Consider the following 288,358-nt stretch of genomic DNA (forward strand, 5'->3'; position numbering starts at 1 on the left):
TCTTCCCCTCACACACACACAGGATCAAGACACCAGCAGCAGTGAGCAGCAGGGGAAGGGGGCATGTATATCTGGCACTGGGGGCATATCTGGCACTGGGGCATATCTGGCACTGGAGGGACATGTGTATCTGGGACTGGGGGCATATCTGGCACTGGGGGGCATGTGTATCTGGCACTGTGGGCATATCTGGCACTGCGGGGGACGTGTATCTGGCACTGGGGGCATATCTGACATTGAGGGCATATCTGGCACTGGAGGCATATCTGGCATTGGGGGGGCATGTGTATCTGGCACTGAGGGCATATCTGGCACTGGGGGACATGTGTACCTGGCACTGGGGGCATATCTGGCACTGCGGGGGACATGTGTATCTGGCACTGGGGGCATATCTGGCACTGGGGGGGGACATGTGTATCTGGCACTGGGGGCATATCTGGCACTGCGGGAACATGTGTATCTGGCACTGGGGGCATATCTGGCACTGGGGGGACATGTGTACCTGGCACCGGGGGCATATCTGGCACTGGGGGGACATGTGTACCTGGTACCGTGGGCATATCTTACACCGAGGGCATATCTGGCACTGGGGGGACATGTGTATCTGGCACTGGGGGCATATCTGGCACTGGGGGCATATCTGGCACTGGAGGGACATGTGTATCTGGCATTGTGGGCATATCTAGCACTGCGGGGGACGTGTATCTGACACTGAGGGCATATCTGTCACTGGGGGGACATGTGCATGTGGCACTGTAGCCATATCTGTATCTGGCACTGGGGGGGCATTTCTGTATCTGGCACTAGGGGCGCAATATATATCTGACACAGTGGGGGCATTTGTGTATCTGGCACTGTGGGGCAATGTGTTTCTTGCACAGTGAGGCAATGTATTTCTGGCACTCTGGGGGCATTTGTGTATCTGGCACTATGGGGCAATGTGTATCTGGCACTGGGAGGCAATGTATATCTGGCACTCTGGGGGCATTTGTGTATCTGGCACAGTGAGGCAATGTGTATCTGGCACTGTGGGGCAATGTATATCTGACACCGTGGGGCAATGTATATCTGGCACCGTGGGGCAATGTATATCTGGCACTGTGGGGCAATGTGTATCTGGCACTATTGGGGTGATGTGTATCTGCCACTCCCCCCATATGTGTATCACGCCCCCATTTTCATTGGCCACGCCCAATGTGGCATTTGGTCACACCTGGTTTTTTGGCGCGCTCGCCTTCGCCGCACGCACACAGTACTTATAAGACAGTTTTTCTACTTGCACCACTGCTTGTACTTATCATTGCTTTATTACTGTTTTATCACTTCTCCAGGCTTAATACATCTGCCCCAGAGTCATATTGTATGCATGCTTTAAACCTCCAACACCAGCTCAATATTTCTAAACCAGTGATTTTTTGAGATGTGCAGCAGCACTATATGAATAAATCTGTTTTAAGGTTTGTTGCTCTCCCATAGGGCAGGATGTACTGTACTAAGCATTGCATCCGCGATGCGTTACATCCCGCATAGAAATTAATTGCATATGTACTTACATATGCAATTAGTATCCAAAAATTGCAGTTTTTGGGTTTTACCCTTTAGCATACCCCACCCATAGTGAGGCTATTGTGGAGATTCAGAATCAATATCTTTTGTATGTATAGACACTCTGCATACGCGATATTATCATTATGTGAAATATTTATGTTATCTGCATGTTGTATTGTGTTTTATATTTATTAGTTTTGTTTATTGTTCCTTTATACATTTCTTATACTAATAAGTCGATTTAGCCCTTGTATATAGTTTTATGTTTCTTGTATGTTTCAAGGGGATGCAGTCAATTTACCTACAATCAAAATCCCGACAACCATTGACCGACAGTCAAAATCCCGACAATGTCAAAACGCTGACATGGTCAAAATACCGATATAAAGAAATTGTATGGTTCCTGTATAGTACAGGAGCCAAAGAAGAAAAGAAGAAAGACAACACGTCTCTTCTGGGGCACTCTTTTATAGTAATTTATGTGATATTAAGGTATTTAAAAAATAACTTTTATTTATATTCCTCTTAAAATAAGGGGCTATGAGGCAAAATGGAACTAAAGCACACTAGAGTTGCTATCTATTTATCAAGAGGATAATCCATCTAATTTAAGTGAATTTGATTGTACAAGGTGATACAAATCAAACTGACTGGCTCCGTTCAGCAAATATATATATATAAAAATGTGTGTCTCTCTGGTGTTAGAAGCGCTGTGATCCAGATTTAAATGATATAGGAAATATCATGTTCCAAAGAAATGCAAATCAATTGTATCAAATCACACTATCATTATTCTGGAAGGGAGAGATATTTCTCTGTATAACACAGGTGGGCTCACCTTGTTGCCTAGGTAAGAATCTGTTTCTATAGGCTAGAGTGGATATTGTGAGTGTTGCCTGAAACTTTGGCTCCAGGTCTGATTGTTTTTTGTAGGATAAAAATACCTGCAGTACCGGGTATTCTCTGGTGGTCTCCCAACCAGGTACTGACCTGGCCCACAGTGCTTGGCTTCCAAGATCAGACGAGGTTGGGCATACTCAGTGTGGTGTGACCGCAGGTAATGTATCCTGCTTTATATTGCCCGGAGCCAAGTGTTGTGTAATGGAAGTTATTCAAAAACTCTTAGAGTCCAGATATTGGTGATACAACAATGTGTATCGATGATATTGGAGAGGACAATAGGAGATACGTCCTGAGCCAAAGTTCAGTTTACTGATGAGCCTGATGTTGTCCCAGGATCCCCTTATTGCACAAAAATTATTATTTTCCAAACTAGTCACAAAAAATTATTTGCTGTATAATGTATATAAGTGAGAAGTCACATAAATGTCTGGAAACTCGGTGCAACAAAAATTGTGCAATTATAGCGGAGATATTCCTTAGGAAGGGGCCTAAGACAGCAAATACGGCTTCAAAATTGAGGTATATTCCTACTGTTAGGTGGAGGGGTAAGATACCCCCCTTTTTTTGGTGAGAACCATCACTCAAGATCCATGGTGAGAGGTGAGTCCAGCAGAGAGACGCGCCGGTATCCGCGGTCCGTTGACCGGAAGTTCGGAAGCCTATAATAACATTTCAGGAACTTAATTTCTGAGCTATCACCAGTACCTACAGTATACCGCTGGCTTGCATGGCACATTGTAACAATAACAATAAATATATATTTATATATAATGTTAATTAGAACACAAAGCCAAAGGGGAAAAGAGCTGGATTACTTTAAAGCTGACACAATCATCAAAATGATGACACATAAAACCATGGTGTGTCCACATGCCCATTGCTTTAAATAACTTGCTCAAGGTATAACTCTGCAGTGACTAAGCTTTCAACTCAGCAGGAGAACACCTGATGGTACCAAGAATATACAAATAGGCTATATTAAGAATGGCTGACATTTTGCTAAACTGGTAAAATTTATTACAAATAACAAAAAGGTTCTTTGTTTACAATGTTGTGCTGCTCAGACACTAATTTCTGAAAAGCAGCTTAACCTGTATCAAGAGGCCATTGCAAATTTTACGTGGGCTGTACATTGATTTATAAATTTTCTTTGGGGGGAGGTGTGATTGTTTTTGCCACTTGACACAACTTCACAATCCCCTCTTGAAAATTGGTTGTAATTTAATTTTGTGAGTGATTATTATAATAGGATTTAAATACCTACCGGTAAATCCTACCGGTAAATAGGTAGCTATTTTCTCATACGTCCTAGAAGATGCTGGGGACACCATTAGAACCATGGGGTTATACCAAAACTCTAGAACGGGAAGGAGAGTGCGGACGACTCTGCAGCACCGATTGACCGAACTTAAGGTCTTCATCGGCCAAGGTGTCAAACTTGTAGAACTTTGCAAAAGTGTTTGACCCAGACCAAGTAGCTGCTCGGCAAAGTTGCAATGCCGAGACCCACCGGGCAGCCGCCCAGGACGAGTCCACTTTCTAGTAGAATGGGCCTTCACCGATTCTGGTAACAGCAATCCAGCTGTGGAATGAGCATGATGAATCGTGTTACAGATCCAGCGTGCAATGGTCTGCTTGGAAGCAGGACACCCAACCTTGTTGGGAGCATACAGGACATACAGAGCCTCAGTTTTACTAATCTGAGCCGTTCTGGCGACATAAATCTTCAAAGCTCTGACCACATCCAGAGATTTCGACTCAGCGAAGGCGTCAGTAGTCACAGGTACCACAATAGGTTGGTTTATGTGGAAAGAGGAAACCACCTTCGGTAAAAATTGATGACGTGTCCTCAATTCAGCTCCATCTTCATGGAAGATCAAATAAGGGCTCTTCTGAGACAAGGCCGCTAACTCAGACACCCACCTTGCAGATGCCAAGGCCAACAGGATGACCACTTTCCAAGTGAGGAATTTCAACTCCACCTTCCGTAAAGGTTCAAACCAATGTGATTGAAGGAACTGCAACACCACATTAAGATCCCATGGTGCCACTGGAGGCATAAATGGAGGTTGGATGTGCAACACGCCTTTCACGAAAGTCTGAACTTCTGAAAGGGAGGCCAATTGTTTCGGAAAGAAAACCGATAAGGCTGAAATCTGTACCTTAATCGAGCCCAATTTTAGGCCCGCATCCACACCTGCTTGTAGAAAATGGAGAAAACGTCCTAAGCTAAATTCTTCCGTAGGAGCCCCCTTGGATTCACACCAAGAAACATATTTTCTCCAAATACGGTGGTAATGTTTAGACGTTACCCCTTTTCTGGCCTGAATAAGTGTGGGAATGACTTCACTGGGAATACCCTTACGGGCTAGGATTTTGTGCTCAACCGCCTTGCCGTCAAACGCAGCCGCGGTAAGTCCTGATACACGCACGGCCCCTGTTGTAACAGGTCCTCGCGCAGAGGAAGAGGCCAGGGATCTCCTATGAGTAATTCCTGAAGCTCTGGATACCAGGCCCTCCTTGGCCAGTCTGGGACAATGAGGATCGCCCGGATCTTTGTTCTTCTTATGATCTTTAGAACTTTTGGAATGAGAGGAAGTGGAGGGAATACATACACCGACTGAAACACCCACGGTGTCACCAGTGCATCCACTGCTATTGCTTGAGGGTCCCTTGACCTGGAACAATATCTCTGAAGCTTCTTGTTGAGACGAGATGCCATCATGTCTATTTGAGGAACTCCCCAACAACTTGTCACCTCTGCGAAGACTTCTTGGTGGAGGCCCCACTCTCCTGGATGGAGATCGTGTCTGCTGAGGAAGTCTGCTTCCCAGTTGTCCACTCCTGGAATGAATACCGCTGACAGAGCGCTTGTATGTTTTTCCGCCCAGCGGAAAATCCTTGTGGCTTCTGCCATCGCTGCTCTGCTTTTCGTTCTGCCCTGACGGTTTATGTATGCTGCTGCAGTTACATTGTCTGACTGGATCAGTACAGGCAGATCTCGAAGAAGATTGTAAATGGCCCTTAACTCCAGAACATTTATGTGGAAACAAGTTTCCTGACTTGACCACCGTCCTTGGAAGTTTTCTCCTCTTGTGACTGCCCCCCAGTCTCGGAGGCTTGCATCCGTGGTCACTAGGATCCAGTCCTGTATCCCGAACCTGCACCCCTCTAGGAGGTGAGAGCTGTGCAGCCACCACAGAAGTGATACCCTGGTCTTGGAAGACAGGATTATCCTCTGGTGCATGTGAAGATAGGACCCGGACCACTTGTCCAACAGGTCCCACTGGAACACTCTGGCATGGAACCTGCCTCATAGGCCGCAACCATCTTCCCCAGCAACCGAATGCATTGATGGATTGACACTCTTGCTGGTTTCAGAATTTGTTTGACCAGACTCTGAAGTTCCAGAGCCTTTTCCATAGGAAGAAAGACTCTCTGCAGTTCTGTGTCAAATATCATTCCCAAAAACGACAACCGTGTCATCGGAATCAACTGTGATTTTGGCAAGTTTAGAAGCCAACCATGTTGTTGAAGAACTGTCATGGAGAGTGCAACGTTTTGGACCAACTGGTCCCTGGATCTCGCCTTTATTAGGAGATCGTGCATGTATGGGATAATTGTGACTCCTTGCTTGCGAAGGAGAACCATCATCTCCGCCATCACTTTGGTCGGAGACGTGGATAGACCAAACGGCAACGTTTGAAATTAATAATGACAATTCTGAATTGCAAATCTCAGGTAAGCCTGATGCGGAGGATAAATGGGAACATGTAAGTAGGCATCTTTTATGTCCACCGACACCATAAAATCCCCTTCCTCCAGACTGGAGATCACTGCTCGGAGAGACTCCATCTTGAATTTGAATCTCTTTAGGTAGAAATTCAGGGATTTCAGGTTTAGGATTGGTCTGACCGAGCCGTCCGGCTTCGGGACCACAAACAGGCTCGAATAAAAACCTTCTCCCTGTTGTGACTGGGGAACCTTGACGATAACTTGAGTTTGACACAATTTTCGTATTGCGTCGCAAACTACCTCCCTGTCAGGAAGAGAAGCTGGTAAGGCCGATTTGAAAAAAAAAAACGGCGAGGGTGGACGTCTTGAAACTCCAGCTTGTACTCTTGGGATACTATTTGTAAAATCCAAGGGTCTAGGCTCGAACGAACCCAAAACTGACTGAAGAGTTTGAGACAGGCCCCCACCGGTGCGGACTCCCGCATAGGAGCCCCAACGTTATGCGGTGGAATTGGCAGAAGCCTGAGAGGACTTCTGCTCCTGGGAGCCTGACAAGGCTGGAGATCGTTTACCTCTTCCCCTTTCTCTAGTAGCAAGGAAGGAAGAACCTCGGCCCTTTCTGAAATTATTGGGCCGAAAGGACTGCATCTGATAATGGTGCGTTTTCTTTTGTTGTGGAGGAACATAAGGTAAAAAGGATGAATTACCCGTGGTAGCCGTAGACACCAAATCATCAAGGCTGTCTCCAAATAAGGCCTTACCTTTATATGGTAGAGATTCCATACTTTTCTTGGAGTCAGCATCAGCATTCCATTGGTGAATCCACAACGCACACCTAGCTGAGATAGCCATGGCATTGGCCTTTGATCCCAAAAGACCAATATCTCTCGCATCTTCCTTAAGGTATGCTGCAGCATCCTTGATATAACCCAGCGTCAAGAGGATGTTATCCCTGTCTAGGGCATCTATATCAGATGACAAGTTATCTGCCCACTTTTCGATAGCACTACTTACCCACGCAGACGCAATGACAGGTCGGAGTAGTGTACCCGTGGTCACATAAATGGACTTCAACGTAGTTTCTTGCTTACGATCCGCAGGATCCTTAAGGGCCGCCATGTCAGGTGACGGGAGAGCCACATTTTTAGACGAGACAAGGCCTTGTCCACAGTGGGGGGGTGACTCCCACTTTTCCCTATCCGTCGAGGGAAATGGATAAGCTGCCATAATTATTTTGGGAATCTGAAACTTTCTGTCAGGACCTTCCCAAACTTTTTCAAATAGCGTGTTCAGTTCATGAGAGGGAGGAAACGTTATCTCAGGTTTCCTTTATTTATACATACAGACCGTTTTATCAGGGATAGCTGGGTCCTCAGTGATATGTAACACATCTTTAACCACCACAATCATGTACTGAATGCTTTTTGCCAATTTTGGGTCTAACCTGGAATCGCTATAGTCGACACTGGAATCAGTGTCTGTGTCGGTATCAGTGTCAGCCAACTGGGCCAACGTACGTTTTTGTGACCCTGAGGGGACCTGACTTTGGAATAACATATCTTCCACAGGTTTCTTCCATGCCTGTGTCTGCGACTCAGACTTATCTAGCCTCTTACTAATAAGAGCAACATTAGCGTTCAAGGCGTTCGACACATTTACCCAATCAGGTGTCGACGGTGCCGACAGGGTCACCCCCACAGCCGTCTGTGTCCCTAATACAGCCTCCTCCTGGAAAGGGCCTTCAGCCTCAGACATTTCAACACTCGTGCACCAAACACCCACAGACACACCGGGCATATAGGGGACTCACAGTAAAGTCTGTCAGAGAGACACAGAGAGAGTTTGCCAGCTCACAACCCAGCGCCTAATCACCGGTTCTGAAACACTAAAGAATGCCCCAGACCTGCAGCGCTTTATATTAAATATATATATATTGCACCAATATTTCTGTGCCCCCCCCCTCCGTTTTGCACCCTGATACTTATTCAGAAGTGTGAGGAAGGACCAGCGTCTCTGCAGCCTGTGTAGAGGAAAATGGCGCTGAGCTGTGTGAGCTGTGAGGAACGAAGCCCCGCCCCATTAATGGCGCGCTTCAGTACCACTATTTTTAACTATATATTTATACTGGCGGGAGTTAGGACAGTGCCTAGGCACTTATGTCCCCTCTTGCCAGTTTATTTTGAGGCTTTTCTGCTGCCCAGGGCGCCCCCCCCCCCGCGCCCTGCACCCTGTAGTGCTGCAGTGTGTGTGGGAGCATGGCGCGCAGCGTGCGATCGCTGTGCGGTACCTCAGAAATGCCGTCACTGAAGTCTTCTTGATCTTCTTCTACTCACCTGTCTTCTGACTTCTGGCTCTGTAAGGTGGGTGACGGCCGGCTCGGGGAGCGAGCATCTAGACGTACCTATCGATCAAACCCTCAGGAGCTAATGGTGTCCTGTAGCCAGAAGCAGAGCCTTTGAACTCACTGGAAGTAGGTCATACTTCTCTCCCCTTAGTCCCATGAAGCAGGGAGACTGTTGACAGCAGTTCTCCCTGAAAATAAAAAACCTAACATAAGTCTTTTTCAGAGAAACTCAGTAGAGCTCCTCAGGGTGCATCGAGTCTGCCTGGGCACAATTCTAAAACTGGAGTCTGGAGGCGGGGCATAGAGGGAGGAGCCAGTTCACACCCTTTCAAAGTCTTAAAGTGCCCATGTATCCTGCGGATCCCGTCTATACCCCATGGTTCTAATGGTGTCCCCAGCATCCTCTAGGACAGAGCCGGCCCTAACCAATATGATGCCCTAGGCAAGATTTTGGCTGGTGCCCCCTAGCACCGCCGCTAGTTCTGCAGGACATGCCTGGCATGAGTCAGCTGGCAGCTCTGCTAACGTTGGGGCGCCTTTTATTTATGGAAATGCGTCTTATTTGCATTACTATGTAGCTAGGATGCACAAGCAGCTTTTGCGGATTAAAATGATATGCAGCATGCCTATATTCTGTGTGCAACTGCGGCTGTATCTGCATACAAAATGCTACATTAAAGTTATTTCCACACAAATATAGGCATGCCGCATATCATTTTAATCAGCAGAAGTTGCTGGTGCCCCTAAGCATACCAAATGCCCTAGGCATTTGCCTAGTTTGCCTATACCTAGAGCCGGCTCTGCTCTAGGACATATGAGAAAACCAGTATACTACACAACTTCTTTTGGATTGTGTACAAATGTTTGTGGATGAAGATGCATCAGCTGAACTTTTCTTTTTTGTAATAAAATAATAAGAGCATTTTATATTTTATTGTACAACGGAGATTTTGGTCTATCACATCTTCATCTGGCTCCCCTCCCCGAAAGAGCATGCCAGAAAAGTAAGTTCTCTCTGACCTTCGCAAAGCTTTACTACGGTCCCATGATCCACATACTAAAACTGCTGTAAAAGTTCCTGCCACTTAATGTAAATTATTCAAATTACGTTGTGTTCCAGACAGCTGCCTCTTAAATGAAGCCGCACCCATGTAAAGCATATTGATGGTTACTTCCAGAACCTACCTTTATCTGATGGCTGGATGCAGCTACTTTACAGTAGAAATAAAACTTGATTATTTTTAAAAGAAAAAAAAAAAGTAACGTTTATGCAGCGGGGTACACTGGGATTCCACAGGGAATACATTGGGGTGTAGAGTTGGATCTTGACCCGAGGCACCAACAGGCTAAAGCTTTGACTGTTCCCAGGATGCTAACCCTGCCTCCGGTCACTGGAGCTCAGTTTGTAAGTTGGTGCCTGCAGAGCAGGTCACTTTTAGGTGGGGCTGCGCTAGGCAGCCCTGAAAAGAGCTTTTTAAGAAGACTTCAAGGGCAGCAGCACTGTTTTTGTCACTCTGACATTCTGTGCTGCGGCTCCATCACCTCCCTAGCAGCGCTGCATACTCCCACGATCGGGTTCCCGCGTACTTGCATCGAAGGCGCACCGGTGTTCAGGCACACCACCACTGACACTCTCCTGGATCGCGTGGCTGCACACCAGGTGGGACCCCCCGGTAAATCGCTGTCAGTTTGCGGTCCCAGGAGACGGACCGCGCCATTGGCGTGGACACTGTACTGCACAGGGACCCCACTATATCCACCAGGGCAGGGAGCACAGGTCGGATTTACTAAAATCCATTTTACATAGGCTCCACAGTACCCGGTGGTGAGGACCAGCACAGGGAATAAGGCGCTGACCTGTAGCCCCTCCCCCACCTCCGGGTGCAATCTACTGCTGGTGTTCCCACACTAGAGCTGCATTTCACTCTCCCTCACTCCCTGACAGAGATTTGGGCGCCATCCTTACACAAGTAGCTGGGCTGATCTCTGGGACTGCAGGGCTCTGTCTCCTCTGTAAAGCCGCCTGTCTTATCAGTGCTGTGCATTTACAGGTACTTAAGTATTCTACATGTCATTTTAGACAGTGTTAGTTAAGAACAAGTGTACAACCCAGGTTGATGTTCCTGACATAGTGGAAGCTATTAAGCTGATTCTCCAAATTAATGATGAGATCGATCCCACTACTGCGTCTAAGAAACCTGATAAGTTCAAACGTCAGATGGTTACTAAAGTAGTCTTACCACATTCTCACCATTTAATTGACATACATCAGGAATCCTGGTCGTCTCCAGGAAATAAATTTTACCTGTCTAAAAAGATGCTAGCTCATTAAACTATCCATGCGGAGTTGAGTAACAAGTGGGAAATTCCACCACCGGTGGACTCTCATGTTGCCCGTCTTGTGGTGTCATCTACTCTGCCTGTCACCACTGTCACCTTACTGAAGGAACCGACGGATAAACATGTGGAGGGATGCTTGAAGTCTATTTACTCTCTTACCGATGCTGTACATAGACCCACTATAGCAGCCTCCTGGGCCGCGAAAGGAATTGAAGCATGGGTTCAGGCAATTGAGGATGAGCTGCCTCAGGATATTTCTGACACTGCCAGACAATATCTGTCTCATATTACCACAGCCTACCACTATATTCAGGAGGCAGCCTCTGAGGCAGGTGTAATGGCAGCCAAGGCATCTACTACGTCTATACTGGCTTGCCAAATTCTGTGGTTGAGGTCCTGGAAGGTGGACCTAGACTCCAAAAAGACCTTGGAGGTGCTCCCTTTTAAGGGAGACATCCTTTTTGGGGAGGATCTGAATAAGATTGTGACTAACTCGACAGCTGCTAAGACTGCGTATCTCTCAAGTACTAATCCTTCTGCACCGAAGGCAAAGAGTACCACTTTTCATTCCTTTCAACCTCTAGGGAAGGCAAAGGGTCAGGTGTACCCGGGACAGGCTCATATTTCCAAATACACTAAGCCCAAACCTAAACAATCCTGGGCCCCCAGGGTGGGAGGCCGACTTCTGCAGTTCGCCCAGGCCTGGTTAAAGACCACCTCGGATGCCTGGGTGTGGGAAGTTGTCTCTCACAGGTACGCAATCTCTTTCAAGAGATGTCCCCATCACCAGTTCTGCTCAACGGTTATCCCTTCGGATCCGTTGAAAGCGCAAGTTCTACACTTGGTTGTGCAATCCCTCCTGGATACAGGAGTGGTAGTGCCAGTACCTCTATCCCAGAGAGGCAGGGGATACTATTCGACCCTGTTTCTAGTTCCGAAGCCAAATGAGTCCTTACGGCCTATACTCAACCTCAAAGCATTGAACAAATTTGTGAGAGTGTCCAAATTCCATATGGAAACTCCGTACTCTATTGTACTGGCCATGGCACCCGAAGACTATATGGTATCCCTGGACATACAGGATGCTTACCTGGATATACCTATTTCCGTCTCGCATCAACAATATCTGCGGTTTGCTATTGGACTGGCCACGGCCCCTCGGATCTTCACCAAGGTCATGGCCGTGATGATGGCCCTTCTCCGCCATCAGGGAATCAGGATCCTACCGTATCTGGACGACTTGAAGATCCTGGCAAACTCCCAAGATGTTCTCCTCGTTCATCTGGAACGGACGGTCCAATTCCTACAGGCCCACGGGTGGCTCATCAACTGGAAAAGTCCTCATTGGTCCCTGCTCGGAGCATGGTGCACCTGGGGGCACTGCTGGGCACACACAGCCAGAGATTGTTCCTGTCTCCAGAGAAAGTCCTGAAGCTATAGGACAGGATCAGAGACTTCCTCTCTCACCCAAGAGTGTTGATACCCTCGGCGATGCAATTACTAGGCCTCATGGTGTCGGCTTTTGACATGGTAGTGTACGCCCAATTTAATTCCCGCTCTCTGCAGAGGTTAAACCTTTTCAAGTGGGACTGCCTGCCCCATCGGATCAGGTCTCAAATGATCTCCTTGACTCCGGAGGTTCGTCTGTCAATGAGCTGGTGGTTACAGGACCAACAGTTGAGCAGGGTCCATCCCTTCTGGATCTCCAACTGTGTCCTCCTGACAACGAACGCCAGTCTGCGGGGTTAGGGCATGGTGTTGGAGCAACACTTTCTCCAGGGTCGATGGACCAGGAAGGAATCTCTCCTCCTGATAAACATTCTGGAATTGCGGGCAGTGTTCAATGCATTGACGCTTGCCCTGACTCTGGTACAGAACAGGCCTGTTCAAGTACAATCAGACAACGCCACCACGGTGGCGTACATAAATCATCAAGGCAGCACTCAAAGCCACATGGTAATGTTGGAAGTATCAAAAATCCTCCGTTGGGCGGATATCGTCAGTGTTCATTCCCGGAGTCCTCAACTGGGAAGCGGATTTCCTCAGTTGTCAGGACGTTCACGCTGGAGAGTGGAGTCTTCATCCGGAAGTCTTTCAACTCCTAGTGGACAAGTGGAGCCTACCAGATGTAGACCTGATGGCATCTCGACACAATCACAAGGTTCTGGTCTTCGGATCAAGGATAAGGGATCCTCAAGCAGCATTCATGGATGCACTGGCAATTCCATGGAACTTTCGGCTGCCATTCGTGTTCCCTCCAGTGTCACTCCTGCCCAGGGTACTACGGAAGTTCAAGCAAGAAAGAGGAATACTACTTCTAGTCGCTCCAGCATGGCCCAGATGGCATTGGTTCTCAGACCTGCAAGGTCTATCAATAGAGCATCCTCTTCTACTTTCTCAATGCCCAGACCGCCTCGTTCAGGGCCCTTGTGTCTATCCAGACCTGGCCAGACTGGCTTTGATGGCGTGGCTCTTGAAGCTTCACTCCTGAGGGCCAAAGGATTCTCTGAGGTTATTCCAATTATGTTGAAGGCCTGCAAACCAGCTTCTGCACGGATTTATTACAGGGTCTGGAACTCTTACTTCACATGGTGTGCTGCTAAGAATTATGATGCCTATTCGTTCAGAACTTCCAGGCTTTTGGCTTTTCTGCAACAAGGTCTAGATTTAGGCCTTCGTCTGGCCTCCCGCAAGGTTCATATATCTGTCTTGTCGGTGTGGTTTCAGAGAAAAATTGCATCTATTCCTGATGTTCATACTTTCACTCAGGGTGTTTAATGGATTCAGCCTCCCTATGTCCCTCCAGTGGCTCCATGGGATCTGTCTGTTGTCTTAAATGCCCTACAAGAGTCTCCATTTGAACCTCTTGAGTCTGTAGACCTTAAATGCCGTATGCTTAAGGTGGTGTTTCTGCTGGCTATTGCTTCTGCTAGGAGGGTTTCGGACTTAGGCGCATTGTCCTGTCGTCCACCCTTTATGATTTTACACCGTGATCGGGCAGTTTTTCGAACTCGCCCTGGTTATCTGCCTAAAGTGGTATCTTCTTTCCATCTTAACCAAGAAATTGTAGTTCCGGCTTTTATCTCTTCTGGTTTGTCTTCCAAAGAACGGTCTTTGGATGTGGTACGGGCTCTCCATATTTATGTGGAGAGGACTGCCTCTATCCGGAAGTCAGATACCCTTTTTGTTCTTTTTGGTTTTCACAAACGTGGCTGGCCTGGCCTGCGAATAAGCAAACCTTGGCCAGATGGATTAGAATGGTGATTGCACAAGCTTATGCGCAGGCTGGACTCCCAGCTCCTGCTGCTATTAAAGCCCATTCTACTTGGTCTGTTGGACCTTCTTGTGCGGCCCGCCATGGCGCGTCCGCTCAACAGTTGTGCAAGGCGGCTATGTGGTTCTCCGTGAAACACGTTCATTAGGTTCTATGCCTTTGATACTTCCGCCTCCCAGGATGCTTCCTTTGGACACCGGGTTCTTGTGCACGCTACGGTGCGTCCTCTAATATGAGGAACTGCTTTAGGACATCCCTGATGTATTCCCTGTGGAATCCCAGTGTACCCCGCTGCAGAAAAGGAGATTTATGGTAGACTTACCATAGTTAAATCTTTTTCTGCGAGGTACACTGGATTCCACAGGGCGCCCCCCCCAAGGAGGGCGCCTCCTGTCGTGTGAATGTGGTTGTATGTGACTAACATCTGCCGTCCTTTTACCTACTACTGCATTGGACTGGTTAACCAAACTGAGCTCCAGTGCCCGGAGGCGGGGTTATAGAGGAGGCGGTGCAGTGCATCCTGGGAACAGTCAAAGCTTTAGCCTGTTGGTGCCTCGGATCAAGATCCAACTCTGCACCCCAATGTATTCCCTGAGGAATACAGTGTACCTCGCAGAAAGGGATTTAACTATGGTAAGTCTACCATAAATCTCCTTTTTTTTCTAAAATATTGCATTTCAAAAGGGCTGGCTATAAGTATGTCAACCATGTTCTAAGTAGCAACAATTTTGTCACATTTGACAGCTTAAAATTGATCTCTAACTCCACTAAACTTCAACCACAACTTCAACCACAAAAGGGGCAAAAAAAAGTTATTTTAAAAATGCAAAAATGGTGAAAATATAATACTTTAAATAATAATTTTATTGTTTTTGTCAGTATATCATTGTACGCTAGCTTGTTCTGTACAAATGAACAAACAAATAAACTTACCATTCAATTTTCATCACTCATCCGTATTTACTAACAATAATGAAACTGGGAATGAACTGATTGAAAAGATACATATTTGAATACTCTGTAAAAGAGTGACAGAAAATAATCATACTGTAATCCATCGTCCATACACTGGAACATATAAGGTCTGGGCCAAAAAAGTAACAGATCCTCAGAAAAACCTCTGAAATATGAAAACTGTTCATTTCTCATTCCACACTGTGTGACATCATCTCTGTATTTAGGACATTATTTGGGTCACTTTATAATAATTTTACCTCAAAAATAACACTTAATAAAAATATATCACATATTTCGATGATTGTCCTTCAGGTTTAGAAATGATCCAATCCAGTTGTCTTGTAAAATGTGTCCCTAAGAATTGCATTCCTCACAGTGACAGGAAAGAATATAGCGGTATGTGGCGGTCAGCCGGACTCCTCCAGAGCAACGGAGCCTGATTGCCTTCAACTTGGACGTTTGTGGGCGGCAGCAATGACACGTGGATCGAAAGGGCTGCTTTAACACTGTGCTGAAGGATACAAGTGGGTCAGAGCGTGATGTTTGACTACAGCGTCCCTCACAGCGGGCTAGCAATACCATCTAAAGGGAAAAAGAAAGAAAACAATTAGAATAGCCCAACGCAATACAAATAATTAATAAAGTTAAAAAATGATATCCTGTGCATGACTGCATTGATTTCTGTTTGCATTTTACATTAAAATTTTATCTTTAAGAAAAAAAATATTTGAAGTAGAAATTTAAATATCACTTAAATATGTCCACCTTTGACAGGAGGTGGTGCTATCTTACATACCACTGAAAAAAATTATGAATTAATTGTAGTAGATCATAAAGTTAAAAGAACCACCATTAAAAATAGGGTGATTTTAAATATTAAATGAAACATTGTACTTTTTGATTGATGTTGCTGCCACTTGCAACAATTTGTTGCTGTGTGTCAAAAGTTATTGGCCCTTAAAGCTCCAGGGGCAGGGCCCTATCATAATATTTTGGGCCCCAGAGCAATATTTTGAAGGGGCCCAATGCTTCTAAAGAGGAGTCGTTAATTGTATGAACCATAGTAGTGCCCTAGTTCATTTTCTGAACCATAGTAGTGCCCTAGTTCATTTTCTGAACCATAGTAGTGCCCTAGTTCATTTTCTGAACCATAGTAGTGCCCTAGTTCATTTTCTGAACCTCGCATTATATCACTTTTTAGGGTTGCCAGTGCCACAAAGAATCCCCCATTCACATTATGACATACAGTGTCCTCGGTTCATATTATGCGACTATACAGTGCCCCCTGTTCATACTGTGCCACATTAGAGTGCCCTCCAGTTCATAGTATGCCACATTACAGTTCCTCCTGTTCATATTATGCCATACTATAGTGCCTCCACTTCATATTATTATTATTATTATTATTATTATTATTATTATTATTCTTTATTTATATGGCGCCACAAGGGTTCCGCAGCGCCCAATTACAGAGTACATAAATAATCAAACAGGAAAACAGCAACTTACAGTTGATGACAGTATAGGACAAGTACAGGGTAAATAAACATAGTTACATCAGCAGATGACACTGGAATAAGTATCAGGTGGCAGAAGACTGCTGGATGTGGTGCAGTTGAAGATTATTAAAGTAAGAAAGGATAATCACATGAGGGAAGAGGGCCCTGCTCGTGAGAGCATACATTCTAAAGTTGAGGGGTAGACAGACAGGGGTGACACAGATGGGGTACATAGAGAGCGTAGAACAGAGGGTTAGGATGAGATTTGGCTGGGTTTGGTGAAGAAGTGGGTCTTGAGAGATCGTTTGAAGTTTTGTAGAGAGGTGGAGAGTCTGAGTGGGAGAGGTAGAGAATTCCAAAGAAGTGGTGCAGCACGTGAAAAATCTTGGAGGTAGGAGTGGGAGGAAGTAATCCGTAGGCAGGAGGGTCGGCGTGCATTAGCAGAGCGAAGAGGACGGGTGGGAGTGTAAAGGGAGATAAGGTCAGAGATGTAGATGGGAGAGGAGTGGGTGAGGGCTTTGTAGGCGAGTGTGAGAAGCTTGAAATGGATTCTGAAAGGGAAGGGGAGCCAGTGAAGGTCTAGTAAGAGAGGAGAGGTGGACGTAGTGCGTTTGGTGAGGAAGATGAGCCGGGCAGCAGCATTGAGGATAGATTGGAGTGGAGAGAGGTATTTGTCAGGAATGTCAGTCAGGAGCAGATTACAGTAGTCCAGTCTGGAGATGACCAGTGAGTGGATAAGAGTCTTAGTAGCATCCTGGGTCAGAAAGGGTCTGATCCTGGAAATATTTTTTAGATGAAAATGGTAGGTTTGTGAGAGGTGCTGAATGTGTGGTTGGAAGGAGAGGGAGGAGTCAAGGATTACTCCAAGACAGCGCACTTGGGGCTAGAGGAGATAGTAGTGCCATCAATAGATAATGAGATTGTAGGAGGTGAGGTTATGCGGGAGGGAGGAAAGATGATCAGCTCGGTCTTAGACATGTTAAGTTTAAGAAAGCGCTGGGACATCCAGGAAGAGGTAGCAGAGAGACAGTTGGAGATACGAGTGAGGAGAGCAGGGGAGAGGTCTGGAGAGGAAAGATAGATTTGGGTGTCATCAGCATAAAGATGGTATTGGAAACCATATTGTGCCACATTACAGTGCCCCAGTTCATATTAGGTAACATTATAGTGCCTTCATTTCATATGATTACAATGAGCTGCTAAGTTTATGCCACATTACAGTGCCCTATTACCATCATACCAAGCACTACACACACCTCTCGTTGAAAATTTCATGTCACACCATTAAGGCTGGGCAACAAATCAGATCTAATTGCTCAGCAGGCAAATCTGGGAAGATGGAATGCAATTATATAATCTGGGTCTGGGGCCCCCAAAGCCTCTGGGCCCCACCGCAATGACCTGCATCCACTATAGCTACACCAATGCCCAGGAGCCCTGATATAAGGGGGAGACTGCAACAGAGTATCTAGGTCAAGGCCCATCAGAGAGATGCAACCATGCCCCCTTATCTTTTTCAGAAGACCCTGGTATTCACAATGGCGTGTGCCTATGCCTACACACTTGAGTATGCTACCTCTCTAATATCGAGGTCCGGTCAATCGCTATGCAGTCCAGCACAGACCTACAGTACTTCACAAAGACTTGGCAGCAACTGGGGGGGCTAGAGAGCATACGCTCCAGGTGCCGGATTTGATGGGTGCAGAATTGGCCCCAGACTTTGAGGAGTTGCAGGCTATCCTCACATTGAAATAACCCCTCCCCCATTGCAGCCGCACGCCGCTGCAGGATGGCTGAACAATGCTAGGGTTAGTGGCGGATCCTGGAATCGCACCTCCTAACACAGTCAATATACTGTAGCTTTTTAATCACTTGTGTCTGCAGTGCATGCTGCACTGAAATGGTTAAGGTCCACTGCTCCCCTTTCTTTCAAGCAGAGCCGGCCCTAACCAATGTGATGCCCTAGGCAAGATTTTGGCTGGTGCCCCCTAGCACCACCGCTGGTTCCGCCTCTGACCTTGCACCTCTTTCCCAGCACCATCACCCCTCACCCATAGCAGTTCTTATTTTGGTGTTTGTACCCCCTATATTTTAAATAGGAACAGTTCGCACATTTGGCGCACAGCCCAAAAAGGGGTGTGTTTTTGCTGGCAAGGGACATGGCCACACAATAGTAACCCCAATTCCAATTACGCCACAGAGTACTGCAACTTTATCCACATTTTATCATGCGATAGTGTCCATAATTCATATTACATCCCACGGTAGTATCACTTTACCTTATAAATATTACTCCTCACAGTAGAGCCCCTTATTCACATTACATCACACTGAATTGCTCCTTATTCACATTACACCACACCCTATTGCTCTTTAGTCACATTAGACGACACAGTAGTGCCCTTTCTATACGCAACGCCACATAGTAGAGCACCTTATACACATAATGCCACACATTAGTAATTCATTTATACACAATTCCACACAGTAATGCCCCTTACACATATGAGACACATTAATGTCCTTATAAACATAATGCGCCTTACACATAATGACAACCTTTATTAATGCCCTTTTACACATAATGTCCCTTACACATATGCCGCACATTATTAATGCCCTAATACACATAATGACACACATAGTGCCCCCTACACATTTGCTGCACATCATTAGTGCCCCTATACACATAATGACACACATACAGTAGTACCCTGTTACACATATACTGCACATTATTAATGGCCTTATACACATAATGACACACATAGTGCCCCTTTACACATATGTTGCACATTATTAATGCATTTTTACATGACACACATAATGCTCCTTACACATATTCCGAACACTACTGCACAACCAACCCACTCACATGCACACAGCACTCACACTGCCACTAACACTGTGACCTCTACCTCTGCTTGGATACAGATGCGTCCTCATAAATATTGCCTCAGTGCTAACGTCGGGCACCTTTTTTTATGAAAATGCATCTTATTTGCATTGCTATGTGGCTAGGATACACAAGCAGCTTCTGTTGATTAAACTGATATGCAGCATGCCTATATACTGTGTGAAACTGTGGCTGTATCTGCATATGAAATGCTACATACAGAATATAGTCATGCTGCATATCAATTTAATCAGCAGAAGCTGCTGATGCCCCTAGGCATATCAAATGCCCTAGGCAATTGCCTAGTTTGCCTATGCCTATGGCTGGCTCTGCTTTCAAGGATCTGTGCAGGACAAGATCGCGGGTTGTACTGAGGTCGCGGGTTGGGACCCCTTGTATATGGCCGTTCTCAGGGTCTCCTGTCAGGTTATTTATCTTTCCTTGCACAGAAGCCCTCAGTCTCCCCAGCGCAATCCATTTCATGCCAGAATCCAGCAGATTGAGCCTCTGGGTGAGAGAAGGGACTGGAGGGGGTTACTGCCGTTGCTGCAGGAGTACACAGAGCTGCAGTGTGCATGACTACTGTGTAATTCTCAGTGTGCATGACTACTGTGACATGTGGGACGGGACAAGGGGGTTATTCAATTCAGGGCAGTGGAATTATATGTTAATATGGGCAGTGTCGGACTGGATCATGTAGGGCCCACCAGGGGAATGCAGTGGTAGGGGCCCATGTTTAGGGGTGTGGCCAGTCTCTAGAGGGGAAGGGGGGGCAGCCACCACATTGGTTTTCCTAACCATTTTGCAAGTGTTGGTCTCCTACATAAATATATACAGTAAATGCTGTAGTGCATGCAAGATAATGTACTAGATTGGTAACAGCATAGTCTAGAACCTGATACCTAGAGGCCCCCAGGCAGTAGGGCCCACCGGTGGTTTCCCCTGTGAGCCAGTCCAACCCTGAATATGGGGAGTGTATCTATTAAGTATGATGTATGGGAGATCGATCCCTATGTATTGTGCTATTTGGATGGTCTAGTGCTGAATCTATGCTATATTGGGAGGTGTACATTATATAAGGGTGAGTGTGTAGAGTATATTACATGGTGGGTGTTTGCATATTACATAGGTGGTGTGTCTGTATATATTACATGAGGGTGTCTTTTTTATATTATAAGGTGATTATCTCTGTACATTATAGGAGTGGTGTGATTATATGGCGGTTGTCTCTGTATATTATACAGTCGGTGTCTCTACATTATAAGGGTGATGTTTCTGTATATTATATGGACTCAAAAGTTGGCTCTGTATATTATAAGGGGGTTTGTATATTATATGGGGGGTATCTCTGTATATTATATGAGGGGTGTCTCTGGGCATTATGGGTGGTGTCTCTATGTTATATGGTGGGTGTCTTTATACATTATAGGGGTGGAGTCTCTTTATATCATATTGGGTGTCTCTGTATATTATGTAGGATGGGACTATTTCTGATATGAGAGAGGGAGCTGGTACCCTCTAACATGCAGGTTATGGGATCATTATGTACAGGTAAATAAAAGAGACACCAGGAATAGTGGCGCCAAATTACTGCCTTGCACCGGGTGACAAAAATCCTAGTTTCCCTGACTTTTCAATGCAGAAAACATATTTAAGTACTGTACTTGGGGTTCTCTCTACTGCTCACACACTTTGTGTCCACAAATTCCAATTTTTATTGTGTGACTTTAGTCTTGACTATGAAAACTGGATGCCTTCCTCTAGCACATGGATTTTGTTTTGTACTAAATAAGAATCTGTTGATTTATTTCCTGTCATCTGGTTATACATTACACTTGGCATTTCCTCCTCAGCATACCTGTACCCTTAGTGGTGCATTCTGATTTACTGCACACAACTTGACATGAGTTTGAAATAACATCTTTGGAGAAGGTCTTCATAAAGCTATGATCTGCGATATTTTATTTTGGTCTTTGGCATAGAGTTTATAAATACTGACCAAATGTTCTGTATTACTTCTTTTGGTCTGTATGCAATTCTTAATAACCATTTTATTGTAAATGCATAAAGGCGAGCATGTATGGTAGTTCTTATAATGTATTGTAAGAATTATATTAGTCCAGTCATGTTGGCTCTAGTGCTCTGTGCTACTCCTCAGAATGTACCGCACAATGCACCAGATTCAGAGTTAGGAGCAAAGCAAACAAAGGAGCAAAAAGTGTTGCACGGCATTGGGGCAGATTTAAAATGTCTAGAGATATTTATAGGGACTAATTCAGACCTGATCGTAGCCGTGCACGGCTACGATCAGCCACCCTGAAATGCAGGGGACGCCCAGCACAGGGCTAGTCTGCCCCACATGTCTGGCCCTCCCCTCGCCACACAGGTACAAAAGCATCTCACGGCGGTGATGCTTTTGTACCTGAAGAGTAGCTCCTTACCAGCACAGCTCCTGCGCGCTGGCAGGGAGCTACCCGTCGCTCTCCGGGTCGCAGCGGCTGCGTGTGACGTCACACAGCTGCTGTGGTCAGCCCCCCCACACGGTCCAGGCAACACAGGCAGCCCAACGCCGCCGGCCCGCCCCCTCCCACCCAGCGAACGCCTCTGCTTGTCAATCAGGCAGAGGCGATCGCTCGGCAGAGATGCTGATCGCATCTCTGGCATGCGCTGGCACACTGCGGCGAAAACGCACAGCAGCGATCACGTCTGAATTAGCCCCATAGTTGGGATGGGATATGTCCTAGCTTAAACCCTTTGCTGTGGAGGACGGGTGGGGTACATCCTCCTGATATACGAAAAGCCTGCAGAAGACAAGCTGTAGTCATCCTCGGCGGCAAGGGGCACTACTTAAAAAAACAACAAAAAAGTACCTATTCCCCACTGATCCTAACAACCAATGGGGAACCCCTGCAGTCACCAGGTCCGAACAGGAATTGTTGATTGCTCAGTCATCACTTTAAAAAAAGAATAATTAAAATGATGGGGGTAGTGACTTTCCCTCCATTTTATCAACCTTACAAAGATGATAGGCCCCTCTATCAAACAGTAGTGATGTGCACCTGAAATTTTTCGGGTTTTGTGTTTTGGTTTTGGGTTCGGTTCCGTGGCCGTGTTTTGGGTTCGAACGCGTTTTGGCAAAACCTCACCGAATTTTTTTTGTCGGATTCGGGTGTGTTTTGGATTCGGGTGTTTTTTTCAAAAAACCCTAAAAAACAGCTTAAATCATAGAATTTGGGGGTCATTTTGATCCCATAGTATTATTAACCTCAATAACCATAATTTCCACTCATTTTCAGTCTATTCTGAACACCTCACAATATTATTTTTAGTCCTAAAATTTGCACCGAGGTCGCTGGATGGCTAAGCTAAGCGACACAAGTGGCCGACACAAACACCTGGCCCATCTAGGAGTGGCACTGCAGAGTCAGGCAGGATGGCACTTCAAAAAAATAGTCCCCAAACAGCACATGATGCAAAGAAAAAAGAGCTGCACCAAAGTCGTTGTGTGACTAAGCTAAGCGACCCAAGTGGCCGACACAAACACCTGGCCCATCTAGGAGTGGCACTGCAGTGTCACGCAGGATGGCCCTTCAAAAAAATACTCCCCAAACAGCACACGACGCAAAGAAAAAAAGAGGCGCAATGAGGTAGCTGTGTGACGACTAAGCTAAGCGACCCTAGTGGCCGACACAAACACCTGGCCCATCTAGGAGTGGCACTGCAGTGTCACGCAAGACGGCCCTTCCAAAAAATACTCCCCAAACAGCACATGACGCAAAGAAAAAAAGAGGCGCAATGAGGTAGCTGTGTGACGACTAAGCTAAGCGACACAAGTGGCCGACACAAACACCTGGCCCATCTAGGAGTGGCACTGCAGTGTCAGACAGGATGGCACTTAAAAAAATAGTCCACAAACAGCACATGATGCAAAGAAAAAAAAAGCTGCACCAAAGTCGTTGTGTGACTAAGCTAAGCGACCCTAGTGGCCGACACAAACACCTGGCCCATCTAGGAGTGGCACTGCAGTGTCACGCAGGATGGCCCTTCCAAAAAATACTCCCCAAACAGCACATAACGCAAAGAAAAAAAGAGGTGCAATGAGGTAGCTGTGTGGCGACTAAGCTAAGCGACCCTATTGGCCGACACAAACAACTGGCCCATCTAGGAGTGGCACTGCAGTGTCAGACAGGATGGCACTTAAAAAAATACTCCCCAAACAGCACATGACGCAAAGAAAAATGAAAGAAAAAAGAGGTGCAAGATGGAATTGTCCTTGGGCCCTCCCACCCACCCTTATGTTGTAAAAACAGGACATGCACACTTTAACGAACTCATCATTTCAGCGACAGGGTCTGCCACATGACTGTGACTGAAATGACTGGTTGGTTTGGGCCCCCACCAAAAAAGAAGCAATCAATCTCTCCTTGCACAAACTGGCTCTACAGAGGCAAGATGTCCACCTCATCATCATCGTCCGATTCATCACCCCTTTCACTGTGTACATCCCCCTCCTCACAGATGATTAATTTGTCCGCACTGGAATCCACCATCTCAGGTCCCCGTGTACTTTCTGGAGGCAATTGCTGCTGGTGAATGTCTCCATGGAGGAATTGATTATAATTCATTTTAATGAACATCATCTTCTCCACATTATCTGGAAGTAACCTCGTACGCTGATTGCTGACAAGGTGAGCGGCGGCACTAAACACTCTTTCGGAGTACACACTGGAGGGAGGGCAACTTAGGTAGAATAAAGCCAGTTTGTGCAAGGGCCTCCAAATTGCCTCTTTTTCCTGCCAGTATACGTACGGACTGTCTGACGTGCCTACTTGGATGCGGTCACTCATATAATCCTCCACCATTCTTTCAATGGTGAGAGAATCATATGCAGTGACAGTAGACGACATATCAGTAATCGTTGGCAGGTCCTTCAGTCCGGACCAGATGTCAGCATCAGCAGTCGCTCCAGACTGCCCTGCATCACCGCCAGCGGGTGGGCTCGGAATTCGTAGCCTTTTCCTCGCACCCCCAGTTGCGGGAGAATGTGAAGGAGGAGATGTTGACGGGTCGCGTTCTGCTTGACTTGACAATTTTCTCACCAGCAGTTCTTTGAACCTCTGCAGACTTGTGTCTGCCGGAAAGAGAGATCCAATGTAGATTTTAAATCTAGGATCGAGCACGGTGGCCAAAATGTAGTGCTCTGATTTCAACAGATTGACCACCTGTGAATCCTGGTTAAGCGAATGAAGGGCTCCATCCACAAGTCCCACATGGCTAGCGGAATCGCTCTGTTTTAGCTCCTCCTTCAATGCCTCCAGCTTCTTCTGCAAAAGCCTGATGAGGGGAATGACCTGACTCAGGCTGGCAGTGTCTGAACTGACTTCACGTGTGGCAAGTTCAAAAGGTTGCAGAACCTTGCACAACGTTGAAATCATTCTCCACTGCGCTTGAGACAGTTGCATTCCACCTCCTTTGCCTATATCGTGGCCAGATGTATAGGCTTGAATGGCCTTTTGCTGCTCCTCCATCCTCTGAAGCATATAGAGGGTTGAATTCCACCTCGTTACCACCTCTTGCTTCAGATGATGGCAGGGCAGGTTCAGGTGTTTTTGGTGGTGCTCTAGTCTTCTGTACGCGGTGCCTGTACGCCGAAAGTGGCCCGCAATTCTTCTGGCCACCGACAGCGTCTCTTGCACGCCCCTGTCGTTTTTTAAATAATTCTGCACCACCAAATTCAAGGTATGTGCAAAACATGGGACGTGGTGGAATTTGCCCAGATGTAATGCACGCACAATATTGCTGGCGTTGTCCGATGCCACAAATCCCCAGGAGAGTCCAATTGGGGTAAGCCATTCTGCGATGATCTTCCTCAGTTGCCGTAAGAGGTTTTCAGCTGTGTGCGTATTCTGGAAAGCGGTGATACAAAGCGTAGCCTGCCTAGGAACGAGTTGGCGTTTGCGAGATGCTGCTACTGGTGCCGCCGCTGCTGTTCTTGCAGCGGGTGGCAATACATCTACCCAGTGGGCTGTCACAGTCATGTAGTCCTGAGTCTGCCCTGCTCCACTTGTCCACATGTCCGTGGTTAAGTGGACATTGGGTACAACTGCATTTTTTTAGGACACTGGTGAGTCTTTTTCTGACGTCCGTGAACATTCTCGGTATCGCCTGCCTAGAGAAGTGGAACCTAGATGGTATTTGGTAATGGGGGCACACTACCTCAAGCAATTGTCTAGTTCCCTGTGAACTAACGGCGGATACTGGATGCACGTCTAATACCAACATAGTTGTCAAGGCCTCAGTTATCCGCTTTGCAACAGGATGACTGCTGTGATATTTCATCTTCCTCGCAAAGGACTGTTGGACAGTCAATTGCTTACTGGAAGTAGTACAAGTGGCCTTCCGACTTCCCCTCTGGGATGACGATCGACTCCCAGCAGCAACAACAGCAGCGCCAGCAGCAGTAGGCGTTACACTCAAGGATGCATCGGAGGAATCCCAGGCAGGAGAGGACTCGTCAGACTTGCCAGTGACATGGCCTGCAGGACTATTGGCTTTCCTGGGTAAGGAGGGAATTGACACTGAGGGAGTTGGTGGTGTGGTTTGCGCGAGCTTGGTTACAAGAGGAAGGGATTTACTGGTCAGTGGACTGCTTCCGCTGTCGCCCAAAGTTTTTGAACTTGTCACTGACTTATTATGAATGCGCTGCAGGAGACATATAAGGGAGGATGTTCCGAGGTGGTTAACGTCCTTACCCCTACTTATTACAGCTTGACAAAGGCAACACACGGCTTGACACCAGTTGTCCGCATTTCTGTTGAAATAATTCCACACCGAAGAGCTGATTTTTTTTGTATTTTGACCAGACACGTCAATGGCCATATTCCTCCCACAGACAACAGGTGTCTCCCCGGGTGCCTGACTTAAACAAACCACCTCACCATCAGAATCCTCCTTGACAATTTCCTCCCCAGCGCCAGCAACACCCATATCCTCATCCTGGTGTACTTCAACAGTGACATCTTCAATTTGACTATCAGGAACTGGACTGCGGGTGCTCCTTCCAGCACTTGCAGGGGGCGTGCAAATGGTGGAAGGCGCAAGCTCTTCCCGTCCAGTGTTGGGAAGGTCAGGAATCGCAACCGACACAATTGGACTCTCCTTTGGGATTTGGGATTTCGAAGAACGCACAGTTCTTTGCTGTGCTTTTGCCGCAAGTCTTTTCTTTTTTCTAGCGAGAGGATGAGTGCTTCCATCCTCATGTGAAGCTGAACCACTAGCCATGAACATAGGCCAGGGCCTCAGCCGTTCCTTGCCACTACGTGTCGTAAATGGCATATTGGCAAGTTTACGCTTCTCCTCAGACGCTTTTAATTTTGATTTTTGGGTCATTTTTTTACTGATCATTTGTGTTTTGGATTTTACATGCTCTGTACTATGACATTGGGCATCGGCCTTGGCAGACGACGTTGATGGCATTTCATCGTCTCGGCCATGACTAGTGGCAGCAGCTTCAGCACGAGGTGGAAGTGGATCTTGATCTTTCCCTATTTTTTTAACCTCCACATTTCTGTTCTCCATATTTTAATGCGCACAACTAAAAGCCACCACAGGTATACAATGTAGATGGATGGATAGTATAGTATTATATTACTTATGGAGGATGAGTGACTGACGACACAGAGGTAGGTACAGCCGTGGCCTACCGTACTGCTATATATATATATAATATACTGTATAATAATAACGGACCTGGTGGACACTGTCAGCAGACTGCTAAACTAGTATGAAAAAAAAAACCCACCACAGGTAGGTATACAATGTAGATGGATGGATAGTATAGTATTATATTACTTATGGACGACGAGTGCACTGACGACACAGAGGTAGGTACAGCCGTGGCCTACCGTACTGCTTATATATATGTAATATACTGTATATAACGGACCTGGTGGACACTGTCAGCAGACTGCTAAACTAGTATGAAGAAAAAAAAAACCACCACAGGTAGGTATACAATGTAGATGGATAGTATAGTATTATATTACTTATGGACGACGAGTGCACTGACGACACAGAGGTAGGTACAGCCGTGGCCTACCGTACTGCTTATATATATAATATACTGTATATAACGGACCTGGTGGACACTGTCAGCAGACTGCTAAACTAGTATGAAGAAAAAAAAAACCACCACAGGTAGGTATACAATGTAGATGGATGGATAGTAAGTATAGTATTATATTACTTATGGACGATGAGTGCACTGACGACACAGAGGTAGGTACAGCCGTGGCCTACCGTACTGCTTATATATATAATATACTGTATATAACGGACCTGGTGGACACTGTCAGCAGACTGCTAAACTAGTATGAAGAAAAAAAACCCACCACAGGTAGGTATACAATGTAGATGGATGGATAGTATAGTATTATATTACTTATGGACGACGAGTGCACTGACGACACAGAGGTAGGTACAGCCGTGGCCTACCGTACTGCTTATATATATAATATACTGTATATAACGGACCTGGTGGACACTGTCAGCAGACTGCTAAACTTGTATGAAGAAAAAAAAACCCACCACAGGTAGGTATACAATGTAGATGGATGGATAGTATAGTATTATATTACTTATGGACGACGAGTGCACTGACGACACAGAGGTAGTTACAGCCGTGGCCTACCGTACTGCTTATATATATAATATACTGTATATAACGGACCTGGTGGACACTGTCAGCAGACTGCTAAACTAGTATGAAGAAGAAAAAAAACACCACAATGTAGATGGATGGATAGTATAGTATTATATTACTTATGGACGACGAGTGCACTGACGACACAGAGGTAGGTACAGCCGTGGCCTACCGTACTGCTTATATATATAATATACTGTATATAACGGACCTGGTGGACACTGTCAGCAGACTGCTAAACTAGTATGAAGAGAAAAAAAACCACCACAGGTAGGTATACAATGTAGATGGATGGATAGTATAGTATTATATTACTTATGGACGACGAGTGCACTGACGACACAGAGGTAGGAACAGCCGTGGCCTACCGTACTGCTTATATATATAATATACTGTATATAACGGACCTGGTGGACACTGTCAGCAGACTGCTAAACTAGTATGAAGAAAAAAAAAAACCACCACAGGTAGGTATACAATGTAGATGGATGGATAGTAAGTATAGTATTATATTACTTATGGACGACGAGTGCACTGACGACACAGAGGTAGGTACAGCCGTGGCCTACCGTACTGCTTATATATATAATATACTGTATATAACGGACCTGGTGGACACTGTCAGCAGACTGCTAAACTAGTATGAAGAAGAAAAAAAACACCACAGGAGTGTTTTTCAGGCAGACAAACTTATACTGGACTGGTGGTCACTGTCAGCAAAACTGTGCACTGTACTCCTGCTATAACTGCTCCCCAGTCCCCACAATTAGGCAGTGTGAGCAGTGCACTCAGCACAGATATATCATGCAGCAGTGCAGCACACTGAGCACAGATATGGTGGAGCGTTTTTTTCAGGCAGAGAAACAAAGGATTAAACTAACTCACTGGTGGTAAACCCTGCACTGTACTCCCTAACAGCTGCTCCCCGTCCCCAATCCTCCCCACATAACTAAGTCACTCAGTTTACTCTGTTCTTTTCTAATATAACGGAGAGGACGCCAGCCACGTCCTCTCCCTATCAATCTCAATGCACGTGTAAAAATGGCGGCGGCGCGCGGCTCCTTATATAGAATCCGAATCTCGCGAGAATCCGACAGCGGGATGATGACGTTCGGGCGCGCTCGGGTTAACCGAGCAAGGCGGGAGGATCCGAGTCGCTCGGACCCGTGTAAAAAAAAGGTGAAGTTCGGGCGGGTCGGATCCCGAGGATCGAAACCCGCTCATCACTATCAAACAGTACACAAATTATTTTTATTTTTTAACAAAAAGGGGATCTCTATAGAGCCCAATATCTCTCCCATCTTGTGTCAAATACAGAAAGTGGTCCCTCATTCAATGTGGTAGGTTGTCTAGTATTTAAAATATTAAGCCTTCTTAGGCTACCATATTCTTCCTACACATAGTACACGTTTAAATTAGAGCTGTACGCTGGCCCAAACCTTCGGTTTTGGGTTCTTGTTTTGGATCTGTATTGGTTTCACCGAAATCGCCCTTGCGGGTTCTGGATCTGTATTTTACAGCTAAAATCACAGAATTTGGGCTTGTTTTTGTATCTACAGTATTATTAACCTTAATAACATCCATTTCTAGTTGTTTCCAATGAATTTTGACAACCACACAATTCACAATATTGTTTTCATCCATTTTAGGCCAAAGGTTGCAGCGAGCCGGCTGGTCACTAACCGACACAGCAGATGTAAGATGGAATTGTCCTTGGGCCCTCCCTCCCACCCTTATGTTGGATATTAAAAAGGACATGCACAATTTAAAAAAGCAAGCATTTCAGCGACAGGGACTGACATGTATGTGTCTGAACTGCTTTCTTTGTTTGGGTCCCCATGAAACATTTTTTTAGAAGGACTAGCTCTGAATACTAATGAGGATGTTGATGATGAGGTTGTTAATTACATTAGGCTACGGTCACACATAGCGGCTGGCCGGGAGGGGGTTTTTGTGTTCACACGGATCCTGTTCTGTGGGATACCGCAAAACAGGATCCGGCCAGTGACATACGGGATTTCAATAGCACGCAGTGCGGCACAGCCGCACTGTGTGAACACATACATTGAAATGTATTTGTTCACCTTGAAATCCAGTCGTCCTGTCATCCAGCTCAACCACAGCATGCTGCATTGGTTCCGGTGGCAGCGGGACTGCCGCACATGTGTGGGCGCCTGCATAGGCGTCCATGTGCAGTCTCCTTGCGACCAAGCAGTTCCCACTGAACGGGACCCGCTTGGCCGCTGTGTGTGGCTATAACCATATAGTTTTGTACAATAAATTTCATGATGTAATATGGAGGAGGTGCCTAGATGGCTAATGTCCCTACTGCTACTGGACTCACAAATGGAGCAGATGCCTTCACATACACATTGTTTGGGAGGGGCTGGTAAAGACCCGGTGGTCTTGGTGCATGTCGGCACCAACAACAAAGTAAGTGGTAGGCGGGATATCCTTAAGAAAGACTATAAGGAATTAGGCAAGAAATTTAAGGCAAGGACATCGAGGGTAATATTCTCAGAAATATTACCAGTGCCATGCCCAGGGAGACAAAGGGAGATTAGGGAGGTAAATGGTGGCTCAGAAACTGGTGTAGGAAGGAGGGGTTTGTGTTCTTGGAACAGTGGGCGGACTTCTCAGTCAGGCGCCATCTCTTTTGTCGCAATGGATTGCTCCGGAATGAGGAGGGAGCTGCGGTGCTGGGGGGCAGGATGGCTAGAAGGTTGGAGGAGTTTTTAAACTAGGAGTCTGGGGAGAGGGTTTAGCTAGAAGTTACGAGTCAAACAGTAAGAACAGTAAGGATGGGGGTAGTGAACAAAATGGGGGTGGCGAAGGGGGGAGGGAAAGATCAGCTGGCAAGAGTATTTGCAGGGGTATTGACACAGGACTTACTGACATAGGTACTGCCCATGGTATTCCCAAATTATTAACTTATGACAATTATGGTTCAACATACGGTATATAGAAAATGTCCATAGCATAAGGGAAAGTACCTACATAGGGATGGGGGGTTAGAAAGACCTAATAGGTCAAATCAAATAGGTATAGTAGTAAAAAAGGCTGTATTAAGTATGATGGAGGTACTAAGGGAGGGAGGAGAATAACAGACGGTGTCACACCTCACGGGCAGCGGCGGCCGCGCTTGCCTCTGCGGGTGTCCTGGATGGCCTGGCGCCTCTCTCCTCCGGCGGTCTCGGGGGTCCGGCGTCGGGTCGGCGGGTCTCTCCGGCGGCTTCCCGGAGCGAGGGCGCCGCCATGTTGACTGGGACTAGGTAGGCGGAGCGGGGCTGACGTCATCTGCCCGCTCCGCCAATCAGGCAAAGGCGGGAGGTTTAAAGCCAGACGCCGAGCAGAGATCCGGCGCCTGTGTATCATCAATTCTGCCTGTCAGAAACCGTAATCTCCAGAGCTCCCTTGTTCCTGTTACCGCTGTGCTTCCAAGCATATCTGTGTTTCCAGCATCTCAGCGTTTCCAAGCACCTCCGTGCCTCCAAGCGCCCGAGCGCCATCACGCACCTCCGTGCCTCTAAGCGCCCGAGCGCCATCACGCACCTCCGTGCCTCAGCGCCCGAGCGCCTCTACGCACCTCTGTGACTCCCAGCACCTCCGTGCCTCCAAGCGCCCGAGCGCCATCACGCACCTCCGTGCCTCAGCGTCCGAGCGCCTCTACGCACCTCTGTGCCTCCAGCACCTCAGTGCCTCAGCACCTCTGTGCCTCCAGCACCTCAGTGCCTTAGCACCTCAGCACCTCTGTGCCTCCAGCACATCAGTATCTCAGCACCTCAGCACCTCAGTGCCTCAGCACCTCAGCACCTCTGTGCCTCCAGCACCTCAGTACCTCAGCACCTCAGTACCTCAGCGCCTCTGTGCCTTCAGCACCTCAATATCACCAGCACCTCTGTACCTCAGCACTCAGCACTTTTACAAGTCTTGTTTTCCAGGAGACCTTCAAGCATTCCTCCGTGCTTCCTGCTTACCGTCTTCATCCTGTATGAGGAAGACCTACATCCGGCCATCTCTACTGCGACCCAGTAGCGGTTCCTCTTCCCGGTCACCGGAAGAAGCCCCGAGTCCACAATACCCTCCGACCAGGTCAGTGATAGTATACATAGGCCTCATGGACCCGGGGAATCGGAACCCAGAAGCGAGTGCCATCCAAGATCTGGTTTCCCGTGTTCAGAGTCAGGAAGCGGCGCAAAACCAGGTGATGCGGTATCTCCAAGAACTATCCGGCAGGCTGGATCAAATTCAGGTTTCCCTGGCTTCAGTAGTTCCGGTTCCAGCTCCGGTACCCACTCCGGTAGTCGCCCCCGATAATGCTCACGCAGTGTCCGGAACCAGGTCACGCCTTCAGCTTCCCACTCCCTCTCGCTACAACGGCAACCCGAAGAATTGCCGTGGTTTTCTTAACCAGTGCGAGGTACAGTTTGAACTCCTCGCACACAACTTTCCCACGGATCGATCCAAAGTAGCATACATTATTTCCTTGCTTGAGGGCTCAGCGCTGGAATGGGTGTCTCCGTTATGGGAGCGATCTGATCCTTTGGTTTCCAGCTACACCAATTTCATCTCATCTTTCCGCAGGATCTTTGATGAGCCTGGCAGAACGACCGCTGCCTCTTCAGATCTTCTCCGAGTTCGACAAGGCTCCCGTTCAGTGGGTCAGTATGTGATTCATTTTCAGACCATAGCCTCCGAATTGCGCTGGGATAATGATGCCTTACGGGCCGCTTTCTGGAACGGGCTGTCCGACTGTCTTAAAGACGAATTGATTACAAGAAATTTGCCAGATTCTTTGGAACAGTTGATCTCGCTCTGTGTGAAAGTGGATCTCCGCATGCAGGAACGAGTTGGCGAACGTTCTCGGTCTGATCGATGCAGATTCCGGGCTCCTCCGTCTAAACAATCGGTTACGACAGCTCCAGACGAACCCATGCAGATTAATCGGTCTCGACTGTCTCCAGAGGAGCGACAGCGTCGGCGTGAGAATAGACTTTGCCTCTACTGTGGAGCCGCGGATCACTTTCTCAAGTCTTGCAAGGTTCGCCCGGGAAACGGGCAACCCTAGCCTGTTCCGGGGAAGTCAAGCTGGGTGTGGTTTCTAAATCTTCTCCAGAAGTGGACTGTTTACTCTCAGTATCTTTGTCTACTGAAACAGAAGTCAAAACTGTTATGGCTCTTTTGGATTCAGGAGCTGCGGGGAATTTTATTTCTCTCCCCTGCGCCCAGAGTTTGGGCTTGAAGTTACAGTTGGTCGAACGACCTATTACGATAACTGCTATTAACGGTGTTCAAATTCCTAACGCCTTGATTACGAGTCAGTCTGAGTCAATTCAGCTACAAGTGGGAGCTTTGCATCGAGAACAACTGAAGTTTCTGGTTATTCAGGAGATGTCTCATGATCTCGTTTTGGGTCTTCCCTGGCTCAGGCTTCACAACCCTCATGTCGACTGGGGGTCGACACAAATAATTTCTTGGAGTCCTTTCTGACGATTGAATTGTCTTACTCCTGTCGTTCCACTCCGTGCATCGGCCAAGTTGGACGCGGAGTCAGTTCCTGAGGCTTATCGAGAATTTTTAGATGTCTTCTCGGAACAAGCGGCTGATAAATTACCTCCGCATAGGGCCTGGGACTGTCCTATTGAGCTCATTCCTGGGAAAATGCCGCCCCGAGGTCGCACTTATCCTTTGTCGGTTCCAGAGACACAAGCTATGTCAGAGTACATTAAGTCGAATTTGCAGAAGGGGTTCATCCGTCTCTCCACTTCCCCAGCGGGAGCTGGCTTCTTCTTTGTAAAGAAAAAAGATGGAGGCCTGAGACCATGTATTGACTATCGTGGTTTAAATGAAGTCACCATTAAGAACAAGTATCCTCTGCCGCTCATCACAGAGCTTTTCGATAGAGTGCGTGGAGCTCGAGTATTTACTAAGCTTGACTTAAGGGGAGCATACAATCTGATACGTATTCGACAAGGAGATGAGTGGAAGACGGCTTTCAATACTAGAGATGGGCATTATGAGTACCTGGTAATGCCATTTGGCCTCAGCAACGCCCCCGCCGTCTTTCAGGGATTCATTAATGAAGTCTTTCGGGACATGTTGTATCTGAATGTAGTAGTCTATTTGGATGACATTCTGATTTTTTCAAAGAATCTTTCTGAGCACCGACTACAAGTTAAGGAAGTACTCCTTCGGTTGCGCGAGAATCATCTTTATGGCAAAATCTCCAAGTGCACCTTTGAGGTTCCTTCTATTTCATTTTTGGGCTACATTATTTCTGGAACTGAATTGCGTATGGATCCGGAGAAACTCTCGGCCATCCGAGATTGGACTCAACCTCTTTCCTTGAAAGCAGTGCAACGATTTCTAGGATTCGCAAATTATTATCGGAAATTTATAAGAGGTTTCTCTACTATCGTGGCACCTATTACGGCTCTGACTAAGAAAGGGGCTGACCCAAGCAATTGGCCTTCTGAAGCAGTAGCAGCGTTCAAACAGCTGAAGACAGCCTTTATATCCGCTCCCGTACTTCAGCAGCCAGATTTCCTAAAACCATTCTTTCTGGAGGTTGATGCTTCCACGGTAGGCATAGGTGCTGTACTTTCGCAGTACACCTCAGATGGGAAGTTGCATCCGTGTGGGTTTCATTCTCATACAAAAAATGGTGAGCTGCTCAATCAGATAGTGATGTCACTCAGGTGCTAAAAGGGAGGGGTAATTCTGTGTAGGAAAAAACAATGGTTCCCTAATGCACACCGAGTGAAAAATATTACTACATAGTAGTCAGATAATACGGAGATCTTGGTTGCGTATATCTGCAGATATAGGGTTAAGCCCCCAGGCCGATCGACAAGGCCTCTCCGTCACTGGGGGTCCCTAATACTAGGTATGGGTCCGGGGTGCAGGTTTCATTCTCGCAAGTTCTCCCCTGCTGAATTAAATTACACCATTGGAGACAAAGAGCTACTGGCAATTAAATCTGCATTAGAAGAATGGAGATATCTTCTGGAGGGTGCTAAACACTTAATTACAATTTTTACGGATCACAAGAATTTACTGTATCTAAAGACGGACCAATGTTTGAATCCCCGTCAGGCAAGATGGGCGCTCTTCTTTGCCAGATTTTCCTTTATCATCAAGTATCGGGCTGGAACTCTTAATACCAAGGCGGATGCCCTATCCCGTTCAGTGATGGCTTCGGATGAGGAGAATACAATGGAGAAGGCATTAATCCTTAGTCCCATCTCTATTTCTGCAGCTCCCACTAGGTTGGGCCCTCCTCCTGGAAGAATGTCGGTACCAGTTAAATTTCGACCAAAACTGTTGCAGTGGGCTCACACTTCTAAGTTTTCTGGTCTTCCGGGAGTTCAGAAAATGTGGGAATTTCTGCGAAGATCATACTGGTGGGACACTATGAAAAAAGATGTTCAAGAGTATGTCAATTCGTGTCCTCAATGTGCTCAGCACAAAACTCCACGTCTGCCGCCTGCGGGTTTGTTGCATCCTTTATCCATTCCTAAAAGGCCTTGGACTCATATCTCGATGGACTTTGTTACTGAATTACCTCTCTCTAAGGGTCATAACACCATTTGGGTGATCATTGACCGATTCTCTAAGATGGCACATTTTGTTCTGTTGACCGGATTACCATCTGCTTCCAAGTTGGCCCTGTTATTTATCCAGGAGCATTTCCGCCTGCACGGGTTACCTCTGGAAATAGTCTCAGATCGGGGAGTACAGTTTACAGCAAGATTCTAGAGAGCCCTCTGTTCGACTCTACAAATTAAACTCAAGTTCTCTTCTGCTTACCATCCACAGACTAATGGGCAAACTGAACGCGTCAATCAGGATCTAGAGACTTTTCTCTGTGTTTACCTTTCCCCTTCTCAAGATAACTGGGTGGAGTTGTTGCCTTGGGCTGAGTTTGCCCACAACCATCTATATCATTCTTCAACTGGTGAGTCTCCATTCTTTATTAATTATGGATTTCATCCCCAAGTTCTGGAGTTGCCCATTTGTCTTCCAGAAGAAGTTCCTGCTGCAGCTTCAACTCTCCGACATTTCACCCAAATCTGGAGTAGAGTTCATGCCAATCTTAAGAGAGTTTCCGGTCGCTATAAATTCTTTGCGGATAGGAAGCGACGAGCAGCTCCTCAATATAAGGTTGGTGACAAGGTATGGCTCTCTACTCGCAATCTTCGTTTGAAAGTACCTACTATGAAATTTGCCCCAAGGTTCATTGGTCCTTTCTCAGTGCTGCAAGTCTTAAACCCGGTCGTTTGCAAATTGGAGTTGCCTTCCCACCTTCGAATTCCAAACTCCTTCCACGTCTCTCTCATCCACCCCCTCATTCTGAATCGGTTCCACTCAGCGTCTCCTAGGCCAACTACTATAGTGTCTGAAGCTAGGACAGAATTTGAAATCAAAGCTATTCTTGACTCTTGTTATCTTCATAAAAAACTACAGTACTTGGTAGAGTGGAAAGGTTATGGTCCTGAAGAGAGAAGTTGGATCAATGCTACTGAGGTAATGGCTCCCCGACTGGTTCGGATCTTCCATTCCAGACATCCAACTAAGCCCGGAAAGTGTCCAGGGGCCACTCCTGGAGGAGGGGGTACTGTCACACCTCGCGGGCAGCGGCGGCCGCGCTTGCCTCTGCGGGTGTCCTGGATGGCCTGGCGCCTCTCTCCTCCGGCAGTCTCGGGGGTTCGGCGGGTCTCTCCGGCGGCTTCCCGGAGCGAGGGCGCCGCCATGTTGACTGGGACTAGGTAGGCGGAGCGGGGCTGACGTCATCTGCCCGCTCCGCCAATCAGGCAAAGGCGGGAGGTTTAAAGCCAGACGCCGAGCAGAGATCCGGCGCCTGTGTATCATCAATTCTGCCTGTCAGAAACCGTGATCTCCAGAGCTCCCTTGTTCCTGTTACCGCTGTGCTTCCAAGCATATCTGTGTTTCCAGCATCTCAGCGTTCCCAAGCACCTCCGTGCCTCCAAGCGCCCGAGCGCCATCACGCACCTCCGTGCCTCTAAGCGCCCGAGCGCCATCACGCACTTCCGTGCCTCAGCGCCCGAGCGCCTCTACGCACCTCTGTGCCTCCCAGCACCTCCGTGCCTCCAAGCGCCCAAGCGCCAACATGCACCTCCGTGCCTCCAAGCGCCCGAGCGCCATCACGCACCTCCGTGCCTCAGTGCCTCTATGCACCTCTGTGCCTCCAGCACCTCAGTGCCTCAGCACCTCAGCGCCTCAGTGCCTCAGCACCTCTGTGCCTCCAGCACCTCAGTGCCTCAGCACCTCAGTGCCTCAGCACCTCAGCGCCTCAGCACCTCTGTGCCTCCAGCACCTCTGTGCCTCCAGCACCTCTGTGCCTCCAGCACCTCTGTGCCTCAGCACCTCAGTACCTCAGCGCCTCTGTGCCTTCAGCACCTCAATATCACCAGCACCTCTGTACCTCAGCACTCAGCACTTTTACAAGTCTTGTTTTCCAGGAGACCTTCAAGCATTCCTCCGTGCTTCCTTCTTACCGTCTTCATCCTGTATGAGGAAGACCTACATCCGGCCATCTCTACTGCGACCCAGTAGTGGTTCCTCTTCCCGGTCACCGGAAGAAGCCCCGAGTCCACAACACCCTCCGACCAGGTCAGTGATAGACGGTAAGAGTAATTCTAGAAAGGCACTTGTATATAAAGATAAGATACCATTAAAACAAATGGGCAAGGGAAATATTAAGATAAAATGTACTATGCTTGCGAACACAAGAAGCCTATCAGGTAACATGGGGAGAGTGGATTGGCTTGTATCAAAAAATCAATATGATATTATAGGTATTACGGAAACATGGTGGGACGACTCCCACGACTGGGTTGCAAATTTTGAGGGATATTCACTTTTCAAGAGGGATAGGGCTACCAAAAGGGGAGGAGGGATATGTCTCTATGTAAAACCATCTCTAAAACCAAACTTAATAGATGTTATTTACGAGGGGACTGGAGATAACGTGGAATCCCTATGGGTTGAGATCACAAGTTGGGGCATCGAAGCAACAAAACTAGTCATTGGCACGTGCTACAAACAACTGGATATTAGCATACATGAGAAGGAGCAACTCTTGCAGCAAATTAAAAAAGCTGCAGGAATGGGGGACATTTTATTGATAGGGGATTTCAATTATCCTGATATAAATTGGAGTAACGATTCATGTGTAAAAGCTAAGAGCAGTAGGTTCCTAAACACATTAAAGGATCAATACTTGTCTCAATTAGTCGAGGACCCAACCAGAGGTAATAATATTCTGGACCTAGTTATTACCAATAATGTGGACATTAAATCAAACATTACAGTTGAGGAGACCTTGGGAAACAGTGATCATTATATGATCACATTCAACATCAGCTTCAAGAAACATAGCTATAAGGGATCAACCAAAATATTAAACTTTAGAAAAGATAACTTCAATATGCTGAGACAGGCACTAAACAATATTGACTGGTAAGTTTTCTTTCATGGTAAGGACACATCAAATGTGAGATGCTTTAAAAGGGTTGCTTGATAACAATATTCACAAATTCATTCCCATGGGCAGTAAACGCAGGTGTACTAAACACAAACCAATGTGGCTTAATAAGGAGGTCAAAAAAGAAATGGCTAAATAGAGGCATGCTTTCAAAGCATTTAAATCAATTGGAGGGGAGGAATCATTCCAATATTACAAGTAATGCAATAAAATGCAAAAAAGTAATATGAGCAGCTAAAATGTAAACGAAAAGCAAATCGCTATAGAGAGTAAAGCCAATCCTAAAAAGTTTTATAAATGCATAAACAGTAAAAAGGTAAAAAAGGAAATGTAGGCCCATTAAAAGAGGAACTAGGAGCCTTGCTAAACGATGACAAAATAAAAGCGGATATACTGAACAATTTTTTTCATCAGTATTCACCAGGAAGGATCAGACGGTGATAGTAGTGCATAACGACAGTGAAGGTAATGATTCTTGTTTAAGTGAGGAAGTAGTCCTGGAGAGACTAAGCAACATAAAGATTAATAAATCACCAGGCCCAGACTGTTTTCACCCAATGGTTATTATGGAGCTTGGGACACAGCTAGCAAGACCATTATACTTGATTTTCTATAGTTCAATTAGATCAGGTATGGTACCAAGGGATTGGCGTATAGCTGAGGTAGTGCCATTATTTAAAAAGGGATCTAATAATCATCCTGGGAACAATAGACCAGTTAGTATAACCTCTATAATGGGTAAAATATTGGAAGGAATTTTGAGGGATAGCATAGAGCATTATCTGCAGAATACTAAGTTTATTAGCAAGAGTCAGCATGGGTTTGTGAGGCACAGATCATGTCAAACTAACTTAATTAGCTTCTACGAGGAAGTGAGCGATAAACTTGACCAGGGCAAAGCAGTGGATGTGGTCTATTTAGATTTTGCAAAAGCCTTCGATGCAGTGCCTCACAGGAGAATGATCATCGAATTAAGGGAACTTGGCCTAGCAAATACTATTTGTACATGGATAAGTAATTGGCTGGATAACAGGGTACAACGAGTAGTGGTCAATGGGATGTTCTCCAGGTGGGCACCAGTAGTCAGTGGAATACTACAAGGGTCCGTACTTGGCCCGCTACTGTTCGATATATTTATTAATGATCTAGAAATAGGCCTGGGAAGCACATTGACAATGTTTGCAGATGATACTAAATTGTATAAGGTAATTAATTCAGAAATCGATGTGGATTCTCTACAGAATGACCTACTTGGGCGTCTAAATGGGGAATTAGGTTCAATATTGAAAAATGCAAAGTTATGCACTTTGGGATTAAAAACAAACTTGCATCCTACACACTTAATGGGGAAAATATAGCGGTAACAGCAATAGAAACAGATTTGGGGGTGCTCATAGATAATAGGCTTAGCATTTAATATAGTGACATTATCTGGGCGTGGTACGAAATTTAGTTGTCAATTGGTACAAAACCATTATTTCAGCTGGTGCATTATAATGTGCACATCTTAATACAAATTACAGGTTGAACCCGATGGGCATTTTGCCTCTTTTCAACCTCATTAACTATGTTACTATGTTACTATACATTATCAGTGTTTGGGGAAAAATAATCCCACACCCAAGAGGTGGCTTTTTTGATTTTATGCCGAGGCATCACAATGGCTTTCTTTTTATCACGAGCAACATCTGCAGCCACTGGTGACTGACTTACACAAACAACATCATCATCAATATACTCACTGTCACATAGTACACGCATATCTCCCTCCTCTTGTCTCACTTCCACACACGAATCCTCAATTTCTATTATGTCATCACCATCTTTGTTTGTACTGCTCCCACATATGCGCAGATGGTGTAGAAATGGTGGAAGGAGGTGAAAGAGGCTTCTCTATGAGGACAGTGTGAAAAATATCAGACTCACACATAGCTGATGTGGACACCCCTAAACATTCGTAAGTCATACTGAACCCTTCTAAATGCACAGTTTGTCTTACTGCATCTGCAGCTAACTTTCCTTTTGATGGTTTTTTTCTTTACCACTGTAAAATTAATTTACATGCCCTGACTTAAGCCCTCTATGCCCCTGGGCATCGGCCTTAGTTGATGACGTTGATGGATTTGTATCGTCATGACTGGAGGCAAGACCTGCACCACTAGTATGTGTTTCCTGCTTTCCTCTCAATTGTTCATCCTCCATATCTATACACAAATATAAATGAAGTGGGGTACAGCCCACACCACAATTTCTACAAAGAATGTAATAGTCAGAAATAGTAATCAAACACTGCAATTTAATTTCACCAACAGTGTCGCACAATATGTGTATGAGATACAGTAAGTACAAAAATATATTACTGTGGTACCATCTACACCCACAGTGTTGCACAATACGTGCATGAGTCAGAAATAGTAATCAAACACCGTGGTTTAAATTTCACCAACAGTGTCGCACAATACATGTATGAGTACAAAATAATAATATACTGCAGTCTGACCGGCAGTGTCACAGTACTCATGAAAATAAAATAAAAATGTTATAGTACACTGGGGTACAACACAAACATAAAAATATATATGAGAACAATAGTTACATTGATGCGCTCCTTCTGGTATTTGTCTATAGTAATTGTTCTTAGGGGTAGTTCACTCAGCAATGGCTCATGTAGTGATGTTTAACACTTAAACCACAGATTCCTCTGTGGGTGGCTGCTCGGTTCCTTATATACCACTTGGTAGGTGGTTTTTGGTAATCTGTAATTCAAGCCTTGATGATGTCAGCAGCCTGAGCCCTGCTACACAGGAGAGAACAGAGAGCATTAAGAATTAGAGAGTGAATACATGTCCCGGGAGCTGCTTCATTAAAGATCTGACTACAGGCTGTTATATATATCAAAATCTGGTACCGGTACCACCTACATTGTATACTTTATCAAATTTTATCCAAAATTACTACACTATTAGACGCTTGTTCCCTCCCCACTGTCTCCATAAAAATCTTTATATTTTCTTTACAATGATATTTTAGGCTTTTATTGTTTTAATTCTACACTGGGGCAGCGCCCCTGGATGGACGGACAATCACCCCTTTGATGGACAGATCACCCCTTGTTGTCAGATACACCACCAGATGACAGACAGAGCACCCCTGGACTGACACTAATACATAGGACACACCAGCCCCTGGATGTACACATACAGTATACTGGGATATTTTTTTAACACTGGGACAGAGCCCCTGGATGTATATGGACAGAACAGCCCTTGTTGTCAAGCAGGGGCGGATTAAGGGATGCCGCCGCCCCTAGGCACAACAGTAACGGCTGCCCCACGCCTGTCTAATTTTACTATTTTTATTAATTTAATAGAATAATAAAGAATAAGCCACTAACTATGGCATTTTTTATTTTTTATTATTATACATATTTACTAAGTGGAGCAGCTTACAGGGGCAGTATGTGCATGTCCTACACATTTACACTCCATTCAGGATAACATTTGGTACCATACAGTGGAAATATTTAGCAGTTGATTGTACTTTTTGGGCTGACCGTACCAACACAAGCCTCCAAGTGCCGCCCCCAGTCAAGTGCCGTCCCTAGGCACGTGCCTCAAGTGCCTTATGGGAAATTCGCCACTGGTGTCAGATACACCATCATACAACAGACAGAGCACCCCTGGACTGATACACCAGCCAACAGCCCCAAGCTCCACACCACACAACCCCAGCACTGAGGGGGACACGTCCATTCAGTGTACTCTCCAGAGCCAGAGTGAAAATGGTGCCGATCACCAGGACCTTTATAAAATCCAAAACCCTGCGAGAATTCAACAGCAGGATGATGACGTTTTGCCTTGTTTTGGGATCTGACTCTGGTGGGAAGCCCCAAGTCAGACTCGGATTTGGACTCGTAAGCAAAGGTCTAGTTTAACCTGAGATATGAAAAATAAAGTGCATTTTCATCTCAAGTGCAGTTTTGTTTTGTCAAAAACTACACATAGAAATATGGTTTTTACTAATTAGGAAAGGTGGATTATTGATGAAACAAGAAACCAAAGAGTATTTGGTAGTCCCCCGGGCTTCCGTAGGAATTGGTATTCCTTCTGCATCCCTCCCACTACCTGTTGAAGTGGGCACGATGGGGAGAATAATACCTGCAGTCGCGGTCTGTGAGTAGGCGGGCAGGTCTTAAGGACACGTTGCTATGATACTGTATTTGCGTCATTCATTTACCCATGATTAGACTAATAACGCAAATAGTCCGGCTTCACTGGAGAGGAGATTATCAAAATGAATAGAAAGATTAATTGCATTTTGTGAAAATACAAAGTCTTCTGAAAGAAATATAAATTGCATTAATATAAAAAAAAAATTGTACCAATGTTGGAATATGACAAGCATACATGTGAAAAAAATGACCTCAGCGCATGACCTCAGCACAAGGGTGAGAGAACAACCTCAGCGATGAAGATATTAATTCTAATTTCGATGTTAAAAGAAAGCTGCCCAATATTTGACACTACATAGAAAAGTAGCCAGTAATTTCCCTGCATGCAAGAAAATAATGCTTTTGCACACCTTGCTTTGCAAATTGGTTTCTTCCAGGAGTAAAGTGCTCTTTGTTTGTTCATCTGAATCCAATATATACATGAACTCTCCCATTCACACAACAAAGTGTATAATTAAACTGAAAAGCAAATATTGTTTTCCTGACCTTAACTTTACAATACTATGATAGAAGTAATACACGTAATCTGAGTAATGAACATCCTTTACTGAGTCACTGAACAACACAAAATGAATAAAGATTGCCAGACTTTCATTGCTCATACCTCCCAACTGTCCCTATTTTGGCGGTATAGTCCCAATTTTCACGGTCTGTCCCGCTGTCCGACCCACAGATCACAGTGTTCCGCAGTGGGAGGGGCAATTAGGAGATTGCCCGACAGAGAGGGACAGGGGGCATGCTAGCAGCTCACTGAGCGCTGTTCATGCCCCTATAGTGGTGAAAACAGGGGTGTGGCTTGTGACCGTGGCACTTGACATGTGGCCACACCCCCTTTCAGTGAGGTCGTGCCCCCTAATTTTGGGCGTGCGCCATTGGCGCGCGATAATGTTCCTCCTCAGCTGACACATATATTGGTAGGTATGATTGCTGCCAGTATCATATGAACAGAAAATGGCTCTAGGATAGGATTGCCAACTTTTAGGCTGGATAGAAAGCCAGTGGCACATAGTTTACCAGTATGCTCTAATGCAGATTTTCCTAAACTCCGACATTACGGTCCAGATTTTAAGGATAACCATGCTTGAGTCCAGTTGGCTAAATCAAATTGACTGAGGTAGTAATTAAGTCACCTGTTCTCAAGCACGGCTATCCTTAAAACCTGGACTATAATGGCGGCCACAAGGGTTAGCAGCACCTAGCAAAGTACATGAACAAATGGACATAACAAGAAAAACAGTGGCTTACAGTACAAGACAATGTAGGACAAGTACTTTACATGGTAAATACACATTTCTGCATCAACGGACATGACACTGATATAAGCATCAGGGTGGCCAAAAATGAGGGGTAGGTGCCATTGTAAGGAGTATGGTGTAGGAGATAGTCTCAGTAAGAGAAGGACAGCACATGATGGAAGAGGGTCCTTCTCGTTAGAGCTAACATTCTAAATGCAGATTTATATAGACATTGAAATCAATAAAAAATTATATCAAAGAGTTACAGTCAAATACACATACCAGACGCATCTGACCACTATTCAATGCAAATGTTATTCTAGTGGACCTTTATAAAATACGGAGAGCATTCTAGTGACCTACTGTATATAGAATACAGAGAGCATCCCAGTGATTGATATACAATCCCGACCAAAATAATATATAGGGATCATACTAGTTGAACTACAGTATATAAATAAATAAAATGGTTGTGACTGATATACAATTTATGGACCATTCTAGGGACCTCTATAAAATACAGAGAGCATTCAAATCATCTTTATAGAAAAAAAAGTTCCTTAGTGACTAATATACAATAGTGAACACTCTTATAACATTTGTGCAATACAGAGAACATTTTAGGGATATCTAAACAGAGGACATTTTAGAGATCCCTATACAATACAGAGAAAATTATTGTGACTCAGGAGTATATCTGTTTAAAGACGAAAAACCCTATACATCAAGAGGTCAATACTGCCGAAAGTACTGCTAGTATAGTGAAATTTCCCAGAACTTGCCTTGTTCTGTTATCACCATCTCAGGATGATGATAACAGAAAAGATCAATGACTAAACTTTTGACATATGTTAATCTATTTATTTTATTTTTAACTTATAGGAACTTAAGTCAACATCTGGACTTTCAGTTACACTGCAGCATTAGTGATCCAGCCACCTGGGTCATGCATGGGCATATCCCCTGAGACCAGCCCAGAGAAGCAGTAAATTAACTCTTACTGCTCTGGACCAGTATTGCCAAAGCAGATGGGTATGATTCAGTGAGATTTTAATGATAGATGAGCTAGAAAATCTCCCTTATCAATGCATCAGCGCAGGGATCTACTCGGCGGGTACAAAAGCATCGCCGCCGTGTGATGCTTTTGTACCCGCCGAGTAGCTCCCTGCGCTGATGCATTGATAAGGGAGGGGTGGCATGGCTTGACATGTGGGGCGGGACGTCCCCCCGCATGTCTGAATAACTGATCGTAGATGTGCTAAATTTAGCACAGCTATGATCAGATCTGAATCACCCCTTTTGTTTTTATGCAATTGCAATTTAAAAAAAAATGTATGTGACTAACTTTTAATAAAACCATGAGCAACTTCAAAATAACTCTGTTATTTCAAGTTATTAGCACTATGACATTTTGATGAACTGCCAAATCTTTAATTATATTAATACAGGTTGAGTATCTCATATCCAAATATTCCAAATTACGGAATATTCCGAAATACAGAATTTTTTGAGCGAGACTGAGATAGTGAAAGCTCTGTTTTCTGATGGCTCAATATACACAAGCTTTGTTTTAGACACAAAGTTATTAAAAATATTGGCTAAAATGACCTTCAGGCTGTGTGTATAAGGTGTATATGAAACATAAATGAATTTGTGCTTAGACTTGGGTCCCATCACCATGATATCTCATTATGGTAGAGATGTGCACCGGACATTATTCGGGTTTTGTGTTTTGGTTTTGGATTCGGTTCCGCGGCCGTGTTTTGGATTCGGACGCGTTTTGGCAAAACCTCCCAGAAATTTTTTTGTCAGATTCGGGTGTGTTTTGGATTCGAGTGTTTTTTTTCAAAAACCCTTCAAAAACAGCTTAAATCATAAAAATTTGGGGGTAATTTTGATCCTATAGTATTATTAACCTTAATAACCACAATTTCCACTCATTTCCAGTCTATTCTGAACACCTCACACCTCACAATATTATTTTTAGTCCTAAAATTTGCACCAAGGTCGCTGGATGACTAAGCAAAGCGACCCAAGAGGGCGGCACAAACACCTGGCCCATCTAGGAGTGGCACTGCAGTGTCAGACAGGATGGCACTTCAAAAAATTGGCCCCAAACAGCACATGATGCAAAGAAAAGAGAAAAAGAGGTGCACTGTGGTCGCTGGATGGCTAAGCTAAGCGACACAAACACCTCAATATCACAGTAATTATTCGTTCTTCTAATCAATGGTATTCTTGGTCCAAATCACTGGAAGAGAATGACAAAATCACTGGAATTATTCGTTCTAATCAATGGTATTATTGGTCCAAATCACTGGAAGAAAATGACAAAATCACAGGAATTATTTGTTCTAATCAATGGTATTATTGGTCCAAATCACTGGAAGAAAATGACAAAATCACAGGAATTATTTGTTCTAATCAATGGTATTATTGGTCCAAATCACTGGTAGAAAATGACAAAATCACAGGAATTATTCGTTCTAATCAATGGTATTATTGGTCCAAATCACTGGTAGAAAATGACAAAATCACAGGAATTATTCGTTCTAATCAATGGTATTATTGGTCCAAATCACTGGAAGAAGACGGACGTTTTTGGGATTATGGAGACTAGTGATGTGCACCGGACATTTTTCGGGTTTTGTGTTTTGGTTTTGGATTCGGTTCCGCGGTCGTGTTTTGGATTCGGACGCGTTTTGGCAAAACCTCCCTGAAATTTTTTTGTCGGATTCGGGTGTGTTTTGGATTCGGGTGTTTTTTTACAAAAAACCCTCAAAAACAGCTTAAATCATAGAATTTGGGGGTCATTTTGATCCCATAGTATTATTAACCTCAATAACCATAATTTCCACTCATTTTCAGTCTATTCTGAACACCTCACAATATTATTTTTAGTCCTAAAATTTGCACCGAGGTCGCTGGATGACTAAACTAAGCGACCCAAGTGGCCGACACAAACACCTGGCCCATCTAGGAGTGGCACTGCAGTGTCAGGCAGGATGGCACTTCAAAAAAATAGTCCCCAAACAGCACATGATGCAAAGAAAAATGAAAGAAAAATGAGGTGCAAGATGGAATTGTCCTTGGGCCCTCCCACCCACCCTTATGTTGTATAAACAGGACATGCACACTTTAACAAACCCATCATTTCAGCGACAGGGTCTGCCACACAACTGTGACTGAAATGACTGGTTGGTTTGGGCCCCCACCAAAAAAGAAGCAATCAATCTCTCCTTGCACAAACTGGCTCTACAGAGGCAAGATGTCCACCTCCTCCTCATCGTCCGATTCCTCACCCCTTTCACTGTGTACATCCCCCTCCTCACAGATTATTAATTCGTCCCCACTGGAATCCACCATCTCAGGTCCCTGTGTACTTTCTGGAGGCAATTGCTGGTGAATGTCTCCACGGAGGAATTGATTATAATTCATTTTGATGAACATCATCTTCTCCACATTTTCTGGAAGTAACCTCGTACGCCGATTGCTGACAAGGTGAGCGGCTGCACTAAACACTCTTTCGGAGTACACACTGGCGGGTGGGCAACTTAGATAAAATAAAGCCAGTGTTAGGCGCCGGGGTCCGCTCGTCGGTGCGGCCCGGCGCCTAGCAACCAGGGACGCCGTGCGCGTACAGCCGCCGGCTCCCTGGCAACGCTAGACGCCGGGCGCACGGAGCCGCACGGACCCTAGCAACGGGGACGCCACTGGCGGACCGCGTTCCCCGTTGCTGGGTCCATTTAAATTAGTAAGGACACCTGTTTCCTGGCCGTGCAGCAAGGCAGCTGCACGGCATTCATGCAATCAGCACTGGCAGCAGTTGATTGGAGGGCTTCGGTTTATATGCTCTTGCAGTGCCTCACACAGACGCCGGTAATAGCTTCCTGCATGCTGTATCTGTTTGCTGAGAGTGTTTCCAGTCCTGCTGTATCCGGTCGTTCCTGTCCTCAGTTGTCCTGCACTCGGAAGTCGTCATCTGTTCCTAGAGTCCTGACTGAGCACCGTTAAACATCCAGTGGTGTTCGTGAGTCGCGGCGTAGCCGTGTGTTGCGGCTTGGCCGCTTTATTACTTATTATTTATTATTTGTGTTTCGGAGCTTTTGCGGAGGATTCCGCTCCCACAGATCCACTCTGGTATCCAGCGGTGCTGGGTAGGAGTAATGGACTAGTGGATTTTGGTTGTCCTTTTATCTGGCGGTTTTTCCGCGCATACTTCAAGTTTGGTTAGTTAGCTTGTTGCCCTTGGCCTGTTGTAGTCAGAGGTCCTCTTGTCATCATCCTGCCTCGGATTTCCCTTTGTCTCTCACTAAGACCGGGGGGCACCGGAGTTGGGCAGACATAATCCGCCTTTCAAACATGGCTGCCAGGGGCTCAAGAAACCATAGTCTCGCAAGGGATTTCCGATAGCACGGGTGAGACAATAGAGTTAGGGCGCCAGGGGCAACTAGTCTTTCCTGCTCCCGTAACCAGCATTCCCTTCCAGTACTCTGGCCATTGTCATAAGATCTCCTCCGGTCAGGAGTACTGGAATCATAACATTATTACCGGCCAAACCAAAACTTAAAATTAAACAGGGTTTGATTTTTTCCTTATTCAGTTTTGTAAGAGTTATCGGCCTCATGAATCCCACAGGTTTAGGGCCAAATCCTGGTCAGCTCCTAGTCAGCCAGATTCAAGAACTTACTCAGATGGTTCAGGATCTCTCCCTGCGGGTGAAGTCGCAGGAAGATCTTTTACGAACTTCCCCGAGGGTAGTCCCTGAACCAAAAATGCACTTGCCTGACCGTTTTTCTGGTGATAGGAAGGAGTTCTTTAATTTTAAAGAATCCTGTAAACTTTATTTTCGTTTAAGACCGATCTCCTCAGGTACTGAATCTCAGCGGGTTGGAATCATTATTTCTTTGCTCCAGGGGGATCCTCAGACCTGGGCATTTGGTTTAAAAGCAGAGGATCCGGCATTGTTGTCAGTCGACGCTTTTTTGGGGTCTTTAGGGCTTTTGTATGATGACCCTGATAGAGAGGCATCCGCTGAGAGTCAGTTACGCGCTCTCAGACAGGGTAGAAATCCTGCAGAGGTTTATTGTACAGAGTTTCGCCGTTGGTCGAATGACTGTGGCTGAAATGACCCAGCCCTGCGCAGTCAGTTTCGCCTCGGCTTATCTGAGTCTATAAAAGACAGTCTCCTTCAGTATCCCGCTCCTGAGACTCTCGATAAACTCATGGAGCTTTCTATTAAGATTGATCGACGTCTCAGAGAGCGGAGGCCTGAAAAAGGAGCACCAGTCAGGACTACTCCATGTGTATTTTCCATTCCTGAGGACGTAGAGGAGCCCATGCAGATGGGTCTCTCCCGACTGTCTCCAGAAGAAAGAGCCAGAAGGCAAAACTCTGGTCTTTGTTTGTACTGTGGGGGTAAGGGACATTTTGCCCGTAATTGTCCGAACAAGTCGGGAAACGCCTCGACCAAGTGAATTGTGAGGGGGTTCACTTTGGTCTGCAGCTTATCTCCTCGAATAACTCCCTTTTAGTCCCAGCTAAAGTTTCCTTTGGCAGCCTCAGTTCTTCGGTGTTGGCTTTTGTCGACAGTGGAGCTGCAGGGAACTTTATGGACTTAACTTGGGCCAAGGCCTTAGGTATTCCTCAGTTAGCCTTGGGTAGGTGTATCACCATGCATGGTTTAGATGGGAGTCCCTTGTCCAATGGGGTTATTTCCCTCTGTACACCTCCTGTACTACTTACGGTAGGAGCTCTTCATTCCGAAAAGATCGAGTTCTTCCTTACCCATTGCCCAGCAGTTCCAGTGGTTCTGGGTCACCCTTGGCTGGCCTTTCATAATCCCACCATTGATTGGCAGTCGGGGGAGATTTCACAATGGGGTACCATCTGTAATAAGGAATGTATTACGTTTCCCGTTAGAATAGCTGCTGCCATTCCCGAACTCATTCCCGTGGAATACCAGGACTTTGTTGATGTGTTTTCCAAGGGCAATGCGGACATTCTGCCTCCCCATCGCCTTATGATTGTGCTATTGAGCTAATTCCCGGTGCCACATTGCCAAAGGGAAGGTTATATGCTTTATCCGGGCCAGAAACTGCGGCCATGAATGAGTATGTTAAGGAGAGTCTAGGGAAAGGATTTATCAGGCCATCTAAATCCCCTTTAAGTGCAGGCTTCTTCTTTGTGGAGAAAAAAGATGGATCACTCAGACCTTGCATTGACTTTAGAGCCCTGAATAAGATCTCAGTTAAAAATACTTTTCCTCTGCCGCTGATTTCTGTCCTCTTTGATCAGCTGCGTTCGGCTGTGATTTTTTCTAAAATTGACCTGAGGGGAGCATATAACCTCATCCGAATCAAGTCTGGAGATGAGTGGAAGACGGCTTTCAGTACTCAGTCGGGTCACTACGAGTATCTGGTGATGCCGTTCGGCTTGTCTAACGCTCCGGCAGTTTTCCAGGATCTCATTAACGATGTGCTCCGTGACTTTCTAGGAAGATTCGTGGTCGTTTACTTAGATGACATCCTGATCTATTCTGACTCAATTGAACAACATGTTACCCAGGTGCGTCAGGTTCTTCAAAAATTACGTGAAAATCATCTATATGCCAAGCTGGAGAAGTGTGAGTTTCATGTCACGGAGGTATCCTTTTTAGGGTACATTATTTCCCCTCGGGGATTCTGCATGGAACCTAAGAAGCTCCAAGCCATCCTTAGTTGGGCGCAACCCACCAACTTAAAAGCAATTCAGCGCTTTTTAGGGTTTGCGAATTATTATAGAAGATTTATTCATTCTTTTTCCGACCTGGTTGCTCCCATGGTGGCACTGACTAAGAAGGGAGCGGATCCTACCAACTGGTCACGTGAAGCTGAGTTATCCTTTCAGGCCTTGAAACAAGCTTTTGTCTCAGCTCCAGTCCTCAGACATCCCAACCCAGAATTGCCCTTCATTGTTGAGGTTGATGCCTCGGAGGTTGGAGTGGGGGCTATCCTATCTCAAAAGGATCCGGAGTCTCTGGAACTACATCCTTGTGCCTTCATGTCCAGGAAATTCTCATCCGCTGAATCCAACTACGATGTTGGTAACCGGGAGTTACTGGCTATTAAATGGGCTTTCGAGGAGTGGAGACATTGGCTTGAGGGAGCAACACATACCATTTCAATATTGACTGACCACAAAAATCTTCAGTACATCGAATCAGCTAAGCGGCTGAATGCCCGGCAGGCTCGTTGGGCTTTATTTTTTACTCGTTTCAAGTTTATTATCACCTTTAGGCCAGGTTCCAAGAATACCAAGGCGGATGCCCTGTCACGCAGTTTTCTTCCAGTTCATAATAACAGTCCTGTTACTCCCATACTTCCGTCTTCAGTCATTTGGGCAGGCCTCACACAAGATTTATTTACCCAGTTAAAGCAGCTTCAACATCATGCTCCTGGAAATACTCCTGCTGGTCGTCTTTACGTCCCTGAGTTTTTGAGAGCTACTGTTTTTACTGAATTTCATGATAGCAAAGTTGCCGGGCATCCGGGGATCTCTAAGACTTTGGAATTAGTCTCCCGCTCAGCATGGTGGCCTGGTCTTTCTAAAGACATTAAGGAGTTTGTTTTTTCTTGTCAGGTCTGTGCACAGCATAAGGTTCCCCGTTCCTTGCCTATCGGGCAACTTATGCCCTTAAATGTTCCTCTCAGGCCATGGTCTCAAATTTCCATGGATTTTGTGGTAGACCTCCCTCTGTCAGCCGGATTCCGAGTCATATGGGTGGTAGTGGACCGTTTTAACAAGATGGCTCATTTCATTGCTCTTCCCCGACTGCCATCTGCCCAGGGATTGGTTGTTTTGTTTCTTCGCCATGTTTTCAGACTTCATGGGTTGCCCACTGATATTGTTTCTGATCGGGGTCCACAATTCATTGCACAATTCTGGAAGTCCTTTTGTGCCTCATTAAAGATGAAATTGTCTTTAACATCCGGTTACCATCCCCAATCCAACGGGAAGACCGAGCAAGTTAATCAATCATTAAAACAGTATTTGCGTTTGTACTCAGCCAAACTCCAGAATGATTGGTCCGAGTTTCTTCCTTTGGCGGAGTTTGCTTACAATATTTCTTGTCATTCCTCCACTAATGTGTCTCCATTCTTTTCAGTTTTTGGTTTTCACCCCAGAGCTAATTCTTTTTTTCAACATTCTTCTGTTTCCTCGCTAACCTTAACCTCTCATCTCAGAGTCATTTGGAAAAAAGTGCACCTTGCCCTCAGAAAAGCGGCATTTCGAGAGAAAAATTTTTCGGACAGGCTCCGACGTCCTTGCACTTTTAAGGTGGGAGACAGGGTATGGTTGTCGACTCGTAACATTAGACTTCGACAAACCTCAGCTAGATTGGGCCCCAAATTTATTGGACCATTTCATATTATTAAAAAAATCAACCCAGTTGCTTTTCGGTTACGTTTACCAAGAGCTCTCCGGATCGGAAATACGTTCCATTGCTCCCTGTTGAAACCATACGTTTCTTCCAGTAGATTTCCTCGGAAGATCTCTCAGGGAAAATCACCAGTAGATGTACAGGGACAACAGGAGTTCTTGGTGGAGAAGGTTCTCGATTCCAAATTGTCCCGGGGTCGGCTTTATTTTCTGGTGCACTGGAGAGGCTATGGTCCAGAGGAAAGGTCTTTGGTCCTGGATAAGGATCTCCATGCCCCGAGGCTCAAGAGGGCATTTTTTCGGGAATTTCCTCGGAAACCTGGCTTTAGGGGTTCCTTGACCCCTCCTCAAGGGGGGGGTACTGTTAGGCGCCGGGGTCCGCTCGTCGGTGCGGCCCGGCGCCTAGCAACCAGGGACGCCGTGCGCGTACAGCCGCCGGCTCCCTGGCAACGCTAGACGCCGGGCGCACGGAGCCGCACGGACCCTAGCAACGGGGACGCCACTGGCGGACCGCGTTCCCCGTTGCTTTGTCCATTTAAATTAGTAAGGGCACCTGTTTCCTGGCCGTGCAGCAAGGCAGCTGCACGGCATTCATGCAATCAGCACTGGCAGCAGTTGATTGGAGGGCTTCGGTTTATATGCTCTTGCAGTGCCTCACACAGACGCCGGTAATAGCTTCCTGCATGCTGTATCTGTTTGCTGAGAGTGTTTCCAGTCCTGCTGTATCCGGTCGTTCCTGTCCTCAGTTGTCCTGCACTCGGAAGTCGTCATCTGTTCCTAGAGTCCTGACTGAGCACCGTTAAACATCCAGTGGTGTTCGTGAGTCGCGGCGTAGCCGTGTGTTGCGGCTTGGCCGCTTTATTACTTATTATTTATTATTTGTGTTTCGGAGCTTTTGCGGAGGATTCCGCTCCCACAGATCCACTCTGGTATCCAGCGGTGCTGGGTAGGAGTAATGGACTAGTGGATTTTGGTTGTCCTTTTATCTGGCGGTTTTTCCGCGCATACTTCAAGTTTGGTTAGTTAGCTTGTTGCCCTTGGCCTGTTGTAGTCAGAGGTCCTCTTGTCATCATCCTGCCTCAGATTTCCCTTTGTCTCTCACTAAGACCGGGGGGCACCGGAGTTGGGCAGACATAATCCGCCTTTCAAACGTGGCTGCCAGCGGCTCAAGAAACCATAGTCTCGCAAGGGATTTCCGATAGCAGGGTGAGACAATAGAGTTAGGGCGCCAGGGGCAACTAGTCTTTCCTGCTCCCGTAACCAGCATTCCCTTCCAGTACTCTGGCCATTGTCATAAGATCTCCTCCGGTCAGGAGTACTGGAATCATAACAGCCAGTTTCTGAGAGGGCCTCCAAATTGCCTCTTTTTCCTGCCAGTATACGTACAGACTGTCTGACGTGCCTACTTGGATGCGGTCACTCATATAATCTTCCACCATTCTTTCAATGGTGAGAGAATCATATGCAAAAAATCCTCAAAAACAGCTTAATTCATAGAATTTGGGGGTCATTTTGATCCCATAGTATTATTAACCTCAATAACCATAATTTCCACTCATTTCCAGTCTATTCTGAACACCTCACAATATTATTTTTAGTCCTAAAATTTGCACAGAGGTCGTTGGATGACTAAACTAAGCGACCCAAGTGGCCGAAACAAACACCTGGCCCATCTAGGAGTGGCACTGCAGTGTCAGACAGGATGGTCGATTTAAAAAATAGTCCCCAAACAGTACATGATGCAAAGAAAAAAAAGAGGTGCACTGTGGTCGCTGGATGGCTAAGCTAAGCGACACAATTGGACTCTCCTTGGGGATTTGTGATTTAGAAGAATGCACAGTTCTTTGCAGTGCTTTTGCCAGCTTAAGACTTTTCATTTTTCTAGCGAGAGGATGAGTGCTTCCATCCTCATGTGAAGCTGAACCACTAGCCATGAACATAGGCCAGGGCCTCAGCCGTTCCTTGCCACTCCGTGTCGTAAATGGCATATTGGCAAGTTTACGCTTCTCCTCAGACGCTTTTAATTTTGTTTTTTGGGTCATTTTACTGAATTTTTGTGTTTTGGATTTTACATGCTCTGTACTATGACATTGGGCATCGGCCTTGGCAGACAACGTTGATGGCATTTCATCGCCTCGGCCATGACTAGTGGCAGCAGCTTCAGCACGAGGTGGAAGTGGATCTTGATCTTTCCCTATTTTACCCTCCACATTTTTGTTCTCCATTTTTTAATGTGTGGAATTATATGCCAGTATCAATAGCAATGGCCTACTACTATATATACTGCGCACAACTCAAATGCACCACAGGTATGGATGGATAGTATACTTGACGACACAGAGGTAGGTAGAGCAGTGGCCTACTGTACCGTAATGCTATATATTATATACTGGTGGTCAGCAAACTATGCAAAACTGAAATGCACAACAGGTATGGATGGATAGTATACTTGACGACACAGAGGTAGGTAGAGCAGTGGCCTACTGTACCGTACTGTTATATATTATATACTGGTGGTCAGCAAACTGTGCAAAACTGAAATGCACCACAGGTATGGATGGATAATATACTTGACGACACAGAGGTAGGTAGAGCAGTGGCCTTCTGTACCGTACTCCTATATATTATATACTGGTGGTCAGCAAAATTATGCACTGTACTCCTACTATATACTACAATGCAGCACAGATATGGAGCATTTTTCAGGCAGAGAACGTATAATACTGGTGGTCACTGGTCAGCAAAACTCTGCACTGTACTTCTCCTATAATACTGCTGGTCCCCAGAATAAAGATATGCAGCCCCCTGAAACTAAAAAGTGAGAGGACGCCAGCCACGTCCTCTCACTATCATTTCCAATGCACGAGTGAAAAATGGCGGCGACGCACGGCTCATTATATAGAATCCGAATCTCGCGAGAATCCGACAGCGGGATGATGACGTTCGGGCGCACTCGGGTTAACCGAGCCATACGGGAGAATCCGAGTATGCCTCGGACCCGTGTAAAATGGGTGAAGTTCGGGGGGGTTCGGATTCCGAGGAACCGAACCCGCTCATCACTAATGGAGACATAATGTTTTTGAATATAAATCCTAAAGCAGGTGGTGTATTAGAGCAAAAGAGTGCAAGAGACCAGCCATGCAGTTTCTGAAATATTATGACAAAATGTTACTGTATTTCATAAGCACTCATTCCTAACTCTGCTAAGTACTGTTTGGTATACTGTATCTGGCTTCCATGAGGTTTTTGTCCATTATTTCAGCTTCCATTGACCTTTTTGAAAGCGGTAGAAGTTATCAGTTCTTTTTTTTTTTTCCCTATTATTAATTTTCTCCTGCATAGCCCAGTAAAATGTTGCAATGTTAAGTATTCACTTGTGCCTTCTGGCGGTCCACTTCTTCACCAAACCCAGCCAAATCTCATCCTGATTGCTAACCCTCTGTTCCACGTTCTCTATGTACCCCATCTGTGTCACCCATTTCTGTCTACCCCTCCCTTTTAGATTGTACCTCTTCCCTCATGTGCTTATATACTGTTGGTCACCAAAATGCTGCACTGTAATACTATATATACTGCTCACAAAAATGCCGTACAGATATGGAATGGATACTTGCAGTGACACAGAGCTGCAAGATACAGCAATGGCCTACTGTACAACTATATACTGTCACCTAAATGCTGTACTGTAATTCTATATACACTGCTCACAAAAATGCCGCACAGATATGGAATGGATACTTGCAGTGACACAGAGCTGCAAGATACAGCAACGGCCTACTGTACTGTACATCTATATACTGTTGGTCACCAAAATGCTGCACTGTACTACTATATATACTGCTCACAAAAATGCCGTACAGATATGGAATGGATACTTGCAGTGACACAGAGCTGCAATATACAGCAATGGCCTACTGTACAACTATATACTGTCACCTAAATGCTGCACTGTAATTCTATATACACTGCTCACAAAAATGCCGCACAGATATGGAATGGATACTTGCAGTGACACAGAGCTGCAAGATACAGCAATGGCCTACTGTACTGTACTACTATAATTATTATATACTGGTGGTCCCCAGTCCCCACAATGCAGCACACTGATCAGATATTTGCAGCACACTGAGCACAGATATGGAGCGTTTTCAGGCAGAGAACGTAGATATTTTCAGCACACTGAGCACAGATATTTGCAGCACACTGAGCACAGATTACGGAGCTTTTCAGGGAGAGAACGCTGCCACGTCCTCTCCGTTCAATCTCCAATGCACGAGTGAAAATGGCGGAGACGCGCGGCTCCTTATATAGAATACGAATCTCGCGAGAATCCGACAGCGGGATGATGAAGTTTGGGCGCGTTCTGGTTAACCGAGCAAGGCGGGAAGATCCGAGGCTGCCTCGGAACCGTGTAAAATAGGTGAAGTTCGAGGGGGTTCGGATCCCGAGGAACCGAACCCGCTCATCTCTACATTATGGTATGCAATTATTCCAAAATACGGAAAAATCCGATATCCAAAATACCTTTGGTCCCAAGTATTTTGGATACGGGATACTCAACCTGTAATTCGCCATTTCAATTTAGTCTATTAAGTATTAGGCAAAATGAGGACACCTTGTCGTCAACGCTTAAACATACTTGCCTAGTTTTGAAAAAGCATTTCGGGGAGATTATGAAAGTAACACCAATCAGCACTGATGTGTATTGCTACATCCAAGAGGTGTGTCATAAAAATGACTTACACCCAAATGTAAATGAGCCCCAAAGTTAGTAAGATCTACTTGTTGTAGAAACAACACTGATATTTTTCAGGATTTATTTGTGTATTTTGTTTTACAAGAAGTTCCAATTACTGTAAGTGGCCACGACAAACTTTATTCAAAATGTATGTAGCCACAGGGATAATTGCCTTATATAAGCAATGCAAGAAAAACCCACTGATGAACCCATTTGAATTTATGTATGTATATCTGATTCCCCCCCCCCCCGTCTTCAAGAATGTAATAGCTACATAATGGGTATAAGTCGCAAACAGGGAGATTGCTGGTCTATTCACGGAGTCAGGGAGATTGCTACTATTTCAGGGAGTCTCCTGCATAATGCAGGAGGGTAGGCAACTGTGCACTTAAAGCTTTTAGAAAATGTAAGCTTAAACATAGAAATTCACACCCAGGTTATGAAAGAGCAGTTTTCAAATCTGAAATTCAGAGAAACAAATGTCAGGAATAAGAAAAGGAACCACCTGGTATCTACTACTCAATGTTCTTGTTCAAATACAGACTACTGTGCAAAGCAGATTCCATTCTGAATGGCATTTATTGTGAACCCCATTGGTTTTATTCATTTTAGATATTACTATTGACTCTGCTGGAAAACAAATATGTTGATCCTATATTTTTTTTCATATCTAGCCAATGTACTTTCTATTTTTATGTGGAAGCTTTATCAAGGGAAAAAATGTTCCAGGAAATTGTGTTCTATGACAACATAGGGTATGTCTTTAAAAAAATAATCGCATGGAAAAGAGCGTACCACCTTAGTATATCATTCACATTAACAATGGAAAAAATAGATAAGAGGATTAAATGAATGGAACAAGCATAATTCTTTCATTTCATGTGCCAGATCTTTTCCTATATTTTGGTTAAAAGACATATAATCATGATAAGATAAATCTATCAATTTATCGTTACATTTTTACATCTTGTTTGCATATATGTATAATATCTATTTTGGCAGTACATTTTCGAAATAGTAAAAGCAAAATATACATCATCAACCACAGATACAGATTAAAGGATCCCAGAAACCCTCCACTACAAAAACAATAAAATATAAAGGAAAAAATAAATAAAATCATCCTTGTCTTTGGTTCCAACCAATGCACTCAGTATATTTTCATAGTGGTGACTATTTCTGTTTAAAAGACATCTTTCCCTGACTCATCCTTCCTGATACCAGGATGTCATTTTTTTATCTATAGATCAGAAGCTTTCAAGAGTAGGGTCCTCTTTGCCTTCTGTCTCATATTCGTATTTTCTCCGTCAACCTGATATATACTTGTTCTGCTTTTATACATGATTTATTTCTATGGATAGGATGTACTACACATTATATTGTGAATGCGATATTTCTTGCCACTTATCGGGTTCATATCAGCGTTAGTAACATCGATATGTACCTAGAATTGCGATTAAAATTGCTCTGCCTGTAAGAGCTGTCCTTTGCAATACAGTACATGAACTTCTGCACATGGGTGGTCATTCCGAGTTGTCGTTTTTCGCAACACAGTGATTAGGTGGAAAATGCGCATGCGCATGGTACGCAGCGCGCATGCGCTAAGTAATTTAACACAAAACTTTGGAGATTTGCACAAACTCGAGCGACGTTTTTTCAACGCTCGAGTGATCGTAGTGTGATTGACAGGAAGTGGGTGTTTCTGGGCGGCAACTTGGCGTTTTCAGGGCGTGTGCTAAAAAACGCAGGCGTGACAGGTAAAAACGCAGGAGTGGCTGAAGAAACGGGGGAGTGGCTGGCCGAACGCAGGGCGTGTTTGTGACGTCAAACCAGGAACTAAACAGTCTGCAGTGATCGCAATCTAGGAGTAGGTCTGGAGCTACTCAGAAACTGCAAGGAATTATTCAGTAGCAATTCTGCTAATCTTTTGTTCGCTATTCTGCTAAACTAAGATACACTCCCAGAGGGCGGCGGCCTAGCGTTTGCAATGCTGCTAAAAGCAGCTAGCGAGCGAACAACTCGGAATGAGGGCCATGGTCTGTATGACGCATGCCACAGGGAACACTGGGAAGGATCCGACTCGATCCCTCTGAGGAAGAATGAGAAAAGAAGCCTATAGGCTTCTATTAGGCAATGCTAGCAACAGATGGTGTTGCCTACAGGATCCACCAGGTCCATATCTTGGCATATATGGTAAACATGTCTAAAACACAGAAAATATAAATTTTTGGATTTTTGCTCAATTTTTTTTCTAAGTACATCCCTTCATATGTATTATATGTTATACCACGTGACCAGCTCGGCAGACTGCTGTGGTTTTTTACACATTTAGAACCACAGTATTCCTCTTACTAGTACAATGCATAAAAGCAATGTTTTTTTTTTATTATTTCCAAGCCATGTGTACTGGCTAAGCTGGGGGATGGAGTGTAATGAGAAGCCTGGTATTAAATATAACCTGATACGAGCGTACATGTCACACTCACAATGTGACAGCATTCAGATTATTCTCATTAAGCAGCTGCTGACCAATAAGAGAAGGGTTATGCTGGCCATACACTAGGTCGATATTGCGTAGGAATGTACGATTTAGACGCATCGTATGATGCATTGTGTGCACATCGTATGTGTTTTGGGTAGGATTATGATGCAATGCGCAGCCCAGTGGCTAGCATAACAGAAGGGGATAAGGGAATGAATGAACCAAGGAAGAAAACTTATTGCTCAGAAGTTCAGACAGAGCAGAATTAATTATTCATTGTGTGTCATGGTCACCCCAAGGAAAACTGCTCACTACAATAGCACAAGGCACAAAGAAAGCTATGTGCCTGGATCGGCAAGGCCAGAGAAATCTGTATTTAGCCAGTGGAGCCATGAATAGAATTGTTGTGGCTGAACTCTTCCTGGAAAAAGCAAAGTCACTATGGGGCCTATTTATCATCATCCACATCTTGGATGCGGATGTCATGTGATAAAATCGCCCAAACTCGCACTGCGATAATTGATTACATCGCAGGGATTTATCAATTATCGCATGCAGGGACAGAGTTTACGACTACCCCTGCGCGCCGACTCCCATACCCCTAGCAGGATAATATACTCACCTGTCCAGGGAGCCGGTCCGCATTGCTCCTGCTGGGCTGCCGGGCGCCGGATCCTATGTGCTGTGGTGACCCCCAGTGCTGTAAAGTGCGCTGCCGCTTTGCAGCGTCATTTTACAGCACCGGGGTCACATTGCAGCATATTGGGGACCCAGCTCTGGCAGCGGTCACTGGCTCCCTGGACAGGTGAGTATGTTTTGGGGGTTTTTTACTACTTTTTTTTTTTTTACACTGTGATCAGCTTGTGTGTCCATCGGACACACATAGCTGATCTCTGGAGCTGTGTCCCGCTCAGCTTTCTCTGCCAGGGGCAGAAAAAGCTGGGCAATTGCCTGCCTATCGCAGTGCTGCCCTGTGATCTCGCCAGCCTGAGCTGGCGAGATTATCACAGGGCACACTGCGTTATTTTTTCACATTTTCATTTTTAGTAAATTTGGTCAGATCGCATTTCCCATTATAAGTATGGGGAAGGCGATGTGCCTTACTAAAAAAATTACAAAGGGTTTGGAGCAGTTTCATAAAAACTGCTCCAAATGCCCTTTAATACATTCAGGTGATACTAAAGTAATGTGAAAAGGGTGTGAAAACACCTTTTTTCTAGTGATGAGCGGGTTCGGATCCTCGGGATCCGACCCGCCCGAACTTCACCTTTTTTTTTACACGGGTCCGAGCGACTCGGATCCTCCCGCCTTGCTCGGTTAACCCGAGTGCGCCCGAACGTCATCATCCCGCTGTCGGATTCTCGCGAGATTCGGATTCTATATAAGGAGCCGCGCGTCGCCGCCATTTTCACACGTGCATTGAGATTGATGGGGAGAGGACGTGGCTGGCGTCCTCTCCGTTATATTAGAAAAGAACAGAGTAAACTGAGTGACTTAGTTATGTGGGGAGGATTGGGGACGGGGAGCAGCTGTTAGGGAGTACAGTGCAGGGTTTACTGCCAGTGAGTTAGTTTAATCCTTTGTTTCTCTGCCTGAAAAAAACGCTCCACCATATCTGTGCTCAGTGTGCTGCACTGCTGCATGATATATCTGTGCTGAGTGCACTGCTCACACTGCCTAATTGTGGGAACTGGGGAGCAGTTATAGCAGGAGTACAGTGCACAGTTTTGCTGACAGTGACCACCAGTCCAGTATACGTTTGTCTGCCAGAAAAACACTCCTGTGGTGTTTTTTTTTCTTTCTTCATACTAGTTTAGCAGTCTGCTGACAGTGTCCACCAGGTCCGTTATATACAGTATATTATATATATATATATAAGCAGTACGGTAGGCCACGGCTGTACCTACCTCTGTGTCGTCAGTGCACTCGTCGTCCATAAGTAATATAATACTATACTTACTATCCATCCAACTACATTGTATACCTACCTGTGGTGGGTTTTTTTCTCTTCATACTAGTTTAGCAGTCTGCTGACAGTGTCCACCAGGTCCGTTATATACAGTATATTATATATATAAGCAGTACGGTAGGCCACGGCTGTACCTATCTCTGTGTCATCAGTGCACTCGTCGTCCATAAGTAATATAATACTATACTTACTATCCATCCATCTACATTGTATAACTACCTGTGGTGGTTTTTTTTTTCTTCATACTAGGTTAGCAGTCTGCTGACAGTGTCCACCAGGTCCGTTATATACAGTATATTATATATATAAGCAGTACGGTAGGCCACGGCTGTACCTACGTCTGTGTCGTCAGTGCACTCGTCGTCCATAAGTAATATAATACTATACTATCCATCCATCTACATTGTATACCTACCTGTGGTGGTTTTTTTTTCTTCATACTAGGTTAGCAGTCTGCTGACAGTGTCCACCAGGTCCGTTATATACAGTATATTATATATATAAGCAGTACGGTAGGCCACGGCTGTACCTACCTCTGTGTCGTCAGTGCACTCGTTGTCCATAAGTAATATAATACTATACTAACTATCCATCCATCTACATTGTATAACTACCTGTGGTGGGTTTTTTTTTCTTCATACTAGTTTAGCAGTCTGCTGACAGTGTCCACCAGGTCCGTTATATACAGTATATTATATATATAAGCAGTACGGTAGGCCACAGCTGTACCTACCTCTGTGTCGTCAGTGCACTCGTCGTCCATAAGTAATATAATACTATACTTACTATCCATCCATCTACATTGTATACCTACCTGTGGTGGGGTTTTTTTTCTTCATACTAGTTTAGCAGTCTGCTGACAGTGTCCACCAGGTCCGTTATTATTATACAGTATATTATATATATATATATAGCAGTACGGTAGGCCACGGCTGTACCTACCTCTGTGTCGTCAGTCACTCGTCCTCCATAAGTAATATAATACTATACTTACTATCCATCCATCTACATTGTATAACTACCTGTGGTGGGTTTTTTTTTCTTCATACTAGGTTAGCAGTCTGCTGACAGTGTCCACCAGGTCCGTTATATACAGTATATTATATATATAAGCAGTACGGTAGGCCACGGCTGTACCTACGTCTGTGTCGTCAGTGCACTCGTCGTCCATAAGTAATATAATACTATACTATCCATCCATCTACATTGTATACCTACCTGTGGTGGGTTTTTTTTCTTCATACTAGGTTAGCAGTCTGCTGACAGTGTCCACCAGGTCCGTTATATACAGTATATTATATATATAAGCAGTACGGTAGGCCACGGCTGTACCTACCTCTGTGTTGTCAGTGCACTCGTCGTCCATAAGTAATATAATACTATACTAACTATCCATCCATCTACATTGTATAACTACCTGTGGTGGGTTTTTTTTTCTTCATACTAGTTTAGCAGTCTGCTGACAGTGTCCACCAGGTCCGTTATATACAGTATATTATATATATAAGCAGTACGGTAGGCCACAGCTGTACCTACCTCTGTGTCGTCAGTGCACTCGTCGTCCATAAGTAATATAATACTATACTTACTATCCATCCATCTACATTGTATACCTACCTGTGGTGGGGGGTTTTTTCTTCATACTAGTTTAGCAGTCTGCTGACAGTGTCCACCAGGTCCGTTATATACAGTATATTATATATATAAGTAGTACGGTAGGCCACGGCTGTACCTACCTCTGTGTCGTCAGTGCACTCGTCGTCCATAAGTAATATAATACTATACTTACTATCCATCCATCTACATTGTATACCTACCTGTGGTGGTTTTTTTTTCTTCATACTTGTTTAGCAGTCTGCAGACAGTGTCCACCAGGTCCGTTATTATTATACAGTATATTATATATATATATATAGCAGTACGGTAGGCCACGGCTGTACCTACCTCTGTGTCGTCAGTCACTCGTCCTCCATAAGTAATATAATACTATACTATCCATCCATCTACATTGTATACCTGTGGTGGCTTTTAGTTGTGCGCATTAAAATATGGAGAACAAAAATGTGGAGGTTAAAAAAATAGGGAAAGCTCAAGATCCACTTCCACCTCGTGCTGAAGCTGCTGCCACTAGTCATGGCCGAGACGATGAAATGCCATCAACGTTGTCTGCCAAGGCCGATGCCCAATGTCATAGTACAGAGCATGTAAAATCCAAAACACAAAAGATCAGTAAAAAAATGACCCAAAAATCAAAATTAAAAGCGTCTGAGGAGAAGCGTAAACTTGACAATATGCCATTTACGACACGGAGTGGCAAGGAACGGCTGAGGCCCTGGCCTATGTTCATGGCTAGTGGTTCAGCTTCACATGAGGATGGAAGCACTCATCCTCTCGCTAGAAAAAAGAAAAGACTTGCGGCAAAAGCACAGCAAAGAACTGTGCGTTCTTCGAAATCACAAATCCCAAAGGAGAGTCCAATTGTGTCGGTTGCGATGCCTGACCTTCCCAACACTGGACGGGAAGAGCTTGCGCCTTCCACCATTTGCACGCCCCCTGCAAGTGCTGGAAGGAGTGCCCGCAGTCTAGTTCCTGATAGTCAAATTGAAGATGTCACTGTTGAAGTACACCAGGATGAGGATATGGGTGTTGCTGGCGCTGGGGAGGAAATTGACAAGGAGGATTCTGATGGTGAGGTGGTTTGTTTAAGTCAGGCACCCGGGGAGACACTTGTTGTCCGTGGGAGGAATATGGCCATTGACATGCCAGGTCAAAATACAAAAAAATCAGCTATTCAGTGTGGAATTATTTCAACAGAAATGCGGACAACTGGTGTCAAGCCATGTGTTGCCTTTGTCAAGCTGTAATAAGTAGGGGTAAGGACGTTAACCACCTCGGAACATCCTCCCTTATACGTCACCTGCAGCGCATTCATAAGTCAGTGACAAGTTCAAAAACTTTGGGCGACAGCGGAAGCAGTCCACTGACCAGTAAATCCCTTCCTCTTGTAACCAAGCTCGCGCAAACCACACCACCAACTCCCTCAGTGTCAATTTCCTCCTTACCCAGGAAAGCCAATAGTCCTGCAGGCCATGTCACTGGCAAGTCTGACGAATCCTCTCCTGCCTGGGATTCCTCCGATGCATCCTTGAGTGTAACGCCTACTGCTGCTGGTGCTGCTGTTGTTGCTGCTGGGAGTCGATCGTCATCCCAGAGGGGAAGTCGGAAGACCACTTGTACTACTTCAGGTAAGCAATTGACTGTCCAACAGTCCTTTGCGAGGTAGATGAAATATCACAGCAGTCATACTGTTGCAAAGCGGATAACTGAGGCCTTGACAACTATGTTGGTATTAGACGTGCGTCCAGTATCCGCCGTTAGTTCACAGGGAACTAGACAATTGCTTGAGGTAGTGTGCCCCCGTTACCAAATACCATCTAGGTTCCACTTCTCTAGGCAGGTGATACCGAGAATGTACACGGACGTCAGAAAAAGACTCACCAGTGTCCTAAAAAATGCAGTTGTACCCAATGTCCACTTAACCACGGACATGTGGACAAGTGGAGCAGGGCAGACTCAGGACTACATGACTGTGACAGCCCACTGGGTAGATGTATTGCCTCCCGCTGCAAGAACAGCAGCGGCGGCACCAGTAGCAGCATCTCGCAAACGCCAACTCGTTCCTAGGCAGGCTACGCTTTGTATCACCGCTTTCCAGAATACGCACACAGCTGAAAACCTCTTACGGCAACTGAGGAAGATCATCGCAGAATGGCTTACCCCAATTGGACTCTCCTGGGGATTTGTGGCATCGGACAACGCCAGCAATATTGTGCGTGCATTACATCTGGGCAAATTCCAGCACGTCCCATGTTTTGCACATACCTTGAATTTGGTGGTGCAGAATTATTTAAAAAACGACAGGGGCGTGCAAGAGATGCTGTCGGTGGCCAGAAGAATTGCGGGCCACTTTCGGCGTACAGGCACCGCGTACAGAAGACTGGAGCACTACCAAAAACACCTGAACCTGCCCTGCCATCATCTGAAGCAAGAGGTGGTAACGAGGTGGAATTCAACCCTCTATATGCTTCAGAGGATGGAGGAGCAGCAAAAGGCCATTCAAGCCTATACATCTGGCCACGATATAGGCAAAGGAGGTGGAATGCACCTGTCTCAAGCGCAGTGGAGAATGATTTCAACGTTGTGCAAGGTTCTGCAACCTTTTGAACTTGCCACACGTGAAGTCAGTTCAGACACTGCCAGCCTGAGTCAGGTCATTCCCCTCATCAGGCTTTTGCAGAAGAAGCTGGAGGCATTGAAGGAGGAGCTAAAACAGAGCGATTCCGCTAGGCATGTGGGACTTGTGGATGGAGCCCTTCATTCACTTAACCAGGATTCACGGGTGGTCAATCTGTTGAAATCAGAGCACTACATTTTGGCCACCGTGCTCGATCCTAGATTTAAAACCTACGTTGGATCTCTCTTTCCGGCAGACACAAGTCTGCAGAGGTTCAAAGAACTGCTGGTGAGAAAATTGTCAAGTCAAGCGGAACGCGACCCGTCAACATCTACTCCTTCACATTCTCCCGCAACTGGGGGTGCAAGGAAAAGGCTACGAATTCCGAGCCCACCCGCTGGCGGTGATGCAGGGCAGTCTGGAGCGACTGCTGATGCTGACATCTGGTCCGGACTGAAGGACCGGCCAACGATTACTGACATGTCGTCTACTGTCACTGCATATGATTCTCTCACCATTGAAAGAATGGTGGAGGATTATATGAGTGACCGCATCCAAGTAGGCACGTCAGACAGTCCGTACGTATACTGGCAGGAAAAAGAGGCAATTTGGAGGCCCTTGTACAAACTGGCTTTATTCTACCTAAGTTGCCCTCCCTCCAGTGTGTACTCCGAAAGAGTGTTTAGTGCAGCCGCTCACCTTGTCAGCAATCGGCGTATGAGGTTACTTCCAGAAAATGTGGAGAAGATGATGTTCATTAAAATGAATTATAATCAGTTCCTCCATGGAGACATTCACCAGCAGCAATTGCCTCCAGAAAGTACACGGGGACCTGAGATGGTGGATTCCAGTGGGGACGAATTAATAATCTGTGAGGAGGGGAATGTACACAGTGAAAGGGGTGATGAATCGGATGATGATGATGAGGTGGACATCTTGCCTCTGTAGAGCCAGTTTGTGCAAGGAGAGATTGATTGCTTCTTTTTTGGTTGGGGCCCAAACCAACCAGTCATTTCAGTCACAGTCGTGTGGCAGACCCTGTCACTGAAATGATGGGTTGGTTAAAGTGTGCATGTCCTGTTTTTACAACATAAGGGTGGGTGGGAGGGCCCAAGGACAATTCCATCTTGCACCTCTTTTTTCTTTCATTTTTCTTTGCATCATGTGCTGTTTGGGGAGTATTTTTTTTAAGTGCCATCCTGTCTGACACTGCAGTGCCACTCCTAGATGGGCCAGGTGTTTGTGTCGGCCACTAGGGTCGCTTAGCTTAGTCGTCACACAGCTACCTCATTGCGCCTCTTTTTTTCTTTGCGTCATGTGCTGTTTGGGGAGTATTTTTTGGAAGGGCCATCCTGCGTGACACTGCAGTGCCACTCCTAGATGGGCCAGGTGTTTGTGTCGGCCACTTGGGTCGCTTAGCTTAGTCACACAACGACTTTGGTGCAGCTCTTTTTTTCTTTGCATCATGTGCTGTTTGGGGACTATTTTTTTAAGTGCCATCCAGTCTGACACTGCAGTGCCACTCCTAGATGGGCCAGATGTTTGTGTCGGCCACTTGTGTCGCTTAGCTTAGTCACACAGCGACCTTGGTGCGCCTCTTTTTTTCTTTGCATCATGTGCTGTTTGGGGACTATTTTTTTGAAGTGCCATCCTGCCTGACACTGCAGTGCCACTCCTAGATGGGCCAGGTGTTTGTGTCGGCCACTTGTGTCGCTTAGCTTAGCCATCCAGCGACCTCGGTGCAAATTTTAGGACTAAAAATAATATTGTGAGGTGTGAGGTGTTCAGAATAGACTGAAAATGAGTGGAAATTATGGTTATTGAGGTTAATAATACTATGGGATCAAAATGACCCCCAAATTCTATGATTTTTAAGCTGTTTTTTAGGGTTTTTTGAAAAAAACACCCGAATCCAAAACACACCCGAATCCGACAAAAAAAATTCGGTGAGGTTTTGCCAAAACGCGTTCGAACCCAAAACACGGCCACGGAACCGAACCCAAAACCAAATCACAAAACCCGAAAAATTTCAGGTGCACATCACTACTTTTTTCACATTATTTTAGTAAAATAATGTTAATAAATAGACCTCTATATCATTATGGCAAGCTGAAACTTACTTACTTATGCATTGTTGCAAAATCTGATTTATTCTTTTGGTCTATTTTTTGGATTGTGGAAGTTATGCAGAAAACATTTTAATTTGATTATATACTCTTTGCCAAAACCTCATTAAAACTTACTGTGGGTAGCTATGAAGAAAAGTAAAGTGGAATGTTTTAGATAAACTGATATCAACCCATACTGAAACCACATTAAGCTGATAAAACCAGTGATGAAAGCCACTGAGACCATAGTGTGGTAGGTGTAGATGGAGGCAGCAAACCACCTACATGTGGGGGGTAATTCAGAGTTGATCGCAGCAGCAAATTTGTTAGCAGTTGGGCAAAACCATGGGGTTCATTCCGAGTTGTTCGCTCGCAAGCTGCTTTTAGCAGCTTTGCACACGCTAAGCCGCCGCCTACTGGGAGTGAATCTTAGCTTATCAAAATTGCGAACGAAAGATTAGCAGAATTGCGAATAGACACTTCTTAGCAGTTTCTGAGTAGCTCCAGACTTACTCGGCATCTGCGATCAGTTCAGTCAGTTTCGTTCCTGGTTTGACGTCACAAACACACCCAGCGTTCGCCCAGACACTCCTCTGTTTCTCCAGCCACTCCCGCGTTTTTCCCAGAAACGGTAGCGTTTTTTCACACACACCCATAAAACGGCCAGTTTCCGCCCAGAAACACCCACTTCCTGTCAATCACATTACGATCACCAGAACGAAGAAAAAACCTCGTAATGCCGTGAGTAAAATACCTAACTGCATAGCAAATTTACTTGGCGCAGTCGCACTGTGGACATTGCGCATGCGCATTAGCGACTAATCGCTCCGTTGCGAGAAAAAAATAACGAGCGAACTACTCGGAATGACCCCCCATGTGCACTGCAGGTGTGGCAGATATAACATGTGCAGAGAGAGTTAGATTTGGGTGGTTTATTTTGTTTCTGTGCAGGGTAAATACTAGCTGCTTTATTTTTACACTGCAATTTAGATTTCAGTTTGAACACACCACACCCAAATCTAACTCTAACTCGCAAATTCAGAAAGGTGAGCTCAGTATTGTTTATTTTATTATTTATTTATTAGCAGTTTCTTATATAGCGCAGCATATTCCGTTGCGCTTTACAATTAGAACAACAATTATAGAACAAAACTGGGCAAAGACAGACAGACAGAGGTAGGAAGGCCCTGCTTGCAAGCTTACAATCTATAGGGAAATAGGCATTGATACACAAGGATAGATGCTACCTGTTACATAATGGTTCCCCAGGTTGCTAGGTTCTTAATGGGTTGTATGTGATATGATCACCCAGCAATGTTGGAAGACAAAATGTGAGTTTATGTGGACTGTACAGAGGGGATGTAACTTGATAGGGAAGCTGTTAAGGTTATGTGTGTGGGTCTGAAATTTGGTAGGCTTGTCTGAAGAGATGAGTTTTCAGAGAACGTTTAAAGGTTTGGAGACTAAAGGAGAGTCTTATTGTGCGTGGGAGTGCATTCCACAGAGTGGGTGAAGCCCGGGTAAAGTCCTGTAATTTTGAGTGGGAACAGGTAATACATGTGGATGAGAGACGCAGATCTTGTGCAGAGCGGAGAGGCCTGGTAGGGAGATATTTTGAGATGAGTGAGGAGATGTATGATGGTGCAGCTTGGTTAATAGCCTTGTATGTAAGTAAAAGTATTTTATATTTGACACAGTAGTAAACCGGTAACCAATGGAGGGACTGACAGAGCGGATCAGCAGATGAAGAACGTCTGGCAAGGAAGATTAGCCTCGCAGCTGCATTTAAAATGGATTGAAGTGGTGATAGCTTATGTTTGGGAAGACCAGTAAGGAGACTATTACAATAATCAATGCGGGAGATGATGAGTGCATGGATTAGAGTTTTTGCAGTGTCTTGTGTAAGATAAGGGTGTATTTTGGATATGTTTTTAAGGTGCATGTAACATGATTTAGAGACAGATTGAATGTGTGGAACAAAGGACAGTTCAGAGTCAAGGGTGACACCTAGGCAACGAGCTTGTGGGGTGGGGTGGATAGTTGCATTGTCAACAGTTATAGAGATATCAGGTTGGTAACTACTCTTAGCTGGTGGGAAAATAATTAATTCGGTTTTGGAAATGTTGAGTTTGAGGTGGCAAGATGACATCCAAGATGAAATGGCAGACAGGCATCCAGTGACACGAGCCAATACTGGTGGTGACAAATCTGGGGAGGATAGGTAGATTTGAGTATCATCAGCGTACAAATGATACTGAAATCCAAAGGAGCTGATTAGTTTACCAAGAGAGGAGGTATAGATTGAGAAAAGCAGAGGACCTAAGACTGAGCCTTGCGGTACTCCAACTGATAGAGGTAGAGAAGAGGAGGTAGAATCAGAGAAGTGAACACTGAAAGAGCGATTAGATACGTAGGATGAGAACCAAGAAAGGGCTGTGTCCTGAAGACCTAGGGATTGTAGTGTTTGTATGAGAAGAGAGTGGTCAACAGTGTCAAAAGCAGCAGAGAGATCTAGAAGAATAAGTAGTATGTAATGGCCTTTTGATCTAGCAGTGACTAGATCATTCACTACTTTGGTCAGTGCCGTCTCTGTGGAGTGTTGGGCACGAAAGCCTGACTGAAGTGGGTCCAATAAGTTGTGCGAGTTAAGAAAGTGTGTAAGGCGAGTGTAGGCAAGCCTCTCAAGTAGCTTGGAGGGACTGGGTAGCTGAGAAATGGGACGGTAGTTAGAGAGTGTGTTTGGGTCAGAGTTGTGTTTTTTTAGAATGGGAGTAATGACTGCATGTTTAAACAGAGAGGGAAAGATACCAGTAGAGAGAGAGAGATTACAGATTTTAGTTAAGGTTGGGATAAGCACAGGAGACAAAGTTTTACTGACCTGTGAGGGTATAGGATCAAGAGGAGAGGTAGTGGAGTAGGAGGATGAAAAGAGTGTTGATACTTAATCTTCACTTGTGGGATCAAATGAAGAGAAAGTGCCAGAGGGTTCAGGTAGGGAATTGAGCAGGTCACTGGCTGAGTTAGAGCATACCATTTCATCTCGGATTTTATCAATCTTATCCTTGAAGTAGGAAGCAAGTTCTTGTGCACGGATAGTAGCTAGTGGGGGAGGTGAGGGAGGGTAAAGAAGTGATTTAAATGTATTAAAAAGTCACTTGGGGTTGTTGGCATGATAAGAGATGAGAGATTGGAAATATGTTTGTTTGGAAGTGTCCAGGGCCTGACGATAGGAGTGGTAGGTAGTCTTATATGTGAGAAAGTCACTTGGATTCTGAGATTTCCGCCACTGACGTTCTACTTTACGTGACAGTTTTTGTAGGTGTCTTGTTGATTTAGAGTGCCATGGTTGGCATCTAAGCCTACATGGAGTGTGATGGGTAGCTGGAGCCACTTCATCAAGGGCACTCTCTAGGGTCTGGTGCAGGTGTAATACAGCAGTGTCAGGTGTAGTAAATGTAGAGATTGGTGAGAGCAGTTGTTGCAGAGAAGTGGAAAGTTGTTGAAAATGTATATTGTTAGTATTTCTGCGGGTTAGAGGAGGCTTGCTTGGTTTTAGTGTCCTAGAATTTAAAGTAGTAGAAGAGATTGTGAAGGTGATCAGGTTGTGATCAGAGAGAGGGAAAGGAGTGTTAGTGAATTCGGAAACTGAGCAGAGCCTGGTGAACACAAGATCAAGGCAGTGGCCCTCCTGGTGAGTAGAGGAGTCGGACCATTGGGTTAGGCCAAGAGAAGAGGTTAGAGAGAGGAGTTTGGATGCATGAACAGATTGTGGACTGTCAAGAGCTATATTGAAATCGCCCATAATGATGGTGGAGATGTCAGAGGATAAGAAGTGTGGGAGCCAGGCAGAAAAATCTTCTAGAAATTGTTGTTTAGGTTGCCCAGGAGGGCGATAGATAGCTGCAACACGCAGAGAGAAGGGGGTGAAAATCCTGATAGAGTGAACTTCAAATGAGGTGAATGCGAATGATGGAACCTGAGGTAGAACAGTATGTGAAAAACTGTGACAGTAAGATTCCGACCCCACCACCTTTACTATTATTAGGCCTAGATGTGTGTGAGAAGTGGAAACCACCATGTGACAGTGCTGCAGGGGAGGCAGTGTCTGATTGTGTGAGCCATGTTTCTGTTATAGCCAGCAGATTAAAGTTGTGAGATATGAAGAGGTCATGGATGGATGTTAATTTGTTACAAATAGAGCGTGCATTCAATAAGGCACATTTTAGTGATTTGGAGGGGGATGGGAGACACGTGATATTTATGAGGTTAGATGGATTTCTATGTTGTTTTGAGACAGCAGAGTGTGAGAGGGAAAGGTGGTTGGGGCCTGGATTTGGTGATATGTCACCAGCTAATAAAAGCAGAAGAGTGAGATAAATATTGGTGGATGTTTGCGAGTGTATTGTTATTTTGGGACCTCGAACAATGCAGTTTTCCCACGTAATAGATTTGTGAATTTGAAGGACTCTTCCTCAGCGTTATATAGTGAAAGGAGTAAGAAAGTGCATCACACTTGACAAAGAAATCCATGGACAATATGCTAACCATAGAAGAAAATATAATCAGCATTCTCCTGAATATTGCAAATGATAATGGTAATTTGCAGTGAAATGCCGGACAGCTTTAGTTTTACACTGCAATATACAGTAGATTTGAGTTTAAACGCGTTCTTTTCAGATCTAACTCTCTGCACATTTTACATCTGGCCCACCTGTAGTGCAGATAGTTTTACCAATGTGCAAAGTTATTTTATGTTTTACTCCGAACTCAGAAAACTCAGAATAAGCCCCAGTGTGCAGTAAAATAATAGCATTCTTGCCTAAAGAACAAGTGTTGACTTCAAGGAGAAATAGAAAGGAGAGATAAGCAAACTGTAAGACAAAAGCAACAAAAAGGCTTTCTTATGCTGGAATGTGTCCCTTTCTTATGCTGCATTCAGATCGCAAATGCCAGATCCTACCCGGTAAGAGAAACGTGTACTTACCGGGTGGGATCCGGCATTTGCGCTCCGTTGCTGGCTTTCCGGGTTGGTTGCCATAGCAGCAGAGGGCGCAGCAGCAGCAGGGGCGGGGGTGGAGGCGGCGCTGGGAGATGAGCTCATCTCCTGTGCCGCCTCTCCCTATGCTGTGAATGGGAGCCGTGTCGCATCGGAACGGCTCCCATTCACACTGCGCTTGACCCGGTAATCAACCCGGTAATAACCCTTCTTTTTTACCGGGTTGAACTACCGGGTCAGGCGACCCGCTAATTCTGAAAAGGAGCTTTCACATCGCACACTGACCCGTTTCGACACGGCAATATGCTGTGTCGATACCGGGTTTTTAGTGCGATGTGAAAGGGGTCTTATTGAGGGCTGTGATAGGCGATGCAATAGAAAAATGACTACTGGCTGTATCCATTTTAATACTGCAGAAACTGTTACAGGATAAATCTGTAGTCCAGAAGAAGAGTGTACATCTGACACCTCACACCTGACAGATTAGAGAAACGATCTACAATTTTTCATGAGAGCTGGAATTATCCAGAGAACATCTGATTTCCAGTGTACACATTACTCAATTATCATGCCTCACAGAAAAAAAGATAAAAGAATGTTGGGTACCCCACCTGATAAGGTCACCTGGCTGTGGTAGGTGGGTCAATATTTTTGACCAAAAATTATTCTGAGAATCTCAATTTTACTCCATGTTAAATTGCAGAGTTTATTATACATCTTCTGATTACAATGGTCTTAGTGTTTAGTGTGTATACCTGCCCCCTCCTCAACTACCACCCCCCTCAATTATCATGACTATCAGCACAATAAATGTCCCTGAAATACTTTCCTGTTGTCCCTGTGCAGCCAGAGAGGCACAGTTTCCCCTCCGGTTTTCAAAGATCGGGACACAGATATGATGCAAAAGATTAACACAGTTTTCTTCCACAATATGGTATGAGTCCTAAACCAATCATGATGCCTGATGTCTGGTACAGTCTTAACAGTAATGGGTTTGTATAGAATGACAGTAATTAACACTTTCATTCAACAAGGCTGTTTCTCAAATATGGACAATGTACAATTTAATGTTATCTATAACAAAGTAATATACTTGAACATTAGAGATTCTGCACCCACAACACACACACTAAAGTAAATTGTCGCTCTCTCATATCTGCAGAGCCATAACTAGACATTTTGGTGCCCTGTGCCAGAAAGAAAATTAGTGACTATCCCCCCATAATTCAAACAGGGGAAAAATATAGGGGTATGACTTCATGTTGAAGGGGTGTGGCCACAGAAAAGTACCAATTCATATTACACCGCACAGTAGTGTCTGTTATTCAAATGACACCACACAGTTGTACCTCTTATACACATTACACCACAGTAGAGCCCGTTATACACATTACGCAGGTAAAGCCCCTTATACACATTGTGCCAGGTCAAACCCCTTATACACATTATGGGCGGGATGTACTAAGCTCTCCCGCCATGGAATCTCTCCTTCTCTGTGCTCCCGGTTGCCATCTCCATGGTAACCGCTCTCCTCCCACTGGCCGGCAATGCTCTTCACTCCCCATACATTCCGCATCGAGGGCAAGAGTAATAATGGCTCCCGGAAGGAGAGAGTTCCGGCATCCCATAGTCATGATGGGAGGCGCATATGCAGGAGAATAGGAAGGGGGGAGCGCGGCTAAGACAAGGCAGTGTCCCGAGTGGCCGCGGCAGGGAGTAGGCGGAACAACTGTAGAGGGGGAGAACTAAGGGGAGCGAAGGGCAGCGCCGGCCAGTGGGAGGAGAGTGGTTACCATGGAGAAGGCACCAGGAGTGCAGTGAAGGGGAGATTCTGCGGCGGGAGAGCTTAGTACATCCCGCCCTTAAGGTAAAGCCCCTTATACACATTGTACCAGGTCAAGCTCCTTATACACTTATGCAGCATAAAGCCTCTTATACACATTATGTTGGCAGACCGCCTGACAGTGCAGCCAGGGTTTGCTACACATGCTGGGCGGCTTTGCCCTGTGCTTGGCAGAACCCAACATGTGAGGAGATGGACGCAGATCTTGCTGCATATGCGGTGATCTGTGTTCATCTCTAAATCAGGTCCTACATCAGGTAGAGCCCCTTATACACATTACACCAGGTAAAGCCCCTATAGATAGAGAGTGTGTAATTACACCTGCACCCCCTCCACAGCACAGCTCTGTTTCACTTACACAACTCTGATGAACAGCGCATGACTCTGACGAACACTGCTCAGCGCCGGCCTCCTGTATCAGAAGTTCAGCAGGAGTGCACTCCACAAATGGCTCCTGTCCCCGTATGTCCCGCTGGAGAGAACAAGGGCGGGAGGGGGGGGGGGGGGGTGGAGCACACAAGACATACACCTGGACTCTCACTAGTACCCAGCATTGTCTGCTGTAATTATGTTGCAGCAGACAGCAATGATGCGGACGTGTGTCTTCATAGCAACTGGCAGCGTGCGAGGCACCGTTTGCACCACCCTAATTAGGACCCTGCAAATCTACATGGACTACAGCTCACACTATACTGTATCAATTAAATTGCATTGAAATCCTATACAAAAATAGTAAATTACCAATACTTATGTGTCCTTGTACACAGCTTCACTGGCCCCGGCAGTGTGAATTTGCCTGAGGGTTACTCAGATGTCTGATGTTCACGCAGTTGATCCAATGCCACATCTTCAGATACAGCAGCGGATCAGAGAATCCAACAATGGGCAGTATGGATGGTGTAATTGTCAGCATTACTGCCTCATAGCACTGGGGACATGGGTTCATTTCCCACCATGGCACTAACTGTGTGGAGTTTGTATAGTCTCCACGTACTTGTGTGGGTTTCCTCCAGGTACTCAGGTTTCCTCTCACACTACAAAAATATACTGGTAGGTTAATTGGCTCCCAACAAAGTTAACCCTAGAGTTTAAGTGTCTATGTACATGTGATGGGTGTGGATCATTAGATCGACAGTGTCTAGGTCGACAGGGTTTGAAGGACGACAGGGTTTCTAGGTTGACATGTTCTAGGTTGACAGGTCAAAAGGTCGACATGAGTTTTTCATGTTTTTTTTGGTGTTGTTTTCTCCGTACAGTGACCGGGAAGCCCAATTAGTGCACCGTGTCCCCTCACATGGCTCGCTTCTCTTGCCATGCTTCGGGCAAGGTGCCTCGCTCCCCTACTGCTGCGCTCGGCATAGGTTACTATTCCCAATCATAGTCCGCGTGGATCGTTAAGTATGAAAAAGTTCAAAAAAAGAACAAGAACATTAAAAATTCATGTCGACCTTTTGACCTGTCGACCTAGAACAGGTCGACCTTCAAGCCATGCCGACCTAGTGACTGTCGACCTATAGTGGTCGACCTAAACATTGTCGACCTAGACACTGTAAATCTTCAGACCGGATCCCCATGTGATAGGGAATGTAGATTGTAAGCTCCACTGGGACAGGGACTGATGTCAACGGCCAAATATCTCTCTGTAAAGTGTTGCGCAATATGTGTATGCTATATAAATAACTGCCAATAAATGAAAATACCCATCACAAATGATCTCGCCCATATGCATCACAAACTACAGGATATTCAAAATCCATATTATTCTAATTGCAGCACACAATCCAGGATGGTAATGCAATCTCAGCCCCCAGTTTCCAGCCGCCAGAATGCCGGCAGCGGGCGAACGCTAGAAAGCCCCTTGCAGGATCGCTCACCACACTGCGGGCTCGGTGGCTCGCTGCACTCGCTACAGGTTTAAATTCCACTCTATGGATGTAGTGGATACCCACGAATGGGAAGAGCCTTGGCGCAGCTGTCTGCATTTTCATCGGTCAGGATCACCGCGTCAGTATTCTGACCAGCGGGATCCCGACCGCTGGGATAGTAACTAAATCCCCACTATCCCACATGTATCAATCACACAGTCTTTTTGCCGCCATAATAACCCGATGCCAACAAATGAACCAATACGCAGACATATTATTTACCCACAGCAATGTCCCCTTATGCAGCAATGTCTGTGTGTAAAAAGGTTAAAAAAAAACCTTCTGCTTTGTCTCCCAAGAGAAAGCTCTAAAAAGTGCATTAGGACTCAATTCAATTATCCACTATAATGCGGCTGCGCACATCACAGAAAATTACAAAAGAGGAGCTTTGTTCCTTTTACAGCCCACAGTCGATATTGTGCAAGGGAAAATGCTGTCATAAGACATTTAAAAATATATGTTTTATTTGCTCTAAATGTCTAAGCTTTTATTTCAGCCAATTGTAGGTATAATGTATTTTATAAAGTTAACAGCACCAATATAAGTATGTACTGTTTAGATTTTAAAAATGCAATAAGGAGCACATCTTATAATCTACCTTATGCAGGCCACACATCTGTGCCGCGATTCCCCGTTCTGCAAATTGGACATCGATGATTGGCAATCCGTTACGGATTGGGGAAAGTCAACATTTAAAAATCTCTGACTCCGCAATTTTGGCCATTTTTGGGTCAGAATGTGGGAATCGAGATTGTCCAACATGCGTCAGCAGAACAGGCAACTGTCCCAATACAGACTAGCTGTATGGGTCCCTTTTATGCCTAAGTATTTCCCAAGCCTACTAGCAGTATAGCTAACAAAGATCATTCAAATATTTATTTAGGAGTGATGCAATATACTGTAGTGAGCTTATTAGCACTCTTCTCTTATAGAAAATGTCTTACACATTCACTACGGTGCCACAATTACTTATTTTATGGCAGTACGGATGGTGTAATGGTTAGCATTACTGCCTCACAGCACTGAGGTCATGGGTTCGATTCCCACCATGGCCCTAACTGTGTGGAGTTTGTATATTCTCCCCGTACTTGCGTAGGTTTCCTCCGGATACTCCGGTTTCCTCCCACAATCCAAAAATATACAGGTAGGTTACTTGGCTCTCAACAAAATTAACCCTAGCGTGAATGGGTGCGTGTACATGTGGTAGGGAATATAGATTGTAAGCTCCACTGGGGCAAGGACTGATGTGAATGGCCAAATATTCTAAGTAAAGCGCTGTGGATTATGCATGCGCTATATAAATAACTGGTAATTTTGTATGCTCTATTTAATTTTCAACATCAATGTTAAACGATATGAATGTAAACTAAAAAAAAGAAACATTTATTGTGAAAAAAAATGCATTTTGTATGGCTGCTTCTGCAAAGCAAATAATGGTCACTTCCAACTCAAGTGGATGCCTTAGTTTAAAAGTTAAATAAGGTAAGTTATATAATAAAAATAGTGCATTACTAGAGTTGGTTTTGTGTCACATGACTATAAAGTTGTTAGTATTATCTATGGTTTGATGTGTGCACATGACTACTGTTAAAGCTATGGCACCTGGTTTTACATCACAACATGACAAGACTTGTCAAGTAGCTATTTTTGTACACTCTGGGTGTGGGGCATAGCTTGGACAATATGGAGTTTCCATATGGATATACATCTTGTCAAAATGATACGCTGTTCTGTTTGCTTACTCTTGGTGTGCAAGTTAGCCTAGTTCAAAGGAACACACTAATAAAACACAGCAGGAGAATTAGCTTTAAGTGATATGATATGAGCAAACACAATTTTTTGGTTCCCTAGGCCTTTACTGCCATTTGGTTGTAACTCTACTTGGATTCATTTCTTACTGTATATCTTTTATATTAGGTATATACAGTATACCGTATATATACAGTATATACAGTATATCAAAATAGTTCATCACTATTAGTGTATACGGTTGCATGTAGTACAGTATGTATGTTAAAAATAATTAATACTTTAATAAAAGCATAAATTAATAAGGCTCTAAATCCTGCTATGGCGGGGTTGGGTAGTAAGCATGTTCTGCAGGGCCGAGCTTATGGCACCCTTGCTTTTATGAAGTTTGAACAGTTCAGTAGAATATCCCGGCAGTCAGGAGACCGACGCTGGGATCCCGACAGACGGAATACCGGTGGTGAGCGCAGTGTGTCCCCTCGCGGGCACGCTATGCTCTTCACGCTTTGGCCCCGGTGGTGTCCTTTGGTCGCCACAAGGTTCTTGTTCCCCTCGCGTGATGGTGTGGATCACCAGACCGACCGACGGTATGTCACCAGGTGTTGGGATTCCAGCATCGGTATCCTGATCGCCGGGATCATGATAGCCGGGAACATTACTGCATACCCTATTGAAGATGGATGGGTTTATTCTATATACAGTAGGATCTTACATTAAGTGTAAGTAAGTCATTACTTTACTTCACATTTAGGAGTCGCACTAGGTGAGTCAATAGGTACAAAACATAGGTGCAAAATCTAGACACATTACTACAGTATATTGCCATCTGGGGCACAACCACGGAGACGCAAATTTACACAATTAGTTGCAACACCACCAATGAAGTTACAAACTAGGGCCTGATTCAGAGGTGGAACGCAACTGCATTAGCAATAGTGGCTGCTGTCGGAACACCGGGAGTGATAATATGCAAATGCCAATAATAGCCTTCGTTTTACAGAGAGTACAAGCGCTGAGGTGCCTACTTTCAGTGTCCAGCATCGGTAATTCTGAAGCCTCCACCATCGGCACACCATCGACACTTGCGGCAGCCTATGACCTGCTCAGTGTTTTCTTCTGAAATTCCTCTAAACATTGCCTCTGTGGCTGTTGATCTGCATTTTGGAAAGCAGCCACTATCACTGATACCCCTGTGACCTTCCCATAACATGTCTATGAGACGGTCTTTTTTTGCAAACACTTCAGGCCACCTCCCAGTCACCACCAAGGTACGCCCATGGTTGAGGTAACCTAAAGATTAAAAAAGGTAAAAAATAAAATAAAGGGGGGGGGGGGGGGCAGGGCAGAGTAGATGGCCATCAAATTCTATGTTTCTATGTTGTGCACTGCCAGTTCTATTCAAGCGACTCCATATACTGTACAACAGCAGTCTCTGCATACAGTCAGGGGAACACATGCATCATAGGCATTTTCTGGGGATTTTGTGCATGCTAATTAGCAGAAAACTGTGAAAAATCAGCATTGCTTCCTCGTCCGAATCAGCCCTTAATATTAAAAGACCCCTAAAACTAAACGAGCATTACTCTCTTTCCTGACAGCCTAGCCGTTCATGCCCTGATCCATGTTAACAAAAGGATGATATTTTGTTAATCTCAACTATGAACAACATGTCAGTAAACACTCATATTACTGTAATAATTGCAACCATTAAGAAATCTATACACTTAAGGCAAGATTCAAATAAAGCTAAATCAATACTGCAACATCCTATAATAAGTTCATAGACATCTTTATTATATATTTTTTCAACTGTACATTGTATAATTAAACCCTAATTTTAAACACATTCCTTTTAAACCAAGGTAATTATTTACATTGCGACATACAATATTCCGCTGTTCTGTTATAGCAATGATGAGGTCGGCTGAACGCACCATGAGAAAAATCTCTGGCTAACACTCAGTGCCAAATCTAATAGATATGTTCTAAAAACATTTCACATCACAGTTTATGCATCAATGAACCTTTAATGGTTTGTATTCCACTATGGGCTCTGCTTTATATAGTCAATATTGCAAACAGAATTCTTTGTTGTGACTTATGGCAGGAGAATGTACAACATCTGGAATCATGTGTTAACTTGAATTTTATCAATTTGTGGTGAGTCAAAAATATTTTTTTTAAATTACTTTTGATGGACAAAATTTGGATCCATTTGGATAACAGATGGTAATAGTAAGGATCGCATTAAATAATATGAGCCAAAATATTCTTGAGGGTACATCAGACTTGTTCAGTGATTGCGCATTACTGTATGAATTCTAGCTGTGTGGTTAATCTGTATCTAACAACCAAACATACTAACATTTGAATCACTTAAACTAGCTTACTCATATGGGCTAATGCAAGAGACGAATCTGAGAAAAGAGTTAAAAACCATCTGTCGCCTACTCAAAGCTGACATAGCTGTGGGTTGAGCTAATGTTCACGCCAATGCATCCTATCTAATCACTAGGAAGCAGAGTGTCATGAATGTTTGTCAAGTTTCATAAATATTGGTCCTTAACTGCCTCTGAACTGAAAGGTTATATTCTCATACAACAGAATGGTTCCATCTATAGGTATACTGCAGTTGACATATTATTAAACAAAAACAGAGAAAAGCCTTTGTATAGCTCTCCAGACTATTGATGGATACTGCATGGAGATGAAAATCAGTAATTAAGCCAACAACCAAAATGACCTTAAGATCTGTCACATGGAGATTTTACCATACATTTGTGAAGAATAAAAGCTAGACTTTCTACTTTTGCATCTTATGTTTAATTAACTTTAATGTTTACTACCTTTAAGGCTTATCACCATTATAATAATTTGAACCTTTCAACAGTTGATCAACAAGAATAATATCATCCTATATTTAGCTTATTTCAGTAGTGTAAAGCTAAGGATTCAAATACTGAACATGAAACCAACAGTGAGTGTAACCAGATATATTGAGGGTTGTGTTAGTGATTGCTGACCCTGACCTCAAAAAGATATAAAGTAATATACTCCTATGGCTGCTTGAAGTCCCCTCAAAGCCATTTCTGCTACCCCTCATAACATGACACTTTCTCTTTCCCACAATATACAGTTGCAAGAAAAAGTATGTGAACCCTTTGGAATTTCCTGGTTTTGTGCATAAATTGGTCATAAAATGTGTTCTGATCTTCATCTAAGTCACAACAATAGACAAACACAGTCTGCTGAAACTAATACCACACAAACAATTATATGTTCTCATGTTTTTATTGAACACTCCATGTAAACATTCACAGTGCAGGGTGTACATAGTATGTGAACCCTTGGTTTTAATAACTGGTTGAGCCTTCTTTGGCAGCAATAACCTCAACCAAACGTTTCCTATAGTTGCATATCAGGGGGAATTTTGGACCATTCCTCTTTACAAAACTGTTTCAGTTCAGCAATATTCTTGGGTTATCTGGTGTGAATCGCTCTCTTGAGGTCATGCCAAAGCATCTCAATCGGATTGAGGTCAGAACTCTGACTGGGCCACTCCAGAAGGCGTATTTTTCTTCTGTTGAAGCCATTCTGTTGTTGATCTACTTCTGTGTCTTGGGTCATTGTCCTGTTGCATCACCAATCTTCTGTTGAGCTTCAATTGGTGGACAGATGGCCTCAAGTTCTCCTGCAAAATATCTTGATAGACTTGGGAATTAATTTTTCCATCAATGATAGCAATCTGTCCAGGCCCTGAGGCAGCAAAGCAGCTCCAAACCATGATGCCCCCTCCACTGTACTTCACAGTTGGGATGAGGTTTTGATGTTGGTGTGCTGTGACTTTTTTTCTCCACACATAGTGGTTTGTGTTCCTTCCAAACAACTCAACTTTGGGTTCATCTGTCCACAGAATATTTTGCCAGTAGTGCTGTGGAACATTCAGGTGCTCTTTTGCAAACTTCAAATGTGCAGCAATGTTTTTTTTGGACAGCAGTGGCTTCCTCCATGGTATCCTCCCATGAGCTCCATTCTTGTTCAGTGTTTTACGTATGGTAGATTCATCAACAGAGATGTTAGCATGTGCCAGAGATTTCTGTAAGTCTTTAGCTGACACGCTAGGATTCTTCTTCACCTCATTGATCATTCTTTGCTGTGCTCTTGCAGTCATCTTTACAGTCATCTCCCACTCCTAGGGAGAATAGCAACAGTGCTGAACTTTCTCCATTTATAGACAATTTGTCTTACCGTGGACTGATGAACATCAAGGCTTTTAGAGATACTTTTGTAACCCTTTCCAGCTTTATGCAAGTCAACAATTCTTAATCGTAGGTCTTCTGAGAGCTCTTTTCTGCATTGCATGGTTCACATCAGGCAGTGCTTCTTGAGATTTGCAAATTCAAAACTGGTGTGTTTTTTATAGGGCTGGGCAGCTTTAACCAACACCTCCAATCTTGTCTCATTGATTGGACTCCAGGTTGGCTGACTCCTGACTCAAATTAGCTCTTGGAGAAGTCATTAGCCTAAGGGTTCACATACTTTGTCCACCCTGCACTGTGAATGTTTACATGGTGTGTTCAATAAAAACATGAGAACATATAATTGTTTGTGTGGTATTAGTTTCAGCAGACTGTGTTTATCTATTGCTGTGACTTAGATGAAGATCAGAATACATTTTATGACCAATTTATGCAGAAATCCAGGAAATTCCAAAGGGTTCACATACTTTTTCTTGCAACTGTAGTATAATTTCATTTTAAAGGGTTTTTTCAATAATTGTTACGTCTCAATGTCACTCAGACATATACAGTACACAGTAAAATTAAATATATAAAATAAATAAGACAATGATAGTTCTGCCTTAAATTGAGTTACTGTACATAAATTACGCACATTATTTTGTTCCCAAACATGTTATATAATGCTTTCTCACACTATAGTAAGGGGATTTGTTATTCCTATGCCCCCATTTTAATTATAAGACCATCTGTTTACAGTGCTATTTATTTTCCAACTGATAGTTAAAGAATAACAATCAAGAGGGATCTCAAATAAGGTTTGTGACATACTTGCCACCTTCTATAACTTCCTCTCTGGGAAAACACAGTCCAAGTGGCTAGCACAAGTGGCATGGTAATGCACCTTGTATCATCAAGCCCTGCCCTATGTGACGTAACCCCATGAATGGCAGTATAACATAATTTGTGGAAGGTTTCTGGGAGAGATGTGTTTTCTCCGAGGAGTAAAGCCAGTTACACACTAGATGATATTTTAAACAAATTTTCTGAAAACGACCATTCGTTGCGACAAATTAGTTTTATCATCCAGTGTGTTCGCATTATATTTCTAGCGATATGCACTCCCGGGGGTCGCTAGCAACATCTTCTGTCATCTGTACATGCAGCTCAATTTCAACAATGTAGTTAACGACTAGGACCATATCGCGCAGTGTGTACACTAGCAACGATGAATGACTAATTTAAACTAGGCTGAAACCCAACAATTTGGTAGTATCAGACAACTCATGGACAGGGCGATCTTTTTGTGTGGGCTCAATGAGCAGTTGCCCAAGGGCACCAGTAGTATAAGGGCACTAGGCTGATAGCTGAGGGTCCCCTTTTTCCAGGGATACTAGCTTTTTAAAAATCAGCTTTGGGAAACTGGAGATATCCGACTTCAAAGCAGTGGTCCACATCTGAGCCTGTTAATTGCTCTTCCCAACCAGATATCTCGGGTTCTGTCTGACTTTGAGTTTTTCTGAGAGTTTCCTCCAGAAGATGGGAGCATGTCTCTACTATGTCCAGAATCAGAGATATTAGCCTTCCAGCAGCTGATCCCTGCTCTAGCTCCACATGCCTGGTATGCAGTTTTATATTTTTGCCGGTGGATTTTGCTGACTCCTGAACTCTGATCCCAAAGTTCCCAGTAAATCCTGAAAGGTGGGACTCTTTCATTTCTTATACATTTGAAAGCTAAGAAATCTATTTCCAGGCACTGGAGATATCTGCAGTCAAGCCAGCTGCCATCTCATTGGAAAATGATAAATATTAAGCCCACTCCACTATACACCCCTTCCCTGCGCATTAAACACCCCCTATAAGTTACATTGAAATAGTGGATGCGGTAGGCAAGCCATTATTTATGGCCATAACAAAGCGAAGAACCTTCACTCAAAACACAACATTTTATTGTAATTATTACTATTAATCAATTGGTAGTGTTTGAATTGTGCACCTGCAACCTTGTCTTTGTATGGAGTACTGAAAGGTCTTCGCAGGGTCGCACCTCATTACCAGTTTGCACCCCAGAATCCCTTACCTGTATACCTAATGCTGGTATTTACATACACAATAGAAGGCCGGAGATCCTTTCTGCCTGGTGGTAGCACCTACACCCACCTGCCCTACATATTGGTTTTAATTAGGTTCCTAACATTTCTTATGCTGGGTACACACTGGCAGATATATTGGCCAATCAGTTGGTTGTTCAATTTATCTTTTGCTGATCTGCAGGTGTGTACAAGCAATATGTCTGTGAAAGACGTCTTTCACAGATATATTGCATCTGCTGTGCAACACAGCAGATGACCAATATATCTGCAGATATATTAGTGCATCTTTCAGTGTGTATGAACAATCCCCATCTGCATATATAGCTGCAGATAGATTTAACAGCAGATATATCTTTAAGATAAATTGGCGCATCTTTCTGTGTGTATGAACAACCACCATCTGCAGATATATCTGCAGATCGATTGAACTGCAGATATATCTGCCAGTGTGTACCCAGCTTTAGACTGCTTGCAGAGCAAGGCAAGTCCTGCACAAATGTATATTAGATTGTCAGATCTGGGGTGCGGGTCCCCCTGGACTGCTGTGGCTGGTTGGCCTCAGAAGCAACACAGATTATCACTTAATATCGTATTTCCTTTCATCACTTTTGTGTGCGTTGTTTCAATATAACTCATTTTCCACCTTCACTTCTCACTACTTTACCTCTCACCCCGTTACCTCTCACTATTTTACCACTGCTGTTTTCAGAAGCCTCTCTCACTAACCTACTATATACTGTATATATTTCAACTTTACTGTTGCCCTGGGGTTACTCGGCTGCTTAGGTTTGGGGTGTCGCGCGCACTAGACTTGTACTCTGCAATATGTTAGGGACTTAGCCGATTAATGAGGTCACCTGGACGCGGTGGTAAAGCCATTATTTATGGCCATAACTATGCAAAGAACCTCACTTAAAAAGTAAAATTTGATTGCAATGATTATTATTAATCAATTGGTAGTGTTTGAATTGTGCTCCTGCAACCTTGTCTTTGAATGCAGTACTGAAAGGTCTCCACAGGGTCGCACCTCTCATTACCAGTGTGCACCGTAGAATCCTTCCCCTGTATACCAGAAGATAGAACACCCTCCACTGCCCACGTGACATCAAAGTTGCTGCTGATAGCACACCCCACCCCTACCGCTGGAGGATGGGTAGGGGCCCCAGTGCATTGCTTTGCACAGGGGCCTACACTGCCTTTGAGATGGCCCTGGCAGTAACGTCAACTTTCTCTAATACAGGTTGAGTATCCCATATCCAAATATTCCGAAATACGGAATATTCCGAAATACGGAATCTTTTGAGTGAGAGTGAGATAGTGAAAACTTTGTTTTCTGATGGCTCAATGTACACAAACTTTGTTTAATACACAAAGTTATTAAAAATATTGTATTAAATGACCTTCAGGCTGTGTGTATAAGGTATATATGAAACATAACTGAATTTTGTGAATATACACACACTTTGTTTAACGCACAAAGTTATTAAAAATATTGGCTAAAATGACCTTCAGGCTGTGTGTATTAGGTGTATATGAAACATAAAGGCATTCTGTGCTTAAACTTAGGTCCCATCACCATGATATATCATTATGGTATGCAATTATTCCAAAATACGGAAAAATCCGATATCCAAAATACTTCTGGTCCCAAGCATTTTGGATAAGGGAGACTCAACCTGTACAACACAACAGCAACAGTTGCATTTTATCAATTCGGATGAAGGAAACCTAGGTTTAGGTTCTCGTGAAGGTGTTGGGATGGCTAATATATAAATGACACTCAATCATTTTTGTTATATTTCCCAATGCATCTCCACATGGGGCACAGACATGGAATAGCTATTTGCTTCCCCATTTCAGAGATGGACTATAATGTCACTGCCCGATGCTACATTCCCAGTTACACTTCCTCCCACCTATTAATCAGAGGCTATTATATTATTATATTTAATTTAGACCCTGAAATACAAAAATTGACCAAACATTAACCCAGATCAATTTTTTGTAAATATACCCCTAAATCTCACATTTATTAACAGGTGATTTTTTTATTTATTTTTTTAAATGATGCCAAAAATTATATGTTAGTACATGTGTGATTTAGACCCTGAAATACAAAATCAATCAATATAAATAAAATCGACCAAACATCGACCAAAAAGCGTTCAAAATCGACTTTTATTAAATCTACCCCTTGACTTTTAAGAACATTATATATACCCCTTGACTTAAAATACTCAACTTCAGTTTCTTCTCCCCTGATTAAATGGAGACTATGGCACGATTTTTATACTACCTATCTTGCTCCAACGAGTTCCTCTTCTAATTTGTGTGCTTACTATGATTTCTTCTCCCTGAAATGTGTGTAATTACGTGTCTTGTATGACATATGCTCCAATTTGTTCCCCCATCCCTTCCTTTTATATCCCTTGTTTTGTTCTCTCTTGCTTTCTGTTTTATTAAGCTGTCAATCTTACATGCGATTGACATCTCTGATAAAATTGTATTCTTTGTTCAATAAAAATTGATTTAAAAAAAGAATATATTAAAATTAACTTAAAAGACAGACATACAGCTGTTATATACGTACATTAAAGGCAATATGTTTATATTCACATCTTATTTTTCTGCAATATGCAATTACTGTATGTGTGTATCATGTGACAGATTACCAATATATGTTTTTACCTTCATATAGAAATACATATAATTTTTTTTTTTTTTTTAAACAGTTTTGCTGTGAGTTTATTTTTGGTGTATTCACTTGGAAATACCAATTGCTGCATAACTATAAACAAGCCTAATGTCTTTACACTCCTGAGCAGTACAATGTTCAGTATGACACAATGAATATTAGAAGTTTGCAAGTTCTGGTGCTTTTAAGTAAGTACAGTATATGTTTATTTTTTATATATATCTGCATCTCACAGCAGAATGTATTACAATTGACAGTACTCCTCTCTACATAATAAAATGATGATGTTTTATCTATCCAACTAGAGAGATAGCCAGCAGTCTGATTTTAACTGCAACTACCCACAGCTGTAATTTTTTTACATTCGATCCACTTGAAAGAGAAGGGTTCTATAGGCCGAATCACATCATTTAAAGCAAAGTGAAGATGATTTTAGATTGATGGCAATCACATGATGCTCATTTCCACTCATGTGACGAAGCCCTTTTAGGCTAGTTTAGACCTTGTTCTATTGACCCTACCAGCTAACTGTTAAGTAATACAATTTGGCTATGGTTACCCAAAGCAGCGACTGCACTGACCTTCCAGGTCAAGGAGGGGCCGCTTAGCTCATATAAACATACATGTTATGCTGTATGTAATATATATGCTGGCTGGTTATCCCGGGATTGGCAGTGCTGTGTGTGCAGCACCCGGACTCAGCATTAGGCTTCACTTGTAATCCCAGACTCCCATTGGCTAGTTTCACGGGAGTCTGGGGTCGGGCTTAAAAGTAACGTGAAGCCTAATGCTGAGTCCAGATTCAGCACAGTGGCTTTATATACACAACACAGCCGATCCCTGGGATAACCAGCCAGCACATATATTACATACAGCCTAACATGTATGTTTATATATGCTAAGCGCCCCTCCCCCCACCTGCACTGTGTGGTTGTGCTGCAGCCCCCACAGCTGTTACACATATTGCACATTTTTGTTATGTCATAAATTATATAAAAGTGCTAAAATAAGCAGTTATTTTCAGACATTCACTGCATCCATCCCTTTTACACAAATAATATCAGGCTTTCAAATAAGCAAAAAGTATCTCTTTATACTTGACTCATCCTATCACTGCCCAGTACTTATATACATACAATACACAAAACCCCCTAGTTAGTATGCATAGTTGCCATCTTGGCATGCAAAAGTTGATGAACATTCCAGGAACAACTATATCCCATGATCTTCCATGTCACGGCTAAATCAATGCAGGTATCTATACCCCACAAATACTTTAACTATGTGCTTACTTTTTTCTTAAGCTATTATAATATTACTTCTCCAATTATGCATGTGCCATCATTTTTGACAAACTGCAACACATGGGTACATAGATCTCTTAATCATGCAGAAATGTGACTTTTGTGTCTGTGTGTACTCTAGAGGGGCCTGTTGGACCAGACACATCACAGTCCATATTTCCTCTCACGGAAACCAGCAAAAGTTACTAGGTCATATTGTACTGTGACTTTGTTTTTCAGAATAAATATTCATCCAACATTATAGTATAATAATATAAAACAACATAAAAGCAAAAATATTTTACAAGGAATGGTTCTTTTAGAATATAACATTTCCTAATTGACATAATAAAGCATACTTTTATTTTGCCGTAAACTACTGTACATACATAAAAAGTCACTTATTGTTCAGGAAAGTAAAATAGCAGAAATGAAGTAAATAGGCCATACCTTTGCAGTGCACTTGTGCTGTGGATGATTAATAGAATCTACATAGTGATGCCTCATGCATCGGTCAGGATCCGATTCTGTGAGGAAAGTATTGCTCTTTTTACTGTCAGCGTTACTTAAAATTGTCACCATTGTAAATACAGAAAGGCATGCTACTAGGACATAGTTTCCCATTGTTCTCTACAATTCTTCTCAGACGCAGCAAAATGAGGACCATATAATGTAGGACCTAGAAGCACAGTCTGCGTGTTCTTTGAAGAATAATGTTAATTTCTTGCATTATCTTCCCAGCTGCCATTGGTTCTGAGGCTGCGTTTGGATGACAAACTGGTAATCCATTCTTGCTTTTGCTATAATGTTAAAAAAAGAAAATGTCATCAATTAAAAATATAATTCCTTAAAATGGCATGAAATTAAATTGCTGTAAACCACCATAAACAAGATTATATCACGTACATGTTACAGGAGAAACAATATGCACATGATATGCTTTCAAGCTTTTAGCAAGAAAAAAAAAAGTTGTTTCTAAACGTCTAAACTAGCCTTTGTTTGTACACGTGCTAGTTATTAAATTACATTTATTATTATGTGTTAGTGTAGAAACATTAACATCAAGAATTGTCTCCTGTTTCACTGCAGCCATTAACTGGAACGGAATTATTCAAGAGTGTTCTGCAAAATATTCGCCTCATTTCGCATTTGGCCACAAAATGTTGCATGTTTCATTTCAGGGAAGTGACTGTTATCATCTTTTCTCTATTCAAAGAATAGAAATTCTAATTTTCCAATACAGTGCTGAGGGGCTAATTCAGTAAGCCCCGCAGAAGTGCGTAAAACACTATTTGCCGATTTCCGCACTTCTGTGCATGCACGCACAAGTTTAAGAGCCAGCGGAGGTCGGAAACGGGGCGTCGATGACACATTTTGTGGGTGTCAATGGACCACTTTGGAGGCGCAGTCCGGACAACGCAGATGCGTCCGGACCATTTGCGCGGTGGCCTGCGGCGGCTGCGTGGCGTCACACGGAGCCTCTTCGACCCAAAAGATGGATGTCCTCTGACTATCTTCGCAGCTAGGCTGCATAGGCAGTAGGCAACCCTAATCATGCGAGTGCAGGAGGATTTACCACAAGGCAACCAAAGCAGCTGCTTAGGGCCCTGTTGCTCTCAGGGGGCCCTGCTGGTCCGAAATCCGTTTGGATGGTCGGCCATGTTAAGGTCGACAGTCATTAGCTTGACCACTATTGGTTGACATTGACATGGTCGACATGGACATATAGCCAACACATGAAATTGGTCGACACGGGACAGGCCGACACATGGGGGGGGGTTTACTTTTTCATACTTTATCATCCACATGGTCTACGATTGGGAATGGTAACCTTGCCTGCAGCATGGTGAGTGAAGTGAGCCATGCAAGGGGACACTGTACACTAATTGGGGTTCCTGGTCATGTTACAGGGAAAAAAATTACACCAAAAACAGTTAAAAAGCCCATGTCGACCTTTTCAAGTGTTGACTATTAGTCCACGTCGACCATGTCTATGTCGACCTCAACATGGTTGACCATTCATACCAGAACCGTTGGTCCTAAGGGGCCCACGACAAGGCTGTATAAAGGTCATTTCAGGTGGGCCATGAGCTTCACCGAAATTGTCCGAGAGCTGAGCTAGCTGGATACTCCCAGCAGGCTGTCAGTAATTAGACAGCTGTTGGGTGCCGGCTCCAGCGCATGCCTGTGTCTCCAGTCCTGCAGCACCGTGGGTGTGACCAGTCATGACACACGTATGTATGACATCAGATGCTTAGAGAGAGGAGCCGGGATGTGCACAGAAAAAAATAGTTCATGCAGTACTTTATTAAAGTATTTTCACCATTTTATATAACATCCACTACCTACTTCAAATTCCAATCAGGCGAATCCCAATCAGGCATCAGTGGTGGATGATGGGAGGGGGGAGGGGGTAGACAGAGTTATTTTAAGTACAGGCTTACATCTGCCTTTGACAACCATGGCTGGGGAGGAGGCACTCACTGACTTGTGATATATCAATATGCTATAATACTGTATTTTGAGTACTACTGTATATAGGAGATGCCTGATACAATCAGTGGGGCACTAATATATAATCAATACAGTCACACTGACTGAGGGGTGTAATCTTGGATATTATAAGGGATGGGGGACCTACTGGGCTGCTACAATTAGTAAGGGGGGGGGGGGAAGAGGCACTCATATAAAATGAAGTTAACACTAATGTAATTGGGTGTAATAACAGTAAAAGGTATGGGTGCCTGCATTTTATATCAGAGCCTCCCCCCCCTCCCCCCTGCACACACACACATACTGTTTGTAACACATTACCCATGCCCGGTTAGCAAGTCAGTGACTGTATTGACTAGGTATCAGTGACTTTAGTGTGACTCCATTATACGAGTTCTGACAATTAAGTAAGCAAACTGGCTACAGTGCAGTAGTGGATTTACCAGTAGGCATCCAAAGCAGCCGCAAGGGCCCGGTGGGTCAAAGAGGGCTCGTCGACAGATCATGGAGTCGGAGGGCATTTCTGATTTCCTCCGAAAAATGTCCGAGTGCTGGTCTGAATGAATACTCCCGGCAGGCTGTCAGTGATTAGATATCTGCCAGGTGTGATTTTAAGGGCAGCATGGACAGTGTTATGGTTAGCATTACTGCTTCACAGCACTCAGGTCATGGGTTCAATTCCCACCATGGCCCTAACTGTGTGGAGACAGTATATTCTCCCCATACGTGCATGATATTCCTCTGGGTACTCCGATTTCCTCCCACAATCCAAAAATATACTGGTAGGTTAATTAATAAAATTAACCCTAGTGTGAATGTGTGTGCATGTACATGTGATAGGGAATATAGGTTTTAAACTCCACGGAGGAAGGGACTGATGTGAATGGGCAAATATTCTCTGTAAATCACTGCGGAATATGTGTGTGCTATATAAGTAACTCGTAATAAATAATAATCAATACACTAGTACAACAACTATCCACCTGCTATAATTGGTTATGGGCAGATTGAGGCGCATACACTGATAGGGGGGCAGCAGGACCTGTCTGCTACAATTGGTGTGGGGGCACACTGAGGATTGTTTGAGGGGTCTTGCTTAGGACCCCATGAGGTCTAAATCCGTCTCTATGTGAGTGCATCTCTGTATTGCGATGCGTTCGCATGTTAGCGTGGGGGGCAGGACCGGCATGCCCCGCATGTTAAAGAAAAGGCGTTTTTTCGCACAACTACAACTCATGCTGAATTAGGCCCTGAGTGACAATCCACGGAACAGTGAAGCAAACATGGAATTGAAGACTCTGCTCTCCTCCTGACACAAATCTCAGCTCACTCAGGGGTCTATTTCAGTGATTTTCAACCTTTTTTTACTCGCGGCACACTGAACAATATTTTAAAATTGCCAAGGCACACCATCAGTTCCCAACAGAAAAAACAAAAATCACACATTGGCCCTCATAGTAAAAAAAATCCACACATACATTGGCCTACACAAAAAAAAACAATCACATTGCTACCCCACATAAATCATATATATCAATATTATTATCAGCTGTCCTCCTCCCTGTCCCTCAGTGGCGGGGATTGTTCATTTGGAGTTCTGCGAAAACTGAGCAGCGGGCGTTCAGGCAGGTGTGGATGTGGGTGTGCAAGGAAAGCTGTGTATGCAGGCAGGAACTGGAAGATGTGTATGCAGGCGGGTGGGCTGGCTGGGTGGTGAGACGTGGTGGCCGTGACCTATGATATCACACCGTTTTCAAGGCATAGGTCACGGCCGGAGCACGACTGATCTTCTAAGAAGAGCCTGGGCCAACAGTTCACTCTGAAGGTGCAGGAAGCTGCTCTGGCTCCGCGGCACACCTTGCAACTGGTCGCGGCACACTAGTGTGCCTAGGCACACTGGTTGAAAAAGCCTGGTCTATTTACTAAACTAGATTTGACGCTTGCTGCATTTTTTATTATCGTACTGCAGTACATATTGGAGCAATCTACTGCTGTCACTGTGCTTATTCAAAAGCAGGACTCATAGCTGTCTATGGGGACTGTGAGAGTGGTCAATTTAACAAGATCTGAAAAAGTTTAGGTTTTCGGATCTTGGCCCTGTTAGCTAAAGCCATTTTCAGATAATGTGAGCCCATTGAAGCCTATTGGCTATTGTATCACAATTTTGCCCTCTGAATCGCACTCCGGTAATCACAGCTCACGCATGCGACAGGTCCTTAGTGGTAAATAAAGTGACCATGTAAGTGACTTTTTTTTTTTAGCCTTCGCTGGGACAGGCCCTTACATAGTAGCTGAGTTGTGTCCTAACTGGGAAGTAAAGGGATCACATAAACACACATCTTGAGGAGTGAATGCTGCTGCAGACCCACCCCAGGCTTCTTTCTGTTGTGGTAAAGGTAAAGATTTTTAGACCTCCGGGGGATAGGGAGGGGGAACGGGATGATCAGCTGAATTGTGGATTTAGGAGGACATTTACTAAGCAGTGGTAAGAGCGGAGAAGTGAGCCAGTGGAGAAGTTGCTCCATCAACCAATCAGCAGCTCTGTATAATTTTATAGTATGCAAATTATAGATGTTACTTTAGTGCTGATTGGTTGCCATGGGCACTTCTCCACTGGCTCACTTCTCCGCTCTTATCATTGCTTAGTAAATGTCCCCCTAAATCCACAATGCAGCTGATCATCCCCTTCTTCATGAATAGACTTGGGTGGGTTATTTTGTTTCTATGCAGAGTAAATACTGCCTGCTTTATTTTTACACTGCATTTTAGATTTCAGTTTGAACACACAACACTGAAATCTAACTCTCTCTGCACATGTTATATCTGCCCCCCTTGCAGTGCGCATGGTTTTGCCCAACTGCTAACAAATTTGCTGCTACAATCAGGTCTGAATTACCCCCACTATTGTATGGCATAAAATGAATTGTGGTCACTACTATGCGGCATAACATTAATTGCAGAAACTACTGTGTGTCGTAATGTGAATTGTGGACACTACTGTGTGGCGTAACGTGAATAAGCGTTACTACTGTGTGGTGTAAAGTGAACAAGGGGCACTGCTGTGTGGCACAATATCAACAAGGGGTATTACTGTGTTGCATAATGTGACTTGCGGGCATTACTGTGTATGTGGGCAATACTGTGTATGTGCACCAGCTCCCACATCCTTGGTGCACACCGCAGCACTGGTGGAGGCAGGGTGCTACAGTCGAGGTCTACGTGTGATCAGTGGGGCACCTCTATAAGGGCAGGGAACATTTTAGTACTTTAAAATTAGGCACTTGGTTGAAACAACTGAGCAGGCACTCTATCTATATCTTTGTGTGCATATTGTTGCATCTGGGCCCACCACTTGCTAGTTCCGCCACTGTTGGGACACGCTCATTTTGAGTATCACCAATGTTACATTGCCCTGAAAGTAAATACCAAATCGTCACAATATGCAGAAAGAGTGTTCACTTTAGGAGCTTGTCCGCAATATTTGTTAAATAGGCCCCTCAATGTTTGGAAGTGTTTCCACTCACCTCTAATTGTTATGTTAATGCTGATTTAACTAGAGCTAATTTCTTTTTACACATTCTTAATATAAACAAAGCTAAACAAAGCTACATTTGCTTAAAACACAGTAACTGAACTGCAGAGTAAGGGATATTTGAAAATATATTGCGTGTGTACAGGATTGAACAACTGTGGAAAACATTAAACTCATACACATCCACTTCAAAACCAAACCCCTTGTACGACATATTAATATTTGTTATAATTTCCCCCATATGCTTTGCTCGCCCATAAAATGTTTTTTATTAGCACTTGGCAAAAACTTTGCTTGACATAGAGAACAATATGGGTGTGCTTATGAATGAAACAAACACTATCGCAAAACACTTGGTCACAGACTAGCCCAGAATGAACATAAAATAATACGTTGTCCCTGCCCATTGGCACAGCCTCCATATTGACATGATAACAGGTCACATTCTAATTAGAAACAGATGACTCAAATTGTTAACGTTGCCAAGACTTTAAAACATTAATTGAGGATGTACAAATCCCACACAAGCTAATTAATCACAGATAGTCATAATCTCATATTACCGTATTATTATTTTTATATATTTTTTTATAAAGTGCCAACATATTCCACAGAGATCAGTAATAGGGAAAGGGAAAAAGCGAACACTAAAAGCAATCTAGGAAGATATACTACTGCTAGAGTTGACTGAAGCTGAAGCTGAGTTTTGTACACATTGGGGTAAATTATTTACTAATATGGGAATTTTATTTAAGATGGGATTTTGCCCATAGCGGCCAATAAGAAGGTGCTAGATAAATGCAAAGTAGAATCTGATTGGTTGCTATGGGCAACATCTCATCTTAAGGGCCTCATACATTACAGCGCCATGTCGGAAGGCTTCCCGGGCGGCAGTATCACATACGATACATCGTATGCGGTCCTTTTGCATACGATGTATCGTATGCCATCCCAGCCATGCATGTGGGATCCGACATATCACGAGTGCAGCACTAACAACCTAGGGGCTCCGATACGATGCTCACAGGAACGCACATCGGATCGGATGTAAAACATATCCGATTTGCCACTTTTCATCCAATTTATCGGCCCCAAAGGTCGAAATTGGATGAAATCGGGCATTATCGTTCTAGTGTATGGGACCCTTTAAATAGAACTCCCATCTTAGTAAATTTACCCCATTGACTTGTGTAGTTGAATAGGTCGCATTGCAGTGGTGCCGAGTTCCAGCAGTGCAAGTTTTGGAGTTCCACCTTGGCATTGCCATTCCGCCAAATGGCCGTTCTGCTCTGTGTTGGAAAGTAAATAGATCTGCTGGTTACACTACTGTATGCATATCCATTAATTCTGTTCTGTGATGTGGATGGGTTCAAATACTGTAAAAGTTCAGATGCAATAAAACTATAGGGGAATTCCAGGCAGAAGAAAATGATGGGGTAATTCTGCATGGAAAACTAAATACCAAATTCCACCACAGACACATTCTTCATCCAAATGTAGAAATAGGTGAATATTCCAAGGAACAGTTTCATGATTTTGCTCATCTCTGTTTGCAGCACATGGGAATAATGAGTTTAAATGATACAAAAGCTAACAGCAGTTTATTGTCAAGGGTTAAATGGGCTAAGTTAAGTATTCACACTGTTAGGTAAACTGATGAAGACTTGAATGTTTTTTTGGTTGTTTTTTATTTATTTATTTTTTTACATATTTCGGTACTTAGCATGGGTTCAGTATGTAATCCGGATGGATGGGATGCCGGCAGTCAGACTACCAACAATGGCATCCCGGCCATCAAAATACCAACAGCCCCGTAGTTAAGACATTAACCCTCCTATGCCCCCTACCCTAACCTTAAACCCCCCTTGTGGGTGCCTAACCCTCCCCGGGGGTGCCTAACCCAAACGCTTCCTTCGCCGCTGCCTACACCTAACCATCCCCGCTTGGTGCCTAACCATAACCTCACCATCTATGTACCTAACACTAACCCTCCCCCCCGTGACAGGACGCAAGTGCATCCCACTGAGAGGATGATCGGGATTCCCGGCGTCGGTATTCTGACATCAGGATTGTGGCCGCAAGTTGGGATTCCGGCGCCAGTATTTTGACCGCCGGGCTCCCATCCGGCGGTATTGTGACTGCTTCCCCTTAGCATGTGCACCAACATTGTAAATCCGTATAATCTGTATGCAGCTTTTATCCCTCTTAAACATACAACTCCTCTGCTTGGATAAGTGTAATGGCAGGCAATCATAGATTGAGCACATTTGAGGGCATGTTAGTGTAATTGAGACTGAAGAAGACATAGGGGCTTATGTAATAGCCTGTGATATGCAGGTTGTGAGGGAAATTCCAACGAGTATGCCCGTATTTTATGACATCAATCATTTACAAGGCAAAACCAGCTTGCATTTCACAGGCTATTACATAAGCCCTCTTGACTCAGATACATATATAAATGTAAATGTTACGTCAATGCTAATTGGTTGCCATGGGCAACTTCTCCACTGGCTCACTCCTCCACTTTTATCACTGCTTAGTACATGTCCCCCTAAGTCTTGTGATGCTGGAAGGCTGGTGCTTTGAGATGCAATGATGAAGATGAGCAACACTAGCGAGCAGCATGATTGGCTGATTGTGGTTAGTCCCCTACAACTGATATTGATAGCATTTCATTCATTAATGTGGTGACTATATTATATGAAGTCACTTATGTCTATTTGTGTAATTCATTGACAGTTCTTTTTGGTCTGCAGAACAAAATAATATTCCCATTTGGTCTTTGAAGGATAAAGCAATAGATGTTTGTTTTTAAAGCAATTTGTATTTTATTATATTATATTTTACATGGTAAATGCAGTTTTGGCATTTATTAAGTAACAATACTCTATGCTAGCTTATGTATATGTAACTTCATTGCATTATTACGGTCAAGTTAAGTTTCTAAACCACATCTCTAAGATAGACTTGTACTTTCTTTATATTATCGCTAGGCCTAAGTATACACACTTGTTACTCATAACGTAAACCTGGTGTATATTCTACAAATGTCCAGGTCACAAATGTATCCATTTCTATAGAATTAGAATCAGCTTTATTGGCCAGGTATACTTGCATATACTAGGAATTTGTCTTCGGTTTGCTATACAACAGCCAAGTAGGTAACAGATAAGCAGGTGGGGGTTGTGCTGGCAAGTAAAGTCACACAGATAGGCATACCGTAGGGACACAAGTTAGTTACATGTACGTCTAGTCAGTCGATGTTCAGGAGTTCAGCAGGTGGACCGCTTGGGGAAAGAAACTTTTGAGGCTTCCGGTGGACCTGTCGGGGACGGCCTTGTAATGCCTGCCTGAAGGAAGCAAGTTAAACATGCTGTGGCCGGGGTGTAGCTGGTCTTTTAGTATCCCCAATGTGTTGTGGGATATAAAGTCAGCTGACCATATATAAATTCAGGTGTCACAGTAAATCAATTTAGTACAGGCATTCTAAAAATACAGTAGATAGTAAAGTTACAAATTGATTTTTTCCCCAAATATGATTGTTTTTCACAATTTTTTTTTTATATAAATAATATTTAACAAATCAATTCCTTACAACATTTAGTTTTTTTTAGTGGTTTCTAGGCCAGTAAATAACCTTAGACAACTGAATCATGAGTTTTGCCACATAAATCTATTATCTATCATGGTTAATTTGCAGATACCGTAGGTATAGTACCTATGTAGAAAAGAAATTACACGCTTCTAAGTAGTGATGAGCGGGTTCGGTTCCTCTGAATCCGAACCCGCCCGAACTTCAGTTTTTTCTTCACGGGTCCGAGCGACTCGGATCTTCCCGCCTTGCTCGGTTAACCCGAGCGCGCCCGAACGTCATCATCCCGCTGTCGGATTCTCGCAAGACTCGGATTCTATATAAGGAGCCGCGCGTCGCCGCCATTTTCACACGTGCATTGAGAGTCATAGGGAGAGGACGTGGCTGGCGTCCTCTCCGTTTAGAGAAGAGAGAGACACAGTAGAGACGAGAGAGACACAGTATTTTGGGGAGCATTATTACTATTAGGAGGAGTACTACTATACTACTATACTACTTGCTGAAGTGATATAGATTAGATAGTGTGACTGTGTATTGTATTAATTATCTGACTTGTGGGGGAGACACTGACAGTGGGGAGCAGTTAGAGTCTGAGAGCAGGACTCAGGAGTACATATAACGTACAGTGCACACTTTTGCTGCCAGAGTCAGTGCCACACTGCCATTGTTGTGACCACACTGACCACCAGTATAATAATATATTTTGTGATTGTCTGCTTAGGACTCGGAGTACTAGTTGCAAGTTGCAACGTGACCTGACCACCAGTTTAATAATCAATCACCACCAGTTTAATATATATATATATATATATATATATATATATATAATTGTATATAATATATATATATATATATATAATATTGTATACCACCTACCCGTGTTTTTTTTTTTTTTCATTCTTCTTTATACATACTACTATAGTAGCTTACTGTAGCAGTCTGCGGTGCTGCTGACCTGACAGTGTCCAGCAGGTCCGTCATCAGTCATTACATAATAAATATATATAGTACCTGTCCGGCTGCAGTACTAGTGATATTATATAGATTTCATCTCATTATCAATAATTTATCATCCAGTCTAGACTCTATATTAGCAGCAGACACAGTACGTTAGTCCACGGCTGTAGCTACCTCTGTGTCGGCACTCGGCAGTCCATCCATAATTGTATACCACCTACCCGTGGTTTTTTTTTTTCTTTCTTCTTTGTACATACTACTATAGTATAGTAGCTTACTGTAGCAGTCTGCGGTGCTGCTGAGCTGACAGTGTCCAGCAGGTCCATCATCAGTCATCATTACCTAATAAATATATTATCTACCTGTCCGGCTGCAGTACTAGTGATATTATATATACATACATATATATATTGATTTCATCTCATTATCAATCATCCAGTCTATATTAGCAGCAGACACAGTACGGTAGTCCACGGCTGTAGCTACCTCTGTGTCGGCACTCGGCAGTCCATCCATAATTGTATACCACCTACCCGTGGTTTTTTTTTTTTCTTTCTTCTTTGTACATACTACTATAGTATAGTAGCTTACTGTAGCAGTCTGCGGTGCTGCTGAGCTGACAGTGTCCAGCAGGTCCGTCATCAGTCATCATTACCTAATAAATATATTATCTACCTGTCCGGCTGCAGTACTAGTGATATTATATATACATACATATATATATTGATTTCATCTCATTATCATCCAGTCTATATTAGCAGCAGACACAGTACGGTAGTCCACGGCTGTAGCTACCTCTGTGTCGGCACTCGGCAGTCCATCCATAATTGTATACCACCTACCCGTGGTTTTTTTTTTTCTTTCTTCTTTGTACATACTACTATAGTATAGTAGCTTACTGTAGCAGTCTGCGGTGCTGCTGAGCTGACAGTGTCCAGCAGGTCCGTCATCAGTCATCATTACCTAATAAATATATTATCTACCTGTCCGGCTGCAGTACTAGTGATATTATATATACAAACATATATATATATTGATTTCATCTCTTTATCATCCAGTCTATATTAGCAGCAGACACAGTACGGTAGTCCACGGCTGTAGCTACCTCTGTGTCGGCACTCGGCAGTCCATCCATAAGTATACTAGTATCCATCCATCTACATTGTTTACCTGAGGTGCCTTTTAGTTGTGCCTATTAAAATATGGAGAACAAAAATGTTGAGGTTCCAAAATTAGGGAAAGATCAAGATCCACTTCCACCTCGTGCTGAAGCTGCTGCCACTAGTCATGGCCGAGACGATGAAATGCCAGCAACGTCGTCTGCCAAGGCCGATGCCCAATGTCATAGTACAGAGCATGTCAAATCCAAAACACCAAATATCAGTAAAAAAAGGACTCCAAAACCTAAAATAAAATTGTCGGAGGAGAAGCGTAAACTTGCCAATATGCCATTTACCACACGGAGTGGCAAGGAACGGCTGAGGCCCTGGCCTATGTTCATGGCTAGTGGTTCAGCTTCACATGAGGATGGAAGCACTCAGCCTCTCGCTAGAAAACTGAAAAGACTCAAGCTGGCAAAAGCACCGCAAAGAACTGTGCGTTCTTCGAAATCCCAAATCCACAAGGAGAGTCCAATTGTGTCGGTTGCGATGCCTGACCTTCCCAACACTGGACGTGAAGAGCATGCGCCTTCCACCATTTGCACGCCCCCTGCAAGTGCTGGAAGGAGCACCCGCAGTCCAGTTCCTGATAGTCAGATTGAAGATGTCAGTGTTGAAGTACACCAGGATGAGGAGGATATGGGTGTTGCTGGCGCTGGGGAGGAAATTGACCAGGAGGATTCTGATGGTGAGGTGGTTTGTTTAAGTCAGGCACCCGGGGAGACACCTGTTGTCCGTGGGAGGAATATGGCCGTTGACATGCCTGGTGAAAATACCAAAAAAATCAGCTCTTCAGTGTGGAGGTATTTCAACAGAAATGCGGACAACAGGTGTCAAGCCGTGTGTTGCCTTTGTCAAGCTGTAATAAGTAGGGGTAAGGACGTTAACCACCTCGGAACATCCTCCCTTATACGTCACCTGCAGCGCATTCATAATAAGTCAGTGACAAGTTCAAAAACTTTGGGTGACAGCGGAAGCAGTCCACTGACCAGTAAATCCCTTCCTCTTGTAACCAAGCTCACGCAAACCACCCCACCAACTCCCTCAGTGTCAATTTCCTCCTTCCCCAGGAATGCCAATAGTCCTGCAGGCCATGTCACTGGCAATTCTGACGAGTCCTCTCCTGCCTGGGATTCCTCCGATGCATCCTTGCGTGTAACGCCTACTGCTGCTGGCGCTGCTGTTGTTGCTGCTGGGAGTCGATGGTCATCCCAGAGGGGAAGTCGGAAGACCACTTGTACTACTTCCAGTAAGCAATTGACTGTCCAACAGTCCTTTGCGAGGAAGATGAAATATCACAGCAGTTATCCTGCTGCAAAGCGGATAACTGAGGCCTTGACAACTATGTTGGTGTTAGACGTGCGTCCGGTATCCGCCGTTAGTTCACAGGGAACTAGACAATTTCTTGAGGTAGTGTGCCCCCATTACCAAATACCATCTAGGTTCCACTTCTCTAGGCAGGCGATACCGAAAATGTACACAGACCTCAGAAAAAGACTCACCAGTGTCCTAAAAAATGCAGCTGTACCCAATGTCCACTTAACCACGGACATGTGGACAAGTGGAGCAGGGCAGGGTCAGGACTATATGACTGTGACAGCCCACTGGGTAGATGTATGGACTCCCGCCGCAAGAACAGCAGCGGCGGCACCAGTAGCAGCATCTCGCAAACGCCAACTCTTTCCTAGGCAGGCTACGCTTTGTATCACCGCTTTCCAGAATACGCACACAGCTGAAAACCTCTTACGGCAACTGAGGAAGATCATCGCGGAATGGCTTACCCCAATTGGACTCTCCTGTGGATTTGTGGCATCGGACACCGCCAGCAATATTGTGTGTGCATTAAATATGGGCAAATTCCAGCACGTCCCATGTTTTGCACATACCTTGAATTTGGTGGTGCAGAATTTTTTAAAAAACGACAGGGGCGTGCAAGAGATGCTGTCGGTGGCCAGAAGAATTGCGGGACACTTTCGGCGTACAGGCACCACGTACAGAAGACTGGAGCACCACCAAAAACTACTGAACCTGCCCTGCCATCATCTGAAGCAAGAAGTGGTAACGAGGTGGAATTCAACCCTCTATATGCTTCAGAGGTTGGAGGAGCAGCAAAAGGCCATTCAAGCCTATACAATTGAGCACGATATAGGAGGTGGAATGCACCTGTCTCAAGTGCAGTGGAGAATGATTTCAACGTTGTGCAAGGTTCTGATGCCCTTTGAACTTGCCACACGTGAAGTCAGTTCAGACACTGCCAGCCTGAGTCAGGTCATTCCCCTCTTCAGGCTTTTGCAGAAGAAGCTGGAGACATTGAAGGAGGAGCTAACACGGAGCGATTCCGCTAGGCATGTGGGACTTGTGGATGGAGCCCTTAATTCGCTTAACAAGGATTCACGGGTGGTCAATCTGTTGAAATCAAAGCACTACATTTTGGCCACCGTGCTCGATCCTAGATTTAAAGCCTACCTTGGATCTCTCTTTCCGGCAGACACAAGTCTGCTGGGGTTGAAAGACCTGCTGGTGAGAAAATTGTCAAGTCAAGCGGAACGCGACCTGTCAACATCTCCTCCTTCACATTCTCCCGCAACTGGGGGTGCGAGGAAAAGGCTCAGAATTCCGAGCCCACCCGCTGGCGGTGATGCAGGGCAGTCTGGAGCGACTGCTGATGCTGACATCTGGTCCGGACTGAAGGACCTGACAACGATTACGGACATGTCGTCTACTGTCACTGCATATGATTCTCTCACCATTGAAAGAATGGTGGAGGATTATATGAGTGACCGCATCCAAGTAGGCACGTCACACAGTCCGTACTTATACTGGCAGGAAAAAGAGGCAATTTGGAGGCCCTTGCACAAACTGGCTTTATTCTACCTAAGTTGCCCTCCCACAAGTGTGTACTCCGAAAGAGTGTTTAGTGCCGCCGCTCACCTTGTCAGCAACCGGCGTACGAGGTTACATCCAGAAAATGTGGAGAAGATGATGTTCATTAAAATTAATTATAATCAATTCCTCCGTGGAGACATTGACCAGCAGCAATTGCCTCCACAAAGTACACAGGGAGCTGAGATGGTGGATTCCAGTGGGGACGAATTGATAATCTGTGAGGAGGGGGATGTACACGGTGATATATCGGAGGATGATGATGAGGTGGACATCTTGCCTCTGTAGAGCCAGTTTGTGCAAGGAGAGATTAATTGCTTCTTTTTTGGTGGGGGTCCAAACCAACCCGTCATTTCAGTCACAGTCGTGTGGCTGACCCTGTCACTGAAATGATGGGTTGGTTAAAGTGTGCATGTCCTGTTTATACAACATAAGGGTGGGTGGGAGGGCCCAAGGACAATTCCATCTTGCACCTCTTTTTTCTTTAATTTTTCTTTGCGTCATGTGCTGTTTGTGGAATGTTTTTTGGAAGGGCCATCCTGCGTGACACTACAGTGCCACTCCTAGATGGGCCCGGTGTTTGTGTCGGCCACTAGGGTCGCTTATCTTACTCACACAGCTACCTCATTGCGCCTCTTTTTTTCTTTGCATCATGTGCTGTTTGGGGAGGGTTTTTTGGAAGGGACATCCTGCGTGACACTGCAGTGCCACTCTTAGATGGGCCCGGTGTTTGTGTCGGCCACTAGGGTCGCTTATCTTACTCACACAGCTACCTCATTGCGCCTCTTTTTTTCTTTGCGTCATGTGCTGTTTGGGGAGGGTTTTTTGGAAGGGACATCCTGCGTGACACTGCAGTGACACTCCTAGATGGGCCCGGTGTTTGTGTCGGCCACTAGGGTCGCTTATCTTACTCACACAGCTACCTCATTGCGCCTCTTTTTTTCTTTGCATCATGTGCTGTTTGGGGAGGGTTTTTTGGAAGGGACATCCTGCGTGACACTGCAGTGCCACTCCTAGATGGGCCCGGTGTTTGTGTCGGCCACTAGGGTCGCTTATCTTACTCACACAGCTACCTCATTGCGCCTCTTTTTTTCTTTGCGTCATGTGCTGTTTGGGGAGGGTTTTTTGGAAGGGACATCCTGCGTGACACTGCAGTGACACTCCTAGATGGGCCCGGTGTTTGTGTCGGCCACTAGGGTCGCTTATCTTACTCACACAGCTACCTCATTGCGCCTCTTTTTTTCTTTGCATCATGTGCTGTTTGGGGAGGGTTTTTTGGAAGGGACATCCTGCGTGACACTGCAGTGCCACTCCTAGATGGGCCCGGTGTTTGTGTCGGCCACTAGGGTCGCTTATCTTACTCACACAGCTACCTCATTGCACCTCTTTTTTTCTTTGCGTCATGTGCTGTTTGTGGAATGTTTTTTGGAAGGGCCATCCTGCGTGACACTGCAGTGCCACTCCTAGATGGGCCCGGTGTTTGTGTCGGCCACTAGGGTCGCTTATCTTACTCACACAGCTACCTCATTGCGCCTCTTTTTTTCTTTGCGTCATGTGCTGTTTGGGGAGGGTTTTTTGGAAGGGACATCCTGCGTGACACTGCAGTGCCACTCCTAGATGGGCCCGGTTTTTGTGTCGGCCACTAGGGTCGCTTATCTTACTCACACAGCTACCTCATTGCGCCTCTTTTTTTCTTTGCGTCATGTGCTGTTTGGGGAGGGTTTTTTGGAAGGGACATCCTGCGTGACACTGCAGTGCCACTCCTAGATGGGCCCGGTGTTTGTGTCGGCCACTAGGGTCGCTTATCTTACTCACACAGCTACCTCATTGCGCCTCTTTTTTTCTTTGCGTCATGTGCTGTTTGGGGAGGGTTTTTTGGAAGGGACATCCTGCGTGACACTGCAGTGCCACTCCTAGATGGGCCCGGTGTTTGTGTCGGCCACTAGGGTCGCTTATCTTACTCACACAGCTACCTCATTGCACCTCTTTTTTTCTTTGCGTCATGTGCTGTTTGTGGAATGTTTTTTGGAAGGGCCATCCTGCGTGACACTGCAGTGCCACTCCTAGATGGGCCCGGTGTTTGTGTCGGCCACTAGGGTCGCTTATCTTACTCACACAGCTACCTCATTGCGCCTCTTTTTTTCTTTGCGTCATGTGCTGTTTGGGGAGGGTTTTTTGGAAGGGACATCCTGCGTGACACTGCAGTGCCACTCCTAGATGGGCCCGGTGTTTGTGTCGGCTACTAGGGTCGCTTATCTTACTCCCACAGCTACCTCATTGCGCCTCTTTTTTTCTTTGCGTCATGTGCTGTTTGGGGAGGGTTTTTTGGAAGGGACATCCTGCGTGACACTGCAGTGACACTCCTAGATGGGCCCGGTGTTTGTGTCGGCCACTAGGGTCGCTTATCTTACTCACACAGCTACCTCATTGCGCCTCTTTTTTTCTTTGCGTCATGTGCTGTTTGGGGAGGGTTTTTTGGAAGGGACATCCTGCGTGACACTGCAGTGCCACTCCTAGATGGGCCCGGTGTTTGTGTCGGCCACTAGGGTCGCTTATCTTACTCACACAGCTACCTCATTGCGCCTCTTTTTTTCTTTGCGTCATGTGCTGTTTGGGGAGGGTTTTTTGGAAGGGACATCCTGCGTGACACTGCAGTGCCACTCCTAGATGGGCCAGGTGTTTGTGTCGGCCACTAGGGTCGCTTAGCTTAGTCATCCAGCGACCTAGGTGCAAATTTTAGGACTAAAAATAATATTGTGAGGTGTGAGGTATTCAGAATAGACTGAAAATGAGTGTAAATTATGGTTTTTGAGGTTAATAATACTTTGGGATCAAAATGACCCCCAAATTCTATGATTTAAGCTGTTTTTTAGGGTTTTTTGAAAAAAACACCAGAATCCAAAACACACCCGAATCCGACAAAAAAAATTCGGTCAGGTTTTGCCAAAACGCGGTCGAACCCAAAACACGGCCGCGGAACCGAACCCAAAACCAAAACACAAAACCCGAAAAATTTCCGGTGCACATCACTACTTCTAAGTATGGATTTATACTATGCTCACATATCTAGTAAAGTGAATATTGGGGGTAATTCCAAGTTGATCGCAGCAGGAATTTTGTTAGCAGTTGGGCAAAACCATGGGGGTAATTCCAAGTTGATCGCAGCACGAAATTTTTTAGCAGTTGGGCAAAACCATGTGCACTGCGGGGGGGGGGGGGGGGGGGGGGGCAGATATAACATTTGCAGAGAGAGTTAGATTTGGGTGGGTTATTTTGTTTCTGCGCAGGGTAAATACTGGCTGCTTTATTTTTACACTGCAATTTAGATTGCAGATTTAACTCACCACACCCAAATCTATCTCTCTCTGCAAATGTTATATCTGCTCCCCCCCCTGCAGTGCACATGGTTTTGCCCAACTGCTAAAAAATGTCCTGCTGCGATCAACTTGGAATTACCCCCATTGTGGGGAGATGGGGTATCTGTGCTATAGACCTGGTATGTCAATCCTTAAAAATATTCTCTACAGTTTAAATTTTCCAAAATTCTTTACTGTTTTACACATTACTGAACGATTATTTGTGAAATTCCAAATGTATCAAGAAGAATAATTAGATGCATAAGTTGTAGAGATGAGCAAGTTCGGTTCCTCGGAAACCGAACCCCCACGAACTTCACCCATTTTACACGGGTCAGAGGCATACTCGGATTCTCCCGTATGGCTCGGTTAACCCGAGTGCGCCCGAACGTCATCATCCCGCTGTCGGATTCTCGCGAGATTCGGGATTCTATATAAGGAGCCGCGCGTCGCCGCCATTTTTCACTCGTGCATTGGAAATGATAGTGAGAGGACGTGGCTGGCGTCCTCTCACTTTGTTTCAGGGGGCTGCATATCTTTATTCTGGGGACCAGCAGTATTATAGGAGGAGTACAGTGCAGAGTTTTGCTGATTAGTGACCACCAGTATTATACGTTGTCTGCCTGAAAAACGCTCCATATCTGTGCTCAGTGTGCTGCATATATCTGTGCTCACACTGCTTTATTGTGGGCACTGGGGAGTGGGGACCAGCAGTATTATATAGGAGGAGTACAGTGCAGAGTTTTGTTGACCAGTGACCACCAGTATTATACGTTCTCTGCCTGCAAAATGCTCCATATCTGTGCTCAGTGTGCTGCATATATCTGTGCTCACCCTGCTTTATTGTGGAGACTGGGGACCAGTAGTATTATATAGGAGGAGTACAGTGCAGAGTTTTGCTGACCAGTGACCACCAGTATTATATGTTCTCTGCCTGAAAAACGCTCCATATCTGTGCTGCATTGTAGTATATAGTAGGAGTACAGTGCATAATTTTGCTGACCACCAGTATATAATATATAGGAGTACGGTACAGAAGGCCACTGCTCTACCTACCTCTGTGTCGTCAAGTATACTATCCATCCATACCTGTGGTGCATTTCAGTTTTGCACAGTTTGCTGTCCACCAGTATATAATATATAGCAGTACGGTACAGTAGGCCACTGCTCTACCTACCTCTGTGTCGTCAAGTATACTATCCATCCATACCTGTGGTGCATTTCAGTTTTGCACAGTTTGCTGACCACCAGTATATAATATAAAGCAGTACGGTACAGTAGGCCACTGCTCTACCTACCTCTGTGTCGTCAAGTATACTATCCATCCATACCTGTGGTGCATTTCAGTTTTGCACAGTTTGCTGACCACCAGTATATAATATATAGCAGTACGGTACAGTAGGCCACTGCTCTACCTACCTCTGTGTCGTCAAGTATACTATCCATCCATCCCTGTGGTGCATTTCAGTTTTGCACAGTTTGCTGACCACCAGTATATAATATATAGCAGTACGGTACAGAAGGCCACTTAGCTTAGTCACACAGCTACCTCATTGCGCCTCTTTTTTTCTTTGAAACATTTGTGTGCTGTTTGGGGACTATTTTTTTGAAGTGCCATCCTGTCTGACACTGCAGTGCCATTCCTAGATGGGCCAGGTGTTTGTGTCGGCCACTTGGGTCGCTTAGCTTAGTCATCCAGCGACCTTGGTGCAAATTTTAGGACTAAAAATAATATTGCGAGGTGTGAGGTATTCAGAATAGACTGGAAATTAGTGTAAATTATGGTTATTGAGGTTAATAATACTATGGGATCAAAATGACCCCCAAATTCTATGATTTAAGCTGTTTTTGAGGGTTTTTTGTAAAAAAAAAAACACCCGAATCCGACAAAAAAATTTCAGGGAGGTTTTGCCAAAACGCGTCCGAATCCAAAACACGGCCGCGGAACCGAATCCAAAACCAAACCACAAAACCCGAAAAATTTCCGGTGCACATCACTAATAAGTTGGTGTGTTGAATGCTATATAATATTCAGTACTATTAGTGACATATTTTAATTCTCACCATCTTTATGGTGTTGAACTGGGGCATGAAGGGACCAATGGGGGATTGCTGTAATAGTGACCCATGCTTAAAGGGTGTGATTAGCCACCACAGTGGAAGCCAGCCACCACAGCCAGGACATGGTCAGCAGACAACATGGCTACTGCATTGCATGGTCTGGGGCCATTTTTAAATGTATATACAGCATAGCAAATAGTGATAGTTCATGCAGTGTATTCTACCGGATTATGCACTATGTGAATACACCATAGTTCTGTGAATCCAGTATAATGTAATATATTTATAATAATAAAGCCTATGATGGTGACCCTGTGGAAAAACCATGCTTGCATCTTGAAGGCTCTAACATAAAGCCCTATAAATTAGTATAATAACATCTCAGGTTAATAGAATAAATTAAAAATGAGCAACATTTTATCAGCAGAAAATTAATTTCATTTAGTTGCAAGTTTAGAACTACGGGAGGGGGCAGCCTGGTTGGCGAACAGGGTCGTGTCCGGCAGTAAGGGGCTTGTCCGGGGGGCGTGTCAGCATGAATACATCATCATCGCTCTGCTCCCCGCTATCCAGTGATGAGGAAACAGGCACTGGATAGCGGGGGTGGAGCTACGATGACGCAAATCAGCGCAAATCGCATCATAGGGTTCTCCTCGGGCCACCCACTGGTGCCCCACTTTTGGGCGGCTGAAGTGGGGTGTGTGTGGGCTGGTGGCGGATGCAGGACATTTGCCGATCTTTCCGTGGGGCCGGGAGCACCACACGATTTTTAGGAGCCTCCCGGCCATTCCAGGAGGGTAGGCAACTCTGGTTTAGAATGCTATGTCAGTGTACTTTGGCAAGCGGCCCAAGTGCACATTTTATGCAGCCCGACAGTGTGTGCCCAAATGCACATATTATGCGGCCCAGTCCTGCAATTGCAGTGGTACTCTCTAACACGGCATACCATTAGGAATCTGGCTGCCAGTATGCTGTACCCCTGCTCACTTTATAGCTGCCATTAGCAGAAACTAATAACATTTAATTTTTTCATTCTTGCAGTCAACACACTCTTAGGCCATGAATATTTGGCCTGCTTGCTTTTGAGTTTGACATGCCTTATATAGTCCATGCAATGCAGATGGCTCTGTGCAGAATGGTAAAGTAAAAGTGAAAATGGAAGACTATGGGAATGGTCCAGAGCTGAATGTTGTCTGTTTGTAGAGGATATCTTGTGTGTTTTTGCACTTTGCATGTGACAAAACTGATCATCCATAACTACGGACAGTGCACAGCCGTACGCATTTCAAGTAGAGATGAGCGGGTTCGGTTTCTTTGAATCCGAACCCGCACGAACTTCACTTTTTTTTTCACGGGTCCGAGCGACTCGGATCTTCCCGCCTTGCTCGGTTAACCCGAGCGCGCCCGAACGTCATCATGACGCTGTCGGATTCTCGCGAGACTCGGATTCTATATAAGGAGCCGCGCGTCGCCGCCATTTTCACACGTGCATTGAGATTGATAGGGAGAGGACGTGGCTGGCGTCCTCTCCATTAGAATAGATTAGAATAGAGAGAGAGAGAGAGAGAGAGATTGTGCAGACAGAGTTTACCACAGTGACCAGTGCAGTTGTTGTTAAGTTAACTTTTATTTAATATATCCGTTCTCTGCTATATCCGTTCTCTGCCTGAAAAAAACGATACACAGCAGTCACACAGTGTGACTCAGTCTGTGTGCACTCAGCTCAGCCCAGTGTGCTGCACATCAATGTATAAAAGCTTATAATAATTGTGGGGGAGACTGGGGAGCACTGCAGGTTGTTATAGCAGGAGCCAGGAGTACATAATATTATATTAATTTAAAATTAAACAGTGCACACTTTTGCTGCAGGAGTGCCACTGCCAGTGTGACTAGTGGTGACCAGTGCCTGACCACCAGTATAGTAGTATATTGTTGTATACTATCTCTTTATCAACCAGTCTATATTAGCAGCAGACACAGTACAGTGCGGTAGTTCACGGCTGTGGCTACCTCTGTGTCGGCAGTCGGCACTCGGCAGGCAGTCCGTCCATCCATAATTGTATAATTATATACCACCTAACCGTGGTATTTTTTTTTCTTTCTTTATACCGTCGTCATAGTCATACTAGTTGTTACGAGTATACTACTATCTCTTTATCAACCAGTGTACAGTGCGGTAGTTCACGGCTGTGGCTACCTCTGTGTCGGCAGTCGGCAGGCAGTCCGTCCATCCATAATTGTATTATTATAATATATACCACCTAACCGTGGTTTTTTTTTCATTCTTTATACCGTCATAGTGTCATACTAGTTGTTACGAGTATACTACTATCTCTTTATCAACCAGTGTACAGTGCGGTAGTTCACGGCTGTGGCTACCTCTGTGTCGGCAGTCGGCAGGCAGTCCGTCCATCCATAATTGTATTATAATATATACCACCTAACCGTGGTTTTTTTTTCATTCTTTATACCGTCATAGTGTCATACTAGTTGTTACGAGTATACTACTATCTCTTTATCAACCAGTGTACAGTGCGGTAGTTCACGGCTGTGGCTACCTCTGTGTCGGCAGTCGGCAGGCAGTCCGTCCATCCATAATTGTATTATAATATATACCACCTAACCGTGGTTTTTTTTTCATTCTTTATACCGTCATAGTCAGTCATACTAGTTGTTACGAGTATACTACTATCTCTTTATCAACCAGTGTACAGTGCGGTAGTTCACGGCTGTGGCTACCTCTGTGTCGGCACTCGGCAGGCAGTCCGTCCATCCATAATTGTATTATAATATATACCACCTAACCGTGGTTTTTTTTTCATTCTTTATACCGTCATAGTGTCATACTAGTTGTTACGAGTATACTACTATCTCTTTATCAACCAGTGTACAGTGCGGTAGTTCACGGCTGTGGCTACCTCTGTGTCGGCAGTCGGCAGGCAGTCCGTCCATCCATAATTGTATTATAATATATACCACCTAACCGTGGTTTTTTTTTCATTCTTTATACCGTCATAGTGTCATACTAGTTGTTACGAGTATACTACTATCTCTTTATCAACCAGTGTACAGTGCGGTAGTTCACGGCTGTGGCTACCTCTGTGTCGGCAGTCGGCAGGCAGTCCGTCCATCCATAATTGTATTATAATATATACCACCTAACCGTGGTTTTTTTTTCATTCTTTATACCGTCATAGTCAGTCATACTAGTTGTTACGAGTATACTACTATCTCTTTATCAACCAGTGTACAGTGCGGTAGTTCACGGCTGTGGCTACCTCTGTGTCGGAACTCGGCAGGCAGTCCGTCCATCCATAATTGTATTACAATATATACCACCTAACCGTGGTTTTTTTATACCACCTAACCGTGGCAGTCCGTCCATAATTGTATACTAGTATCCAATCCATCCATCTCCATTGTTTACCTGAGGTGCCTTTTAGTTCTGCCTATAAAATATGGAGAACAAAAAAGTTGAGGTTCCAAAATTAGGGAAAGATCAAGATCCACTTCCACCTCGTGCTGAAGCTGCTGCCACTAGTCATGGCCGAGACGATGAAATGCCAGCAACGTCGTCTGCCAAGGCCGATGCCCAATGTCATAGTACAGAGCATGTCAAATCCAAAACACCAAATATCAGAAAAAAAAGGACTCCAAAACCTAAAATAAAATTGTCGGAGGAGAAGCGTAAACTTGCCAATATGCCATTTACCACACGGAGTGGCAAGGAACGGCTGAGGCCCTGGCCTATGTTCATGGCTAGTGGTTCAGCTTCACATGAGGATGGAAGCACTCAGCCTCTCGCTAGAAAACTGAAAAGACTCAAGCTGGCAAAAGCACCGCAAAGAACTGTGCGTTCTTTGAAATCCCAAATCCACAAGGAGAGTCCAATTGTGTCGGTTGCGATGCCTGACCTTCCCAACACTGGACGTGAAGAGCATGCGCCTTCCACTATTTGCATGCCCCCTGCAAGTGCTGGAAGGAGCACCCGCAGTCCAGTTCCTGATAGTCAGATTGAAGATGTCAGTGTTGAAGTACACCAGGATGAGGAGGATATGGGTGTTGCTGGCGCTGGGGAGGAAATTGACCAGAAGGATTCTGATGGTGAGGTGGTTTGTTTAAGTCAGGCACCCGGGGAGACACCTGTTGTCCGTGGGAGGAATATGGCCGTTGACATGCCAGGTGAAAATACCAAAAAAATCAGCTCTTCGGTGTGGAGGTATTTCACCAGAAATGCGGACAACAGGTGTCAAGCCGTGTGTTCCCTTTGTCAAGCTGTAATAAGTAGGGGTAAGGACGTTAACCACCTCGGAACATCCTCCCTTATACGTCACCTGCAGCGCATTCATAATAAGTCAGTGACAAGTTCAAAAACTTTGGGTGACAGCGGAAGCAGTCCACTGACCAGTAAATCCCTTCCTCTTGTAACCAAGCTCACGCAAACCACCCCACCAACTCCCTCAGTGTCAATTTCCTCCTTCCCCAGGAATGCCAATAGTCCTGCAGGCCATGTCACTGGCAAGTCTGACGAGTCCTCTCCTGCCTGGGATTCCTCCGATGCATCCTTGCGTGTAACGCCTACTGCTGCTGGCGCTGCTGTTGTTGCCGCTGGGAGTCGATGGTCATCCCAGAGGGGAAGTCGTAAGCCCACTTGTACTACTTCCAGTAAGCAATTGACTGTTCAACAGTCCTTTGCGAGGAAGATGAAATATCACAGCAGTCATCCTACTGCAAAGCGGATAACTGAGTCCTTGACAACTATGTTGGTGTTAGACGTGCGTCCGGTATCCGCCGTTCGTTCACAGGGAACTAGACAATTTATTAAGGCAGTGTGCCCCCGTTACCAAATACCATCTAGGTTCCACTTCTCTAGGCAGGCGATACCGAGAATGTACACGGACGTCAGAAAAAGACTCACCAGTGTCCTAAAAAATGCAGTTGTACCCAATGTCCACTTAACCACGGACATGTGGACAAGTGGAGCAGGGCAGGGTCAGGACTATATGACTGTGACAGCCCACTGGGTAGATGTATGGACTCCCGCCGCAAGAACAGCAGCGGCGGCACCAGTAGCAGCATCTCGCAAACGCCAACTCTTTCCTAGGCAGGCTACGCTTTGTATCACCGCTTTCCAGAATACGCACACAGCTGAAAACCTCTTACGGCAACTGAGGAAGATCATCGCGGAATGGCTTACCCCAATTGGACTCTCCTGTGGATTTGTGGCATCGGACAACGCCAGCAATATTGTGTGTGCATTAAATATGGGCAAATTCCAGCACGTCCCATGTTTTGCACATACCTTGAATTTGGTGGTGCAGAATTTTTTAAAAAACGACAGGGGCGTGCAAGAGATGCTGTCGGTGGCCAGAAAAATTGCGGGACACTTTCGGCGTACAGGCACCACGTACAGAAGACTGGAGCACCACCAAAAACTACTGAACCTGCCCTGCCATCATCTGAAGCAAGAAGTGGTAACGAGGTGGAATTCAACCCTCTATATGCTTCAGAGGTTGGAGGAGCAGCAAAAGGCCATTCAAGCCTATACAATTGAGCACGATATAGGAGATGGAATGCACCTGTCTCAAGTGCAGTGGAGAATGATTTCAACGTTGTGCAAGGTTCTGATGCCCTTTGAACTTGCCACACGTGAAGTCAGTTCAGACACTGCCAGCCTGAGTCAGGTCATTCCCCTCATCAGGCTTTTGCAGAAGAAGCTGGAGGCATTGAAGAAGGAGCTAACACGGAGCGATTCCGCTAGGCATGTGGGACTTGTGGATGCAGCCCTTAATTCGCTTAACAAGGATTCACGGGTGGTCAATCTGTTGAAATCAGAGCACTACATTTTGGCCACCGTGCTCGATCCTAGATTTAAAGCCTACCTTGGATCTCTCTTTCCGGCAGACACAGGTCTGCTGGGGTTGAAAGACCTGCTGGTGACAAAATTGTCAAGTCAAGCGGAACGCGACCTGTCAACATCTCCTCCTTCACATTCTCCCGCAACTGGGGGTGTGAGGAAAAGGCTCAGAATTCCGAGCCCACCCGCTGGCGGTGATGCAGGGCAGTCTGGAGCGACTGCTGATGCTGACATCTGGTCCGGACTGAAGGACCTGACAACGATTACGGACATGTCGTCTACTGTCACTGCATATGATTCTCTCAACATTGATAGAATGGTGGAGGATTATATGAGTGACCGCATCCAAGTAGGCACGTCACACAGTCCGTACTTATACTGGCAGGAAAAAGAGGCAATTTGGAGGCCCTTGCACAAACTGGCTTTATTCTACCTAAGTTGCCCTCCCACAAGTGTGTACTCCGAAAGAGTGTTTAGTGCCGCCGCTCACCTTGTCAGCAATCGGCGTACGAGGTTACATCCAGAAAATGTGGAGAAGATGATGTTCATTAAAATGAATTATAATCAATTCCTCCGCGGAGACATTGACCAGCAGCAATTGCCTCCACAAAGTACACAGGGAGCTGAGATGGTGGATTCCAGTGGGGACGAATTGATAATCTGTGAGGAGGGGGATGTACACGGTGATATATCGGAGGGTGAAGATGAGGTGGACATCTTGCCTCTGTAGAGCCAGTTTGTGCAAGGAGAGATTAATTGCTTCTTTTTTGGGGGGGGTCCAAACCAACCCGTCATATCAGTCACAGTCGTGTGGCAGACCCTGTCACTGAAATGATGGGTTGGTTAAAGTGTGCATGTCCTGTTTTGTTTATACAACATAAGGGTGGGTGGGAGGGCCCAAGGATAATTCCATCTTGCACCTCTTTTTTCTTTTCTTTTTCTTTGCATCATGTGCTGATTGGGGAGGGTTTTTTGGAAGGGACATCCTGCGTGACACTGCAGTGCCACTCCTAGATGGGCCCGGTGTTTGTGTCGGCCACTAGGGTCGCTTATCTTACTCACACAGCTACCTCATTGCGCCTCTTTTTTTCTTTGCGTCATGTGCTGTTTGGGGAGGGTTTTTTGGAAGGGACATCCTGCGTGACACTGCAGTGCCACTCCTAGATGTGCCCGGTGTTTGTGTCGGCCACTAGGGTCGCTAATCTTACTCACACAGTCAGCTACCTCATTGCGCCTCTTTTTTTCTTTGCGTCATGTGCTGTTTGGGGAGGGTTTTTTGGAAGGGCCATCCTGCGTGACACTGCAGTGCCACTCCTAGATGGGCCCGGTGTTTGTGTCGGCCACTAGGGTCGCTAATCTTACTCACACAGCTACCTCATTGCGCCTCTTTTTTTCTTTGCGTCATGTGCTGTTTGGGGAGGGTTTTTTGGAAGGGACATCCTGCGTGACACTGCAGTGCCACTCCTAGATGGGCCCGGTGTTTGTGTCGGCCACTAGGGTCGCTTATCTTACTCACACAGCGACCTCGGTGCAAATTTTAGGACTAAAAATAATATTGTGAGGTGTGAGGTATTCAGAATAGACTGAAAATGAGTGTAAATTATGGTTTTTGAGGTTAATAATACTTTGGGATCAAAATGACCCCCAAATTCTATGATTTAAGCTGTTTTTTAGTGTTTTTGGAAAAAAACACCCGAATCCAAAACACACCCGAATCCGACAAAAATAATTCGGTGAGGTTTTGCCAAAACGCGTTCGAACCCAAAACACGGCCGCGGAACCGAACCCAAAACCAAAACACAAAACCCGAAAAATTTCAGGCGCTCATCTCTAATTTCAAGTGTGTTTACACTGAAGGTGAATAACTTGCCTATAAATTGGTGAAGTTTAGTGAGGGTGTATAGATGGAACTGCGGGTCAAGCCTTCACTGCGCACAGTGCCGTTTGCACCTAGTATGGGGTAGGAGCAAGTATGTATTGATGATGATGACTAGTAACAAGCGCAGCTTAAACATAGGGGGCAGGTGCATCACAAGATGCATACAATGCTGTATACAGGCACAGTTCTGCAGCTATGTCTATGCACAACAGCCTGTGAAAATTCATTTCTTTTGCTATATCGACACAACTTCACTCCTCCCTACTAAATACCAAGCTGAGTTATTACTGACAATGTAGCAGCATTGTTTGCCATAGTTTACGGTTTTTCTGACATTTTCTATGTAGCTGGCATTGAACCATTACATACCATAAGAGGTTTTGCTTTGCTGATACATGTACTGTAAGCAGGTAGTTATCAATCACTCCATGATCTACTTGTATGCGTTCCTTAAGGACACTGCTGATCTCCTATTGCCAGAATACAGAGCTTGCATTGATTATCTCTAATAAGTTTTAAATAGCTGCCTATGAGATGGAATTTTGGCCTTACACCCTTACCTGGGCTGTGCATCAAAAGCAGCATGCTGGCGTTCTCATCAATCCATTTTCTGTCACTTTAGGAGTTTCATGAAATATCTTTAGTCGCAAATAAATAAGTAAAGGAAATTGATAATATCACATGAACTAATGAGTTTACTTAGCTGAGGTTTTGGACATATGAAAAGTAAAGTAAATGTTACTTAGACAAATTATACTAGCTCTATCAAATACTTAGTTTTCCTAAGGTAGACAGACACTAAATTAAGCTGAAAAAAGCTTAATTGATATAAATGTGTGCAGTTCTTCTTTCCTCTAAATGTACATACACATGGTGAGATCCTTGCTATGCCCGATTTTGACTATGCGATTTCCCTTGAACTCCCCCAGATCCCAGAAGCACCAATTTTGACTATCTGTACTTTCGATTTTGACCAATTTTGACTATAATTTACTAGATAGTACACTAGATAGTCAAGATTGACTTGCCTGCACAGTCTATCTAGCCTTACGATACTGACCCCACGGGACCGCGCATAGGGATAAAATCGGTATCTCAAGCTGCCTAACACCTTGCGATTTCCACTAACTTTCCTTGCGATTATGACTATATAGTCAAAATCGAAAGGATATATCTCACAGTGTGTACACACCTTTAGTACTAGCGAGTATCATATTAACATTGGAAAATGAAATGTTATTTTAACATAACACCCAATATGAAGAGGTTTGTTGGACATCATCATATAATAGGGTCACATAGGTTAGAACAAGTGCTCCCAAATTTGATGCCGTGGTACCCTAAGGTGCTGCAGGGCACTTGCAAGGGTACTACAGGTTGGTGGTCCAGAACCAAATAAAATGATCTATATTCCATGTGAAAGGCAAAAGCAGTGCTGGTGACTGACAATTATACAGTTTGTGGACAAACAAAGCACAAACATATCCACCACAACATAACTACACCTTGGGATGGCAGGTAAGCACACTTATTTAATAATTTTTGCTGAATTTTTTAATAATACTTTTGGCCTCAGGGGTGCCATAGAAATAACGCTGTTACTCTAGGGCACCATGATTCAAGAGAGTTTGGGAACCACTAATATGATATTCAAACATATATATTTTCTGAAAAGACTTCCTTGCATCTTTTGGGGCTTATGTTAATGCTACTACAAAGGACTTTCCTGCTGTACATTTGTGCATCTAAATGTGCAAGGATTGAGATGCCCGCCTGCAGCCTCTATAGGCCTGCATTACCGTCTGGTGCGTCTTTAGATGCACCATCGGTTGCAGCATCGAAACGTGCACCAGCCCTGTGGCGGGTGCAGTTTCTCTTTCTGAGTATGGCCTCCTATGTGAATGGTGCTGCGTCTCTGTACACAACAGATTTCAGCAACACGCCTGTACACTCCCATATGATGCAACATACTGTATCTGTACATTTTTTTAGCCACCAGTTACCATCCAGGAACGCCCTTACATTTCTGCTGCCATTTGTCCAAATCTGTCCTGCGACTCTGTATGTACAAAATAAAGACTCATATGACTCAGATGCATGTGCAAACAAAAAATATTGGCTGTTTGCTTGAATATTGGAAAAGCAACTGAGAATCAGGCAAAAGTGTTTGACAACAACAATAAGAAATGTCACAAAAAAAATTGGTAAATACTAAAAATGCATAGAACCCTACAGTAACTAAATATGGATATAATATTTAACAAAGTACAACATTCTAGCCATACAGAAAACCTACGATAATTCTGAATGCTTACTGTTGATTGTATTATTATTATTATTATTATTATTAGCAGAAGGTTGGAGTGACATGGGGCAGGAGGCTGGAGTGATATGGGACAGGAGGCTGGAAAGACAGGGAACAGGAGCCTGGAGTAACGGATCAAGAGACTGGAGTGATAGGAGCAGGAAGTTGGAGTGATAGGGAGCACAAGGCTGTAAAAAAAGGAGGCTGGAGTGACATGGTTCAGGAGGCTGTAAAGACAATAGACTGGAGTGACAGAGGGCAGGAGGATGGAAAGACTGGAGGCTGAAGTGACAGGGAGCAGAAGGCTGTAGGACCAGAGGCTGGAGTGACAGGGGCAGGAGTGACATGGTTCAGGGCGCTGGAAAGACAAAAGAATGGAGTGACAGAGGACAGACGGTTGGAGTGACTGAGGGCAGATGTGACAGGGGCAGGAGTGACAGACTGAAAATACAGGAGGCTGGAATAACATTTTAATTGCCACTATTGCTCACCGTTTGGCATTTTTACTCAGAAATAAGGTTTGTTTTTTTCCTGAATATTGGTACAGATATAACTTTTTATTTTAAATGACATATTTAGTTTCATGTTTTCCTATTTTGTTTATTTCTGGCAGCACAATCTTCAAGTTTACCTTTCTCTCCATCATTTTATGGAAAGACAACTACCCTGTAATTGTAGATCTGCATTTTATAGAATAGTTTATGAATAGGTCAATTCATTCTACTGAATTGTGTGGTTGGGGTAGGTCTTGAAACACTGAAGGCATACTTACCTACTCTCCAGGATTGTGCAAGAGAATCCTGATTTTTCATGTAGTATCCATGACTCCCGAAAGAGCGACACTAAAGTATATCGTAATTGCAAATTCTGCTCTATTCCCAAACCGCTGAATAACTTAACCAGGTTTGTGGATTTATTAACCGGCAGATAACAGGATGCATGGTAACACGTGTTATGCAGGTATGCACATAAACAGTTCCAACCAGTACCTTATGAGTTTAATGCAGAACATTTTTAAGGTAGGACACACCTACATACACAGTAGTAGTGGCAGTGACCCACATTGGTGAGTGGTGGTGACACAGTGGCTTTTGAAGTGCCTCCACTGTATCATACGGTATCCATATGGGAGACACTCAAGGGCACATGTTCTTCTACAGCAAAAGAAGACGCATGAAAAGGCAGCACATGCGCAGTAGCACATGTGGGTTGGAGTTATGCTGGGATGTCGGCGCACATCTTTTTAAGGTATGGAGTCCTGGACCCGGTGGTAAATGGAGAGACAGTGCAGATTGCTCTCCCCTTTCAACACACCAGAGTTTAGTTACAGGTTAACATTTCATCCATGTTGCCATTATTGCCATGTATGTTGGGTTTGTGCAGCCATCATCGTGACACACTCAGTCCCATGCTGTCCTCTTTGGGGGGAGTGGGGGGGGGGGTAATTGCTGCTTTAGGCTTGTCCAATCAGTGGCATTAAATAAATCGACAAAGTGTAGTCCGTCCAACCCACTTAAGGATTTAGTTTGGAGGCCTATTTATCACCATCCGCATCCAGGATGCGGATGACAGGTGATAAAATCGCCCAAACTCGCACTGCGATAATTGATTACATTGCAGGGATGTATCAATTATCGCATGCAGGAACTGAGCTTTTGGTCAAGCTCTGTCCCTGCGATGCCTCTTCGCAGCATCATTGGGGTATTTTTTGTAAAAAATACCCTGATGTCCTACTGTGTATGCGCCACCCCTGCCGACATCGCCACTACCGCCGCCGCCCTGTCGATTTCCCCCGTCGCGACTACCCCGCACGCCGCAGACCCCCCAGCAGGATAATATACTCACTTGTCAAGGGAGCCGGTCCGCACTGCTTCAGGAGGCTGCCGGGCGCCTGGTCCTTCTCCTCCACTGTGACCCCCGGTGCTGTAAAGTGCGCTGCTGTTTTGCAGCATCACTTTACTGCACTGGGGTCACATTGCAGCATATGGGGTACCTGGCACCCGGCAGCGCTCACCGGAGCAGCGGACACCGGCTCCCTAGACAGGTGAGTAAGTTTTGGGGGGTTTTTTACTTCTTTTTTTTTACACTGTGATCAGCTTGTGCGTCCATTGGACACACAGAGCTGATCACTGAAGCCAGGTCCCCACTCAGCTTTCTCTGTAGGGGCAGAGAAAGCTGGGCAAAAGGGTGCTTATCGCAGTGCTGCCCTGTGAACTCGCCAGCCTGTGCTGGCGAGATCATCACAGGGCGCACTGCGGTATTTTTTCACATTTTTTTTTTTTAGTATGTCTGGTCAGATCGCATTTCCCATTATAAAGTATGGGGAATGGGATGTGGCGTACTAAAAAAAAGTGAATGAAAGGGTTTGGAGCAGTTTTTCATGAAAAACTGCTCCAAATGCCCTTTAGTATATTCAGGTGATACAAAATAATGTAAAAAAGGGTGTGAAAACACTCTTTTTCACAATATTTTAGTAAAAATAATGTTAATAAATAGGCCCCTTTGTTTGTATGGTCTATTAATCCAAGCAATATACCCCTTTCACATCTCCAATGCTGGATCCCACTCGGGAATTGGAAACGGGTCCTTCCCGGGTGGGATACAGCATTGGAGACTCTAGCACTGCCACTGCTGGCTTTCCGACCCGGCAACATGCCGGGTCGGTTGCCATAGCTACGGGGGTGGAGGCGGCGCTGGGAGATGAGTGCCGCCTCTCCCTATACTGTGAATGAATAACGGGTCGCATCGACCCGGCAACCCATTCACACTGCGCCTGATCCAGTATTCAACCAGGGAATAACCCTTCTTATTACTCGGGTTGAATTACCGGGTCAGGCGACTTCTCCAAGGCTGCTTTCATACCGCACACTGACCCATGTCGACTCGGCAATATGTCGGTTCGATACAGGGTTATTTTTGCGATGTGAAAGGGGTATAAGTATATAAATCTACATGGCAGATCTTGATGTTTTTATGAGGCGTGATCTGCTCAGAGTTATACACTTTCACACATACTTTTGCTGTTTGGGGAAAGAGTTTATTTTGTTTTGATTTATGAATATTCTCTTTTCAGTATTTTCTCTTGTTTACCTCCCCTGTTTCTGAGTTACGTACAAACGTTGGTTCGGATATCACGCTATTATTCCCACATTTTCTAAGTTGTATAAAGAAAATTCTAAACAAAATGAAAAATGTTTATGTTTTACTTTTATTACTTAGTTTGTTGGGTGAGGCTTGAAAACACAACAGTTTTCTTCCACGTTATGTGGATTTATGTCTGCCCATGCCAAAACCACACATTAGCTATCTTTTCTTTAAAGGTATCTCGTAACTTTTATAATAAACAAGTACAGGTTTGACTGAACATATCGTCTACATAAAAATTATACCAGCCAAATGGATATTAAATCTCATATATTCTTATGTAGTTAGTTATACACTAAAACAAATCAAAGCACAATAAAAATGTGCTTTTTATAAAAAATAAATGGATATATATTAAATACAATCATATTTCATTATAAAATATTTAATATTTATGAATATCACTATCTGTCTCTCCATAATTAGACTGTCATTTAAATAAATGTAATAGAAGAAAAATGCTTATAAAATAAATGCTTATAAAACATTATAGTCAATATACATGCAGCTCTTCCAATATTCCTGAACAAAAACAGGGACAAAATAAGTCATGCCCTTGAACTTTTAAAATCCAGGGACTGTCCTGCCAAAACTGGTATATTTGCAGGCATAACCAAGTACATTCTATATAGAAGTTATGTAATAACTGTAATTATGCTAAAATACAAATGATGGTGATACAGAGGGTGTGGCCAAATCTGAGAGGCTCGGCCTCACATGCTCTAAAAAAATACTGTTCATTGCTCCAAGTCCACAGATGGCTTGGGCCCCTCAGACAAGCCTGGGCTAAGGTAATTAGTATCAGCCCCCCCCCCCCCCCCAGGCTTCGACCCCTCCTTTGTGAAGTGGGCAGGTTATTTACTCTTCAGCTCCTGCTTCACTGGATCTACTGGAAACCAGGTTTGAAAAGTAGGCAACTGTGTTGTTAAAAAACATCTATAAATCTAAAAGAATGCTGGTCACTAGCTGAACTATTATGATTCAGGGCCATTGCGAGGGCTGGGCCTAGCTGAGGCACCCCACCTCTAATAGATGTCAGCTGTTGTGACATCATGTCATGACATTTTATACCTGAGCCGCTAAAGGAGTATCCTTCTCCCACATTACCTGAGTGCTGTAAAGTGGAGAAAAGAAGAAAAGAGGAAGAGATTTTGAGGATGTACAGCATAAAGAGATATGAGGGGCACATTTATAAATCCTTTATTTTCAGTTATTTAGGTATTTATTGTCCTTTCCAATCTCATGCTGATTGAGATTGATGGCCTCATTGACTAAATATATGCTATTATTTTCAGCAACTAAAATGGACATAATATCCATCAAAATTACAGCCTGTATGAGCACATTAGCAGGGGGATGTCATATTGTCCTGTTTGTTTTCTATAGAAATTAAATATTTTGGCAAGAAATTGGATTTGAGAAAAAAATATATATATTTTTTTTAAGGTAATTTGTAATCGTTTCATCATTTGATTACTCTTAAAAGAATGTTGCAATGACACCAGGAAACAAATATACCATTTGGGTGATATTGCCTTCATCTGAGGGGGAAAAAGAACTTGGTCTAAAATGAAAAGGCAATGGTAGTCTCTGGCCTGTAGCTGAAAAGAGCTGATGGACATGCAGGGTTGTAGTAGTAATGCCACAGCCCATAATTTCGCTGCTCACTTGCTAGAGTGCCTGCTGCTACTCTCCTGCTCGGAATATGATTGTTGCAGTGGACAGATAAGCCATTAGACACTTTCACGTGACCCTAAGCAATCAATCTCCTCCATATGTCCAGTTTAGGCCATCAGGTCCCCCAAATGCCCTTATATGCCATCGGCCCCCTCCCTATGCCCCTTACATGCAATCAGCCCCTTACATATGCCCAATTATATGAAGCTTATCCTAAATAATATCCCCTTTCTTGTAATATCCTCCTATTGTGGTAAACAGTCTGGGCAGTAGCAATAACTATTATTTTCACTCACATGCATAATTATCTCACGGTTTGATTTATCCGCTTGTATATTTTAACCTTTTTAAATAATATTATATGTTTATATGATTGTAATTTTCCCTGTATGGTGCTATGGTGGCACCACATAAATAAAATATATTAATGCTCTCGTAATGCCTCCAGTAAAACTCTTGCATATAATGGCTTCTATGTAATCTCATTTTTGTCACTGGCTATTGCTGAAAGTAAATCACAATTTGCTTTCTTGTTTCTCTAGCATCCATAAGAGATATTGGGGGAGACTTAGTATGAAGGGGTATAGACGGGGTCCAAAGGAGCCAGTGCACTTTAAATTTCTACACTGGGTGTGCTGGCTCCTCCCCTCTATGCCCCCTCCCACAGTTTAGAAAAAAGGGCCCTCAGGAGAGGATGCACATCTATGAGCTCCAGAAAGTTTTTTTCAATTTCTTTTTTTTGTTTGTTATTTTCGATATGCTGTTTGGGCAAGAGCATACCTGCACTGTGGGAGTTAGGGAAGGGACGGTCACTGGCCTCACAGAGGTGCAGAGCCGCTTCCCCGCTGCAGGACCACCGTCCTGAGGGGTTGTTGTTCAGCGGGGCATTGCGCCCTGGCTGTCATAGCTGCAGCATGCCGCACACCCCTAACTCTGCCTGAAGGTGACATCTGTGGTGAGTACAAACCAGGGGCCCTACTAGGGAGATCTCTCGGGTCACTGTGCAGCTGACCACGGGTGCTGCATACGGGACCCTCCTGGGGGGGTCCCGCTAAGTTCCCCCGTGCAGACTGGCCCAAAACTGCTAAGATTAGCACTTGTGTGATGTTTTTTTAAGCGGAAATGAGACTTTGCCAGTATAAATATTCACTGTAGCTCCAGCGCCATTGGTGTGAGGGGAGGGGGGGGAAGCTGCCTCAGAGCGGGACCAGAGGCATTTTGGCGCCTTCCTCTGCATAATGCAGCCACAGACAGCACACTCAGCGCTTCCTGCCTCACAAGACACGCTGGAACACTATTACAGGGTGTAGCACAGGGGGAGAGCCGCTGTTGTACACTATCTGGGTCCATTACTGGACATAATTTATTAGTGTTTACTGTGATATAGCAAGCTGCAAGCCTCACTGGGGCTGTACAGCTTGGGGGTGTGCTGGTGTCCTTCTCTCTTGTGTCTCCTCTCACGTACAGTTAGGCAGGATTGCAAATACTGTCTGTGTATGTGTATGTTATTGTGCTTACTGTGAAACATGGGTAAACACAAACTGTGCAGTGTATGCCACACCAGATTCTCTCCGCTATCATCTGATTCTGTCTCATGCGAACAATGCAGCCAATCTTCACAGATCGGTGAAGGGGCTGAGGGAGAGTGTGCAGAGCCCACATGGTTGGGGTCTCTTAAAAATATGATGTCTGATGTGTCATCACAGCTCACTGCTAATGTAAAAAAACTCAGCTCCTACAACAAGCTGTTGCAGATTTAGATGCTGGGGCAGATGTTACGCAGTCCCCATCCTCTCGTGGAGGGCCACAAAAGCATGGTTTGCCTGCTCTACTATCTGACTCAGATAAGGATGTACAGGAGGAAGGGGAGGATTTAGACCCCGTTAATGGGGATCCTGATTCTGCTCAGTGTATTGAACCCCTAATTCTGGCTATACGGGACGTGTTAAAGCTCCCTCTAGAGGACGCTGCGTCACAGCAGTCATTTTTCTTTACACAAAACAAGCCTAATGTCACTGTACCTGATTCTACAGAGTTAGATGACCTACTGTATTTAAGCTAGCCTGAAAAAATCCAGACAAGAAATTCCAAGTGTCAAAAAAGTTTTTGCGCACTTTCCCATTTGCTCCTGAAAGTAGGAAATTTTGGGAGGAACCCCCAGGAGTTGATGTATCAGTCTCTCGATTGTCCAAAAAGGTGATACTGCCTGCACCGGGCTCCTTTACCATAAAGGATCCTGGTAATAGAAAAATAGAAGCTATTCTTAAATCTATTTACATGGCAGCAAGTGTATCGCAACTACCGGTCATTGCAGGTTGCTGGATGTCACATGCCATTCATTCATGGGCCACTCAAATTCAGGAGGGCCTCTCCGGAGCTATGCCTCTGGTCACTATGGTGACCCTCCTTAAGCACATTCAGGATACTACACACGTCCTGTGTGATCGCTAAAGGAGATGGGGAATATTAATGCTAGGACTTCTGCCATGGCAGTGTCGGCGCATAGTTGCGTCAGTGGATAGTGGATGCAGAATCCGAACGCAGTATGGAAACCAATCCCTTACCGGGGGAATGGCTCTTTGGGGTTGAATTGGATACATGGTTTTCTAAAGTTACAGCTGGGAAATCCATGTTTCTCCCCTCTGGGGCCCCGCTGGCGAGACGCTCCTACCCGGAGCCGTCTGTACAGTCCTTTCGGTCCTACAGATTTCGATCTAAGGCCAGAGGTGTCTCCAATGCGACTAGAGGCACCAGAAGTAATTCAAGTAAACCTGCCAGCTCCAGCTCTCAGGAACAGACCATCAGTTCTGCTTCCACTAAGGCCTCAGCATGACGGTGTCCACCCACCCCAAGGGGATCTCGAGGTGGGCGCTCGACTGTGCCACTTCAGCCGCGTATGGGAGGCTTCTTGCCAGGATACCTGGGTCAGGGATCTCGTTTCTCAGGACTACAAGATGGAGTTTGACGGTGCTCCTCCCCAACAATTCTTCAAATCAAGCTTACCAGCTTTGTAAAATATGCGGGTTACGTTGCAACAGGCCATCCTAAAGTTGGTCCAGACCCACGTCATTGTTCCAGTACTAATACTGCAACGAGGCAGGGGTTATTACTCCAACCTGTTTGTAGTACCGAAACCGGATGGTTCAGTAAGGCTCAATTTGAATCTAAAATCCTTGAATCTTTACCTGAAGGTGTTCAAGTTCAAAATGGAATCCTTGCCGTGGTCGCGGGCCTGGAAGAACGGGAATTCACGGTTTCGTTAGACATCAAGGACGCCTACCTCCATATTCCAATTTGGCCGCCTCATCAGGCATACCTTTGCAACAGACAGAGGGGACGGGGGTGCAAATCCTCACCACTAAATTTTCCCCCAGCACACTAAAAAGGTACCTGAGGTTTGCCCTGCTGAACAATTACTACCAATTCCAGGCACTGCCCTTCGGCCTGTCCACAGCTCTGAGGAAGTTCACAAAGGTGATGGCAGAGATGATGTTTCAGCTCCAGGTCCAGGAGGTCATTATTGTCCACTACCTGGATGATCTGATCAAAGCAAGATACAGGGAGCTTTTGTTGCTCCATATCGACCGCACTATTCAACTTCTGTTACTGCATGGGTGGATCCTCAGCTTACAGAAATCCTACCTGGAGCCAACTCAGCGGCTCCTGTTCCTAGGGATGTTGCTGGATACAGTGGCCCGGAAGGTGTTCTTACCAAAGGACAAGGTGAGAACACTTCAGGAGATGGTCCGAATGGTGCTCCGACCTATTCAAGTGTCCATCCATCTTTGCATAAGATTGTTGGGCAAGATGGTCGACTCATATGAAGCAATCCAGTATGGTAGGTTCCATGCCAGAACTTTTCAACTGGATCTCCTGAGCAAATGGTCCGGCTCACATCTTCAGATGCACAGGATGATATGGCTGTCACCTCAGGCCAGGATTTCCCTCCTGTGGTGGTTGCAGTCCTCCAATCTTCTTGAGTTTCAGTATTCAGGATTGGACCCTCCTCACGACGGATGTGAGTCTAAGAGGATGGGGAGCTGTCACCCAAGGGGCGCAGTTCTAGGGCAGGTGGTCCGCCCACAAAAGCCTCCTTCCGATCAAAATTCTGGATCTTCAGGCGATCTACAATGCTCTGCTTTAGGCCTCTCCTCTACTCAGGGATCACGCGATCCAAGTACAGTCGGACAGCGCCACAGCAGTGGCGTACATCAATTGGCAAGGAGGAACAAAGAGCAGAGCCTGCATGCGACAGGTGTCAAGAATACTCCTCTGGGAAGAAAGAAATGCAAGAGCAATGTCCGCAATCTTCATTCAGGGAGTAGACAACTGGGAAGCGGACTTTCTGAGTCGTTACGACCTCCACCCCAGCAGGTGTTCCAGCAGATAATCCACCGGTGGGGCTGCCCTCAGATAGACATGATGGCTTTTCGTCTCAACAAGAAGCTTCATTGGTATTGCTCACGCACCAGGGACCCTCAGGCGAGGGCAGTAGATGCATTGACGTGGCCTTGGCCTTACCGGCTGGTGTACCTGTTTCCTCCGATTCTGTTGCTCCCAAGGGTGCTCAAGCGAATCCGAAATCAAGGAGTCCAGGCAATTCTAATTGCCCTGGATTGGCCTCGGAGGGCAGGGTACGTGGATCTTCTGGAAATGTCTGTCGAAGACCCCTGGCCTCTACCACTGTGAAGAGACCTTCTTCAGCAAGGACCGTTCATCTACCCAGACTTTCGGTGACTTTGTTTAATGGCATGGAGGTTGAGTGAAACATCCTAGCTCACAAGGGCCTTTCCAATAAGGTTATTGCAACCATGGTTCAGGCCAGGAAACCTGTGATGTCAAAACACTATCATCTGGAGAAGATATGACACTTGGGACGTTTCCTGCAGGCTGGTGTGGATAAGGGCTTACGTCTGGGTTCCATAAAGGTTCAGATTTCAGCTCTCTCCATTTTCTTCCATAAGAAATTGGCTGTGTTGCCTGAAGTTCAGACATTCTTGCAAGGGGTATTCCACATACAACCTCCGTTTGTGCCGTCTACGGAACCCTGGAATTTGAATGCGGTGTTGGATTTTCTACAGTCCTCCTGGTTTGCACCTCTGATGATGGTAGAAGACAAGTACCTCACGTGGAAGTGATGTTACTGGCCCTGGCTTCTGCTAGATGTGTCTCTGAATTAGGGGACTGATCGTGTAAAAGTCACTACTTGGCCTTTTAGGAGGACAAAGCGGAGATCCGGACTAGACAGCAGTTCCCGCCGAAGATTGTCTCTGCATTTCAACTAAATCAACCTATTGTGGTCTCCTCTGGAAGCATTGGATGCTGTGCGAGCCTTGAAGATCTATGTCAAGAGAACAGCTCGGATCAGAAAGACGGTTTCCTTGTTCGCGCTCTATGATGCACAGAAAAAAGGTTGTCCTGATTCGAAGCAGTCCATTGCTCATTGGATTAGGCTTACTATCCAACAGGCCTAAGTGTCGGCAGCCTTACCTGTTCCTACATCCCTGAAGGCCCACTCTACAAGATCGGTGTGGTCTTCCTGGGCGGCTGCCCGTGGAGTCTCGGCTTTGCAACTATGCCGAGCTACTACCTGGTCGGGGCAGAACACTTTTGTCAAGTTATACAGGTTTGATGCCCTGGCCAAACAGTATACCCAGTTTGGCAGGCAGTGCTGCAGCAGTCTCCGCACATTCCTGCCCGTTCTGGAAGCTTTGGGACGTCCCCATTGTACTAAGTCTCCCCAATATCCCTTATGGATGCTAGAGAAAATAGAATTTTAAATACCTACCGGTAAATCCTTTTCTCGTAGTCCATAAGGGTTATTGGGCGCCCACCTCCATGCGGTGCCTTTCTGCAGGTTCTCTGTTATGTGGTTACCTGTTCAGTTGTTGCTGTTGTTGTTACCAGCCGTTGCTGGTCGTTATATGTTAGTGGTGTGCTGGTATATAAATCTCACCACTCTTTGTTATCATGTTTCTTTCTCTCATATATGTCCTTTCTTCTTCGGGCACGTTTTTACCTATAACTGCCTGTGGGAGGGGGCAGAGAGGGGAGGAGCCAGCACACCCAGTGAAGAAATTTAAAGTGCACTGGCTCCTTTGGACCCAGTCTATACCCCATCGTACTAACTCTCCCACAATATCCCTTATGGAGTACGATAAAAGGATTTACCGGTAGGTATTTAAAATCCTATTTTACCTTTATTTCCAAAGTACACCATAGCTAGTGTATAAATAATTTATAAAAAAAAAAAACTTTGAATATGCAATATGCTGCAAACCAAGGATTGCCATTTTACTATACTGTGCACGGATGTAAATGAGCATCACTTTTATATGCAATTATACAATTACTGACAGACAAGGAGAAAGGTCATTAATTATAAAAAAAAAGTCATAGCAAAAGGCTATTCAGACATAGGAAATCCTTATACTGTACATACAGTAATCTTGTATATCAAATGACAATAACGAGTGAGTGGTGGCAAATATTCATGGAGGTGGGAGCAGAAAGTACCTATTTTCCACATGGCAAGAGAGAATGATTGACAGTAATAACAGCTAGTCCCAGGCAGGGTCGGATTATGTATAAGGCTGTACAGGCAGTGGCCTAGGACTCGTTGGCACCTAGGGTGCCTGCCTACTGCTGGGAAGGGGAGATTCCGGGCGAGGGGAGGGAAGGGGGTGTCCATTTGTAAGTGGTGGAGGGGTGTCCATCCGTAAATAGGGGCAGATCTGTGCCGCCACTGCTGAGGGACTCTGCATCCCCATGGTAACAGCGCAGCTCAGAGCTTTGTTTCTGGCTGACCAAAGAGCACACAGTAACAACCTGCTCAGGCTCAGTATACAGACACAATCCCTCCCCCACGGACTACAATTCCCAGCATTATTCTCCCAATCTATCCACTTTTTCTGGGGGAATAGGCAAGTATGATACAGTTTCTGAATCTTACCAGACTTATTCATACAGTAAATCATAACCTCATATCTCCCAGCATTGCTGAAGTCTTGATTGAGGCTGTACCTGTGCACTTAAGGTATGTGTGATATTGGGATGTGGCCTTATTTCAACTAGGCCATGCCTCCTAAAGTGTGACTTTTTGCTGGCTACACTCCCCGTTTCTCACCATGCTAGGGGCGAGCCCCTTGTCTCTTCCCAACACTAAATGGTTGCCGCGTTGCATCCATTACACTTCACCATTACTGCCAGTGCAGCGGCAGTGATAGGATACACCAACTGCCCTGATAAAGCTAACTATTTATCTTATAACATTCACAATAATGGGTAAGAGACACAGTACGCAATTGGCGTATGGGGTACCGTAAGGGTACGCACTTAGCGTAGCATACGCTCAGCCGTGATCGAGACGCACATGCGACACGCTCGTTCACAGCTTAATGCGTGGTGTCGAGCACGCTATAGGCGGGCGACTACCGTAATGCTACGCTACCAGCGTAGCGGACGCTCGAGTCCACGAGGAGAACACGAGCGGCGCAGACGCTCACAGGATGACAATCAGTAAACCTTAAATGTAACACACCGAAAGGATACTCTTATGCTGTAAAACCTTGTACTGAAATACTGTAGCGATATAACGCTGCTTAACCTTGTTAATACTAAAGCTGATTTGAGTGATCGAGACGCTCCTATTACCCTCTGCAATGTAATGAACACACGATACCTTGCTAAGGTTCCAACACCTTTACTAACAATCTTTTAGTTATATTGAAAAGGGGAAACAGTTTACAAGTCATACACTACAAACTAACATATAATTCTAACAGAATATCCAGACAGAAATATACAATAACGTCACAAACTTATACTATCACAGAGAGAGAGGGAATGGCCAATACAAACAGAGAATAAGTTGGTTTGCAGAGAATTAATTACACACACTGGGAATGATCGCTGCTCAGCTTTCTGGTACCAGCTCCAAGTTAGTCAAGATGAAAACCGTTTGTGGAGAGTGAGAGAGCTGCCCAGGCTGGCTGATCTTATATACACTGAGTACAGTATACTACAAAAGGGACCTATAATCTCATTGTTCATTGGACACAGGAATGTCTCCTCGCATCATAACAAAAGGTCATAGGTTAGTTTGAACAGGTGGGCTGCGACTATATCAAACTGCTCAGGTGGGAGGGAATCTGAAGATTCCCGCCGCATGGATAATGAATCGCAAATATAGTTAATGTCCAGAAACTACTAATGGCCATAACTACACGCAGGAGCGATTAATCTTTACCTAACCAACACCGGATTATTGCTATTAAAATACTCTTCGGTTAGGTACCAGACACCACTGTTCAACCTTAATCAGACCCTTTGTACCACGTAAAGAGGGATTCCCAAGTCCGTGAACAGGTCACATTAAACAAACTTACAGTTATCACTAAGGGGAACATTATCTATAAAACATACTATTTGGTTTTATTATTTAATGATTGAGTCGCCCGCTAGACGCACACAAACCCTACCGTAAATGCACATACCACGCGCTCGAGCGCATGGCCGAGGGGGCGCCGTCACGCAATTTGCGAATATGTGCACGCACGCCAGAGAAAGTGCATGTGCAGCGGGCAAGCGCATGAGGTGAATATATGGCAATGTGTAGCATGATATTTTTCTGACTTTGACAGTCCACCCTTTGGCAGTCATCAATAACTGCCACTTCCTAAAACAGTTCAAAAAGAAAAATATATGTCATAATGTAAATACCATTTTATGATTGGGTAAAGGGAGGAGAGGAAGGTGGGAAAAAGGTATGACCTAGTGAGATAGTAGAAGCATGTGTGTATGAATACATGTTTGAGGGGTCATATATCATCGTGCCGTACGTGTTTTAAATCAAGCTTCGAGGTATTGCGAAGTATACATTTGAATCCTTCTTATCCCGTATTACGGGTCTGTGGATGGGCTGTCAAACTTTACCGAGCTCTTTTCGGCTTTTGGTTGCAACAAATGGGGGAGCACATTTAGTTGATGATACATGATTGGGGGGATATGTGAGTGCTGATATCTGTGCCTATATTCCCTATCGACTATGTGTGTCATTACCTGAAGATTGTAGAAATGAAGATAAGAAGCAATTATGGTAAATGCAGTCATAAACTATGTGAGTTTAATATACATTTGCTGATTGAGGTCTTGTCTGATGTCTTGTCTCGATGTACATGTTGACTGTAGTCTCCCGATGCTTTTGCTATAAATGCTGAGCAAAAAGCTTTTTCAATGTCCATAGACTTACAATTTTTAAAGTATTGGGCTATCGTAAAAGTTAAAGTCACTAGGGATATTGGGGGTCTATGGCATTGTCCATCAGTGGTCTGTGTAAAAGGTTGTCAAATTCTTCTTCCAAGCGGATGTCTTTGTACCTTGGAGGAAAACAAAGGAGAAACGGGTGAAAGAAACGGACCGTGGAATCACATTTTCATCACAACATTGTCTCTATCGTTGGGTCATAAATCAAATTAGTTGTTGTTATACAGTGTCCTCGCTCCTTAAACTCATCACCCTGGTATTACTTTTACACTTCGCTAAAACCCGAACGCATCTAAATATCAGGCCAACCAATATGACGACTCCCAGAATACACAAAAGAAATTTCCCTACATCCATAATAATACCTTGGGCCCATTCTCCTAAGCCCGAGAACCAATTTCGTGGGTTCAACCATGACACCCAACTGGTCAGCTCATTACCCACAGCAGCGAGTGTGAGATTGTGTTTCCTTCGAAACTCCCACTTTAATTGTAAAATGTCATCCATCTTTTGGTCTATGACCTCGGCTGGGTCCTCAGTGCTGTTTGTAATGTACGTGCAGCATTTTATTCCATATTGAGTTACCAGGGTAACACAATACCCGCCTGTCACAGCTGTGAGGTAATTGAGAATCATCCTATGCTGAACCATGTCTGTTTTGTAGGCTTGTAACTCTTTCCCAGTGTACCTGAATGTGTCGTCATACATTTCAGTGATATTGTCTAATAAATTTGCAAGCGCAGATATATATTTATAATTTATCACTCCTCTGGTGGTACGAGTGATATCTAACGCGATTAGGAATTGAATCCCGGTGGATTCATGGATCAGGTCAGAGGCCGGATGCTCTGTTCTCTCTATCAGGTGCCGTTTAACGATGTGCTCGTAATGAGTGTGAGTATAAGGAGCTTGGGCACTGCGGTGAATATCTTTCATTTTGTTATGGGTTACAGTCATTACTTCAGGCAGTACTTTTCCAATATAGCACAATCCCTCTGAGTTTAGGGCTAGCCACTTATACGCCTTCCTCCCGCATATGAAATATGCATCATCGGGGAGAACATATGGGACGGAGTATGACATTATCATGTTACAAATTTTCCATGTGAAATCTCCTAACCCTAATTCTCCCATCTGTTTAGTACACATATCAGTTTGTACGATCTGTGCACAGTATCCTGGTGGTACCTCTCCAACTCGCATGGTCCTACTTCCTAAGGTGTACCTATACCGGAAAAATTTCCTATGGTCGGCTATCTGGCGTATAAGTTCTGTGTCTATGGGCATTCTGTCGGGTCTGTATGAAAAGGTCATGGTTTGATTACTCCATGACACTTCCCAATTTCCCGGTTTTCGGGGATTGGAAATGTTAAAGCATACTAAAGACCTATCCACATGATATTGGTGGAGCTTCAAACTAGGAGGACTAGAGATATTAAACCTCTTGTCCACCGGCCTCCCACCACTTAGCTCAAGTACCTCTCCTACAGTTAATGGGAATGGTACTAGTCCTGATTTGCTATGGCCTTGAGGTACTTGAGAGCATACCCAACAGTCTGTCTGATTTAACACTTTACCCACTAAGGAGTGATAGTCACTCAATGGATGCCGGTCCATGTGGACATTAAAACTGGACTGACATTTCTTTATGCACCCATCCTCAACTATATTGTCACAATGCCTACAGATGCAGTTCTCTTCAGCTAACAATCCTTCACAATTCCTTCTATTGTCAATGCTACCAGATCGTTTTCTGATACTCGCCTTTACTCGGAGATTATGTTGTTCTTGGAAATCTACGCCTGCATCCTGGTCATCAGAACCCATTCCCGGTCCTTTCTCGACCTCCATGGTACTCTCACCGAAACAGACTGCTCTGGTCAACATCATGGTCAACAGGAAAATCCGGATCACAGTCTCTTGGGGCAAGTCCATCTTAGAGGAGTAAAAGGAGAAAAATAAGAAGGGGGAAAGGAAATAGGAGGGAGGTGGGAACTGGAGAAAATAACAAATGGGAAAAAGAAATCTGGCTCGACAAGCTTCCGGTCTTGTTATTCTCAGCGCTCAGGTGTCGTCTCAATCCTCCCTGAACAGACACTCTAGTGATACAACCTCTACCGTCTGTTCTTTATCACGGGACCTCTCTGGGTCAGTGACCTTTTTACAATGAGACGAATGGACCCAAGTCTCTCTCTCGGCAACCTTCAATGCAGTTGTGCTGGTCAATAAGACTTGATATGGTCCTTCCCATCTGTCAATAAGGCAACCTGAGCGTAGAAAATTCTGTATCATTACATAATCCCCAGGTTCAATGTCATGACAATTACTGTCTGGCAAATCAGGAATCACCAACTTTAGATTATCATTCTGATTCCTCAATTGCTTACTCCTCTTAACCAAGTACTTTACGGTTACTTCATGGTTACATTTCAAATCATCCTGGGGGTTAATCATAACATGGGGTTGTCGACCAAACAGAATTTCAAAAGGAGACAGATTAAGAGGGGACCTGGGAGTGGTTCTGATGCTGTATAGTACGATTGGCAAAGCTTCAGGCCATAACAGTCCTGTTTCAGTCATTACCTTGCTCAATTTATTTTTAATAGTGCTGTTTACTCTTTCCACCTTCGCGCTCGCCTGGGGGCGGTACGGAGTATGCAGCTTACTATTAATTCCCATCAACTTACACATTGTTTGAAAGACTTCACCTGTGAAATGGGTACCCCTATCACTTTCAATTATTCTAGGGATACCATACCTACACACAAATTCCTGCACAATTTTCTTTGCAGTAAATACAGCGGTATTTGTGGCCGCGGGAAATGCTTCAACCCAATTTGAGAACACATCAATACAGACCAATACATATTTTAAATTTCTACAAGGTGGCAATTGTATGAAATCAATCTGTATTACCTGGAAAGGACCATCTGTCGGAGGGATATGGGATGGCTCTGTCGGTATTGCCTTTACGATATTCTTCCTCAAGCAGGTGAGACATGTCATTGCTCTTTTACCCGCATGGGAGGAAAATCCTGGGGCGCACCAATAAGCTCTTACTAGCTTACACATTCCTTCTTTGCCTAGATGAGTCAGCCCGTGTGCTGCTTCCGCTAGACTTGGAAGGTATGCTCTGGGTGCCACTGGTTTACCCTGTCCATCTGTCCAGAGTCCTGAGGACTCCTGGCCATATCCTTTTGACCTCCAGACTGCCTTTTCCTGTGGGGAACACAATTTTTGCATTTCACACAATTTCTGTGTGTTTACAGTATTAAATACCATCAGTCGTATACTATCTGTTTGTATGGGGTTACCGGCTGCTGATTTAGCAGCTTCATCTGCTCGGCTGTTACCAAGTGATACCGGGTCTTGGCTATATGTGTGAGCTTTACACTTGATAACAGCCACTCTGTCAGGTTCCTGTATCGCTGTTAGAAGTCTTTTGATGTGGGCTGCATGCGCTACGGGTGTGCCAGCTGCCGTCATGAAATTTCTGAGGCGCCATAGGGCTCAGAAATCATGGACTACTCCGAAGGCGTACCTAGAATCTGTGTAAATATTGGCTGATTTGCCCTTAGCCAATTCACATGCTCTGGTTAGGGCAACCAGTTCAGCAACTTGTGCTGAGTGAGGTGGGCCTAGCGGTTCTGCTTCTATGGTACCTTGGTCATCTACGACTGCGTATCCAGTAAACAAGTCTCCCGAGTCCGTCTGTCTGTGACAACTACCGTCAGTGTAGAAGGTAAGATCTACATCTTCCAGTGGGTTGTCATTGATGTCAGGCCTTGCCGTGAAATTTTGGGTCAAATATTCCATACAATCATGCGTGTCATCCCCTGTATTAAATCCTCCTTCACCATTACTCTCATCCTCCACCCTTTGTGCCTATCCAGGCACACCTGGGAGATACGTTGCAGGATTTAATGCGCTGCATCTCCTTATGGTGATGTTTACGGGGGCCATCAATGCCAATTCCCATCTTGTAAACCGCGCTGATGAGACGTGTCTGATTTGGGCAGAATTCAGTAAGGCTGACACTGCATGTGGTGTATGAATTGTGAGGTTGTGTCCTAGCACTACATCTTCGCTTTTTGTGACTAGCAATGCTATTGCTGCAACACTTCGCAAGCAATGTGGGGAGGGATCGCGCTACCGTATCTAGCTGAGCGCTATAGTAGGCTACCGGCCTGCTGGCATCACCATGCTTCTGGGTTAAGACACCTGCTGCGCACCCAGCACTCTCTGTTCCGTACAGCTCAAAGGGTTTCCCATAGTCTGGCATACCTAATGCTGGTGCCTGCGTTAGGCACGGTTTAAGTCTCTCAAATGCCATTTCAGATTCGTCTGTGTGCGAAATCCGATCAGGTTTGCTTGATGAGACCATCTCCTGCAAAGTTAAGGCCAGTATGGAAAAACCTGGGATCCAGTTACGGCAATACCCACACATTCCTAAAAACGTTCTAATCTGTTTCTGGGTTTGTGGCAGGGTCATGTCACGAATTGCTTGAATTCTATCAGCGGCAAGGTGTCTCAGTCCTTGTGTTAGACAGTGTCCCAAATACTTCACACGGGTCTGGCATAATTGTAACTTGTCCTTGGAAACCTTGTGTCCTGTGTCTGAAAGATGAAACAGGAGTTGTTTCGTATCTCTCAGGGACGCTTCCAGTGAATCTGAACACAGTAGTAAATCGTCCACGTACTGTATCAATATTGATCCACTCTCTGGTTGGAAAGACTGTAAACAATCATGCAGAGCTTGTGAGAAAATACTTAGGCTGTCTATGAAACCTTGTGGTAATCGAGTCCAAGTGTACTGAACTCCTCTGTATGTGAATGCGAATAAGTATTGACTGTCAGGGTGCAGAGGTACCGAGAAGAAAGCGGAGCAGAGGTCAATCACAGTGAAAAATTTGGCAGTGGGAGGGATTTGCATAAGGATGACAGCTGGATTTGGCACTACGGGGAATTGACTCTCAACTATTTTGTTGATCCCTCTTAGATCCTGCACTAATCGGTAACCCCTCCCCCCACTCTTTTTAACAGGGAAGATGGGACTATTGGCAGTGCTGGACGTTCTTACCAGAATGCCCTGTTGTAGCAAGCGCTCTATTACAGGGAAAACTCCTAACTCCACTTCCGGCTTCAGAGGATATTGTGGGATTTTTGGAGCTATCCTACCATCTTTTACTTGCACAACTACTGGGGCTACGTTTGCCATCAATCCAGTGTCTTGTCCATCTTTGGTCCAAAGTGATTCCGGTATCTGGGAAATCATTTCCTCTGCCTTGGACGGACACCTATTTACAACAACAGTGTGTGACATTAATCTTGTTGGGGAGTCTAGCATATCCTGCGCTTCCTGAGCGTGGTTTTCGGGTACGTCCAAGAACACACCTTCAGGAGTACAGTATATGACGCATCCCATTTTGCACAGTAAATCTCTCCCGAGGAGATTAGTCGGAGCCGATGCAGCCAACAGAAAAGAATGCTTGGTATGCAAAGGCCCTATCGTAATCTCTGCAGGTTTGCTTAAAGGGTAGTGCTGTACTACTCCTGTTACTCCCATGGCTGGAATTGTTTTACCAGTGGTTCTCATGCCCACGGTCGAATTTATCACTGACTTGGCCGCCCTCGTATCTACAAGGAAATTTAGAGATTTACCAGCTACATCAATTGTGACCTCGGGTTCACTTTCAAGGTTCGCAATTAATTTCACTGGCTGCAGATTACAGGTGTGGCCTCGCCCCTATGGTGAGTGGTGGCCTCCCTGCATTGCGCTGGCAGCTATTACCTGTGAAGGGGGTAAATGGGATCTATCAGTGACTTGCCAGTCTCTTTTTGGGGGATACCTTTTTGTTTCCCCTGCGTGTGGCTCATAACTCCGTCTCTGCGGTCCTTGATCCCAATTTCGTGTGTCATGTCATTGTCTAGGGGGTTGATATGATTTTTGTGCATTCTTTGATCTACAGTCTCGTGCATAGTGTCCCTCTCTATGACAGTAATAACAAGTTACCACATTTGACTTACCCACAGGGGTCTGAGATTTATACTGAGGTGGCCTTGTGGTCAGGGCCTGTATACTTACGGCCATTAACTTATCACTCTGCGACTCCCTGTGTCTGGTGATATTCCGATCATGATCAATAGCGGCCTCTCTCAAAGTAGCCACCGACAGACCTCGCCAACATGGTTGGGTGGTCTGTACCCTCGTCCTCAATACTTCCTTTAAACCATCCATTAACACAGATACTGCTACTTCTCTATGATTCACATTTGTTTTAATGTCTTCTATGCCTGTATACTTAGCCATATCCTGTAGTGCCCGATGAAAATAATCAGCTGCTGTTTCTCCCTCTTTCTGTTTGATGGAGAAAATTTTGTTCCATTTGACAACAGCTGGAAAAAATTTATTCTCTTTACATTATCTTGGTTGTACAAATCCGTAAGGGGTACATCCTCATCTAATTTACAGTCAGCTAAAAATCTCGCTGAGTCGACATTGGAGGGTAAACATGCCCTCAGCAATATCTGCCAGTCTTTGTTATTGGGCTCCACAGTATTTCCTAGCTCTCTAATGTATTCCTGGCTTGCAACTAGATCTTTCCTAGGATCAGGGAATTCAGACACCATTGATCTTAATTCCATTCGGGAAAAGGGGCAGTGCAAGGCGATGTGTCTGAGAGGAGTGACTCCTGAAGTGTCAGTTTTCCCATTTGGCACTGCAATTACCCTAACGGGATTAAGTCCAATAACATCATTCTGAGTAGATTCTACAGCATGTGGTGAAATGGTTTCAGCATATTGTATGGTGCCGTACTTACCGGTTGATACGATCTCACCTGTCCCTCCACTAGGGGCCTTTGATACTAATCTTACGGGTTGGGCCGTGCCCACTGTTGTTTCTGCTATGGTGGCTGCTAGAGAGAGTGCCGATATTGTTGTTGGTTCATCCGCTTGGTCACAATCCTGGGGAAAGTTTAAAACAGGGTACAGCGTGCACGGGTTAACATTAGTATCAACAATCTTGGTTACATTAGTCTTAACGTTTATACAGTTACTAAGTGCATGTTTATCATTCACCAGTGTGCCATTCTCTGCAACCACCTTCTCTCCCGTTATGTATGGTGGTGGTGGCGCGCTGGCTATCAGTTTTCTGATAGGGTTAGATCCACCCGCTTGAGCCAATCCTCTTTGTATTTCACCTTCCTGTTGCCATAACTGTAAATAATCATAATGTTTGATCCGTCTCTTTGCAGATTTAATGAGACATATCGTTCTCCTTAGATTCTGTAACACCTCGGGACTAAAACTGCCTACCCGTGGGAACTTTTCCCCATCGTGCACAGTCATTCTTTCTCATTCATCGCACAAAACTTCTGTGTGTGAACCGTATTTCTCACACATTACATACCTTGCCGACCCGATTGGTCGGTTTACTAAACGAACCGAGGTTGATCGCCCCCTACCTGAACAACTGGCCCCCATCTTTGCAGGTGTTGCTTTCACTACCTCTGACCTTCAAATCAGGGTCTTCAGCGAACCCTTACAAAAACCAAGATGTCCGGGGTAGGCCGGCGGCGGAAGTTTACCGAGTACTCCACTCACTCGCCCACGTCGACCAATACGCCCACACACTGCTCTAGCGCTGGCGTACTCAACCTAGGGCCCCTGCGACCTGAACCTCTATTTACTGGAACATGTGGGTGTGATCCGAAGAGCACTTAACCCTTTCCAGTAACTATTGGTTGTTGTATAGTTCCCAAGTGACCAGCGAACTTCCCTTAAAATAAAAAAATTACACAAATCACGTTAGAATGTACAAATAGCGTTTATGACCCCTCTAGCGTACGCAAATGGTACTGGGTCAAGTTACTAACTAATGCACACAATTACGTGCGGTACAATCGTTCTGCACATAAGCAACTAATCTTATGTGCGGAGCGACCAGTGGAATCGAAAATTGCGTCTGCGAATTCCTTCAGCCTGAGCTTAATGGCCTATATGGGTACCGCACCAACCCTTTCTGGTGTTGTGCTCTTTTACTTTTTATCTATAGCGGACTTCTTAGTCTGCTGTACCTGGACCTCCTGGTCTGTCTGGACCTCCTGGTCTGTGCTACAGTAGACCTCCTGGTCTGCTATACTCTAATGCTCTTTTTTTAAATGTTTAACAAGGGATGCCTCCCAAGCCACCATGCAGTCACTTACACGTATGTACCTTCACGAGAACTCGATGATTTCCTTTGGTTCAACCCCAAAAATTAGAAACTTATATATATGTATACACACTCTTTCACCTCATGTACTCTTTACTTTCGTTTCTGCGCAGAAATCCCTTTCATTCAGTATCGCAGGCTAATCCCGAGGAGTTACAATTAGAGAAGGATCTATTAGCTTAAAATTTTGGACACAGATCGATTTGCGCTATTATCGCGTTGCCTCCTTATCGCTTAACTAAAACAATACTATCGTGTGATTTGTATTATGTGGGCGTACCCAGACGGTCCGTTGCGTAATATACGCTCCGTGCGTCGGCCCTTGCGTCGCGTACACTAGTCCCGCCCTTTGTTAGGGACACGTGTACGCCAGCCAGGTATATCCACAGAAATACAATTTAACACGTTTATATCAATGTAGATAATCTTTAACTGTAATCATCTACTGAACACCACACCAAACTTCCTTGTATCTTAGGCAAGCCGTGCGCGTGTATTACAAATTACTCCTTAATGTATTATTTTTACTCTTTAACTACCAATAGCAACAAATCTTTCTCAGCACGTTATCAATTGTGAAATGGCAACCAGGAAAGTGATATGTGAAAATACACAAATGAAAAGAAATACAGGTGTGTGCGTGCGTGCGTACGCAAAACAGAAATAAACAGTTTTAAAAGACACTAGCGTATTGTTCTTACCTCCGGTTCCGGATTCCACCAGCACTCCTTCAACGTAGCGAAACAGACGCTTATCTAGCCAGCACTACTGTATCCCGATACGAAGGGATACTGCCTTCCCGCCCTTGCTGACAGATAAAGTCTGTGTTCGCTAGTGCGGATATGTGGAGGACGGACGAGCCGCCAATTGATAAAGCTAACTATTTATCTTATAACATTCACAATAATGGGTAAGAGACACAGTACGCAATTGGCGTAAGGGGTACCGTAAGGGTACGCACTTAGCGTAGCATACGCTCAGCCGTGATCGAGACGCACATGCGACACGCTCGTTCACAGCTTAATGCGTGGTGTCGAGCACGCTATAGGCGGGCGACTACCGTAATGCTACGCTACCAGCGTAGCGGACGCTCGAGTCCACGAGGAGAACACGAGCGGCGCAGACGCTCACAGGATGACAATCAGTAAACCTTAAATGTAACACACCGAAAGGATACTCTTATGCTGTAAAACCTTGTACTGAAATACTGTAGCGATATAACGCTGCCTAACCTTGTTAATACTAAAGCTGATTTGAGCGATCGAGACGCTCCTATTACCCTCTGCAATGTAATGAACACACGATACCTTGCTAAGGTTCCAACACCTTTACTAACAATCTTTTAGTTATATTGAAAAGGGGAAACAGTTTACAAGTCATACACTACAAACTAACATATAATTCTAACAGAATATCCAGACAGAAATATACAATAACGTCTCAAATTTATACTATAACAGAGAGAGAGGGAATGGCCAATACAAACAGAGAATAAGTTGGTTTGCAGAGAATTACTTACACACACTGGGAATGATCGCTGCGCAGCTTTCTGGTACCAGCTCCAAGTTAGTCAAGATGAAAACCGTTTGTGGAGAGTGAGAGAGCTGCCCAGGCTGGCTGATCTTATATACACTGAGTACAGTATACTACAAAGGGACCTATAATCTCATTGTTCATTGGACACAGGAATGTCTCCTCGCATCATAACAAAAGGTCATAGGTTAGTTTGAACAGGTGGGCTGCGACTATATCAAACTGCTCAGGTGGGAGGGAATCTGAAGATTCCCGCCGCATGGATAATGAATCGCAAATATAGTTAATGTCCAGAAACTACTAATGGCCATAACTACACGCAGGAGCGATTAATCTTTACCTAACCAACACCGGATTATTGCTATTAAAATACTCTTCGGTTAGGTACCAGACACCACTGTTCAACCTTAATCAGACCCTTTGTACCACGTAAAGAGGGATTCCCAAGTCCGTGAACAAGTCACATTAAACAAACTTACAGTTATCACTAAGGGCAACATTATCTATAAAACATACTATTTGGTTTTATTATTTAATGATTGAGTCGCCCGCTAGACGCACACAAACCCTACCGTAAATGCACATACCACGCGCTCGAGCGCATGGCCGAGGGGGCGCCGTCACGCAATTTGCGAATATGTGCACGCACGCCAGAGAAAGTGCATGTGCAGCGGGCAAGCGCATGAGGTGAATATATGGCAACGTGTAGCATGATATTTTTCTGACTTTGACAGCCCGCAGGACACTAAAGGCCTGCAGGTGGGACAGCGAGACAGGGCCCAAAAAGCAGGACTGTCCAACTGAAATAAAGACTGAAAGCATACAAAACATTCATAGTTAAATGTCCAAGCAATTACACTCAAATAGAAAACTCCAAGTAATGTTATAAAGAGCAGTCTCTTTGATTTCAGTATTTATTTTAGAGAATCTCTGGTGTCCTAATTATGCAGTATACACAGCGGCAAGAAAACAGAAGTGAACCCACTGTTTGGATTTCAGCATAAATTGGTTCTAAATTGGGAACAAACAAAAAAAAAAAGTAATAACTGCACCTGGACAAACCTTGCTGCAATACAAGGGTTGCAAATACATTTATTTATTTATTTATTTATTTATTTATTTATTTAGCTGCAAGGTAAATACTGTCTGCTTCTGCATGTAGCCTACAAATGCTGGACATCTTTATTTTCACACTGCAATTTATTTGAGCTAGGACATTGCTCTCCCAAATCCAGACATCTGTCTACATTTGAAATCTTTCCCACCTGCAGTATATCGGCATTCCTTTTTTGCTCCCAACTCTAATTCACACAGCAACTGACATGTCTGTCATGTAACTGTCAGTACTGTGGCCAGCAGCCAGCTTGTCCTAGACCAGAGCAGTGGTGTAGATTTACAAAGGGAGCTGCGGCCGCTAGCCTTCTATTTCTAGAAAACGGTGGAAGCTGAGACAATGGAGGAGAGGTTCCCCCTTCAGGGCTGTGGCCTGGAGGTGACCACCTCCTTGTCTCCGGCAGTTACACCACTGGCTGCATGGTTATTCATTTCTTCATGGCAGTGCCTGGATGCCAGTCACTACTGTCTTTGTATAGTTATACAAATATTAAACAATGTATTAAAAGTGCATCAGATGAGTGAAAGGTTGGTCCCCGACACCCCTAGGATAGGTTCTAGGTGGCCAACTGCTTTACATAATGGATTATTCATTCATCCCTGCCTCAGGATTTTGACCTCTGTAGGCCTTATGTAAACCAAGGATCGCTTATTTTTTTTGTATGTCCCAATTACCTAATGTAAATAATTGTTAGACCATAACATATTGTTCAGAGGCAGTTTAAGAGAGGAGAGGGCCTATGTGGAGAGTCTGATGGGACCCCCTCCTCTCCGGCAGTGCAGTAGACTCTGGCATTGTGCAGGAGTCTACAGCTCATGCTCAGGTCTCTGGGAAAATGGCGACTGTGCCTTGTTCCCGGGGTCATCTCTACTGTGCGTACATGAATCACCAAGAATGGCCCTTTGATTTCTGCAGCCAGCACGGGTCAGACGGAGCAGTAAGTATAATTATATAGGTGCAGGCTGTGCGGTGTGGGCCCCCCCTGGACCCAGGGGCCTGGGTACACTGCACACCTTGCACCAATTACAGCATTATAGAAACGCCAGTGATACTGTTTTATTTCAAATTACTGTACACTTTAAAATGCCCTTTCATCCTTGTTAGCTGTTTTCTCATAGGCAGCTCTAGAATAGCTATAATCTAAACAAAAGGGTTGCATTAATCTTTTATGGGTTTTTTTTTTTTTACAACAGCCCCAAAGTGTGAGCTTTCTCTAGGCCATGGAATCAATGTAGGAATTATTGGCAGCTATCACATGAAAAGTAGAGATGTGCGTGGACCCCCGTGTTTTGGTTTTGGTTCTAATTCATCATTGTGTTTTGGTGATGGTTTTTGGTTCAATTCGAATCGACAAAATTCAGGTGGATTCAGATTTCTGGAGAATGAATTGCACATCTCTAATCTATAGATCTATTTAAGGCATCTATTAAATCAATACAGATTTGTATTCAAAGAAGCATGCAGATATAGCAAAATAATAGCGTTGTGATAAAAATACAAAAAGTTATGTTTTTTTCTTTGTCCCTTATACTTTAGTGGAGATTCATTTTAGAGATGATCAAAATATCAAAACGTGTTCCACATTTAGCACATTTCACCTGTGGAACGTGAATTTCATTGCTTCCAGCCATACCCCAACCAAATCACACAACAGAATAAATTAACTATTGACGTAAAAAGTCTATTCATACATAGCCTGTAGATTCCACAAAATGTGAATTTACAAATCCTGTGTTTAGTATGTAATGACCCTCAGAAGCAGAACACGAACATTATGAGGCGCATGTACTGTCCTGGCACTTACCGTGGAGCAAAAACAGCTCTTGTTTCACTTGCTACTGCTGCAAAGCAGGAGGCTGCTACGACGTTTGTTAATAGTGAATGTTAAGTCGCCCACTCTGTAGTGTAGGCAGACAGCACAAACACTGGATTCACCCCGTCTCCGGAGTCCCGTCCTGCAGCAGAAAGGTTTTTAGTCTTTTGTCAACATGCTGCTCAGCTTAGTAAAGCAAAAGGTACATAGATGCAATGTGCATTCTCAGCATCTATCAACTGAAGAGAGGGACTAGGTGGGGTACGTGCCCAGAAGTTCACAGAGTGATGGGCAGAGAGTTATAGAGAGAGATGGTGTAAGGAGGACAGTAAGTACAGGGGACTGACATACATAGGCATACCTCCTAAGTTTGTCCAGACTGGTGGAGGGACAGCTGAGTGTGCCAAAGTTGCGCCCCCAAAATTTAGTGTAATTTTCAGCAGTTCACCTATTCACCACTACTCTAGTAGCAGCAAGTGGGAGGGGGCCTACCAACTGCCCCCCCCCCCCCTCACACACACACACACACACACACCGCGACCCATGGGTGGGACGTCGGAACAGTGCCCGAAACACGAGACTGTGCCACCAAAATCGGGACAGTTGGGAGATATGCATAGGGGCAGTGTAAGGAGGGCAGTAAGCAGTACAGAGCAGTGATAACCCCAGCACATATACAGGTATAGGTGCAGTGTAAGGAGGGCAGTAAGTAGCAGTACAGAGCAGCGACAACCCAAGCACATATATAGGTGCAGTGTAAGGAGGCCAGTGACGGCACAGGGCATTGACAGAACAATCACATACAGTACATAGCAGGTGCAGCGTAAGGAGGGCAGTAAGTAGCAGTACAGAGCAGTGACAACCCCAACACATATATAGGTGCAGTGTAAGGAGGCCAGTAAGTAGCAGTACAGAGCAGTGACAACCCCAACACATATATAGGTACAGTGTAAGGAGGGCAGTAAATAGCAGTACAGAGCAGTGACAACCTCAGCACATATATAGGTGCAGTGTAAGGAGGGCAGTGACAGCACAAGCACATACAGTACATAGCAGGTGCAGCGTAAGGAGGGTAGTAAGTAACAGTACAGAGCAGTGACAACCCCAACACATATATAGGTGCAGTGTAAGGAGGGCAGTAAGTAGCAGTACAGAGCAGTGACAACCCCAACACATATATAGGTGCAGTGTAAGGAGGGCAGTAAGTAGCAGTACAGAGCAGTGACAACCTCAGCACATATATAGGTGCAGTGTAAGGAGGGCAGTGACAGCACAAGCACATACAGTACATAGCAGGTGCAGCGTAAGGAGGGCAGTAAGTAACAGTACAGAGCAGTGACAACCCCAACACATATATAGGTGCAGTGTAAGGAGGGCAGTAAGGAGCAGTACAGAGCAGTGACAACCCCAGCACATATATAGGTGCAGTGTAAGGACGGCAGTAAGTAGCAGTACAGAGCAGTGACAACCTCAGCACATATATAGCTGCAGTGTAAGGAGGGCAGTGACAGCACAAGCACATACAGTACATAGCAGGTGCAGCGTAAGGAGGGCAGTAAGTAACAGTACAGAGCAGTGACAACCCCAACACATATATAGGTGCAGTGTAAGGAGGGCAGTAAGTAGCAGTACAGAGCAGTGACAACCCCAGCACATATATAGGTGCAGTGTAAGGACGGCAGTAAGTAGCAGTACAGAGCAGTGACAACCCCAGCACATATATAGGTGCAGTGTAAGGAGGGCAGTAAGTAGCATTACAGAGCAGTGACAACCCAAGCACATATACAGGTGCAGTGTAGGGAGGGCAGTAAGTAGCAGTACAGAGCAGTGACAACCTCAGCACATATATAGGTGCAGTGTAAGGAGGTCAGTGACAGCACAGGGCAGTGACAGCACAAGCACATACAGTTCATATCAGGTGCAGTGCAAGGACGGCAGTAAGTAGCAGTACAGAGCAGTGACAACCCCAGCACATATATAGATGCAGTGTAAGGAGGTCAGTAAGTAGCAGTACAGAGCAGTGACAACCCCAACACATATATAGGTGCAGTGTAAGGAGGGCAGTAAGTAGCAGTACAGAGCAGTGACAACCTCAGCACATATATAGGTGCAGTGTAAGGAGGGCAGTGACAGCACAAGCACATACAGTACATAGCAGGTGCAGCGTAAGGAGGGTAGTAAGTAACAGTACAGAGCAGTGACAACCCCAACACATATATAGGTGCAGTGTAAGGAGGGCAGTAAGTAGCAGTACAGAGCAGTGACAACCCCAACACATATATAGGTGCAGTGTAAGGAGGGCAGTAAGTAGCAGTACAGAGCAGTGACAACCTCAGCACATATATAGGTGCAGTGTAAGGAGGGCAGTGACAGCACAAGCACATACAGTACATAGCAGGTGCAGCGTAAGGAGGGCAGTAAGTAACAGTACAGAGCAGTGACAACCCCAACACATATATAGGTGCAGTGTAAGGAGGGCAGTAAGGAGCAGTACAGAGCAGTGACAACCCCAGCACATATATAGGTGCAGTGTAAGGACGGCAGTAAGTAGCAGTACAGAGCAGTGACAACCTCAGCACATATATAGCTGCAGTGTAAGGAGGGCAGTGACAGCACAAGCACATACAGTACATAGCAGGTGCAGCGTAAGGAGGGCAGTAAGTAACAGTACAGAGCAGTGACAACCCCAACACATATATAGGTGCAGTGTAAGGAGGGCAGTAAGTAGCAGTACAGAGCAGTGACAACCCCAGCACATATATAGGTGCAGTGTAAGGACGGCAGTAAGTAGCAGTACAGAGCAGTGACAACCCCAGCACATATATAGGTGCAGTGTAAGGAGGGCAGTAAGTAGCATTACAGAGCAGTGACAACCCAAGCACATATACAGGTGCAGTGTAGGGAGGGCAGTAAGTAGCAGTACAGAGCAGTGACAACCTCAGCACATATATAGGTGCAGTATAAGGAGGTCAGTGACAGCACAGGGCAGTGACAGCACAAGCACATACAGTTCATATCAGGTGCAGTGCAAGGACGGCAGTAAGTAGCAGTACAGAGCAGTGACAACCCCAGCACATATATAGATGCAGTGTAAGGAGGTCAGTAAGTAGCAGTACAGAGCAGTGACAACCCCAACACATATATAGGTGCAGTGTAAGGAGGGCAGTAAGTAGCAGTACAGAGCAGTGACAACCTCAGCACATATATAGGTGCAGTGTAAGGAGGGCAGTGACAGCACAAGCACATACAGTACATAGCTGGTGCAGCGTAAGGAGGGCAGTAAGTAACAGTACAGAGCAGTGACAACCCCAACACATATATAGGTGCAGTGTAAGGAGGGCAGTAAGTAGCATTACAGAGCAGTGACAACCCAAGCACATATACAGGTGCAGTGTAGGGAAGGCAGTAAGTAGCAGTACAGAGCAGTGACAACCTCAGCACATATATAGGTGCAGTGTAAGGAGGTCAGTAGCAGTACAGAGCAGTGACAACCCCAGCACATATATAGGTGCAGTGTAAGGAGGGCAGTAAGTAGCAGTACAGAGCAGTGACAACCCCAACACATTTATAGGTGCAGTGTAAGGAGGGCAGTAAGTAGCAGTACAGAGCAGTGACAACCCCAACACATATATAGGTGCAGTGTAAGGAGGGAAGTAAGTAGCAGTACAGAGCAGTGACAACCTCAGCACATATATAGGTGCAGTGTAAGGAGGTCAGTGACAGTACAGGGCAGTGACAGCACAAGCACATACAGTACATAGCAGGTGCAGTGTAAGGACGGCAGTAAGTAGAAGTACAGAGCAGTGACAACCCCAACACATATATAGGTGCAGTGTAAGGAGGTCAGTGACGGCACAGGGCAGTGACACATACAGAGGTGCAATGTAAAGAGGGCAGCAGTGCTGTGGGGCAGAGTCTGGGCAGGTGTGTCTGTGCACTGCAGCTTCCTGCACAAAGATCTCCCAGGCATCGGATTGAGCTGGCAGCAATAACAATGCAGGTACACCTGCAGTCCGGGTGGTGGCTAACAGATAAGTCAGAGAGGACTGTAAGAGCCCCCCTACTCCAGCCTATGGCATGCGCACAGCAGCCCAGGCCGTTCCGAATTCCTAACAGTCTGGACATATGGGCGCTTGCTGCTGACAGCCATCTTTTTTGATGGCTAACAGCACAGTGGATCATCAACGATGATGATCCGGTCGAAAATGGGGGGAAGGGACCCAGCCATAGTTTAGGCATTAGAAAGGGAGTTAGGGTGTATGGTGGGAAGGGGATGGTTAGGTACCGGGGAGGAGGGGGGGTTAGGGTTAGGCACTTACAAGGGTAGGATAGGGTTAGGCTTCAAGTGGGGAGGGTTAGGTTTAGGCAGCGGGGAAGGGAGGGTTAGGGTTAGGCACCACCAGGGAGGGTTAGGGTTAGGCACCACAAGGGAGGGTTAGGGTATGGGGCAGGGGAGGGTTAATGTACTTTCTAGGAAGCTGTAGGGATTCTGATGGATGGCATCCCAACCATCGGTATACCATACCGAATACCTGGATATCACTAAAATGGCTTTAAAGGGACAGGTCATAATCAAGGGAGTCTTTAATCTACGGTTGTAAATTGGGAGGGGTCTTTTGCAAATTCAATGTTCTAAATTCTTTACAGGGAGCATCCCTCAAGCAATTGGTGAAGTTGCCCATTCGCAAAGATGCAATATTAAATTTAATACTCACAAATGGTGACTGGATATGACATATATGTGGGTGAGAACCTAGGATACAGTGACCATCAAGCAGTCCAACTGTCACACAAAAACAAAGGCAATGGATTTTAGGAAGGCTGAATTTTCAAAAATAGAGAGATGTTTAAGCGATAAATTGGCAGATTGGAGTAACTTGAAAGGAGTGAAGTACAGGTGGGAAGAACTAAAACATGCAATACTAAAAGCAACAAACCTTTTGTATCAAAAGGGTTAGAAAAAGCACCAGGAAAAGGAAGCCAGAGTGGTTTACAAAGAGGTATCAACTAGTGTGAAAGCAAAAAAAAGATGGCCTTGTGGAAATATAAGCAGACTTAAAATAATAACACCAAAGAAGTGTATCTTGCCAGATGGAAGGAGGCTAAGAAGGTGAGCAGGTGTGCAAAGACGGAAGCTGAAAAGAAAATGGCTCAGTCAGTTGGGGGCAAACCTTTTTTAAATTATATAAATTAAAGGAGAAAATCAAATGGACAAATGATAAGACGTAAGGCAGAGAGTGAGAATTTGGTGGAGGCAGACAAGGCGGGTTGGGTTTGTGTGACCGGCGGTCAGGAGAGCGGCAGTCACCATGCAGACGCCGGAATCCCAACTTTGAGATGGCCGGAAGGGGGGGGGGGAGAGCAAGCGCAACAAAGCCCCTTGTGCGCTCGCTGTGCTCGCCACGCAGCGGGCTCAGTAGCTCGCTGCGCTTGCCACAGGTTCTATTCCCACTCTATGGGTGTCCTGGACACCCACAAGTGGAAATAGTCCCTGTTGGTCGGCACGCCGACCGGCGGGCTATCGAGCGTGTGGGATCCCGGCATCGGTATTGTTACCGGTGGTCACATAACCGCATCCCAACAAGGCAATAGCAGATCATCTAAATAATTATTTTTGCTCAATGTTCACTACAATAGGGGAGGGGCCACAGTTGAGATGCAAAGACATTCGTAAAAATAGATGAAAGTACATCTACAGAGAAGAAGGTCCCAACTGATCTCTCAAAACTAAAAGTGGATACAGTAATTCAATGGGGCCAAATGGGATACACCCACGAATACTAAAAGAGCTTAAAGATGTGCTAGTAGCAGGGATGTGTGGTGAGGTAAGTGGCTCAGAAGGCACTGGGTACCAGAGACAGATTTACATACAGTATAGGAGTCAAAGGGTTCATGTGGGTATTATACAAAGATGCAGCAGTCTTGTATACTGCTGGAAATTTGGTGAGTTTTGATCAGAGATGTGTGAAAAAGATAGGCAGACGAGGCACTGTCTCACCTGTCAGACTTTTTACTACAGAGTTTTGATTATAAAAAGAATAGAACAATACAGAGAAGATATTTCTAATATTTTCTTAGTATTTTTATATACTTTATATAGTCAAAACTCTGGTGTATACGTTAGTATGACAGGAAAGGCTCTGCCTCACCTTTCATATACTTTATGTTGTCAAAACCCAGGTGTACTGTATACGTTAGTATGACGGGAAAGGCTCTGCCTCACCTCATTGCACATCACTGGCCGGTAGCACTACTAACAGAATTATTCAACCAGTCACCAGCTACAGGTTCAATTCCAGAGGACTGGAAAGGAGTGAATGTAGGACCACTGTACAAAAGTGGAAGCAAGGAAGAAGCAAGTAAGTAACTACAGACCAGTAAGTCTTACATCAGCAGTTTCGAGAGTAATGGAAACACTATTAGAAAAAGAGTTGTGGAATATCTTAAACAACTTACAGGATCCCAAACAACATGGACACATGGATTTAAATGGATAAGAACCTGGTTGTGGGATAGGAACAGACAGTTGTAGTAAATGGAGTGCATTCTATGGAGGGAAATGTACCAGTGGAGTACTCCAGGGATCTGTACTATACCAGTACTCTTTAATATCTTTGCTGGTGTCATTGCAAATGATATTGACGGGATAGTATGCCTTTTTGCAGATGACACAAAAACATGCAACGGGGCAAACACATCAGGAGAGGTAAAACAAATGATTGATGATCTAGGTAAACTAGAGGAATGGTAAATAATGTGGCAACTACAGTTTAATGCAAAAAAATGCAAAATTATGGACTTGGGTCTCAAAAACCCAAACACTAAATATAGTATCCAGGGTGCGATAATGGAAACTACTGAGGAGGAAAGGGATTTAGGAGTCACTAGTTCAAGTGATTTAAAAGTAGGGAAGCAATGCAACAAAGCTATGAGAAAGGCAAGTCAGATGCATGCTTGCATAGGAAGTGGAAACAGTAGCAGGGAAAAAGAAGTACAGCCGGGTACAGATTAAACAATGTGTACCCAGCGCGATATCGTCAGCAACGTCAGCCGATGCCAGCAGTGTTAGTATGGGAGGGGGAGGGGGGGGGGGGGGCATGCTGTATTCAGCAGTATGACCCTCACTAGGCGATATCGTGAATGACGTGTCGGAATCGGGCACATCATCCAAAATATCATACCCGGCTTAATAATGCCGCTGTATAGGTAATTGACACAGCCTCATCTGGAATACTGTGTCCAGTTCTGGAGACCATATCTCCAGAAGAATATAAATAAATTAGAGAGCGTACAAAGAAGGGCAACTAAAATAGTGCATGGCCTACATCACAAAACTTACCCGAAAAGACTAAATTATGTTAACATGTATAGTTGGAGCGGGGGAGGAAAAGGGGGGGACATTCAAATATACCAAGGGGTCATGCACGAGGACATGCACTGAGGCTGGAGGGAGATAGGTTCAGGGGAAATTTAAGGAAAACTTGGGTTGTGGATAAGTGGAATAGCCTCCCATCCTAGGTGGTAGAGGCTTAGACAGTAGAGCAATTTTAACATGCTTAGGATAAGCATATGTATATCCTTACAACGAACTAAGGATCAAGAAGTTTTGAGATTACATAAAGGATAAAGGGGACAAGTGGTTCTTATCTGCCATCAAATTCTATAATGTTTCCATTAATCAAGAACTAGCTCAGAGACCTAAGGCCAGTACAGGGAAATGGAGGTAATAAAAGAAGAAGAAAAAAATGATTGATTGATTGATTGATTGATTGATTGATTGATTAAAAATGAACCGTTGGGTATGTATGTGTGTGTCCATGTGGTAGGCAACTGTATGGTCCACTTGAGCAGAGACTGATGTGAATGACTAAATATTCTATGTGAGGCTTACCAGCAAAAGACAATAACGGAAGAATAAAAAAAAAGATTGATTGATTGGTTTATTGATTGTGGTAGGCAACTGTATGGTCCACTTGAGCAGAGACTGATGTGAATGACTAAATATTTTCTATCGGCACAAAGACAAATTTAATTTTACTTTTAATTCACAGCTCAGCCCACACTATGTAGAGTCACAACGCTTTTATATGTACGTGATCAAACGCACTGGGGTACAGCACACAGGCGTAGTACAAACAAAAGAACAATCTAGACTTTTTTTTACTTTTGTATCATTCACAGCTCAGCTCACACTGCGTGGAGTCACAGTGCTTTTATATGTACATGCACAAATGCACTGTGGTACAGCACACAACACGTTGTACAAAATAATATATATATATTTACAACAAAAAAAAATTTCTTTTTGCAACTTTTATTATTATTTGACTTTTTTCGAAAATGACAACTGACACTGCAGATTCACACTGCTTATATTTATGTGAATACAGTGGAGTATAGTCTGCGGAGTCACAGTGCAGTACCACTGTGTGACAGACTAATTAGATTAGTAATAAATTCCTGCACTATAAAAAAATAATAAACAATGATTTGCTATCTCCAACAACACATAAAAAACCTGCGCTACAAGATGAATTCCGCCATCCGTGTTATAGGATGGTGAAATGTTACAAATAAAATTATCTGTATTTATGTAATCAACCCAGATCACTTTTCTTGCTAGCAGCTCGCTCTCATTGGATTTCTTCTCCAAATCGACCCTTCACACCAGGAAGAAAAATTTCACCAAACGCCCACTCTGATATCCATGATAAAGTGTTCCTACTAACATATTGGGGGTCATTCCAAGTTGATCGCTAGCTGAATGTGTTCGCAGCGCAACGATCAGGCTAAAAAAATGTCAGTTCTGCGCATGCGTGACGTACGGGCACAACAAACGTAGTTTTGCACAGGGTCTAGCGATGCATTTCAGTCGCACTGCTTGCCGCAGAGTGATTGACATGAAGCGGGCGTTTCTGGGTGGCAACTGACCGTTTTCAGGGAGTGTGCAGAAAAACGCAGGCATGGCAGGAAAAACGCAGGTGTGGCTGGGTGAACGCTGGGCGGGTTTGTGACGTCAAATCCGGAACTGAATAGTCTGAAGTGATTGCAAGCGCTGAGTAGGTTTTGAGCTACTCTGAAACTACACAAAAATTTTATGCACTTCTGCTAAGCTAAAATACACTCCGAGTGGGCGGCCGCACAGCGTTTGCACGGCTGCTAAAACTAGCTAGCGATTAACTCGGAATGACCCCCATTCTTTCAATCTTGCATACACAAAAAGGTTTCTTTTAATCAGCAAACTGTCATCTGCCTGTGCTCATAGGATAGAGACACTTACCTATTGTTTCTTTTCCGAATGCGCATAAAAGGTATCTTTGACTTCAAACATGGTAGATTTCCAAAATGTCGATTTAATTCATCCATATAAATTACACAATAAAAGGTTTTGTCCAAAAAGATGTTTAAAAGTTAATAAAAAATCATAAGTAACGTCTCTGTACCCAGCCGAACCTTACATCCGCAAGGATTGAATGCAAATTTTGAAACAAAATGGTTTATATAAAGCGATTAGGTGCTTTCATCTCCCTAAACACAAGTGTCTAATTACTTTTCCTTTCTCTTTGTCTGGTTGGGCAAAAATGAGCTGCACGTGTGAATTGGCTAGTGATAATAACACTGTATAATTCTGATGTTGTTTTATAAATAATGTATAAAGAACCATTTTAGTAGATTAATGCTTTTAAATTGTGGATGAATTTGTATTCAGATGTATTGGAATATTGATGAATAGTGAATGATTGGACACATATGTCACATGATTAGGAAAGACAGTGTTAAATACCCTGAACAAAAATACAGGCAATGTCTTGACAAAGAGCGCACATCTCTGAAACGCGTTGACCCCGTGGATCCTGTGACCCAGGGATGTAGAGCCGGAGTGAAAAGAAGCCGTTTGCGGTATCCATCAAGCAGTCATCCGTGTCCGTTGCTGCAGTAGACAGACACGAGGGCGTATACCGCTGACTCTGCACTTGAACGGTCCGGCTGGGTACAGAGACGTTATTTATGATTTTTATGAACTTTTATACATCTTTTTGGGCAAAACCTTTTATTGTGTAATTTATATGGATGAATTAAACAGTCATTTTGGAAATCTACCATGTTTTTAGTCACCTTTATGCGCATTCGGGGGAAAAACAAGATGTAAGTGTCTCTCTATCCTATGAGCACAGGCAGATGACAGTTTGCTGATTAAAAGAAACCTTTTTGTGTATGCGAGATTGAAACAATATGTAAGTAGGGACACTTTATCGTGGATATCGGAGTTGGCGTTTGGTGACATTTTTCTTCCTGGTGTGAAGGGTCGATTAGAGGAGAAATCCGATGAGAGCGAGCTGCTAGTAAGAAAAGGGATCTGGGTTGATTACATAAACACAGATAATTTTCTTTGTAACGTTTCACCATCCTATAACAAAGATGGTGGAATTCATCTTGAAGCGCAGGTTTTTTATGTGTTGTTGGAAATTGTATGTATTTTGAGGGATAGGTGTTGTCCTCTGATAATTAATCAGCTGCTGTTAAGGTGTTTAGGGAGCACACGATTATAACACAAAAAATTCTTGCTTGTAATGATTTGCTGTCTGGCTGTACTGTAAATCCAGCTCGGCCAATATTAACAGGAAGGGTACTGGAGTGGACAGATAGGTCATCTCAGCTGAGCCGCTGGACTGGATGGACACAGCAGTCACTTGTGTGGACAGACACAGCACAGCAGCCACTGGGCACAGCACAGCCACTGTAGATGGACTCAGGGAGTGGATGGACACAGCAACAGTCACTGGACAAAGGGAGTGGATGGACACAGCACTGCAACCACTGGACACAGCACAGCCACCTAAGTGGATGAACACAGCACAGCAGCGTGGACTGGAGTCAGTGTGAAATGGCACACAAATCACCGTGGGAGGGACTTATACAGAATCCAAATCCTGCGAGAATTCGAAGCTGGGATGATGACGTTTGCCTCGATTTGGAATCCAAGCAAGGTGGGAAAACTCAAGCCGCTGCTCAGATTCACTTGAAAACCAGAATTTAGGGTGGGCTCAGTTTTCATAACGCACATCTTCCCACGTCTTTGCATCACGTTGGGGAAGGCACCCAAGAGTCTTTTCCCATTCAAACTCATGAAATTTCAGGGAGGGCCACGTCAATGAAGACAGAATAAAGTATGCAGATCAAGCCTTTGGTTAAGTGGTGATATTTACAGAGGCATTCAAAGTATTTAAGATCCCTAAGTACTGAGGCAAGGGGTAAGAAGCACAGGAAATTATGGATTTGGTAGAAATCAAAGGGGCTGAGTAACTGGGATTGGAAATTCTGTTGAAGTTCCACCAAGGGCATCGATTGGCCTTGTTTTGAAAAATCTATGGGGAATATAATGAATGACCCAGGAAGGAGATCAGGGTTACACCAAATAGGTATCAGAGGGGAGAAGGTAAGGTTCAATTTAAGTGAGTGCCAATCCCAGAGAGGCATGTTAAATTTGAGATGACAGGTTGCTTTCTTCGGGTTAGGTCCCTAGTAGAGCCAAGAAGTAGCGCCAAAGGGAGAGTAAGAGGAAACAATTTGTGAGAAGTGGGAAGCTAGGTAATAAAGTTTAATGTCTGTGAGAGCCCTATCACCCTCCGCTACTGTTCTCTTCAGAACATTAGCTGAGATCTGGGGAGGTCTGTGGTTCTAGATAAACAGAATCAGAGCTTTCTGGAAATTGTGAAGGAAGGTGGCAGGTACAGCCACAGGAAGGGTGAAATTGGCAGAGCCATTTAGGTATAATATTCATTTTGGCAGATATGTTCCTGAACATCCAGGAAATTAATAGGCGGCTCCAGGAGGTAAGATTGGTCTGAATATTGGAAAAAAAGATGTGGAAATTTTTCATGAAATAGGAGAAGGGGGATAGACCCCTAACTACCTAACAATATAATATGTCTAGATTGCTATTTACAATTGAAATTGGCTTTAAGGGCCTCAGCGATCTGAGAGGGAAAATGGATCTCCCCGTTAAGGAAAGCAGGATATCATCTGCAAAAATAGAGCTCTTGGTGTTAGGAAGAGAGTTCAATGGCTACGTTAAGGAAAGCAGGACACCATCTGCAAAAATAGAGCTCTTGGTATGAGTGCCCCCTTCACCTGTACCCACCATATATCAGGGTGAAATCTAATTTGAGAGGCAAGTGGTTTTATCAAAAGGTGGGGGGGCAACCATGCTGGGTACCATTGGTAACGAGAAAGTACCTTGATAAGAACTTTGGTAGAGGGAGCAGAATATAATGCTAGGACACCTGGAGGAAAACACTGATGAAGCCAAATGCTTCATGACAGCTCTCATAAAACACCAGTAGAACCTGTCAAACGCTTTTTCAGGATTGAGGGAGAGCATTACAGTAGGGGCACTCCCTTCTTTTTATTCTGTAACCCCTCCCTCTTCCCTCAAGAAAATGGAATAAAATATATAAACATTTGGCCTGATGCTACGTTGGACATAACACTAGTTTGTGTATCCATAAAATATGCAGATTGTGTGCAAGCCAAGATGGTGGCATGCACAAGTGTATGTGTATATTTTCATGTACTGCATTAGTCACTTATGACAGGAGGTTACTGGAAAGTCAGGACGGGAAAGGGGAAGGCTCATTCTAACAGAGGCCATGCACAGTATGGTCATATTAGTGTAATTTCAGACAGAGATAAATTTACTAAAGGGCCCCATACACTACAACGATAATGCCCAATTTCATCCGATTTCGACCTTTCGGGACGATAAATTGGATGGAAAGTTGCAAATCGGATGTTTTTACATCAGATCCGATGCACGGTCCCGTGAGCATCGGATCAGAGCCCCTAGGTCGATAGTGCTGCACTCATGATTTATCGGATCCCACATGCATGGCTGGGATCGCATAAAATAGAACATATGCAAAAGGACCGCATATAATGTATCCTATGCGATCCTGCTGCCCGGGAGGCTGGCGGGCAGTTCAAGGGAAATCTTATGCGATATGAGGGTCCGACATGTTGCTGTAGTGTATGGGGCCCTTAAGATGGAAGTTCTATTTAAGATGGGATGTTGCCAATAGCAACAAATCAGATTCTACTTCTCATTTATCTAGCACCTCCTAGAAGATAATACCTGGAATCTGATTGGTTGCTATGGGCAATATCTAGTGATGTGCACCGGAAATTTTTCGGGTTTTGGTTTTGGATTCGGTTCCGAGGCCGTGTTTTGGATTCGGACGCGTTTTGGCAAAACCTCCCTGAAAATTTTTTGTTGGATTCGGGTGTGTTTTGGATTCGGGTATTTTTTTACAAAAACCCCTCAAAAACAGCGTAAATCATAGAATTTGGGGGTCATTTTGATCCCATAGTATTATTAACCTCAATAACCATAATTTCCACTCATTTTCAGTCTATTCTGAACACATCACAATATTATTTTTAGTCCTAAAATTTGCACCGAGGTCGCTGGATGACTAAGCTAAGCGACCCAAGTGGCCGACACAAACACCTGGCCCATCTAGGAGTGGCACTGCAGTGTCAGACAGGATGGCACTTCAAAAAAATAGTCCCCAAACAGCACATGATGCAAAGAAAAAAAGAGGCGCAATGAGGTAGCTGTGTGACTAAGCTAAGCGACCCAAGTGGCCGACACAAACACCTGGCCCATCTAGGAGTGGCACTGCAGTGTCAGACAGGATGGCAGATTAAAAAAATAGTCCCCAAACAGCACATGATGCAAAGAAAAAAAGAGGTGCTCCACGGTCGCTGTGTGACTAAGCTAAGCGACCCAAGTGGCCGACACAAACACCTGGTCCATCTAGGAGTGGCACTGCAGTGTCAGACAGGATGGCAGATTTCAAAAATAGTCCCCAAACAGCACATAATGCAAAGAAAAAAAAGAGGTGCACCAAGGTCGCTGGATGGCTAAGCTAAGCAACCCAAGTGGCCGACACAAACACCTGGCCCATCTAGGAGTGGCACTGCAGTGTCAGACAGGATGGCAGATTTAAAAAATAGTCCCCAAACAGCACATGATGCAAAGAAAAAAAGAGGTGCACCAAGGTCGCTGGATGGCTAAGCTAAGCGACCCAAGTGGCCGACACAAACTCCTGGTCCATCTAGGAGTGGCACTGCAGTGTCAGACAGGATGGCAGATTTAAAAAATAGTTCCCAAACAGCACATGATGCAAAGAAAAAAGAGGTGCACCAAGGTCGCTGGATGGCTAAGCTAAGCGACCCAAGTGGCCGACACAAACACCTGGCCCATCTAGGAGTGGCACTGCAGTGTCAGGCAGGATGGCACTTCAAAAAAATTGTCCCCAAACAGCACATGATGCAAAGAAAATGAAAGAAAAAAAGAGGTGCAAGATGGAATTGTCCTTGGGCCCTCCCACCCACCCTTATGTTGTATAAACAGGACATGCACACTTTAACAAACCCATCATTTCAGCGATAGGGTCTGCCACACGACTGTGACTGAAATGACTGGTTGGTTTGGGCCCCCACCAAAATAGACGCAATCAATCTCTCCTTGCACAAACTGGCTCTACAGAGGCAAGATGTCCACCTCCTCCTCATCGTCCGATTCCTCACCCCTTTCACTGTGTACATCCCCCTCCTCACAGATTATTAATTCGTCCCCACTGGAATCCACCATCTCAGGTCCCTGTGTACTTTCTGGAGGCAATTGCTGGTGAATGTCTCCACGGAGGAATTGACTATAATTCATTTTGATGAACATCATCTTCTCCACATTTTCTGGAAGTAACCTCGTACGCCGATTGCTGACAAGGTGAGCGGCTGCACTAAACACTCTTTCGGAGTACACACTGGAGGGTGGGCAACTTAGGTCAAATAAAGCCAGTTTGTGCAAGGGCCTTTAAATTGCCTCTTTTTCCTGCCAGTATACGTACGGACTGTGTGACGTGCCTACTTGGATGCGGTCACTCATATAATCCTCCACCATTCTTTCAATGGTGACAGAATCATATGCAGTGACAGTAGACGACATGTCCGTAATCGTTGGCAGGTCCTTCAGTCCGGACCAGATGTCAGCACTCGCTCCAGACTGCCCTGCATCACCGCCAGCGGGTGGGCTCGGAATTCTTAGCCTTTTCCTTGCACCCCCAGTTGCGGGAGAATGTGAAGGAGGAGCTGTTGACGGGTCACGTTCCGCTTGACTTGACAATTTTCTCACCCAGGCAGGAGAGGACTTGTCAGACTTGACAGTGACATGGCCTGCAGGACTATTGGCTTTCCTGTGTAAGGAGGAAATTGACACTGAGGGAGTTGGTGGTGTGGTTTGCAGGAGCTTGGTTACAAGAGGAAGGGATTTAGTGGTCAGTGGACTGCTTCCGCTGTCATCCAAAGTTTTTGAACTTGTCACTGACTTCTGATGAATGCGGTCCAGGTGACGTATAAGGGAGGATGTTCCTAGGTGGTTAACATCCTTACCCCTACTTATTACAGCTTGACAAAGGCAACACACGGCTTGACACCAGTTGTCCGCATTTCTGTTGAAATAATTCCACACCGAAGAGGTGATTTTTTTTGTATTTTGACCAGGCATGTCAATGGCCATATTCGTCCCACGGACAACAGGTGTCTCCCCGGGTGCCTGACTTAAACAAACCACCTCACCATCAGAATCCTCCTTGTCAATTTCCTCCCCAGCGCCAGCAACACCCATATCCTCATCCTGGTGTACTTCAACAGTGACATCTTCAATTTGACTATCAGGAACTGGACTGCGGGTGCTCCTTCCAGCACTTGCAGGGGGCGTGCAAATGGTGGAAGGCGCAACCTCTTCCCGTCCAGTGTTGGGAAGGTCAGGTATCGCAACCGACACAATTGGACTCTCCTTGGGGATTTGTGATTTAGAAGAACGCACAGTTCTTTGCTGTGCTTTTGCCATCTTAACTCTTTTAAGTTTTCTAGCAGGAGGATGAGTGCTTCCATCCTCAGGTGAAGCTGAACCACTAGCCTTGAACATAGGCCAGGGCCTCAGCTGTTCCTTGCCACTCCGTGTTGTAAATGGCACATTGGCAAGTTTACGCTTCTCCTCAGACGATTTTGATTTAGATTTTTGGGTCATTTTACTGAGCTTTATTTTTTTGTATTTTACATGCTCTCTACTATGACATTGGGCATCGGCCTTGGCAGACGACGTTGATGGCATTTCATCGTCTCAGCCATGACTAGTGGCAGCAGCTTCAGCACGAGGTGGAAGTGGATCTTGTTCTTTCCCTATTTTACCCTCCACATTTTTGTTCTCCATTTTTTAATGTGTGGAATTATATGCCAGTAATATATCAATAGCAATGGCCTACTACTATATATACTGCGCACAACTGAAATGCACCACAGGTATGGATGAATAGTATACTTGACGACACAGAGGTAGGTAGAGCAGTGGCCTACTGTACCGTACTGCTATATATTATATACTGGTGGACAGCAAACTGTGCAAAACTGAAATGCACCACAGGTATGGATGGATAGTATACTTGATGACACAGAGGTAGGTAGAGCAGTGGCCTACTGTACCGTACTGCTATATATTATATACTGGTGGACAGCAAACTGTGCAAAACTGAAATGCACCACAGGTATGGATGGATAGTATACTTGACGACACAGAGGTAGGTAGAGCAGTGGCCTACTGTACCGTATTGCTGTATATTATATACTGGTGGTCAGCAAACTGTGCAAAACTGAAATGCACCACAGGTATGGATGGATAGTATACTTGACGACACAGAGGTAGGTAGAACAGTGGCCTTCTGCACCGTACTGCTATATAGTATATACTGGTGGTCAGCTAACTGTGCAAAACTGAAATGCACCACAGGTATGGATGGATAGAATACTTGACGACACAGAGGTAGGTAGAGCAGTGGCCTTCTGAACCGTACTGCTATATTGTATATACTGGTGGTCAGCAAACTGTGCAAAACTGAAATGCACCACAGGTATGGATGAATAGTATACTTGACGACACAGAGATAGGTAGAGCAGTGGACTACTGTACCGTACAGCTATATATATATAGTTTTACTGGTGGTCAGCAAAATTCTGCACTGTCCTTCTACTCAGTGGCGGATCTAGACTTAACTTTTAGAGGGGGCGGTTTAAGAATTATGACTCCTCCCCCTAATCATAGCCCCTCCCACTTAGTAATGCCCTTCCCGTTCGCTTCTAAAATTTCCTATTGTTGCCATTACTAATAAAATGTTGCCAGTTAGTGGAGAGAACCCTGCGCACTGGTGATACAGACTGGCGAATCGCCATTCCTTCCATCAGAGGTGGTAGAGGCTAAGACAGTAGGGCAATTTAAACATGCATGGGATAGACATAAGGATATTCTTACAAAGAAATAAGGATCAGATAAGGTTAGAGATAAAAATAATGTAAAAAAAAAAAGGAGCAGACTAGATGGGCCAAGTGGTTCTTATCTGCCGACAACTTCTGTTTCTACAGCACACAGAATGAGCCGAAATTCACATTATAGCACACTGTATGAGCTGAAATTCACATTATAGCACACAGAATGAGCCGAAATTCACATTATAGCACACAGAATGAGCCGAAATTCACATTGTAGCACACAGAATGAGCCGAAATTCACATTGTAGCACACTGAATGAGCTGAAATTCACCTTGTGGCACACTGAATGAGCCAAAATTCACATTGTAGCACACAGAATGATCCGAAATTCACATTGTAGCACACTGAATGAGCTGAAATTCACCTTGTGGCACACTGAATGAGCCGACATTCACATTGTAGCACACTGAATGAGCCGAAATTCACATTGTAGCACACTGAATGATCCGAAATTCACCTTATAGCACGCTGAATGAGCCGAAATTCACATTGTAGCACAGTGAATGATCCGAAATTCACCTTATAGCACGCAGAATGAGCCGAAATTCACATTATAGCACGCGGAATGAGCCAAAATTCACATTATAGCACGCGGAATGAGCCAAAATTCACATTATAGCACGCTGAATGAGCCAAAATTCACATTATAGCACGTTGAATGAGGCAAAATTCACATTGTAGCACACAGAATGATCCGAAATTCACATTGTAGCACACTGAATGAGCTGAAATTCACCTTGTGGCACACTGAATGAGCAGACATTGTAGCACACTAAATGAGCCGAAATTCACATTGTAGCACACTGAATGATCTGAAATTCACCTTATAGCACGCTGAATGAGCCGAAATTCACATTGTTGCACAGTGAATGATCCGAAATTCACCTTATAGCACGCAGAATGAGCCGAAATTCACATTATAGCACGCGGAATGAGCCAAAATTCACATTATAGCACGCGGAATGAGCCAAAATTCACATTATAGAACGCTGAATGAGCCAAAATTCACATTATAGCACGTTGAATGAGGCAAAATTCACATTATAGCACACTGAATGATCCGAAACTCACACTGTAGCACACACTGAATGAGGCAAAAATCAAATTGTAGCACAATGAATGATCCGAAATTCACCTTGTAGCACACTGACTGAGGCAAAATTCACATTATAATACACTGTATGAGGCAAAATTAACGTTATAGCACACTGTATGAGGCAAAATTAACGTTATAGCACAATGTATGAGGCAAAATTAACGTTATAGCACACTGTATTAGGCAAAATTAACGTTATAGCACACTGAATGAGACGAATGATGCAAAATGCACACTGAATGAGGCAAAATAATGCAGGGAGAAGAGAGAAACACACACACACCTCTACACACACACACCTCTACACACACCTCTACACACACACACACACACACCTCCTCATAGGTAGAGGCCTGGCTGGGTCCCGCCGCGGTATTGGGAACGGGTGGAGAGCGGTGCAGTGCGGCAGGGAACGTAGACAGAGAGAGAGCGTCTTGACGCGCGTACAGGGAGGAGGGGGCGTGCTCAGAACAGAGGCCGCTGTACGCACGTCAGGACGCTCCTCTCTCTCCTCCTCCGCCGCCGCGCTGCACCGCTCGTCAGACTCCAACCCGTTCCCAATACCGCGGCGGGACCCGGCCTCCATCCCGCTGCCGGTATATGTAGGGGGGGCGTTCGTCCTAATCGCTCCCCGCTAAATCCACCACTGCTTCTACTATATACTACAATGCAGCACAGATATGAAGCGTTTTTCAGGCAGAGAACGTATAATACTGGTGGTCACTGGTCACTGGTCAGCAAAACTCTGCACTGTCCTCCTACTATATAATACTGCTGGTCCCCAGTCCCCACAATAAAGCAATTAGCACACTGAGCACAGATATTTGCAGCACACTGAGCACAGTCAGATATGGAGCGTTTTTCAGGCAGAGAACGTAGATATTTGCACTTGCAGCACACTGAACACAGATATTTGCAGCCCACTGAACAGCACAATTTGCAGCCCACTGAACATAGAAACTGAGATGACACAAGCCACGTCCTCTCACGATCATCTCCAATGCACAAGTGAAAAATGGCGGTGACGCGCGGCTCCTTATATAGAATACGAATCTCGCGAGAATCTGACCGCGGGATGATGACGTTCGGGCGCGCTCGGGTTAACCGAGCAAGGCGGGAGGATCCGAGTTGCTCGGACCCGTGAAAAAAAAGGTGAAGTTCGGGCGGGTTCGGATTCCGAGGATCCGAACCCGCTCATCACTAGCAATATCCCATCTTAAATAGAACTTCCATCTTAGTAAATTTACCCTAGAGTGGGGGAGATGTACTAAGCGGTGTAGAGAGATAAAGTGGAAAGAGATAAACAACCAATCAGCTCCTAAGTGGCTTGTTACAGGATGTGTTTGAAAAAATGACAGGAGCTGATTGGTTGGTAGTTTATCTCTTTTCACTTTATCACTCTTCAAGGTTTAGTACATCTACCCCCATGTATGAAAAGTAGCACAGAGATGCATATACAGTATGGGGGTAATTCAGAGTTGATCGCAGCAGCAAATTTGTTAACAGTTGGGCAAAACCATGTGCACTGCAGGTGTGGCAGATATAACATTTGCAAAGCGAGCTAGATTTGGGTGGGTTATTTTGTTTCTGTGCAGGGTAAATCCTGGCTGCTTTATGTTTACACTGCAATTTAGATTTCAGTTTGAACACACCCCACCCAAATCTAACTCTCTCTGCACATGTTACATCCTTCCACCCACCCCCCCCCCCGCAGTGCACATGGTTTTGCCCAACTGCTAACAAATTTGCTGCTGCGATCAACTCTGAATTAGGTCCTATAGGCGGGATGTACTAAAGGAAAAATGCGGTAAAACCCCCGTTTTCGGGGGTTTTACCTCATTTTCAAATGTACTAAGACCCCACCTCCTATACCCTATAGAAGCCTATGGGCTTCTTAGCGCCGACTGCCGCAACCCACCGCCGCAGACACCGACCCGCCTCCCCCACGGCATGCCGTCCTCCAGGCAGCCCTGGTCCAGGAAGGTAATCTCCTCCTCCCCCTAGCAACGCAGCCGGAGGTCCTTCCAGGTGCAGGGGGGAGGAGGAGGTGCCGGGGACAGCCTGATGCTGCTTCCCTGTGTGCGGGCAGTGTGGAGACCCCTGGGGGATGACGGAGACCCCCCGCAGACCACCTCACAAGTATCACGGGGGGCCTCCGTCACCGCATTGCGATATTGATCGCATATGTTAGTACACATGCGATCAACATCGCTGCGATGCGCGGCGAGGGTCGGCGATGTATCTTAATACATCCGTATCAATTGAAATGCCTGAGGACCGATGCAAAACGCACTGATTACCAACACAACCTAATCATGTCAGATTGGCAAATGGCAAATTTATCTCTGATGCTGAAAGTTGTTTTCTTTGTGCTTATTTATATATTATGTTTTGTGTGTTTTAGCAATTGTAATTGTTTTATACATAAGATGGAGTGTCTGAGTGTTTCTCTCCCATCACCCTCCACACGCAGTTAGATCACAACAGCTAACTGATGGGAAAGACAGTTGGAGAGCTCAGCTTATACCCCTTTCCACCAAACACATTGGTCCGACCTGGGTAATTGAATACGGTTTCAAGCTGTAACAGCTTCATCACAGCACCTTGAAATCACACCACACCACACCTGGACCCGGGTTAGTTGCAAATCTTCCCTCTGCCAGCACTTGGAGATGAAATCATCTCCAATCGCCGTTGAGCCAGCTCTCCTTAAGCTTTTAGCGTGTCCCGGGTAGAATTACCCATTTACCCCGCAAGTTACCTGGGTCCTTACCAGGCTTGACCCTGATAGCTACCAATGTCAGATTCCTGGGTAACTGTACCAGGGTTATTTTTCAGAGGCACTTTTACATCAGACATTGACTTGGGTTGCCCCGGGGTTGTTTGGTTGAAAAGGGGTATGATTGAGGATGACAGCTAAACTGACTGAAGATAGAGAACAGAGCAGAAGAGGCGCTCTATTCCATCCTGCTGCTTTTTCAACATCACGCTAATGCTGCCGTAAGGAGATCCTGAGCTTCCTGTGCTCTAGCCATGGTGATGGAGAACAAGGTAAGTGAGGCACTCACGGTACAGGGAACAGCTTGTAGGCAGGTTGCATGTAAGGGAATATCTGTCAGGCAGAGGGGTATGTTAGAGAAAGGCTGGTGGGCAGATGGTAGCATATGGGAGAAACGATAGGGAGGTGGCATGTATGGAAGAGCTAGCGGGAAGAAAGGCATGTGAGGAAAGTTGGTGACAGAGGGCTATTTGTAAGAAACCTAGTTGGCAGAGGGACATGTGAGGGAAAAGTCGGTTAACGGTAAGGGTATTTGAGAGACAATATAGTAGACTGGTGGTAGGATAAAAAAGAAATGAGAGTGGGCAAGGGCTGGTATGTAAGGGAAGAGTTGGTGGACAGAGAACATGTGAGGGAAAAGCTGGTTGGCAGTAGGATGTGAGGTAAAAGATGGCAGGCAGAGGGGCATGTGAAGAAAGCATGTGTGCAAGTGGGAATCTGTACAAAAATCTGGTAAGAACGGAGACATGTGAGAAAAAATATGGTAGAGATTTTAACTTTTTTTTTACCTCTGATTTAAAATACACACGTTAGGGCTGATTTTGAGTTTGGAGCAAAGCAAAAAAGACCAAGTAATTTTGCACCTTGGCAAAACCATGTTGCACTGCAGGTGGGGCAGATTTAAAATGAGCAGATATATTTAGATTTGAGATGGGCATGTACATACTGAAATATAAATTGCAGTATAAAAATAAAGTTTTTCAGTATTACAAAGTTACATAGTTGGGGAGGTTGAAAAAAGACAAAATGTCCATCGAGTTCAACTTGTATTATAAAATTAACTATCATTTAGATGCTGTAACCTTGGATATTTCTATCAGTTCGGAATTTATCTAATCCATTTTTAAACTTATTTAGTGAGTCCACCATTACTACCTTCTCTGGTAGAGAATTCCAAATCCTTACTGCTCTTACTGTAAAGAACCCTTTCCTCCGTTGTATATGAATTTTTCTAACCTCAGGGGGTGTCTTCATGTCCTGTGTAGCGTTTTATTTATAAACAGATCGTCTGATAAAAGTGATAAGTCCTTGTATTGCCCCTTAATGTATCTATAAATATTAAAAATGTCCCCTCTCAGCCGCCTCTTTTCCTATTTGTGGGCTACGTGCAAAAGCAGCTACTATTTACCCTGCAGCCAAAATAACCCCCCAAATACAGTATCTGTACCCCTTCCACTGCAACATATTTTGTTTCAGATACAAAATGACTTCCTTGTTTTGCTGACATCATTGGTTGTTAATTACCATTACCATTTGAATTTAACATTATTCCCTATAAAAATCGGTATCCGGTCTATAGATCGTCTAAGACGGACTACAGTCAATAGGTCGACCACTAATGTTCAACATGCATTAGGTTTTCATGGTCAAAAGGTCAACTGGTTCAAAAGGTCAACATAACAATGATCGACACAAGGTGTTGTTGTTTTTTTTCAACTTTTACATACTTTACCATTCATGGGGACTACAATTGGGAATAGTAACTGAGCCATGGGAGGGTCTTTTCTGTGGCTAAACACCCCAAAAAACAAAATAAAAGTGTGTCTACCTTTCTTGTGTTGACCATTTCCATGTCGATCTTTTAACCATGTCAACCTTTTGACCCTGTTAACCTTTTCTACTGTCTACCTATTCCATGTCAACCTAAATGCATGTCGACCATTAGTGGTCGACCCATTGGCTGTAGACCTTTTTAATGTAGATCTAATGATCCACACCCATGAAAATCAACACATGCAAAAATCTGCAGTCCAAGCTAAATTTTACGCGGTGTTATTTATCACATTCCAAAGCATTTTGCAAAAACGTATAACTTTTATATGTTCTTGGAAATCTGTGCATGTTCTGAATAAGTATTTGGAATACACATTATAGTAAGTCAACATTGCTGAAGCCTGTATTGTGCAAGGAATGGCACAAACTTGTTGTTGCACCACTGAAAGTGCATCATGTGGTGAGATATGTGTCTAATCACATTTTTTTCGCAGGGGGTATTCAGATGTGGAAGAAAAGAAAAAATTCAAGCACGTGAGCAAAACCATGTTGCACTACAGGTGGGGCAGATGTAACATGTGCAGAGAGAGTTAGATTTGGGTGCAATGTGTACAAACTGAAAACTATATTGCAATGTAAAAATAAAGCTATCTAACATTTGTGGTTACATGCAGAAACAGCCAGTATTTACCTAGCACAGAAATTATATAAATGTATTTCTTCCCCTGGTTTGTTCCAGATACAAAGTTATGTGCTCTTTCTGCCTTGCTTCCAAATCTAAATCAGATTCAATGTCTTGACGTTGATCAATAGGTCCCCAATTCTTTTATGTAATGTGTAGATACTGTAGACAGGCCTAATACATAGACAAATTGGCTGAATTATTAAGTAGAATATTTTCAGATTCATTGTTTTCTCTGTGATTTTTTTTTCTGTGAATTACATAGTGGTGGTTTTATTAAATAAAGGTTTTTCAAAATGTCACCAGTGCTTTTGCCTTTAATAGACCACATGCTTGTAACTCGCTGTTGAAAAATTTAAGATATTGAAAACCAGCTACTTGATAAATCAGGCCTAAACAAATAATAGCAAAAGTGTTTGTTTCTGGAATATTGTAACAAAATGTTGTTGTTTTATTTTTGCTTTGGTGTGAAATGCAATTTATTTTTCCACAGACAGCAGCAGAGCATGGACATCGTTCTGCATCAGACAAACAGTGCTTCATAACTGCAATCAATCAGAAGGAGGTAAGAGTTATCGTTTTATTTTACAAAGTTAAGTATGCGAGGGGCTGGGAAGTGGGTATTAGGAGAAGCGGTAGGCTGAAACTTTGCCTAGGGAACCAAGATAGCTTGTTCCGGCCCTCCATGTACCTGCTGTTCTAGAGATGGTTTAAAAAAAAAAAAAAGATTAATTGAAACCTGAGAAGTACAGATTCTCTAACAAATTTTTTTTTTTGAAAAGGAGGAGATTTATGGTAGACTTACCATTGTTAAATCTCATTCTGCGAGGCATTTAAGCATAAGGCATTTAAGGTACACAGACTCAAGAGGTTCAAATGGAGACTCTTGTAGGGCATTTAAGATGACAGACAGATCCCATGGAGCCACAGGAGGGACATAGGGAGGCTGAATCCGTAGAACACCCTGAGTGTAAGTGTGAACGTCAGGAAGAAACGCAATTTTTCTCTGAAACCACACCGACAAGGCAGAAATATGAACCTTGAGGGAGGCCAGATGAAGGCCCAAGTCCAGGCCTTGTTGTAGAAAAGCCAAAAGTCTGGAAGTTTTGTACGTATATGCATCATAATTCTTAGCAGCACACCATGTGAAGTAAGAATTCCAGACCCTGTAATAAATCCGAGCTGAAGCTGGTTTACGGGCTTTCAACATAGTTTGACTAACCGCCTCAGAGAATCAGTTTGCTCTCAGGAGTGATGCTCCAAGAGCCACGCCATCAAAGCCAGTCTGGCCAGGTCCGGGTAGACACAAGGGCCCTGAACGAGGAGGTCTGGGCATTGAGGAAGTAGAAGAGGACACTCGATCGATAGACCCTGCAGATCTGAGAACCAATGCCGTCTGGGCCACTCTGGAGCGACTAGAAGTAGTATTCCTCCTTCTTGCTTGAACTTCCGTATTACCCTGGGCAGGAGAGACACTGGAGGGAACACGTATGGCAGACGAAAGTTCCATGGAATTGCCAGTGCGTCCACGAACACTGCTTGAGGATCCCTTGTCCTTGCTCCGAAGATTGTATCGAGACGCCATCAGGTCTACATCTGGTAGGCCTCACTTGTCCATTAGGAGTTGAAAGACCTCGGGATGAAGACTCCACTGTCTGGCGTACCTGTGAGAGACAACTTCCCGTACCCATGCATCTGAAGTGGTCTTTAACCAGGCCTGGGTGAAATGCAGAAGTCGGCCTCCCACCCTGGAGTCCCCCAGGGGGAGGCCCGCCCCATCGTGCAGCTGGCTTGTCTTGTTTGGAAGCAGGCTGACGGGTGGCCCAGGATTGTTTAGATTTGGGCTTAGTGGTTTTGGAAGCGCGAGCCTGTCTCGGGTACGCCTGACCTTTTGCTTTACTTGGAGGTCGAAAGGAGCATAAAATGGTACTCTTAGCCTTCTGAGCAGAAGGATTAGCACTTGGGAGAAACACAGTCTTGGCCGACGCCAAGTCAGTCACAATCTTATTCAGATCTTCTCCAAACAGGATGTCTCCCTTGAAAGGGAGTACCTCCAAGGTCTTTTTGGAGTCCGGGTCCACTTTCCGGAATCCAGCGAGCCAGGATAGATGTAGTAGAAGCCTTGGCTGCCATGACCCCTGCACCAGAGGCCACCTCCTGAATATAGTGAGAGGCTGTGGTAATATACGACAGATATTGTCTGGCAGTGTCAGAAAAATCCTGAGGTAGATCCTCCTCAATTGCCTGAACCCATGCTTCAATTCCTTTTGCCGCCCAAGAGGCAGCCATAGTGGGTTTATGTACAGCAGTGGTAAGAGTGTAAATAGACTTAAGGCATCCCTCCACACGCTTATCTGTTGGTTACTTCAGTGAGGTGACAGTGGTGACAGGCAGAGTAGAGGACACCACAAGATGGGCGACATGAGAGTCCACCGGCGGTGGAGTTTCCCACTTGTTGCTCAACTCCGCAGGGATAGGATAATGAGCTAGCATCTTTTTAGACAGGGAAAACTTCTTTCCTGGAGATGACAAGGATTCCTGACGTATATCAATTAAGAGGTGAGAATGTGGTAAAACTACTTTATCAACCTTCTGACGTTTAAACTTTTCAGGTTTCTTAGATGTAACAGGAGGTTCAATGTCATTATCAATTTGGAGAATCAGCTTGTTAGCCTCTACTAGGTCAGGAACATCAACCTGAGTTGCAAATTCCTCATCAGAAGCAAATGTATCAGTGTCTGATGGATCAGTATATTCCCGATCTTCATCGGAAGAATTATCCGAAATATTAGTGGATTGTGAGGAAGAAATGGCCCGCTTAGATGACCCCTTGGCCCCAGAGGGACGTGGGGTGGACTTTTGTCTAACCAAAGTCTGATTTAATTGCTGTAACTGGGTAGACAAAATATCCACCCACGGCAGATTAACTACAGGGACAATATGTGGCTGCAATGGCACAGGAGGCCCCACAGGGGGCGTGAGATGCGTTACAAGCGTAGTCAGCATATTTGAAAAAGCTGCCCAAGGTGGGTCTTGATTGACCACAGGTGCCACAGATGGACTGGGAGATGTATGACCCCCAGCGCCTGAACCAGCAGCTAACACTTCCCCCACTGGTGAATCTGTGATGACAGCATTGCATGATGCAGGCGCATCTGCGGATTTCCCACCCTGTGTAGCAGACATCATGTGGGATGTAGCCTTAGGATGTAATAGTACAATATAGCCAGACAAACACAAAAAATCCAGCAAATAATTCCCTGTGTTTTGTGACAGTAAATACAAAGCACAAACAGAGGATACAAGTGGTGTGGGGTGACTGAAAAACACAGTGAGAAATACAAACAGTATACCCTGTGTAGCACTATATATTATATGAGACCCTGACGAACCTAGTTCCCCAGGATACAGAATACAGTGATAGCAAACATGTGATACACAAGAGTAGAAGCCACACAGCAGCTATAGGCACGCTCAGTCACAGGTACAATGCAGGAATTATCACATATAACAATAAAAAACTGCACTGGACTAGTAACTACGGGTGGTATTCAGTATGCAGACTGACGGGATCCCGGCGCACAGTATACCGGTGCCGGGATCCCGACAGCCGGCATACCGACACTTATTCTCCCTCGTGGGGGTCCACGACCCCCCTGGAGGGAGAATAAAATAGCGTGGCACGCATAGCGCGCCACCGTGCCCATAGCGTGGCGAGCGTAGCGAGCCCGCAAGGGGCTCATTTGCGCTCGCCACACTGTCGATAAGCCAGCGGTCGGGCTCCCGGCGCCGGTATGCTGGTCGCCGGGAGCCCGTCCGCCGGCAGATCGTAGTGAACCCTTAACTACATATAAATATGTATGTATACAGATATAACAATGCACAGTAAACACTGGATGTATGACACTGAATACTTGTGCTAAATAGTCAGATAGCAGTACACTTAACGAACACTGTCTAAAATGACATGTAGAATACTTAAGTGTCTGTAAATACACAGCGCTGATGATACAGGCGGATTTACAGAGGAGACAGTGCCCAGCAGTCCCGGAGATCAGCCCAGCTATGTAATGGCACCAAAATCTCTTCAGGGAGTGAGGCAGACAGAGAGATGCAGCTCCAGGGTGGGAACACCAGCAGTAGATGGCGCCCGGAGCTGGGGGAGGGGCTACAGGTCAGCGCCTTATACCCTCTGCTGGACTTCACCACCGGGTACTGTGGAGCCTTTTGCAAATGGATTTTAATAATTTTGACCTGTGCTTCTTGCCCTGGTGGATATAGTGGGGTCCCTGTGCGACACAGTGTCCAGGCCAGCGGCGTGGTCCATGTCCTGGGACCGCTACCGGAACGCGATTTACCTTACCTCCCCCCTTCAAGTGCAGCCACGCGATCCTGGAGAATGACAGCGGTGGTGTGCCTGAAGAAAACTGGTGTGTCTCCGCTGCAAGTACCAGGGAACCAGGCCGCGGGAGTATGCAGCACCACTGAGGGAGGTGATGGAGCCACAGCACAGCATGTCATAAAGACATAGAAAGTGCTGCAGCCCTTGATGTCTTCTAAAAAAGCTCTTTTCAGGGCTGCCTAGCGCAGCCCCACCTGTTAGTGACCTGCACTGCAGGCACCAACTTACAAACTGAGCTCCAGTGCCTGGAGGTGGGGCTATAGAGGAGGCGGTGCAGTGCATCCTGGGAACAGTCAAAGCTTTAGCCTGTTGGTGACTCAGATCAAGATCCAACTATACACCCCGATGTTATTCCCTGTGGAATACCAGTGTACCCCCCTGCAGAAATGTATGATGCATACACATACCTCATTATATGGCTGTACAATATATCTTTTTTTGCGTAAATTACCTCAAGTATGCGTCCAACTTGGCATGAAGACAATATTTCCCAAAGAGGGACCATGCAGGATGACTAATAGATACAGCAGATGCAAGACCATATGCAAATTGTTGTTTAGCATATGACCTACCTGCATTGGCTTATCTATAATAGTTTCAGGGTGTGCTATGGTTCCAGGAAAGTCCAGACTGCATACCCTGCACGAGAGTACCGCGTTGTCTGGATCTGCATAACAGCAGAAATTACTGGTGAAATGATTAGCATGTGTATAATAGAGGTCTCCAGGAACGTAGCATAGGCACCATGTTCTTGAAGACATGCACATGCACAGTTGACGCTGGCACAAAACAAGTCTACTGCGCTGCCAGAGAGGAGGGGGCTCACATAGAGACTGCACACAGGACTTCTCCTCTCTTACTGTCACTGCCTATGTGAACTGCATTTGGAGCAAGATTCTTTGAGTATATGGAGCAATTAACCGTCATTCAATAAAGCAGTTTATTCTCAGATCTCAATCTTGTTCCATCTGTATTATGACATTATTTCAATAGCAAGGTTTGACAGCGTTTCTTATGGGAGTGGATCATGGGATTCGGTCTTTAGGTGGTCTTTAGGTCGACAGTAAGTAGGTAGACATGGTTTCTAGGTTGACAGGGACTTTAGGTCGACATGACAAAAAGTCGACATGAGTTTTTCCTTTTTTTATTTTCATACTTTACGATCCACGTGGACTAAGCTTGGTAACGGTAACCTGTGTCGAGCGCAGCAGTAGGGGAGCAAGGCACCTTGCCCGAAGCATAGCGAGCCATGCAAGAGGACACGGGGCACTCATTGGGGTTCCCGGTCACTGTACGGAGAAAACAACACCAAAAAAAAGTTAAAAAAACTCATGTCAACCTTTTCTCATGTCAACCTAGTACATGTCGACCTAGAGTCCCTGTCGACCTAGAAACCATTTGGACCTACTTACTGTCGACCAATAATGGTCGACCTAGACACTGTCAACCTAAGTCTAATCTACCTAACATACCACACCCGTGGATCATAGGGTCGACAGTCATTAGGTCAACCACTATTGGGCGACAGTGACTAGGTCAACACTGAAATAGCTTGACATGGTCATTAGGTTGACATGAACAATGTCAACATGGAAAAGGTCAACATGAGTTTTTTTTACAAATGTTGGTGTCGCTTTCTTCGTAAAGTGACTGGGAACCCCGATTAGTGCACAGTGTCCGCTCGCCATGTTTCGGGCAGGGTGCCTAGCTATGCCACAGCTGCACTTGGCACAGGTTACTATTCCCATTCGTAGTCCACATGGATCATAAAAGTATGAAAAGTTCAAAAAAGGGGAAAAAAGTGAAAAACTCATGTCGACTTTGTCAATGTCGACCAAGTGACCATGTCGACCTACAGACCATGTCGACCAATAGTATTTGACCTAATGAGTGTCAACCTAAGTGCTGTCCACCTAAAGACTGAATCCTGTTTCTTACCACTTGTTAATAGGACAATACTAATAGTAACAACAAGCATTCCACATGCAATGCTATAAGTCTCTTATATATCTAGCGGTTTGATGGTTTATTTTGTATTGCACATGAAAAATGTAATTCATAGCTTAATGGCATCTCCATATGTAAAGTGTGAAGCGATGAGTTGCAGGCTGCCAGTATTCTAGTCACTTTGTTTTATGGCTTTTACTTGGTTATGATGCATTGTGCAGTAATGTGTAAATAAAATGTTTGGCACTCTGACCCATGTTTCTAGCTTCAAAAAATACACCAATGATCAAAGACCTCAAATGTTTACTAGAAAAATGCATCCATGATAAATGTTGTGTTCCTTATGCAAACAATAGCAATTGGAAAATCAGCAGAGTATGTAAATATACTCCCCTGCTTTCAGCCATTCACTATTCTTTGTGGTTCTATAGTAATGGTGGGCAACATGATATTGTAGGGTCCTAGGTGTGATCTCTGCAGTAAATTATACTTTACAAACGTAATGGCTTTTTAATTGAATGGTTTTTGACAAAACCAATTGCTTCTCAGTGGCGCACAGGCACCATAATTGAGTCCCGTTTGTTCTTTGTAAAGGAAACTTTCTCATTTTATGATAGTTTACTAAAACTTGTCATAGTTTTGTACTGGGGCCAGTGTGGCTAGGGTAGGGTTTTGTTTTTTCTTCTGAAGTTCAGTTATGAGCAATATTGACAAAGCTGCTATATTTGACACTACCCAGCATGTGACTGGGTAACATTTGTGTTAGTTTTGTAAATAGTGGAAACATATGAAACATATTAGTACAGCACCTACAATGGCAGCCTATCCCCTTTTCCTTGCGCTACACAATGTCTTCTGGGACATGGAAGTCAGCAGCAGCGGGCAGTAAGGGAAGCAGCTGCCTTATTTCCCTATCACGCAGTTCCAGTAAAGGTGATTGAGGCTACATCTGTAACTAACTAGGATGAATTCTAGGAATGTTTGCATTCCAGTCTTACACATGTGTCAAGTTAAATATATTCTAATGACAATGACTATTTGGTTTAATCAGTCCCTCAAACAATAATTCAGACAAAACAGTACTAATCGCTTGTATAGGATAAAATAGAACTGTGTATTTTTAAAGTGCTGTAGGCTCATGTGCTCATGATTTCATGCTCCAAATGTTTTCTTTCAGCTCAAGTGAAAGATTGTGAAGAGTTTAATTAGAGGTGACGTGTAAAAGCAGAAAAGTATGGGCACAGAATGTAGATAGCCTATAAATGTAACGCAAATATATCTTATGCAGAGATACCATATCGCATTACCAATATTAGAATGTGTTTGTTCAAGAATAAGAAAAATGGAAAGGATGTAGCTAGGATTATTTCTGACCACAGTGCATGATAAATCCGTTTTATTTAAGCCATACTTGCCAACTTTCTGGCTGCCCCTATGCTGTGGGCTTGGTGTGGCTAAGTGGGCATTGGGGGGAAGGGGAAGTGTGTGTGTGTGGGGGGGGGGATTGAGGTATACGGTGTCATCAGGCCACCTGGACTGCCAACTTCACTCTGGAAGTAAGTGGCTGTGGGTAGCCTCCGTGATAAATGACAACTCTTCCGGGCATCCAGGAGAGCCACCTGAGATATGGGAGCTCTCTGACATTCTGGGAGTGTAGGCAAGAATGATTTAAGAGGATTATCCACTAGACTTGTCTTAAACAACAGTGACACTGCATGATGAGCAGGCTCACCAAAGCTGGGCAGCTGCAGATGGGAAAAGCATGAACTAGTCCAGTGGTTCTCAAACTCGGTCCTCAGGACCCCACACGGTTCACGTTGTCCATGTCACCCAGCAGCTGCACTGTGTATCACCAACTGTCACATTTTAAAAATCTACAGGTGACCTGCAAAACATGAACCGTGCGGGGTCCTGAGGACCGAGTTTGAGAACCTGTGAACTAGTCTAATCAATCTGGATTTTTGCTGTGACACAGTTCTGAATGTGGCAAAAACGACATGAATCCATGGATCTATCTTGCCTTGGATCAATGGTTGTTGGTGGGGGTGTAATGGTGCAGGGAAACTTTTTTGGCATAAATTAAGTATAACTGCTGACCATGTGCAGGCCTTTATGGCAAGTCTGATCATCTTCTAATAGGAAAACAGCATGTATTCAAACTAGTTTCCTCCATCAAATCATGTGTGTGTGTCTAGATGAAATGTAATGGCAAACTGGCCAGTAAAGCTCTTAATAAATGATCCCCAAGAGCAAGTGAAAGAAAGTTATTGCAATGTCTCATTCACTTAATATGTAGTGCACAAGCACAAAATACCTCTCCTGGGATGAAATATATATAGGTGATGGAAGCTGGCTGCACATGTAGCTTATTCATACTGAATGAAATGCGTGTGGGATGATAGATAGACAGTGTCTAGTTAGACAGTCAATAGATAGACACCACACGTTAGACAGACAGTAGGTCGACAGGGTCAGAAGGTCAACAGGGTCAAAAGGTCGACATGAACATGGTAGACAGTACAACAGGTCGACAGGGTCAAAAGGTCAACATGAAAATGGTCGACACATAAAAGGTAGACACCATATTTTTTGCATTTTTGTGGTTTGTTTGGATAGTTTTGTCATCTGGGGCCCCCAATTGTAGAAAGGCATCCTCTTGCCACGCTTCGGGCTTGGTGGCTTGCTGCGCTCGCCACAAGGTTTATAACCAGCTCTATGCCAACATGGATAGAGAAGGTATGAAAAAGTCCAAAAACATGTAAAATAAAAAAAAAACCTGTGTCTACCTTTTTTATGTTGACCATTTTCATGTCTACCTTTTGACCCTGTCGACCTTTTGACCCTGTCGACCTAATGTCTGTCTAGCATATGGTGTCTATCTATTGACTGTCTAACTAGACACTGTCTATCTATCAACCGAATACCGAATGAAATAAGGACTCTGAATTTTCTGTGCACTGAATATCTCTGTGAGATATTCCACAGTCTCCTGGAGGTCATATTCATACCTTGTGTGTGCTCTGTAGCTACATGCATAGGAGGTATGAAAACAATGAGCCAAATAACTAGAGATGAGCGCCGGAAATTTTTCGGGTTTTGTGTTTTGGTTTTGGGTTCGGTTCCGCGGCCGTGTTTTGGGTTCGACCGCGTTTTGGCAAAACCTCACCGAATTTTTTTTGTCGGATTCGGGTGTGTTTTGGATTCGGGTGTTTTTTTCAAAAAACCCTAAAAAACAGCTTAAATCATAGAATTTGGGGGTAATTTTGATCCCAAAGTATTATTAACCTCAAAAAACATAATTTACACTCATTTTCAGCCTATTCTGAACACATCACACCTCACAATATTATTTTTAGTCCTAAAATTTGCACCGAGGTCGCTGTGTGAGTAAGATAAGCGACCCTAGTGGCCGACACAAACACCGGGCCCATCTAGGAGTGGCACTGCAGTGTCACGCAGGATGTCCCTTCCAAAAAACCCTCCCCAAACAGCACATGACGCAAAGAAAAAAAGAGGCGCAATGAGGTAGCTGTGTGAGTAAGATTAGCGACCCTAGTGGCCGACACAAACACCGGGCCCATCTAGGAGTGGCACTGCAGTGTCACGCAGGATGTCCCTTCCAAAAAACCCTCCCCAAACAGCACATGACGCAAAGAAAAAAAGAGGCGCAATGAGGTAGCTGACTGTGTGAGAAAGATAAGCGACCCTAGTGGCCGACACAAACACCGGGCCCATCTAGGAGTGGCACTGCAGTGTCACGCAGGATGTCCCTTCCAAAAAACCCTCCCCAAACAGCACATGACGCAAAGAAAAAAAGAGGCGCAATGAGGTAGCTGACTGTGTGAGAAAGATAAGCGACCCTAGTGGCCGACACAAACACCGGGCCCATCTAGGAGTGGCACTGCAGTGTCACGCAGGATGTCCCTTCCAAAAAACCCTCCCCAAACAGCACATGACGCAAAGAAAAAAAGAGGCGCAATGAGGTAGCTGACTGTGTGAGAAAGATAAGCGACCCTAGTGGCCGACACAAACACCGGGCCCATCTAGGAGTGGCACTGCAGTGTCACGCAGGATGTCCCTTCCAAAAAACCCTCCCCAAACAGCACATGACGCAAAGAAAAAAAGAGGCGCAATGAGGTAGCTGTGTGAGAAAGATAAGCGACCCTAGTGGCCGACACAAACACCGGGCCCATCTAGGAGTGGCACTGCAGTGTCACGCAGGATGTCCCTTCCAAAAAACCCTCCCCAAACAGCACATGACGCAAAGAAAAAAATAGGCGCAATGAGGTAGCTGTGTGAGTAAGATTAGCGACCCTAGTGGCCGACACAAACACCGGGCCCATCTAGGAGTGGCACTGCAGTGTCACGCAGGATGGCCCTTCCAAAAAACCCTCCCCAAACAGCACATGACGCAAAGAAAAAAAGAGGCGCAATGAGGTAGCTGACTGTGTGAGTAAGATTAGCGACCCTAGTGGCCGACACAAACACCGGGCACATCTAGGAGTGGCACTGCAGTGTCACGCAGGATGTCCCTTCCAAAAAACCCTCCCCAAACAGCACATGACGCAAAGAAAAAAAGAGGCGCAATGAGGTAGCTGTGTGAGTAAGATTAGCGACCCTAGTGGCCGACACAAACACCGGGCCCATCTAGGAGTGGCACTGCAGTGTCACGCAGGATGTCCCTTCCAAAAAACCCTCCCCAATCAGCACATGATGCAAAGAAAAAGAAAAGAAAAAAGAGGTGCAAGATGGAATTATCCTTGGGCCCTCCCACCCACCCTTATGTTGTATAAACAAAACAGGACATGCACACTTTAACCAACCCATCATTTCAGTGACAGGGTCTGCCACACGACTGTGACTGATATGACGGGTTGGTTTGGACCCCCCCCAAAAAAGAAGCAATTAATCTCTCCTTGCACAAACTGGCTCTACAGAGGCAAGATGTCCACCTCATCTTCACCCTCCGATATATCACCGTGTACATCCCCCTCCTCACAGATTATCAATTCGTCCCCACTGGAATCCACCATCTCAGCTCCCTGTGTACTTTGTGGAGGCAATTGCTGCTGGTCAATGTCTCCGCGGAGGAATTGATTATAATTCATTTTAATGAACATCATCTTCTCCACATTTTCTGGATGTAACCTCGTACGCCGATTGCTGACAAGGTGAGCGGCGGCACTAAACACTCTTTCGGAGTACACACTTGTGGGAGGGCAACTTAGGTAGAATAAAGCCAGTTTGTGCAAGGGCCTCCAAATTGCCTCTTTTTCCTGCCAGTATAAGTACGGACTGTGTGACGTGCCTACTTGGATGCGGTCACTCATATAATCCTCCACCATTCTATCAATGTTGAGAGAATCATATGCAGTGACAGTAGACGACATGTCCGTAATCGTTGTCAGGTCCTTCAGTCCGGACCAGATGTCAGCATCAGCAGTCGCTCCAGACTGCCCTGCATCACCGCCAGCGGGTGGGCTCGGAATTCTGAGCCTTTTCCTCGCACCCCCAGTTGCGGGAGAATGTGAAGGAGGAGATGTTGACAGGTCGCGTTCCGCTTGACTTGACAATTTTGTCACCAGCAGGTCTTTCAACCCCAGCAGACCTGTGTCTGCCGGAAAGAGAGATCCAAGGTAGGCTTTAAATCTAGGATCGAGCACGGTGGCCAAAATGTAGTGCTCTGATTTCAACAGATTGACCACCCGTGAATCCTTGTTAAGCGAATTAAGGGCTGCATCCACAAGTCCCACATGCCTAGCGGAATCGCTCCGTGTTAGCTCCTTCTTCAATGCCTCCAGCTTCTTCTGCAAAAGCCTGATGAGGGGAATGACCTGACTCAGGCTGGCAGTGTCTGAACTGACTTCACGTGTGGCAAGTTCAAAGGGCATCAGAACCTTGCACAACGTTGAAATCATTCTCCACTGCACTTGAGACAGGTGCATTCCATCTCCTATATCGTGCTCAATTGTATAGGCTTGAATGGCCTTTTGCTGCTCCTCCAACCTCTGAAGCATATAGAGGGTTGAATTCCACCTCGTTACCACTTCTTGCTTCAGATGATGGCAGGGCAGGTTCAGTAGTTTTTGGTGGTGCTCCAGTCTTCTGTACGTGGTGCCTGTACGCCGAAAGTGTCCCGCAATTTTTCTGGCCACCGACAGCATCTCTTGCACGCCCCTGTCGTTTTTTAAAAAATTCTGCACCACCAAATTCAAGGTATGTGCAAAACATGGGACGTGCTGGAATTTGCCCATATTTAATGCACACACAATATTGCTGGCGTTGTCCGATGCCACAAATCCACAGGAGAGTCCAATTGGGGTAAGCCATTCCGCGATGATCTTCCTCAGTTGCCGTAAGAGGTTTTCAGCTGTGTGCGTATTCTGGAAAGCGGTGATACAAAGCGTAGCCTGCCTAGGAAAGAGTTGGCGTTTGCGAGATGCTGCTACTGGTGCCGCCGCTGCTGTTCTTGCGGCGGGAGTCCATACATCTACCCAGTGGGCTGTCACAGTCATATAGTCCTGACCCTGCCCTGCTCCACTTGTCCACATGTCCGTGGTTAAGTGGACATTGGGTACAACTGCATTTTTTAGGACACTGGTGAGTCTTTTTCTGACGTCCGTGTACATTCTCGGTATCGCCTGCCTAGAGAAGTGGAACCTAGATGGTATTTGGTAACGGGGGCACACTGCCTCAATAAATTGTCTAGTTCCCTGTGAACTAACGGCGGATACCGGACGCACGTCTAACACCAACATAGTTGTCAAGGACTCAGTTATCCGCTTTGCAGTAGGATGACTGCTGTGATATTTCATCTTCCTCGCAAAGGACTGTTGAACAGTCAATTGCTTACTGGAAGTAGTACAAGTGGGCTTACGACTTCCCCTCTGGGATGACCATCGACTCCCAGCGGCAACAACAGCAGCGCCAGCAGCAGTAGGCGTTACACGCAAGGATGCATCGGAGGAATCCCAGGCAGGAGAGGACTCGTCAGACTTGCCAGTGACATGGCCTGCAGGACTATTGGCATTCCTGGGGAAGGAGGAAATTGACACTGAGGGAGTTGGTGGGGTGGTTTGCGTGAGCTTGGTTACAAGAGGAAGGGATTTACTGGTCAGTGGACTGCTTCCGCTGTCACCCAAAGTTTTTGAACTTGTCACTGACTTATTATGAATGCGCTGCAGGTGACGTATAAGGGAGGATGTTCCGAGGTGGTTAACGTCCTTACCCCTACTTATTACAGCTTGACAAAGGGAACACACGGCTTGACACCTGTTGTCCGCATTTCTGGTGAAATACCTCCACACCGAAGAGCTGATTTTTTTGGTATTTTCACCTGGCATGTCAACGGCCATATTCCTCCCACGGACAACAGGTGTCTCCCCGGGTGCCTGACTTAAACAAACCACCTCACCATCAGAATCCTCCTGGTCAATTTCCTCCCCAGCGCCAGCAACACCCATATCCTCCTCATCCTGGTGTACTTCAACACTGACATCTTCAATCTGACTATCAGGAACTGGACTGCGGGTGCTCCTTCCAGCACTTGCAGGGGGCATGCAAATAGTGGAAGGCGCATGCTCTTCACGTCCAGTGTTGGGAAGGTCAGGCATCGCAAACGACACAATTGGACTCTCCTTGTGGATTTGGGATTTCAAAGAACGCACAGTTCTTTGCGGTGCTTTTGCCAGCTTGAGTCTTTTCAGTTTTCTAGCGAGAGGCTGAGTGCTTCCATCCTCATGTGAAGCTGAACCACTAGCCATGAACATAGGCCAGGGCCTCAGCCGTTCCTTGCCACTCCGTGTGGTAAATGGCATATTGGCAAGTTTACGCTTCTCCTCCGACAATTTTATTTTAGGTTTTGGAGTCCTTTTTTTTCTGATATTTGGTGTTTTGGATTTGACATGCTCTGTACTATGACATTGGGCATCGGCCTTGGCAGACGACGTTGCTGGCATTTCATCGTCTCGGCCATGACTAGTGGCAGCAGCTTCAGCACGAGGTGGAAGTGGATCTTGATCTTTCCCTAATTTTGGAACCTCAACTTTTTTGTTCTCCATATTTTATAGGCAGAACTAAAAGGCACCTCAGGTAAACAATGGAGATGGATGGATTGGATACTAGTATACAATTATGGACGGACTGCCACGGTTAGGTGGTATAAAAAAACCACGGTTAGGTGGTATATATTATAATAATAATACAATTATGGATGGACGGACTGCCTGCCGACTGCCGACACAGAGGTAGCCACAGCCGTGAACTACCGCACTGTACACTGGTTGATAAAGAGATAGTAGTATACTCGTAACAACTAGTATGACACTATGACGACGGTATAAAGAATGAAAAAAAAACCACGGTTAGGTGGTATATATTATAATAATAATACAATTATGGATGGACGGACTGCCTGCCGACTGCCGACACAGAGGTAGCCACAGCCGTGAACTACCGCACTGTACACTGGTTGATAAAGAGATAGTAGTATACTCGTAACAACTAGTATGACACTATGACGACGGTATAAAGAATGAAAAAAAAACCACGGTTAGGTGGTATATATTATAATAATAATACAATTATGGATGGACGGACTGCCTGCCGACTGCCGACACAGAGGTAGCCACAGCCGTGAACTACCGCACTGTACACTGGTTGATAAAGAGATAGTAGTATACTCGTAACAACTAGTATGACACTATGACGACGGTATAAAGAAAGAAAAAAAAATACCACAGTTAGGTGGTATATATTATAATAATAATACAATTATGGATGGACGGACTGCCTGCCGACTGCCGACACAGAGGTAGCCACAGCCGTGAACTACCGCACTGTACACTGGTTGATAAAGAGATAGTAGTATACTCGTAACAACTAGTATGACACTATGACGGTATAAAGAATGAAAAAAAAACCACGGTTAGGTGGTATATATTATAATAATAATACAATTATGGATGGACGGACTGCCTGCCGACTGCCGACACAGAGGTAGCCACAGCCGTGAACTACCGCACTGTACACTGGTTGATAAAGAGATAGTAGTATACTCGTAACAACTAGTATGACACTATGACGACGGTATAAAGAAAGAAAAAAAAATACCACGGTTAGGTGGTATATATTGTAATACAATTATGGATGGACGGACTGCCTGCCGAGTTCCGACTGCCGACACAGAGGTAGCCACAGCCGTGAACTACCGCACTGTACTGTGTCTGCTGCTAATATAGACTGGTTGATAAAGAGATAGTATACAATACATACAACAATATACTACTATACTGGTGGTCAGGCACTGGTCACCACTAGTCACACTGGCAGTGGCACTCCTGCAGCAAAAGTGTGCACTGTTTAATTTTAAATTAATATAATATTATGTACTCCTGGGGGCTCCTGCTATAACAACCTGCAGTGCTCCCCAGTCTCCCCCACAATTATTATAAGCTTTGCCTTTTATACATTGATGTGCAGCACACTGGGCTGAGCTGAGTGCACACAGACTGAGTCACACTGTGTGACTGGCTGCTGCTGTGTATCGTTTTTTTTCAGGCAGAGAACGGATATAGCAGAGAACGGATATATTATATTAAAATAAATAAAAGTTAACTAACAACAACTGCACTGGTCACTGTGGTAAACTCTGTCTGACTCTGCACAATCTCTCTCTCTCTTCTAATCTAATTTCTAATGGAGAGGACGCCAGCCACGTCCTCTCCCTATCAATCTCAATGCACGTGTGAAAATGGCGGCGACGCGCGGCTCCTTATATAGAATCCGAGTCTCGCGAGAATCCGACAGCGTCATGATGACGTTCGGGCGCGCTCGGGTTAACCGAGCAAGGCGGGAGGATCCGAGTCTGCTCGGACCCGTGAAAAAAACATGAAGTTCGTGCGGGTTCGGTTTCAGAGAAACCGAACCCGCTCATCTCTACAAATAACACTTGCTGTATGGAAGTTCAAAAGTCCTGCTCTCTCTCTCTTACCATCTGACAGGTTTAAAAAAAATGGTATTTTGAGTTAATATAATCTAATGAGAATGAAAGCTAAAAATACTGTAAACCTGAAGGGGGAATTAAATTGTGCGGGATGGGTACAAATTGCTGTGGTGGGTAAATGCTGGTAACGGCAGCCCATTTCACATCTTTCGCCTAGCTGTCCGAATGCCAGATTCGCACAAAAGTGCTCACTACCCTATGGGGCAGCAAACACTTTTGTGCAAGATTGGGCTACCGTGCAACATAGCTATTGACGTGCTGATTTTGTTGGGTGAAGGGATTCGCCGGCAATTGAATTCCCCCCTAAGTGTCAAATATTAACCTGCAGGGTACAGAAAGTGCAGACATTGCAGTATATATAGGGAAGATTTAAAGCAGAAGTTTATGTGCAAAAAGAGACACTGCTGCATCAGACAGGAACATCTCTAGATGACATCCAGATTTTAAAAAGAAACTTCACAGGTGGTACGTTTGGTGACAAACATGTAAAATGAACATTAGAAGCGAAGACTGCTTAGGCACTGGTCACAGCTGTGACTAGAAGTTGCATTGCAGGCATAAAGGGGGTAATTCCAAGTTGATCGCCGCAGGACATTTTTTAGCAGTTGGGCAAAACCATGTGCACTGCAAGGGAGGAAGATATAACATTTGCAGAGAGAGTTAGATTTGGGTGGGTTATTTTGCTTCTGTGCAGGGTAAATACTGGCTGCTTTATTTTTACACTGCAATTTAGATTGCAGATTGAACACACCACACCCAAATCTAACTCTCTCTGCACATGTTATATCTGCCTCCCCTGCAGTGCACATGGTTTTGCCCAACTGCTAACCAAATTCCTGCTGCGATCAACTCAGAATTACCCCCAAAGTTTCCAGTTCTCAGTCATATGGATTGGTGACACTTGCTTTGATACAATGCTAAGGGAACAATTAAGTTAAAGTTCATTCCGCTGTATCTAATTATTATTATTATATTATTATTTTTTAATTTTTTTATTTTCTATAGGCTGCTACAAGGGGTCTGCAGAGCTATAAAAAGTACATAAAACTGTACAAAGGCATAGCAGGACATAGAGCCTGATTCTGAGGCACACACAGACGCGGCCGCTGCTACACCTTTTGTCACAGCCGTGTCTTTATGCTAATGCCGCAGCCGTGATTTATGCTAATGCCGCAGCCGTGTCTATGTGCTAATGCCGCTACCGTATCTATGTGCTAATGCCGCAGCTGTGTCTATGTGCTAATGCCACAGCCGTGTCTATGTGCTAATGCCGCAGCCGTGTCTTCGTTCTAATGCCGCAGCCGTGTCTTTGTGCTAGAGCCGCAGCCGTGTCTTTGTGCTAGAGCCACAGCCGTGTCTTTGTGCCAATGCCACAGCCGTGTATTTGTGCTAATGTTGCAGCTGTGTCTTTGTGCTAAAGTCACAGTCGTGTCTTTGTGCTAATGCAGCAGCCGTGCCTTTGTGCTAATGCAGCAGCCGTGCCTTTGTGCTAATGCAGCAGCCGCACCTTTGTGCTAATGCAGCAACCATGTCTTTATGCTAATGGCACAGCCAATTTCATCAAAACTGAGATACCCACTTTTAGTGTCTTGCATCTGAGGAAATCCCTCTCAGTACTGTACATCTTTAAATGCACCATTAGACGAACCATCGGAACTTGCATTAACCCTATGACAGGTGCAGTTTCTCTGTCTGAGTATGGCATCCTGTGTGATCTGTTCAGCCACTGTCAGCGACACACCAGCATCTGCATAGCTACCCCACTGTTACCTCCAGGGAATTCCCAATAGAAACCATACTCCCTGCTTCCAAATTAATTCTGCGTTAACAATCAGGATGCATGCACACTGCACAGTGCATCTAAGACTCATGCACACAGTATACTGTTCATCTGTGCTCATAACGCCACAGTGTGTCACTACATCAGGCACATAAAGTACATACAAACAAGCATTGCAGGACATACAGTGCACACAAAAGCACAAGACAAGCATTGCAGGACATAAACTGCACACAAATGTACAGTAGAGACATAAGGCTAAATTTATTAAAAGTTTCTAAAAATGAAAAGTAGTGCGGTTGTCTATACCAACCAGGTTGTAGCTATCATTGCTCTATTACATTCTAGATAATGATAGAATCAGGTTACCTTGAGGAGCACAAACACTTGTCTATTTTAGAAACTTTAGTAAATCTACCCCACAGTAGTAGAAAAAAGACCTGTATGTATGGAACAGTCGTCAGTGGTGAATTTATCATTAGGCACGTGATACACATGCCTAGGGTAGGCACTTGGGTGCTTGTGTCAGTACTGGCAGTCCAAAAATTACCAGCAACTGCAAAATATATTCACTGTTCTGTACCATATTGCTGAATGGAGTGTAAACGGGTAGGGCATGCACATACTGCCCCTGTAAGCTTCCCCACATAGAAAATATGTATACACAATTTAAATAAAAAAAAAAAAGAAAAGGTCATAGTAGCATTTTTATTATCCTAATAAGTTGGTTATCATCAAATGAGGGCTTATAACCAATCAATAAAATAATAAAATTAGGCAAGTGGGGGTGGCCATTACTGTTATGCCTAGGGGTACCCTCACTCCTAAATCCGCCCCCGACAGTGGTTATAAAATGAATGCTGGCTGAAGCAGTACCACAGTTGATGAGTACAGCAGGCAGGTTCGGAGCCACTGAAAGCACAAACAGTACCATGGGGCAGGAGGTGATTGTGTACTGTAGGTAAGGAGAGACTATGGGGTCTATTTAATAAACCAAAAAATGGCTTTTCTCCACCATTTTAGCTGGTGAAAGCCATACTTTTGTTTTTGTGCTATTTCTTTACTAAAAAGTATGGAAAAATCACTGATTTCTCAGCCTTTTCATTTCTCCTTTCTTATCCTGCAGCTTTTTTGAGAAACATAAAGCCATCTCTAGATGCCATTATGGGGGGGAATACAAATGTTTGAAAAGTCGGTTGGATGTCTGTTTTTTCCTGTCTATTAGATAGGAAAAAAACAGACATCCAACTGACTTTTCAAACAATTGAATATCCCCCTATGTGTCTACTTACCTGCAGAATTGGAGAAAAGCATGGAAGAGGCGAGCACTACCTATTTTCTCTGCTACCCTGGTCGACTCTATCTTCTGCTCTCGCCCTGCCGGATCCTACTCTCCTGGCTGGCTCACATATCTCCACTCCTCCGGCTGGTTTTCCAGCCAGCATCTGTCTGACGTCACTGATGCTGATTGGTGCATTTGTAAATGTGAAGGATGTTTAGAATGTCCTCGCCCTTTACCGCAAGGTCTGTCCCGGCACTTGAAAATTGTATATATACAGTATATATCAGTCACTGCAAAATGAAAAGCAGGAAAAAAAAACATTTGTGCAGATTTCACTTTCCTAGTTGCCTAGTTTCCATCGCCTAGTGTGTACCCACCTATAGTCATACATGGGTGAAACAGTGATGAGTCAGTGGAAAACTAATGGCGAGTACACACGGTGAGATTTTTTCTTACGATTTTGAAAGTCGTAAGAAAAGTTAGTGCAGATCGCAAGGTGAAAGTCACCTTGCGATCCCAATTCGATGCCGATGCGTGGTCCCACGCGGTCGGCATCGCAAGAATAGATAGACTGTGCAGGCAAGTAAATTTTGACTCTCTCTATAGAAGAGAGAGTCAAAATTGACACTTAGCCAAAATCACACATAGCCAGTATCGCAAGCACATACTGAGTGTGCTTGCTATACTATGTGCCGACCTAGCCCCTGTCGCATAGTGAGAATCGGGCATAGCCCGAAAATCTCACCGTGTGTATGGGTCATAAAAGATGTTATTGTAAAATCTGATGATAGGAATTAAAAGATTAGGGGACTTTACTATCCCATCTAAAACTGGTTATGGACAGGGTGAAAAAGTGGTGTTCAGATTAGTGCTAGATGGTGTAGGGAAATACAGGTTGAGTATCCCATATCCAAATATTCCGAAATACGGAATATTCCGAAATACGGACTTTTTTGAGTGAGAGTGAGATAGTGAAACCTTTGTTTGTTGATGGCTCAATGTACACAAACTATGTTTAATACACAAAGTTATTAAAAATATTGTATTAAATGACCTTCAGGCTTTGTGTATAAGGTGTATATGAAACATAAATGAATTGTGTGAATGTATACACACTTTGTTTAATGCACAACGTTATAAATATATTGGCTAAAATGACCTTCAGGCTGTGTGTATAAGGTGTATATGTAACATAAATGCATCCTGTGCTTATCTTTAGGTCCCATCACCATGATATCTCATTGTGGTATGCAATTATTCCAAAATACGGAAAAATCCGATATCCAAAATACCTCTGGTCCCAAGCATTTTGGATAAGGGAGACTCAACCTGTATAACAACCCTAGCATAGTGCCCCAGCCACTACCCTCTGGTGCCAGATGGAGAGTGGAATCTGAATCCTAGAGTTAACATTGAAACAAACCTTCAAAGCTCTGCTCATTCTCCCCAAACCTTCTTTTCACTCACCGCACCCCACTATACACTGCTCTACACCTTTGTACATACCAACGTATTGGGGATTAGGAGAAGGGCTAATTATACTTATCCCAGCATCCACTAGGGAGAGGGGGCATTATAACACCATCCAGCAATAGATGAAGTGCCTTCTCACCTCTGTGGTACACAGGCAAGAATGTAGTTTAGTAGGGTGCTCAGTTCTGCTGGATTACTATGGCAACTATCCCTTTCTCATTGTTTCCTCTAGTTAGTGCAAGCTGCTGGGGTTTAACACTAGAGATGAGCGGGTTCAGTTTCTCTGAATCCGAACCCACCCGAACTTCATGTTTTTTTACACGGGTCCGAGCGACTCGGATCTTCCCGCCTTGCTCGGTTAACCCGAGCGCGCCCGAACGTCATCATCACGCTGTCGGATTCTCGCAAGGCTCGGATTCTATCGCGAGACTCGGATTCTATATAAGGAGCCGCGCGTCGCGGCCATTTTCACACGTGCATTGAGATTGATAGGGAGAGGACGTGGCTGGCGTCCTCTCCGTTTAGAAATTAAAATAGATAGGAGAGTGAGAGTGAGACACTTCATTTACTTACTGGAGCTTAGGAGGAGTTATACTAGTGACTGATGACCAGTGACCTGACCACCAGTGCAGTTTTATAATTTATTATTATTTAATAATCCGTTCTGTTCTTGTTCTCTGCCTGAAAAAAACGATACACAGTGACTCAGTCACACTCACATACCATATCTGTGCTCAGCCCAGTGTGCTGCATCATCTATGTATAATATCTGACTGTGCTCACACAGCTTAATTGTGGGGGAGACTGGGGAGCAGTTATAGGTTATAGCAGGAGCCAGGAGTACATATTAAACAGTGCACACTTTTGCTGCCAGAGTGCCACTGCCAGTGTGACTGACCACTGACCACTGTGACCAGTGACCTGACCACACTGACCACCAGTATAGTATATTGTGATTGAATGTCTGCCTGAAAAAGTACACTCGTCGTGTGACTTGTGTGGTGTTTTTTTATTCTATAAAAATTAAAAAACTCATTCTGCTGACAGACCGTGTCCAGCAGGTCCGTCATTATATAATATATACCTGTCCGGCTGCAGTAGTGATATATATATATTTTTTATATCATTATTTATCATCCAGTCTATACTAGCAGCAGACACAGTACGGTAGTTCACGGCTGTAGCTACCTCTGTGTCGGTACTCGGCAGTCCATCCATAATTGTATACCACCTACCCGTGGTTTTTTTTTTCTTTCTTCTTTATACATACTACATCTCATTATCATCCAGTCTATATTAGCAGCAGACACAGTACAGTACGGTAGTCCACGGCTGTAGCTACCTCTGTGTCGGCACTCGGCAGTCCATCCATAATTGTATACCACCTACCCGTGGTTTTTTTTTTCTTTCTTCTTTATACATACTACATCTCATTATCATCCAGTCTATATTAGCAGCAGACACAGTACAGTACGGTAGTCCACGGCTGTAGCTACCTCTGTGTCGGCACTCGGCAGTCCATCCATAATTGTATACCACCTACCCGTGGTTTTTTTTTTCTTTCTTCTTTATACATACTACATCTCATTATCATCCAGTCTATATTAGCAGCAGACACAGTACAGTACGGTAGTCCACGGCTGTAGCTACCTCTGTGTCGGCACTCGGCAGTCCATCCATAATTGTATACCACCTACCCGTGGTTTTTTTTTTCTTTCTTCTTTATACATACTACATCTCATTATCATCCAGTCTATATTAGCAGCAGACACAGTACAGTACGGTAGTCCACGGCTGTAGCTACCTCTGTGTCGGCACTCGGCAGTCCATCCATAATTGTATACTAGTATCCATCCATCTCCATTGTTTACCTGAGGTGCCTTTTAGTTGTGCCTATTAAAATATGGAGAACAAAAATGTTGAGGTTCCAAAATTAGGGAAAGATCAAGATCCACTTCCACCTCGTGCTGAAGCTGCTGCCACTAGTCATGGCCGAGACGATGAAATGCCAGCAACGTCGTCTGCCAAGGCCGATGCCCAATGTCATAGTACAGAGCATGTCAAATCCAAAACACCAAATATCAGTAAAAAAAGGACTCCAAAACCTAAAATAAAATTGTCGGAGGAGAAGCGTAAACTTGCCAATATGCCATTTACCACACGGAGTGGCAAGGAACGGCTGAGGCCCTGGCCTATGTTCATGGCTAGTGGTTCAGCTTCACATGAGGATGGAAGCACTGAGCCTCTCGCTAGAAAACTGAAAAGACTCAAGCTGGCAAAAGCACCGCAAAGAACTGTGCGTTCTTCGAAATCCCAAATCCACAAGGAGAGTCCAATTGTGTCGGTTGCGATGCCTGACCTTCCCAACACTGGACGTGAAGAGCATGCGCCTTCCACCATTTGCACGCCCCCTGCAAGTGCTGGAAGGAGCACCCGCAGTCCAGTTCCTGATAGTCAGATTGAAGATGTCAGTGTTGAAGTACACCAGGATGAGGAGGATATGGGTGTTGCTGGCGCTGGGGAGGAAATTGACCAGGAGGATTCTGATGGTGAGGTGGTTTGTTTAAGTCAGGCACCCGGGGAGACACCTGTTGTCCGTGGGAGGAATATGGCCGTTGACATGCCTGGTGAAAATACCAAAAAAATCAGCTCTTCAGTGTGGAGGTATTTCAACAGAAAAGCGGACAACAGGTGTCAAGCCGTGTGTTGCCTTTGTCAAGCTGTAATAAGTAGGGGTAAGGACGTTAACCACCTCGGAACATCCTCCCTTATACGTCACCTGCAGCGCATTCATAATAAGTCAGTGACAAGTTCAAAAACTTTGGGCGACAGCGGAAGCAGTCCACTGACCAGTAAATCCCTTCCTCTTGTAACCAAGCTCACGCAAACCACCCCACCAACTCCCTCAGTGTCAATTTGCTCCTTCCCCAGGAATGCCAATAGTCCTGCAGGCCATGTCACTGGCAATTCTGACGAGTCCTCTCCTGCCTGGGATTCCTCCGATGCATCCTTGCGTGTAACGCCTACTGCTGCTGGCGCTGCTGTTGTTGCTGCTGGGAGTCGATGGTCATCCCAGAGGGGAAGTCGTAAGCCCACTTGTACTACTTCCAGTAAGCAATTGACTGTCCAACAGTCCTTTGCGAGGAAGATGAAATATCACAGCAGTCATCCTGCTGCAAAGCGGATAACTGAGGCCTTGACAACTATGTTGGTGTTAGACGTGAGTCCGGTATCCGCCGTTAGTTCACAGGGAACTAGACAATTTATTGAGGCAGTGTGCCCCCGTTACCAAATACCATCTAGGTTCCACTTCTCTAAGCAGGCGATACCGAGAATGTACACGGACGTCAGAAAAAGACTCACCAGTGTCCTAAAAAATGCAGTTGTACCCAATGTCCACTTAACCACGGACATGTGGACAAGTGGAGCAGGGCAGGGTCAGGACTATATGACTGTGACAGCCCACTGGGTAGATGTATGGACTCCCGCCGCAAGAACAGCAGCGGCGGCACCAGTAGCAGCATCTCGCAAACGCCAACTCTTTCCTAGGCAGGCTACGCTTTGTATCACCGCTTTCCAGAATACGCACACAGCTGAAAACCTCTTACGGCAACTGAGGAAGATCATCGCGGAATGGCTTACCCCAATTGGACTCTCCTGTGGATTTGTGGCATCGGACAACGCCAGCAATATTGTGTGTGCATTAAATATGGGCAAATTCCAGCACGTCCCATGTTTTGCACATACCTTGAATTTGGTGGTGCAGAATTTTTTAAAAAACGACAGGGGCGTGCAAGAGATGCTGTCGGTGGCCAGAAGAATTGCGGGACACTTTCGGCGTACAGGCACCACGTACAGAAGACTGGAGCACCACCAAAAACTACTGAACCTGCCCTGCCATCATCTGAAGCAAGAAGTGGTAACGAGGTGGAATTCAACCCTCTATATGCTTCAGAGGTTGGAGGAGCAGCAAAAGGCCATTCAAGCCTATACAATTGAGCACGATATAGGAGGTGGAATGCACCTGTCTCAAGCGCAGTGGAGAATGATTTCAACGTTGTGCAAGGTTCCGATGCCCTTTGAACTTGCCACACGTGAAGTCAGTTCAGACACTGCCAGCCTGAGTCAGGTCATTCCCTCATCAGGCTTTTGCAGAAGAAGCTGGAGACATTGAAGGAGGAGCTAACACGGAGCGATTCCGCTAGGCATGTGGGACTTGTGGATGGAGCCCTTAATTCGCTTAACAAGGATTCACGGGTGGTCAATCTGTTGAAATCAGAGCACTACATTTTGGCCACCATGCTCGATCCTAGATTTAAAGCCTACCTTGGATCTCTCTTTCCGGCAGACACAAGTCTGCTGGGGTTGAAAGACCTGCTGGTGAGAAAATTGTCAAGTCAAGCGGAACGCGACCTGTCAACATCTCCTCCTTCACATTCTCCCGCAACTGGGGGTGCGAGGAAAAGGCTCAGAATTCCGAGCCCACCCGCTGGCGGTGATGCAGGGCAGTCTGGAGCGACTGCTGATGCTGACATCTGGTCCGGACTGAAGGACCTGACAACGATTACGGACATGTCGTCTACTGTCACTGCATATGATTCTCTCAACATTGAAAGAATGGTGGAGGATTATATGAGTGACCGCATCCAAGTAGGCACGTCACACAGTCCGTACTTATACTGGCAGGAAAAAGAGGCAATTTGGAGGCCCTTGCACAAACTGGCTTTATTCTACCTAAGTTGCCCTCCCACAAGTGTGTACTCCGAAAGAGTGTTTAGTGCCGCCGCTCACCTTGTCAGCAATCGGCGTACGAGGTTACATCCAGAAAATGTGGAGAAGATGATGTTCATTAAAATGAATTATAATCAATTCCTCCGCGGAGACATTGACCAGCAGCAATTGCCTCCACAAAGTACACAGGGAGCTGAGATGGTGGATTCCAGTGGGGACGAATTGATAATCTGTGAGGAGGGGGATGTACACGGTGATATATCGGAGGATGATGATGAGGTGGACATCTTGCCTCTGTAGAGCCAGTTTGTGCAAGGAGAGATTAATTGCTTCTTTTTTGGTGGGGGTCCAAACCAACCCGTCATATCAGTCACAGTCGTGTGGCAGACCCTGTCACTGAAATGATGGGTTGGTTAAAGTGTGCATGTCCTGTTTATACAACATAAGGGTGGGTGGGAGGGCCCAAGGACAATTCCATCTTGCACCTCTTTTTTCTTTAATTTTTCTTTGCGTCATGTGCTGTTTGGGGAGGGTTTTTTGGAAGGGACATCCTGCGTGACACTGCAGTGCCACTCCTAGATGGGCCAGGTGTTTGTGTCGGCCACTAGGGTCGCTTATCTTACTCACACAGCTACCTCATTGCGCCTCTTTTTTTCTTTGCGTCATGTGCTGTTTGGGGAGGGTTTTTTGGAAGGGACATCCTGCGTGACACTGCAGTGACACTCCTAGATGGGCCCGGTGTTTGTGTCGGCCACTAGGGTCGCTTATCTTACTCACACAGCTACCTCATTGCGCCTCTTTTTTTCTTTGCGTCATGTGCTGTTTGGGGAGGGTTTTTTGGAAGGGACATCCTGCGTGACACTGCAGTGACACTCCTAGATGGGCCCGGTGTTTGTGTCGGCCACTAGGGTCGCTTATCTTACTCACACAGCTACCTCATTGCGCCTCTTTTTTTCTTTGCGTCATGTGCTGTTTGGGGAGGGTTTTTTGGAAGGGACATCCTGCGTGACACTGCAGTGACACTCCTAGATGGGCCCGGTGTTTGTGTCGGCCACTAGGGTCGCTTATCTTACTCACACAGCTACCTCATTGCGCCTCTTTTTTTCTTTGCGTCATGTGCTGTTTGGGGAGGGTTTTTTGGAAGGGACATCCTGCGTGACACTGCAGTGCCACTCCTAGATGGGCCCGGTGTTTGTGTCGGCCACTAGGGTCGCTTATCTTACTCACACAGCTACCTCATTGCGCCTCTTTTTTTCTTTGCGTCATGTGCTGTTTGGGGAGGGTTTTTTGGAAGGGACATCCTGCGTGACACTGCAGTGACACTCCTAGATGGGCCCGGTGTTTGTGTCGGCCACTAGGGTCGCTTATCTTACTCACACAGCTACCTCATTGCGCCTCTTTTTTTTCTTTGCGTCATGTGCTGTTTGGGGAGGGTTTTTTGGAAGGGACATCCTGCGTGACACTGCAGTGCCACTCCTAGATGGGCCAGGTGTTTGTGTCGGCCACTAGGGTCGCTTAGCTTAGTCATCCAGCGACCTCGGTGCAAATTTTAGGACTAAAAATAATATTGTGAGGTGTGAGGTATTCAGAATAGACTGAAAATGAGTGGAAATGATGGTTTTTGAGGTTAATAATACTTTGGGATCAAAATGACCCCCAAATTCTATGATTTAAGCTGTTTTTTAGGTTTTTTGGAAAAAAACACCCGAATCCAAAACACACCCGAATCCGACAAAAAAAATTCGGTTAGGTTTTGCCAAAACGCGGTCAAACCCAAAACACGGCCGCGGAACCGAACCCAAAACCAAAACACAAAACCCGAAAAATTTCCGGCGCTCATCTCTATTTAACACACCACTCATTTGTCTACCTCACCACTTATAGATGTCTGTTATCAATAACTATTCCGACAGTAACTAGCAAAATGGAGCAATAAGCGATAACGGATAATTGTCACCTAGTTACAGACACCTAGATATCTCTTCAGATAAGTCTGTAACTTCCATGTGACTTCTAAGGGGAGAATTCAATTGAGGACTAATCCGTTACTTGGGCGAATATGCGCAACAGCCACTGCGCTTTACAGCAGCGGTATCTCACTCAAAAGTTTTAGTTACCCCATAAGGTAGTGAGCACTTTTGAGCGAATTGGAGTGCGAATCGTCAGGGTGAAGGGTGCGAGAAGGGCTGCCATTGCCAGTGTTTAGATGCTATGGCAACGGCAATCGCACCTTTCACCGGCAACTGAATTCCCCCCCTAGGGACTTCCCCTTCAGTCTTTCATTTCACAGGTTTACCTAAATGCCACTGGATTTATAGCAATGTAGGTTTCCCAGGGAAGTCATAAACTACTTTTGTACTATTCCAACTATATATTGTGACAATGGTATACTGAGTCCTAGAGATGTGCACCGGAAATTTTTCGGGTTTTGTGTTTTGGTTTTGGGTTCGGTTCCGTGGCCGTGTTTTGGGTTCGAACGCGTTTTGGCAAAACCTCACCGAATTTTTTTTGTCGGATTCGGGTGTGTTTTGGATTCGGGTGTTTTTTTCAAAAAACCCTAAAAAACAGCTTAAATCATAGAATTTGGGGGTCATTTTGATCCCAAAGTATTATTAACCTCAATAACCATAATTTCCACTCATTTTCAGTCTATTCTGAACACCTCACAACTCACAATATTATTTTTAGTCCTAAAATTTGCACCGAGGTCGCTGGATGACTAAGCTCAGCGACCCAAGTGGCCGACACAAACACCTGGCCCATCTAGGAGTGGCACTGCAGTGTCACGCAGGATGGCCCTTCCAAAAAACACTCCCCAAACAGCACATGACGCAAAGAAAAAAAAGGCGCAATGAGGTAGCTGTGTGACTAAGCTCAGCGACCCAAGTGGCCGACACAAACACCTGGCCCATCTAGGAGTGGCACTGCAGTGTCACGCAGGATGGCCCTTCCAAAAAACACTCCCCAAACAGCACATGACGCAAAGAAAAATGAAAGAAAAAAGAGGTGCAAGATGGAATTGTCCTTGGGCCCTCCCACCCACCCTTATGTTGTATAAACAGGACATGCACACTTTAACCAACCCATCATTTCAGTGACAGGGTCTGCCACACGACTGTGACTGAAATGACGGGTTGGTTTGGACCCCCACCAAAAAAGAAGCAATTAATCTCTCCTTGCACAAACTGGCTCTACAGAGGCAAGATGTCCACCTCATCATCATCCTCCGATTCATCACCGTGTACATCCCCCTCCTCACAGATTATCAATTCGTCCCCACTGGAATCCACCTTCACAGCTCCCTGTGTACTTTGTGGAGGCAATTGCTGCTGGTGAATGTCTCCATGGAGGAATTGATTATAATTAATTTTAATGAACATCATCTTCTCCACATTTTCTGGAAGTAACCTCGTACGCCGATTGCTGACAAGGTGAGCGGCGGCACTAAACACTCTTTCGGAGTACACACTTGTGGGAGGGCAACTTAGGTAGAATAAAGCCAGTTTGTGCAAGGGCCTCCAAATTGCCTCTTTTTTCTGCCAGTATACGTACGGACTGTCTGACGTGCCTACTTGGATGCGGTCACTCATATAATCCTCCACCATTCTTTCAATGGTGAGAGAATCATATGCAGTGACAGTAGACGACATGTCCGTAATCGTTGTCAGGTCCTTCAGTCCGAACCAGATGTCAGCATCAGCAGTCGCTCCAGACTGCCCTGCATCACCGCCAGCGGGTGGGCTCGGAATTCTGAGCCTTTTCCTCGCACCCCCAGTTGCGGGAGAATGTGAAGGAGGAGATGTTGACAGGTCGCGTTCCGCTTGACTTGACAATTTTCTCACCAGCAGTTCTTTGAACCCCTGCAGACTTGTGTCTCCCGGAAAGAGAGATACAACGTAGGTTTTAAATCTAGGATCGAGCACGGTGGCCAAAATGTAGTGCTCTGATTTCAACAGATTGACCACCCGTGAATCCTTGTTAAGCGAATTAAGGGCTCCATCCACAAGTCCCACATGCCTAGCGGAATCGCTCAGTGTTAGCTCCTCCTTCAATGTCTCCAGCTTCTTCTGCAAAAGCCTGATGAGGGGAATGACCTGACTCAGGCTGGCAGTGTCTGAACTGACTTCACGTGTGGCAAGTTCAAAAGGTTGCAGAACCTTGCACAACGCTGAAATCATTCTCCACTGCGCTTGAGACAGGTGCATTCCACCTCCTATATCGTGGTCAGTTGTATAGGCTTGAATGGCCTTTTGCTGCTCCTCCAACCTCTGAAGCATATAGAGGGTTGAATTCCACCTCGTTACCACTTCTTGCTTCAGATGATGGCAGGGCAGGTTCAGGCGTTTTTGGTGTTGCTCCAGTCTTCTGTACGTGGTGCCTGTACGCCGAAAGTGTCCCGCAATTCTTCTGGCCACCGACAGCATCTCTTGCACGCCCCTCTCGTTTTTTAAATAATTCTGCACCACCAAATTCAAGGTATGTGCAAAACATGGGACATGCTGGAATTTGCCCATATTTAATGCACACACAATATTGCTAGCGTTGTCCGATGCCACAAATTCACAGGAGAGTCCAATTGGGGTAAGCCATTCTGCGATGATCTTCCTCAGTTGCCGTAAGAGGTTTTCAGCTGTGTGCGTATTCTGGAAAGCGGTGATACAAAGCGTAGCCTGCCTAGGAAAGAGTTGGCGTTTGCGAGATGCTGCTACTGGTGCCGCCGCTGCTGTTCTTGCGGCGGGAGTCAATACATCTACCCAGTGGGCTGTCACAGTCATATAGTCCTGAGTCTGCCCTGCTCCACTTGTCCACATGTCCGTGGTTAAGTGGACATTGGGTACAACTGCATTTTTTAGGACACTGGTGAGTCTTTTTCTGAGGTCTGTGTACATTTTCGGTATCGCCTGCCTAGAGAAATGGAACCTAGATGGTTTTTGGTACCGGGGACACAGTACCTCAATCAAGTCTATAGTTGGCTCTGCAGTAATGATGGATACCGGAACCACGTTTCTCACCGCCCAGGATGCCAAGGCCTCAGTTATCCGCTTTGCAGCAGGATGACTGCTGTGATATTTCATCTTCCTCGCAAAGGACTGTTGGACAGTCAATTGCTTGGTGGAAGTAGTAAAAGTGGTCTTACGACTTCCCCTCTGGGATGACCATCGACTCCCAGCAGCAACAACAGCAGCGCCAGCAGCAGTAGGCGTTACACTCAAGGATGCATCGGAGGAATCCCAGGCAGGAGAGGACTCGTCAGAATTGTGACATGGCCTGCAGGACTATTGGCATTCCTGGGGGAAGGAGGAAATTGACACTGAGGGAGTTGGTGGGGTGGTTTGCGTGAGCTTGGTTACAAGAGGAAGGGATTTACTGGTCAGTGGACTGCTTCCGCTGTCGCCCAAAGGTGGTTAACATCCTTACCCCTACTTATTACAGCTTGACAAAGGCAACACACGGCTTGACACCTGTTGTCCGCATTTCTGTTGAAATACTTCCACACCGAAGAGCTGATTTTTTTTGGTATTTTCACCAGGCATGTCAATGGCCATATTCCTCCCACGGACAACAGGTGTCTCCCCGGGTGCCTGACTTAAACAAACCACCTCACCATCAGAATCCTCCTTGTCAATTTCCTCCCCAGCGCCAGCAACACCCATATCCTCCTCATCCTGGTGTACTTCAACACTGACATCTTCAATCTGACTATCAGGAACTGGACTGCGGGTGCTCCTTCCAGCACTTGCAGGGGCGTGCAAATGGTGGAAGGCGCATGCTCTTCACGTCCAGTGTTGGGAAGGTCAGGCATCGCAACCGACACAATTGGACTCTCCTTGTGGATTTGTGATTTCGAAGAACGCACAGTTCTTTGCTGTGCTTTTGCCAGCTTAAGTCTTTTCATTTTTCTAACGAGAGGCTGAGTGCTTCCATCCTCATGTGAAGCTGAACCACTAGCCATGAACATAGGCCAGGGCCTCAGCCGTTCCTTGCCACTCCGTGTGGTAAATGGCATATTGGCAAGTTTACGCTTCTCCTCCGACGATTTTATTTTAGATTTTTGAGTCCTTTTTTTACTGATATTTTGTGTTTTGGATTTTACATGCTCTGCACTATGACATTGGGCATCGGCCTTGGCAGACGACGTTGATGGAATTTCATCGTCTCGGCCATGACTAGTGGCAGCAGCTTCAGCACGAGGTGGAAGTGGATCTTGATCTTTCCCTATTTTTGGAACCTCAACATTTTTGTTCTCCATATTTTAATAGGCACAACTAAAAGGCACCTCAGGTAAACAATGGAGATGGATGGATACTAGTATACTTATGGATGACGAGTGACTGACGACACAGAGGTAGCTACAGCCGTGGACTACCGTACTGCGTCTGCTAGTATAGAGATGATAATGATATAAAAAATATATATATATCACTACTGCAGGTATATATAATATAATGACGGACCTGCTGGACACTGTCAGCAGACTCCTAAACTACTAGTATGAAGAAGATAGAAAAAAAAAACCCACCACAGGTAGGTATACAATTATGGATGAGCACTGACGACATAGAGGTAGCTACAGCCGTGGACTACCGCACTGCGTCTGCTAGTATAGAGATGATAATGATATAAAAAATATATATATATCACTACTGCAGGTATATATAATATAATGACGGACCTGCTGGACACTGTCAGCAGACTCCTAAACTACTAGTATGAATTTTTGCATGAGCTAATGCTCCCTGTATACCATGATAGCCTCTGTCAGTATTAGACAGAGAACCCCCCCGAACTTCAGCCTTTTTACACGGGTCCGAGGCAGACTCGGATCTTCCCGCCTTGCTCGGCTAACCCGAGCGCGCCCGAACGTCATCATCCCGCTGTCGGATTCTCGCGAGGCTCGTATTCTATCGCGAGACTCGGATTCTATATAAGGAGCCGCGCGTCGCCGCCATTTTCACACGTGCATTGAGATTGATAGGGAGAGGACGTGGCTGGCGTCCTCTCCGTTAGAATAGATAGAGACACTTGAGTTGATTACTTAGTAATTTTGGGGAGCATTAGGAGTACTCAGAGTGCAGAGTTTTGCTGATAGTTACTAGTGACTGACCACCACCAGTTTTATTTATTATTTAATATAATCCGTTCTCTGCATGAAAAAAAAGGATACACAGTCACATACCATATCTGTGCTCAGCCTCAGTGTGCTGCATGATAATATCATCTATATGTATATCTGACTGTGCTGAGTGCTCACTGCTCACACAGCTGAATTGTGGGGGAGACTGGGGTGCAGTTATAGCAGGAGTACAGTGCACACTTTTGCTGCCAGTGTGACTGACCAGTGACCACCAGTATATTGTCTGCCTGAAAAAGTTAAACACTCCTGTGGTGTTTTTTTTTTATTCTATAAACGCATTCTGCTGACAGTGTCCAGCAGGTCCGTCATTCATTATATTATATAAATATTTACCTGCAGTAGTGTTATATTTTTTTTGTTCATCTCTATCATCTCTATATTAGCAGACGCAGTACGGTAGTCCACGGCTGTGGCTACCTCTGTGTCGTCAGTGCTCGTCCATAATTGTATACCTACCTGTGGTGGTTTTTTTTTTCTATCTTCTTCATACTAGTAGTTTAGGAGTCTGCTGACAGTGTCCATGTGCACTGCAGGGGGGGGGGGGAACAGATATAACATGTGCAGAGAGAGTTAGATTTGGGTGGGGTGTGTTCAGTGGTGGGATTCAAATAAATTAACAACAGGTTCTATGTCCTAATGACCATTTTAAGTATACCGAAAGGTAGTTTAATAATTCATGCATTTAATACTGAAATAACACCCATTATGCCACACACTGTAACGCCAATTACATATTATGATACACGCAGTTATGGCCCTGACACCATTTTATGCCCACACACAATAATGCCACTTACATTGCTAGGGGTCTCCTGTGAATTGCCAGGGGTTTCATGCGCGTTGTTAGGGGTCTCCTGTGCATTGCCAGGGGTTTCATACGTGTTGCTAGGGGGTCTCCTGTGCGCTGCCAGGGGTTTCATGCACGTTGCTAGGGGTCTCCTGTGCATTGCCATGGGTTTCATACGTGTTGCTAGGGGGTCTCCTGTGCGTTGCCAGGGCTTTCCAGCGTATTGCCAGGTATCTCCTGGCCGCTGCATCAGTAAAGTTAGGGAGGGTGGGTGCGGGCATCAGTGGTTACTGCTAGCCCCCGCAGTAGATGAGACGCGCTGGGGGCTGTGGAAGCACTTCTGTACCATAGTAGTGTAAAAAAAACACCCTCTTAAAATGCCCGCCGCCGAGGAGACAGGCGCTAGAGGTCAAATGTGACCTCTAGCATCTGTCTCCTCCTTGGCGTTGGCCATTTTTGGTTGTTGTTTTTTTCCATTGCTATGGCACAGAAGCGCTTCTGCAGCCCCCAGCACGTCTCAATCTACTGCGGGGGCTGCGGGGGCAGCGGCGGCAAGCTCTACTGGGGTAACGGAATCGGCGCCTATGCTGGCGGCGCTCATTAGCAAACGGTTCTCAGAACCATACCTAACATTAGGTATCGGTTCTGAAGAACCGGTGCGAACCGGCTGAATCCCACCACTGGGTGTGTTCAAACTGAAATCTAAATTACAGTGTAAAAATAAAGCAGCCAGTATTTATCCTGCACAGAAACAAAGTAACCCACCCAAATCTAATTCTCTCTGCACATGTTATATCTGCCCCCCTCCCCCCCCCCCCTCTGCAATGCACACGGTTTTGCCCATTAGAGAAAGATTTTGCTGCTGCAATCAAGTCTGAATTAGGCCCTAAGTTGTACATGTAGGAGTAGGACTTAAATGAAAACAGCAAACATAATAAGATGTAGATGGCTAGAGCAGAATAATAAATTAATGCAATTAGCAGAACAAATCTGATAGCTTACAGAAATAAATCAAAATATAATATGACAAGTATAAACATGGTGGACATATTTAAGACCTAAGATAGAGGACCTTGCCTGGAAGAGCTTACATTCTAGGTTAAATGTACTGATTGCACTGCATCTGATAATATTAGTGTACTGGTGAAATCCATCAGTCATTCTACTCAATCAATACCTTTTTCACCTGTTTTATGCCTCAGAAATGGGTACTTTCATGTGCCGTGTAAAAATGCTCCCCAAAATTACTAAGTAATCAACTCAAGTGTCTCTATCTATTCTAACGGAGAGGACGCCAGCCACGTCCTCTCCCTATCAATCTCAATGCACGTGTGAAAATGGCGGCGACGCGCGGCTCCTTATATAGAATCCGAGTCTCGCGATAGAATACGAGCCTCGCGAGAATCCGACAGCGGGATGATGACGTTCGGGCGCGCTCGGGTTAGCCGAGCAAGGCGGGAAGATCCGAGTCTGCCTCGGACCCGTGTAAAAAGGCTGAAGTTCGGGGGGGTTCTCTGTCTAATACTGACAGAGGCTATCATGGTATACAGGGAGCATTAGCTCATGCAAAAATTCATACTAGTAGTTTAGGAGTCTGCTGACAGTGTCCAGCAGGTCCGTCATTATATTATATATACCTGCAGTAGTGATATATATATATTTTTTATATCATTATCATCTCTATACTAGCAGACGCAGTGCGGTAGTCCACGGCTGTAGCTACCTCTATGTCGTCAGTGCTCATCCATAATTGTAGATAAAGTATAACATTCCTCCTTAGTGCCTCTACTGAATCTATCCTTTCCTTTTCTTATGTATATCTTTACGTATTTTTTTTTATTACTGTATGATTTTATACTGGTTCCCATAAACGAAGTATAACTTGCTTGTAAAGTCAATATAAATGTATAATTAGTATGCATTATATCATAATGATTTACGATGCCTTTGCTATCTACAGTAAATATGTTTTACTATGGTGTTACAGAAAAAAACTGCATCTGTTTCGGATAGTATTGATTGTTCCTCTGGCTATAGTATAGTGAAAAGTTGTTAAAGAAATTCATTATATGTTGTATTTTGCCTCATAATAGCTAGAATATTATTTTACAGCAAATTTTATTTCACTCGTAGGAACAACAGACATCTGTAGAGTCTGATTATGGATCCAATCACATCACGCTATAGGTAACAGGATTCTTTGACACTTTTAAAGCAAAACATGGTCTACGGACTGACAGGACGGCTTTCCATTTGTGTAGAACATTTTCAGCTTTCAAAAATATTCAGTGTCTTTAAGTAAAATACCAACCACTGTTTCCCAAAACCTCCGTAGATATATTAATGTCATCTGCTTATAACCTTTCAGCGTCAGCTTCCTACTGTTCATTTTCATTAAATACAATAACTGTTCTGTCTAGCTTTTCCTTAATCAATTATATACTACAGAGGGCAATTAAAACTGCTTTCCACAGTATATTTTCTGCACTTACAGATTGTGGGCCTAATTCAGCATGGTTCACATAAAGCAAAATCTTACTCTAATGGGCAAAACTATGGGGGTCATTCCGAGTTGATCGCTCGCTAGCAACTTTTTGCAGCGCTGCGATCAGGTTAAATCTCAGCAAAAATGCACATGCACCGCAATACGCAGGCACGTCGTACGGGTACAAAGAGGATCGTGCTGTGCAATGGATTTAACGAAGAATCCATTTGCACAGCCGATCGCAAGGTGATTGACAGAAAGAGGGCGTTTTTTGCGTGTCAAGTGAGCGTTATCTCCGAGTATTTTGAAAAACGCAGGCGTGTTCAAGCGTTTGCAGCGCGGGTGTCTGACGTCGATTACGGGACCAAAAAGACTGAAGTGATCGCAGCGGCTGGGTAAGTCCGGAGCTACTCAGAAACTATAAAAAACTTTTTTGTGCCGTCAGCTTCAAAAGCGTTCGCACACTTGCAAAGCGAAAATACACTCTCCCATAGGCGGCGACTATCTGATCGCAGCGCTGCAAAAATTTGCTAGCAAGCGATCAACTCAGAATGACCCCCCATGTGCACTGCAGGTGGGGCAGATATCAGATGCAGTGCAATCAGTACACTTAACCTACAATGTAAGCTCTTCCAGACATGGTCCTCTATCTTAGGTCTTAAATCTGTCCACCTTCTGTCGACCATGTTTATACTTGTCATATTATATATTGATTTATTTCTGTAAACTATCAGATTTGTTCTGCTAATTGCATTCATTTATTATTCTGCTCTCTAGACATCTACATCTTACTATGTTTGTTGTTTTCATTTAAGTCCTACTCCTACATGTACAACTTAGGGCCTAATTCAGACTTGATTGCAGCAGCAAAATCTTCCTCTAATGGGCAAAACCGTGTGCATTGCAGAGGGGGGGGTAGATATAACATGCAGAGAGAGTTAGATTTGGGTGGGGTGTGTTTAAACTGAAATCTAAATCGCAGTGTAAAAATAAAGCAGCCAGTATTTACCATGCACAGGAACAATATAACCCACCCAAATCTAACTCTCTCTGGACAGTGCACATGTTATGTCTGCTCCCCCTGCACTGCACATGGTTTGCCCATTAGAGAAAGATTTTGCTTTTGTGATCCATGCTCAGGGGCGGATTAGGAACAAAAAGCGGCCCTGGAAAAATTTGTACTAGTGGCCCCACATGGGCAGCACCAGAGGTGTAAGGTCAAGCCATGGGCCATGGCAGCAGCACCCTCCCCCCAAGACTTTCCGGATAGTGGGGATGTCCAGAATAAAGGGGGAAGTTAAAAGGAAATAAAATTAAATATTATGAGCACATTATATGATACACCTTCAGAATTTAGGAAACTATATCATTCTTTAGAAAGATATTTTCTTGCTTATTACACCAACCATATCCCAATCACTATTCACTCAATCTTATATGTCAGCCAAGCAGGCAGACAGAGCATACACTAGATCATCTGCAATCACAGGCTAAGTGGCAAAGTCATTTTCATATATGCAAATTATTTTGCATCTTATTCATTATGTCTATAAAAAGGACCACATGTCATGAAACAAAACAGGCCCCACAGGTGCGTCGGCCCACCGGGAATCTTTCCTGTGAACCCTATGGCCAATCCGCCTCTGTCCATGCTACTGTAAATTAGGCTGTGTACATACAGTAACTGAGATACAATAGATGATACAAATGTATAATTTAAAATATAGAAGTCACAAAATTACGATATATAACTCAGAGTTATAGATGTGTATAATAGTCAACAATAGGATATTATAAAATAAATACAGCACATGAAAGTACCCATTTCTGAGGCATAAAACAGGTGAAAAAGGTATTGATTGAGTAGAATGACTGATGGATTTCACCAGTACACTAATATTATCAGATGCAGTGCAATCAGTACATTTAACCTAGAATGTAAGCTCTTCCAGGCAAGGTCCTCTATCTTAGGTCTTAAATATGTCCACCATGTTTATACTTGTCATATTATATTTTGATTTATTTCTGTAAGCTATCAGATTTGTTCTGCTAATTGCATTAATTTATTATTCTGCTCTAGCCATCTACATCTTATTATGTTTGCTGTTTTCATTTAAGTCCTACTCCTACATGTACAACTTAGGGCCTAATTCAGACTTGATTGCAGCAGCAAAATCTTTCTCTAATGGGCAAAACCGTGTGCATTGCAGAGGGGGGGGGGGGGAGGGGGGCAGATATAACATGTGCAGAGAGAATTAGATTTGGGTGGGTTACTTTGTTTCTGTGCAGGATAAATACTGGCTGCTTTATTTTTACACTGTAATTTAGATTTCAGTTTGAACACACCCAGTGGTGGGATTCAGCCGGTTCGCACCGGTTCTTCAGAACCGATACCTAATGTTAGGTATGGTTCTGAGAACCGTTTGCTAATGAGCGCCGCCAGCATAGGCGCCGATTCCGTTACCCCAGTAGAGCTTGCCGCCGCTGCCCCCGCAGCCCCCGCAGTAGATTGAGACGTGCTGGGGGCTGCAGAAGCGCTTCTGTGCCATAGCAATGGAAAAAAACAACAACCAAAAATGGCCAACGCCAAGGAGGAGACAGATGCTAGAGGTCACATTTGACCTCTAGCGCCTGTCTCCTCGGCGGCGGGCATTTTAAGAGGGTGTTTTTTTTACACTACTATGGTACAGAAGTGCTTCCACAGCCCCCAGCGTGTCTCATCTACTGCGGGGGCTAGCAGTAACCACTGATGCCCGCACCCACCCTCCCTAACTTTACTGATGCAGCGGCCAGGAGATACCTGGCAATACGCTGGAAAGCCCTGGCAACGCACAGGAGACCCCCTAGCAACACGTATGAAACCCATGGCAATGCACAGGAGACCCCTAGCAACGTGCATGAAACCCCTGGCAGCGCACAGGAGACCCCCTAGCAACACGTATGAAACCCCTGGCAATGCACAGGAGACCCCTAACAACGCGCATGAAACCCCTGGCAATTCACAGGAGACCCCTAGCAATGTAAGTGGCATTATTGTGTGTGGGCATAAAATGGTGTCAGGGCCATAACTGCGTGTATCATAATATGTAATTGGCGTTACAGTGTGTGGCATAATGGGTGTTATTTCAGTATTAAATGCATGAATTATTAAACTACCTTTCGGTATACTTAAAATGGTCATTAGGACATAGAACCTGTTGTTAATTTATTTGAATCCCACCACTGAACACACCCCACCCAAATCTAACTCTCTCTGCACATGTTATATCTGTTCCCCCCCCCCCCCCCCCTGCAGTGCACATGGTTTTTGCTAACAAATTTGCTGCTGCGATCAACTCTGAATTAGGCCCTATGACTCTTATTGCAATGGAGCGCAGCACAAATCACACTGCACATCATTAATATGGTTCCTTATTAGCAGATAAGCTGATTCAATTAGTACAATGAATATATATGCAACAAAATATATTAACCCCTATTAGGATGAGGATAGTTCAATATACAGTAAATATCCTTCAGAATACATTTCACCACACTGAACGGCTAGGCACCCTCTTGGATAGTGTAGATAGGATCTACTACGTAAAGTCAATTACCAAGTTGGTTGCCTGAACGTTAACTAACTGTAAATGAAAAAAGACCCTTAAGAAGAACTGACTATAACAGAAGGATAGCTAAAACCAAATTTGTAGCAGTACCTACATCAGTGGTTCCCAAACATGGGGGGTAATTCAGACCTGAACGCTGCTGTGCATTTTGGCACAGCGGGCAATCAGATCTGAACTGCGCATGCGTATGCACCGCAATGCGTCGGCATTTGGATGACTGCACTGGGCATCGGTGCCTAGGATAGTGCAAAAAAAACGATCGCAAGGTGATTGACAGGAAGAGGCCGTTTGTGGATGGCAACTGACCGTTTTATAGGAGTGTCCGGAGAAACGCAGGAGGGACCAGGCGTTTTGAGGGAGGCAGTGCAGAGACTGCACAAACTGATGTTTGTGCAGGTTTCCTACAAAAGCGAACACACACCATATACCCTCCCCCTGTAGGTGGCGACTATCTGATCGCAGGGCAGCAAAAAAGGCAGCACAGATATCAGGTCTGAATTACCCCCATTGTCCTCAAGGCATCACAACAGTCTAGGTTTTAGGGACATTCCTGCTTGTGCACAGATGGTACAATCAAACTGACCAAGGTACTAATTAAGACACCTGTGCCTAAGTACTGATATCCTCAAAACTTGGACTGTTGGGGTTTCTTGAGGACTGCATTTGGGAACCACTGACCTAGGGACACCTACACACACACACACACACACACACACACACACACACACACAGTATATACTATATATTTGTATGTATGTGTGTGTGTGTAAAGATAAACCATGGAACAAAAAAACATCAATCTCACTGCTCCTCATGTGGTAGAAACAATCTGTTCCAAACACATAGACGTATTGGGCTTGAAATCAGCAGTTTGATGTAATCCACATGCGGTTTGTTGTATTTCACATGCAGTTTGGGACTTTGCAAACCTCCACACATCGGATGCAATTTTAGTTTTCAGCTTATAAACCACAAATTAGTAAATGCTGGGGTTTGGATCTGAGAAAAAATACAGTTGATGTGTAACAGTCTGCACACCGCAAACCAAACCGTGCTTAGTAACTATCACTCATAGTGCTTAAAGTACTGATATCTATAATACAGGTTGAGTATCCCTTATCCAAAATGCTTGGGACCAGAGGTATTTTGGATATCGGATTTTTCCGTAGTTTGGAATAATTGCACACCATAATGAGATATCATGGTGATGGGACCTAAATCTAAGCACAGAATGCAATTATGTTACATATACACCTTATACACACAGCCTGAAGGTAATTTTAGCCAATATTTTTTATAACTTTGTGCATTAAACAAAGTGTGTCTACATTCACACAAATCATTTATGTTTCATATACACCTTATACACACAGCCTGAAGGTCATTTAATACAGTATTTTTAATAACTTTGTGTATTAAACAAAGTTTGGGTACATTGAGCCATCAAAAAACAAAGGTTTCACTATCTCACTCTCACTCAAAAAAGTCCGTATTTCGGAATATTCCGTATTTCGGAATATATGGATATGGGATACTCAACCTGTATTAATAAATCTGAAAGTGATTAAAGTTAAATTTGTCTTTTAAATGATTATCCTAATTTGGGAAAAGCATGAGAGAAGCAATATTTGTGATTCTTCCTTATGTGAGATATATTTAGATGCATAACGGGTTCCCCATTGATTTTATTGTGATTAGAAAATTTGGTTTCGTTCTACTACAAATATGTGTTGCAGGGGCGTAGCCAAAAGTTTGTGGGCCCCATAGCAACATTTTGAAAGGGCCCCTGTCCCAATGCTTCTAGAGAGACACTTTTCTGCAGCAGTTGTTAATGTTATGCCCTATAACAGTGCCCTAGTTCATTTTCTGAACCATAGTAAAGCCTTATTTAATGTTATGCCCCATAATAGTGCCCCAGTTTCTTTTATGATTCACAGTAGTGCTTAAGTTCACCCTATGTCACATTTCAGAACTGCCGGTACACATTATGCCGCACAGTACCCCCAATTCACATTATGATATATAGTGCTCCCCATTCATATTGTGCCTCATTACAATGCCACGGTTCATATTATATAACAATAAAATGCCCTCCAGTTCATTTTATACCACACTACAATAAACAGGTCCAGGGGCATACCTAGATATATAGCAGGCCTCAAGGAAAAAGTTTGAAAGGATCCCTTTGGCGAATGGCGAAAAATGTATATAACACATGTAAATGTGACAGGGAAGGTGGGCCCCTCTCAGCTCTGGGCCCCATAGCAGCTGCACTGCCTGCACCTATGGTAGCTACGCCCTTGATGTATTGTCTGCCTAACATATCTCGGGATCGGTATGAAATACCTCCAATCAAAATCCCGACGGTCTAAATCCCGACAGCAATTGACCGACGGTCAAAATCCCGACAAGGTCAAAATCCAGACATGGGCAAAATACCGACAAGGTCAAAATACTGACATTTAAAATGCCGACATGTCAAAATACCGTCATGCATTGTCATTGTTTTTGTGTGTGTATGTCGACATAGGTCGACATGGACACCATATAAGTGTACCGCGTCTGCTCGCCATGCTTCGGGCACGGTGCCTTGCTGCGCTCGGCACAGTATTATATTCCCCCTCCAGGTCCACTGGGATGGTAAAGTATGAACAAGTCAGTTTCAATGGAAAAAATAATGTCGGCATTTTGACCTGTCAGCATTTTACATGTCGGTATTTTAAATGTCGGTATTTTGACCTTGTCGGGATTTTGACCGTCGGTCAATTGCTGTCGGGATTTTGATTGGAGGTAACTTGACTGCATATCTCATCTTTGGGTATATTTTTGCATTATTTTTATTGTTACTTGGCAGTTTCACACCAGTGTCATTTTAAAGTTTTTGAGCATTCCCTATTGTGTCTTCACTATACTGTAAAGCTTGTCAGTGATTATCAATATCTTCACAGTGATTTTCATATAGTTGCCATTATATTCTGGCCCAATTATCATGCAGGGCGACAGTATGTAGCAAGCATTACAAAAACTATTGTTTTGCTTTCATAATTTTATGATATCCATCAACAGACTTACAAAAACATTTAATGCAATGTCAGTAATAATAATAATATTTATATAGCGCTCTTTCTCCAATAGGACTCAAGGCGCTTAACAGATACATAGCATAATATAGTAATAAATTGTCAAATTCCGCATACAGAGACACATATATGCACACAGAACAATACGTGTCCAATTTATCCGTCCATGTGAACTGCCAAGCAATTAGATCACATTTCCCAGGTAGTGCAGTCATCATATGATTGCACACATGTTAGCGGGACTGTTGTCAATGATCCACTAGTACATTTTGAACCCAAAACCATATGGACAGAAACTGTATACAGAGTCAGACATGTCAATATCATGACGGAAAAATCTACATTGCAATTTTATGAAAGAGTAAGCAGTAGAAAGAGGCTATATGCTATGATTATTTCCAATTCAATCTGTTCCAAAATCCTGTAACGTATCTAGAATCTGACCAAAACTTACACAAGACACTGAAAAAGCGCTAAGTCATGCTCTCGTTATCACCCACATTGATTATTGCAATAGTCTCCTTACTGGTCTTCAGGGCCATACACACTAGACGACTATTATGACCGATACCGACGATTGTGAATTATATATTGTTCACATCGTCTAGTGTGTAATTGTGTATGGTTCTAGCAATCAATGATGCGCGCACCCGAGCTCATTGATTGCAGATTGGTGGTCGGAGGTGCTGCATGCTCAATGTGACCAATGTTACTTGTGACATCGCTCATCACGACGTGTGTACGGAGCCGCGATGGGCGAATATTGCTCCTCCTCCCCAGCAGCGGCTCCCTCCCTGGCAGCGGATACATTCTAGCTGAGCCGCTGACGGGAGCCGCACGCTTAGCATCTCCCACTGCCCCACCAATGAAGTTTTTTTCATACACTGCCCCACCAATCTCCACTGTGCCACCGACTTAATAAAAAAATAATTATATTGGGTTCATAAATTATATATATATATATATATATATATATATATATCAATCCAAGGTTCCACACTCAGTGGAGGAGCACTCACAGATCCAAAAGTGTGGGGAACCTTGGATTTGTGTATGTGGACCGACGTTTGTTGGGCCCATTGGGTGCACCCAGGAATGGACTCTAACAATCAGATGTGAGTGCTGAATCACAACGAGATTATATATATATATATATATATATTTATTTTATATATTTATATTTTATATACATATACAGAGAACCCTGCACTCTCCTTAGCAGCTTCATTCACCTTAATGCTTTAGTATACATCTGAATAAACAATGGGGTTTTGGTTTATGAATTGTGCAATGCATGTAAGCTTGCGGCCCACTCCACGGGACCCCATTTCACTGCAAGTCCTACTCTATCACATAAACTTTCAAATAGATTTTTTAGGGACCTGGCTATTGCTCTCTCATAGGGGAAAATGTGCTTACCTGGTTTAAAGCTTACCTGCCACACTTATGGCTTTTAAAAGGTAAGACAGTCACCAACACAACTACACGAGTGTGCTTACCTGGTTTAAAGCTCATCTGCCAACTGACTTCTGGCTTTCAAAGTGAGACAGTCACCAACACACCTAAACAGCATCTGACCCAGGTTAAAAGTGAATGAGCTTAGGGGTGCATGAGAGAGAGAGCGAGAGAGAGAGAGAGAGAGAGATATGGAGATAGAGATATGATCACAAATGGGCCAGGTAAATGTGTATAGCCTATAAGTTGGAGGCACAGTGGAAATTGGTGGGGCAGTGGGTAAAAAAAACTTCATTGGTTCCCCCTTCTACAACCCTGCCCACACAACCAGAACTGCCTCCCCAATATTAATAAAAGTAAAAAAAGAAAATTTCAAATTGTCAGGGCTCTGGGAAGTTCAAGGGAAATTTTTCATCTTCCACATTGTTCATCTTTTACATTGGTCATGTCTTCTAGTGTGTAGGGCCCTTTCCCGAAAACTCATCACTACAATCCATTTTGAATGCAGCTGTGAGGCTGATCTTCCTTATACCAATTTCAAAAATCGCGAAAGGCGGTTCGCACACGAGACTTCTACACTGGTCCTTCCCACGTGCAACCAGTTTGAGACCCCTTGCAGACTGGCGGCAACAACCCGGCATATTGCCGGGTTGGTGACGTGTGCAGAGGCGGCTTCTGAGATTAGATCATCTCCAAGCACCGCCTGTTCCTATTGTGCCGCCTCTCCCTATATACTCAATGGGTTCCAGATCGCATTGACCCGGCAACCCTTTCACACTGCACTTCACCTCTGGAATAACTGTTTTATTTCTGGGTTGAAATCGGGTCTGTTGACACAGAAAATTTCAACATACCCCTTTCACGGCGCACCTTGACCCGCATCGACCGGCAATATACCGGGCTATTTGTGTGATGTGAAAGGGGTAATCCTAAATGTTCATCTGCTGCTCTGCTCTGTCAATCCCTCCATTGGTTACCTGTAATCTACTGAATTCAATAAAAAAAACCATTTACTTACACATAAGGCTATTAATCAAACTACACCAACATACACCTCTAACCGTATCTACCAACTCAGCATCTTTGCTCTGCACAAAAATGACAGACCGAATCTGAATCTGCTATGGGCAACATCCCCACCTTTCATTTTTAGAAGCTTTAGTAAATGTACCACTTCATGTCATATTGGTGTAACCTTTTCCTGTTGAGAAAACATGGGATCATATAAGCAACATTTCTGAATAACCCTTTGGATGATGACATAAATAATTACTACAGTATAGCTATGCTCCCTGCTTTAAGCACTAAACTGACCAGCACTGAAACTGACCATATTCAGGGCACCACAATAAATTGTTCTGTCTTTCTGCTACGAATAAGGGAAACAGAAAAAGTCTACACCCAGGGACTTAGATAATTTAGGAGCAATATTAGACTGTATAAGGAGAACTAAGATATCAGAGATGTTAGTCACTGTATTCTAAAAGATTATGGTGAAAAAGTAAAGAACAGTCATTATTTAAAGGGAAATGTCCCTTTCCATGGTCTATTTTCTAACATGGCCTATTCCAGGTGCGCTTTAAGAGAGGAGGAGGCCCGTGTACAGCCTCCTACGTTCGAGCCCCCTCCTCTCTGCCGGCAGCGTTGAGAGTCTGAGCACTAGAGGGCATGCGCAGATTGCTGGGAAAATGGTGCAGCAGCCATTTCCCCAGTGATTTCTCTACTGTGCATGCACAGAACTCTGTGAAAATGACCACTGCGCCATTTTCCCAGTGTTTTAACTGCGCTGCGGACACCGGCACTGGACTCCGGAGGGGCGAGTATTAAAATAATGGGTGCAGCGTGTGCGGTGTGGGACCCCATGGACTCAGGGGCCAGTGTTCACCGCACTCACTGCACCCATTATAGATACACCAGTGGCCTATTCTGTATAGCAAGTAGGGTAGTCTCTTGATCCCTATGGAGAAGCATGGACAGGCTCCCTCTCTTCACGCTGTAGGAACACAGTTCAATTGGCTTGTGGAAATTTCTGCCCACTGGAAACAGGGAGGACTGTGAGAGTGATAACCCAGTGCTACATGAAGGATCCAAGTTAGAAAGTGGGTAAGTTATAAAAAAAATAAGTAAACTACCACTTTAAAACCTACTTGCCTACCCTCCCGGAATGGGTGGGAGGCTCCCGAAATTCAAGTGACCCTCCCGTCCCCCCGGAAGAGCAGGCAAGTCTCCTGATTTCAGGGGTCACCCCATGCCCGGCCGCCCACTTAGCGAGTAAAGTGGGCGGTCCGGGCAAGCGGTGACGTGATTCTTGTTGAATCACATCATCATAGCCACGCCCCCTGCTGTATAATCCCGGTAATAGCGGCATTACACAGCGGGGGCGTGGCTTACATGACGCATCCAGCAGCCACCCCCACCCCCTTTCCGCCTCTGGCCCGCCCCCGTTCCGCTTCTGGCCCACCCCCCTCAGCACGTCACCACACTGCCCGCCTGCCCTGCTGAGCCGGCCGGCTGCTCTCTCCCGGAGAGAGCAGCCCAAAAGTCGGTAAGTATGCTTTAAAATAAAATGACTCAGAAATTGTAAGAGGCTCATTGTGTGCTTCCGAAGCCAGGTGTGTGACAGAATCCACACACCACTTTCAATAAAACCGATATCGTTGGGTGCTGGAACTCACACTCCAAACAATACATGTCAGCATTTCACTATGATTAAATCAAATATATGTAGGCAAAGGAGACAGACCAATTTTTGCACTGTTAGTATTAATCGGCAGTTCAGTGCTTTCATGTTATCATCCCAGATTAACTCCATAAACTGTACTGTAAAACTCTTTTAATAATATTCAGCCTATGATCACATATATCTAACTTATGTGAAGCCTTCTTAAAGCAGCAATACCACATATGTATTTTTTTCCTTTTAACTAGCAACTTAAAATCATTTTGCAGGAAGTGAAAACAATGACTTTTAGAAATAGGGCGGGATGCATCACGCATTCTGCCTCTCTCCACATCCATATCAGCGTTTGCTAATGCAGATGGATGAATAAAATCATAAAGGACCGCTCTTGTGGTAAGAGCTGTCCTTTGCGATGATAGGACTTCCGGGTTTAGGAGTCCTATCTGTGCATGCGTCGAGTGATGCACCTGCTGCGGGTGGTACTGGAAGGGAACCGATTGGATCAGAGGAGATCAGATGGGCAGTGCGATAGAAGTCCACAGACTTCTATAGCACAACCCAATGTGAACATGTTGTTGCCCACCACATCCAAGCCCCAGATTCTATAGCATTACGGGACTTGGTCCATATGAGGCAAGCAGCAAAACCTCCTGAAACTGCATTTTCAGAAGTTTGGGCTTGCTGAATCCCGCTCATAGGCTTTCAGACTGTTAGCATGTCATGTAATGGCAGAAGGAGAGGGAATATATTAGAGTGAAAACATAGCTGAGAAGGGTGTACCAGAGCTTTTCTGCTCACTATATTATGTGACTGTGGTTGCCATGGTAACATTACCCTATCAAAAATCTGTAAAATAATCATTATTAGCAGTCTAAAGACACAAACCAAGGTATAAAGGAAATTGCCAAGCTGCTTCTTATAGCCTGTCAAAGTAATTTACAGTATGTAAACAATATAAAAAAAAAATCACACACAAATAAGTTTCACCTGGGATTATTGCTTCAAGTTAACCACTAAGGGCAGAAATCCACAGGCATTAAGTTAATTTCAGTGACACCGCATGTGAAACAGTGCTCACATCTGAAGTTGTGGCACGTTAACACTCCCTTGACTAACTTGCATTCACTTCAAAAGATATTGCTATGATGCTGATGTCCGCTTACAAGCCTTACCTAAACGGAACTAGATATGGGGTCACTAGAACCAATGAGTACATGCTATTGTTATAGCGCTAGGACCCCAGTTCGTCGGAGGAGCAACCTGGAACCCTGAGTGTTACTGCGCTCCATACTGCACATCTTCAGCTCTGTCTTCCATACTAAAAGGACGTGCCCTTCAAAGTCTCCACTGCGCAGTGTATGAGGCTGTGTTACAGTGACTTACTGTACAAGTTCCACTACACCACCACTATACCACTACATATACATACATACATACATACATACATATTATTTTATTTATTTATTTATTTATTAACAGTTACTTATATAGCGCCAGCATATTCTGTTGCACTTTACAATTAATAACAAATAGTAACAAAACAAGTCTGGGTAATAACAGACAGGTATAGAGGTATGATGGCCCTGCTCACAAGCTTACAATCTAAATATATAAGCTAGTGTGCACTGCCCCCACTGCCTGGATATCCACACGTGTGTGCTACCATTTGTTTGCACACCGCCTCCTCTCCCCTATACGTTCCTGCTGGATCTGGTACCTGCATTAATATTGTGTAATCAATGTACATCCTTGCTCCATTAACCATGTGTCATCCTTCCCCCCTTCCCACTAGATTGTTAGCTCTTCAGAGGAGGGTACTCTTTCCTCTTGTTGTCAAAGCCCTCTTCTCAACACATTTCACTTGCATCTCTCTCCAACTCAGCGACCATCTTTACCTGCTTTTCCTCCTGCTAGTAAAGGCTCATCTCTATCTATGGCCGCCAGCCCCAAGTAGTACAATGATTACTCCCTCGCTACTTACATCTTAGCTGTAATATGTTTTGAGAATTGTGGTGCTCTTTGTTACCTGTACTCTATTTTTGTTATTAATTTACTGTAATGCTAAGTTTTGTCTCCCTGTACTGTCCCTTGTACGGCGCTGCAAAACACTTGTGGGGCCTTATAAATAAAATGTAATAATATAATAATAAATCCTGCAAACCTGTTCTACCTGGCTAATAAACCAAAGGCCTGGTTAAGTTATGTATCGTGTGGACGGACCTCCATCACACACTGCTGCCACCTATACCATCTACCGGGTCTGCCTATAGCTTTAACTTGTGTTAAATAAGTCCTAGCAAAAGCATGACTTTTTAATGCCAATAGATAAGTGGCCTAAAAACACTGTTACCCTGCTGCTTATTTCAGTGTTATGTCTGCTGAAGGAGCAATGTTTATAAACCAAGTAATTGTCCTGCATTGTCTTGTAATATAAATCACTGTTTTCTTGTGTGCTCATTTGTTTATGTACTTTGTTAGGCGCTGTGGAACCCTTGTGGCGCCATATAAATAAAGGATAATAATAATAAAAAAATAATAATAAAAATCTTTTCCATAAAGATTTGTACAAACCACACTGTATGGATCTAAACAGTACCTGGTGAATACCAAAATAACAATACCAGGATATTTGCATCTAATTGCTCTTGAAGCAACTCCGGTCATATATGGAATGGAAATAGATTACCATAACATTTTACATTTACAATTAATTTAAAATGTCAAAAGTCAATTCATACATTGATTTGACCCCATAGTTAAATTGGAGCATTTCCAACTTTCACATAGCTGAACAGGTCCATTCTTATGTATAAATGACTATTCATGTACCTCTCCCTGTGTGTCCCCACTGGCTGGAGTGCTTGTGTGTGTTTGGCTTAACGACCTAAGACACATAAACCTATTTAGTTAGATTTTGACCTATAAACTTCAATAAAGGTTTCAAAGTTCAGTAATAGTCTTCTAAAATGAAAGAAGCCATGTAAATAATTCCATCGTTAATACCTCTCCAAAGCTTGTAAAAGAGGCAAAGAAAATAAACAATACAGGGAGGCACATTAAGCATGCAGCTATAGTGGAAGCGATTGAAGTGCTGCCCATTAGAATGGTTCAATGTCGGGCATGTACAGACAGACAGCTGTTCTAAAGGCTCCTAACCTTCTCCTTTATTGTTCTGCTCAGTAAGAGGTGGGGCATTAGAGGGATTCCAAACATAGCACATGTTTATACAGAAATGTTAATATGTTCCACACACTCACATACATAAAAAGGAAATAACAGCTGATCAGAATCAGAGCAGACAGCAATCTCTGACAGCACTCATTTGGAGAACTGTGGAAAATCCAGGAGAGCTGATCACCCACAGGGAGGCAGAAGTAATCTAACTACAGCTGCCCTTTTATCTCAGGATCATCAGAATTTAAGCATCCAATGGAAAGTCAAAAGAATTTAGCACCAATTGTGCCAGTGCTGCAATGTTAATGCCTTTGTCTGGGTTTATGAATTCAACATTATTATTTACAAAGCATTCTACCGAGATGTGACATTCAGTAGACTTTCCCGTCTTTTGTGTTTATAGATGAAAATATTTATCAGCAAACATTTTTTTTTTCTTTCTTTTTCTTTTATTTATTCGGTATTTCAAAACAAAGTTCAGTTATTATTGTTTTACCCTGAACAATTATTGTCATGTTATATTGGCTATTATAGCATAGACACATAAAAACATAACTGGGTGACAGATGACAGGAGGTTATGAGAAAACCAGCAGTAAAAATTTAAATATACATGTCTACTTACATCTACTTTATATAAATGACAATGAGGACATATCCAATAAATGCACTTATGTTTAGGACGATGAGGAAAAAATATATAAAGATATATAGTAATAATAATGTAATAGAAACCAAAACAAAATTTAATAGACACAGACACTAAATTACAACGAGTGAAACAGCAAAGAAGGTGACAGTTGTGGTCTCAAAGAATTATAGAGTTCATACATCAACTCTAATAGTGATCTCATCTCTGCCTGGTATCTGGTACTGAGTGCTGTTATACTGTATTTGTCACACTAAACCTGCAGCACTGAGTGATTAGTCACATACACTTATTTTCACAATTGTGCTTATATTTCTGTCTATAGTGCCTGTGTGATTTCCAGAAAATAAGACTGTGACTGTAAGCTCTTCTACAGTAGGAGCTAACATTTACTTTTGGCACTGCAACATACATTTCCCTTAAATGAACCACTTTCCTATGTCTGTAACAAGTAATGATGTAAAGCTATGCATACAAATAGCAGAACTATATGAATTAAATATACATAACAGATTCGCAAAACTATATTACTGTAAAATGTCACGTCCATTAAGCTCTGTGACAAAACAGGCTGCTAAGTTCCTGCAATACAATTTTCAAGTTCTACTTTTGTTTGACATTCTGCTCTGTATATTGCATTTGCTTTTTTGGAGATTTTCCATTTTTATGAATGGAGGGTCAGTTCATTCTGCTTTGTGCTCAATGTCACTAAAAAACCCGAAATGCATAATGAGGCAAATAGAACAGGTTCGAAAATGTTGCTCATCTCTATCAGAAACATGCTGTAAATATTGACACTGCACACTGCAATTCAAGTTCATGGAACAGGTAATAAATCCCATTTTCTGAAATCACTTCCTTCAGGTTTCATTTCATTTCAATTTAACTGTAAACATGCTCTAAAAATATAGGTATATTTTTATTTACTGTTTCTAATAACCACAGTACCGTAACATTATTATGAACCTCACTTAATTGTTAAATACTTATATAAATAATAATAATAATAATAATAATAAATAATAATAATTTATTATTAACAACCTATACATATTTCTTAAAAGTAAATTTCCTTACCTTTATTAATGTGTCTCCCAGAAACTGTATATTATTCCCATCATTAATCCAAAGTTTTCAAGAAAAAACAAACAAACTTGTAGTCCAGGATTAAATAAAAAAAATCATACCGTATTAGTCCACTGTGAGAAAAGAAAAATAAAAGAATTTCAGAAATGTTTTCTTGTACTGCACTTGTTCCTTGTCTAAGATCAGTACCTGGAACATAGCATCTTACTCTGTTACACACAAACTGCCTAGTTCACACTTCACATTTGTTGTGCCCCAGTAACTAAGTCCACTACTAAATATACTTCTCAGAGGTACTGCCAACACAAACACTGTTTATTTCCTCCTAGCCAGCAGCCAATCAAAGACACTCATGAAATCCATTCTAATCCATAACCAGTGCCGAGCAATCCATGACAAAGCTCCCCTAACATTAATATAAATATTATTGTATAAATTAAAAGAGGTGGCACAGCATGACACACATAGCTGGAAATAAGTCTTGCCTATTGTTTCACTCATCCCAGATATCCCAGGCAGATGATGTGCAGGAGATCAGAGAACATATGCAAGCAGAAAAGAAGAGGCTCATTTCAATTAGTAGGCAAAGACTAGGAATATAGAGCATGCTCTGAAAAGCAAAGGCATTGGAGCATTCCAAACTTTAGTAGAAAGATAGAGAGTAAAAGGCACAGCAGAAGTGGGTCTGTCTGCTGCAGGGCTGTGCAGTGGTCATGCTCATTATAGCAGCTGTAGTTGCAGGTTGGATATTACTTTATAATTAACAGATGTTGCAAATCTCCTGCAGCCATCTGAATTAAAAGCAGTTTCTCCATGCACACTGTACCTTAGGAGTTAGGACATTTTTGACACACACTATGGAACAGCTAAATCATGCGAGGTTGGATAAATCTTCCTGCCTCGGTCTGTTCCTATTTTCTCTATTCCTCTACCGGTGATATTCTCTCTCCCACACTTTCCTTAATATCCTCCCACCCACTCCTCTCTTTTAAGTTCACTCTCTTCTTAATTCATTTCTCTTTCTCCCCCCTCTTTCCCGTGTATAATTTTCTCTTTCTCTTCTGTACCAATCTCCTCCCATGTCTTCTACATAAGACACAAAAGTTAGAACTCTTCTGTTAAAGACAAGAAGACAGAGGGGGTAATTCCAAGTTGATCGCAGCAGGATTTTTGATAGCAATTGGGCAAAACCATGTGCATTACAGGGGAGGCAGATATAACATGTGCAGAAAGAGTTAGATTTGGGTGGGTTATTTTATTTCTGTGCAGGGTAAATACTGGCTGCTTTATTTTTACACTGCAAATTGGATTACAGATTGAACACACCCCACCTAAATCTAACTCTCTCTGCACATGTTATATCTGCCTCCCGTGCAGTGCACATGGTTTTTCCCAATTGCTAACAAAAATCCTGCTGCGATCAACTTGGAATTACCCCCAGAGTGTGGTAAAGTGAATGTCAAAAGGACGACAAGAGCCATTGCAGCCATAAATCAATCAGAATAGCAGCAGCTCAGCACATGGGAAGTACCAAGGAAACATGAAGCTCTTCTTATCTGGGAAATCTCTAAACACAATTTGCCGAAATGACCACAAACTAGATTCACATGTTTGTGAACCTCATATTATGGACTGTTATAAACTGGAAAGGAATGCTGTTGTTAAGTGCTGTTCTTAAATAAATCATGTGAATTGCAATAGTCTAAAGGAAACAACAGCAAATGATTACCGGATGTTGTGAGATTGTGTACTTTTACAGAATAAGGAGCCTTGAGTATTTATCAAGGAGTTTATCCTAGCATAATTTTATGTATCACCGCTATGTACTTATAGACTAATCTCAGAAATCTCCTGCAAAAGGCTAACTCTTTGTGCAGATCTCAGTCCCCATTATTATGAGTGGGGACTATGATATCATCTGACTTCCAGTCCCTCTCTTGCAGCCTCCGTCCAGCTCCCAAGCTGTCTTTTAAAAATGTAAAAGATTCCTCCAATATGCCGTGGATGTAACTTGGAAGGACACCGGTTATCACTACCGATGTCCATGCAAGATAACATTGGTACATAGCAGGGTTATTTTCATTTACATGAAAATACCCGTTGGGATATTGGCTGTTAATAATCACAGCAGTGCAGTGATTGAAGAATATTATTCATTTCACACTTTACAAAAGTACATACTTATTTAATTTGGTTAAAATGTATAAACCACAGTATGGGCAAAGCCATGTGCACTGCAGGTGGGGCAGATATAACATGTGCAGAGAGAGTTAGATTAGGGTGAGTTATATTGTTTCTGTGCAGGGTAAATACTGGCTACTTTATTTTGACACTGCAATTTAGATTTCAGTTTGAACACACCCCACCCAAATCTAACTCTCTCTGCACATATTATATCTGCCCCCAATATCGGACTGGGGCATGTAGGGACCACCGGGGGAATGCAGTGAAAGGGCCAATGTTAGGGGTGTGGCCAGTCTGCAGAGGGGGTGTGGCCTGCCACCTCATTGGTTTGACTAACCATTAGCGAGTGCAACGTCTAGGCCTCTTCATAAATATATACAGTAAATTCAGCTGCTGCATGCATGATATTGTACCAGATTAATAACAGATTAATAACAGCAATGCACTGTAGAAAATACACCATAGCCCAATATAAGGTAACATATGTATGATGTGTAATTCAAGTGCACAGACTGGAACCTGATCCTTAGAGCAGGGGGAGGGCCCCCAGGCAGTGGGGCCCACCGGTGATTTCCCCTGTACCCCTGTGGGCCAGTCCAAGACTGTCTGCCCCATTTGCACTACACATGGTTTTGCCCATTAGAGGAAAATGTTGTTTTGCAATCAACGTTGAATCAGGCTGTAAATCTGCATTTGTACCTGTGTTCTGTATAATGTAATGAATCAGTTACAATTATTAACAAGTTAAGAAACAGGGAATTTTTCCAGTGGAACACTGGTAATAGCTGATAAAGTCTACCTAAATGTGCAGCTGCATAAATAATGCATTAAATAACATTTCATAGTCACTTAAAATGCTGTAAACAATAGAGAACACAAACTGATCCATTACAGCAATGTTCCTATATGACTGAAATAATAAGTCTGGACTCACGTCCAGAAACACCTGAGCCTCAGCCACAGTCCCAGTAGCTTGTCTCTATTAGCCGCAGCCTCCGGCTCTCTCTTTCCAGGCTGCTGCCTAGTGCTCTCGGCTGAGCGCAGCATGCTACCTCAACTGCCACCGCTGACCTCAGCTGCTGGCTCATCTGCATGCTCTCCAGTCACCACAGCCAAAATCAGGCCAGCGATTCTCTTCTTCCTGCAGGCTCTGATTCTCCCTCTCTTGTCTGCTGCCCAGAGCTCCACATGACTTAACATGGAGATGGGTCTTGGCGGCTCTTCACTGGGGCCCTATCCCTGCCATCTCCAGGTGCTGCCCCATGCACCATGCCAACGGACATCTCTCTCACCATTCCTGCATCAGGAGCATCCACGCTGTCCACCTAGAGCCCTCCTCATAGAGGAAGTATGTCAGACCATTGCCCTTAGCTGCAAATTCGATCTGCAACCACCTGTCCTGTAATGGGGGCCTCCAATGCTAACATCCTGGACCTCGTTTGGCACTAATAGTGTCAGTGCCCAGTGTGGTATGTGCTTTCTGCATGTCCCACCAACCCAGGCCACAGTTCACTCACCCATCATGGTCCTGTTCACTGTCCGTTTTTTTTTTTTTTTTATACCAAGTACTTCCTCCCCACTATATGCTATGCCTGTATGCTATACCTCCACTAGTTGCATACCCTGCCAGCAGCAACTTACACAGTGCACCCCAGAAAGCTTCCTCAGATGGTTCCTACGTGGCAGGATGTACTTCATGTGGGTCTATTCATACAGAGTTTACCATACTACTACACGTGTCAATCTTCCCATATATGCATCAGGTCCTTGAATTTCCCACAGTGTAACCATTGTAGTGCACCCAACATGGCTGCCTCACCTGGTACACTCATGGATGGGATGAAAAATACATGGACCTGACAGTTATGTTGGGACACTTAGCTTTAGGACACTGCAATCACCCATTTTGGGCTATCTCTTCTAAGCGTAACCTATTTCATCTAGGGTAATCCTATATAGTGCGCCCAAGATGGCTGCCTCACCTGGTACCATTTGTGTGTGGAATATACAACCCGTGTAAGTTATTACCAAAATGCCTTCACCAACTCTGCATTATACCTACAGTGCCTTGCTAAAGAATTCACTCCCCTTTGCATTTTTCATGTTTTGTTGCCTCACAACCTGGAATTAAAATGGATTGTTTGAAGGTTTGCATCATATCATTCACAGAACATGCCTACAACTTTGAAGATGTTTTTTTTTTATTGTGAAGCAAACAGCAAATAGGATAAAATAACAGAAAACTTCAGCGTGCATAACTATTCACCCCCCCTAAAGTCAATATGTTGTAGAGCCACCTTTTGCAGCAATTACAGCTGCAAGTCGCTTTGGATAAGTCTCTATGAGCTTGTCACATCTTGCCACTGGGATTTTTGCCCATTCCTCAAAGCAAAACTGCTCCAGCTCCTTCATGTTGGATGGTTTCTGCTTGTGAACAGCAGTCTTCAAGTCTGACCACAGTTTCTCAATTGGATTGAAATCTGGGATTTGACTAGGCCATTCCAACACATTTAAATGTTTCCCCTTAAACCACTCGAGTGTTGCTTTAGCAGTATGCTTCGGGTCATTGTCCTGATGGAGGGTAAACCTCCGTCCCAGTCTCAAATCACAGGCAGACTGAAACAGGTTTTGCTCAAGAATATCCCTGTGTTTAGCACCAACCATCTTTCCCTCGACTCGAACCAGTTTCCCAGTTACTTCAGCTGCTGAAAAACATGTTTTACTGTGGGGATGGTGTTCTTGGGGTGATGGGATGTGTTGGTTTTGCGCCAGACATAGCATTTTCCTTGGTGGCCAAAAAGCTAAATTTTAGTCTCATCTGACCAATGCATCTTCCTCCATATATTTGGGGAGTCATCCACATGCCTTTTGGCAAACTCAAAATGTACCTTCTCATTTTCTTCTCACTAAGTAATGGCTTTTTTTCTGGCCACTCTTCCATAAAGTCCAGCACTATGGAGTGTACGGCCCATTGTGGTCACATGTGCAGATACACCAGTCTCTGCTGTGGAACTCTGCAGCTCCTTCAGGGTTACCTTTGGTCTCTGTGCTGCCTCTCTGATTAATGCCCTCCTTGTCTGGTCTGTGAGTTTTGGTGGCTGGCCCACTCTTGGCAGGTTTGTTGTGGTACTATGTTATTTCCATTTGAAGATGATGGATTTGATGGTGCTCCTGGGGATCATCAAAGATTTGGATATTTTTTTATAACCCAACCCTTCTTAACAACTCTGTCCCTGACTTGTTTGGAGAGCTCCTTGGTCTTCATGGTGTGATTCCTCTTGTTTAGTGGTTTTGAAGCCTCTGGGGCCTTTCAGAAAAAAAATACCCAGATGACCTGCTGCGCATGCGCCGCCCCTGCCGACATCACCGCTACCACCGCCGCCCAGTCGACCTCCCCATCACGACAATCTCCGCGCGCCGCGGACTTCCCCTTAGCAGGTCAATATACTTACCAGTCCGTGGAGCCGGTCTGCGCTGCTCCTGCAGGGCTGCCGGGGGCCATATCCTTTGTGCTGCGGTGACCCCCGATGCTGTAAAGTGTGCTGCCGCTTTGCAGCTTCACTTTTCTGCACATTGCAGCATATGGGGGATCCGGCGCCCAGCAGCGCTCACAGGAGCAGCGGACACTGGCTCCCTGGACAGGTGAGTATGGTTTTTTTTTCTTTGTTTTTTTTTCTTTTTACACTCTGATCAGCTTGTGTATCCATCGGATACACAGAGCTGAAGCTGATCTCTGAAGCTGGATCCCGCACAGGTTTCTCTTCCAGTGGCAGAGAAAGCTGGTCAAATGCCCACCTATTGCAGTGCTGCCCTGTGATCTCGCCAACCTGAGCTGGCGAGATTATCACAGGGCAGACTGCAGTATTTTTTCACATTTTTTTTTTTAGTAAATTTGGCCACATCACATTTCCCATTATAAGTATAGGAAATGTGATGTGGATTACTAAAAAAGAGTGAATTAAAGGGTTTGGAGCAGTCCTTTAATACATTCAGGTTATACTAAAATAATTTGAAAAGGGTGTGAAAAATGTAGTAAAAATAATGTTAATAAATAGACCTCTAAATGCACAGTGTATCATGTTTTTGATGTCTGTAAAGCAACTTTGAGTCCTGAAAAAAGCGCCATATAAATAAAATTATTATGATGATTTTATTATTATTATTATTATTATTATTATTATTATACATTATGTATACAGCATGTGTTGGTGTTTTCCATCAGCATTAACAATACATCAAGCAATGATATTTGGCATGGACACTGTTCATGGCCCACCTTAATATGTTGTGTTACTCACAGCAGTAGTGTAATGGGCCCTACACACTTACAGATTTCACTAAACGATATGAACGTTCTCGTTCATTAATGAATGAGAACTCGTTCATATTGTTCAGTGTGCAGGCACCAACGATGAACGATGCGCGGCCCCGCACTCGTTCATCGTTGGTGCCCCGTTGCTTATGCATGCAGGCCAATATGGACAATCTCCTCCATATTAGCATGCACTGCTATGGAGCCGGGTGACGGGGGAGTGAAGAAACTTCACTCCCCACGTCACCTCCCCCCCACTGCCGGGTAGCCCGCCGGCCGTATCGGCCATCGGGCAGTTTGGCGGCAGGTCGGGTAATGTGTAGGACCCATAAATCACAGCAGCTAATCACATCTTAGCTGTAAACTGCAGTAGATAAATGACATATAGTGTAATTGGTTGTTATTAGGGATGTGCACTTGAAATTTTTCGGGTTTTGTGTTTTGGTTTTGGGTTCGGTTCCGCGGCCGTGTTTTGGGTTCGACCGCGTTTTGGCAAAACCTCACCGAATTTTTTTTGTCGGATTCGGGTGTGTTTTGGATTCGGGTGTTTTTTTTCAAAAAACCCTAAAAAACAGCTTAAATCATAGAATTTGGGGGTCATTTTGATCCCAAAGTATTATTAACCTCAAAAACCATAATTTCCACTCATTTTCAGTCTATTCTGAATACCTCACACCTCACAATATTATTTTTAGTCCTAAAATTTGCACCGAGGTCGCTGGATGACTAAGCTAAGCGACCCTAGTGGCCGACACAAACACCTGGCCCATCTAGGAGTGGCACTGCAGTGTCACGCAGGATGGCCCTTCCAAAAAACACTCCCCAAACAGCACATGACGCAAAGAAGAAAAAAAGAGGCGCAATGAGGTAGCTGTGTGAGTAAGCTAAGCGACCCTAGTGGCCGACACAAACACCTGGCCCATCTAGGAGTGGCACTGCAGTGTCACGCAGGATGGCCCTTCCAAAAAACACTCCCCAAACAGCACATGACGCAAAGAAGAAAAAAAGAGGCGCAATGAGGTAGCTGTGTGAGTAAGCTAAGCGACCCTAGTGGCCGACACAAACACCTGGCCCATCTAGGAGTGGCACTGCAGTGTCACGCAGGATGGCCCTTCCAAAAAACACTCCCCAAACAGCACATGACGCAAAGAAGAAAAAAAGAGGCGCAATGAGGTAGCTGTGTGAGTAAGATAAGCGACCCTAGTGGCCGACACAAACACCTGGCCCATCTAGGAGTGGCACTGCAGTGTCACGCAGGATGGCCCTTCCAAAAAACACGCCCCAAACAGCACATGACGCAAAGAAGAAAAAAAGAGGCGCAATGAGGTAGCTGTGTGAGTAAGCTAAGCGACCCTAGTGGCCGACACAAACACCTGGCCCATCTAGGAGTGGCACTGCAGTGTCACGCAGGATGGCCCTTCCAAAAAACACTCCCCAAACAGCACATGACGCAAAGAAGAAAAAAAGAGGCGCAATGAGGTAGCTGTGTGAGTAAGATAAGCGACCCTAGTGGCCGACACAAACACCTGGCCCATCTAGGAGTGGCACTGCAGTGTCACGCAGGATGGCCCTTCCAAAAAACACTCCCCAAACAGCACATGACGCAAAGAAGAAAAAAAGAGGCGCAATGAGGTAGCTGTGTGAGTAAGCTAAGCGACCCTAGTGGCCGACACAAACACCTGGCCCATCTAGGAGTGGCACTGCAGTGTCACGCAGGATGGCCCTTCCAAAAAACACTCCCCAAACAGCACATGACGCAAATAAAAATGAAAGAAAAAAGAGGTGCAAGATGGAATTGTCCTTGGGCCCTCCCACCCACCCTTATGTTGTATAAACAGGACATGCACACTTTAACCAACCCATCATTTCAGTGACAGGGTCTGCCACACGACTGTGACTGAAATGACGGGTTGGTTTGGACCCCCACCAAAAAAGAAGCAATTAATCTCTCCTTGCACAAACTGGCTCTACAGAGGCAAGATGTCCACCTCATCATCATCCTCCGATATATCACTGTGTACATCCCGCTCCTCACAGATTATCAATTCGTCCCCACTGGAATCCACCATCTCAGCTCCCTGTGTACTTTGTGGAGGCAATTGCTGCTGGTCAATGTCTCCACGGAGGAATTGATTATAATTCATTTTAATGAACATCATCTTCTCCACATTTTCTGGAAGTAACCTCGTACGCAGATTGCTGACAAGGTGAGCGGCGGCACTAAACACTCTTTCGGAGTACACACTTGTGGGAGGGCAACTTAGGTAGAATAAAGCCAGTTTGTGCAAGGGCCTCCAAATTGCCTCTTTTTCCTGCCAGTATAAGTACGGACTGTCTGACGTGCCTACTTGGATGCGGTCACTCATATAATCCTCCACCATTCTTTCAATGGTGAGAGAATCATATGCAGTGACAGTAGACGACATGTCCGTAATCGTTGTCAGGTCCTTCAGTCCGGACCAGATGTCAGCATCAGCAGTCGCTCCAGACTGCCCTGCATCACCGCCAGCGGGTGGGCTCGGAATTCTGAGCCTTTTCCTCGCACCCCCAGTTGCGGGAGAATGTGAAGGAGGAGATGTTGACAGGTCGCGTTCCGCTTGACTTGACAATTTTGTCACCAGCAGGTCTTTGAAGTAACCCCAGCAGACTTGTGTCTGCCGGAAAGAGAGATCCAAGGTAGGTTTTAAATCTAGGATCGAGCACGGTGGCCAAAATGTAGTGCTCTGATTTCAACAGATTGACCACCCGTGAATCCTTGTTAAGCGAATTAAGGGCTCCATCCACAAGTCCCACATGCCTAGCGGAATCGCTCCCTTTTAGCTCCTCCTTCAATGCCTCCAGCTTCTTCTGCAAAAGCCTGATGAGGGGAATGACCTGACTCAGGCTGGCAGTGTCTGAACTGACTTCACGTGTGGCAAGTTCAAAAGGTTGCAGAACCTTGCACAACGTTGAAATCATTCTCCACTGCGCTTGAGACAGGTACATTCCACCTCCTATATCGTGCTCAATTGTATAGGCTTGAATGGCCTTTTGCTGCTCCTCCAACCTCTGAAGCATATAGAGGGTTGAATTCCACCTCGTTACCACTTCTTGCTTCAGATGATGGCAGGGCAGGTTCAGTAGTTTTTGGTGGTGCTCCAGTCTTCTGTACGTGGTGCCTGTACGCCGAAAGTGTCCCGCAATTCTTCTGGCCACCGACAGCATCTCTTGCACGCCCCTGTCGTTTTTTAAAAAATTCTGCACCACCAAATTCAAGGTATGTGCAAAACATGGGACGTGCTGGAATTTGCCCATATTTAATGCACACACAATATTGCTGGCGTTGTCCGATGCCACAAATCCACAGGAGAGTCCAATTGGGGTAAGCCATTCCGCGATGATCTTCCTCAGTTGCCGTAAGAGGTTTTCAGCTGTGTGCGTATTCTGGAAAGCGGTGATACAAAGCGTAGCCTGCCTAGGAAAGAGTTGGCGTTTGCGAGATGCTGCTACTGGTGCCGCCGCTGCTGTTCTTGCGGCGGGAGTCCATACATCTACCCAGTGGGCTGTCACAGTCATATAGTCCTGACCCTGCCCTGCTCCACTTGTCCACATGTCCGTGGTTAAGTGGACATTGGGTACAACTGCATTTTTAGGACACTGGTGAGTCTTTTTCTGACGTCCGTGTACATTCTCGGTATCGCCTGCCTAGAGAAGTGGAACCTAGATGGTATTTGGTAACGGGGGCACACTGCCTCATTAAATTGTCTAGTTCCCTGTGAACTAACGGCGGATACCGGACGCACGTCTAACACCAACATAGTTGTCAAGGCCTCAGTTATCCGCTTTGCAACAGGATGACTGCTGTGATATTTCATCTTCCTCGCAAAGGACTGTTGGACAGTCAATTGCTTGGTGAAAGTAGTAAAAGTGGGCTTACGACTTCCCCTCTGGGATGACCATCGACTCCCAGCAGCAACAACAGCAGCGCCAGCAGCAGTAGGCGTTACACGCAAGGATGCATCGGAGGAATCCCAGGCAGGAGAGGACTCGTCAGAATTGCCAGTGACATGGCCTGCAGGACTATTGGCATTCCTGGGGAAGGAGGAAATTGACACTGAGGGAGTTGGTGGGGTGGTTTGCGTGAGCTTGGTTACAAGAGGAAGGGATTTACTGGTCAGTGGACTGCTTCCGCTGTCGCCCAAAGTTTTTGAACTTGTCACTGACTTATTATGAATGCGCTGCAGGTGACGTATAAGGGAGGATGTTCCGAGGTGGTTAACGTCCTTACCCCTACTTATTACAGCTTGACAAAGGCAACACACGGCTTGACAAATGTTGTCCGCATTTCTGGTGAAATACTTCCACACCGAAGAGCTGATTTTTTTGGTATTTTCACCAGGCATGTCAACGGCCCTATTCCTCCCACGGACAACAGGTGTCTCCCCGGGTGCCTGACTTAAACAAACCACCTCACCATCAGAATCCTCCTTGTCAATTTCCTCCCCAGCGCCAGCAACACCCATATCCTCCTCATCCTGGTGTACTTCAACACTGACATCTTCAATCTGACTATCAGGAACTGGACTGCGGGTGCTCCTTCCAGCACTTGCAGGGGGCGTGCAAATGGTGGAAGGCGCATGCTCTTCACGTCCAGTGTTGGGAAGGTCAGGCATCGCAACCGACACAATTGGACTCTCCTTGTGGATTTGGGATTTCGAAGAACGCACAGTTCTTTGCTGTGCTTTTGCCAGCTTGAGTCTTTTCAGTTTTCTAGCGAGAGGCTGAGTGCTTCCATCCTCATGTGAAGCTGAACCACAAGCCATGAACATAGGCCAGGGCCTCAGCCATTCCTTGCCACTCCGTGTGGTAAATGGCATATTGGCAAGTTTACGCTTCTCCTCCGACAATTTTATTTTAGATTTTGGAGTCCTTTTTTTACTGATATTTGGTGTTTTGTATTTTACATGCTCTGTACTATGACATTGGGCATCGGCCTTGGCAGACGACGTTGCTGGGATTTCATCGTCTCGGCCATGACTAGTGGCAGCAGCTTCAGCACGAGGTGGAAGTGGATCTTGATCTTTCCCTAATTTTGGAACCTCAACATTTTTGTTCTCCATATTTTAATAGGCACAACTAAAAGGCACCTCAGGTAAACAATGGAGATAGATGGATACTAGTATACTTATGGATGGACGAGCGACTGCCGACACAGAGGTAGCTACAGCCGTGGACTACCGTACTGTGTCTGCTGCTAATATAGACTGGATGATAATGAGATGAAATCAATATATATATATATATATATATAATATCACTAGTACTGCAGCCGGACAGGTATATATATTTATTATGTAATGACTGATGACGGACCTGCTGGACACTGTCAGCTCAGCAGCACCGCAGACTGCTACAGTAAGCTACTATAGTAGTATGTATAAAGAAGAAAGAAAAAAAAAACCACGGGTAGGTGGTATACAATTATGGATGGACGAGCGACTGCCGACACAGAGGTAGCTACAGCCGTGGACTACCGTACTGTGTCTGCTGCTAATATAGACTGGATGATAATGAGATGAAATTAATATATATATATATATATATATATATATAATATCACTAGTACTGCAGCCGGACAGGTATATATATTTATTATGTAATGACTGATGACGGACCTGCTGGACACTGTCAGCTCAGCAGCACCGCAGACTGCTACAGTAAGCTACTATAGTAGTATGTATAAAGAAGAAAGAAAAAGAAAAAAACCACGGGTAGGTGGTATACAATTATGGATGGACGAGCGACTGCCGACACAGAGGTAGCTACAGCCGTGGACTACCGTACTGTGTCTGCTGCTAATATAGACTGGATGATAATGAGATGAAATCAATATATATATATATAATATCACTAGTACTGCAGCCGGACAGGTATATATATTTATTATGTAATGACTGATAACGGACCTGCTGGACACTGTCAGCTCAGCAGCACCGCAGACTGCTACAGTAAGCTACTATAGTAGTATGTATAAAGAAGAAAGAAAAAAAAAAACCACAGGTAGGTGGTATACAATTATGGATGGACGAGCGACTGCCGACACAGAGGTAGCTACAGCCGTGGACTACCGTACTGTGTCTGCTGCTAATATAGACTGGATGATAATGAGATGAAATCAATATATATATATATATAATATCACTAGTACTGCAGCCGGACAGGTATATATATTTATTATGTAATGACTGATGACGGACCTGCTGGACACAGTCAGCTCAGCAGCACCGCAGACTGCTACAGTAAGCTACTATAGTAGTATGTATAAAGAAGAAAGAAGAAGAAAAAAAACCACGGGTAGGTGGTATACAATATTATATATATATATTATATACAATTTTATATATATATATATATATATATTAAACTGGTGGTGACTGGTGGTCAGGTCACTGGTCACACTATCAGCAACTTGCAAGTAGTACTCCTAAGCAGACAATCACAATATATATTATACTGGTGGTCAGTGTGGTCACAATGGCAGTGTGGCACTCTGGCAGCAAAAGTGTGCACTGTACGTTATATGTACTCCTGAGTCCTGCTCTCAGACTCTAACTGCTCCCCACTGTCAGTGTCTCCCCCACAAGTCAGATAATATACAGTCACACTATCTATCACTTCAGCAAGTAACTAGTACTCCTCCTAATGCTCCCCAAAATTACTACTGTGTCTCTCTCTACTGTCTCACTCTCTTCTCTATAAACGGAGAGGACGCCAGCCACGTCCTCTCCCTATGAATCTCAATGCACGTGTGAAAATGGCGGCGACGCGCGGCTCCTTATATAGAATCCGAGTCTCGCGATAGAATCCGAGCCTCGCGAGAATCCGACAGCGGGATGATGACGTTCGGGCGCGCTCGGGTTAACCGAGCAAGGCGGGAAGATCCGAGTCGCTCGGCCCCGTGTAAAAAAACATGAAGTTCGGGCGGGTTCGGATTCCGAGGAACCGAACCCGCTCATCCCTAGTTGTTATGGGCCACTTCACATTTCTGCAAAAAAAAAAACAACAAATGTTAAAATGTTTGTGTAGTGTTAAATCCTCTCTATGTTCCTTAATCATGTATCAAAAAGAGGATCTCCCTCATTACTTACTGCTGGATGACAGACCATGCCACAAAGTGTATACAGTTCTATTCAGCAGAAATAGTACATACAGGCAAAGCAATCATTGACCAATTTGATATCCTAGGCAAGATTTTAGCTGGTAGCTCTTAAATGCCCCCTGGAGCAATGTATGGCCTATGCCCGTATCCAGCCCTGCATTCTGGGCATGTATAAATGTATGAATTTTGAACCCTTACACAACAGATATAACAATGCTAGTCATGTGAGCTAATGCTCTAAGAGCGGAATTCAATTCAACATGATGTTCTGCCGCAATGCCTGCCTGTGCACATTCAGGTATGGAAAACCAGCATGGGTAATTTCTGGAAGCAGCCCTAATGGAGGTGGGGTCTGCTTAGTTGATTGTGTCTGTCAAGGGTAGAGATCATACACATACTGTAATTTCTAGCATCTATAGTTGGACCTAACTGAAGACCCCTTTTCCTCAAGCTCTAGGACAGCAGCATCTCAGACACGGGGCCTAATTCAGGGTTGATCGTAGCAGCAAATTTGTTAGCAGTTGGCCAAAACCATGTGCACTGCAGGGAGGTGGGGGAAGGGGGGGGGGGCAGATATAATATGTGCAGAGAGAGTTAGATTTGGGTGGGGTGTGTTCAGTATAAAAATAAAGCACCCAGTATTTACCCTGCACAGAAACAAAATAACCCACCCAAATCTAACTCTCTCTGCAAACATTATATCTGCCACACCTGCAGTGCACATGGGGGGGAATTCCAAGTTGATCGAAGCAGGAATTTTGTTAGCAGTTGGGCAAAACCATGTGCACTGCAGGGCAGGCAGATATAACATGTGCAGAAAGAGTTAGATTTGGGTGGGTTATTTTATTTCTGTGCAGTGTAAATATACTAGCTGCTTTATTTTTACACTGCAAATTAGATTGCAGATTGAACACACCACACCCAAATCTAATTCTCTCTGCACATGTTATATCTGCCCCCCTGCAGTGCACATGGTTTTGCCCAACTGCTAAGAAAATTCCTGCTGCGATCAACTTGGAATTACCCCCATGGTTTTGCCCAACTGCTAACAAATTTGCTGCTGCAATCAATTCTCAATTACCCCCACTGTTCCTTGTGAAACATAAGCAGGTTGAATAATTTTTATCACTGTCACTTCATCCAGCCAAATATTCCTCCATCACTCCTCTGTTAATGTCAATGAAGTCTAACCCTTGAAACATAAAATATTGGACAACTGGATTTGCTCATCGTTTGACTATATGAAGTAAAATGATGTTATGTTTATGATTTTATTAGCTGTGGAACCACACATGGTGAAACACCTGAGTTCAGTATTCTTTATACCCCAATGCAATTCCTGTATTGCGTGCTTACCTGTAATTACTCACATATGTACAGTAGATGTTGCTGTTAACTATTTTACAGAATATATTTTAGATACAGGACCACAGCTATCACATGACACGTGCCCAGGCTAAAGACCTGGTCGTTTGGGTGCTTTATTGAGACAGTTCTAAGGGTCTGTTTCCACTAATCCCTGAAATGCAGCAGTAATGTCAGTCCTGGAAATGCATTCTGTGATTCCTGATGAAGTGTGGTAGTGAGACCACAGCTGCTTATAGTTTGTCAATAGAGGGTTTTACCTTAACACATAAATAGAGCCGGCATGACAGTCCATAGAAAACAATGACATACTACATCACCTCTGTTTTCTTATGTAATATTTTACTTACACTGAGTGCTACACAGATATAAATTTCGTATATTAGAAGATACCACAGATAAAGAGCAGATGGACAGAGACCAAGAGATCAGACAAACAAAAACACATGTTTTTAATGTGCCACGGGCTTAACAGAAGTTCAGGGGTTAATCTCATCTGGCACTTAAAGTGCTGTGACTTTCAGTCAGCTAGTGCTTAGGGTTGGACTGTACGGAAGTGGTGTGATATATTCTGTATTATTCCATTAAAGGTCGGGCAAAGTCACATTTGATGTTAAGGAATAACTCCGATTTTCAAAAGCTAATACAATAATATATTTTATGTGTTTTTTCTCCAGTTTTGTATTATTATTATTATTATTATATATTATCGGTCATATTATGGAACACAACCACTCACTCTTCATTGTCTTTTCAGGCGCTCTGAAAGCTCATAGTGGCAGCAAAACCAATGGTAGTAACTTTTTCTTCCAAAAATTATTAGTTACTATCAGGGTTGGACTGGCCACAGGGGAAACCTCCGGTGGGCCTCACTGCCCGGGGCCCACCTCCTCCTCTAGGCATCAGGTACCAGACTGTGCAACTAAATTATACTATACATATGTTACATTATACTGCACAGGACTATGGTGTATGTTCTATAGTGCATTGCTGTTATTAATCTGATAAATTATCATGCATGGACTAGTAGTATTTACCAGGGGTTAAAGTGGGGGGGAACGAGGTGGAACTGAGTTCCACCAGCTGTAATGGTAGGGGGGAACTAGTTCCACCTCCTCCATTGCCCTGCACAGTAATTCCAACAGAAAAGCTCACCCCATCACCTATGTCCATCAATGATGCTGGCGGTGCTAATGTTAATGATGAGCTGCAGCTACCTCTGCCTTCCTCAGGTCCTGGTGGCTCCATGATTCTCCTCCATCTACAGCCCACCCCTCCTGGTTTTTTTACACACGTTGTGTCTGTTGGACAGCATTCATCCCCTCCTCAGATGCCAGTGGCTTCCTTTTCCAGCACAGCGCAGTCACCGCTACTGCAGTGAAGAGACATGAAGAGGAGCAGGCTCTGTGCATCTTGAAGACAAGATGAGAGGGGTCTAGAGGGACAAGCGAGGTGGGGAAGTTGCTGGAGGGATAAAGGGCATGGTGCTGCTGGAGGGACACAGGCGGTGAGCTGAGTGACAGGCAGAGATGTGTATAATAGGCACTACTGTGGGCCATTAATGTATAAGCGCCACTTCTGTGGGCATTATTTGTATAAGCGGCACTACTGTGGTTATTATGTGTAAGGGGCACTATAACTGTGGGCATTATGTGTAAGGGGCACTATTACTGTGGGAATTGTGTATAAGGGGCACTACCGAGTGGCATAACACGAATAAAGGGTACCATTGTGTAGCTCAACGTGAATAAAGGGCACTACTGAGTTACATAACAATAATAAGGGGCATTACTATGTGGTGTAATATGAATCAGGGAACTACATGCAGTGTAATTTGAATAAGATTGTGCTACTCTATGGTGTAATTTATACTGAGGGTACTATTGTATGACCAAGTTTCTTCCTTGTGAGATCAATGTCCCGTTATAAAGTAAGGGATGTAGGGCACTAATTGATAGTTTGCAGGGAGGTGGCAAAAACAATAGCACTGGCTCAGCTTAATGTGTGTGTGTGGGAGGGGGGTGTAGGTGGCAGTGTAAATGAGTTTCACCACCTCTGCAGGACCACTTAAAGCCCTGGTATTTACTATATATATTTAATAAGGGGCCCAGCGCATGCACTCTCCAATGGTTAGCCAAACATATGTGGTGGCTGGCCACACCCCTAAACGTGGGCACCTACCACTGCATTCACCCCGGTAGGCTCTTCATGTCTGACACTGGTTACTATGCCAAGAGAAGACAAGAAAGTGGAGAAATCCGTTTATACAGGGTAAGTGCATTTGTTAGTGGTTTTCTCATGTGGCCCTGCATTTGCATACTCTCAATAATATAAGCTCATATTGGGTTCTTTCAGGCCCATCCTCTTTTTGCCACAGTGAAAAAGTTTCTCTAACTTCCAGGCTGACCTCTGTATGCACTAGAATAAGACTCAATTTCTAATACCCCTTACACCACTGCTAAAAACCCGGGTTATTGCCATCATAACCTGGGACCAGCCCAGTGTAAAAGGGTTTACCTGGGTCCAGTTAACCAAAAATTCAACCCGGCTAGCTTGCAGAGTTGGTCCCAAATCGTTGTGCAGTGTCGACAGGGTAAACCAGGTTGATGCGACCTGGCACTCATTCACACAATAGGAAGAGGCGGTGCTTGGAGATCATCTGATCTGCAAGCGCTGCCTCCGTAACGCGTCACCACTGACGTCACCAACCTGCCAATATGCTGGGTCGGACCGCTGACTGAAAGGGGTCTCTTGCCGGGTTGCACCCGTGTATGGCTCCTGGGTGTAACACGTCATTTTGGTATAAAAGCAGTATACAGTAAGTAATGCTGGTGGCACATGCTGTGATATTGGAGAGGATTTCTGATAATTAGCATAATCTATTATACCAAAACAACTGAAATGTCCCCATTTATCAGACGTAATAGTAATTGTGGTTGGATGATGATGTTGGTCTGTTTGTGTATATCATCGAGAGGCGTATCTAGGGCAGGGTGAGCAGGGCATGTGCCTGGGCGTGAGCAGGGCATGTGCCCTGGGCGCCATGGCAGATCCAGCAGAAGAGGCGTTGCTGGCCAGAGCAGTGTCCCGCCAGGTGTTTCATTAATCATGCTGCATCTCAGACTGTCCAGGGATACCTAGTGCTGTGTAGCTGCCACCGGGCCCATAGGAGTGGGATGGACAGGGAATTAACTAGAGGTAGTGCCACTTAGTGGGCGGGGTATCCATAGGCATCATAAATGCAGCTGGTGTTTTACATTTACAATATACAGGCTCCTGCCTCTTCCGACGCATTCATAGTGGGTGGAGCTGGCAGCAGAGCAGGGAGTGATTGGAGGCATGACAAGCATGCAGAATTGGGGCCCAGAATGAGGAGGACCCACGAAGACCCAGGGGCTCTTATCCACGGATGGAGCGATGTGCTCAGCAGGGTAAGCAGTGCAGCGGAGCACTGGGATGGAGAGGCGCTTTTCCAGACCGGCTCCCCTGCCATCCACTGTTGCTGCGCTGCTGCAGGGCCGTTGCTTTCAGGCACCGGGAGTTGGCAGCCCGCTGAGACCAGGGATCAGTTACCAACGACCCCCTTGTGCGTATAGCAGTGTGACCATGATAATTATTCCCCTCCTTCCCAGGTTCTAAACCCAAACTCCCCGAGCCTTGCACACCATGCCTGCCTGTTACCTTGCATCTCTCCCGGCTGCAGCAACCGCAATGCCTATGGTGCCAGCCAACTCCAGCAGCAAGAGGCCCAGTACACATGCCATACACACTTCCCTGCTCAGCTCAATTCAGTCTGTGAGATACTGTAGCTGAAGGAGGCAAGGGTGTTCTCTGGGGGAGGGGGGCAAGAACACGGACAATAAGATGGGCAAGGTGTAGTCAGGGATGCGGCTGGCAGCAGTCACACCGAGGGGAGACAGCTCACAGTGCTTGGTACTGTCCTCTACCCTGACTTTTAAGCACCCCAAAAAGTACTGATGTGCTCATGGGTAGGGTGTCATGGAGGCCCCCCCAAAAAGGTGCTGACATTATGGGTTCATAGGTCATGTGTGCCCCCCCCCCACCCTTTAAAAGTGTCATGATGGTGTTTACAGGTGCCCCACCACACCAAAGTGCTGTCATGCTGGGGTTCAGATTTTTGTTTGCGTCACACTGGGACACCCTATAACGTGTGGTGACCTACTGTGGTAGTCATATATGCCCCCTATAAGGTGTTGTCATGCTGGAGTCCTCATAAGTGCCTTCTATAATAAGGTGTTAAGCTGGGGTGCTCATAGTTGTCTCCTATAATGTATGGTGAGCTGCTGTGGTGGTCGTAGGTGCCCCCTATAATGTGTGGAGGACATAGCAATGGTGCTGCTGCTGCTCTGGTGGCCGGGGGCTCCCAGCAGCGGGAGGTAGGCAAATACCAGCCCCAGTACTTTCTGGCCCTAACCCCTTCCTTCACTCTAGAACTGTCCTGACTACTATCTACCCTTACCCCCTACCTACCCCCTGCACTGCCCCCAGTACTGCTTGCTTTTAGTACTGCCTGGACTGCTATGTACCTTTACCTCCTCCCTGTCTGCACTGCTCCGTGCGTAAACCCCCAACACTACACCAACTGCTGCCTGCCTTAACCCCCAGCTCTACCCCAAATGCTACAATACCCAAGCTGCCACCTGACCACACCAGTAGCACTGTTCCAAACTACCCCTGTCCCTCTCTACCCCCAGCACTGAACCTGTTACTTATGTCAGATCAAGTCAATGTATTTATAAGCATTAGTACTGCTTACTGAATATTTAAGTGTGATCTGCCATGGTGTATGTTTAGGGCATGTGGCATTGTCTAATGCTATGTGGAAAGTCATATGGGTAGCTCAAAATAATAAACTCTGATGGGGTGCTGCAGTTCTGGACCCAGGTAAAGAAATTGTAGTATATTTGTTATCCACTGTCTCTCTCCAGCGTCACCCAGTGCCTCTCCTCAGCGTCACCCACTGCCTCTCCCCAATATCACCCACTGTCTCTACCCAGCGTCACCCAGTGCCTCTTCCCAGCATCACCCACTACCTGTCATCCAGTGCCTCTCCCCAGCATCACCCACTACCTGTCACCCAGTGCCTCTTCCCAGCATCACCCACTACCTGTCATCCAGTGCCTCTCCCCAGCATCACCCACTACCTGTCACCCAGTGCCTCTCCCCAGCATCACCCACTACCTGTCACCCAGTGCCTTTTCCCAGCATCACCTCTCCCCAATATCACCCACTGCCTCTCCCCAGCGTCACCCACTATCTGTCACCCAGTGCCTCTCCCCAGCATCACCAACTGCCTCTCCCCAGCATCACCCACTACCTGTCACTTAGTGCCTCTCTCCAGTGTCACCCACTGCCTCTTCCCAATATCACCCACTGCCTCTCTCCAGCAGCACCCACTACCTGTCACCAGAGGCGTCACTAGGGTTGGTGTCACCCGGTGTGGTAACTCATGGTGTCACCCCCCATGGACCCCCTCCCGTCACACAACACACGGAATCCTTAGTTATGTTTTTGTACTAGTTTTCACATTATAGCACACAGAATAAGCCGAAATTCACATTATAGCTAGCAGAATAAGTTGAAATTTACATTATAGCTCACAGAATGAGCCGAAATTCACATTATAGCACATGGTATGAGCTGAAATTCACATTATAGCACACGGTATGAGCCAAAAATCACATTATAGCACACAGTATGAGCCGAAATTCACATTATAGCACACGGTATAAGCCGAAATTCACATTATAGCACACGGTATGAGCCGAAAATCACATTATACCACACAAAATGAGCCGAAATTCACATTATAGCACACAGAATGAGCCGAAATTCACATTATAGCACACAGAATGAGCCGAAAATCACATTATAGCACATGGTATGAGCCTAAATTCACATTATAGCACACGGTATGAGCCTAAAATCACATTATAGCACACAGTATGTGTCACAGGGACTGGGTTTTGTGAATTCCGGAATTGTGGCTTGCGGTTTGGTATCAGTGACTTTAGGCAGGATTAGCCGAGCAGGCTGAATGAAAGTCTTTTTCATAGATCTTTTAAGGAGGTTCCACGGGTGCCCTAGCTGTTTACTTGTTAGAGCGGTTGCGTCGGCAGGACCTGTACGTCTGTGGACGAATGTCTGGCGGAAACCCGGATAGGAAGACTATAGACTGGGGTAACTGAGACTCGCTGAGAGGGATGGTGACTCGGAGAGGTCAGCATGCGAGGAGAAATAACCGGGTGTAGATCCAGCAATCCAGGTGAGAACTCAGGAAACAGGATGCTTTAGAAGCAATGCTGTGAAGCACAGGGAACTAGCACACACAAGGCTGTGTGAGAGACGTTGCACTGGCAATTTGCTTACCCAGAAATCCCTAGATTTATACCTGCAGACTGTTTCCCATTGGTTTTGAAAACCTTGCAGGTGACTGAGTGTTTTAGATTAGCTGACCCTTCCAAGGCGGCGACTCCCATCCTGGACCTCTGCAGCTGGAAGCTGCACAAATGTTTGCTGCTGCCTCTGAGACCTCTCCTCCCAGAAATGCCTGCAAGTCATGCCCCTCGCCAGCAGCCCGCACCCCCACCGGAGGGACCATGCCAGAGCGTCCAGACAGGTAAGTACCGCTGGTCCCGGAACCCGATCCGCCGGACCGTGACATTACCCCCCCTTTTAGGGATGGCCACTGGACAGCCACCAGGTTTGCTGGGATTTTCTTCATGGAACTTGTGAAGTAAAGCGGGAGCATGAACATTCAAAGAATCCTCCCAGGAATGCTCCTCAGGACCATAGCCCTTCCAATCCAGAAGATATTGTAGACGTCCATGTCTTACTCACGAGTCAAGGATCTTCTTGATCTCGAATTCAATACCACGATCCGTGACAACCTTTGGAGAGCGAGGAAGGATCTTACAAAACTTGTTTAACACTAAAGGCTTCAAAAGAGAAACACGAAAGGCTGGGAAGACTTTCAGGTACGGGGGTAACTTAAGCCTATAAATTAAGGAATTGATGATTTGTTCAACTGGGAAGGTCCCAATGTAGCGAGGAGCGAACTTCATAGACGGAACACGTAACCTTAAATTGCGCGTAGAGAGCCAGACCTGATCTCCAACTGCCAATTTAGGTACCACCCTTCTCTTCTTATCAGCCCAGAACTTATAGCGAGCGGAGGCTTTTTGTAGATTTTGGTGAACTTTTCGCCAAACTCCGGAAAGTCTCTTGAGAGATTCCTGAACCGCAGGAACGTCTTGAGTTGGTAAAGCCAGGAACTGAGGAACTCGAGGATGGAAGCCATATACGGTATAGAAAGGGGTATGACCTGTGGAAGAGTGGTAGGAGTTGTTGTGAGCAAACTCTGCCCATGGTAGTAGTTCTAGCCAGTCGTCTTGAGAAGAAGAGACATGAATTCTGAGGCACATCTCCAAGTCTTGATTGACTCTCTCTGTACTTCCATTGGTTTGAGGATGATATACCGTTGAGAATTTTAACTGTACCCATAGGGCGGCACAGAGAGCCCTCCAGAATCTAGCCACGAACTGGACTCCCCAGTCAGAAATAATTTCGGTTGGAAGACCGTGGGATTTGAAGATCTCTGCAATGAAAAGCTGAGCTAACTCGGGTGCGGTGGGAAGACCCTTAAGAGGTACGAAATGAGCCATCTTAGAGAAGCGGTCTATGATTACCCAAATAGTAGTAAATCCTTTACAAGAGGGTAAATCCGTGATAAAGTCCATAGAAAGGTGGGTCCATGACATCTTAGGAATAGTTAGGGGTATTAGCTCTCACGCTGGCCGAAGACGAGGGATCTTATTCTGTGCACACTTGGTGCAGGAGGCGATGTAAGAGGAAACATCAGACTTCAGTGCAGGCCACCAATATGAGCGTTGGATAAGGTCGGTTGTCTTATGGACTCCAGCATGACCAGAAAACCGAGAGGTATGGGCCCAGATCAGTAATTTCTTCCGAAGGTGAGGAGGTACGAACACTTTTCCCACTCGGGGCTGAAGTTTAGTGGAGGCGAAGTTCCGAGACTCCAATACAGGCTGAAGAGAAGGAAAGTCATTGGAATCCTCAGAGGAGTAGGATCGGGAGAGAGCATCTGCCTTCTGGTTTTGAGAACTAGGTCGAAAGGTTAGGGAGAAATTAAATCTTGAGAAGAACATTGCCCATCGGGCTAGATGAGGATTCAAACACTGAATATTCCTGAGAAAGATTAAATTCTTGTGATCAGTGAAAATAGTGATAGGAAACTTAGCCCCCTCCAGGAGATACCGCCACTCTTCCAATGCTAACTTAACAGCCAGTAGTTCTTGCTCTCCTATCGTGTAGTTCCTTTCTGCTGGTAAGAACTTCTTGGAAAAGAACCCGCAAGGATGAAGTTTGTTGTAATTCAGACGTTGGGAGAGAACTGCTCCCACAGCATCGCCTGAAGCATCTACTTCTAAAACAAAGGCTTTATTGACATCGGGTTGCCTCAACACTGGAGCTGTAGTAAAAGCCTGTTTTAATCGTTGGAAAGCTTCGTCTGCAGATGTCGACCATTCTCTGGGATTAACCTCCTTTCGAGTGAGAGCGGTGATAGGTGCCACTATAGAGGAGAATCCTTTGATAAATCTCCGGTAGAAATTTGCAAAACCCAAAAAGCGTTGGATTGCTTTAAGGGTGGTGGGTTTGGACCAATTTAGAACCGCTTGTACCTTGGCTGGATCCATCTCTAATCCTGAACCAGATATTATGTAGCCCAGGAAGGGCATGGAGGATTGTTCGAAAATACATTTTTCCAATTTGCATTACAAATGATGTTGGCGAAGCCTCCACAGCACCTCTTGGACTTGAGAACGGTGATCTTTCAGGTTGGTCGAGAAAATTAGTATGTCATCTAAATAGACTACTACAGAACTATAGAGTAAATCACTGAAAATTTAATTTACAAAATTTTGGAAAACTGCTGGTGCGTTGCTAAGCCCGAAGGGCATGACTAAATACTCGAAGTGCCCATCATGAGTGTTGAACGCCGTTTTCCATTCGTCACCCGCTCTGATCCGGATCAGGTTGTATGCTTCCCTGAGGTCCAACTTGGTGAAAACAGAGGCACCCTTAACCCGGTCAAATAGCTCTGAGATCAAGGGCAACGGGTAATGATTTTTTATTGTTATGTCATTTAGACCCCGGTAGTCGATGCAGGGACAAAGACCACCATCCTTTTTTTGGACGAAAAAGAACCCCGCACCGGCTGAAGAGGTGGAAGGCCGAATTAATCCTCTAGTTAGATTTTCCTTGATGTATTGCGACATGGAGTCTGTCTCAGGGGCCGAGAGAGGATAGATTCGCCCTCCAGGAGGAATCTTTCCCGGAATCAGGTCAATAGGGCAGTCCCGGGGTCTGTGGGGTGGTAAGACTTCTGCTGCCTGTTTGCTGAAGACATCAGAAAAGGAGGAATACTGAGACGGAATTTGCGGTAGGATCTCCAGTCGGCTTTTATTCACATGCTTAACACAGGTAAGACAAGTTTGAGCACATGACTCTCCCCATGCCAAAATTTGCATATTCACCCAATCGATTCTTGGGTTGTGCTTCTGGAGCCAAGGAAGTCCCAAAACAATTTCATGAGTAGCTATTGGAATGACTAAGAAATTAAGTAACTCCTTATGGAGAGCTCCTATACATAGCTGAAGGGGAAGAGTCTGGTGGGTAACTACTCCACTGGAGATTCGACTTCCACCTACAGCGGAAAAGGGCAATTGGTCGGGAAAGCTCAACTGTAGGAATCCGTAGTCGCTGTACCACATCTGCCGTGATAAAGTTTTCAGCAGCTCCCGAATCTAGGAGAGAGAAAAAACCTTTAGAACCCTGTGGCAGGCCCAAAGAAACCTCTAGGACAGGCTCAGAATGAGATGGAGACGATGTCACCACTCCTAACCTAATTTCTCCTCGTCTGGTTAGGAGCGCTAGTTTTCCGGACGCTGGGTGCAAGAGGCTACCAAATGTCCTGAACCTCCGCAGCATAGGCGGAGGAGGACGGAACCTTGGGCGCTCCCCACGATTCTTCTCTAACTGGCGCTCTCTAAAACGAAGGTCAATCTTGGTACAAATGGAAATCAAGTCGTCTAATTTGGGCGGAAGGTCCCGGGTAGCCAACTTGTCCTTGATTTTGTCAGATAGACTATTCCAGAAGGCCGATACTAGTGCCTCCTCATTCCACCGTAATTCTGAAGCATAGGTCTGGAATTGTACTACATACTGTCCCACAGACCGGTTTCCCTGCCGGAGGCGCATTATCTCGATTGATGCCGACGTGGTTCTTCCGGGCTCATCGAAAATTTTTCGGACGGTAGCGATGAATTCATCATATTTGTCAAGTAGAGAATCAGCTCTCTCCCACAGGGGTGACACCCAATCCAGGGCTGGACCGGCCAGGAGGGAGACGATATATGCTACCTTTGCCTTCTGTGATGGGAAGTTAAAGGGCTGTAAAGAGAAATGAATCTCACAGTGGTTTAAGAACCCGCGGCACATCTTCGGGTTCCCGTCGAATTTGGTGGGCGTCGGTAGTTAAGGGATTAAGGGGAAGCTACCATAAGAACTGGGGTGGTCGGCACTTGCTGAGTCTCTGGGCGTCGACCAGTGGTGACATGAGCAATGTCGGCTTGCATGGAATCCTGGCGGGTAGCCATCCCTTGAATAAATTGAGCTACTTGGCGCTGGGATTCCTCTTGACCAGGGGTGGGCAATTATTTCAGCTGAGGGGCCACTTGACACTTTCTTGTCAGTATCCGAGGGCCACACATAAAATAGCAGCTCTCCCCCCCCCACCCACGTGCCAAAAATATAGGGACGTGGCTTCATGTGGAAGGGGCATGGCCAAAAAATAATACAGATTCATATTAGGCTGCTCAAAATTCTCCATTACTCAAATTGCGCCACACAGTAGCACCACTTAAACACATTACACCAGGTAGAGCCCCTTTTACACACATTATGGCAGTTAGAGCTCCCTTTTACACAGTATGGACGGTAGAGCCCCCTTTTTACACAGTACGGAAGGTAGAGCCCCCTTTTACACATTACAGCAGGTAGAGCCCCCTTTTACACATTAACATTTTATTTGGGATAATCATTGCACAGCAAGCAAATTATCCAGTGTATTATGGCCCCTGGGGAAAGGTGTGACACAGTAATAGAACACGGGGATGTGACACAGTGACAGAACATGGGGGAGTGACACGGTGACAGAACACTAGGGTGACAGTGACAGAACACGGTGGGGGTGACACAGTGACAGAACACGGGGGTTGACACGGTGACAGAACATGGGGTGACACAGTGACAGAACACAGGGGGTGACAGTGACAGAACACGGGGGGTGACAGTGAAAGAACACGGGGATGTGACACAGTAACAGAACACGGGGGGGTGACACGGTGACAAAACATGGGGTGACACAGTGACAGAACACTGGGGTGTGACACGGTGACAGAACATGGGGGGTGACACGGTGACAAAACATGGGGTGACACAGTGACAGAACACTGGGGTGTGACACGGTGACAGAACATGGGGGGGTGACATGGTGACAGAACATGGGGGGGTGACACGGTGACAGAATACGGGGGTGTGAAACGGTGACAGAACACGGGGGGGTGACACGGTGACAGAACATGGGGGGGTGACATGGTGACAGAACACGGTGGGTTTGACACGGTGACAAAACATGGGGTGACACAGTGACAGAACACTGGGGTGTGACACGGTGACAGAACATGGGGGGGTGACACGGTGACAAAACATGGGGTGACACAGTGACAGAACACTGGGGTGTGACACGGTGACAGAACATGGGGGGGTGACATGGTGACAGAACATGGGGGGGTGACATGGTGACAGAACACGGTGGGGGTGACACGGTGACAAAACATGGGGTGACACAGTGACAGAACACTGGGGTGTGACATAGAGATGAGCGGGTTCGGTTTCTTTGAATCCGAACCCGCACGAACTTCACTTTTTTTTTCACGGGTCCGAGCGACTCGGATCTTCCCGCCTTGCTCGGTTAACCCGAGCGCGCCCGAACGTCATCATGACGCTGTCGGATTCTCGCGAGGCTCGGATTCTATCGCGAGACTCGGATTCTATATAAGGAGCCGCGCGTCGCCGCCATTTTCACACGTGCATTGAGATTGATAGGGAGAGGACGTGGCTGGCGTCCTCTCCATTTAGATTAGATTTAGAAGAGAGAGAGAGATTGCTGTGATACTGTAGATTAGAAGAGAGTGCAGAGTGCAGACAGAGTTTAGTGACTGACGACCACAGTGACCAGTGACCACCAGAGACAGTGCAGTTGTTTGTTTTATTTAATATATCCGTTCTCTGCCTGAAAAAAACGATACACAGTCACACAGTGACTCAGTCTGTGTGCACTGCTCAGCCCAGTGTGCTGCACATCAATGTATTGTATATAAAGCTTATAATTGTGGGGGAGACTGGGGAGCACTGCAGGTTGTTATAGCAGGAGCCAGGAGTACATGATAAATAATATTATATTAAAATTAAACAGTGCACACTTTTGCTGCAGGAGTGCCACTGCCAGTGTGACTAGTGGTGACCAGTGCCTGACCACCAGTATATTAGTAGTATTGTATACTATCTCTTTATCAACCAGTCTATATTAGCAGCAGACACAGTACAGTGCGGTAGTTCACGGCTGTGGCTACCTCTGTGTCGGCACTCGGCAGGCAGTCCGTCCATCCATAATTGTATTATATACCACCTAACCGTGGTTTTTTTTTTCTTTCTTTATACCGTCGTCATAGTCATACTAGTTGTTACGAGTATACTACTATCTCTTTATCAACCAGTGTACAGTGCGGTAGTTCACGGCTGTGGCTACCTCTGTGTCGGAACTCGGCAGGCAGTCCGTCCATCCATAATTGTATTATAATATATACCACCTAACCGTGGTTTTTTTTTCGTTCTTTATACCGTCGTCATACTAGTTGTTACGAGTATACTACTATCTCTTTATCAACCAGTGTACAGTGCGGTAGTTCACGGCTGTGGCTACTCTGTGTCGGAACTCGGCAGGCAGTCCGTCCATCCATAATTGTATTATAATATATACTACCTAACCGTGGTTTTTTTTTCGTTCTTTATACCGTCGTCATACTAGTTGTTACGAGTATACTACTATCTCTTTATCAACCAGTGTACAGTGCGGTAGTTCACGGCTGTGGCTACCTCTGTGTCGGCACTCGGCAGGCAGTCCGTCCAACCATAATTGTATTATATACCACCTAACCGTGGTTTTTTTTTCATTCTTTATACCGTCGTCATACTAGTTGTTACGAGTATACTACTATCTCTTTATCAACCAGTGTACAGTGCGGTAGTTCACGGCTGTGGCTACCTCTGTGTCGGCACTCGGCAGGCAGTCAGTCCAACCATAATTGTATTATATACCACCTAACCGTGTTTTTTTTTTCATTCTTTATACCGTCGTCATACTAGTTGTTACGAGTATACTACTATCTCTTTATCAACCAGTGTACAGTGCGGTAGTTCACGGCTGTGGCTACCTCTGTGTCGGCACTCGGCAGCCCGTCCATAATTGTATATACCAGTGACCTAACCGTGGTTTTTTTTTCTTTCTTTATACATACATACTAGTTACGAGTATACTATCTCTTTATCAACCAGTCTATATATTAGCAGCAGACACAGTACAGTGCGGTAGTTCACGGCTGTGGCTACCTCTGTGTCGGCACTCGGCAGCCCGTCCATAATTGTATATACCACCTAACCGTGGTTTTTTTTTCTTTCTTTATACATACATACTAGTTACGAGTATACTATCTCTTTATCAACCAGTCTATATATTAGCAGCAGACACAGTACAGTGCGGTAGTTCACGGCTGTGGCTACCTCTGTGTCGGCACTCGGCAGCCCGTCCATAATTGTATATACCAGTGACCTAACCGTGGTTTTTTTTTCTTTCTTTATACATACATACTAGTTACGAGTATACTATCTCTTTATCAACCAGTCTATATATTAGCAGCAGACACAGTACAGTGCGGTAGTTCACGGCTGTGGCTACCTCTGTGTCGGCACTCGGCAGCCCGTCCATAATTGTATATACCAGTGACCTAACCGTGGTTTTTTTTTCTTTCTTTATACATACATACTAGTTACGAGTATACTATCTCTTTATCAACCAGTCTATATATTAGCAGCAGACACAGTACAGTGCGGTAGTTCACGGCTGTGGCTACCTCTGTGTCGGCACTCGGCAGCCCGTCCATAATTGTATATACCAGTGACCTAACCGTGGTTTTTTTTTCTTTCTTTATACATACATACTAGTTACGAGTATACTATCTCTTTATCAACCAGTCTATATATTAGCAGCAGACACAGTACAGTGCGGTAGTTCACGGCTGTGGCTACCTCTGTGTCGGCACTCGGCAGCCCGTCCATAATTGTATATACCAGTGACCTAACCGTGGTTTTTTTTTCTTTCTTTATACATACATACTAGTTACGAGTATACTATCTCTTTATCAACCAGTCTATATATTAGCAGCAGACACAGTACAGTGCGGTAGTTCACGGCTGTGGCTACCTCTGTGTCGGCACTCGGCAGCCCGTCCATAATTGTATATACCAGTGACCTAACCGTGGTTTTTTTTTCTTTCTTTATACATACATACTAGTTACGAGTATACTATCTCTTTATCAACCAGTCTATATATTAGCAGCAGACACAGTACAGTGCGGTAGTTCACGGCTGTGGCTACCTCTGTGTCGGCACTCGGCAGCCCGTCCATAATTGTATACTAGTATCCAATCCATCCATCTGCATTGTTTACCTGAGGTGCCTTTTAGTTGTGCCTATTAAAATATGGAGAACAAAAATGTTGAGGTTCCAAAATTAGGGAAAGATCAAGATCCACTTCCACCTCGTGCTGAAGCTGCTGCCACTAGTCATGGCCGAGACGATGAAATGCCAGCAACGTCGTCTGCCAAGGCCGATGCCCAATGGCATAGTACAGAGCATGTCAAAACCAAAACACCAAATATCAGTAAAAAAAGGACTCCAAAACCTAAAATAAAATTGTCGGAGGAGAAGCGTAAACTTGCCAATATGCCATTTACCACACGGAGTGGCAAGGAACGGCTGAGGCCCTGGCCTATGTTCATGGCTAGTGGTTCAGCTTCACATGAGGATGGAAGCACTCAGCCTCTCGCTAGAAAACTGAAAAGACTCAAGCTGGCAAAAGCACCGCAAAGAACTGTGCGTTCTTTGAAATCCCAAATCCACAAGGAGAGTCCAATTGTGTCGGTTGCGATGCCTGACCTTCCCAACACTGGACGTGAAGAGCATGCGCCTTCCACCATTTGCACGCCCCCTGCAAGTGCTGGAAGGAGCACCCGCAGTCCAGTTCCTGATAGTCAGATTGAAGATGTCAGTGTTGAAGTACACCAGGATGAGGAGGATATGGGTGTTGCTGGCGCTGGGGAGGAAATTGACCAGGAGGATTCTGATGGTGAGGTGGTTTGTTTAAGTCAGGCACCCGGGGAGACACCTGTTGTCCGTGGGAGGAATATGGCCGTTGACATGCCAGGTGAAAATACCAAAAAAATCAGCTCTTCGGTGTGGAGGTATTTCACCAGAAATGCGGACAACAGGTGTCAAGCCGTGTGTTCCCTTTGTCAAGCTGTAATAAGTAGGGGTAAGGACGTTAACCACCTCGGAACATCCTCCCTTATACGTCACCTGCAGCGCATTCATAATAAGTCAGTGACAAGTTCAAAAACTTTGGGTGACAGCAGAAGCAGTCCACTGACCAGTAAATCCCTTCCTCTTGTAACCAAGCTCACGCAAACCACCCCACCAACTCCCTCAGTGTCAATTTCCTCCTTCCCCAGGAATGCCAATAGTCCTGCAGGCCATGTCACTGGCAAGTCTGACGAGTCCTCTCCTGCCTGGGATTCCTCCGATGCATCCTTGCGTGTAACGCCTACTGCTGCTGGCGCTGCTGTTGTTGCCGCTGGGAGTCGATGGTCATCCCAGAGGGGAAGTCGTAAGCCCACTTGTACTACTTCCAGTAAGCAATTGACTGTTCAACAGTCCTTTGCGAGGAAGATGAAATATCACAGCAGTCATCCTACTGCAAAGTGGATAACTGAGTCCTTGACAACTATGTTGGTGTTAGACGTGCGTCCGGTATCCGCCGTTAGTTCACAGGGAACTAGACAATTTATTGAGGCAGTGTGCCCCCGTTACCAAATACCATCTAGGTTCCACTTCTCTAGGCAGGCGATACCGAGAATGTACACGGACGTCAGAAAAAGACTCACCAGTCTCCTAAAAAATGCAGTTGTACCCAATGTCCACTTAACCACGGACATGTGGACAAGTGGAGCAGGGCAGGGTCAGGACTATATGACTGTGACAGCCCACTGGGTAGATGTATGGACTCCCGCCGCAAGAACAGCAGCGGCGGCACCAGTAGCAGCATCTCGCAAACGCCAACTCTTTCCTAGGCAGGCTACGCTTTGTATCACCGCTTTCCAGAATACGCACACAGCTGAAAACCTCTTACGGCAACTGAGGAAGATCATCGCGGAATGGCTTACCCCAATTGGACTCTCCTGTGGATTTGTGGCATCGGACAACGCCAGCAATATTGTGTGTGCATTAAATATGGGCAAATTCCAGCACGTCCCATGTTTTGCACATACCTTGAATTTGGTGGTGCAGAATTTTTTAAAAAACGACAGGGGCGTGCAAGAGATGCTGTCGGTGGCCAGAAAAATTGCGGGACACTTTCGGCGTACAGGCACCACGTACAGAAGACTGGAGCACCACCAAAAACTACTGAACCTGCCCTGCCATCATCTGAAGCAAGAAGTGGTAACGAGGTGGAATTCAACCCTCTATATGCTTCAGAGGTTGGAGGAGCAGCAAAAGGCCATTCAAGCCTATACAATTGAGCACGATATAGGAGATGGAATGCACCTGTCTCAAGTGCAGTGGAGAATGATTTCAACGTTGTGCAAGGTTCTGATGCCCTTTGAACTTGCCACACGTGAAGTCAGTTCAGACACTGCCAGCCTGAGTCAGGTCATTCCCCTCATCAGGCTTTTGCAGAAGAAGCTGGAGGCATTGAAGAAGGAGCTAAAAGGGAGTGATTCCGCTAGGCATGTGGGACTTGTGGATGCAGCCCTTAATTCGCTTAACAAGGATTCACGGGTGGTCAATCTGTTGAAATCAGAGCACTACATTTTGGCCACCGTGCTCGATCCTAGATTTAAAGCCTACCTTGGATCTCTCTTTCCGGCAGACACAGGTCTGCTGGGGTTGAAAGACCTGCTGGTGACAAAATTGTCAAGTCAAGCGGAACGCGACCTGTCAACATCTCCTCCTTCACATTCTCCCGCAACTGGGGGTGCGAGGAAAAGGCTCAGAATTCCGAGCCCACCCGCTGGCGGTGATGCAGGGCAGTCTGGAGCGACTGCTGATGCTGACATCTGGTCCGGACTGAAGGACCTGACAACGATTACGGACATGTCGTCTACTGTCACTGCATATGATTCTCTCAACATTGATAGAATGGTGGAGGATTATATGAGTGACCGCATCCAAGTAGGCACGTCACACAGTCCGTACTTATACTGGCAGGAAAAAGAGGCAATTTGGAGGCCCTTGCACAAACTGGCTTTATTCTACCTAAGTTGCCCTCCCACAAGTGTGTACTCCGAAAGAGTGTTTAGTGCCGCCGCTCACCTTGTCAGCAATCGGCGTACGAGGTTACATCCAGAAAATGTGGAGAAGATGATGTTCATTAAAATGAATTATAATCAATTCCTCCGCGGAGACATTGACCAGCAGCAATTGCCTCCACAAAGTACACAGGGAGCTGAGATGGTGGATTCCAGTGGGGACGAATTGATAATCTGTGAGGAGGGGGATGTACACGGTGATATATCGGAGGGTGAAGATGAGGTGGACATCTTGCCTCTGTAGAGCCAGTTTGTGCAAGGAGAGATTAATTGCTTCTTTTTTGGGGGGGGTCCAAACCAACCCGTCATATCAGTCACAGTCGTGTGGCAGACCCTGTCACTGAAATGATGGGTTGGTTAAAGTGTGCATGTCCTGTTTTGTTTATACAACATAAGGGTGGGTGGGAGGGCCCAAGGATAATTCCATCTTGCACCTCTTTTTTCTTTTCTTTTTCTTTGCATCATGTGCTGATTGGGGAGGGTTTTTTGGAAGGGACATCCTGCGTGACACTGCAGTGCCACTCCTAAATGGGCCCGGTGTTTGTGTCGGCCACTAGGGTCGCTAATCTTACTCACACAGTCAGCTACCTCATTGCGCCTCTTTTTTTCTTTGCGTCATGTGCTGTTTGGGGAGGGTTTTTTGGAAGGGACATCCTGCGTGACACTGCAGTGCCACTCCTAGATGGGCCCGGTGTTTGTGTCGGCCACTAGGGTCGCTAATCTTACTCACACAGCTACCTCATTGCGCCTCTTTTTTTCTTTGCGTCATGTGCTGTTTGGGGAGGGTTTTTTGGAAGGGACATCCTGCGTGACACTGCAGTGCCACTCCTAGATGGGCCCGGTGTTTGTGTCGGCCACTAGGGTCGCTAATCTTACTCACACAGCTACCTCATTGCGCCTCTTTTTTTCTTTGCGTCATGTGCTGTTTGGGGAGGGTTTTTTGGAAGGGACATCCTGCGTGACACTGCAGTGCCACTCCTAGATGGGCCCGGTGTTTGTGTCGGCCACTAGGGTCGCTAATCTTACTCACACAGTCAGCTACCTCATTGCGCCTCTTTTTTTCTTTGCGTCATGTGCTGTTTGGGGAGGGTTTTTTGGAAGGGCCATCCTGCGTGACACTGCAGTGCCACTCCTAGATGGGCCCGGTGTTTGTGTCGGCCACTAGGGTCGCTAATCTTACTCACACAGTCAGCTACCTCATTGCGCCTCTTTTTTTCTTTGCGTCATGTGCTGTTTGGGGAGGGTTTTTTGGAAGGGCCATCCTGCGTGACACTGCAGTGCCACTCCTAGATGGGCCCGGTGTTTGTGTCGGCCACTAGGGTCGCTAATCTTACTCACACAGCTACCTCATTGCGCCTCTTTTTTTCTTTGCGTCATGTGCTGTTTAGGGAGGGTTTTTTGGAAGGGACATCCTGCGTGACACTGCAGTGCCACTCCTAGATGGGCCCGGTGTTTGTGTCGGCCACTAGGGTCGCTTATCTTACTCACACAGCGACCTCGGTGCAAATTTTAGGACTAAAAATAATATTGTGAGGTGTGAGGTATTCAGAATAGACTGAAAATGAGTGTAAATTATGGTTTTTGAGGTTAATAATACTTTGGGATCAAAATGACCCCCAAATTCTATGATTTAAGCTGTTTTTTAGTGTTTTTGGAAAAAAACACCCGAATCCAAAACACACCCGAATCCGACAAAAATAATTCGGTGAGGTTTTGCCAAAACGCGTTCGAACCCAAAACACGGCCGCGGAACCGAACCCAAAACCAAAACACAAAACCCGAAAAATTTCAGGCGCTCATCTCTAGCACTGTGACACGGTGATAGAACATGTGGGGGTGACACGGTGACAAAACATGGGGTGACACAGTGACAGAACACTGGGGTGTGACACGGTGACAGAACATGGGGGGTGACATGGTGACAGAACATGGGGGGGTGACACGGTGACAGAATACGGGGGTGTGAAACGGTGACAGAACACGGGGGGGTGACACGGTGACAGAACATGGGGGGGGTGACATGGTGACAGAACACGGTGGGGGTGACACAGTGACAGAACACGGGAGGGGTTGATACAGCGAGAGCTAAAGATCTCTACCCCCCAACCTAAAAACAGTCTGACGCCACTGCCCGCACACACAAATATACACACACTAACACACACACTTTTCTTTCTTTCACTCACTTTTTCCACTGATCTGGCTGGCAGTGCAGGAAGGATTGATCTGCAGCAGCCTGGCTCTTGTCCCATGTAGCTCCGCCCCCTGAGGTCCGTGTAGCCCCGCCCCCTCGTCGGCACGTAGCTCCGCCCCCTTTTCGGCTGAACACAGCCGTTGTCACTGGGGACTCTGGAGGCGGGAGGAGGAAACTACAACACAGGCGCCGTGCAGCAGCAGCAGCAGCAGGGGAGACAGGCGCCGGCAGCTTGGAGGTACTGCAGAGCAATGACAAGCAGCTCAGCTGGTCGGGCCGCTTGTCATTGCTCGCTGGTGGGAGGCAGTGGGCCGGGCAGGATTGGTTTGCGGGCCGTATTTTGCCCGCCCCTACTCTAGACTCTCCAGACGAGCTGCTATGCCCTGCAGAAGATCTGTACCGGAACCATGAGCACCCTCCGGATCCATATGGCCAGTGCAAACTGTCACGGGGACTGGGTTTTGTGAATCCGGAATTGTGGCTTGCGGTTTGGTATCGGTGACTTTAGGCAGGATTAGCCGAGCAGGCTGAATGAAAGTCTTTTTCATAGATCTTTTAAGGAGGTTCCACGGGTGCCCTAGCTGTTAACTTGTTAGAGCGGTTGCGTCGGCAGGACCAGTACGTCTGTGGATGAACGTCTGGCGGAAACCCGGATAGGAAGACTATAGGGTAACTGAGACTCGCTGAGAGGGATGGTGACTCGGAGAGGTCAGCATGCGAGGAGAAATAACCGGGTGTAGATCCAGCAATCCAGGTGAGAACTCAGGAAACAGGATGCTTTAGAAGCAATGCTGTGGAGCACAGGGAACTAGCACACACAAGGCTGTGTGAGAGACGTTGCACTGGCAATTTGCTTACCCAGAAATCCCTAGATTTATACCTGCAGACTGTTTCCCATTGGTTTTGCAAACCTTGCAGGTGACTGAGTGTTTTAGATTAGCTGACCCTTCCAAGGCGGCGACGCCCATCCCGGACCTCTGCAGCTGGAAGCTGCACAAATGTTTGCTGCTGCCTCTGAGACCTCTCCTCCCAGACATGCCTGCAAGTCGTGCCCCTCGCCAGCAGCCCGCACCCCCACCGGAGGGACCGCACCAGAGCGTCCGGACAGGTAAGTACCGCTGGTCCCGGAACCCGATCCGCCGGACCGTGACAGTATGAGCCGAAATTCACATTAAAGCACAAGGTATGAGACGAAAATCACATTATACCACACAGAATGAGCCAAAATTCACATTATAGCACACAGAATGAGCCGAAATTCACATTATGCCACATGGAATGAGACAAAATTCAGGGAGAGTGACAGCAGGGACATAGGGACCGGGAGAGTGACAGAGGGACAGGGAAAGTGACAGCAGGGACATAGGTCAGGGAGACTGACAGAGAGAGGGACAGCAAGGGCAAATAGTAGGGACTAGGGACAGCGAAAGGCAGCAGGGTAAGATTACCTATTTAGCAGCGGCAGTGCTGAGGATGCTGTGGTCTGCGGGGCGGTGGTTGAGATGGCTGTGATCGGCATGGTGCGGAGGAGGCGGAGGTGCAGAGAAGGACTGAGGTCAGCGGTGGGGCGGCTGAGGGCAGCGCCGGTGTAGTGGAGGAGGAGGCAGAGGGCGGCGGCGGTGCAAGGAGGAGGAGGCAGCGCTACTATTTTGCGGACTGGTAGCCAATCAGGAGCGTCCGCGCGGCGAGAGCTCAATGTGGTGGCGGGGGTATTCAGACTCATATATATATATATATATACACATCACACACACATATACTGTGTATATAGATATATATAGATATATATATACACACACATATGTATATATATATATATATATATACACACACATTTATATATATAATACATATGTTATTAACTTAGTCAAAACATATTTTTTTTACTCAAATAATAATGGATTATAATGTAATAGTAAACACACACCCTCTGTCAGCTGAAACAGCTCACAGCCAGCCAGAGAAGAAGAAGGCAATGAGGTGCGCACTTCAGTCCCTGCAGTACAGCTCCCTCTGGTAACGTCCATCCTCCCTCTGTTAATGCTGCTCATTGCACAGCAAAGTCTCCTCCCATTCTCCCTCCCAGCATGGCATGCGGTGCCGGCGTGCGTATGACGTCACTCGTGATGTACAGCACCCGGCATCAATTGCGGAAGTACGGACCCGGCGGTGTACAGGCAGGCCGGCATGTATATGAATGAGTCCGCTGTCCGGGTGATGAAGTCGGCAGGGGTGCAGTGCTGGGGAGGAGTAAGTGTGGGTGCAGCCGCAGACGTATCTGTGGATGGGGGTGCGGGTGTGCAGCTCTTTTTGGTGTCATCCCATTGAAGGGTGACACCTGGGTGCGGGCCGCACCCCCCGCACCCCTCTCATGACGCCTCTGCCTGTCACCCACTGCCTCTCCCCAGCGTCACCCACTGCCTGAAACCCACTGCCTCTCCCATTTGTAGGAGAGAGCAAATTTATAGTTTGCAGTGGTGCACCGAACACCCTAGTTTTGGACCTGCTCTGATCTCAATTGCTCTGCCTGCTTCCCTGCAATTTTATTGTGCAGTGTCTGTCTATTCTAAGGAGCCGAGCCCTGGAGGGCAGCTGTAAGAAAACCCTGTAATGCACAGATGACAATAATTGATTTGACTTTGTCTGTCTCCAATCTCAGTCATGTTAACGACCTTAAGGTGGATGGTGGACCTGCACTTGTACTGTGTGGTGCAATGTGTATAATGGACACTACTATGTGGTGTAACATGTACATAGGGTACTATTGTGTTGCTTAACATATATATGTGGCATTGTGTGGCATAACATATATATATATATATATGAGGTACTACTACTGTGTGGTATAACGTGCACATGGGATACTACTACTGTGTGGCACAATATGTATAATGGACACTACTATGTGACATAATGTTTATAATGGGCACTACTATGTGGCGTAATGTGTACATAGGGTACTACTATTGTGTGGAGTAACATGTGCATGGGGAACTGTTACAGTGTGGCATGTGTATCATGGGCACTACTACAGTTTTACATATGTATAAGTAGTACTAATATGGTGTGGCATGTATAATGGTGTGGCATGTATAATGGCATGACATGTGTATATGGTGTGGCATGTGTAAATGGTGTGGCATGTGTATAATGGGCACTACTACTGTGTGGTGTAACGTGTATAATGGGCAGTACTATGTTTTGGCATGTGTATAATGGACATTGCTACGGTGTGGCGTTTCATGTACTATATATGCGGTACTGTGTGGCGTAACGTGAATTTTTGGCACTATTTTGTGGCATTTAAGTTTTGGACACTGTGTGGCATAATGTGAATTGGGGCATTTTATTATACTACATATAAAGTAACATGGATCTGAATTTTTTTATGTATCTATTCAATGTATTCAATGCCCCAGGCCTTTCTTATTTATGAAAAAAAGCACCAGGCAACATTAAGGCTTATATTTGCAAATTCCTTTTTCTTCTTCTTTGTTTTGAAAGCAGTTTTATAGTAATTAAGCAGTTTATGCATCTATATAAGATTTCTATTGTGCGTTTAATTTATTTGTGTTTTTTTTGGGGGGGTATGACGTTTTTCATTTTGCCCTGGGCGCCGAAAAGCCTAGTTACGCCTCTGATATCATCATCATCTGATTGCATTATCAGACAGTAACCAGAGATGCCGTAATTTATATGTGTGGCCGCTCTGGACAGTGATCCTGTACGGCTCCAGGTTGTGGCTGTATAAATTCATAGATGATTATCTAATGAAAGAGAAGGACAATGTTGGGTGGAAAAGGCAGGCCTAAGCACAGGAGGATATTGATATATGAAGACCAATGAGTATGCAGAATAACAGAAAAATAATATGCTAAATGGCTACTAAATGGATACTATGGCTACTATGTGTATGGTACCTATAATATGAAGGGAACATAGGTACCAAGGTTATTATTCTTATTACATTTTATTTAAAAGGTGCCACACGTGGTCCGCAGGTTATGTAATGGAATTGCCAAAAAACATGTTTAAAAGGGTAAGATCACTTTATTTATTCCACAAAATCCATGTGTGTATTAGGTTCCTTATCCATATACAGTACATAATGAACTCTCCCTTCGGAGTTCATGGATTTTATGGTTAGAAAATAAATGTTTATCAAAGCAGACATTTTCCCTTTAAGTGTAACGGGTACATCAGACTATTGGATTCAGCAGCATAACCAGTAAAGTACACATGAACATGTAACTCAACCTGACAAGCTGAGACATTGTGGGGCATAGGAACTGGAGCAGACATAAACTAATGGCCAGATATATATTACTGAGCTGAATAAAGTTGTGCTTGAACGATACGTCTTTTTTTTTAACATGGATACAAAGAAAAGAAGGGCTTGTTGTTGTTTTTTAATGATATATAGTATACATAGTAGTTGCTCAAATGTCGAAGCTTTGTAACTGATCTCAGCTCATCATAACATTTAAAAAAAAATCGGAACTTGACTATTATCATTAGTATTATGCAGTATATGTTTTATTGAAGTGTAATTTGGTAGGATTCAGTAGGAAATGCCAGCGCTGGGATTCAGAAATTGGAAAGCTGACAGGGGTGAGCTGGGGTTGTTCTCCCCTCTCCCGTAACCCTCTCTTCCCGCAGCCTAACCCTAGCCTCCCCCTACAGTGACTAAACCTAACCACCCAGCGACGGTGCCTAAACCTAAAGCCCCCCCCCCCCCCCCGCGCCCTGCAGCCTAAACCTACCCGTCCCTCCGCCGCAGCATAACCCTAACCCTCCCTCTCCCGCAGCCTAACCCTAACTCTAGCTGTGGGTGCCTAACCGTAACTGCCCCCCTCAGTGTGTCATGGACACCCATAGAGGGAGGACATCCTGTGGTGATGGGAATCCGGCGTCTGTATTTCACCGCTATTTGGGATTCTGACTTCAGCACTGCAATGTCCGGGATCTCGACTAGCGGTATAGTGACCGCTTCCCATACATGTGACAGACGTGACAGAGTCTGGAGACGCCAAGGAGAATGTTCTGCTGCCTGCAACATCCTCCAGCATGACCGGTTTGGCAGTGGGTCAGTAATGGTGTGGGGTGGCATTTCTTTGGGGGGCTGCACAGCCCTCCATGTGCTCGCCAGAGGCAGCCTGACTGCCATTAGGTACCGAGATGAGATCCTCAGACCCCTTGTGAGACCATATGCTGGTGCGGTTGGCCCTGGGTTCCTCCTAATGCAAGACAATGCTAGACCTCATGTGGCTGGAGTGTGTCAGCAGTTCCTGCAAGACGGAGGCATTGATGCTATGGACTGGCCCGCCCGTTCCCCAGACCTGAATCCAATTGAGCACATCTGGGACATCATGTTTCGCTCCATCCACCAACGCCACGTTGCACCACAGACTGTCCAGGAGTTAGTGGATGCTTTAGTCCAGGTCTGGGAGGAGATCCCTCAGGAGACCATCCGGCACCTCATCAGGAGCATGCCCAGGCGTTGTAGGGAGGTCATACAGGCACATGGAGGCCACACACACTACTGAGCCTCATTTTGACTTGTTTTAAGGACATTACATCAAAGTTGGATCAGCCTGTAGTGTGTTTTTCCACTTTAATTTTGAGTGTGACTCCAAATCCAGACCTCCATGGGTTAATAAATTTGATTTCCATTGATAATTTTTGTGTAATTTTGTTGTCAGCACATTCAACTATGTAAAGAACAAAGTATTTAATAAGAATATTTCATTCATTCAGATCTAGGATGTGTTATTTTAGTGTTCCCTTTATTTTTTTGAGCAGTGTATGTGATATTATTGTCATAATTCTGCACAAGCTGCTGTGATAGAATGAGCAGCAATTGTCACCATACGCAGTGCAGTATCACCGTATGGAAATACTTACTGTATGTCATAGACTTATTTAAACAAGTTGTAAAAAAATTTCAGGTTATTTAGTTTTTAAATAAGAATTGATGTTTAACTTGTGCTCATATGTTTAGCCGCCTAAAATTGCTAAACCCGTCTAAACTCCCTGTTTTGGGTGTCCAAACTCTGGTTTGTCCTCACAACATCAATAAATTAATGATGGGGTTTGCCAGTGCTGTGGTTTTCTATATTTGTTTGTATATTGCGGGGTTAATCTTTGGTTAACTCTTATTAACTGTGGTCACAGGTCTTTTTCATGCACCCCTGTGTAAACTCATTTGTTCTAAACCTGTGTCAGCTGCTCCTTAGTAATTTATCAGCCAGTGTCAGGTGACTAGGGTACCTTTAAAAGCCATAAGGTATGTGGCAGGTGCACATTAAACCTAGTGGGCATATTTGCAGTTATATTATGTGATACAGTTGCCAGGTTTTAATTTGTAAGACTTTGTGATAGTGTAGGACCTGCAAGAAGGTGGGGTACCTTGGCGAGCGGTTTGCAGGCTTCCGTGCATTGGCCAATTCACTAACTAAACCCCCATCATTTATTTATTGATGTTGTGAGGACAAGTGAGCTTGCTATGGTGAGTGCTGAATTTCCTGTTTGTATGTATTTGGGTAGGTGGCCATGGGCTGCATGCACCCCACCCTATGAGTGGCGAGTGCGGACGCTGCACCCCGCTTCTGGGGATGCGAGTGCTGTGGTTTTCTATATTTGTTTGTATATAAATATATACACAAACAAATATAAAAACCACAGCACTCGCCACACCAGAAGCGGGGTGCAATGTCTGCACTCACCACTCATAGGGTGGGGTGCATGTAGCCAATGGCCACCTACTTAAATATATATATATAAACAGAAAATTCAGCACTCACCATAGCAAGCTCACTTGTCCTCACAACATCAATAAATAAATGATGGGGGTTTAGTTAGTGAATTGGCCAAAGCACGGAAGCCTGCAAACCGCTCGCCAAGGTACCCCACCTACATGCAGGTCCTACACTATCACAGAGTCTTAAAAATCATGGTGATGGGACCCAAGTCTAAGCACAGAATGCATTTATGTTTCATATACACTTTATACACACAGCCTGAATGTAATTTTAGCCAATATTTTTAATAACTTTGTGCATTAAACAAGGTTTGTGTACATACACACAATTCATTTATGTTTCATATACACCTTATACACACAGCCTGAAGGTCATTTAATACAATATTTTTAATAACTTTGTGAATTAAACAAAGTTTGTGTACATTGAGCCATCAGAAAACTAAGGTTTCACTATCTTAGTCTCACTCAAAAAATTCCGTATTTCGGAATATTCCGTATTTCGGAAAATATTTGGATATGGGATACTCAACCTGTATATATGTTTACATGTGTGAGGACGCTCAAATAATTCAAATAAACTACCGGGGTGACTTTCCAAATGTTAAATAAAGCAATATTACCCCTGCAATGCAAGAATAAGGTGGCATTACCAATGTTTCAATACCTCTCCAGTTTTTTCTAGAGATGAGCGCCTGAAATTTTTCGGGTTTTGTGTTTTGGTTTTGGGTTCGGTTCCGCGGCCGTGTTTTGGGTTCGAACGCGTTTTGGCAAAACCTCACCGAATTATTTTTGTCGGATTCGGGTGTGTTTTGGATTCGGGTGTTTTTTTCAAAAAACCCTAAAAAACAGCTTAAATCATAGAATTTGGGGGTAATTTTGATCCCAAAGTATTATTAACCTCAAAAAACATAATTTACACTCATTTTCAGCCTATTCTGAACACATCACACCTCACAATATTATTTTTAGTCCTAAAATTTGCACCGAGGTCGCTGTGTGAGTAAGATAAGCGACCCTAGTGGCCGACACAAACACCGGGCCCATCTAGGAGTGGCACTGCAGTGTCACGCAGGATGTCCCTTCCAAAAAACCCTCCCCAAACAGCACATGACGCAAAGAAAAAAAGAGGCGCAATGAGGTAGCTGTGTGAGTAAGATTAGCGACCCTAGTGGCCGACACAAACACCGGGCCCATCTAGGAGTGGCACTGCAGTGTCACGCAGGATGGCCCTTCCAAAAAACCCTCCCCAAACAGCACATGACGCAAAGAAAAAAAGAGGCGCAATGAGGTAGCTGTGTGAGTAAGATTAGCGACCCTAGTGGCCGACACAAACACCGGGCCCATCTAGGAGTGGCACTGCAGTGTCACGCAGGATGTCCCTTCCAAAAAACCCTCCCCAAACAGCACATGACGCAAAGAAAAAAAGAGGCGCAATGAGGTAGCTGACTGTGTGAGTAAGATTAGCGACCCTAGTGGCCGACACAAACACCGGGCACATCTAGGAGTGGCACTGCAGTGTCACGCAGGATGTCCCTTCCAAAAAACCCTCCCCAAACAGCACATGACGCAAAGAAAAAAAGAGGCGCAATGAGGTAGCTGTGTGAGTAAGATTAGCGACCCTAGTGGCCGACACAAACACCGGGCCCATCTAGGAGTGGCACTGCAGTGTCACGCAGGATGTCCCTTCCAAAAAACCCTCCCCAATCAGCACATGATGCAAAGAAAAAGAAAAGAAAAAAGAGGTGCAAGATGGAATTATCCTTGGGCCCTCCCACCCACCCTTATGTTGTATAAACAAAACAGGACATGCACACTTTAACCAACCCATCATTTCAGTGACAGGGTCTGCCACACGACTGTGACTGATATGACGGGTTGGTTTGGACCCCCCCCAAAAAAGAAGCAATTAATCTCTCCTTGCACAAACTGGCTCTACAGAGGCAAGATGTCCACCTCATCTTCACCCTCCGATATATCACCGTGTACATCCCCCTCCTCACAGATTATCAATTCGTCCCCACTGGAATCCACCATCTCAGCTCCCTGTGTACTTTGTGGAGGCAATTGCTGCTGGTCAATGTCTCCGCGGAGGAATTGATTATAATTCATTTTAATGAACATCATCTTCTCCACATTTTCTGGATGTAACCTCGTACGCCGATTGCTGACAAGGTGAGCGGCGGCACTAAACACTCTTTCGGAGTACACACTTGTGGGAGGGCAACTTAGGTAGAATAAAGCCAGTTTGTGCAAGGGCCTCCAAATTGCCTCTTTTTCCTGCCAGTATAAGTACGGACTGTGTGACGTGCCTACTTGGATGCGGTCACTCATATAATCCTCCACCATTCTATCAATGTTGAGAGAATCATATGCAGTGACAGTAGACGACATGTCCGTAATCGTTGTCAGGTCCTTCAGTCCGGACCAGATGTCAGCATCAGCAGTCGCTCCAGACTGCCCTGCATCACCGCCAGCGGGTGGGCTCGGAATTCTGAGCCTTTTCCTCGCACCCCCAGTTGCGGGAGAATGTGAAGGAGGAGATGTTGACAGGTCGCGTTCCGCTTGACTTGACAATTTTGTCACCAGCAGGTCTTTCAACCCCAGCAGACCTGTGTCTGCCGGAAAGAGAGATCCAAGGTAGGCTTTAAATCTAGGATCGAGCACGGTGGCCAAAATGTAGTGCTCTGATTTCAACAGATTGACCACCCGTGAATCCTTGTTAAGCGAATTAAGGGCTGCATCCACAAGTCCCACATGCCTAGCGGAATCGCTCCCTTTTAGCTCCTTCTTCAATGCCTCCAGCTTCTTCTGCAAAAGCCTGATGAGGGGAATGACCTGACTCAGGCTGGCAGTGTCTGAACTGACTTCACGTGTGGCAAGTTCAAAGGGCATCAGAACCTTGCACAACGTTGAAATCATTCTCCACTGCACTTGAGACAGGTGCATTCCATCTCCTATATCGTGCTCAATTGTATAGGCTTGAATGGCCTTTTGCTGCTCCTCCAACCTCTGAAGCATATAGAGGGTTGAATTCCACCTCGTTACCACTTCTTGCTTCAGATGATGGCAGGGCAGGTTCAGTAGTTTTTGGTGGTGCTCCAGTCTTCTGTACGTGGTGCCTGTACGCCGAAAGTGTCCCGCAATTTTTCTGGCCACCGACAGCATCTCTTGCACGCCCCTGTCGTTTTTTAAAAAATTCTGCACCACCAAATTCAAGGTATGTGCAAAACATGGGACGTGCTGGAATTTGCCCATATTTAATGCACACACAATATTGCTGGCGTTGTCCGATGCCACAAATCCACAGGAGAGTCCAATTGGGGTAAGCCATTCCGCGATGATCTTCCTCAGTTGCCGTAAGAGGTTTTCAGCTGTGTGCGTATTCTGGAAAGCGGTGATACAAAGCGTAGCCTGCCTAGGAAAGAGTTGGCGTTTGCGAGATGCTGCTACTGGTGCCGCCGCTGCTGTTCTTGCGGCGGGAGTCCATACATCTACCCAGTGGGCTGTCACAGTCATATAGTCCTGACCCTGCCCTGCTCCACTTGTCCACATGTCCGTGGTTAAGTGGACATTGGGTACAACTGCATTTTTTAGGACACTGGTGAGTCTTTTTCTGACGTCCGTGTACATTCTCGGTATCGCCTGCCTAGAGAAGTGGAACCTAGATGGTATTTGGTAACGGGGGCACACTGCCTCAATAAATTGTCTAGTTCCCTGTGAACTAACGGCGGATACCGGACGCACGTCTAACACCAACATAGTTGTCAAGGACTCAGTTATCCGCTTTGCAGTAGGATGACTGCTGTGATATTTCATCTTCCTCGCAAAGGACTGTTGAACAGTCAATTGCTTACTGGAAGTAGTACAAGTGGGCTTACGACTTCCCCTCTGGGATGACCATCGACTCCCAGCGGCAACAACAGCAGCGCCAGCAGCAGTAGGCGTTACACGCAAGGATGCATCGGAGGAATCCCAGGCAGGAAAGGACTCGTCAGACTTGCCAGTGACATGGCCTGCAGGACTATTGGCATTCCTGGGGAAGGAGGAAATTGACACTGAGGGAGTTGGTGGGGTGGTTTGCGTGAGCTTGGTTACAAGAGGAAGGGATTTACTGGTCAGTGGACTGCTTCCGCTGTCACCCAAAGTTTTTGAACTTGTCACTGACTTATTATGAATGCGCTGCAGGTGACGTATAAGGGAGGATGTTCCGAGGTGGTTAACGTCCTTACCCCTACTTATTACAGCTTGACAAAGGGAACACACGGCTTGACACCTGTTGTCCGCATTTCTGGTGAAATACCTCCACACCGAAGAGCTGATTTTTTTGGTATTTTCACCTGGCATGTCAACGGCCATATTCCTCCCACGGACAACAGGTGTCTCCCCGGGTGCCTGACTTAAACAAACCACCTCACCATCAGAATCCTCCTGGTCAATTTCCTCCCCAGCGCCAGCAACACCCATATCCTCCTCATCCTGGTGTACTTCAACACTGACATCTTCAATCTGACTATCAGGAACTGGACTGCGGGTGCTCCTTCCAGCACTTGCAGGGGGCATGCAAATAGTGGAAGGCGCATGCTCTTCACGTCCAGTGTTGGGAAGGTCAGGCATCGCAAACGACACAATTGGACTCTCCTTGTGGATTTGGGATTTCAAAGAACGCACAGTTCTTTGCGGTGCTTTTGCCAGCTTGAGTCTTTTCAGTTTTCTAGCGAGAGGCTGAGTGCTTCCATCCTCATGTGAAGCTGAACCACTAGCCATGAACATAGGCCAGGGCCTCAGCCGTTCCTTGCCACTCCGTGTGGTAAATGGCATATTGGCAAGTTTACGCTTCTCCTCCGACAATTTTATTTTAGGTTTTGGAGTCCTTTTTTTTCTGATATTTGGTGTTTTGGATTTGACATGCTCTGTACTATGACATTGGGCATCGGCCTTGGCAGACGACGTTGCTGGCATTTCATCGTCTCGGCCATGACTAGTGGCAGCAGCTTCAGCACGAGGTGGAAGTGGATCTTGATCTTTCCCTAATTTTGGAACCTCAACTTTTTTGTTCTCCATATTTTATAGGCAGAACTAAAAGGCACCTCAGGTAAACAATGGAGATGGATGGATTGGATAGTTTACTAGTATACAATTATGGACGGACTGCCACGGTTAGGTGGTATAAAAAAACCACGGTTAGGTGGTATATATTATAATAATAATACAATTATGGATGGACGGACTGCCTGCCGACTGCCGACACAGAGGTAGCCACAGCCGTGAACTACCGCACTGTACACTGGTTGATAAAGAGATAGTAGTATACTCGTAACAACTAGTATGACACTATGACGACGGTATAAAGAATGGAAAAAAAACCACGGTTAGGTGGTATATATTATAATAATAATACAATTATGGATGGACGGACTGCCTGCCGACTGCCGACACAGAGGTAGCCACAGCCGTGAACTACCGCACTGTACACTGGTTGATAAAGAGATAGTAGTATACTCGTAACAACTAGTATGACACTATGACGACGGTATAAAGAATGCAAAAAAAACCACGGTTAGGTGGTATATATTATAATAATAATACAATTATGGATGGACGGACTGCCTGCCGACTGCCGACACAGAGGTAGCCACAGCCGTGAACTACCGCACTGTACACTGGTTGATAAAGAGATAGTAGTATACTCGTAACAACTAGTATGACACTATGACGACGGTATAAAGAATGGAAAAAAAACCACGGTTAGGTGGTATATATTATAATAATAATACAATTATGGATGGACGGACTGCCTGCCGACTGCCGACACAGAGGTAGCCACAGCCGTGAACTACCGCACTGTACACTGGTTGATAAAGAGATAGTAGTATACTCGTAACAACTAGTATGACACTATGACGACGGTATAAAGAATGGAAAAAAAACCACGGTTAGGTGGTATATATTATAATAATAATACAATTATGGATGGACGGACTGCCTGCCGACTGCCGACACAGAGGTAGCCACAGCCGTGAACTACCGCACTGTACACTGGTTGATAAAGAGATAGTAGTATACTCGTAACAACTAGTATGACACTATGACGACGGTATAAAGAATGAAAAAAAAACCACGGTTAGGTGGTATATATTATAATAATAATACAATTATGGATGGACGGACTGCCTGCCGACTGCCGACACAGAGGTAGCCACAGCCGTGAACTACCGCACTGTACACTGGTTGATAAAGAGATAGTAGTATACTCGTAACAATTAGGATGACACTATGACGGTATAAAGAATGAAAAAAAAACCACGGTTAGGTGGTAGGTATATAATAATAAATAATACAATTCTGGTCGGACGGACTGCCTGCCGTGTGCCGACACAGAGGTAGCCACAGCCGTGAACTACCGCACTGTACACTGGTTGATAAAGAGATAGTAGTATACTCGTAACAATTAGGATGACACTATGACGGTATAAAGAATGAAAAAAAAACCACGGTTAGGTGGTAGGTATATAATAATAAATAATACAATTCTGGTCGGACGGACTGCCTGCCGTGTGCCGACACAGAGGTAGCCACAGCCGTGAACTACCGCACTGTACACTGGTTGATAAAGAGATAGTAGTATACTCGTAACAATTAGGATGACACTATGACGGTATAAAGAATGAAAAAAAAACCACGGTTAGGTGGTAGGTATATAATAATAAATAATACAATTCTGGTCGGACGGACTGCCTGCCGTGTGCCGACACAGAGGTAGCCACAGCCGTGAACTACCGCACTGTACACTGGTTGATAAAGAGATAGTAGTATACTCGTAACAATTAGGATGACACTATGACGGTATAAAGAATGAAAAAAAAACCACGGTTAGGTGGTAGGTATATAATAATAAATAATACAATTCTGGTCGGACGGACTGCCTGCCGTGTGCCGACACAGAGGTAGCCACAGCCGTGAACTACCGCACTGTACACTGGTTGATAAAGAGATAGTAGTATACTCGTAACAATTAGGATGACACTATGACGGTATAAAGAATGAAAAAAAAACCACGGTTAGGTGGTAGGTATATAATAATAAATAATACAATTCTGGTCGGACGGACTGCCTGCCGTGTGCCGACACAGAGGTAGCCACAGCCGTGAACTACCGCACTGTACACTGGTTGATAAAGAGATAGTAGTATACTCGTAACAATTAGGATGACACTATGACGGTATAAAGAATGAAAAAAAAACCACGGTTAGGTGGTAGGTATATAATAATAAATAATACAATTCTGGTCGGACGGACTGCCTGCCGTGTGCCGACACAGAGGTAGCCACAGCCGTGAACTACCGCACTGTACACTGGTTGATAAAGAGATAGTAGTATACTCGTAACAATTAGGATGACACTATGACGGTATAAAGAATGAAAAAAAAACCACGGTTAGGTGGTAGGTATATAATAATAAATAATACAATTCTGGTCGGACGGACTGCCTGCCGTGTGCCGACACAGAGGTAGCCACAGCCGTGAACTACCGCACTGTACACTGGTTGATAAAGAGATAGTAGTATACTCGTAACAATTAGGATGACACTATGACGGTATAAAGAATGAAAAAAAAACCACGGTTAGGTGGTAGGTATATAATAATAAATAATACAATTCTGGTCGGACGGACTGCCTGCCGTGTGCCGACACAGAGGTAGCCACAGCCGTGAACTACCGCACTGTACTGTGTCTGCTGCTAATATAGACTGGTTGATATTTAAAGAGATATTAGTAGTATACAACAATACTATACTGGTGGTCAGGCACTGGTCACCACTCCTGCAGCAAAAGTGTGCACTGTTAATTAATATAATTGTACTCCTGGCTCCTGCTAACAACCTGCAGTGCTCCCCAGTCTCCCCCACAATTAATTATAAGCTTTTAATTTATACATTGATGACTGTGCAGCACACTGGGCTGAGCTGAGTGCACACAGACTGAGTCACACTGTGTGACTGACTGTGCTGTGTATCGTTTTTTTTTTCAGGCAGAGAACGGATATAGCAGAGAGAACTGAACGGATATATTATATTAAATAAAAGTTAACTAGCAACTGCACTGGTCACTGACTGTGGTAAACTAACTCTGTCTGCGACTCTGCACAATCTCTCTCTATCTAATCTATCTATCTCTATTCTAATGGAGAGGACGCCAGACACGTCCTCTCCCTATCAATCTCAATGCACGAGTGAAAATGGCGGCGACGCGCGGCTCCTTATATAGAATCCGAGTCTCGCGATAGAATCCGAGCCTCGCGAGAATCCGACAGCGTCATGATGACGTTCGGGCGCGCTCGGGTTAACCGAGCAAGGCGGGAAGATCCGAGTCGCTCGGACCCGTGGAAAAAAAAGTGAAGTTCGTGCGGGTTCGGATTCAAAGAAACCGAACCCGCTCATCTCTAGTTTTTTCATCAGGATATGATAATGGAGTAAAGTATTTCCTTTGCACATTTATAAAGCCCGGGGAGTGCTGCCTTATTCTTACATTGGAGGAGTCATATTGCTTTATACTGTGTATGTGTAATGAATTGGCCTATATAGAGATAAAGTTCTTATATATGAGGCCAGTTAACTCTCAGCCCTAACCCTCCCCCTTCTGTCTGGCTCCCCACAGTGCTTAACCCAGTCCTGTATCTTTGTGACGCAACCCACAGGATAAGAATTTGTGCCTCATGTGAAAATTATTTTAAATATCATGTTTACATAGTTATATTCATTATAGTTAAAGAAAAAGAATCCTACTGATTTATATATCGGAATATATATTTATATTCATAGTGATTTTGCTAGTACAGTTAATCTCTATGGCAGTGCTACAACATTAAAGATATAAATAGCTGATGATTTTAAACACTTATCACCTGTCATTAGTCTTATCATGGATTATTACCTGCTGATCAGAGAGAATGGGTTTGAGTGACTCTCACACCTCATGCATACTGTCCTATATAACTTCCCACCCCTAGTATAATCCCTACAACAAAGTTTAGTGATAAGAAATAATCCAGTCTATTTCTAAATCCAGTCATACAGTAGATAATGAATTATACAGTACATCTCAGGCAAATACTTTTTTGCTAAATGTACTGTCTAAAATTGTTTGCATTATAATCAATTTGCTGAATTAGATATCTACATCTTTTTTTTTTTTTTTTTAAAGATTAGATTTTATTGAGTTTCAAAATAGCAAAAAAGGGGAGAGGGAACAGAAATAGGAAAAATGGAGGGAAGGGGAAAGGGGGAATAAAGTACATCAGCGTCACAGGCAATATACTGTACATGTACAAAACAGAACATCAGTCCATGGTAATGAGCATGATAATTAGAGACAAAGAACAATACTTAGAACAGAGTAGAGCAACATATCTAAGTCAAAGATACATCATAAAAAACATAGGGGCAGATGTTATGTGCCTGTGGCCGTATCACCACATTATCGTGGTGATACGGCCGGACCCTGCGCCACAATGTATCAATGTGGCTGCTGATGTGGGAGGGCGTTATCTCACCTGTCCTGTGATAGCGCTCCTTCCACATCGGCTCGGCTGGGTTCAGCGCCGCAGTCTGTGCGCATGCGCACTTCTCTCCTGCTTCCTGTCTGTGCTGCAGAGGCCCCCGGTGCATGCGCAATGATGCTTTGTGGACCAGCAGATTACTGGCCACGAACAATAAAGTTTGTTGAAAAAAAAAAAAAACTAATTAACTCAGCGAGTGCACATTTTGCATTCATCACCTAGCCCGGCGGCTACAAGAGACGAAAAGTGACAGCAGAGGCAATCATACATTGCCTCTGCACTTCATCTCCCATTCAGGACTGCAGAGTAACGGTAAGCGGCGTGGTCGCGCGGCGGACACTGCACATGGTGTTAACACGCCATACATACATTAGGGTGCTGAGCAAAATGATGGCTTAAGGTGCGCTGTGGTCAGTAGAAACCACAGCACACTTTCATACATCTGCCCCATAGTTAGGCCTAACCAAAAGATGAATATCATTATCAAGGTATGATATACGAAACATGAAAGTTAAGTCGAAAATACCTAGGGATTTAATTGGATGCTAAACTGTAGGCAAGATATAGCACATGGGGTGAGCCTCCTTATACCTGCCCCATACTTCCCACTTTGCCACCTGTCTGGCTGTCAGAGGGGCAAAGGACAAACCTGCTGTCTCAAACTCAAAATGAGACTGTACTGCAATTTCAGTGGCAGAAATCGTGGGAATCACATATGTACGCCACTTTTGTGCTAGTAAGAACTTTGTGGATAACAGTATGTGACCTAAAACATAATGGGCACTAGAAGGTATGCATCCTGGGATTAAATGGTGTAATGCTAGTGGCGGTTGGGGTAGAACCCACAATTTTTTAAATAAGGCTAAATACCTGGTAACAAAGTTTAGTGATCAGTGAACACAACCGGAGGATGTGAATAAGCGTTCCTACATTACCACAATGACGCAAACAGTCGTTAGGCATAATTGGCCAAATAGAATGTAATAGGGCCGGGGTCAGATACTGATGAGAAGCTTATAATGGTGTTCTATGTGAGACATGCATTTCAATAAGCAAAAGCAGGAGTGAAATACAAACTTCCGTTCCACCACCGTCAAAGTGCAATTTAAATCAGATTCCCATTTTATTTGAGATTTAAGTTTTGCAGTGTTCTGGGGATGAGTTAGGAGTGTGTACCATCTCGACACTGCACCTTTACAATCTCTCGTAACCAAAGCATAAATAACCTTAGGTGTCGGCAACACTGTATGGGGGGGGGGGGGGAGTACACTTTGCAGCCAATGTCTTAACTGCAAGTATTTATAAAAATCCCTGTTGGAAAGAGAGAACAAAGCTTGGATATGTGTGTAGGGCATCAGGACACGCGCTTCCATAACCTCTCTCAGAGTCTCAACTCCCCAGGAAACCCAGAGGTCAAATGATAGATCAGGGATTAGGCACGCTACTCCATGCAATGAGAATTACAAGGAAGGGAGAGACATCTCTGGAACTCTAGACACCAAAACCATCCAGGCCTTACGAGTGGATTGAACCACTAAGGATCTTGAGGTTATGTCTATTCCTTCCACTACAGTAAACCATAAAATACTTGATAATGGGAATGGGGAAAGGAGGCCCCTTTCCAGTAAGGATTTGGGGTTGTAGTCCTCAAACCATGCTCCCAACGGGGCAAGTATACATGCCACCTGGTAAAGGGATAAGTCTGGAAAAGTCAACCCACCCAAAAGTCGTGGAAGGGACATTGTTCGTCTAGCAAGCTTAGGTTTCTTACCTTTCCAAACATATTTTATAAGAATAGAGTTAAATTTGGCCACTAGAGAGCTTGGAAAAAGGATGGGAATAGTCCTAAATAGAGAGACTAGTTTGGGGAGGATGACTAACTTCATGACTGCTATTCAACCTAACCATGAAACACTCTGTAACATCCAGTCTTTTGTTAAGAGAGAGAGTATATTCAGTAGAGGTGGGTAATTACAAGAAATAAGATCAGAAACTTTTGAGGAGATTTGGATACCCAAATATTTCAGGCTACTCGTTTGCCAGGCATAATCATACAGTATGTAGCTTTTAAAGTGTCAAGTGTTAAGAGAAATTGATTGGGAGGGCCTCTGTTTTGGAGCCATTCAATTTATAGAATGAAACATGGGAATAGCTCTTTAAAATTCACTGCAAACCATGGAGGGAAGAGTCTGGCTCAGTGATAGTGAGGAGACCGTCATCCGAGAAGAGACATACCTTATAAACACGGCCAAATAGGGTCTGGCCTTTTACCTTGGGATTGGATCAAATGAATTCATCCAGGGGCTCTATGGCCAATACGAACACTAGAGGGGATAAGGGGAAACCCTGACGGGTACCATTAGTGATCTTAAATGCTGAGAAGAGCATACCATTTATAAAAACTCTAGCTGACGGGTTAGAATAAAGAGCAGTAATAGAAGAAAAAGCCCTTCCAGCTACACCAAACTTAAACAAAACAGCCCGCAAATATTCCCAATGTATTCTATCGAATGCCTTCTCCGTATCCAACGAAAGCAACAAAAGGGGTTCTGTCGATGCAGGGAAGGCGTACAAAATATCAATTATTCTCCTGGTATTATCGGAGGATTGTCTATTCTGAACAAAGCCAACCTGGTCTTGTTTAATGAAAAAGGGAAGCAAAGGGTTCTGTCTGTTAGCAATCAATTTTGCGTAAATATTCACATCAGAATTTAAAAGGGCTATTGGGCGATAGCAGGGTTCTTGCCGGGTTTGGAAAATGCTACAATTCTAGCTTCAAGCATTTTGGTGGGGAAAGAACCTGATGATGAAGCTTCATTAAAGACCAGAACCAGGACTGGGATCAGAACATCTCTAAAGCACTTGTAAAATCTATTGGTGTAGCCGTCCGGGCCAGGTGCTTTGTCTGCTGGCAGACTATCAATAACCTTCCTTAGCTCTTCTGGTGTCCGGGGACATTCTAACGTTTGGAGCAGAGACAAGTCTAAAGAGGGTAGTGTCAGGATTTTTAGGAAGGCCTCAATTCCGTCAGCCGAAGGCTGTGGGGTGGAAGGGTCATCACGTAGATTATATAGGGAGGAATAATAATCAACAAAGGCAGTAGCAAAATCTGGAGGGATAGACACCTTCAGCCCACTTAAATTAGTGATTTCATTAACCCTTTCTGTCGCCGTCTTCCCTCTCAGCGTCCTGGCTAACATTCTGCCCACCCTATAACATTTTAATTTTATTTTAAAGAGGTTTTTATGTACTTCTTTAAAAGTCAGTATATTCCATTCCTCCCTAGTTTGAAGAAGCTCTCTACTAATCGACTTATCGGAAGGAGAAGACTTAAGTTTTTGCCCTAATATCCCTAAGCATACCTCAACATCTTCCTGTTGTTTATATAGTGCTTTATCTGCTGCTTGAATAATAGAACCTCTCACCATAGCCTTCAAGGCACACCAATTATTGAACAGGTTAGTGTCTGAGGGGTTATTAATATCCAGATACGTAGAGAGAGATTTGGAGATAGAAGATTTTGCCTCCTGGCTTACTAAGAGGTAGTCACTAAGATGCCATGGTCTGGGTATAGATTTAGACATTTTTAAGTCCCATCGTAGTTTTAAAGCGAATGGTCTGACCATGAGACCAGTGTCCTACCATCAGAAATAGCCAAACCAATTCTGGAGAAGGAACCATGTACCCGGGAATAAAAGTTATAATCCTTGCAATTTGGACCTTGCTCTCCAGATGTCATAAAAACCATGTCCATATAAGATACGCTTAAATGGTTGGGAGTGGTCACAAATAGAAGGAGCTTTTAGAGGGCGATTGAGAGATTTTTTTTCCATATTAGTGTCTAATACAAAATTAAAATCTACTAACAGCATTAACAACCCAGTTTGGCATGCCTGGAGAGTGGTACAAAATTTCCTAATGAACGGAATTTGTTTGGAGTTTGGTATATAGACAACCGCTAATGTGAGAGGGTTATCATCTAGTTTGCCAGTGAGGGTCAAGTATCGACCATCAGCATCGGGAATCTATTTAAATAAAATAAAATTACATGAACGAGAGAATAAAATAGCCACCCCTGCTTTCTTCTTAGAACCATTGGACATATAGCAATGTGGAAATTTGTTGTTTGAAAATTGTGGGGGAGAGGAGGACATAAAGTGGAATTCTTGGCTAGCTATTATGTGGGCTTTAGGTTTCGTGAAATGACATAATGCTAACTTCCTTTTATTCGGGGGATTAAGGACGTTGATATTGAGAGATATTACGTTAACCATTTAACAATTACAAAAGAGGGCTGGCAGATGAGACTGACCTCGAAGCTTAACATCAAATAACACATATATACAGTACCTGGACATGTAAAATACATAACACCAGACAATAAGAAGACAGGGATAAAAATGAAAGGGAGATACAAAGGAAAAGAGGAAATCAGATTGGGCACCACAGGGGTGCAACTAGAGGCCGCCTAACGTGGCAGTACATTGGGGGTGTTAATGGCATAACTACCCACCCCAACACTCCAAGACAAGTTATACTATAAACCGAGTGTAAGAGGTAATGCAGCTTATTAGAGTCGACGACGATATCTGTGTAGCAGGAGACACAACCAGTTGGCCGAATGATAGAGTAACAACAGGTTATCATAACTATGGTGTATATATAGGCCTGTTATGTTATGTAATGAGATGAAGAAAAGACTGAATCATCACAAACGGCTACCAGTATCAAAAGAGAGGATGTACAGTTAGGAACAGTAATGCGCTTCAATGTACAGAACAAGATCCTAGGTAGGCAAGTAATCATCGTACCACAGTGAACACAGTAGTAAGGACACATAAAGAAGCAAGTATCGCTATACACTCTATATCACAGTGCACAAACATGGCATATAGAAATAGAACATTATACATTACATTTAAGATGTAATGTATAACATTATACATTACATTATTAGCTTGGTTTCTAGATGGTCAGTTCCTTGGCCTATCTCATCTATAGATTGTTGGCAGATCTGCAGATCTGATTTAAATTCCACCGATATTTCCACCTTAAATGAAGCCAGAAGTTGTTTCATGGAGCCAACCGTAAGCGGACCATTGTCCCCTACTGTTGGCGTAGCATTCGGAAGCAAAGTCGAGGGTTCGAAAGGTGCACTCAGATTGGACAGTTGTTTGTGGCCTTTGTCCATAGAGGCACCGCCTTTCTTGGATTGAATGGGAGATGGGTTCTTGAAGAAATTTACTGGTGGAACCCCTGTTGGATCTTTCTGACGTTTGGGCGGCATGGTCGTAGGTAGTGCGATGATATATCAGGACACACCGGAAAATCCCGTCTCAATAAAAGGGGTAAAAACAGGTACTTGTATCAGGGTTACAAAAAATAATTAACATCAGAACTCCAGGAAGGAGGGGGGTTGGAGTGAAGGGGGTGAAGGGATCATGTACGATTATGGCATAACATTCAAAGGCATTATACCACTCACAAAGATTTCAGTAAGCATTGGATATTCAGCACAAACGGCAAAAAAAAAATAAAGAAACTGCACAGAATCCGCTGGAAACCTAGCAGGGGCAAAACATGGCTAAAGTGTAGTGCTTCATGCAGTACAGCAGTATGGCCACCACTGCCCCACTGACTCACTACAAACTGCTCCAGGTATATCAGGAGAAGCCAGGGCTGTTTCAAAGGGAGCTGAAGGGTGAGATTGGGGTGACGTCTGTTCTGCCTATCCCTTAAGATGGATCCTTGCTCCTTGCTCAACTTTCCTTCCAGGCTATAGCTCAGGACTAGTGGCGTGGCAGGACAGAAGGAAGATGACCACCAGACGTCTGTAGGCTGTGAGCGGATTGCATAGGTAGCTAAACGGAGGTAGGAGGCGGCACTACAGCAGTTCCAGGCAGCGCGCTCACTTCAGTTACCCGGCACACCACCATGCTTCCGCGGAGGTCCCTGTGATAAATTGAGGCTGCAGCTGCACATATAGGAAAGGGCCGCAACCTGCAGGTACCCAGCACAAGGTTTCCCGACTCCGCAACCGACGTGTCCACACTGGGGGCGACCTGAGTGACAGTAGGGGGATAATGGAAGGGGAGAGAGCCAAATAAGGTGCCAAATAGGGGCAATAACAACCAGCTCCAGCGGGAGCTCACAGGAGACAATTCTCCCTCAGATGCCGTCCAGGCCACGCCCCCAGATATCTACATCTTAAATGTAAAACAGACAATATATTTACACTGCACAGGTGTGCAGTATTTGCAGTAATATTGGGCATCATTCCGACCCGATCGCAGCGTGCTTTCGTTCACACAGCTGCGACCGGGTCACTACAGTGCACGTGCGAGGGCCGTAATGCACACGCGCGTCGTTGCCCGACAGCGGGAGTTGCCAAGCAATGACGCTGACTACGAAGAAAGCAGTCGCAGCGGCGACTGCAAGAAGATTGACAGCGGAGAGGCGTTCCAGGGCAGACACTCACCGTTGGATGCCGTTTTTGGGGAGTGGTCGGCCGAATACAGGCGTGTCCAGGCGAATGGAGGGCGGATGTCTGATGTCAAAGCCAGGACCTTCGTCGCTGTATCCGTTGCACAGGGTAAGTAGCTCCAGCCTTAATTAGGTTAAATATCTCAAAGGTAACTTATAATAACACCCTTAATTTAAAGTGAGAAAAAAAAGTCAAGTGGCGCCAAGGAGCCTCATTTGAAAAATGCGACAAAGCCGCACTGCGTCTTTTTCACTGAAACTGTTACTCAGCTTCTTTTTTGCACTGCTAATGTGATAAAAGCACAAGGTACACATACTGTACCTGTACACACCACTAGTAGATTTGCATGCTAAAGCAGCACAATAAAGATGCTAATCTGAAAAAAATGCAAGAGACAGGTGGCAATAAAACTCACATCCCGCCACACAGCATGATGTGAATTTACACAGCCGCAATTGCGAGGCAAGTGCAAATACAAAATCCTCAGTACACTACAACTCTGTTGATACATGGCTGCGGTGTGAAAAAGACGCTATGTAGTGAAAAAAGTGTTGGATATCTGTGGTGCAATGCTAATTCCTGCCATGTAGCGCCAAAATGCTAGATGAGGAAAGAAACATCTGTATGCATGTAATGTAAAGCACAGCTTTTTGGAGCTTGGAACCATTGGCTGCCGCCATATGACTATGGAAGCATTTTTGCAGGGGAGGGATCTTGTGATAAGTGTCATCACTAGGACTGGAGTCACCCCCCATTGACCTCCTCCTGTATGAGACTAATGATACGGTATGCCAGCCGGAGTATTGCTGCCCGTGATGTTTATCGGTTACCTCAGAGTGTGTGGTTAATCAACATGGTCACTGCCACCAGCTGAAGAACCTTTTAGGGACAAAGCCCAGGGCAAGCTTCTGCTCTTACCTGCACATTCAATTATGTATAGTTAGAAAAATGGGTAACATGGGCCACTCGAGGTCTTATTTGGAAAACACAGAACCAGAACTACAATTTAAGTATTTAATTATCTTAAAAACTTATAGTTACAAAAAAGTTACAGGTTTATAATAGTTTTAAAAGATCACACAGGTTTCAACAATTTCTACAAAACAAATAACTGGTTAAAAAAACAACGTTCAAATCACCTGGACAGGGCGGAACGATGTCGGAAGTGGGGTCTACTCTGGTAGCTTACGTAGGTGCAATATGAGTGATAGCTAATGAACAACTTGTATAGGCATACCTCCCAACATCGGTGCCTTTGTAGCCAGGACGCCCAGCGCAGCGTAGCCACATGCCGCCAAAAAAGGGGCATGACCTTTTGTAAAGGAGGATGGCTTCATGGCAATGCCACAATTGTGGGCCACACCTCCCAATTTAGTCACAGTGGGGGCATGGCCAGCGCTGTGTGAGCTGCTGGCCATGCTCTCAGTTTCTCTGGCTCCCTGAAATAGATGCTGTGCGCATGCGCACAGCATCTATTTACCGCTGCTCTGCTTTGCACTAAGCAAAGCAGCAAGTGACAGGGGGTCTCCCAACTGCTTGCCCCTCACCGCGGGACACTGCGGCCCACAGGAGAGACAGCGGGACAGACCCAAAAAAATGGGACTGTCCCACGAAAATCGGGACAGTTAGGAGGTAAGGCATAGGGTGTCTCTCATACTTAAGCTAACTGCCAGTTACTCCCAGCCCCCACCCTTGGGATTACTTTAACCCTTCCAGGACCATAATTGATTGTCAGGATGTACTACGGGTCTACTGGTCACCTGAGGAAGGATGGAACCCCTTATCTCTGTTACTTGTGATTGAAGCTTTAGGCCAGTTTTACAACATACTCAGGAAGAAGATTCACACTCTCCTGGACACAGTGTATCTGGTGGCTTGACCCCTATGGTGTTATAAACAAACCCCAGTCTCTGATCACGGTTCCACATAGAACACAGAGTTATTAACAGTTTGTCTCTATGGTCTTTATAAGTAAATACCAGAAAGGTAATTTTTCCCCAAAACAATTTGCTGTCCAATTTGAGAAGACAAATTTCTCTAAACCATAAACGTGACTAGTTGTAGCATAGGAAAATGACATGCTCATAATGGGCATTCTCTACACCTCTCCACTTAGATACAGTTTTTTGTCAATGACAATATACATTGATATACCATGCAATTTGAATAGTACCATTTTTTAATTATGCCCATTCCGATCTGAAATGAAATAATTACTAGTTATTTATATAGTGTACACATATTCCGCAGCACTTTTCTGAGAATATTTTAGCTATTCACATCAGGCCCTGCCCCAGTGGAGCTTACAATCTATATTCCCTACGACATGTACACGCACACACTAGGGTTAATTTTTGTTGGGAGCCAATTAACCTACCAGTATATTTTTAGGTTGTGGGAGGAAACCAGAGTATTCGGAGAAAATGCACACAAGTATGGGGAGAATATACAAACTCCACACAATTAGGGCCGTGGTGGGAATTGAACCCATGTGTCCTCAGTGCTGTGAGGCAGTAATGCTAACCATTACACCATCCGTACTGCCCATGGCGTTTGTGCTACAGAGACCATACAGAGTCCTTAGTAATGCCTTTTGGACTTATGTGACTTGTAAATCATATTTTCCCCCGTATATCACCAGGGCCGTATTAAGGACATTATTCAGTAAGGATTCCAAAATTTGCAAATCACAATGTGGCCGATTATCGAACTACTTCTGCGCATGTGCAGTGTTCGCATTGTGCACGCGTGAGTAATAGCAGCGACAGAAAATGCGTACACATCGTGATCGCAATGCAGACACAGTTTGACTGACAGGAAGCCAGCGTTTCTGGGTGGAAACCTGCCATTTTCTGGGTGTTTCTGAAAAAACGCAGGCATTTTTAAGGAGGGTCTCTGATGTCAGCAATGGCCACTTCCAGCCTCTTGTGTCGCAAGAATTGTGGATGACCTTGCCTAGCGCAGATAGAAAAAATCTTCGATATTCCGGTAATTGCATACGGTTTTGAGATCAGCCCGCATACTGCGATTGCAGAAAGTGCAACCCTTACTGAATAAGGTCCTAATTAATGTGTTTTATACTAATGTAACACGTAAATCATAATACCTTTATATCACCAGGGCCATATTATCCATAAGGCATAAAGCCTAAGGGCCCTGTAGGGACTAGGAGCCTGACATATTTTTTTTTTTCGGAGGCACTGTTACTTGCGCACTACGGCTACAATGGTTAAAGGCACTTTGCAATATGCACAGTACACAAAGTGGAAAGCTGCTCAATCAGATTGTAATGTCACTCAGGTGCTAAAAGGGGAGGGGTAATTCTGTGTAGGAAAAAAACTGTGTTCCCTAATGCACACCGAGTGAATAATATATCTACATAATAATAGTCAGATAATACGGAGATCTTAGTTGCGTATATCTGCAGATATAGGGTTAAGCCCCCAGGCCGATCGACAAGGCTTCTCCGTCACTGGGGGTCCCTAATACTAGGTATGGGCCTGGGGTGCAGGACCCCACGATGCCGGCACAGGTCGGCCACCCCAGGTCAGCACACAGGTGAGAATTAATAGGGGTTAATAAGAAGCACAGAAGTGCTATGCAAGTGGTGTGATTAAAATAATATATACAAAGTGATAGGAAAAATAATAAGTGTTAATAAAGTGTTAGGGTGTGCCGACCTGAAGCAGCCCAGCCATACCGACACAGGGGCCACCGCACCCCACACCCACCCCATAAATAATTACAAATATTTCTGGGTTAAATTCCCAGTGTAAGGCCACATGGTAATGGCACCTACAGCATCTGAGAGCCAGCTTACCTGGGGATACCCCTGGCTTCCCCTATGGCACTTCTGGAGTCAGCAATCCCTCCTAATGCTGACCCATTTATGCCTCTCTATATACAATACACAAAGTGGAAAGCTGCTCAATCAGATTGTAATGTCACTCAGGTGCTAAAAGGGGAGGGGTAATTCTGTGTAGGAAAAAAACTGTGTTCCCTAATGCACACCAAGTGAATAATATATCTACATAATAATAGTCAGATAATACGGAGATCTTAGTTGCGTATATCTGCAGATATAGGGTTAAGCCCCCAAGCCGATCGACAAGGCTTCTCCGTCACTGGGGGTCCCTAATACTAGGTATGGTCCTGGGGTGCAGGACCCCACGATGCCTGCACAGGTCGACCACCCCAGGTCAGCACACAGGTGAGAATTAATAGGGGTTAATAAGAAGCACAGAAGTGCTATGTAAGTGGTGTGATTAAAATAATATATACAAAGTGATAGGAAAAATAATAAGTGTTAATAAAGTGTTAGGGTGTGCCGACCTGAAGCAGCCCAGCCATACCGACACAGGGGCCACCGCACCCCACACCCACCCCATAAATAATTACAAATATTTCTGGGTTAAATTCCCAGTGTAAGGCCACATGGTAATGGCACCTACAGCATCTGAGAGCCAGCTTACCTGGGGATACCCCTGGCTTCCCCTATGGCACTTCTGGAGTCAGCAATCCCTCCTAATGCTGACCCATTTATGCCTCTCTATATACAATACACAAAGTGGAAAGCTGCTCAATCAGATTGTAATGTCACTCAGGTGCTAAAAGGGGAGGGGTAATTCTGTGTAGGAAAAAAACTGTGTTCCCTAATGCACACCGAGTGAATAATATATCTACATAATAATAGTCAGATAATACGGAGATCTTAGTTGCGTATATCTGCAGATATAGGGTTAAGCCCCCAGGCCGATCGACAAGGCTTCTCCGTCACTGGGGGTCCCTAATACTAGGTATGGGCCTGGGGTGCAGGACCCCACGATGCCGGCACAGGTCGGCCACCCCAGGTCAGCACACAGGTGAGAATTAATAGGGGTTAATAAGAAGCACAGAAGTGCTATGTAAGTGGTGTGATTAAAATAATATATACAAAGTTATAGGAAAAATAATAAGTGTTAATAAAGTGTTAGGGTGTGCCGACCTGAAGCAGCCCAGCCATACCGACACAGGGGCCACCGCACCCCACACCCACCCCATAAATAATTACAAATATTTCTGGGTTAAATTCCCAGTGTAAGGCCACATGGTAATGGCACCTACAGCATCTGAGAGCCAGCTTACCTGGGGATACCCCTGGCTTCCCCTATGGCACTTCTGGAGTCAGCAATCCCTCCTAATGCTGACCCATTTATGCCTCTCTATATACAATACACAAAGTGGAAAGCTGCTCAATCAGATTGTAATGTCACTCAGGTGCTAAAAGGGGAGGGGTAATTCTGTGTAGGAAAAAAACTGTGTTCCCTAATGCACACCGAGTGAATAATATATCTACATAATAATAGTCAGATAATACGGAGATCTTAGTTGCGTATATCTGCAGATATAGGGTTAAGCCCCCAGGCCGATCGACAAGGCTTCTCCGTCACTGGGGGTCCCTAATACTAGGTATGGGCCTGGGGTGCAGGACCCCACGATGCCGGCACAGGTCGGCCACCCCTGGTCAGCACACAGGTGAGAATTAATAGGGGTTAATAAGAAGCACAGAAGTGCTATGTAAGTGGTGTGATTAAAATAATATATACAAAGTGATAGGAAAAATAATAAGTGTTAATAAAGTGTTAGGGTGTGCCGACCTGAAGCAGCCCAGCCATACCGACACAGGGGCCACCGCACCCCACACCCACCCCATAAATAATTACAAATATTTCTGGGTTAAATTCCCAGTGTAAGGCCACATGGTAATGGCACCTACAGCATCTGAGAGCCAGCTTACCTGGGGATACCCCTGGCTTCCCCTATGGCACTTCTGGAGTCAGCAATCCCTCCTAATGCTGACCCATTTATGCCTCTCTATATACAATACACAAAGTGGAAAGCTGCTCAACCAGATTGTAATGTCACTCAGGTGCTAAAAGGGGAGGGGTAATTCTGTGTTGGAAAAAAACTGTGTTCCCTAATGCACACCGAGTGAATAATATATCTACATAATAATAGTCAGATAATACGGAGATCTTAGTTGCGTATATCTGCAGATATAGGGTTAAGCCCCCAGGCCGATCGACAAGGCTTCTCCGTCACTGGGGGTCCCTAATACTAGGTATGGGCCTGGGGTGCAGGACCCCACGATGCCGGCACAGGTCGGCCACCCCAGGTCAGCACACAGGTGAGAATTAATAGGGGTTAATAAGAAGCACAGAAGTGCTATGTAAGTGGTGTGATTAAAATAATATATACAAAGTGATAGGAAAAATAATAAGTGTTAATAAAGTGTTAGGGTGTGCCGACCTGAAGCAGCCCAGCCATACCGACACAGGGGCCACCGCACCCCTCACCCACCCCATAAATAATTACAAATATTTCTGGGTTAAATTCCCAGTGTAAGGCCACATGGTAATGGCACCTACAGCATCTGAGAGCCAGCTTACCTGGGGATACCCCTGGCTTCCCCTATGGCACTTCTGGAGTCTGCAATCCCTCCTAATGCTGACCCATTTATGCCTCTCTATATACAATACACAAAGTGGAAAGCTGCTCAATCAGATTGTAATGTCACTCAGGTGCTAAAAGGGGAGGGGTAATTCTGTGTAGGAAAAAAACTGTGTTCCCTAATGCACACCGAGTGAATAATATATCTACATAATAATAGTCAGATAATACGGAGATCTTAGTTGCGTATATCTGCAGATATAGGGTTAAGCCCCCAGGCCGATCGACAAGGCTTCTCCGTCACTGGGGGTCCCTAATACTAGGTATGGGCCTGGGGTGCAGGACCCCACGATGCCGGCACAGGTCGGCCACCCCAGGTCAGCACACAGGTGAGAATTAATAGGGGTTATTAAGAAGCACAGAAGTGCTATGTAAGTGGTGTGATTAAAATAATATATACAAAGTGATAGGAAAAATAATAAGTGTTAATAAAGTGTTAGGGTGTGCCGACCTGAAGCAGCCCAGCCATACCGACACAGGGGCCACCGCACCCCACACCCACCCCATAAATAATTACAAATATTTCTGGGTTAAATTCCCAGTGTAAGGCCACATGGTAATGGCACCTACAGCATCTGAGAGCCAGCTTACCTGGGGATACCCCTGGCTTCCCCTATGGCACTTCTGGAGTCAGCAATCCCTCCTAATGCTGACCCATTTATGCCTCTCTATATACAATACACAAAGTGGAAAGCTGCTCAATCAGATTGTAATGTCACTCAGGTGCTAAAAGGGGAGGGGTAATTCTGTGTAGGAAAAAAACTGTGTTCCCTAATGCACACCGAGTGAATAATATATCTACATAATAATAGTCAGATAATACGGAGATCTTAGTTGCGTATATCTGCAGATATAGGGTTAAGCCCCCAGGCCGATCGACAAGGCTTCTCCGTCACTGGGGGTCCCTAATACTAGGTATGGGCCTGGGGTGCAGGACCCCACGATGCCGGCACAGGTCGGCCACCCCAGGTCAGCACACAGGTGAGAATTAATAGGGGTTAATAAGAAGCACAGAAGTGCTATGTAAGTGGTGTGATTAAAATAATATATACAAAGTGATAGGAAAAATAATAAGTGTTAATAAAGTGTTAGGGTGTGCCGACCTGAAGCAGCCCAGCCATACCGACACAGGGGCCACCGCACCCCACACCCAGCCCATAAATAATTACAAATATTTTTGGGTTAAATTCCCAGTGTAAGGCCACATGGTAATGGCACCTACAGCATCTGAGAGCCAGCTTACCTGGGGATACCCCTGGCTTCCCCTATGGCACTTCTGGAGTCAGCAATCCCTCCTAATGCTGACCCATTTATGCCTCTCTATATACAATACACAAAGTGGAAAGCTGCTCAATCAGATTGTAATGTCACTCAGGTGCTAAAAGGGGAGGGGTAATTCTGTGTAGGAAAAAAACTGTGTTCCCTAATGCACACCGAGTGAATAATATATCTACATAATAATAGTCAGATAATACGGAGATCTTAGTTGCGTATATCTGCAGATATAGGGTTAAGCCCCCAGGCCGATCGACAAGGCTTCTCCGTCACTGGGGGTCCCTAATACTAGGTATGGGCCTATTAATTCTCACCTGTGTGCTGACCTGGGGTGGCCGACCTGTGCCGGCATCGTGGGGTCCTGCACCCCAGGCCCATACCTAGTATTAGGGACCCCCAGTGACGGAGAAGTCTTGTCGATCGGCCTGGGGGCTTAACCCTATATCTGCAGATATACGCAACTAAGATCTCCGTATTATCTGACTATTATTATGTAGATATATTATTCACTCGGTGTGCATTAGGGAACACAGTTTTTTTCCCACACAGAATTACCCCTCCCCTTTTAGCACCTGAGTGACATTACAATCTGATTGAGCAGCTTTCCACTTTGTGTATTGTATATAGAGAGGCATAAATGGGTCAGCATTAGGAGGGATTGCTGACTCCAGAAGTGCCATAGGGGAAGCCAGGGGTATCCCCAGGTAAGCTGGCTCTCAGATGCTGTAGGTGCCATTACCATGTGGCCTTACACTGGGAATTTAACCCAGAAATATTTGTAATTATTTATGGGGTGGGTGTGGGGTGCGGTGGCCCCTGTGTCGGTATGGCTGGGCTGCTTCAGGTCGGCACACCCTAACACTTTATTAACACTTATTATTTTTCCTATCACTTTGTATATATTATTTTAATCACACCACTTACATAGCACTTCTGTGCTTCTTATTAACCCCTATTAATTCTCACCTGTGTGCTGACCTGGGGTGGCCGACCTGTGCCGGCATCGTGGGGTCCTGCACCCCAGGCCCATACCTAGTATTAGGGACCCCCAGTGACGGAGAAGCCTTGTCGATCGGCCTGGGGGCTTAACCCTATATCTGCAGATATACGCAACTAAGATCTCCGTATTATCTGACTATTATTATGTAGAAATATTATTCAGTCGGTGTGCATTAGGGAACACAGTTTTTTTCCCACACAGAATTACCCCTCCCCTTTTAGCACCTGAGTGACATTACAATCTGATTGAGCAGCTTTCCACTTTGTGTATTGTATATAGAGAGGCATAAATGGGTCAGCATTAGGAGGGATTGCTGACTCCAGAAGTGCCATAGGGGAAGCCAGGGGTATCCCCAGGTAAGCTGGCTCTCAGATGCTGTAGGTGCCATTACCATGTGGCCTTACACTGGGAATTTAACCCAGAAATATTTGTAATTATTTATGGGGTGGGTGTGGGGTGCGGTGGCCCCTGTGTCGGTATGGCTGGGCTGCTTCAGGTCGGCACACCCTAACACTTTATTAACACTTATTATTTTTCCT

General features: G+C 44.9%; 1 protein-coding gene, 1 long non-coding RNA gene and 1 pseudogene across 6 annotated transcripts; 1 reads left to right on the forward strand and 2 right to left on the reverse strand.

Moving 5' to 3' along the window:
* Nucleotides 1-2,489: 2,489 nt before the first annotated feature.
* On the reverse strand, nucleotides 2,490-2,607 carry LOC135052009 (5S ribosomal RNA; annotated as a pseudogene).
* Nucleotides 2,608-14,990: 12,383 nt separating this feature from the next.
* NDP (norrin cystine knot growth factor NDP) lies at nucleotides 14,991-222,407 on the reverse strand. 5 transcript variants are annotated; one of them, XM_063957343.1, is made up of 4 exons: nucleotides 222,319-222,407; nucleotides 221,243-221,364; nucleotides 89,395-89,744; nucleotides 14,991-15,683 (listed from the first exon to the last, which is right to left on the reverse strand). In XM_063957343.1, exons 3-4 carry the CDS (start codon nucleotides 89,566-89,568, stop codon nucleotides 15,456-15,458), a joined length of 402 nt encoding a protein of 133 aa, XP_063813413.1. In that variant the 5' UTR covers nucleotides 89,569-89,744; nucleotides 221,243-221,364; nucleotides 222,319-222,407; the 3' UTR covers nucleotides 14,991-15,455. The 5 variants fall into 5 exon arrangements, with proteins under 5 accessions (XP_063813413.1, XP_063813411.1, XP_063813412.1 ...); XM_063957341.1 differs by having other exon boundaries at nucleotides 222,078-222,401; XM_063957342.1 differs by lacking the exon at nucleotides 222,319-222,407 and adding an exon at nucleotides 221,737-222,069.
* LOC135051267 (uncharacterized) lies at nucleotides 166,780-205,448 on the forward strand. Its single transcript, XR_010242146.1, has 3 exons — nucleotides 166,780-167,312; nucleotides 169,989-170,060; nucleotides 205,169-205,448. It is a non-coding gene; the product is annotated as an uncharacterized LOC135051267 (long non-coding RNA).
* Nucleotides 222,408-288,358: the final 65,951 nt, after the last annotated feature.

This window comes from Pseudophryne corroboree, chromosome 2, assembly GCF_028390025.1.
Source record: "Pseudophryne corroboree isolate aPseCor3 chromosome 2, aPseCor3.hap2, whole genome shotgun sequence".
Lineage (NCBI taxonomy): Eukaryota > Metazoa > Chordata > Amphibia > Anura > Myobatrachidae > Pseudophryne > Pseudophryne corroboree.

Bases quoted from the DNA above. Each gene is read 5' to 3' on its own strand.
- NDP (XM_063957343.1), bottom strand. From the start codon at position 89,568: ATGGGAAACTATGTCCTAGTAGCATGCCTTTCTGTATTTACAATGGTG. The intron at 15,684-89,394 runs GTATGGCCTATT...TTTTCCCTTTAG, and splicing joins AGCACAAGTGCACTGCAAAG to ATGGTATTGCTAGCCCGCTG.